Source organism: Vipera berus, assembly GCF_964194415.1.
Source record: "Vipera berus genome assembly, chromosome: 1".
Classification (NCBI taxonomy): domain Eukaryota; kingdom Metazoa; phylum Chordata; class Lepidosauria; order Squamata; family Viperidae; genus Vipera; species Vipera berus.
In genome coordinates this window covers 302,951,156-303,239,513 of record NC_138202.1, presented here as the reverse complement: position 1 = coordinate 303,239,513, position 288,358 = coordinate 302,951,156, and the positions used below count along the sequence as shown (strand labels likewise).

The following is a 288,358-nucleotide window of genomic DNA, read 5'->3' as shown; positions in this document are numbered from 1 at the left end:
AAGCTCCAACCCAAATATTAAGTGATTACTTTTTGCTGGCATTAACAGATGGTTTCTCTACTCAAAAAATCGAATTGTTTCTGCATTAATAGGACTCTGCAACATCTGTAACAAACTACTAGTTTTATATTTCACTACCAAGAGCTGAACTGAATCAATTTTGGTATCAAGAAGAGGAACAGCAGCTACTACTAAATTACACAGAACCATGGCTATTGAAGATAAAAATGTTTTAATCTATTTATTTTCCAAGTAACGATCATTACAGGCTTGTTCTATTTATTAGATTTATGTTCTGCCTTTCTATCAATAAATGTATAATTAGGTAGCCTTGTGAGAACATTAATATATATGCTCTTGTGCTTCAGCATCCACCTGAAAAGAAGGTATTTTCTAAATTTATTATAACCCCAACCCTGAAGATTGGGACAAGTAAATTTTGTGCACTTCCATTACTGTATTCTCAGTAAATCTGTAATACTCTAATGAAACAAAATTATACCAATCTCTAGTAGGATAAAAGGCTTTTGATGCAATGGCCCCAATTACAAGATTGGAAGTTCCCTATCTTAACATAAATGTTTTCTTTCCCCAAACTGGTTTACCTTAAATGAAAATTGTTGTATTATCAAGCTCACAGAAATTCTTCTGCAGCCTCAAATTGTCAATGGGAAGCTACCCTTAATGTTGGGAATCACCTTCTATATTTGAAAATTATGCACTACTCTATAGAAAATTATCATACACAAAAAGCTTTCTAAGTAAGGCTGCTAGAAGCACAGATCATGTTCCCCAAAATCACTCTGAGAGGAATCATCAGGGTTTTTGTGTGTCATAAATTCTGGCACACCAGCAAACCCTCCCACATCTGACAGAAGATCTCATTGTTGCTAGTAACATACCTTCTTCGTTCTATGTTCCTAACAACACTTTCTATGGAGTAAAATTATCAACTTTAACTTACTTGGGTGATAATAAGATATAGTTTGCCGTGCAAGCGAGACAACTTTTGCAAAGTTTTTACTCTGCTTTCCATTAACTCGTATAATGTTCCAAGTTGGGAGGCCAGATCTGGCAGCTGTGATAGGGATAAAGAGAAAAAAGAGAAAAGTCAACAGAGAACTATGCAAATGTAGTCCTAGGCCATTTGCATATTAAACATACCGAAGGTTTATTTATATTTATATATAACCCTTACTTAAAGACTGCTTAAAGATATTTTATTAGGTTTTTATGGTTACAAATCTTTAGTTCTTAATAAACAATGCGTTGTCTGGGTTCACATATTTGACATTAATAGTAATACAACTTCCTTTTCTACTCTATTCCATTTTTCTAGCCATTTATAAAAATTATCCCATGTTTGAAAATATTCTGTATTTTCTTTCCCTTTCATTTTCAATGTAAGCCTGTCCATTTCCGCACAATCCAAAATTTTCCTAATTATGTCTTGTTCAGATGGTGTTTCTTCATTATGGCAAAGCCATAAGCAATTTATTTAGAAGTTTTATTTTATGGGGTACAGCAGGGAACAACACCCAGCCATCCTTGCTATGTTCCACAGCTATGAAAAATTAAGTCTAAATAATTCTTGGATGAAATACCACCAGGAGATCTCAAGCCTTTAAAAAGCCTTTAAAATAGACTAGGGGGGAAAAAACTTAGAAGAAGGCAGTAGCAAATATATCCCAGGAAATCTAAATGATATTGGCTTCTATCCATGTATTTGGTAGTTTGGCCTCTACTAATACTTCATTACATACTTCCTGCATTAATGGGCTTAGTATATCTTGTAGGCTTTTATAAAATTCTGCGAGTAGCCCATCTGGGCCTGGCATCTCGTTATTTTATTTATATGTATATATAAAACCCTTGCTTAAAGACTGCCATGTTTAGCAATCACCTATCCTATTGCATAATTTTTAAATGTGTCCTCCGAGCAATTAAACTAAACCTTACCCCATATCCTACTTCAAATCTGTCAATGTTTTCATCTTAAGAGGTAAAAATTACACTGCCATGTTATGCACTTAACATAAAGTTCACTTTGGAACAAGAACGAAATGTGTTATACAACGACAACTGTGAAAGGAATTCACTTTAAACAAAAGAATTCAAGAAGCATAAATTCAACATAAGAAGGCGGGAGAAAATGGTATATAACGACTGCAGAAGTAAAAGACAATTCATGAAATCTAATTTCCTCTCCTCTGTGTTTGGTCCTTCTAGCAGATTTGAATCAATTCTCCTTTACTTTAGCAAGCCTGTACAGTACAGTCACATTAATAAGCATGATTGGATGCTATGAAAATTATTAGGAGTCCTCGGTGCTCTCTGAGCTTGGTTGTTGTCTTGCAGACATTTCATTGTGCAAACTAGATACCACATCAGTGCTAGGACTGATGTTACCTAGTTTGGGTAATGAAACATCTGCAAAATAAAAAACCAAGCTCAGAGAGCACCAAGGACCTTTCATTTCAACCCTAAGCTACAAATATTCTCCTTTATTAGTCTGGAAATACCTTCCCTTCATGCATCTACTAGATGAAACCAAAAGGGTAAAAAGCCCTGTGTATCAGAGTACTTACCGTTGAAAGGTAGGAGGCATGCATAGTTAGAACAGGTTTTAACCATCGAACCATTTGTGAAGCGCTAGAAAATAACAGCAAAGACCTTCATTTATTAAAGACAGTGAGAAATTTTTTTAAAAATATTTCATATGTCAAGATGATAAATTTAAACATCTATAAAGATACAAAGATGGATACATTCTCACACATTAATGATTAATATTATTATAGATAAAGGGAATAACTTTTATCAGCTATACAGTTCATAGGTAGCAAAAAATAGAGTATTAGTCATTCTTATTTTTCTAGAAAGGATGAATGTCAACATAGGACTATATGAACTTTTATCTTTTTTAACCTTTTAGAATCTCAGGTATAAAGCTAATGTTGTAGTTCTAATCTGCAATTATATAATCCAGTACAGATTTACATCTTAAGAAATCCTCTTTTTAAAATATATGCAACTCTTAAAGCAGCAGCATGCTTTTTATTCACGCTCCTGCAAAAGTCTATAAATTAATCTGGTTTAATGAGCAGCAAATGCTGCACTTCCACAAAATCTAAGGATTTTTTTTCCCAAGTCATTTTTGAACCATGTACTAGTCAAAATTAAACAATCTACAAAGAGTACCCCATTCCACGTGGTTTACAAATGAATAACCCAGCCTGCTACAACCAACCCCCCCATACACCCTATTTATTATTATCAGACAGAATTTTAGGTAATCTATGCCTACCTGTATGGATGTCCTTGTAGCCTTTTTGTGAGCTAAAACAGAAGTAGAGAATGTAAAGACTGAGATGCATTCAGATTTTTAAATAAATTATATTCTTCATCAAAATACAGATAAATGAATTCTCAGTCTAAACTATTACAAAATATTTGACTAAACTTCACTATGAACGCCGTTGCGTTATGCAGCATTAGAATAGCTGGCAATACGTTACTGCTGTTATGTCTACAAAAGTGTATTTTATCAGACGACATACAGCCAAGAATGCATAAAGCAAATCAGATCATATTTCTGTGACTGACATCACTGAATAAAGATTCAATATCAAGTTTGTTTACATTTCACGCAAGACCTTTAGTTTAACATTAGGCTCATTCAACATGATTGCTTGTAACGTAGTATATTTTTTTGAGATAGTGGAATGATATTTGATTTCTATTTAAGTTTGAAATAAGAGATTGCATTTTCACAAAGGAGAGTACCAACTGAACAGCCCTCTCTCAAAAGAGGGGGAGGGATACAATATCATCTATCTCCAGTCTACAACATAGTCCTTTCAGCAGTTCCAAGAAGGTTCCACACCCATTTGCACTACTCAAGTGACCTTGAGGACAGTTAAGTGATCTCAACAACTCTCTAGAAGAATGCAAATGACCAGCTGTCTGCAAGGAATATAAATCCTTCCATTCGCCACCATCCAGTCAGAACTGAAGAAGCTTCTTGGATGAGAAGCAACACATCTTCAAAGAAAAATAAGAAAGTCCAGTTGCCTCTTGAAAAAGCACCTTTGGGACAACCATGACTTGGATGACCGAGAATCTCCATAGACAAACCTAGTGTATATATTAAGCATGTTCAAGTACGAATTCTTATTTGACTCCTGCACTCAGATCTGACAGCCAGGAAGAGTGAGACAAGTTGTTCTTCACTGATCTGAGTAATGTACGATGAACTCAATTTTAATTAACTTCCTATCAAAAGGGCCTTCTCATCTGTGTGTGCTGGGACAACCACTCAAGAACAGAACAAACTGCATTAACATGTGGCAGAATATATTGTACGCGTAGATACTGCACATCTGGGCTGGATAATATCACATGAAGGGTCATAAAGAAGAGTGTTTGTAATACCTTCAGTGAGAATTTTAATTTTAGTTTTAATCTTAATTTTAACTGGGGTTTTACTTATGCAGGGATGAATATAATTTTTTTAATCTGTTTTTAACTTTTGTATCTCTGTTTTTTAATCACCCTGTAAACCGCCCTGAGTCCTTCGGGAAAGGGCAGTATATAAATGTAATAAAATAAATAAATAAAATAAATACTTTTAGCTCTTTTTTATCCAGAAACACAAAATACCCAAAAATAAATTCAGTGTTAGAACTTCTAGTATTCATTTACAAAACTAAAACCTTTTAAATCTTTCTACACACCCACACACACCCACACAAATTCAAATGTTATTTGGCTAACTCAAGTCTGAGTTCCAGAAGAAGTAAGATGGAAATACATCATGCATGGTCGGTCGTTCTGTGTGATTGATCTAAGTAGTACAGTTCTCATTCACTTTTACAACTTCCACAGGACTTGGCCTGTCTCAGTTAAGCACATCTCTTTATGCTTTTCTATTTGAGTGCCACTGACTTATGAAGTTCATGTGGTAACCATCTTTTGTTGCGTCTTCACAAAGGTCTGAACTCTGCAATTTTTTTCCATTTGCAGCAAAAGCTGAAATCTACCCGAGCCAAGCTTTCTGCCTCTATGGCCAGTGTTAAGGGTTTTTCTTGTATTCTTTTAAATATACCCATGCAGATTTTTACACAAATACATGGCTAAAGGCACACAATATATACAGGAAACAAATGGCTAAAAATTAATATATATAGCAAATACGTAACAGAGTGGATAACAATTTAGTGATAATAATAATTCTACTATGTTAATATTTAAAAAGTATATAAACTAAATAAATTCTATACAATAGAGGTTTTTTCCCCCACGATGACTCTTAATTCACTTAAGTACATCAGACTAGAGAAATGTTTACCGTGATAAACAAACAAGTAAACATCCATAAAAGTTGATTTTCAAGGCTGACTTAAACAAGACACAAGCAGGCCAAAAATTTGGAGAATCAAAGATGATCTCTTTTCTCTGGATTACAAATATATCAGTTCTATTTATTATGTAATTAGAACAATAAACTTAAAATTTTACTAAAGGTACACTAGAAAAGCTAGAATTACAGTAGTCAGTATTAAATTTTTTACCTCATGCAGTAGTGGAATAACAGAATATACAGGAATTCTGGCTACTGTTTTCTTTATTACTGCTTCCTTCTTGGTTTGAAGCACTTTCTGTTAAAAAAAGAAAGGGGTCAACAATGGAACCATGTTATCAGAAGATGCCAAAACTACCAAGGCTTATGGCTTTTAATCCTAACATAGATATAACATTTAATTTCATTGTTTTCCTTCAAAAAGTGGCCATATAGTTGAACTTGAAAATGTAAGTCTAATTTAGGTCATTTAGATAAGAAGCAAAGACCTTCAAAATTCTTTTATCAAAAGATTTCTATGTTGCTATTCTGAAGTATATGCTACATTGCCATAAAGACACAAAATACTGCAACACTCTAAATAAAATGAAGTTTCAAGTTTTGATAATTTTGCGATGTTATAGAGATCCTTCCCAGTCATCATATTCCTTTTGATACTTACATTTAAAATCACAGGATCACTGCTTTCCAAACCCTGAACCAAAAGCACTGCAAAATTATCAGTCTGTGGAAGGCTTCCGGATGGCTGTTTTACTTTCATCACATCAATATCCATAGCACTAAGGCGATCTTCAATACTCTCCTAGAAATTTTTAACAATTTTTTTCCACAAGTTAGCATTTTTCTGCCACCTGAGGTGAGCATCTCTCCTTTACAACACTATAACTGCATGCCACAAAATTAATAACTTATTGTGCTTCAATGTGTAAGGGCATAGTAAAATCTGGAGTCAGAGATAATTGAGCTTAAACGTTCTGAATTTAAAAAAAACAATCCTCAAAAACAAGAGCAACGGTAGATGTACAACAATTTTATCCAATCTTCACACTAGCTATAAATAGTGGGACTTGTAATCCAATACATACAAAGGGAAGAGATTTGGTCAAGCTTTGCTGCCACAAATCACATTTTCATCACAGAGCACATTCCCATCACTAACAGAATAATCAATTTTGACTCTTCAGTTATTGATCTACATAGCACCTTTCTTATGTATGTTGTATTTTGTATTTTGTATTCTAAACAATGACTGGATCTAGAGCCAGACTTACTCTACTGATCTCCTTCCACTAACAGAAGACAAAAAAAGGAATAATGTCCTTCTTCCCACTGGAGAAAGGGATGGCATTGACTTAACAGGCACAGAAGTTTCTCTCAATATTTTGGGCCACCTATTTTGTTCATGTGAAATTATATCCTTGGATTTTGCCTCTGCCTACATGAAAAAAACACAATGTTTAGAATGCACCTATTATTCTCCAGTGGTGGGAATACTTTTTTTCAGGAAAATCAGTATGTTGTAAAGTCTGTATTTCCTCTCTGAGGAAACTAAAAATTCTCAGAATACAGCCTGAAAATTAATTATACTTTAAAAAAAATCACTAAGTGCTAATTCACAGTATGCAACATAACAGAGGACTGAATATTCAACAATTGGCTTAGGTTAAATGGAGAATAGTGTATGGAGAACAATTACCTCTTTGCCATCTGTCTTCCTTTTATTTTTATCCCTGCATACTGAAGACTTCACAGCTGAACTATGACCAGGAATCCCAGGCACTAATGTTTTGACCTCTGAGTTGATTATAGGAGTTTTCACCTGATTTTAAAGGGAAGAAAGATATTTATATGTATCCAAGTAGCACTATGTTCTGTATTTCATATTTTTAATCAAGCTCAAACATCTGAATAATTTAATTAAAACTCAAACCTTTTTTTTAAAAAAATGCACTGAATAGGTAGTTCATATATATGTGACAATTTACAATCCTAGAGAAATTCCCTTAGTAGAGTGCACATTTCTTCATAATCATAAATTTCGAGAAAAGCCCAATTATGGCATCCATAAATACCAAACTGCTATCATTTCATCGTCAACTGACACCTTTACTACACACAAACACATATGTTCGAACTCAAGCTGTGGTAATAATTGAGGATGCAATTGTACACTACACCTTCCAAAACATATGATCAATATTTTATAGTTCAAATAAGGGTTTTGTTCCAATAAATGAGATAAAAGCTAAATAAACTCTGATGGAATTCTGTAGAATTGTATATTGATTAAAAAGTTGAAAATATGATGAAAATATGCCTCATCTTTCCAAATATTTGTATGCCCTTTGTAGCAAAATTTACAGGGCCTTCCATTATTTTCTTGTACAGGTGGTCCTCGACTTATGATCACAATTGAGCCCAAAATTTCTGTTGCTAAATGAGACATTTATTAAGTGAATTTTGCCCCATTTTACGATCTTTCTTGCCACAGTTAAGTGAATCACTGCAATTATTAAGTTAGTAACACAGTTGTTAAAAATAAACCTAGCTTCCCCATTGACCCTGCTTGGGACAATTTTGCAAATGGCAATCACATGACCCCAGAAACCTGCAGTCATCATAAACATGAGAGAGTTACCAAGCATCTGAATTTTGATCATTTGACTATGGTCATAAGAGTGAAAAATGGTCATAAGTCACTTTTTTCAGTGCTGTTGTAACTTCAAACAGTCCCTAAACGAACTGTTGTAAGACAAAGAGTACCTGTATTTAATCTGCACTGAAACATTATGAAAGAATAAACTCCCTGGAATATTTATGCCTTTTCTTTTATTCTCAAAGAAGCACAACACATTTATATTTATCACTAATGGAATTCAATTAGGAGCCTGCAGCAGCTATTTTACAATACACAAAGACTGCTGAATCCCACTGCTGGACACAATTTACGTACTATGTATATTACAGAAAATATTTTCAAAATCTAGCCAATTAATCTAAATGAACATAGTTTTCATAAAAAATAAATGTCCCTAACATTCCATCTTTGCTATCTAGTTGCTGAGGACCTGCATCCTATTTTCTTTAGAAATGACCAGTGTTGTGTATATTATTAAAAATGTTACAAGTTATTTGCGGAATAAAAAAGTACATTAAAATCGTGATAAGACGGAACCAAGAAAACTGACTTTGGACTTCACCCTTAAATAACAGAAAAGTCAATTGTTGACAAATCAGTCCAAAGAGTGAATGCACATTTTCAGTTCAAGAGATACTCCTTCCACAAAATAATCCATTGAAGTTTTGCTATATAGTCAGAAAATTGTGAAAAGAGAATTATGTTCTATAATAGCAAACCAAAGTACTTTAGACAGCAATTCCTTTCTACCCATTATTCCATCCAATCAATGTGCTCAGCCAGCCAAGAGAAGGTATCATCAGAGAAATTCAGTGATGAGTGAAACCAATAAGAAGGTCATCATAGCACATCCAAGGATCTGTAAGCATTCTCTGTTCCATGGATTAGCATATCTTAAGCCATGCAGCTAACTTGTAGCACTGTTTTATTCATCCACATAAGCATGCAGGTAAACAAAATATGAGTAAAGCAAGCATGAAACTATCTTGTATGCATTCTTAGTGCAATACAGATGTTTAACTGGATTAACTCAACCAAGCACAGAATTTGCTGGATATGATTGAAGTAAAGGAGGCAAACTGGTTTAGGTTTTACTCATTTACAAAACATTTGTATTTTCAAAAATCTGGGATACTGTTATATTTTAATCCTGTTAAGCTCCATCTCATTTCATAATAAATGATATATCTAGTTAGGGAACAAATATGGATTTCAAATCTCACCTTTGTTACAGCCATTTCTGTTTTCAGGGTCAGAGTCTTCTGAATGTCCCTTACAAAGCAGATGTGTCTTTCTGTAGTATTCAAAGTCTAAAAGAGGGTGACCAAAAAAAAAACCTTTAATAGCTTTGTGGGTGTTCTTTTTTCCAAAGCACATTTAGTGGTTTAAACAGTTAATCTCCGCCTTAATAGTCTTAGTAAAATATAATTATTAAACAACATTTAATTGTAGTGTGCAGTTGATTTTTTTATTCTGAAATCAGTATTTCTTGAAGATAACACAGAAAATATAGAATTTTATTTAGAATGCATTTTACTTAGAGAAAATGAATTTTATCTAGAACTTCAAATTAAAAAAATTGTTAGCTGCAAAGTCGTGTCCGACCCATTGCGACCCTATGGACAACGTTCCTCCAGGCCTTCCTGTCCTCTACCATCTTCTGGAGTCCATTTAAGCTCACGCCTACTGCTTCAGTGACTCCATCCAGCCACCTCATTCTCTGTCATCCCCTTCTTCTATTGCCCTCAATCTTTACCAGCATTAGGCTCGTCTCCAGTGAGTCCTTCCTTCTCATTAGGTGGCCAAAGTATTTGAGTTTTAAAATTACATTGTTAAAATACTAGCTTGGAATTTAAGAAAGCCATACATACCACTTTCTCAATAACAGGATGTAAGGAATTCCCATACACAAGTAGCAATGATTCTTTATCTGAACAAAATGCAGCTGCTAGGATAGGGACTGGCTTTGGTGTGGAATCACTTCCTTCTCCAGGAGTTGCTATCTGGATTGTACATTTGGATGCCAAGGGCTTTTTGCAATACCTAAAGAAAAACAATTTGTTGAACATATAAACAATGCAACATTTATACTGTGTACCTTAATGGTTTCACTTACTATTATTATATATTTAATAACCAGTTATTAGCTTAGATACAAGCTTATATAAATTCAGTTAAGTTGGTATACAATCTAATATTGTATGATGTAACAAGTTATATAAAGCATTTGTATGGGAACTTGGTTAACATACACATACACACATATACATTTATACACACACACACACACACACACACACACTGCTGAAAATTAGGCTAAGATCACACTGTAACTAAGAAATCTTCAGATTTCGTATCACTAACAACACTCTGAAAATCATAACTGGACCTGGGAACTAGAAGAACTCTATACAGGAATGTTAGAAGAACACTATGCCTACTATTTTCTAATATGTTAATAAAGTCATTGGGCCAAAATGATAAATCTGACAATTTACTAAATTCAAATAATCCAATTTTACAAGGTTTCATCCAGTTTCAGAGGAACTGTAATCTAATGAGAAAAAAGGTGCCTTTTTTATTCCCCTCTCCCCACCCCCAAAAAAACCTGCTACAGCGAGTCCAGAATTTCTGGTACAGGTATCAGAAGGACACTTACTGAATGCAGTAGGGAAAGAAAGAAAAAAAGATCCTTATGTGAATGGAATTCCACACTTGATTTATAAAGAATGAAACCCATAGGTCATCTGCTTTAGCTTGGAAAATATTTAGATATACCAGTGAATGGTTATTATTATTGGGTAAATTTTATTACTATTGGAACTTGTCTCAGTAATTCTAGAGGCTTGTTTGTTTTTAAAAACAGATTAAACATATAATTCTTTTTAAAATCCTAACTTACCCATTCAAAACTTGCTCAAATAAATGCAGCTGTCCATCCCTACATACCACGGCTATTTTCACTGGCTGGAAAAAAAAAATCACCATCAAGTTAAAATATGCCATAATCCAGTTTATCCAACTTTAAGTAACCATTTATCTTAAACAGAATGAGATTTAAAATAAATCAGCTTAAATATGATTACTGATTTCAATCAAAATTTCCCCTTTTAAAATACAGACATGGAAACCTTTGTCAAACCCTGAAACAGCTGAATATTTTCATTTCCAGTGACAACTTCATGCAATCTAAGAGCCTAAACTAACACTAGATTCTTCAATGCAATACTTATAGCTATCAATACAGATACCTCTCTTGGGTTCAGGAGATTTGCCATCTCACAACATTAAATTAAATGGGAAACCTTTCCTATTGCAAAGCAAAGCAGCCAACCTTCAGCATTATCTAGTTCAGGGGTGGGGAACCTCGGCTCTTTTACAACTTGTGGACTTCAACTCCCAGAATTCCTGTACCAGCGGCTTAGAAATTCTGGGAGTTGAAGTCCACAAGTTGTAAAAGAGCCAAGATTCCCCACCCCTGAATTAGTTCTACGAATGCCACTAGCATACATCCTCCCTGGCATTTTTCAAAATTACTGACTGGAGCTCTGTTTGGGACTAGAGAAAGAAGATGGCACTGTTGTATCTTTCAGGATGAGGTGGAAGATGCCTCCTTCTACTTAATGATGCTATGGAAGTGGCCACGCCCACTGGAATGTTTGAGCCCCGCAGTTTAAAAGAAGTGTTTTCTACATATTGTTTTACTTAAGACACTAAATCTTAAATCTGACTAAACTACAATATATACCTGATAATATATGCAATTAAAACATACACCGATTTAAACAGTAAAATCTGATTGCTATAGCAGCCTCCAAGGTATGGAATTTTAGCTTCTTTTAGTTATACAGGCTTGAACAGAAGCAAATAATTTTATGAAGTATTAACAAAATGACAAGACAATCATCATTATATATCTCAGCTGTGGAATGAAAAATGTGAATATTCCATTTTGGAGAATCAATGGATTCAGGTCATATTTTTAAAAATGTGAAGTATACTTTACAATTTAAAAATGAACATCATTAATCATGATGGTTTTTTGTGTTTACTGGCCCCACAAATGTTTAAAAAAATGCAAAACTGATTTTTTTTATGCTAGCAATATAAGAAATTTGAAGATTTTTTAACTCATATAATTTGGAGTTGTTTCTATAGTAGTCTTGTGCTTGTTGCCCATTTCTACAAACATTAATACAATTTGGGGGAAAATAGCATAGGATATCGATGTGATGCAATATTCCTAATACGGAATTTGCTATGTATGCCCGATTTAATTATAGGTTCAAGCACTTTTCTTTATGAATCATTTCAAGGGAAGTACCAGTTTAGATGGATATATGTAAAGCTAAGTAAAGAATTTTTATAGCTACAAATTCTTTGGGCAACTCTTGGTTAACTTCCTTTTCATTCTTCCTAGCATTATTCAAATTTTGGACAATGTACATGAGAAAACAGAAATATAAACCATTATTCCCTTTCAGACATAAAAAGCCACAATGTATAAACTCACTATGATTGTGCAGTATTTATTTAAAAAGGGACTATGAATTCTTCTGTTGGATGATTTACTTATCACACCAAGCCAGGAAGTCACAAACCATATTACCATGACATTATGTGTGATCTAAATCACTGTATTTGAGAAAGATAAATTCATCCTTTTCATTTTCACCATTTTAAAAAATTTATTTAAAAAAATTAAATGAATTTGAAAAATAAAAAAGAATAAAAACAAACATATAAAAACAAAAAAGAAAGCAAAAGATAACTGAACTTTAAATTGAATATACTGATTAACATGGAAGAAATCATTAACAGAACTATAAACAGAAACCAATTACATGTAGTCGTCCACTTACAACCAATTTAACAACTGAAGCGATTCAGTTAACAACTATAACAATGGGACAAAATTCACTGCTGCTTAGCAATGGAAATTTTGGGCTCAATTGCGGTCGTAAGTTGAGAACTACCTATATATAAAATCAATACCAAAAATTAGGGATCATCTAGAAATATGGTTCTATGAAAAAGAAAACCAAAACTAGAGATGGCATAAAACAGAGATCATTAATTCATTTTAATTTTGCCGTTAAAGCAGATTTTTTAAAAATCACCAGCTTTTAATTTACCTCCCAGAGTTATCTAAACTGGTTTCAACTGTTGCACCAGAAGATCAATGTTCAAAAAATAAGGTACATTTCTTACCTGTTCTTTGCTTTCTGATACTGTCAAGTCCATATGGATTGGTTCATCTGTTACTGTGAAACTCATTACAGCTTTCTTTTCTTTCCTGTCTGATCTCACCTGCCTTGAGGAAAACAGGACATGTTTTAAAAAATGCAAACATATAAATAAAAATGATTTTGGAGAGCAAAAGAACGTAAGTAATCCCCTGTTGGATTGGACTTCTAGCCAATCTACTACAGCAGTCTATTCCACAGTGGCCAACAAACTGCACAAAAAGTGGATAATAACCGATGATTTTTTTTAAAAATCAGTTTTTTTATTTAAATCAGATTTTTTTTTTATTTTTATCAAATTTATTTTAATAAAATGCTTTTGGAGTAAAACTCTATCCAATGATAGGTTTCTATTTAAGATACATTAATAATTTAGCTCATTCAGCATGAAATGGAGCTTAGTTATGAAGCATGAGGCTGTATATTCTGCAATATTTACATTTTTTGTAAACTCATTCAATGAATCCAATCTCTGCAAGCTGAGATAACATGCGCTGCATTGATGCATTCACAAAATTTCACAATGACCATGAAATAAATCATAAAACAAAGTTCAGGAATATTCCTTTATCCCATTGTTTTGCAAATCTATGCACAATACAAACTGCATGATTGTTTGAAGAAAAATGAATATGTACCAGGCTAAGTGTGAGAAGGAAAGGCAAGCAGTAAAAATGAAAGTGAAACCTTCTAAGCAGCTTATAAACCTCGTGATCTTTCTCCACATAGCCTGAAGTGCTTTATTCCTCCCTTGAAGAGCAAAATGGTAAAAGACCCAGTTTGGGAATATTTTAATCAAGTTCCTCTACCTACGGGTAAAGCAGGTATATGCGTGCAAAATGCAAACAATGCAACAAAGAGATGCAAGGCCTGGTGGCCCAATGAAACAACATCATGAGAAGTGCTGTGATGAAAGGACCATGTTTGAAGAGGCAGGACCTTCAGGTTGGTAAACTGTTTTTATTTCACCATATTTTTTAAGACTGCCATGAGGTATTGTTATGCTAAAGTCATAATTTGCAGGACCATCTGCTACCAGGAACGACTGCCCATTGCCCTGTGCGCTCACACAGGGAGGGCCTCCTCAGGGTGCCGTCGGCCAGACAATGTCGACTGGCAACCCCCAGGGGGAGGGCCTTCTCTGTGGGGGCACCTGCCCTTTGGAATCAACTCCCCTTGGAACTCCGGATGGCCCCGGATCTCCGTTCCTTTCGTCGCGACCTTAAAACATGGCTTTTTCAACAGGCCGACCTGGACTGATGGAAGGGAGGTTTTCTTAATTTTGTTTTATTGTGTTTTTAATTGGACTATTTATGGGATAATTTGATTTAATACCTTTTAATGTTTGTATTTTGTGTTTTTATCGTTGTTAGCCACCCTGAGTCCTTTGGGAGATAGGGTGGCATAAAAATCCCATAAATAAATAAAATAAAACAAAACAAAAATAAAATAATAATAAAATAATAAAATAAAATAAAATAATAAAATAAAATAAAATAATAATATATATCTGCTATTGTTACTGCATGGCACTGCATTTTTACAGAATATTCACAGAATAACCAAGAAATTCTCTTCTACAATGATATGGGCATCCTCCTGGATTCACAGCTCAGTTTGGAAGATCATATAGGAGCCGTGACCAGGGGGACTTTTGCCCAGATTCGCCTGGTGCGCCAGTTGCGTCCCTATCTGGACCGAGATGCTCTACGTACAGTCACTCATGCGCTCGTGACCTCCCGGTTAGACTACTGCAATGCCCTCTACATGGGGCTGCCCTTGAGGACCACCCAAAGGCTTCAACTGGTGCAGAATGCAGCCGCGCAGAGTTGTGATGGGAGTTTCCCGATACTTCCGTGTAACACTTCTTCTCTGCGAGCTGCATTGGCTTCCGGTTGCCCTCCAGGTGAGATTCAAGGTGCTGGTAATGACCTATAAAGCCCTAAATGGCTTGGGTCCGGACTATCTAAGGGAACACCTGCTGCCGGCATCATCTTCCCATCGTCCTGTGCGGCCCCACAGGGAGGGCCTTCTCAGGGTACCACCGGTTAATGAATGCCGGCGGGTTATTCCCAGGGGAAGGGCGTTCTCTGTGGGTGCACCTGCCCTATTGAACCAACTACCCACAGAACTTAGGACTGCCCCCGACCTTCGCTCATTTCGCTGGGACCTGAAAACTTGGCTCTTCTATCTGTTTGGTCCAGACTGTGGGGTTGTTAATTTAACTGGGTTTTAGATTTACTCTTGGGGCTTGAATTTGTTTTAATTGTTTTTAATTTTTTGTATTCATGGTTTTAACTGCCCTGTAAACCGCCCTGAGTCCTACGGGAATAGGGCGGTATACAAATCCAATAAAATAAATAAATAAAATAAATAAATATGCAAGTCTGTGGGTTAATTTTATATTATACGTATGCACTGCAGTGATCCACAAACCTCATTTATATCATATTTTTATTTCCTACTTTGGGACTAAAGATTATTATCAAACAGTGATTGTTAAGAGTTTGAAAAAAATACATACCACACACTGAGTAACCGGTCATGCATTGCTCCAGACAAGAAATAGAGGCCTGTAATTCCATCAAACGGTTGATTTTCAGCTGGAGGCCACATTGTAATGAACCTAAGCACTGAAACTGCTGTAGCATGTCCTGTGAAATGCTGAAGAGGAAATGTCATTTAAACTGATCAGGAAGACATAGTGTTTAAAATGCATAGAAAAATCCAAAGTTGAGATTCTATATCCTGACAAGAATCCATTAGCCCCCAAATAGAGTCACACAAGAAACTCATTTTAGGGAATGAATTTAGCTTCAGAATAAAAAAGCAGCATGGATGGAAGGGAACTCTTTTTAAATATAATAACAACCAGGAATTTAAATTTTCTGTTGAGCTAAACGAAGAGTGAAATTGATAATTTATTTTCTACCACAAAAAAGGCAATTACTTCTACTGGGCTGCAACAAGACTTTTGAACACTGATTTCCAGTAGACTAAGTCAATAATGTGATAAATTGATTCTACCAATTATTCTTTCAGATTTCCATGGAAGTTAACATTAAGCAGGATTTGGGTTTAAAAATTCACCAAATGTCTCAGAATAACAAGAAACTGGTAAACATTTTTACCCAATGATATGGTATATGCAGAGAGCATTACAGTAGTGACCAAAATTGTGAAAACCTTTTGGGAAAAGTGTACATTTGAGGTTTAATGGCCAATAACACTTTTTTGGGTAGTTCCATAAAATTATATATCAATGGAAAGATAATTTAATCAAGAATGTAATGCAATAACCTTTATGAAGGATTTGCTATTAGAATAGCAGTTATAAAGAAAAGTGAAACATGTAGAAAAAATAAGATACAAAAATTATCACCATAGAAAAACACAAGATATACAAAAATTATCACCAAGGAAAAAATGAGATGTGCTTCCTTTTTCTGGTTATTTGGCTATAACTTTTCATAGAATACAGATAATTGAACAAACCTTGTTGCATTACATTCTTAAATTATCTTTCCACTGATAATTTTTTGGTACTACTCCAAAAAAAGTGGTGTTATTAGCCATCAAACCTCAAATGTACACTTTTCCCAAAAGGTTTCCACAATTTTGGCCACTACTGTATATTCATAATCATTGTTAACATAAAATACTGTAATGGTAAAAATAATTATCTTTTCCAAAGTAGTGGGTTCAAGAATTAGTAATTCTTTCATTATTAACAAACACCAAGTTAGATATCATTCCTGCGATATATACAGCAATAGTATAGATTAAGGTTGTCAAGTACTGCTTTGGGCAGTGCTCAGACACAGCCAAGGAATTTCATGTCCTCATTCAACTGTCAGCCAGCTGAAACCACATTTTAAAAGTATCATCACAGCAAACTGACCAGCAGTCTCCAACTATGCTAATATTATGAAATAAAGCAATTCATTAAGGAGTTAGGATCATTTAGGTTCACTGTGTCTCTGAATACTTACTCTATAGACTTCTTTGGTCTCCAAGTCCCACAGTTTGATAGTTCGACCTGCTGAAAGTAGTACTTTTCCATCTGGACTGATGCACAATGCGCTCACACTGCTGTTATCTCCTTTCCATTTACTAAGGAATTTAAAAAAATTAACTAAAAATTACTGTAATGAAGGCTTATTTAATAAAGGCTAAAAGAAATAATATATAAATATATATCTATAAGTTGGAAAATAGCACTTGAATGTCTTAAATCACTAAGACTTTGATTTAGAATCTAAACCCAAAATATTCCTTGAATTGGTAACTTCTGAGCAGCCAGAAAAATTCAACCAAAGAATGAAGGTACGTGTTAAGCTGCTTTTCCATTATGTTTCAGTAAGAAGGACATTTATAATTTTGGCAGCATGTACACAATATCACTGTTTTAGAAATTATGCTTATTCACAAAATTACTCTTATAAACACCCACTCCATTTAACTAAAGGTTAGTGTTCTCAATGCGAACTTTGTAGGCCCTTAAGACATTTCTGAAAATACATGGAATACCAGTCTTTTAATTGGATTCCTAACATCTAGATTCTTATTTAACATTTTAATTCACTGTGTGTTATAGTTTATATCCAGAGGTTTGAAAAATATTATGATGTGTCTACTTTCACTACCTTTAAAGATATTCTGTCCAACCAACTCTTATTTTAACATTTGAGAAATTAAAGAAAAATGTGTGTAATTCTGGACTTTTTCAAATGTGTACTTGCCGTGCTATTATGACTTGAAGACAGCCTGCTCAGACAGCCAAGAGAAAATTATCCTCACTAGGTATCAGAAGTGAATGAAACCAATTGGATATCATCACAGCAGGTTATTTGTTTTTTGCTTGAAAGTACTTGGAGACTGATCTTTTGAAATTAATAAATGAAATAGGCCAGTTTGTTTATGCAATTTTTTTGTTTAGTGTTTTATTCCTCATAAATAACCAGTAGTTCGAAGAATAGTTTCTATACAATAGTTTCTATACAATTTCCTTCCTTTACTGCTAACAAAAAGTAAAGATCATAAACAGATGGGGTTTATATACCTAACAATGGCTTCAGGTTTTAGTACTGGATTTTATATTACATCTCAGTAAGATGTTATCTACAATGTGGCTTTTGTCTCTTGCAACTTTAAGGTATTTTCCCCTTACAAGGTAAACTATGAGCAAATATTTATTACACCTTGATTTAAAGCATTAGATATATTCATGAAGCTCACAGGATATTTGCATATTCATTATATTATAATGCTAGCTTAGTTAATTGTTCCACTGGGTTGAAAACATATCTAAATTTAAATAAAGGAATTGGGCTGCTGAATAAAAATTGTTAGGATTCAAGCACTTTAAATGACAAAGCAATCAAATTTTACTAATTCAAAAACATCCATATATATGGGATTAATCACAACGAATGGTTATTTCTCTGAAAATGGAAGTATATAGGAATTTTCTTTGGTGGTGGCAAATGTCATGAATTATTTCTTTCCTGATTTAATCTATTTCAAAAATTCTGAGGGACCACAGTACCTGTAATATACGCTGATCCAGTTTATCCAACCGAGTTGGCATGCTTCTCTTCAATTAAGCTTTATCACCTGATGGGACTTAGGAAGCAGATTTTCTCTGTCACAACACCTGCCTCTATGACCGCAGCCCCCCCCACCGAAGTCTGTACTACCCCTAACCTGGCCTTGTTCAAATGAGCCCTTAAAACCTGATTCTTAACCTTGGGTTAGACTGAGAGGCAGTCTCTTAATGGGATTGCTGTTATGTTTGAGACAATGTTTCTTAATAATATCTGTAATGTTATTTTCCCATTGTTTTTGTAAATTTAAATATTATTTATAAGCAAATAATATTCATTTTAATGTTTGGAGATGAAACATCTTACTCATTCTTTACATTACATTACTCAATTCTACCTACACTGATCTGATGATAGCAAAACAGAAATTCTGAGACACTTATATATTCGGCCAGACTCACCACTTCACTTTACATGTCTGCCCGTTCCATTCCACAATATGTTTGTCATCTGAACAGCTATATAAACAACCATTGTCCTGATGCCACCGTATGCAGTTTATTTTACTGTCATGCCCATTCTAGGTAAAAAGAAAAGTTATTGACCAAAATGCTTTACAGCTAGTCCTCGACTTACAACCATCTTTAAATCCCCTAAAATTGCCCTCCCAAACTAGCCCACTTTTACCACATAGTTGCAAGAAAAAGTATGTGAACCCTTTGGGATTACGTGGAGTTTTGCATGAATTGGCCATAAAATGCGCTCTAAACGTCATGCAAGTCACAACAATAGAAAAACACAGTCTGCTTAAAATAATACTAAACAAACATTAGCTGTTGTCATGTGTTAATTGAACATAACATGTAAACATTCACAGTGCAGGGTGGAAAAAGTATGTGAAGCCCTAGCCTAATGACTTCTCCAAGAGCTAATTGGAGCCAGGAGTGAGCCAACCTTGACTCCAAGCAGTGTGATGATATTGGATGTGTTGCTGACAGCTGTCCTGACCTTTAAAAACACACACCTGTTTTGGGTTTACTGGTCTCAAGAAGCACTGTCTGATGTGAACCATGCCTCGCAGAAAAGAGCTCTCAGAAGACCTACGATCAAGAATTGTTGACTTGCATGAAGCTGGAAAGGGTTACAAAAGTATCTCCAAAAGCCTTGATGTTCATGTGTCCACGGTAAGACAGACTGTCTACAAATGGAGAAAGTTTAGCACTGTTGCTACTCTCCCTAGGCGTGGTCATCCTGTAAAAATGACTGCAAGAGCACAGCGCATAAAGGTTAATGAGGTAAAGAAGAATCCTAGAGTGTCAGCTAAAGACCTACAGAAATCTCTGGCACATGCTAACATTTTTGCTGACACACCTACAATAAGGAAAACATTAAATAAGAATGGAGTACATGGGAGGACACCACGGAGGAAGCCATTGCTGTCCAAAAAAAATATTGCAGCACGTTTGAAGTTTGCAAAAGAGCACCTGGATGTTCCACTGCACTACTGGCAAAATATACTGTGGACAGATGAAACCAAAATTGAGTTGTTTGGGAAAAACACACAAGACTACGTGTGGAGAAAAAAAGGCACAGAACACCAACATCAAAACCTCATCCCCACTGTAAAACATGGCTGAGGGAGCATCATGGTTTGGGGCTGCTTTGCTGCCTCAGGGCCTGGACAGATTGTTATCATTGATGGGAAAATGAATTCCAGAGTTTATCAGGACATTTTGCAGGAAAACGTACGACCATCTGTCCGCCAACTGAAGCTCCGCAGAGGATGGGTGATGCAACAGGACATTGACCCAAAGCACACAAGTAATTCAACAAAACAATGGCTTCAACAGAACAGAATACGCCTTCTGGAGTGGCCCAGAGTCCTGACCTCAACCCGATTGAAATGCTGTGGCATGACCTTAAGAGAGCGATTCACACCAGACATCCCAAGAATATTGCTACACTGAAACGGTTTTGTGAAGAGGAGTGGTCCAAAATTACTCCAGATCGTTGTGCAGGTGTGATCTGCAACTACAGGAAACGTTTGGTTGAGGTTATTGCTGCCAAAGGAGGGTCAACCAGTTATTAAGTCCAAAGGTTCACATACTTTTTCCACCCTGCACTGTGAATGTTTCCATCTTATGTTCAATTAAAACATGACAACAGCTAATGTTTGTGTAGTATTATTTTAAGCAGACTGTGTTTTTCTATTGTTGTGACTTACATGACGTTTAGAGCGCATTTTATGGCCAATTCATGCAAAACTCCACGTAATCCCAAAGGATTCACATACTTTTTCTTGCAATTGTAGGTAGGTTTTAAGAGGCAAAGTCACCATCTTTAGATGCTTTATTTCTGAAAGCACCAGTTTTATATCTTACGTCTCCTAACTCAAGACAGAAAAATATCTTGAGTGTCTTTTTTTACACTGCAATATTCCTGGCACATTGAGGACTATAAAAACTGAAATAAGTAACTTCAACCACTTTGCTAGTGTTACCATCACTCTGTAACGTCAGACAATTAAAAAAAAAAATCACACTATCCCCAGACTGAAAGAACTTTGCACACCTCAGCTTTACTTTAACAACTTTAAGTCAAATATCTCTTAACAGAAAAATAACGCTATGTCATACTTACTAGTTTACTTTGTAATTCTCCTTTCACTGTGCTGTATAATAAAATCCCGCCAACAGCAGTACCAATAGCCAAAAGATCTAACTGTTCAGCTGTTTCTACAACTTCAGATTTCCTCTTCTTCCTTTGAGGACCTTCCTGTAAGAGTTAAAATAGTCTGGATATTAAATAAGAATTTTACAAAAGTATATTCAAAATTGTCAGGAGTATAAACATAGAATCCTCATGCCTTTGTATGCTTTGAAAAGAGTGCTGAATTGCTCTATCAACATAATCCAAGCTCAAACCTAATAGTCATCTTTATCTTGTTAAAATCCAGCTAATATAAAGAACCTTCAAATCTGCTGAGCAAACATGAACATTCATCACGCATGATGATCAGTGACCATAAGTATTGATTTAATCTGATATAATAGCCTTATTAATAGTACTTAGGCACAGTTCAAAATACTCAAAATCATTTTTTTCCAACTAAGGTGCCTTGCTCTAGTAACAGTAACCTATTTCTGCAACAATAGCAGTCTAATGAGTTGTTAGAAAACTTCCTTTTTCTTCTGTATCTAACTGAATCATCACTTCTCTTTCGGAACCTATTAATTCTCCAAGAGTATCTTTTGTAGACAATACTTCTTCCTACTACTGTTCACAACAGGTCTACCAGCCCCCTTTATTTCCATCTCCCTCTGCACTGATCACTGCAAATATATTTCTCATCTCCTATATGTTTTAAATTAAAATTACTTCTATCTCTGACTTCCAGTTCCAACTCTTGAGCTCCTATATAGTTTACTATACATTTGGAATTAAAAACTATGGAAACCACAAGAATTATACTTTGTAATTTCTCCAAACCATCTCGGCCAAAAAAAACCTACATTTCAAAGATCTTAGATCAACATGTATAAAAGTTCATTGCTTCAAACATACCAACACTTCAAATCTCTCAAAACTTTACATCTAAGCTAAAAGGCATAACATGAATCTGTTTCAAACATATCTCCCAAACTCAGTTTGACTGTTACACAAGTAATTCAGGGTCTTCTGATTCCACATCTTGCTCGTTTCAATGGCTTTTCTACTTTAGTTTACCTCCATATCAAAACTGGAAACCACAATTTGAAATAAATTTTCAATTCTGATTTTAAATAATGCCCAAAATGTTGTTTCACAACCATAGGTAGACCCTATGATCTCTTCCTCAAGGATGGCCGGTTTACGTCTACTTCTCTTTCCTCATCATCTGGAGGGAAGGCCTTTGCTACCTGCATACAGCTCTTTGGTATATTTTTGCCCTCTGTTCTTGATGCCTTGTTGGTACAACAGTTCTTTCCCTTGTTTTTAATTAAGATTTTATGGGCAATAAATGGTGCTTGGCTATTTTTGACTAGTCTTTTACTTCTTCCCATTTGCCTGCCACCTTGGTTGGTTTTCTTTACTTTCTCTTGATGGTTTTATTTGGGAGAAAACTTGCATTTCTCCTCTGGCTTCTTGTGTGGTATGTGTTCTTCTGCAATTCCAATAATGGTTGATTGAATTTCCTGCCACAGTTCATCAGGTGTCTTCTCAACAGTGTCCAATAGATCAAACCTCCTTTTTCACCTCAACTATATACGTAGTACAGATTTTGGAGACATCAAACTTCTTTGGAGGCACTGCCTTTTTGATGCTGCATAATTTTACTTTAATCTTTACCATCAATAGCTAATTTGAACCGCAATCAACACTTTGATATGGCATGGGTCATAGTCAACCTGATTATGGTGAAGTCCATTTGGTGAGGTCCAAATACTTAAGTGGTGATTGTGCTGTTTGAACCATGTATTCAAGATCCTAAATTTGACAATTCTTTCACCTAGTCCAAACCAACCAGTGATGCCTGTGTCCATCTGTTTGCCAATTTTTGCATTAAAGTCAACCTGGATGTAAACAATGTCTTTTTTGGGCACTTGTTTTGTAGTTTCTTGGACCATGGCATAAAAGCCGTTTCAAGCTCTGCTGCAGTTGCTGTTGGGGCATAGATTTGGACAATTGTGAAGTTGAGGGGCTAAGCACAAATTCTGATGGTCATAATTGTGTTACTGACAGGTGAGATGCTTTTCACTGCTCTAGCAAATTTTCTACTTACAATAAATGCCTCTCCATTTGTTTTCCTGATATTATGTCAGTGTAGCTCATTAACAACAAGATCAATCTCCAATCTGATCATTTCACATTTGACATCTAATTTACTGACTCACTCCTCTGATGTTCCACGTGGCTACCCGATGTATCTCTGAACAATGCAGACATGTTTCTGCAGTGGCTGCCTCAGCAATTGGGATTCCTCTTGTCTATCGTTGGGCACCCTATCTAGATGTTTGACATCATTTCCACAGAATTTTCTTGGGTCTTTCTCCATTAAAATGATACATTTTACAGTATCTCCTAGTTTTGATAGCTGTAAGAAGTACAATCCAACAGTAAATGGAGGGCAACATATTGACTGTTTGAGACTTAAATATAATGAAAATTGTATTAAGTTGTGAACATGAACACTGGATTTTAATATTTGCACATGAAGGTTTTTTCACAAGTAACAAACTTTGCACGCCTGAAATGACACAGTAATTTTATAAACTTTTAAGATCTGCAACACTTTTTTTAAAAAAAAGTGGTAATACACAGGTAAAGTTCAAGTGACAAAAATTTGGATACAATGCAGGAACATGCACTCTTTTCATTACAATCCTTTCCTTTTCAGGAATGTTTACTGAGCAAATGCTCCTTTTTATTTATATGTTTAAGTCCCCTTTGATAAACTAGCAAGCTTTTCTCTCATCAGTAACAATCACTTTCAAGCAACACATACAGGATTGCAATCTCAACATAACAGCAGTACTCCCACAATCTCACTTTTAAGAAATACTTTATTTTGCCACTTTATATCTATTGAAATAAAAACAGATGCATAAGGATCTTGAATAACTAAAGAGTACCTGTGATTAATAAGCTTAACAAATATTCAAAAGCATTTTGTCTGAATTTATAAACAGATGTTATACATTACTTTTAAATACTCTAATTAACTCTATAGACTTTTCAAGTCTGATAAGAGTGGAGAAATGTAAAATACTTTTCAAAGTACCATATATTTTACGAAAAAATAAAAGAGCACAACTGAAGTAGATCTGAATATGGGTGCATGCATGCGCTTCCGCATCACAAAGAGTCAGGTAGCCAACTCAGAATGATATATAGGCTTTACACTCTAAATCCCTCCCCCTAAATTGGAGTCACTGAAGAGGTCACTTAGGCTTACAGCTGGAATGGAGACCAAACCTAAAAGATGCCTTTAGGAACTCCAGTCTAAAAACAAAACCCACTTCTAGCTACACATTTCTGGTCAGCACTAAAACTGCAAATGCTGCAAAATGGAGCTTTGTTGTGAGCACCTACGTGCCACATCAATCAGTCTGGATGCCAAAGTTATGAACAAAGTGGGAAAGGTGGCCACTAAATCGGAAGCGCAGCTCGTCCTTGGTAACGCGCAAATAACTAGGCCCACGGCAGGTTTCGACGTGGCTTTCCTTTTCTTAAGATCGATGCTCTTATCTGCTTAATTTTGCACGAAGTAACCCCGGCTGGGGAAGGAGGAGAATTAAATCTCTTTTTTTAAGAAAGAGAGCGCCGAGGCCACCAAGTCAACGAGTGGCGTGAACCCGGAGGCACATTTGAAAGCAGCAGCGTCTTCCTTTTCTCTTCTTCGGCCTCCATGTGACGGGGAGAGGCGGAGCCGGGAGAGCGAGCGAGCGAGCGAGCACACACACGTGCTTGCTTCGGCCCTGGAGAATCCCGGTGGGGACGGGGGGCTGCTTAACGGAGGCGCCTGCAGAAAGGCGAGGCCATCGGGGAAGGGGAAAAAGTAGCTGTGCAGATCCGTCCTCACGCGCTTCTCCGTCCTTAAGGAAAAGCAGGAGGCCCCAAATTGCACGTGGCTCCAACTGCACGCGAAGGGAGGGGGGGAGAAAGCCCGCACGGATTGCTGTGATTTAATCCCAATTAGGAGAAGAGGCTTCGCTTTCCCCCCTCCCCCCAAACTTCCTTCCCTCTCGCCCCCACCCCCCCACCCCCCTAGGGCAGGGGTCTTCAAACTTGGCCCTTTTATGACTTGTGGACTTCAACTCCCAGAATTCCTCAGCCAGCAAAGCTGGCTGAGGAATTCTGGGAGTTGAAGTCCACAAGTCATAAAAGGGCCAAGTTTGAAGACCCCTGCCCTAGTGACAAGCCCCGCCTCGCTGCTGGGCACGGGCGCATCCACATGGCCGGGAACGGAGGCCCAGGCCCTTAAAACGCGAGCCAGAATGTCCGCGCTTGGCGAGTCCACCCTTTCAATACCTTGCTAGGAGGCGGTCGGCCTCCTCCGAAGCCCGGCGGTGCCCAGGCCAGGCAGGTACAAGCGGCGCTGAGGTGGGCAGAGGGGACGTACTCGTGGTGGAGGCGGCTGCTGGCCGTCTCCCACACGCGAAGCCGCCCGTCTGGCCCAGAGAGGGCTAACAAGCGCCGCTCGTGGGGAGAAAAGGCGCAGGGGCTTCCTGTCACGTAGATGGGGTTTTCGAAGGCCGCCGCCTGGTCCCGCTCGCCCGCCGAAGCGCCTTCTCCTCCTCCTCCTCCTCCTCGTCCTCCTGCTGCCGCCATGGCGCTCGCTGCAGGCCCGGCCCTCTCTGCTCCCAGCAGGCAGGCGCACGGCCACGTGGTCCGCCCCTCGAGCATGCGCACTCGCCGCCTCCGAGGCGCTGCACTCCCGTCATCCTCACGCTTCAAGGCTGTGGGTTGACGTCGGCGGGCTGTTTCTGTAGCTTCCGGCTGCTGAAGCCGTCGGCTTTCCTCTCAAAAATGAACTTGCCCGGGAATGGAGCAGCACAGTTAAGAACCGACTTCAAGATCAGGGGCCCAAGCCTCATATTTCAATTGGGCTGCTGGAATCCGGTTGTGATTGTTCACAGCGTTTCATCGTAATAAGAGATTAACAATCGGCCTAAACCAGCCGGTTGCGGAATTCTGGGAGTTGAAGTCCACAGATCTTAAAGTTGCCTCGGTTGAAAAGCACTGGTCTAGCAGAAAAGAATTTATTTGTAGCTCAAGGTTGAACTGTTTAGTCTTTGGTGCTCTCCGAGTTCGGTTGTTTTCTTGCAAATAATTTATTATCCAACTAGGTCAGGGGTCGGCAACCTCGGCTCTTTTATGACTCGTGGACTTCAACTCCCAGAATTCCTGAGCCAGCATAGCTGGCTCAGGAATTCTGGGAGTTGAAGTCCACGAGTCATAAAAGAGCCAAGGTTGCCGACCCCTGAACTAGGTGTTACCTAGTTGGGTGAAACCTCTGCAAGAAGAGAGCTTGAAGGATTTGAAAGCACTTTTCCAAAAAGCACCAGCAATATGGACAAATAAAGATGTAGAGGAAGGATGGACTTCCGGGTGGCAAGGCTCCGTTGACGGCAGCCATTTCGGCTGTCAACCCTGCCTCTCAGTAGAGCAGCCAAAAACAGCGACGATCAGCTCAGCTGTTTGGCGGCACCCAGGTAGGGGTAGAGCTCCCCTAGACCGCCAGAGTTTAAACTCTGGTGGTTGAAGTCTGTGAGCCCTTTCCCCCAAGCCTGAGTTTGCTCCGGACTCCGGGACGCCTTTGCTCCAAGGCTTTGGAGCAGAGCAGGACGCTGCAACCATCCCTGCCATCGAGAGTGAATTTTGGATTACTTGGATGCAGGCAGAGCTGTGCAGGAGAATGCTGTAATAGCAAGTATTTGAACTTTAACTCAGAGGATTTTGTGGAAAAGTTGCAAGCAGTGCGGAAAGTGAAAGTGCACAATAGAATTAAGTGGTGTGAAAATGGCTACTAAGTCAACTAAAGTGCCTAGAAGTACGGGGGCCTCGCCAGTTCAGCAATCTTCATTACAGGCTTTGATGCCTCCCCCTCCGACACCCGCACCAGCTTTAACAATAAAAGATTTGCAGGATGCTTTGAAAGAGGCTTTGGAAAAACAAACCCAACAAATAGTTGAGCTTATGGAGAAGAAAAATACAGAAATAAGGGCAGACATTTTGGCTGTATTTCAAGGGTTGGCTGTTTGTGGAATACGCAAAAAATATTTAAGAAAAGGATAAAGTTTTCTCCGCAGTTGTTTTTGTTGGGTATTATTACAGATTTTACTGTTATGGACACTAAATTGATGTTGAATCTAATTATGGCAGCAAGGCTTCTAGTAGCGCAATATTGGAAGAAGGAGGAACTGCCGACTATTGAAGAGTGGACTTTGAAAGTTTCCAACTTGGCGGAAATGGCAAAGATTTCTGCATATTTAAAAGAACATTCGGAACAGAGATATATTGTGGAATGGAGAAGATGGATTGAATATATTCAGAATAAATATGGGACTAAAAAGTTTCATTTAGCATTTGAATAAGTAGTGGTCATATATGATGTCTAATTAGTTATTTGTTACTAATGTTATGACTATGGAGAGAAAGTGCGATAGAATTTAATGTTTTACTTTTGTTAGCGTATTTTAGATTATGTTTGCATCACTATACCCTGTATTCAGCTCTGGGAAGTCGGGGAGGGGGAGGAGGGAATTTTTTGTATTTAAAAAATGTATTGTAAAACTTTTCAATAAAAAAAAAGATGTAGAGGAAGATGATGCAAACATATTGGCTCCACAAACCAGCCACATTTCTCCATGTTACCTATTTTTATTCCAGTCCTAAATTCATTTATTCGGAAGAATGAATGGACTTTAAAAGTTTCCAATTTGGCGGAAATGGCAAAGATCTCAGCGTATTTGAAAGACCAATCTCAACAGAGATATACTGTGGAGTGGAGAAGATGGATTGATTATATCCAGAATAAATATGGGACTAAAAAGTTTCATTTAGCATTTGAATAAGTAGTGGATTTATATGATGGATAACTAGCTTGTAGTTATTTCATTAAGAGTTAAAGAGCGATAGAATTTAATATTTTATTGTTTGCATATTGTAGATTATGTTTGTATTTTTATACCCTGTATTTAGCTCTGGGAAGTCGGGGAGGGGGAAGGGAGGGGAGAGTTGGGGAGGTTTGGGGAGGGGGTTGGGAGGGGTTTTGTATTTAAAAATGTACTGTAAAACTTTTCAATTAAAAAAAAATTCATTTATTTGGCATACCAGTAAATCCGAATCAGTCTACTCACATATATGAGTAGTTGCTGATAGGAATGTGCTTTTAATTCAATGTTTTATCTGCTGTAGATTCACCCATAGAACACAAACGTGTCAAAAACGCAATCATGTCACATGACATATCATGACATTTTGCGACACTGCCTTTGTGGAGCCAGAGTGGGCATGGCCTACACGTGATGGGCCACCAGTATGACATCCCTGCTCTAGAAAAAATCATTTCACATATTGAAAATGTGCTATATGTATTATTTATCCTTAAAAAATAACATGAGTAGCACACTTTAAATTCCTTGCAGCTCATTTTCTCTGCATTAAATATATATGTTATAAAGAACCTAAAGAAGAGTTAATGCACTTTTCTTCATTCTCTTTTCAGCTTTAAGATTTACAAAATATAAAATTACATAAAGAATTCTAGTCCTTTAAAAAGACAGCAAGCAGGAGCCTGCCAAATACCATCCAGTTAGCCTTTTAGATATATGTTCTAAACTTTATGTTCTACATCTCTTTACTAAATTACATAGTTGGGAGGGGGGGAAAATTCCACCCAGAACAGGCGAGATTCATAAAGCACAGTGGATCATTGTGCCACTTCATTCCTTTTATCCAGAAATAGATCAGCATACATACAAAGCAACTGTGTCCCATTCATCAATTTTATTTCTGCCTTTGACTCAATTGACAGGTCCCAATTATGGAAAAAATTTGCAAAGACAGAAATCAATAGGATTTTTTTAACCTTTTCAAACTAATAGTTGAATTACATACTGATACTGTGGCCAAAGTAAGAATAAGAGTAAGAGCTGCAAGGCTCTTTGTCACATCCCATTTCAATGGTGTGAGGAGTCAGTCAGGTGTGTTTACTTCTTCCTTTTTCACTTACATCAATTTAATGGTCACAAAATCAGAAAATTTCTTCTCCCCTGACCTAGTGAATTTAAAGTTTCAACTTTAATATATGCCAACCACATAACTCATTTCTAGCACCCAAACTGGCCTTAGAAGATTTTTGCTAGCTTAGATGATTATTGTAAAAGGGGAAAAATGATAAAAACAAATATAGTTTCAGTAAAAGCATAATCAAACACAAATGGACAATGCCCAACAATAGAACAATGCACCTCTTTTAAATATCACTTTTGAGAAATCTTTTATATATGGAAGACATACTTAACCACCAACAATGAAAGGCAAGCCAAAACTGAGAGCAAACTCGACTCCTTACTAGAACTGATTGTTACTAAATTTGGGTAATGAAACGTCTGCAACAAAACAAGCTCAGAGAACCCCAAGGGCCCCTCATTTCAACCTGAGCTAGAAATATTCTCCTTTATTGGCAACATGATTGTTCCAGGTATGTATGTATGCATGTATGCATGTATGTATGTATCTGGGGCAAAAAGATCAAAATGGGACTAGAAGCAACAACAAAGATAATTTACAGTAGAAGAATCAAGACACACCCCAACACGACTTCTATAGAGAGACTAAGTCGGCGCAGGGTTTATGCATCATCCCTTGTGCTTTTTCTCTCCACAAGGCTAAGATCCATTGGTTTTATACCTCAACATCCGGTTCTCAGTTGCAGTTAATAGGTCTCCATATGCGGGCAGGACCATTATAAATACGTAGGACTTAAGGTTAAAAAAATACTTAAAATTTAGTTGTGGGTAAAGCCTAAAAACAAAAGCCAGACACCGCCCTCCGGCAGGATATGCATAGGTTAAGTTCAATGAAAGAAAACGTTGACTTTGTTGTGTTTCCTCCATTCTGAGGACCCACGGTAATGTAATTTAGATTCGTTCTTCGGAAACACTGGCACCTCTGATTACGGTTCTTAGATTGTTATTGTGTGAAATTCAGCAGACAGATTTTCCCGTCAGGGAGTTGCAGACAGCAGTGAAGACACCAAAGCCAGTTAAACCGCTACTTCTCTCGGAAAAGAATAGAGAGGCAGAATTCAAGGAGTACTGAAAGAATCTGTATCTTAAGAGAAGAGTCCCATTTGTTCCAAACCTCGTAGCGAACGACATCCTTTCACCCTCCTCCTTTCGCTTAGTATTTCGATTAATATGTACCCTCGCTGTCTTTAGCCCCTCCCCCCCCCATTGAGGATTCCATTCATAACCGGAAGCTGAAGAGGAAACCTAGTTCTTCGGAAAGGCCCCTTTGATTGGATTGCGATTGGCTACTCCGCAGCTCGCCCGGGAAGAAAAAGTTCCGTCTGCGTCCTGGGCGCCTTGCAACCTGCATGGTGGCTTTGGCGGAGCGGTAGAGCGGCGGATTCCATGATTAAGCCAAGCATAAAATTAAAGAAAGCGATTGGTGAATTGGCGGCATCTGCTCTCCCCAAAGGACCGAAGCACCGGAGCCATGATGGCCTGCTGCTGGCAAAGGCTGGGTCTGGGGGCATCGCAAGCGGGGACTTGGGCGTCGCTCCGGACCAAGATGAGAGAGGATCGATACTTACGCGACGCTGGGAGAAAAGGACTTAACCTCCGGGCCGGAGCGCCAGGGTTGGTCATCGGTCATTCCAAAGCCCACCGGCACCAGCTGCAAGGAACGCCCACAGTCGATTCCCATGGCGTTAGTCGCCGGGTATCTTCTAGCTCGACGCGGGACAGAGACGGAGGGGATGAGCTTCCAGAACAGGTTAGCCCTAAATCTCAGCAGGACTCCTTTAGGTTGAGGGAGACCAGCAGGGCCTGGAGAAGGTCGCTATCGCCATTGGAAAGGCTGAGCCGGATGATTCCCCCCGAGCTCCACTCCGCGGAGATCAGAGCTCTGAGAAGCGCGGAGGTGAAGGAAGCTAAGTTTCAGGAACGCGAAACAGACGTCGCAGAGGTGGGAGTCTTTCCTGGAGCAGATTCCCAGCTGGATCGAGGCTCGTTCTCCGAGAAAATCAAAAATGCGTCTTCCAGGAACTGCCCCTTCCGAGTTGGGGAGCTGATTCTAATAGAGGGTCATGGAAAACACGGCTCGAAATTGAAGATTCAGTGCCTGCTCACTGATACCGGAATGTGTAATACTAATTTGGGTTTCATTAGATTCTCTGAGATCATAGGCAGACTCCCCGGGCAGCTGTTCCAAACGTCCCAGGATAAAATCTTGATGATTCGGAGGCCATCCTTACAAGAATATGTGCTGCTAATGGATCGAAAACCTTCCATCATCACTCCGAAGGTATATATTAATTGTTCAGCACTCCCCAATTCCCATTCCGGGGACTGATAAGTACGTTACCGTTATTTCAACGGGCTCCACTGAGATCTTGTGGGCTCATTTTGAAAACAGAATTGGTAAAACAGGCGTTTGGCTTTTTAGGACCCAACAAAACTCCCCACCTAATCTCTTGTGCCTCGTGTATATATTTCCTATTTTTTTCCTTGGCTACAACATCAGACTTTCCCCACTTCCCCATATTTTTAGCCCACCTCTTGTATGATTCCCTTTGTAGCCCAATGATCCTCTCTGGGCTGGAGAATTCTGGGAGTTGAAATCCAGAGCGTTAAGGTTGCTGAGGTTGAGAAATGTTGCAATAGTGGGTCCAAAACTGAGAGAAAATGATAGAGGAATGGCGCTTTTACTGCTTCATCTTATCATTGAGGCATTCTTCCCCAACTTGGACATTCTTTGGACATATGCACTTTCCTTCCTCCCAGAATTGTCCTGCCAGTGTATCAATTGCTGAGAATTTGCAGAATTGATCTATTTATTTGAAAGGTATCTAGGATAAATTTAGACTATAAACACAACTTGCAGTGTGAATTCCAGATTCTAGTTGGAATTACTTCTGTTATAAATATAAGTTTACAGGTAGTCCTCATCTTATAACAGTTCACTTAGTGACTATTCAAAGTTACAACAGTACTGAAAGAAGTGACTTACGACCATTTTTCAGACTTATGACCATTGCAGCATCCCCATGATCATATGATTTACATTCGGATGCTTGACAACTGACATACATTTATGATCGTTACAGTGTCTTTGGGTCATGTGATCACCTTTTGCGACCTTCTGACAAGCAAAGTCAATGGAGAAACCAGATTTATTTAACAACCGGGTTACTAATTTAACAACTGCAGGGATTTGCCTAACAAATGTGGCAAGAAAAGTTGTAAAATGGGGCAAACCTCACTTAACAAGTTTCTCACTTAGCAACATAAATTTTGGGCTCAATTGTGGTCATAAGTTGAGGACTATCTGTATACCCACTTCTGTTCTCTGCAGGAGTTGTGTGCGAACATTGTCCCAGCTGCTGTTCAGTTATACTGAATATTAATTTGTCTGCACTGAAACTGGACAGACTAAAGAAACATCCTCTCTCAATACTGTTTGAATAGTAGCTTTGAAACTCCTGTCATCTTTGTTCTTTTAACCTATAGGATGCCAATACAATGTTGCTGCTAATGGATATCACTCAAGGGGACACAGTATTGGAAGCTGGTTCTGGTTCTGGCAGTATGAGCTTATTTCTGTCAAAAGCAGGTAAAACGACAGTTTTTGAACAGGGTTTTCATTATTGGTGTCAGATGACAGAGTTTCCATCTTTCACTGTTTCTTTATACTAGATTAGACTTTTTGTCATCTTAATGAATATGGTTGCTCAGTTTATACTAGGCTTCGGGCTGAAAAAGTATATTTCATTCCTGCTACCTTATTTTAATAGGAGGAATTGGGGGTTAAGACTGGGATTTTCCAGCACAGATTCCATTCTTTGTGGCTATCAAATAATTCTTAAATGCAATATGAATTTTTGGGTTATGCCCTACCTATTTTGATATTTAGTCCATCATTTTTCTTTTACTATGTTGCCTGAACATGTCACTATAGTGCTGTCTGAAATGGAACAGAAAATTATGCATCTTTTGATAGTAAAGCCACATTTGAGGTAAAATATGAGAAGATGCTTTTCAGATATACTGTCATGCAATTATTTTGTTCTATTCATCAGATTTTTCTAAGGTATTTCTTTCTGTAACTTCCCCATGTTTTCCTATTGTTTATTTGTCATGTTTTTTTTTCTTACTATTGCTACAGTTGGGTGAAATAAATCAGCTCCTTAAGGGCTGAAGTACAGTGAATGACAATTCAAGGATAGTCACCTATTGCCAACATCCCTTGAAAAACTTGCCACCCTACAGATATTATGCTGATGGGTTATTTTTTTATACATCACCATGAGAACCCCTTAAATCAGGGTTTTTCAACTTTGGCACCTGGCAGGTGGAATGCGACTGTCCTAGAGAATTGGTAGCAGGTGGGGGGGGGAGAGGAATGAGCTGAAGCAGTGGCAGTGCCGCACAAGCCTGAGAGAGAGACAACTGGAACTGCAGGGCTGTCGGGGCTCGGCAGAAGCCCCAGGATCAGCGCCGGACTCCAGCTGATCGGTGCTTTCAGAAGCTGGAGGTGCCCTGAAGTGAAGAGGAGGAAGGGGGAGAGAGAGGAAAGGATATAAAAGGAGGTTTTGGCAGGAAAGGGCCAGTGAGGGGATGCCCCCACACCATCCCCTGGGTATGCGAAGAGGAGGCAGTGAGTGCCCAGCATCCATGCTGACCGTCCCTGCTGACCACTGAGGAAAAAAAAAGGCAAGAGAAGCACTTCCCTTTCCCCCAGGATGCCAGCACTCATGTGCTCACCGTCTTCTCTGTGCACCCCCAGGTGCACAGCTGCAAGGGAGCTTCTTGCAGCCTTCCACAGAGCTGGGGACGGGAGCTGAGGAGGGCAGGGCATGATGCAATCAGCGACACATTGAGAAAGAGAAACAAGCACTCCCCCAAAATAGCTTTGCCAGTGCTCACGTGCTCACCTTCTGCAGCCTTCCATGGAGCTTTCATTAGTTTGCAGCCTGCCATCACAGAAGGTCTCTGTTGAGGGCAAGTGGGGGGCTGCTAGGGATGAGCTACAAACAAACACATACAAACAAACATGTGCGCAGGTCTGGGAGAGGTGAGCTGAGACCCACACAGAGGCAAGGACGGGGGAGGGGTCGAAATGTGAAGCCTCTGCCCACCGCTGCCTGCCTGTTGCCACCTCTGCCCGGAGCCTCTAGCACAGAGGTAGGCAACCTCGGCTCTTTTATGACTCATGGACTTCAACTCCCAAAATTCCTGAGCCAGCATGAGCTGGCTCAGGAATTCTGGGAGTTGAAGTCCATGAGTCATAAAAGAGCCGAGGTTGCCTACCCCTGCTCTAGCAGTTTTAAAAAAGGAAGGAAGGAGAGGCAATTTGGTTGGAAATGCCCCACTTGAAAGGACAAAGCAATTTTGTGTTCTGTCATAGACAGAACTTTGTTCGCAATCCAAGTTAAGATTGGTATTCTTGAACTGTGAGTTCTTAGGAAAATATCCCCTCCTTGTGTGTTGCTAACAGCCATTTCCAGTGGGGAAAACAGGACAAAGCAGAGTGGTGAAAATATTTTCCTTTAGTATACCGTATTTCCAGTCTGAATTCGACCAAGACAGGGTCCCTTCAAGAGAGCCCTTTTAAGGATTATGTATTAATAGAAAAACAACTAAGCTACCTCTGTTCCTAAACGCTAAAGCTGTTGCACATAAAAAACAGAGGAGCTCTGATCAACTGTCGCAGCCACCATTTTGACAGTTTTGCTGTACTGTTGTCTGTGGACGACCCCACTAAGTGCACAATAGAATTAAGTGGTGTGAAAATGGCTACTAAGTCAACTAAAGTGCCTAGAAGTACGGGGGCCTCGCCAGTTCAGCAATCTTCATTACAGGCTTTGATGCCTCCCCCTCCGACACCCGCACCAGCTTTAACAATAAAAGATTTGCAGGATGCTTTGAAAGAGGCTTTGGAAAAACAAACCCAACAAATAGTTGAGCTTATGGAGAAGAAAAATACAGAAATAAGGGCAGACATTTTGGCTGTATTTCAAGGGTTGGCTGTTTGTGGAATACGCAAAAAATATTTAAGAAAAGGATAAAGTTTTCTCCGCAGTTGTTTTTGTTGGGTATTATTACAGATTTTACTGTTATGGACACTAAATTGATGTTGAATCCAATTATGGCAGCAAGGCTTCTAGTAGCGCAATATTGGAAGAAGGAGGAACTGCCGACTATTGAAGAGTGGACTTTGAAAGTTTCCAACTTGGCGGAAATGGCAAAGATTTCTGCATATTTAAAAGAACATTCGGAACAGAGATATATTGTGGAATGGAGAAGATGGATTGAATATATTCAGAATAAATATGGGACTAAAAAGTTTCATTTAGCATTTGAATAAGTAGTGGTCATATATGATGTCTAATTAGTTATTTGTTACTAATGTTATGACTATGGAGAGAAAGTGCGATAGAATTTAATGTTTTACTTTTGTTAGCGTATTTTAGATTATGTTTGCATCACTATACCCTGTATTCAGCTCTGGGAAGTCGGGGAGGGGGAGGAGGGAATTTTTTGTATTTAAAAAATGTATTGTAAAACTTTTCAATAAAAAAAAAAGATGTAGAGGAAGATGATGCAAACATATTGGCTCCACAAACCAGCCACATTTCTCCATGTTACCTATTTTTATTCCAGTCCTAAATTCATTTATTCGGAAGAATGGACTTTAAAAGTTTCCAATTTGGCGGAAATAGCAAAGATCTCAGCGTATTTGAAAGACCAATCTCAACAGAGATATACTGTGGAGTGGATGGAGAAGATGGATTGATTATATCCAGAATAAATATGGGACTAAAAAGTTTCATTTAGCATTTGAATAAGTAGTGGATTTATATGATGTATAACTAGCTTGTAGTTATTTCATTAAGAGTTAAAGAGCGATAGAATTTAATATTTTATTGTTGTTTGCATATTGTAGATTATGTTTGTATTTTTATACCCTGTATTTAGCTCTGGGAAGTCGGGGAGGGGGAAGGGAGGGGAGAGTTGGGGAGGTTTGGGGAGGGGGTTGGGAGGGGTTTTGTATTTAAAAATGTACTGTAAAACTTTTCAATTAAAAAAAAATCATTTATTTGGCATACCAGTAAATCCCAATCAGTCTACTCACGTATATGAGTAGTTGCTGATAGGAATGTGCTTTTAATTCAATGTTTTATCTGCTGTAGATTCACCCATAGAACACAAACGTGTCAAAAACGCAATCATGTCACATGACATATCATGACATTTTGCGACACTGCCTTTGTGGAGCCAGGGTGGGCATGGCCTATACGTGATGGGCCACCAGTTTGACATCCCTGCTCTAGAAAAAATCATTTCACATATTGAAAATGTGCTATATGTATTATTTATCCTTAAAAAAATAACACGAGTAGCACACTTTAAATTCCTTGCAGCTCATTTTCTCTGCATTAAATATATATGTTATAAAGAACCTAAAGAAGAGTTAATGCAAACAAACACATACAAACAAACATGTGCGCAGGTCTGGGAGAGGTGAGCTGAGCTGAGGTGAGCTGAGACCCACACAGAGGCAAGGACGGGGGAGGGGTCGAAATGTGAAGCCTCTGCCCACCGCTGCCTGCCTGTTGCCACCTCTGCCCGGAGCCTCTAGCACAGAGGTAGGCAACCTCGGCTCTTTTATGACTCATGGACTTCAACTCCCAAAATTCCTGAGCCAGCATGAGCTGGCTCAGGAATTCTGGGAGTTGAAGTCCATGAGTCATAAAAGAGCCGAGGTTGCCTACCCCTGCTCTAGCAGTTTTAAAAAAGGAAGGAAGGAGAGGCAATTTGGTTGGAAATGCCCCACTTGAAAGGACAAAGCAATTTTGTGTTCTGTCATAGACAGAACTTTGTTCGCAATCCAAGTTAAGATTGGTATTCTTGAACTGTGAGTTCTTAGGAAAATATCCCCTCCTTGTGTGTTGCTAACAGCCATTTCCAGTGGGGAAAACAGGACAAAGCAGAGTGGTGAAAATATTTTCCTTTAGTATACCGTATTTCCAGTCTGAATTCGACCAAGACAGGGTCCCTTCAAGAGAGCCCTTTTAAGGATTATGTATTAATAGAAAAACAACTAAGCTACCTCTGTTCCTAAACGCTAAAGCTGTTGCACATAAAAAACAGAGGAGCTCTGATCAACTGTCGCAGCCACCATTTTGACAGTTTTGCTGTACTGTTGTCTGTGGACGACCCCACTAAAGACAAGCACGGGATAAACTGAGCCTGGTTTGTTCTCAGTCTTTTAAGTGGCCACAAACTACTAGCAAAAGTGGCCTTTGATCACAAAGCAAGGAGGCATCGAGAAAGGTTTCCCCCCTTTTGCATTTGAGCATCCAAGAAGGGACAGGAAAGGAGAAAAGGAAAGACAAAGAAAAAGAAGGAAAGAGGCAAAGAGAGCAAGGAAGGGAAAAGGAGGAAAGAGGGGAAGGAAGAAAAAGAAAAGGAGAGGGAAGAGGGAAGGAAAAAGAAGGGAAGGAAAAAGAAGAGAAGGAAAGAAAGTTATAATGAGAGGGAGGGAGGTTCTGAGGGAAGGAAAAAGAAGAGAAGGAAAGGAGGCTATTTGAGTACTTTCTATATCATTTATAAAATAGTTTATATAAATATAACTCAACTTGATTATATTCTGTTTTCAGTGGGGTCACAAGGACTTGTTATAAGTTATGAAATCATGAAGCAACATCACAAATTGGCAAAGAAGAATTTTTGGCAGTGGTGTAATGCATGGAAAATAGGACGTGGTAAAGAGTGGCCAAATAATGTAGATTTCATTAATCAAGATATTTTGACTGCAGCTGAGGATTTGAAATCTATAACACTTGATGCGGTAAGTACTGTATGTGTTTTCTTAAAGTCAGAATTTCCTGTTCTAAGTTCAAAGTGGCTTGGAGGCTTAAAATGGATAATACCATTAGTATTATAAGCAAACATCTTTAGTTTTATCATCTCTAAGCCATAATTCAGCCAGTCTGACTTTATGGTTTGTGAGTGTCTGCTTATAAAAAACATTGACATGCTTTATGCTAAAAACAGATATACTGTCACAAGTCTTAACAGTACAATAAGTATGTCTAATACAAGTACTCATTAAAATCAATCTCTTGTGTTTTACTTTACTATTAATGTTTTCCTTTCCCTTTTGGTAGGTAGTTCTGGACATGCTTTCCCCACAGAATGCTTTGCCTGCAATTTTCCCAAGTCTTAAACAAGGTGGGGTATGTGTTGTATACTTGGCAAAGTAAGTATTCATTTCTTAAATCTGCAGGTTTTGCTTTCAATGCTTAGAGAGCACAGTTGTGCAAAGTATTTGAAACTTTATTTCATGCATGAATGAAACACCCCTCTTCAAACTTTTAAAGCAGACAAATATTTTGCCAGACTAATACCACTGCCTTAAAGCTATGCCTGGTTGCTTCATGTATGTGTACATGCAGGGCTATTTCAACTTTTCAGGGAAGAATGCAGTGAAGTGGCTGTGTTGCACATGTATGTGAAATCAAATAGGAACAGGAATTGCATGAATCTTTTTCTTCTTTAGGCTAATTATACCAGTTTTTTTAAACAAATCTTCATAGGATTTAACCTCCAACCCCCTTGCCATCTTGTTTGATCTTTTTTCACTCTTTTAAAACTTCTTTTTAACCCCACTCTTTTTTCATTCTGTATATTAACTCAATATTCAGGCTGTCATGTCTCATGTTATTAACCTCCAATATTACCAGATTGTGCAATTCCAGCTTTGTAAAATGCAGTGCTTTTATCTGTTTCCCAGTTGAGAATGAAAGGGTGTTTTTTTTTAGCTTTGGCTTCCTTTTTCATAAAGGAACAGTTTGTAAATAAAATTTTAAAAAAATCTTTCAACAATACTATAGGATGTATGTATGATAATTAATGAGATTCCAATAGAGCAGACATGTACTACAAATATCTTGGAGTAAAATAGCAGGCCTCTTTACTATACACAAAAGAAGGCTCGTATTGTTCAACATTGCCTCTTAACTATCTTACGTTTGTTTTCTCTTCAAAGGAAACACAATTTATTCCTGCAAGTCATCTTCCTAAAGTTATTTCTTAGCTTCTTTATGATGTTCAGATTTGTTCTTTTTCAAAATTTAATATCCTAGGAACTGTTCAGTCCATATTTATAGGACTTATCTTTACAGTTCCAAGATGCAGTAAGAATGTTGCTTTAGAAAGAGGTTTGGTTTCTATGAGTGTCACAGTTAGGCACTATCAAATTAATTTGTAATTAATTTCTTCACTGTAGGTATGGCCCCTACAGATATTGTTTCAAATCAATTTGGCTGAAAAGCGCTAATAGCAAACCCGTCCTTAGGTCTTTTTTGAGAGCTCTGCCCATTAGTTCTCATGCTATTTGGAGAATGGCAAATGCAGCCTCAGGAAGAAGGCCTGACATGGCCATCAGCTGCCTTGCATAGAGCCAGCCTCGGCTGGTCAAGCTGTGGAAAATAACGAAGGTCAGCAGGACACAGCAAGGCCTATGGAGCATAGGGCCTAGGGGCAGCTGGGGCTTTGCGCTGTGGCACTAGGGTGGCTAGCTATGACATGGAGCTGAGGCAGCGCTCCTTGATAGCATTGGGAGTGAAAGAGAGGAGCCGGGGTGGTGGCAGCCAACTGAGCCTGCTGAAGCCGCAGCACCACCACCTCTCCACTGTGTAGGGCAGCCAAAAGGGCAGAGATGGAGGGAGAGATAGACAAATGAGAGGGCTTGGAAAGGAGACAGAGAAGGCAGACTCTTACCTCACCAAAGATTAGGGCTGGGAAGACCAAACAGAGTTGTTGGACTCAGGATTAGTCTTCACCTAACGACCAATGGGTTTGGTTAACAACTGCAGTGGGAACTGCTGGGATTATTTATGGCCGTATCACTTAGTAACAGAAATTCCAGTTCCAATGGCTATGATAACTCAAGGTCTACCTGTACTTAGATTTCAAATATAAGAAGAAAAACGTCAACATGATAAGACATAATAGTGGAACAGTGTACTGATAGAAGTTGTGGATTCTCCATCTGGTTAGACACCTTTCAAGACTGATTTGAATAGTTTTCTGTACATTTCAGACAGTTTGGAATAGATGATCCTTATGGTTTCTTCCAATTCTATATTTCTGTCTTCAACCAAAGTGACAAGTAAGGTTGAAACATAATGTTAAGATGTGATTTAACCATTGTTTAGTAAAGTATAATGACTGGATTTACATGGTAGTCTAAGCCAATGCAAATAATCCAGATTGAATAAATGTGCATTAAAATTGGGCTACAAAATAAATTCTAATATACATTTTTAGACATTCATTTGTAATATACATAATTGGTTATTTTTCTACCAGTATCACTCAGGTTATTGAATTGATTGAAGCTATCCGGATTAGAAAATTAGCCCTTTTTTGTGAAAAGGTTTTGGAAGTTACACATAGAGATTGGCTAATATGCCCAGCTACATGGGAAAAGAGAAATGTTCTTAAAAACATAGCATCTGAACTAAACATCAATGATGAAACTGTTTGTCATTATGAAAATGATGGTTCTGCTGAAGAGAGAGGAAATGAAGGTAGGAAATAAATTGTAGTGGATTCTTTGTAACAATAACTGAAATATTGTATCCTAGTAATAGATCTTGTTAGAAGAGGTTGATCATAAATTGGATTTATGCATACTAAATCATGTATACTTAACTGTAGCTTGCTGAATAAATAACAGTTTTCTTGAATCACACATTATGAATGAACTAGGGAGACCTAAATGTTCTTTGAACATGGTTGTTTGCTTGCAGACATTTCATTAAACCAACTAGGTAACAATACTAGTGAATGTGAATTTTGTTCCCTGTTTACATACAGTACAGAGCTTATTGCTCGGCCAGTGTTGGTGAAGATGTAGTTTTTCTCCATGTTCTTTGATTAGGGCAGTGGTGGCGAACCTATGGCACGCGTGCCAGAGGTGGCACGCAGAGCCCTCTCTGTGGAGACACGTGCCGTTGCCCCAGCCCTGCCTCCCCCTGTTGCCCCCTCCTCACCAGCAGCCCCCTCCTCACCAGCAGCCTCCCCAGAGGAGAGTCACTCCCGGGCACGGCCTGCGCGGAGCAGCGCAGACAAGGACATGGCAGCCGGGCAGCAGGGAAGATTCTGCCCTCGTGCTCCGTCGCACACAGATGATGCTGCAGGGCGTGGGAGAGGGCGTGGCCACCATGGCGCTGCAGGGCCGCCTGCGGGCCATGGAGGTGGGAGGTGGCCCTGCGGGCAGGCGGGGTGGAGGGCAGGGTGGGTTTTGGGCACTTGGTGTCTAAAAGGTTTGCCATAAGTGGATTAGGGTATTGTTTTTTATTTGCTTGATTGTTTGCCTGGTGTTAATCCCTGCTTTTATGAGTGTTGGTTGCCAGAGGATATGGATGTATTCTGTCCGTTTTGTTTCCTTTTTAGCTTTTGGTTGTCTTATTTGAATAGTGTGTAAATATGGCTTATTTCCCTGGGTCTATTGATGATTGATTTGTCTAAATACCAAGCTTTTAGGAATTCCCTAGCATTCAACCCTGAGCTACATACATTCTTCTCCATTGGAATTATGAATGAAACAAACTCAATTAGTACTCAGCCTGATATCTGAGATTGCTTTCCTTCAGGGATGACAATATGAAATAAAATGTATGTCCCCCTCTTATGGGAGTGGAAAGAAACGGAAAGTTGCTAAGGTGCCCAAAGCTGGGGGTGGGGGCGGCGTGAACATTGACACAGGAATGAGAAGTTCAATAGCAGATTTGTTTCAAGAACAAATTTGAATTATTTTATTTTATCTCAACAGCTCTTGTTTCTGCCAATGTAAGAATACCTTATGTTGCTAAACCTTTCCCATATCAAGTTGGTCACACAGGTAAGAATGACTTAGCAAAAATGTTAAAAGCTATACATTTCATTATTACTATGTTTTTCATAAGCACTGTAAAAGCATTTTTAGAAATGAATAATAAAACAAAATGCTAATGACTGTTAAAACATCAGTTTTTCTCCATTTTCATTTAGTATTCCTTGTCAAGCTGAGGAAATTTAATTCATTATATCCAAACACTGCTCCAGATGGAATATGCCAATCTGAAGACTGTACTTCATCAGAAATAACACATTAAATTTTCTTCTGATATGAGTATGATTTGGGAAACATCGGATGTGTTTACATTGACTAAGATACAGTATGTTTCAATATACTTTGTTTAACAAATAAAGAAATTTAGACAATAAATATTTTGACATGTATTTTATGTTTAATTTCCTATTCATTTTGAAACTTGTTAAGTTTTGTTATTCTTCATTTCCAGTAAACCAGTCCATGGATTTATCTCGACTCCTTTTTTCCCCATTACTTGGCAGTTCATCTGTCAAAAACATGGAAGTATTTGGGAACTTAAGAGTGTCATTATTGATAAACAAGAATGCTTTTGTATAATTCAGAACAGATTACAGTACATCAATAGGAATAATAGAAGGAAAAAACCAGCTAGCAAAGTAAAATTGTAAAAAGGCTTTCCAGGGAACTATATACATTGCTTAAATATTTTCTATTGTTCTTTCCTTTAGCTCATTAACTTTAATGTTCTTGGTGCATTAGATGTTCTTTCATTACCAATTCTTGGATAGCAGTACATACTAAAACACCACAGATAAAAGGCCTTTGTGTAACTTTTTTTTACAGCTGTATCAATGTTGATATTTTTGTTTGGTACGAAAACTATCAGTAAGATTTTATGGAGTAATCAGAAAGAATGACTGTAGATTGCTTACTAAAAATAATCATGCCTAAATCAAAGTAACTTCAATATTTTCAATGTCCCCAGCATAAGGATTCCATGGTTTAATATGTAAATAAATTTCAGAAGATAAGTTAATGAATTTAGCAGAAAATATCCAGAACAATATACTTTTCACAATCCATCTCATTATTACATTCACTGTTATTGGTACCAGTTATACACTTTGTCATCCTTAGGTCTGTTATTCTATCTTTATTAAGAAATATTGTACTATTATTCAAAATTAATGTAATGCCACTTGCATGGAAATTTATTCATGGTTTTGAAAATGAATAAACTAGATTTATTTTTCTACTAAAATTAGCCTTCTTGAAAGAGAATTAAGTATAGGTAAAATTACGGTATGTAAACACAATTTAAATGAGACACTTGTATGTGTGATCATAATTTTCAATTGCAGAAACAATATAAAACATATATGAAGAAAAAATTGGCAGAAACCTAATTCAATCAAAGATGAAGTGAACACAACAATCTCCTTGTGCAATAAGATTATATAAAGTGTGGCTTGTATAGAATTTAGGGCAATGAATATAACAGTAATTTATCTATTGGGCTTCAAACAAAACCTTTTTGTATCATGCTAAATATGCAGCTTTGGCTGCTGCTGTGGTGCTCCTTTATACTTTTAATACACACAGGACTATACTCTGAATATTAAGTATAAACTAATTTTGTTTATCAGAATGGAATTTCCATCATTGGTTATTGTGACTATAGCCTCAGAAGATTCACAGTATTTTAAGTTTAACCCCAGTCTATAGTTTTCATGTAGAGACAAAACATTCCCAGCCAGAGAGACATATGATATATCTGAACTCTAAACATACAGCCCTTTTGATTTCTTGGCTATAGTTAGACTAGAAGTTTAAGCATTACAGTATAATTTTATTTCTAGGGACACTTAACCTACCTTGGGAGTGACAATGATATGATGGCTCAAAGAGCATTTTATCTGTTGGATCAAGCAATGCAGGAGCGATGTGTTGCTCCATCATTTCCAGAGTTTCAGTGGAGGAAGAAGATGATAATCCCAGCCTTATATATTGTGTTTTTTTCCCACAAAGTTCACAGTCTACAGGTGTGGCATTGGGTCCTCGAGGCAATTGTACTTTGTTTCTGCAACTGTTTCTTATAGCTCCACTATGGTAAAGAGAGCGTTCTCGCTGCCATACATAATGTGTTGAAGCAATTGCCATTACCTGTATCAAAGACTCTTATCTCAGAAAGGACTGTATCAGAACTATCATATAACAAACAGTGCACAAAAATTATAAAAGCTAATGGGCAAATACAATTTTTTAATTAAAAAGAAGATAATTATAAAACAGCCAAAAATTCCGCTATTTATTAGCAAAGTTGGTCTAATAGGTATAGAGCAAGATAAAGGGAAAAAGCAGGAACCACTTTCAAATGAATGCTACAACTGTGTTCGGAAAAAGCTGATATAAAAGGTCAAAAATGCAAAAGAGAGATTGCATGGAGCACTGAGGACATTCCTGACAGCTTCATTCCATGCCTCTATCTGTGACAGTTTTGCCAGCGTCTGAGTAAAAGATGGCCACTTTCCTGCCACATGGGTCAGCCTGTTCTGGGACTCTGGGGATCTTCAAAAGGTAATTGATCGATCGGTAACAAGGTGGGGTGGAGCAAGTGGAAACTGATGGGCTCGCAAAGCAGGCCCAGTGCCTGTGACCTGGTAGGGCAAAATCAGGGTGGGGGTGTGTGAAGCAATTATGGGTACCCCAAAGGACTGTAAGCAGAGCATGAGATATCTTGGTAGGTGGAGGCCTTGAGTGGTTGGAAGTAGGTGGCCTGTTCCAGCACTAGGCCCCAAATGGTCTCTACCCTGAGATACTTCATGTGCACTTAACGACCTGCACATTTCATTAACGAATGCATTGGGGAAAGCAGGGAGGTATCACATTCATTTAACGTGATCCAATTAACAAATCCTCAGGTTATGAATGTAATTGGCAGGCTCTATTACATTCATAACTCAAGGATTACCTGTAGGCAAAATAGCACATTTCCTAAGTAATTTTTTTAAGCATTAGATCCTCCTGTGCTATGTAGCATATTGGGAAGCAAGGGATCTCCAGCATTTTTGGTCTTGGGCAAGTACTTCAGCATCTTCCCATGTGATTTTTATAAGTTTTCCATGAATGTTCTTCACCATGTGTTTCAAGGACATCCTGTTGGTCATTTGGCATTGGGAGGGGGGTCCATATTATTGCCATCTTGGGAATTTGATTGTTTTCCATGCAGAGAGTATCACCTGCAAGTTGGAATCTTCTGCATGCAACAATGTTATGTAGTTTTCAGCAGAAACTTTTTGGAGCACTTTTTCATTAATAATATGATCAAAATAGGGAATCTTTAGGAGTCAATAAAGGCATCTTTGTTGGAAGACATCAAGTCTCTTTTTAATACTTGCTGATGCCTTCCAAGTCTTGCTGGCATAAATGGTTGTCAGGATCACTATAGAGGTAAGCAAACAGAGTTTAAGTTTCAGTGGTATAGATAATGAGGACCATATTTTATTCATCCTTTGGAAAATAGCTGTTCCTTTTCCCATGCAGCACTTGATGTCCATCTCTGCATCTCCATTTTGGGCGATTATACTAGCCAAATAGGTAATCCTTTCTATTTTCTCAAGTCACTGTGATCTGAATGTGATTCACTGTATCTGTGCGGTGGAACTCACATACATGATCTTAAATTTCTTGGCACTTATCCTGAGGCCAATTTTGGTTGCTTCTTCATCTAAGACAGTCATCACTTATTGTAGTTTTGGCTTGGCTTCCTCAAGTAGGGCAATATCATCTGCAAAATCCAGGTTGCCAAGACAGTCTTGGTCAGAATAATGAATGTCTTTCCCAATGCGTGATGTTCATCGCATAACATAGTCAAGGGCCACAAGGAAGAGGAGCAATGATAGAATACAGCCTTGTCTAATTCTGGTAATAATTTTGAGGAAGTCTGTATGGCCATTTTTTAGCAATTTGATTGTAGGTATAAGTTTTAAAAATAGTAATGAAGACTGTCAGTACACAGTATAGATGTGGGATCTGCCAGAGAGATTCTTGATGGACACTGTCAAATGCTTTCTTAAAATCAATAAAGTTGTTGGCCAGTGGCTGTCAATACTCAATGTACTATTCTATGATATTTTGTAAGGTGAAGAAACCAATGCAGCAAGGAGAATCTCAAGAAAATTTAGTGATCAAGCCATATTGCTTATATGGCAACTCCAGAGCAAACTGGCCATGGGGTCTGGTACCAGAAGTTGAAATTGATCTTCTCAGCCAAGAACATCACAAGAATTGGGATGTGGAATGTGAGAATGCTACACCAGTTTGGAAAATCTGCTCAACTTCTGCAGCTCTTTAATGACTACAAGCTAGATATCTTAGGTATCAGTAAGATCAGATGGGTAGAGAGTGGCCAAATTAATAGTAATGATAAGATCATCTTATATTCAGGCCATATAAGGGGTTGGCCTTGTTTTGGGAGAATGAGCAACAAAGATACTTATTGGCTGGAAACCAATCAACAATAGAATAATTGCAATTCACTTTGCACCACGAACAAATCTTCCCAAGTAATAGAAACAATAAAAAAATAAAGTCATTTGAAACACCTCTTTGGCAGGAGCAGTGGAAAACCTATAATGCACTCAGTGATAGCAGAACCAGTATCAAACAACTAGAAGAGCCCAGAACTTTTTTTCCCAATTTTAAATTGAACCTTTAGTGAGATGGGTGGCATATCAAAATAATAAATACACATTTTCAGACGAGTGTTTATTATCTATCTCTCAATTCATTCCTCTGTTTTACTGGGTTTATAGACTACCCCAGCTATAAAGTATTAATGTACTAACATTCAAAAGAATGCTAAATCTGTGTATATAAGAAACCCATTTAAGACTTGATGCTGAACTTGTGTCAGTAGCACCAAGGGGCTTTCAGGTGGAAAGACTTAGCCAGTGACATCAACATTGCCCTGGAGACACCCAGTTGGGGGCTCCTTTCATGTCCCCAGCATGAACTGAAGTTAAGGATGGGAGCTCAACCCCACCCCATGGCAGCTCTCGGGTCTTGAACATGGACTTGCTAACCTCCTACCCAGCATTTTAACCACTTGAACCACCATGGTCCTAAGACCTGATAAGTTATTTGGAAATGCAAAATATAGGCTTAAGTTCTGTGGAAGCCCTGGTTCTAGACAATTTTGCAACCCAAGTCAAAACAGCCAAAAACAGTGTCTAGCATCTGGAGGAGAAGAGATATACAACTCAATGAGCAGATCCCAGCTGCTGCCAGCTATATCAACCACATTGTCAATGAATTATCCTAGATAATATGTAGCAAAAATGCTATCAGATAAAGGGAAAACGCTATATTAAAAGTGTAATAGCTATTGAGGAGTTTAAGCTACCTCAGCTATGGATTGATGAGAGAAATGCAATTTTATGAGGACAGATCATTTTACACAACTATATAAAAATGGTTACCAGGACATGTTTGTGCTGCATTTAGGGGACTTAAAGATACAATAAGATCATAGAATTTTTGTATGACAACTTAAATTTATAACTATATAAATTTAGTTTTGAAGGAGATCATGACTCCTATGTGGTTTGCTTCAAAATAAGCCCCAAATACTTACAGCTCGTATCAACTTAATTATATAATGTACTCGGTATTCATAGGTTATTTCGTATTTTCCAGTAAGTGCTAGTATCATGTTTTCTAAAACATGCACCCACTTTGATGAAGATCAATTATTCATTAGAGTGTTTTGAAAACATGATATAAACTAGCAATTAAAGTGAGTAATAATTTGGCAGTGTTTAAAAATAACTACTAGTTTTGAAAACAAGGAAAGATGCTGTATTGGAAAACAGAAGTTGTTTTTATAATTTACCTATCCTATTTCTTAATAATATGAAACATACTTTTCTTACCTCTTCACAGCAACGTCTGCTTACTATAGCTCTATAACCCATCTTACTCCACAGTTCATCTCTCAAAGCCAAGAAATCTGGGAAGAGTTTTCTCCAAGCTTTTCCTAAAGCCCATGGGAAAATCTCATATTTTGACTCTTCATCGTCTTCTTCAACTGTATTTGCAAGGTATCTACAATAATATGTATATGAGTTAAATATAACTTTAATCAAATGTTTACTACTGTCTCCCATCTTTTTTCTTACTCCCATCCCCATGTCATTACAGATTGCTCAAAACAATTTAGTTTGGACAAATGTCCCTTAACTTATATTTCATAGTAGGAAAATAGGTTATCATTTCTGACATTTACTTATCTTAACCTAATATTGATAGAACCAAACTCAGAGCTACATGTGTTGTATGTGCAAAGAAAGTCAGAAGCCAAAATACAGAATTAGATAGAAATTCAGACAACCTGAATTTTAAGAAATGAAATGTCTAAATCTTGCAGTTTCAGAATACAAAAACAGTGCTAAATGCAAATCAAGTTAAAATATCTGGCTTTGCATAATTGATATTTCTTCTATGTATGTATTTATTTCAAAGGTCTATCTGGCTGTCATCTTACACAATATAACTCAAGTCTAGGAACAATAAAATCAATATAAATATATTAGAAATATAAATTCAAAATTAAAGACCATCCTACTGTCATAAAAGTACCATAAGAACAGCCTTGGTGAAGCAGTGGGCTAATGCCTCCCTAAGTAACACCAGCTGCCTGCAATTAGTGCAGGTTCGAGTCCCACCAGGCTCAAGGTTGACTCAGCCTTCCATCCTTCCGAGGTAGGTAAAATGAGGACCCAGATTGTTGGGGGCAATAAGCTGACTTTGTAAAAATGCCACTGGGGGGGGGGCGAAAGCCCTAATAAGCAGGCATATACATAGAATGAAGGCTATTGCTAAGCACATTGATTTTTGCTTCTTAGATTGTAAGCCGCCCTGAGTCTTTGGAGAAGGGTGGGATATAAATGGGATTTAAAACAAAAAACAAAAAACTACCAACACAGCTGAGTTCACATCCTGGCTCAGCACCTGATGATCCTTCATGAGGTCTTCATGGCCTAGTGGAAGATCAAGAGAGTGTAGAAGGCCGGCTTCCAGGTTGCACGCGTGGCACCAGTGGATGTGCAAGAAGAAGCCTCTCCCCGCCGTCCGATCTATCTTCCTTGGAGGACCCTGAAAAGGGTCAAAAGTCACCCTGGTGGGGCGACCACCATGAGGAGGCCCTCCTTGTGATCACGGAAAGGCGTCAGCCCTCTGTTTGATCTGGAGCAGCTCCTCTGGCCCAAAGAAGAAGAGATCAGCCATTAAGATGGCCAATTATTAAGCCGTTCCCTGCCGAAAGCCAAAAGCACCATCAAGCAGAATGAAGCAATCTGGAGGATCTGGGTGAGACCTTACCTTTCTTATTCCCCTAACTACTTTCCTGTGGGACCTTTTTGAAAATCTCCCCCTCTTTTGAAAGATCGGCGACTGCTTACTTGGGGAACAAAAATTTTAAAGCCTTAAAAGAAACCAAATGACTAAGCTAAAAAATTAAGCAACTTTATTTGTACCTTTGAAATTCCTGGGCTATTAAAAAGCTTTTATTTCTGTGGGGACCTACTACCCTATTTTCTGCTTAAGCTGTGAAAGAAGAGGAAAAGAAAAGTATTGATTAATTGGATAAAAGCCTCATACCAGTCTGGAAAAAGATTTTACATCTTATTTTATATGCTATTGATGACATCTTGTGGCGAAACCTGGTATAGCAAGTAAACCTTTTCTTTATTATGAGAGCTGGCTGAAACACAGATTTGTCTTGACACTATCTTTAAAGATAAGAATTGAGAACACCTGGCACTGAAAACAATCTCTAGGAATAGTGGAGGTGGACACTCACTAACTCTCATTAAAATAGCCTCCACGAATGGAGGATTATATTCCACCACTTAACTATAAACTGATACTGGAAACAACTCTGGCACTGACTGAGCAAATGAAAGCCAGACTGCAAGATAAATCTGACAGCTTAAATCTACCAGATGAAACTTTGACTTTAAATGATAAATTGACAATCCAAAAACAAATAGAAGAAGAGGAAATTAACATCAAAATAGGAGACCCTAAAGAACAACTAACAGCTAAAACTCAAATACTTTGGCCACCTAATGAGAAGGAAGGACTCACTGGAGAAGAGCCTAATCCTGGGAAAGATTGAGGGCAATAGAAGAAGGGGACGACAGAGAATGAGGTGGCTGGATGGAGTCACTGAAGCAGTAGGCGTGAGCTTAAATGGACTCCAGAAGATGGTAGAGGACAGGAAGGCCTGGAGGAACGTTGTCCATAGGGTCGCGATGGGTCGGACACGATTTCGCAACTAACAACAACAAAAGAACAACAAATACAATCTATTGAGAAACTTGATGCCCAAATCTCGATTTTAACTATAAAACCTACAATTCAAAAAACAATAGAAGCCAAAGAAACCAACACTAAGATGGAAGATACCAAAGGCTTTCAAATACAGTATGTTGAGAACCTACCCAACCAAATAATAACTATAACATCAGTCATCCCCTCTTATCTAAGCCAGATGCAATTGGAAGAAGAAGAAGACCAGACTAAACTAATGACAATTATACCATACCAAACATCGAGAATTGATCTATTAAAGCAACATCTTAATGATTAACAAAGGGGACACTTTCTTTGCAAAACTGACAATTGAATGGTCTCCCTGGATTCAAACAATGTGTGTAGGAAGAAAGGGAGACACATTTGAAAATCTAAAGGAAGCCTGATTGGAACAAAAAGAAGGCACGAGTTAGATTTAAAAAAATGGATTTGTGTTTCTGTTGGGACTTGTAATGATAGAGCTTAAAATTTCTTTTAATGGGCTAAGGGGAATATTTAAAAGATATAAACTGATTCTATACTTAGATTTTAGATTTTTAAGGGAAAGCAAAATTAGCTATCAGAACATAACTTTGAATTATATTATATCATTTGGAATGATATAATAAAAATATTTTAATAATTGATGAACTATTAAGATGATAAATAGAATCTATTTGTTGTAATGATAGAGCTTAAAATTTCTCTTAATGGGTTAAGGGGAACTTTTAAAAGATATAAACTGATTTTATATTTAACTTCTAGACTTCTAAGGGAAAGAAAAGTCAGCTATTAGAATTGATTTATATTATAGAATCTGGAAGGATACAACAAAAGATATTTTTTCAATAATTGGTGAACTATTAAGATAATAAACAGAATATACTTGTATAAAATAAGAATGCACTGAAATGAACAATGTATTTTACACAGGATAATTACTATATAATGAAATGGGGGAAATGGGGTTACCCGAAAATTAAGTTTTCTTCTATATATTACAGGCTATTTTGAAATGTTCTATTGTAATTAGGTAAAATTCAAAAACAGGAAATGGATATGTATAAGTGAAAATATATTGAAAATTATTCTAATTGTGTCATAATTAGAAATGTATTAATTTGATTAATTTGATTATGTTATCATAACTAAGGGAATTCTTGTTGATGTAACTTGAGCTATCTACAAATGATTTTATTTGCTATTGTTTACTTTTAACTACCCAACTACCATATTGCTTCATAAATACCTGGATGTAAAATTTAAAAAATAATAAAACTTGTATTAAAAAAATAGAGTAGAAGGCCTTCAGATATCAGGGGAGAGACTGATCCATAGGACCGGTACCACTACAGAGAAGGAACACTTCCTAAGTCTTGCCAGATGACATTGTTTGATAGAGGGGATCTGGAGCACATATACTGTTTAAGATTTGGTAGGATGGGCAGATACCCTCAGGGAGAAGTGGACTCACAAATAACCTGGCCTTTACTGTTGTGTAGCTGGTTCTTGCAGGCATTGAGCGAGATGGAAGATTCAAAACAGCAACAGGCTTTATTAAAGGTCAAACAGAACAGAAGCAACAAGGGAGCTGCTGTGCAGCTATTTATACGGTTGGCCAATAGGCAGTGACCAATAGGTTTGAAGCATAGGTTTCCCGCCCAAAGACCTACTTAGCCGGCTGGAGACAACCAGTCTGGGCCAGCTAGCAACATACATGTGAACTAGCACTTAGCAATTGAATGCAAGCAATTAGCAAGCAGTGCAACATGAGCAAACACTTACAACATATACAAAAGGCCAATACATTACATTTACCATTCAGGGCTTTAAAGATGATAACCAGCACTTTGAGCTGTATTTGAAAGATAACTGGGAACCACTGCAGTGCACACAAAATAGGGAAACTTTGGAGTACCAGAACTGCGCCTGTCACTGCATCCTGGACCAGCTAAACTTTCAGGTGGGGAGAGGGGATCTTCAAGAGCAGTCTTGCATTGCAATAGTAAAATCAAGATGTGTCCAGGGAATGAGTAATGGTGAGTAGGGCTTCAGGATTTTGGGAGAAAGTAGTGGATTACATAAATATGACTGTGTAACAAAAGCTAACATTTTGAAAGGGTAAAATTCACTTCAATTATATAACTATCACATGGAATTTGACAACTGAACAAGCTAAATGAATTCGCTGTGCCCTTACTATGGCTAAAAGATTGATATTGCAGCACTGAAAAGATAAATATATGGTCCCCTTTACTCATAGGATTGAAGAACTAATTACACTGTCACCTATGAGAAGGTTATAGATGTGGACTTTATATGGATAAGCATAATGGAATATGGAGTTTTATACAAAATATAGTATGTTTAAAAAGAATAATATAAGTATATAAGAAATAAAGAAATAAATATATACGCACTTGAATTGTATTTACATTAAGTACATATAGAATTGTACCTGTTATCTTTTTTTATTGAAGTTTTTCAGTACATTTTATCTTTAACAAAACAAAACCCCTCCCAACCCACCCATCCCTTCCCTTCCCAACCCACCCCAACCCTCCCTCCCTCCCCTTCCCCCCTCCCCGACTTCCCAGAGCTAAATACAAGGTATAAAAGTAAAAACAATCATAATCTACCATATGCTAACAACAATAAATTATTAAGTCTATCACACTTTAACTCTTGTAAAATGACTTCAAGCAATATAAATATCACATCAATACTTATTCAAATGCTAAATGAAACTTTTTAGTCCCATATTTATTCTGGATGTAATCAATCCATTTTTTCCACTCCACAATATATCTCTGTTGCGAATGGTCTTTCAAATACGCTGAGATCTTTGCCATTTCCGCCACGTTGGAAACTTTTAAAGTCCATTCTTCTATAGTCGGCAGTTCTTCCTTCTTCCAATATTGCCCTACTAAAAGTCTTGCTGCCGTAATTAAATTCAACATCAACTTAGTGTCCACAACAGTAGTGTCAGTAATAATACCCAATAAGAATAATTGCAGACAAAACTTTATCCTTCTCTTAAATATCTTCTGCATATTCCACCAAATTTTGATCCAAAAAGCTTTAACCTTTTTACAGGTCCACCATATATGAAAATACGTTGCATCTTCACCACCACACCTCCAACATTTAGGTTGGTAGTTCGGATACATACTTGCTAATTTTTTGGGATCTAAATGCCATCTATAAAACATTTTATAAAAATTCTCTCTTAAATTTTGAGCTTGCGTAAATTTTACATTTCTCACCCAAATCTTTTCCCAAGTATCCATTGTAATAACTTCTTGAAAATTCTGAGCCCACTTTATCATACAATCTTTACCTGTTATCTTTTCTAATGATATATTTTGTTTCTTTTTCCTTTTTACGGCAACACCTGCAGCCGGCGTCAACTTCCCTCCGTCCAGTGCGCTCCCACAGAGAGGGCCTCCTCAGGGTGCCGCCGATCAAAGAATGCCGATTGGTGACCCCCAGGGGGAGAGCGTTCTCTGTGGGCGCGCCAGACCTTTGGAACTGCTTACCGGTTGAGCTCCGGATGGCCCCCGACCTTCGCTCCTTCTAGCGCGATCTCAAAACATTCTTTTTCGAACAAGCTGGCCTGGTCTGACGGGATGGGGTTGGGTTTTTAAAACTAGTTTTAACTTTAATATGTATTGATTTTATGGGCATGATGTTTAATGACTTTTTAATCTTTGTATTCGATTTTTATTGTGTATTGCCCTGTTCACCGCCCTGAGTCCTTCGGGAGAACGGCGGTATAGAAATCAAATTATTAAATTAAATTAAATTAAATATTTTTGTATTTTTTACCTTTTTAAAGCATCTTTCATGCATTTTTTTCCTTTGAGAATGTACCCATCATTATAATATTTGTGTTTTGTTTTGTTTCTTTTTTGTTACTATTTTAAAAATAAAAAAATAAATTTAAAAATGCCACTCCAGGTTTTGTTATAGCCCTTCTTCCAGAGTCTCACAGCAACCCCTCCGGACACTCACGATCTCCAGGCACCTCAAGCACATCACTAATTCAGCCTGCAGTGAAGATGTACATCTGGATATCATCAACATACTTATGATACTACACTCCCTGCTGATTAATGACCTCACCCAGCAGCTTTACGTATAACCCTTAGGCACCCCTCATAAAAAGGACTAATATCTAGATTTGTCCCTCTAGTGTTGACCAGTACCAGTTGCAGGGGAAGGAGGAGATAGGGCTAGTTTACTTGGCACTGAATTTTATTTACCCTAATAAAACATGTTTATTTATCTATGGATACACAGAGACTTGGGAAAATTCAATGAAACAATTGTTATAAAATATTAAATTTGATGGTTATCTTAAAATACTGATCAATTTAGAATTTTGCTTATTGTACTCACTTATCAGGATAATGTTGCATATAATATAAAACAGTTTATATAATTTACACTCTATATTATATACTGTAATTGATACAATACATTATTATATAGAATTGTTCAAATCCTTAGATAAGTGCTTCTCAAATTGCAGGAAGGACTTCTTTGAATCAATAAAGAGGCTGCATCTTTTTGCAGTCATACTTGATTTAAATGTTCTCCCAACTGTCTTTGTTTGTATATTCACAGATTTTGTTTCAACAGCATATTACGATGTGATGTGATATACCCAGGAGATCACTAGGATTAACTGACTGCCGTATCTTCAAGGCTTATGTTTTGTTTTGAAGTGACTGTTCTTTAACACCACCCAGGGGACACGTTTGACTTAAGGATTGTCACAGACATGAACAGTCATCCTGCGCTCAGCTCAGTTTATTCGGCGGAAGAGTATTGTACCACAGTATGGCTTAATAGCCCCCCACACACAAATAAGGTTGATGCAGTTGCATGAGTCAATGCATATTGTTAGTAGACAATCTGAAGTACTCCCACATATTGGCTACCTGTTTTGTGCCTTATACTACCCCAAGAAGTAAGACAAAAAGATGCCCTCCTCCAAGAAAACTTGAAGAGTATTGATAACTCCCATCTGTCAATGCTAAATAATGTAGCCTGCCTGGAGAAAAATAGGTTGAGGTCCAGACATCCAGCTATTTCTACTGCTAAAGTACTTGTAGAAGATTATTTTGACATACACAATATGTAGGCACAAGATTGAATAGAAAATGCACCCCCACGATGTTGAAGTTTGCCTTGCATCTTGAAAAAAGCTCCTGGATTTGACCAGCCCCATGCGATATGGACAATACTGAACTGAATTTGCATTGACCATGATATATGTGCTGATCCCCTCTATTAGTGGGACAAAATATTATCACTGAATTGTGACTGCGGAGCCAAAAAACAAACTAGCCAACATATAGTGACAGTGCCAAAATAGAGCCTAAATTGGGAAGGAAAAAAAGCAGTAATTCTTTCAACAGCTTACATGTCCACATACCTCATCTCTTTGAAAGGAAAAAAACCAATAGTCTTTTTTTCATAAGGTTAGTATAATCTCAACATCTTTACCATACAGAGATAATGTCAGTTATGAAGTTTTCTTATCCCTCTATGTACAGTATTACATTAATATGGTTGTAGAGGCAGATACCATCTGGTCAGACATGAATCGATATGCTTCATTTGTTGCAGCCAAGTGAGTAAGTACTTAGAAATATATAAGTGAATAAATCCATAAATATATTTATTTATAATAAATGACATATTAGAAACTATAAGGTCCAAGGCATTTTTGTATTATTTGTTGATTCTTCTGTATTTTATATTTTATCCCTTTTTTTGGCTGTTTTGTTTTATAATTGTGTGTATGCACACACAGACACACACACACTTTTCTGAATGTCTAATATAGTCTAATAAAGTTATTTGGATCATTCTCTTTAAAGGAGTTGAACTGTTAGAGAGAAGAGTAAAGCTTACTTAGCGTCTCAGTAATTTTCAGGAGTTTCCACAAAAGTGTAGATTTTTTCCCCCCTGAAGTTAATAAAGCACTGTTTTGCCATCATATCAACAGTTTGCTTTACTGTGGACAACTTAAAGATGGCTTCAACTTTCTCATTTTATGGTGGCTATACAACCCCCTTGTGCTATTCAATTGTGCAGAGGAATATAGGCATGGAATCTTCCAGCCCAACTAGGTTTGGATGGCTTAATAATTAAGATTTGTTACTTAATAAAGGGAAATTATCACTTTAAAAGTTTTATATGATATCTTGATTTAGTATCATGCATGAACATCAGCAATTGTTTGTATTTAATAAATTATGGTAAAGCAAATCCCATAACACAGTCATGAGTCTTGCCTACCAAACAGCAGTCGTAAGAACGCTTATAATTACTGCCAAAAACTCACTTCATAGCTTTTCACTTAGACCAGACGTGTCAAACACAAGGCCCAGGGGCCGGATCCGGCCCGCAAAGTGGTTTCATGTGGCCCGCGAAGCCATCCTGGAAACAGTGAGGGAATGGCCCCCACTGCCTTGGCCCTGGCCCAGAGACCCTCCTTCTGCCAGAGACCCTCAGATCTGTCCCACTCCTGCCCAGGCCCCCATAGGCACCCTTAATGTGAACGATGTAGAGCTGGCCATGCCCACCCAGTAGACCATATGCAGTCTAGCCACGCCCACCCTGGCCATACCCACCCGGTCCCTTGAGGGCAACCACAATGCTGATGCGGCCCTCAATGAAATTGAGTTTGACACCCCTGACTTAGACTGAAGCAAACTGAGCAAAAATACTATTTGGTCCAAATATTGGGTTTTTAAATATATAATTGCTTAATGTTGTACTTATTTTCCTACGATTTAGTAGTCTCTAGTCTAGTCATGCTGGCCACATGACCACGGAGACGTCCTCGGACAAGCGCTGGCTCTTTGGCTTTGAAACGGAGATGAGCACTGGCCCCTAGAGTTGGAAACGACTAGCACGCATGTGCTGGGGAACCTTTACCTTTACTTTAGTTTTAGATTATGAACAATTTTCATTAAGATTCTTTTTAAATTGTAAACATTTATTAATTTTTCCTAGTATAGTGACTGAAGAAGTCACCCAAAGATTTAGAAAATTAGATTGAATGAAGTTTTTGTCTTATATTTAAGGTGAAATGTGAATCCTATTCAAAGCAGAAGGTTTACGCACCTCATTTAAACAGAGAACTCCAAAAATATACATTGAAAAAGAAATTGAATGTTAGGTAACCATTTTGGTAAAGAATTAATAAATAGGGCTCTATAATCCTTGGTGTTTCTTTTCAAAACAAGGTTACACAGCACCACTATATATTTTAGGGTTTTTTTTCCTATGAACATAAAATATAAATATTTCCGTTCTTAACTTTCATCTTAAAATATTAGCAATCTGCAGAAATCAGTCACCTCTTCTACTTAGTTTTGACGAGCTAGTTGGGTCTATACACCATTTTACAAATTATTTTTATTTTATTTTTTTTATTTTATTTTAATCCCATTTATATCCCGCCCTTCTCCGAAGACTCAGGGCGGCTTACACTCTAAGCACAAATCAATGTACTTAGCAATAGCCTTCATTCTATGTATATGCCTGCTTATTAGGGCTTTCGGCCCCCCAAGCGGCATTATTACAAAGTCAGCTTATTGCCCCCAACAATCTGGGTCCTCATTTTACCTACCTCGGAAGGATGGAAGGCTGAGTCAACCTTGAGCCTGGTGGGATGTGAACCTGCTCTAATTGCAGGCAGCTGGTGTTACTTAAGGAGGCATTAGCCCACTGCTCCACCAAGGCTCTTTTTCTTAGCCTACTAGTCCTAAAGTGCTTCAAGATATAAATATTATAAATATAATATTAAAGATTGCAAATTTATAAATATAAATATTGATTTGTTGGGGCAAGCAAGGCTTTATTCTAACTACTCTTCTCTCAAATGATAGATGTTGTCTGTCTCTTGCACTTTAATCACAACCATAAAGTTTAGAGTTACTTACAGAGCAACAAAGAAATTAAGCCGGGTGTGTTCGTTTATACTATAGCCAGCCCTCTTGAAATAAACAAAAGTCATTGCCAAAAGATACTGTTGAAAGAAAGTAAAATATTAATGTTCCTCTTTTTCCTTTGTCCTAAAAATGACAAAATGGTCGTTTGATAAAATCAACAGGAAAAAAATTATCAACCAAAAAAAATCATTATTTTTAATTAATTTCCAAGCACAGAATGGTTTTAAAATTCAAGTAAATCACACACACCCCCATTGGTTTTTCACTCATATTCTGCCATAGAAACTTGTCTCATGTTTTCACTGTCTTAACCTCATTAATAAGACATAAAGCAGGGCCAGATATATTGCTCCTAACCAGTGCTTTTTTTGTAAAAGAAAAAGGTGCCGGAACTCACACATGTCATACAACCTGCCTTGCCTACCCTACAAGGTTCCATCCAAAAAAGATGCTGGAACTCCATTCTGAGATTCTATGACAAAAAAAGCCCTGCTCCTAACCAACAGATTAAAGATCAGGTAATTTTCAGTTACAGTGGAAATTTAGGAAACAGAAAGTGATGTAAAACTGATATAGAGAAAAAAGGGCCACACTAAATTGCAGCTAATGGCCTTATGCTGCAGAGTAAAGTGCTGCTAATTACATAATAGCCTGTCACATAAATTGTTAGTATACTATGCAGTGTGCCACTTTCTGCATAATCCTGTGATACTGTATTGGGCAATAATACCTACAGCCACTGCCCTCAAATTATTAGTTGTTTTCTAAGCCCTAACAGATTCATGTAGCAGAACTCAAATCTCTCAATAATATTTTATGAATTTATTCATTGCACCATTTTAATATCAGTTAAAATTATTTTAATGCCCATAGCTGGGTTTTGAATAAATATTTTTCACAATTTTAATGTTCAATATGTACGTATTAAGAATTAGTTCCATATTCTCATTTATATCTCAGTAATTCATGAATAAATTACTTTTATTTAGATTCATAAAATGTTGATTTGTATTATTAAAATATTGATCTATGTGAGTCAATCACTTCGAATCAATCTTTTCAATTTTATGTTATTTAAAATAATAATTGAATTATTAAATTGAAATTATTAAGTTGAAATTAGCATGAAACAATGTTTGACAGATGACAGCAGAATATAAATCCTCTGATTTTTAAAGTTATACTGACTTAAAAGCAATAAGCCTACCTTGTCTGCAATTTTACAGCAACAGTCCATCCACAAGAAATCTTGTATCAAATCATCATCTGTAAAATAAGGCAGCACTGACAAACTAATTATAATCTCAGAACACATTCTTTGAAATCACCCTTTTAACAATAAAATTGTATTTTTTAATATATAATTTCTGATTTTGTGTATAAAGCCTCCAGCTATTTGAGGAAAAAAGGATGTTGTCTCTAAAGATAATCAAAACCAAGGGGGGAAAATGATATGAACACAAAACAATAACTTCTGTATAATATATTTTATGAGCCTTATCTAATTTCTAACTTCCACATGTATGAAGGCTGAAGAAACAGTCATTAGTGTCATTGAATTCTGTAAGCACAGGAGATTTTTATATTTTGGTTCCCATGAGGATAAAATCCTAATGTTTTTGTTTAAGTTTCTGAGTTACCTCTCATGCACACACAGTTTGTACATTTTATTGAAATATGAAATATTACATATCTGTTTGCATATGTGTGTATAAATGACTTGATAGCATGTAAGCATTTTTAAAACTATGTACTATATGCATATGTGCATGTGTATACATAGATATAAAATTCTATTAGTGAATACAAAAAACCCTACCAAATAGTTTAAAGAAAGCTGTCATTTCCTGACGCTGAATAATTAGACATGAACCTTTTGACTGTTTTGGCTTAATATTATGATTAATGTTTTTTCCAGAGGTCTCCCGGCAGTCTTTAAATTTAGGGCGCTTAAGGGCAAGTGTCTTTTTTTGCTGATATGATTTAGATTCATTTGGCTTTAAATGAATGGTAATAGTGGGAGGTGTTCGACAGTAACTCTGGTTATGTTTCATTTTCCTCAATGAAGTTACCTGTTAAAATAAAAATAATTTCTTGGTTAAAATTAAAGTTATAGAAAGGATATAATGAAAAATACACTATTACATACATGTTATACAGTATCTTTATTTGTATACTATGAGTAAATGTTATATCTTTTCCACATTTTGTTACATAAAGTACAATATAATTGAATTTTATATATGTATTGTATTGGTCTCACTTCTGCAAGTTACTACAGTATTTGATATTTTAAAATGTTACTACATATAAAAAGTCATTGAGTAACTTAAGCTAATTGTATTGATCAAATCAACAGTTATTAGTTGGTGTAATTATAAGTTTGGACAATGATGACACCACTAACATTATCAATGCTATCTTGATATATGCTAATTTGCTATTCAATTACCTAGTCTAAATTGAAAACAGAATTACCCATGTTCTTGGTGGTGGTAAGTCTATATGATTATATTTTCAAACAAAATGCATAGTCATTGTAAATCATTCAAATAAGAACAAATTTTACAAGATGAAATTTAAATTTTAATAATGCATAGTTTTCATGTCCTTATGTAGATTGTTACTGACATGAAAAAAGTGAGCAAGCCAACTAACTTTGTTGTCTATATGCCCTTCCTCTCCTAATTTTACTCAGTTTAATTCCCCTGGACAGCTCAGGACTGAGTTTTCAGAATTCCCACTCAAATTTTGAGTTGTCTCCCCAATATATTTGGGCAACACCACGCTGGGAAAGACCCCTCTCATGGAATGCCCTGCCCTTTCTACAAATCTTTTTTTTTAAACTAAGATCAAAAATAGATTATAAAGCATATGTGTTGTCTTAAAATTGTTAATTTAAATATAAATACTGATTTCAATATACCCATAAGGAAAATTTAATAACTGTAACATCAATTTAATAAGAAATAGTAATTGTTATATAGGCTACACTGGCATGAATAATAAACCAAAAGCAACACATGTTCTTTGTCAACTTATTTTGTTACAATTGCTACAAATCTTTTAAATTTTCAATGTCATCCAAATTCATACCAAAAAGCGTAACTTTGATTCTCGTAAATCAAAATGTTGCCTGCTTTAAATCTGGATGACACAATAAGCCTGAGAAGCAGAATTTCAGAGCCAAATACCACCAAAACAAAAACAAAACCCCCAACAAACAAACAACAGGCAGCATGACTGTTTGTTAACAGTTCTGTTTTTTGGCATATTATATTATGGAAACACAGCCATATGTATTTAAAGAACATGATTAATAATTAAATGACTAAACTCTTGTCTTTATGACAAGAAAAGCCTATAATTCATAGTATGTAATACTACTAATTCTGTTCCTGAATTACTTCCTTATGGCTTAATTTCTGAGAAGACATATGAAAATGATAAGTATTTAGGAATATTTTATCTAGATTCAAATGAATTTACACCACGGTGTCCTGCTTACCTCATCTCCTGCCAATAGAACTGAACCACTAGGTAAACAAAAGCTGCAAAATATAAACATGAAAAATAAATGTTTCTTATCCAATAAAAATATAATTTTCTCCTTACATACTCTCTCTTTCTCTCGTTCTTCTTTTTGTTAATTTGAGGTCTTTCATACTGCAGTAAACTTTTCTGTACCTTGATTTCAGAATAGGGAACAGGTAACTTCCCTGACATCTTGTGAAACTAAAAGTACTGGGAATTGTAGTTTACTAACTTTCTAAAAGACAGTTCTCATTTCTGTGTTAACATTAATTTAAAAAATTAGAAGGTTGGCACAAGCAAAAAGATAGCAAGAAGGCTATCAACATAGTTTAATCAATATTAAAATGACATTACTAAGTCAGAAATGCACTCTCCAAAGTAAAACCTTGCCTTTGTTGCAGAACACTTTTTTGTTCTATTCCAACTAAATCCCAGAAATATGAAACAAGACACTCTTAGTGACTATTTATTTAACTCATCATCTTTTTAGCTCCATTGCCTTTTGAATCCTTTAGCAATAAAAAAGTGTGAGGAGAGTACATTTGCATGGGATCTATCGTGCAAATACACTATAAAATAATGTATTATTATAGGATTAATAAAAAAATGAATCTCAGCCTGTACCATTTTTATGACTGCTGATTTGAAAACACCACTTGAACACCACTTGGAAAAAGAATTCAGCTGTGGCTATTGTTTGCCTTTTCAAATGTGTTTCAGTGTTGGGGTTAGTAACTGGTTATTTTTTAAAAAAAACCTATGAAACTGTAATATGTATTAACTTGTATCCTTCAAGCTTGTGAGGCCCTCTGTGGATGCAGCTTGCTGCTTCTTGTTATTCTTTGTTCCCAAATGCATAGATTATTTCACAAATGGCCTAACACACACAGGCACCTAATCCTGTGTAAGTAATTAGTATTATTTATAAGTAATGACACCCTAGAATTCCCCCTACCTGAAACACCTTAAGGAGATTTAAAAAACAAGCTCTCCCTAATATTTTAAAGAGGAAAATATTCTCTTCGTACCTGGTATTCACCCTGTAGAAAATAGGAGTGCTGAAAGGTGCAGAAATAATTTCAGAAGTGGCCCCTTCCTTGCTAAAAATACACATTAAAATGGCGGCCTTCCCAAAATAATAAAGATATTTGTCACAGTAAAGGGCTTGAAATGGTCAAATTAGGCCTGTGTTATGTTTGTTTTAATTTGTTTTTCCTCCAGAGTGTCTTTGAGCCAAAGACTAATGAAGATTCATATTTAGCAGCATCTAATTATTAAGAAAACAGGAAACTTCCTCCATGCTACATTTACCTCAGGCTTAAATGCCTTACATGGGAAAGGGAAAACAGGATGGGTCACCGCCTTTTTCAGCCAATCAAAATCTCCTCAGACTGAATTCTTCCTTCAGTGCCAAACGCAGTGTCTTCTGGGGAGGAGCTATTAACATCCTTTCCCCATTAAATTTCCAATCAGGATCCAGGGACATATATTGGCATAATTCTCAACCAATTGAAACAGAAGGAATTCATCAATCCACACTAAGAATGGGTTAGTTTTAAGAAAGTGGGTCAAAGCGGAACATAATCAGAATATTAAATAATGAGCTAAAACAGACCTTGTTTCTAGGATGGATGAGAGAAGGAAAAAAATTATTTCCCAGTTTTAGGTCTTCACGTAGGTGGCGAAAGTGTGCTAATGTGTGCCAATACTACTAATAACCATTAAATATGGGTAGCAAACATGTTATCTACAGTTCTGTGCAGTTATGTCAAAATATCAAAATATCAAATAGAATATAAAATACCTAGATTGTGTTTTAAACAGACTTATGGAACACAATACTTTCTTGGCAAAGCATAGATTAAAAAGTAAAGGTTTAAGTACATATCCTTGTTTCACCACTTTAAAAGTCTTGATATCTTTCAGGTGCTGTACTCAGGTGAATCTAAACTGAATTTGAGTATTTGTATATATTAGCTTTGTATCCAAATTCAGCTGATCTAGTTTAATCCATGGTTTGTTTCTATCAATAGAATCGAAACCTGCAGGAAAAATGAAAAGGCTACATACAACCTGTGGTGGTGCAATGGTTAGAATGCAGTATTCCAGACTAACTCACTGCTCACTGCCAGGATCCTTCCCGGCTCAAGGTTGACTCAGCCTTCCATCCCTCAGAGGTCAGTAAAATGAGGACCCAGATTGTTGGGGGCAATATGCTGACTCTGTAAACTGCACAGGGCTGTAAAGCACTGTGAAGTGGTATATAAGTCTAAGTGCTATTGCTATTGCTAAATGCTGTGGTTGTGTTTTATATTCCTATTTATCAGATATTGCAATACAAGATAATAAATTGTTGAATATACTGCTCTAAAGCCTGCCTGTTCCTCTGCAAGCACATTGTTATCAAAGATTCAATCTTTGAATTTATTAGCTAGATATTTTACATAAATTTTAGCTATGATGTTAAGCAGACTAATTGGTCTATACTTCTCCGGGGCAAGTACATTCTTCCATTTTTGTATATTGGGATCACTATGCTTGAATTCCTACTTTCCTACTTGGGAAGGAAGGCCAGAAGAATTAATGCTATTAAGTAGTTTAGCCAAAATAGGCTTCCATGAGACAATAAATCCAGGATCAGATATTCAATTTCTTTTAAAGAGCCAGGGGGCCACAATGTTTTAGATTAATTGGAGAATTAACTGGAGTGCGGTAGGATGGGGAGCCATCAAATATAAATGGATCACCCATTCCTTTTTGGTCACTCAAATCTCTGCATTGTTCTTATCTTCATTCAAATTGGCATTTACCACTTTCCAGAATAATGTTGTGTCTTTAGAATCTATGGTGTTAGGCAAGAATGGCAAAGAGACATTTGATATAATGTTTTCTTGTGTTTTAGGAGACATTTATACACAATTTTCTTCTGAGGAAATTGCATAATTACTCATGGGGCACAAATTCCTATCCAGGCAAGGTGATGTTCCATATCCCATATCAAACTAATAGCTATGTTATTGGTGAAGTAAACTAAACTTTATTTAAAGGTGTCCTGCCTTAATTCTGTATTTTCAACATACCACTATCTTCAAAGCCAATATATTGGAATCTGTGGAATAACACTTGTGTTTTGAAATGTTCCTATTATGGCAGTAGGGATACATACTTAGTCAGGTGGTTCCGCCCCAGGCGCCTAATGGACCCAGAACGGTTCCAGATGGCGCTTGGATCTTTACCTATCTCCCTCACTCACAGCCTGGCTGATGCCTTGGTGGAGGCCTGGGAAAGGGCTACCACCGAGGCACTCGACCATGTTGTACCCTTGCGACCCCTGACCCGGCACAGATCCCGTTGGGCCCCATGGTTTTCTGTGGAGCTCCGGGAGATAAAGCATCGGAGATGGGGTCTAGAGAGCGGTTGGAGGTCCACCCAGTCTGAATCTGACCGATTGCGACTAAGAGCCTTCACAAGGTCTTACCTCGCGGCGATGAGGATGGCGAAGTCTAATTACTTCGCTGCCCTCATCGCGTCTGCAGATAATTGCCCGGCTGCCCTGTTTAGGGTGACTCGCTCTCTCCTTGATCGGGAGATGAGGAAGGAACCCTTACAGGGGTGGGCTGAGGAGTTTAGTCATCATCTGGTGGACAAAATCGCTCAGATCCGAACCGGTTTGGACTCTGACTGGGCAGAGTCTGACATGGAGGAATCGAGCGGTCTTGAGCATGTTATCTGGACTGAGTTCGACCCTGTTTCCCCTGATGACATGGACAGGATCATGAGGAGACTGAGCTCCACCACTTGTTTACTGGACCTATGCCCCTCCTGGCTGGTTTATGTAGCCCGGGAGGAGACACGAGACTGGTTCCAGGCAGTAATAACTGCTTCCTTGAAGGAGGGCATCTTTCCCCCCACCTTGAAGGAGGCGGTGGTGAGACCCCTCCTCAAGAAGCCTGCCCTGGACCTGGCTGTTTTAAATAACTACTGTCCGGTCTCCAACCTCCGCTTTTTGGCGAAGGTTGTTGAGAGTGTGGTGGAGCATCAGCTTCCTCTGTTCCTGGAGGAAACTGATTATCTTGACCCATACCAATCGGGTTTCAGGCCTGGGTACAGCACGGAGATGGCATTGGTCGCGCTGGTGGATGATCTCTGGTGGGCTCGGGACAGGGGATGTTCCTCTGTCCTAGTCCTATTAGATCTCTCAGCGGCTTTCGATACCATCGACCATGGTATCTTACTGCAGCGTCTCAGGGGGTTGAGAGTGGGAGGCACTGTTTTACAGTGGTTCTCCTCCTATCTCCTGGGCCGCTCGCAGTCGGTGTTGACGGGAGGGCAGAGGTCCGCCCCGAGGTCTCTTTTTTGTGGAGTCCCTCAGGGGTCAGTCCTCTCTCCCCTCCTGTTCAACATCTACATGAAACCGCTGGGCGAGCTCATTCGTGGTTTCGGGGTGGGGTATCATCAGTACGCTGATGATACCCAACTTTTTCTTTCGACCCCGAACCAACCCAGTGATGCACTCGACGTGATGTCCCATTGCCTGGAGGTAGTCTGGATTTGGATGGGGAGAAACAGGCTTCGTCTCAATCCTGCCAAGACTGAGTGGCTGTGCATACCGGCATTTTGGGTTAGCCAGGATGTTTCATCATTAATGATGGGGGGTGAGGTGTTACCCCCCGTCAATAGGGCTCGCAACTTGGGCGTCCTCTTGGATTCATGGCTCAGCTTTGAAGACCATATAGGAGCCGTGACCAGGGGGGCTTTTGCCCAGGTTCGCCTAGTGCGCCAGCTGCGGCCCTATCTGGACCGAGATGCCCTACACACAGTCACCCATGCACTCGTGACCTCCCGGCTAGACTACTGCAATGCTCTCTACATGGGGCTGCCCTTGAGGACCACTCGGAGACTTCAACTGGTGCAGAATGCAGCCGCGTGAGTTGTGATGGGAGTTTCCCGATACTTCCGTGTAACACTTCTTCTCTGCGAGCTGCATTGGCTTCCGGTTGCCCTCCGGGTGAGATTCAAGGTGCTGGTAATGACCTATAGAGCCCTAAATGGCTTGGGTCTGGATTATCTAAGGGAACACCTGCTGCCGGCATCAACTTCCCATCGTCCTGTGCGCTCCCAGAGGGAGGGCCTTCTCAGGGTACTGCCGGTTAATGAATGCCGGCGGGTTATTTCCAGGGGAAGAGCATTCTCTGGGTGCGCCGGCCCTATGGAACCAACTTCCCACGGAACGTAGAACTGCCCCCGACCTTCGTTCATTTCACCGGGACCTGAAAACCTGGCTCTTTGAGCTGTCTGGCCCAGACTGAGGGGTTTTAATTTTTAATTGGGTTTTAGTTTTAAATTTCAGAGACTTGAATTAATTAATTGTTTTAACTGATTTTAATTTTTGTATGTTATGCTTTTAATTTTCCCTGTAAACTGCCCTGAGTCCTACGGGAATAGGGCAGTATATAAATTTAATAAAATAAAAATAAATAAATTATTGTTCTATTTGTTTTTACCGTATTTTCCGGCGTATAAGATGACTTTTTAACCCATGAAAATCTTCTCAAAAGTCAGGGGTCGTCTTATACGCCGGGTGCTGAAACTTTAGGGACAGGGCTGGCTGGAAAACCTGGAGCGGATCTCCCATTTAGTCTGCGCAGGGAAAGCGGGACCAATTGGAGAAGAAGCTGCAGTCTGTGATTTTTTACAGGCTGGGGTCTGGGCGTCTTTCCTTCTAAAGTTGAAGAGCAGCTGTAGTCTATCCCAACCTGAAAGGCAGGTGGGGAATGCAGCAGTCAGAGCAGCTGCTTAGCTCTAAGGACACATTTGACTCAGGAACTGGGCGGGTTGGCTGGAAAACCTGGAGCGGATCTCCCATTTGGTCTTTTTTTTTTAATCCCATTTATATCCCACCCTTCTCCGAAGACTCAGGGCGGCTTACAATTTAAAGCACAAATCAATGTGCTTAGCAATAGCCTTCATTCTATGTATATGCCTGCTTATTAGGGCTTTCACCCCCCACCCCCCCAAGCGGCATTATTACAAAGTTAGCTTATTGCCCCCAACAATCTGGGTCCTCATTTTACCTACCTCAGAAGGATGGAAGGCTGAGTCAACCTTGAGCCTGGTGGGATGGGAACCTGCACTAATTGCAGGCACCTGTTGTTACTTAAGGCTCTGCGCAGGGAAAGCTTTAGAGTGAATTAGGAAAATAGGGAACGGTTGCTGGAATTGGGTATGTGTAGTTTAACGAAGAGAAGGGTGAGGGGTGACATGATAGCAGTGATCCAATATCTCAGGGGCTGCCACAAAGAAGAGAGAGCCAAGCTATTCTCCAAAGCACCTGAAAGCAGGACAAGAAGCAATGGATGGAAACTAGTCAAGGAGAGAAGCAACCTAGAACTAAGGAGAAACTTCCTGACAGTTAGAACAATTAACCAGTGGAACAACCTGCCTCCAGAAGTGGTGAATGCTCCAACACTGGAAGTTTTTAAGAAGAGACTGGACATTTGTCTGAAATGGTATAGGGTTTCCTGCCTTAGCAGGGGGTTGGACTAGATGACCTCCAAGGTCCCTTTCAACTTATTATTATTATTATTATTATTATTATTATTATTATTATTATTATTATTATTAATTATTATTATTATTATTATTATTATTAATCCACTTGCACTGTTTTATGTTTACATGTTTGATGACAAACAGCCTTATGTTTATAAGTGACAGTTTTCCTACTAAGTACCTGCATGTCATAAGCATTTGAATTAAAATTACCATATTAAAATCAAATCTGATGTTTTTTAATTTTTATTTGGTGTGCATTGGAAGAGGGGTAGTCTTATATGGCGAGTATAGCCCAAACCCTATAATTTAACAGGAAATGTAGGGGGTCGTCTTATACGCCCAGTCGTCTTATACGCCGGAAAATACGGTAATTCCCCATTAGGATGGATAAGCTACATATAGATCACTGGCTTAGTTGTCATTTATTATGTTCAATCCTCTTGTAGTTTACAGAACTAGAAGGACATGTATCATTTACAACTGTGCATTTAATATTAGTTTGATTTAATCCATGTTACAGGTCTTACCTTTGTTCCCCTTCTTTTACATTTGCCATTGTATGATGGATTGATCTCTCTTTTTCAGAGCTTTTAAGGTTGGAAGGGCATGAAGTTATAGATGATGGTGCTACCTATTTATTAATCAACTCTTCTTCTAAGCAGGATCATTTTAACTATGATAGGATTTTGTTCCATGGGGGGAAATCATTAAAGGTATTTATAATCTCTATTTCTTCAAGTAAGAAATATGCAAAATATAAGGAAGCCATTTTTCTTGAAAAGTACATAACAGATTAAGAACCATCATCACACTTACAGAGAATAGTAATCTTACCCAATATAATTTTGGTCACTAAAATGACTACCCAAATTTATGTCTCATCCCAAAATAAGTATTTTCTATGAATTTTTTTCATAATTAGCTGGACAGCAGGGGGCAGCAGACATCAGCTGCCAAAATCAAACTGCTAATTCTGCTTTTTACAGAATCAGATTAAATACTATACTATACAGAAATTAAGTTTCTAAGTATTGTGAGGTCATTTCCATTTGGTATGGTGCAGTTCATGAAACTGGCATAGTAACTTGTAAATCATGTAAATCATTGCATTTAAATGTTACATAAGAACCAAATTCATTACTTATTTTTATTTATATATTGTATATCAGGATTCTTGTTATGGTTTACATTTAGAAATTAATTCTCAGAAACTTTGCTGGACAGCCTCTAAATAATTTGGGAGGCAGTTTTTGTTAATTTATCCTGGTAACAGGGCAGAGGAGGCTGTAATTCTGTCAATGAAGTTGTGATAGCAGTGAAGTATAGGTAGCAAAATGTGGGTCACTGGCAAGCAAGGAACTCAACTTTTTAGGAGGGGTATTCATTGGCTCTATACAGTTTTGTATTCATTGGCTCTATACAGCCCCAATAGTTTTCCCTCATCTAAGATGCAGTTTAAAGCTGCGTGCCTGGTGCTATCTGTCTGCTTATAAATTAGCGACTGTGATTGAAAGTCTTGATGTATTGCTATCTCATTTGTTACTGCCGGTCCCAGTTCAGCATCACTCACTGACCATTTTAAATTGTCGTGGAAAAAAAAGCCCTAGATAAAATTAAATCACTGGGCTTTTCTATGGAAGGTCTGTGTTCATTAGGTTTTGATAATGCTAGAACTGCCTTGAAACAACGAATCTGGGATATTGATCTCCAAACAAATCTAAGTAAGGTGTCACACTCCAATATTTGTCACTTGCTTCCAGAAGGATTTTCCCCAGGTTCTTATTTATCTTCCATCACAATTTTGAAATTTCGTAAAGCTTTCACCTTAGCCAGGTTGGATGCATTGCCCTCGGCAGTCCTTTTTGGACGGTTTAAGGGCACTCCTATGCACCTTCTGCTGTGTCCTTGTGGTGATGGCTCTGTAGAAACTCTAAGCCATATGCTACTTCATTGTTCCTTATATAAAGACTCTAGACAAATTCTTATATATCCGATATTGAAGAAATTTCCAGGCAGGGGATATGAATTTTATCTAATGCTACTACTTTCGGATAAGGACCCGAAAATATCAATTTAGGTTCCCAATTTTGTGGCGCCATCTGCACAATATGTTGCACGATTACTAAGGTTTGAAAATTTTTAATATGATGTTTTATTTTGAGAATTTTGGATTGTATTATATTGTTTGGTGGTTTTATATCCTGTAAATATGGATGTAAGATTGTTACTGTTGTTATATATTTTGATTGTGTCTGGCCTTAAGGCTGTAATAAACAGTTGTTGTTAATTTAGGAGAAAAAAGGAAGGTCAAAAATAGTTATATAGTTATATATTTTTATATTTTGCATTATGGGCTTTGGCAAATGTGCTTTATTCTGATGGTTTATATACTGAATTAAAGCACTGTGGGTTTGATTTAGTGCAGCGTATGAAACTGGACACTGTGATTTTTAAATCACAGGTTATTTCTTAATGTTATATAAGAACCAAGTCAATACTTAAGAAAAACAATAATTAAACTGTCAATTGCTGATGCCAGTCCAATCCAATGCAAATAATAGAAGTAGAATTTCAATAGGAACAAGTAGGAACAAGTTTTTATTCTAAAAGTTTATTACTGTAACTATGCAATAATGTAGAGATGTTTACTTCATGGGGGAAAATGACAAATCTTGGAAAAGAATGAAAATATAGAAACAACCCCAATGCCAAAGATATAAGATTCCAAGATATATAATACCAAGACCAGGATTTTTTTACATATAATGCATGGCTATAAAAACAGAATGAAAAAGATAAAAAAAATCATCAGAAAAGCTGGGGGGGCGGAAATCAGTGCCTTTGCATGGTGGTGGTGAAGACTGTTGAGAATGCCTTGAACAGCAAGGAGAAGAAATAATTTAATATTACTTGAAATAAAACCAGAGAGCTCATGGGAAATACTAATAAAAATTATTAACACCAAAGTTTGTGTATTTTAGATACCTAATGTGGAAATAAAGAATCTTTGGAGAAGATACTTCTTAGAAAAACAAAAGTAATAGCAAAAGAGGGCAGCAGAAAACTAGATAGTTTGATATTGTTTTCCTCTTATCCTTGGCCTATTCCTTGCATTATACTTATATGATGTTTTCTCCTCAAAAGAATTTAATGAAAACTACTGGCATTGTAACCTTTGACAATCTTTAATCTTTCTACCAGATACTTAGATTTTTTTTTTAAAAAGGAAATAATAAGTCCTTTATTATTGTTATTCTTTGACAAATTTAGATTTCTGTAAGATGTTTGTCCCTTTCCAAGAAATAACCCTGTCAAATTTCAAATGAGTTCATGGGGCAGGGCTGTTTGACTCATAATATTTCATAATATAAAATGAAGAAGTGGTAGGGATTACATTAACTTTTTATTATTTTTTGCAAAAGTTCAGATAGATTACTTAAGTAACTTTGGGAAAAAGAAGGCTTCATATCTGAGAGGAGAAAAAGTTGTTTCTCCCTCTTCTTATCCATAGATACGAGGGCACCTCAGAAATAAACCTCCGTTTGGTTATCAATGACATACTCGCACATACAGAACTTTTGTTATACACATTTTTGTTGTTGTTGTTAGCTGCGAAGTCGTGTCCGACCCATCGCGACCCTATGGACAACATTCCTCCAGGCCTTCCTGTCTTCTACCATCTTCTGGAGTCCATTTAAGCTCACGCCTACTGCTTCAGTGACTCCATCCAGCCACCTCATTCTCTGTCGTCCCCTTCTTCTATTGCCCTCAATCTTTCCCAGCATTAGGCTCTTCTCCAGTGAGTCCTTCCTTCTCATTAGGTGGCCAAAGTATTTGAGTTTCAGCTTCAGGATCTGGCCTTCTAAAGAGCAGTCAGGATTGATCTCCTCTAGGACTGACCGGTTTGATCGCCTTGCAGTCCAAGGGACTCGCAGGAGTCTTCTCCAGCACCATAGTTCAAAGGCCTCAATTCTTTGGCGCTCAGCCTTTCTTATGGTCCAACTTTCACTGCCATACATTGCAACTGGGAAGACCATAGCCTTGACTATACTCACTTTTGTTGACAGGGTGATGTCTCTGCTTTTTAGTGTGCTGTCTAGATTTGCCATGGCTTTCCTCCCCAGGAGCAAGCGTCTTTTAATTTCTTGGCTACAGTCCCCATCTGCAGTGATCTTGGAGCCCAGGAAAACAAAATCTGTCACTACCTCCATTTCTTCCCCATCTATTTGCCAAGAATTGAGAGGGCCAGATGCCATGATCTTGGTTTTCTTAATGTTAAGTTTCAACCCAAGTTTTGCACTCTCCTTCTTCACCCGCAACAAGAGGCTCTTTAGTTCTTCTTCACTTTCTGCCATTAGAGTGGTATCATCTGCGTATCTTAGGTTGTTGATATTTCTTCCGGCAATCTTAATTCCAACTTTTGATTCATCTAGCCCTGCCTTTCTCATGATGTGCTCTGCATATAAGTTAAATAGGCAGGGCGACAGTATACAGCCTTGCCGGACTCCTTTCCCAATTTTGAACCAATCAGTGGTTCCGTGTCCAGTTCTCACTGTTGCTTCTTGACCCGCATATAGGTTTCTCAAGAGACAAATAAGATGGTCTGGTACTCCCATCTCTTTAAGAACTTGCCACAGTTTGTTATGATCCACACAATCAAAGGCTTTAGCATAGTCAATGAAGCAGAAGTAGATGTTTTTCTGGAACTCCCTAGCTTTCTCCATGATCCAGCGTATGTTGGCAATTTGATCTCTAGTTCCTCTGCCTCTTCGAAATCCTGCCTGTACTTCTGGTAGTTCTCGATCCACATACTGCTGAAGTCTAGCTTGTAGGATTTTAAGCATGACTTTACTAGCATGAGAAATGAGTGCAATGGTGCGATAGTTTGAACATTCTTTGGCACTGCCTTTCTTTGGAATTGGAATGTAAACTGATCTTTTCCAATCCTGTGGCCACTGTTGAGTTTTCCAAATTTGCTGGCAAATTGAGTGTAGCACTTTTACTGCACTGTCTTTTAAGATTTTGAATAGCTCAGCTGGAATACTGTCACCTCCACTAGCTTTGTTGTTGCTCAGCTTTTCTAAGGCCCACTTCACCTCACATTCTAGGATGTCTGGCTCGAGGTCAGTGACCACCTCATTGTGATTATCTGGGACGTTAAGCTCATTCTTGTATAGTTCTTCTGTGTAATTTTGCCACCTCTTCTTAATCTCTTCTGCCTCTGTTAGGTCCCTGCCATTTTGGTCCTTTATCATGCCCATTTTTGCATGAAACGTTCCCTTCATCTCTCCAATTTTCTTGAAAAGATCTCTGGTCCTCCCTATTCTATTGTTTTCTTCTATTTCTTTGCACTGTTCATTTAAGAAGGCATTCTTATCTCTTCTAGCTATTCTCTGGAATTCTGCATTCAATTGGGCATATCTATGTTTTTCTCCCTTGCCTTTCGCTTCCCTCCTTTCCTCAGCTATTTGCAAAGCTTCCTCAGACAGCCATTTTGCTTTCTTGCATTTCTTTTTCTTTGGGATGGTTTTGGTTGCTATCTGTTGTACAATGTCGCGAACCTCTGTCCATAGTTCTTCAGGCACTCTATCAGATCTAATTCCTTAAATCTATTTGTCACCTCTACTGTATATTCAACAGGGATATGATTTAATTCATACCTGAGTGGCCTAGTGCTTTTCCCTACTTTCTTCAGTTTAAGCCTAAACTTTGCAAGGAGAAGCTCATGGTCTGAGCCACAGTCAGCTCCTGGTCTTGTTTTTACCGACTGTATAGAGCTTCTCCATCTTTGGCTGCAGAGCATATAGTCAATCTGATTTCTGTGTTGACCGTCTGGTGATGTCCATGTGTAGAGCCGTCTCTTGGGTTGTTGGAAAAGAGTGTTTGCTATGATCATCGTATTCTCTTGACAAAATTCTATCAGCCTGTGCCCTGCTTCATTTTGTACTCCAAGGCCAAACTTGCCTGTTATTCCAGTTATCTTTTGGCTTCCTACTTTAGCATTCCAATCCCCCATGATGATAAGGACATCATTTTTTGGTGTTAGTTCTATAAGGTGCTGTAGGGCTTCATAGAACCGGTCAATTTCATCCTCTTCAGCACTGGTGGTTGGGGCATAGACTTGGACTACTGTGATATTGAATGGTTTGCCTTGGATTCGAACTGAGATCATTCTGTCATTTTGAGGATTGTATCCCAGTATTGATTTTCCTACTCTTTTATTGACTATGAAGGCTACTCCATTTCTTCTGAGGGATTCTTGCCCGCAGTAGTATACCTGATGGTCATCTGAATTAAATTCACCCATTCCTGTCCATTTTAGTTCGCTGATACCTAAGATGTCGATGTTCAGTCTTGTCATCTCTTGTTTGACCACGTCCAGCTTTCCTTGATTCATGGATCTTACATTCCAGGTTCCTATATACACATTAGAAAACTACATTAAATTACTTTTTGACATCATCACCATTCAACTTGAGGCACTTGTCATAACGATTTACAAGGTTTGAAATTCCTTAGTAGTAGTCACTCGGCGCCAAAGCTGGGCTTTGGGTAGAGTGATTAAAAACATCCGAACAGAACTGCTTCAAAAGTTCTTGGGTGTGTCTAGTGGTGTGCGGGCAAGCATTATCATGAACCAACACCACACCGGAAGTCAGCATGCCCCAAAACTTGTTATGGATGGCTCGTCTGAGTTTTCATAATGTTTCACTGTAGACTTCTGAATTGATGGTCGAACTATGCTCCATGAACTTCACTAACAGTACGCCTTTGGCAACTTCACATTTGGCGGGATTTTCTATGACACCACTTCCGGTGTGGTGTTGGTGTAGTTTTCTAATGTGTGTAATAAAAGATCTGTATCTGTGAGTGTCTGTCATTGAAAACTAAATGGAGGTTTATTTCTGAACAGCCCTTGTATTTTGGCAATTCATACAAAACTTATATTTACCACCAATTTGGGAATAATAACAACTTGATTTAAACACAATTTTTTTTATTTTGTCACTGATCAGTTGAATACCCAGCATTTTTCAAGCAAGCACCCAATGTTAATCTCATCCCATAGATTGATCCCATAGATTGATTGATTGATCCCATAGATCAATTGATCCCATAGATCAATTCTGCACCAGGAAGACAGAATTACACGGCATGAAAAACTGGCACTTCCTTGCAATATATTGGTTTACCATCTTTGAGCACAGGGATTGATGAGTTCTGGTTAAGTCCATTTAAAGTGGTCAGAAATTAAAGCTGTAAGTCCATTTTTGTTTGGACATTTCAAATCTTTCTAAAACTGCTGGATTTTAGATTCTGAATTCAGCTAAATTTGATGCACATTTCTATTTTTTTTTGGGGGGGGGAAACATGGTTAGGATCAAGAAAACCGGGGTTACTTGATTATACTGCTACATTTCACTGAAGTCAGGGACTTAATAGACTGTCAACTCAGCTTCTTCCTGCTTCTGTACAATGCTCTTGATAAAATTATTCATTAGTTGCTCTCATTTGACCCAAATAAAGCATGCTAGGTTGCAAGGTAATCATTTTCCTAATCACAACCCAGCAGAAAACTGCTTGAGACTTCAACAGATTTCCAACAGAAATAGTTCATAAATTTAAGCTGATATTTAAATAACACAGCAGGACTGAATTCTCAGCAGGCAGAAAGTTACTTTTTAGTAAGACCACTTATTATATATAAGAGACTATTATCACATGTATGAGTTATTCTGATTTGAATTTATCTTTTCAACCAACCCTAAATTTAAAAAACATTAAATATGCGTAACCCCTTAATGCATGCAATTTACAATAGACACTATGTGGCAAGACTGAGATTTCATGAAATGTCATCATCTGTTCATTTCTAATTTCTTTTTATTGGCCTATTTTACATTTAATTAATCTGGAATTCAAATATGTGCAATAATATAGGACCTAAAGGTTTGACTCCTAATTTTATGGTCAGGATCCAAATAATTGTTGGTTATGTCTGCATAAGCATAAGAATTTTAGGTTATTATTCCAGTGCATCATCAGGTACTTGTTTAAAGGAAAACAGACAACAAAGCTTCATTGTTAGCAGTTGAATCTTACTGAGAAGTCTGTAATGTCAGAAAAAGTGGAAGACAATCCAATGACATATAATCAATCCATCCAAGTCAGGTATGTCAAACTTGCGACATCACATGACTTTGCGCGATGTATCAGGACATTTTCCCCATTGCCAGCAATGGGGGGGGGGTGTGGTTTTGGCATGACACATCTGGCCCTCAGGCCGGCAGTTTGACATGCCTGATCTAAATGATAAATACACCCAACACCTAATAAATACACCTAATGATTTTGCTCATTAGGATGAGAGGAAAACATATATTTTACCACCACAGTGGTTTTTTTTCAGTTGGAATCTTCCCAGAATTTTGTTTGAAAACTCATGCTAAGAATACGTTTGGGTATACTTAACATTTATTTTGAGTTTCACTGAAGAAACGGATAAATTAAATAATCCCGTATACCCTTTTTGCCTATTTCTGTGAAACAAATTAGAAAAAAAATATTTAGCAGTAAGTGATTAACACGCAGATTATTTTTAAAAAGCAATGTTACTTGGGGCTGACAGTTATACAAAAGTGCTATAAAATTTTAAAATCTATATTTTATATGCTGCATTTATTTGTGTATTCGTTTCCTATTATACTTTTATTTTGCTGAAAGGTTTTTAGTAATAAGAAACTATAACCTGGCTCACTTTAAATCAGGGTTTGAATAATCCACAATTGGCTGAATATAAGTTTTAAATTATATGTGATGGATGAACCTAATCTATATATCCCACCATGGCTTTAAAATATGGTAGGAAAACCAGGTAGGACATGCTTTTTTAAGTTAAACATTTTTACTAGCAGTGGTCATATTTCTATATGAACATGCAGATGAAAAAGCAGGGGACAGGCTGAATACACTCTTATCTCAGGAAGTTAACAGACAACTTAAAATGTAGTTGCCAACATTTTGCCAGCTGCTTCTTCTATACTAATGCACTGGGGGATTCTTTTTTCAATATTTCTTTTCCTTTCCTTTTCCCATCTCGTGTTTTTAACTCTGGGCGGTTACAATTAATTACAATTTTCCAGTTGGTCAGATCTGTTCCTTTTTTAATATATTTTTTCTCCACCTAAAATACGAAATTAATACTCCCTATGTAAGTAAACTAACAAAAATCAAGCAGTCTCTCAAATATGCATATTTGAAACTGGTAACTTGTGCATAGTATCTTCCAAATTAAGAAGTAACAATATTAATGTCTTAAAACAGATTTTACTTAATTCCAGTTTTAATTTTTATTCCACGTTTGTACATATGTACTGTATTGGCAATCCCAACAAATCTGTATTTGTGGGGGTGAAGGAAATGCCAGATGTGAGAATTCTATCAGACTTGCAAAAGTCATAAAATCATGGGGTTAAAATGAGACTTTGGATGTTTCCAAGTCCTGGCAGGAATGTCATACCATCATAGCCTCATCAGTAAAGCAACAAAAACTGTTAATGTCCTTTCTCTAAAACATTTGTGGGCAAGTGCAAAATAAAATTCTGCAACAGAGAAATGAATCTGATTGTTCATATCTACATAACATGAACCCATGTTCAAGGACAGAAAGCCTTGTATTTTATTTTCTAAAATATTTGGTTAATTGCAGAATCAGTTATTAGACTAGAACTACTGTAAGTATAGGGATGCGGTGGCTCAGTGGGTTAGGATGCTGAGCTTGTCAATCAGATGGTCGGCAGTTTGGCGGGTCGAATCCTGAGTGCTGCGTAAGAGTGAGCGCCTGTTACTCGTCCCAGCTTCTGCCAACCAAGCAGTTCGAAAGCACATAAAAATGCAAGTAGAAAAATAGGGACCACTACAGTGGGAAGATAACAGCGTTCTGTGCGCCTTTGGCGTCTAGTCATGCCGGCCACATGACCACGGAGACGTCCTCGGACAAGCGCTGGCTCTTCGGCTTTGAAACGGAGATGAGCACTGGCCCCTAGAGTTGGAAACGACTAGCACGCATGTGCGGGGGAACCTTTACCTTTACTATAAGTATTGCAAACAAAATTCCCCCATATTTTTGTTTCTACATAAAATGGTTATCTACAAAATAATTTAGGATTTCTTAAATCTGTAATGTGTATATATTTTAATATTTCTATGGCATTTCTATCTGCAGGGGAGGGTCACTTGTACATTTCATGTACTTTTGCACACCCATATACTTGTCCACTTCCATGTTTCTTAAATGTTTACCTGTATGTTAGAAGAAAAAACATTTCCACGGAGCAGATGCTGTCTTTTTAATTGTCTAAGCTTGTCTCTACAACATTGGCCACTATGAAATATGGATATAAATATGACTTTGCCTTTGGGATTAACAAAGTTAGTGGCATTTAAAGGTGTTCTTCCTTTCCGAGACATCATGTCTGTAATGGATTTAATAGCAGATACATCTTGAGACAATGTGTAAGGCTGAAATGCGTTAACGTGCAAATAAGACATGAATACAGAATCAAGAGGTTTAGTTGTATTTATTCCTAAAACTCAATATTCCTCCAAGTTGGCTGGACACAACCAGCTTGGATATGATATTTGCATCCACAAGATGGGTTTTAAACAATGTCCATTCACACATGTGGAAAAAGTCATTTATACAGTTTGTTCAAAAACTATCCTGTGAATTACTTTCATATCGGAATCTAGCAGTCCATCCACATTGCACAAGATTGTCTTTAAGCAAATTGCTTATATGACAGTTTGATGGAGCAATGGTAGGAAAGAAAACTCCACACAGTTAAGTAGAAGTTACTTAGAAATAAATCTGTGGAAAAACACTACTAGAAAGTGACACCAACTTTACAGAAAGATAGCAGAAAAAGGAATTGGTTTTTTTTTACGCAAGCAGCAAATGAAAAGGCAGGTGGGAAGACAGACAATAAAATAATATTTAAAACATGCTTAATACATTACAGTTTCCATTCTGGTTATACAGAAAGGATATGCACCCATGGCCAAAGTATTTTTTAAGGAACTGCAAATGACATATTACTGATCTTTAAACTGAACCTATGGCATATCAGAACTCATATGTCAAAGGGGATTTCGTATTCATGGACCAATTCTAAGGACTGAACATGATCAGCCCATTAAATGCTTGCAATAAATTATTCTTCCAGAAATGTTGTAAGAAAAAGATAGTAAATGGCGATTTTAGTAATTATATCATTTGTTGCAGATATCAGAATTGTGCTGTTACCAGATATTAAGAAATGACAAGAGAGGTATCAGTTACAGGATACCGATAAATAAAAAGTTACTGTCTTTCTATAAGGTTTTATATGCTTAAATACGCAATGATGTAACAGTATTTTTCAAAAGAATGTTAAACTCAGCTGTAGAAATTATTGATCAAAAACAATTAAATAAGGGTGCACCTGTAAAAATTAATTTGTTCTACCAACAGCTATGTATTTGCTTCCACTTTTTCAATTCCTCATGTGGTTATTGGCATGAATTTCTCATACAGCTAATGACTTGAAAAATAGTTGTTTTAGAAGTGACATTTGTTCAGCTACTTGGCACTGCACCATTCTTATTACTGAGTTCTGTGATTTTAAAACAAGAAAATTAACCTTTTTAAATACCCTTTTTGAATATTTATATTAGCATTAGTATCAACCTTTTACCCACATAGCAATTAATGAATGCTATCAAGAGCTAATGAATTTAAAAAAGGATTGGAATAAACAGTCAGACTTCAAATGAATTAAACAACTTTACTAAATGGAAAAAAACTACATTTAATGTGTTTAAAACAAAATGGAATTAGAAAAGAGGCTTAAATTTAAAGATCTTCACTTAGCAGAAATCACTTGCATAATACGTGCTATTTATAAAATGCAAGTTTCAAATCGTCAGTATAACATTTGCAAAGGCAAAATTAAAGTTTTACATTTATTGTTGCACACAGAATGGTACAAACTGTAACCTTACCTCTTAAATCTTACAAGTTTGACAAGTGTCCAATAAAAGTTAATAATCCTATTCAACAAAATCCTTGCCTTTCAATTTTTATTCTCTTACAAACTTTACACATGACCTTACACTTATCAATATGAATCCTTAAAAAAGGAAAGCAGGAAAAGAAATACTGCATCATCAACTCTTGATCATGTATAGAAATTATTGCTACTATACGTACACTACGAAGCAGAAATCTCTACATGAATATGAATTTTGATCATGAAAATCCAGAAGATATCATTCTTTGTGAAATAAGCCTTACAATATATTAGACAGTTCGACCACCATTAGCCTGTTACCTTACTGCTTATTTGTCAATACACATTTAAATAAACCCTCCTGGAGTGTGGGCAGGGAGCAAAAGGGAAGAGAAATAGCACTTCCAAGCCTGTCAGAGAAGGATCTTCATGTCTTCTGAGAAATGCAGAATGCACTTTAATGCAAGTATGGCATTATCAGGAAGCTAAGCATGCTGAAAAATGTTTCATGCTAATAAAATCTAATGCAAGATATTCCATGACCAACAAATAAGAAATACAATTTTTGACCTATTTTAGTTGAATGAAGTGCTGTTGAGAGTATAATGCTAGTTTAAAATGGTGCAGTGCACAAAGTGGCAGACTAAGATAAAAAGTAACAAGTTTTGTTTCGTGAAAAACACTGATTTCTAGTCTCTTTGGAAAAGAAAAATTACTGTAGGGAATAGCTTTAGCTTGGTTTGTCTTTAATCACCAGACTCCTATTAGAGGGGCAAATACTTAGTCAGCAAGATTACTGGAAGAGAAAGAACAGCAACAGCTGGCTCTTCAAATCCCTTCCACAGTTCATTTTTAGCCAGGGAACATTACTAAGATACCTTGCCATCATTCTAGCTACAAAATAGAAATAAAAGCAATCAAGCAACAGTAAGACCACATTACACAAATGAAACATCATGCTCTCATCTGATTTAACTATTACATTAAGCTTAAACTGGGATGTTGGTCAACTTTAAAACTGACATGTATGCAACCAAAATAATTTGTTTAGATCTGATTTACTTTATGTTGATTACTAGAATTTGGTGTATACTTATTACAATACAGTGTTGCACATCTGTCAACTAGAAAATATTAAGGATCCTTTACCCGTCTCTTTAAGTTAAAGATGTGACATCATAAAGGTTGTCAAATGGCTGGATGGTTTTACAGTGCACACTTATTATATATACTGTATATATGGAGTTTTGTCCTTTACAGATCGGATTATTTTCTACTGTATTCCTTTCTTCACCTCTTCTTCGGTGGATTAGCTGTGCGAGGTGGAGTGACTGGACGTCCAGAGTTCAGTCCACCGTACTGGTACTTTGCTTTCTTTTCAGAAGGTTTCAGAATCTTAAGAGAAAAGAGTTCAGTCTTTTTGAGCAGGAAAATATTTTGCATGTCAAAAAAAGCATTTTATGTCACTATAAAATGGCTGCCAACCTTCACTTAGGGAAACTGGAAAGAACAGAAAGCAAATAACTTGCCCAAATCACAACTCCATAGCAAAAAGGAGGAAAAATAATCTACATATAAGTTCATTATTTTGAATCTATATGCCATTAATTGGGATTATATAATCTTGGACTGTGTTTTCTTATCTTGAACAGCCGCATGTATGCCTTGCTAAATTATGACTACCAGATCTGACCTGCGACGACTATTATTCTACTTTGCAGAAATCATTTTGCAGACAGAGGTGCTCAGGAACACATATAACCAATCCCTTCAAAATACTACAGGTAGTTCTTGGATAACTCAATAAGTGGGAACAGAATTTTCAGTGCTAAGGTCATAAAGCGTGATCTTACATAATCACGCTGCTTAGCGACAATAATCCCATTGTTGTCATTAAGCAAGGACCTCTACATGAATTCCTGCTTGTTTTCAATAATCCAATAGGAAAACTGGCAGGACGTTGCAAGTCCTGGGCACTTGCAAGCAGGTCAGCAGACAAGCATGGGACTGCTGCAGCCTGGCAGGTGTGCAGCTAGATCAGGGACAGCTGCTGCTTGGAGGCAGAGGGTGCAACATGTGGGCCAGGGCTGGCTGCAGTGGGGGTAGCAAGAGAACACAGGGTAGTCAAAATAGGGATGGGAAGAGATAAGTGGGGCAGGAGGAAGTTGAAATGTACTTTGTGATAATAAAAACCATGATCATGTGACCAAGGGAGTGCTGCAACAGCCTTTGTTCTTAAAATCGTCTAAATTTGATAAATAAAAAACTTCCAAGGCCAGAAGTAAGCATTATTCATTCAGCACCATTGTAATTTTAAATAGTCACTGAATTTATTTATTTATTTATTTAATTACATTTATATACCGCCCTTTCCCGAAGAACTCAGGGCGGTTTACAGGGTGATTAAAAACAAAAATACAAAAGTTAAAAACAGATTAAAAAAATTATATTCGTCCCTGCATAAGTAAAACCCCAGTTAAAATTAAAATTAAAACTAAAATTAAAATTCTCAGCCTGGGCCAGAGAGCTCGAAGACCCAGGTCTTCAGGTCCCGGCGGAATGAACGGAGGTCGGGGGCAGTCCTAAGCTCCACTGGCAGCTGGTTTCAAAGGGCAGGCGCACCCACTGAGAAGGCCCTATCCCTGGGTGTCGTCCGCCGGCAATCTCTTACCGGTGGTACCCTGAGAAGACCCTCCCTGTGGGAGCGCACTGGACGAAGGGAGCTTGATGCCGGCAGCAGGTGTTCCCTCAGATGTCCCGGACCCAAGCCATTTAGGGCTTTATAGGTCATCACCAGCACCTTGAATTTCACCCGGAGGGCAACCGGGAGCCAATGCAGCTCGCGGAGTAGAGGCGTTACATGGGAGTATCGGGAAACCCCCATCACAACTCGCGCGGCCGCATTCTGCACCAGCTGAAGCCTCCGAGTGGTCCTCAAGGGCAGCCCCATGTAGAGAGCGTTGCAGTAGTCTAAACGGGAGGTCACGAGGGCATGAGTGACTGTGCGTAGGGCATCTCGGTCCAGATAGGGTCGCAACTGGCGCACCAGGCGAACCTGGGCAAAAGCCCCCCTGGTCACGGCTCCTATATGGTCTTCAAAATTGAGTCGTGAATCCAGGAGGACGCCCAGGTTGCGAGCCCTATCAACGGGGGGTAACACCTTCCCCATCGTTAGAGATGGAATAATCTGGTTAACCCGCGATGCCGATATGCACAGCCACCCGGTCTTGGCGGGATTGAGACGAAGCCTGTTTCTCCCCATCCAGACCTGGACCGCCTCCAGGCAACGGGACATCACGGCGAGGGCATCGCTGGGTTGGTTCGGGGTGGAAAGAAAAAGTTGGGTATCATCATCATACTGATGATACCCCACCCCGAAACCCCGAATGATCTCACCCAGCGGCTTCATATAGATGTTAAACAGGAGGGGCGAGAGAACCGACCCCTGAGGAACTCCACAAATGAGAGGCCTCGGGGCGGATCTCTGCCCTCCCGTCAACACCGACTGCGAACGGCCCAGGAGATAGAACCACCGTAAAACGGTGCCTCCCACTCCCAACCCCCTGAGACGCCGCAGTAGGATACCATGGTTGATGGTATCAAAAGCCGCTGAGAGATCTAATAGGACCAGGACAGAGGAACAACCCCTGTCCCGAGCCCGCCAGAGATCATTCACCAGCGCGACCAATGCCGTCTCCGTGCTGTATCCGGGCCTGAAACCCGATTGGTACGGGTTTGGAATGAATGGTTGTTAATGTAGACTGATTCAGTGAAGAACATTTCAGAGAAACAAGGAGCTGGGCTGATATATTACAGAAAGAGGTCTGAGATATTACAAAATTTGTTACATGTTCTTATTTCCTTGTCCACTAGATATACAATTAAGGAAATACCAAACAAGAATTCAGTTTTGCTTAAAAGGATTTTGAAGTTGTGATTACTCACAAACTATTATTTAAGAATATTTCCAATTTGCTAAACAAAACAGAAGAAATTATTTCTGGGTGCTAAGTTTTTGACTGCAGAAAAAACATCCAGCATTTGGGAGATTTATCTGGAGCTCGGAACAAATCAAGCTGATTTGATCAATGCTCCAATACACCATGACTGGTGGGGTTTACAAATACCCATTCATTCATTCAATTTCTATAGCTCCCCATGTTATTGCCAAACTGAAATTAAAAAAAAATCAGTGCATTTATTGATTGCTGATATCAGAGAGATGGGAGCTCAGAGTTTTGTAAATGACAATCTCTGTACGTAATACCAAATCCCTCTTCTGCTTTGAACTATTATTTTACCTACATTACCAAAAGATTCCATTGATAGAGCTCAAGCTTGGATTCACACCTTCAGGCAGACTTTTAATTTGGTTTTTGATATAATAGACATAATTGTACTTTCCAACAGAGAGCTTAGCCTAATCTTAAATATTCAATTATTATCTTAAGTGATTCCAATTAATATTTTTCTATACTAATGCTTGTAAACCTATGGCTAATTATCTTGAGACAAAAACACCTACCTGAAAAGAACACATTAAAGTTTCATCCACACTCATCATGCCACCAGCATTGTCAAATTCTCCACAGTAATTAGGAGCAGAAAATAGAGTAACCAGCTGTCGTTTAGCAAAGAATTCATAGCCATCTTCAACCACCTGTCAGTGTGGAGAACAGAAAGCCACGATCAATATAATTGTAAATATATCAATAATTTTAGATTGCATGTTAAGGAGTAAATATTTTGCCTAAAAATAGCTGAAAACATATTAAAAAATTCAGGATTTTTAATTTTAAAATTGCATAGCAAAACAATGAAAAGAACAAAAGAAAATGAATATATACATATTTGAGAATATTAGTAAGCAAGACCGCCTATACAAAAGCTCTACAACATTTTAATAGTACATTTTAAAATGATGGAATACAAGAGCATATATAGTATGACAATAATATGGTCCTGTCCAGTAATTTCACAGGAACAATTTGGGTGTAACAGGGTATTAATTAACGGAAGTGATAGTCATCCATAATCCAATTTACACTGGCTCATCCACAGGCCCAAATACACTGAATGCATAAAAAATTAAAAATTGCCAAAACATAATTCTGAGAATAAACAATAAAATCTAATTTTTACCAGTAATGTTTTCATACCTGATGAGCTCGACAAATCAAATCCAAATCATGTCTGTTCAAGAATTTGCTGACCACATCAGCTCCAAAAGTAAAGGAAACTCCACGGTCATTTTCGCCCCAGCCTTGCACATCCTTGTCAGGATCAGACCACAACAGATCACACAGCAAGCCTTAAAAAGGAAAAAAGTTTACATTCATTAAGACTTATAAACATTACATATGCAACAATATGAAGTCACATCTGCCAATTCTTTAATGTCAGCTTTCATTTTGCATTGATTTCTTCCCAAGAACCTACAAAGGCATGTAAGTGTGGATCCAAGCAGCATTGCCTTTGTAATTGACAGGTGGAAATTTTGTCAATATTCTATGTGTCAGGCAAGTTTTAATTATTGCTTTTGTTATGGTATTTAAATTTATATATGTAGCATAAACATATATATTAATTTTTTCCCCAAAGCTACAATCAACTAAGCACTAGTTTATAATCAGTGGTTTCATGTTCTAAAAAGTAATATAATTTAATAAGAAGCTAGTTAAGACACAAACAACTGAGAGCCCAAACTGATAAACTATAATGTTTGACTAGATTTCATATATAGCCTACCCCAAACTTCTTTAAAATCTAAAAAGCAATTTAATACACAGAGTGGGACTAATTAGTACTCAGTAAATCCACTGTGTCAAAATTCCCATTGTCAAGACACATAATACAGAAAATGTCTAAACTGCATTTTCTATAATTAACTTTACAGAAGTCAAAGCTTTAACTTTAATAACACTTTTTCTAGTCCCCCCTCCCACAAGACTCTAGGTGGTGTATATTAATTTCTAAATATTAACAGTTTCAGGACCAGACTATTAGGTACTTTGAGAATATGTTACTAAAATGGCAGTTGCAGAACCATATTCCTAATCCTTAAAAAAAATCACCTGTGTCAGGAACATCTGTGGGTCTCATAATTCTTCGGATCTGTTCCATTGACTGCAGATCTGGTGACAATCCTGTTAGCAACAAGAGATTTTAAGTTTACTGTAAAAAATTATCAACAGCATTTGTTCCCTACACTTTTCAGTTAACACAGTCTAATCAGCCTTATTTATTGGATTTTTGTAGTCACTTTTGTAACTAATGTTACAAAAGATATGTTAACATATCTGAATAACAAGAAAAGAATTCTTAACTGGCCCATTTCCAATACTTTACAGATAAATATAAGACCAAACTCTTGATAGAGAACGGTTGTGGTTCAATGATCCAGTGTAAGAGTAGGAACATAGTGAATTTATTTTTTTTAATAAGCATATATAAAATCAACATTTTAAAACCCAGACATATAAGTATTCCATGCTCAAAACCAAATAGCAGGCATTTTAAGAACTGTGTTTTTGCAAGCACTTTTAACAACCACAGCCTTTTTTGAACTGTATGGAATGCTATCTTAAATTTTCTTTCTGTGCCATAGTACAGCAGCAGGGTCATTTGTGTGAGGTGAACCTGAGGTAAACAGAGTTAAGCTGCAGATGGCATTCTGGATATCAGAAAGGACTTGTACTGCTGCAAGGATTGCTGTGAAAAAATGTGAGTTATTGCTACCACTCAAGCTTCACTAGGTAAGTAAAAGGTTGCCTCTGATGGTTTTGGTTCTGGTATGCAGCTGCATCATCATCATTTTAAAACAGTATAGAAAAACAAGCAATTCAAGGGACGGAGCACAAATAGTAAGCAAGCACAGGGTTAGACTATACATAAGATTTGTATTTTGTTTCAAGTTTTCTGATACTTTGGTATGTCTTACAAGTCTTGAAAAAGACCTGTGTACTTGCACCATGCTGAAAATGTATGCTACACTTTAATAACTGTACATAAAATCATTCCCACATAGTGATTATTTTCAAGGTGGGAAAAATGCTGAGCACAGAAAAGCTAAGATTTTAAATTAAGTTAGATTTTTGGCAGTTTCCACCATAAAACAATTCAAATGAATCTTCTTAGTCGGAGTTATAATATGTTCCCTAGAAAAATGTCTGCAATCCTAAAACTAAAAAAAAAATTAATCTCAAAGCTACTAGGATAGAAACCAGGAGAATGAGTTCTAGTTCTACCTAACAATAAAAGCCAGATGGGTGACCTGGGGCTAACTGCTCTCTCTGTCCAATTCACGTCATAGGGTTGTTGTTGTGAGGAAAATAGGAAGGGAAAGGTGGATATGTTTGCTGCCTTGAGTTATTTGTGAAAATAATAAAGGCATGATACAAATAAATAAAACATTTTGTTATCCAGAAAAATGCATGGATCACCTTAAAACATGCAATTTCCTATAATCAAAGTGATTTAAGAACAAGAGTCAATACAGAACAAGTTATCACACTACATGAATCTAGCATCCCTACAAATATACTTATGGAGGGAAATGCAGTAATGGATCTTATAATTTCTACTTTTAAAAACCAACACTATTTCTAAATCACCCTGAATAGTGCTTTGGATACAAACACTGCTTCCCAATTGTCAAAAGGCAAATCCTAACCCTTTTTAAAATACCTAGCATAGTAACAAACTAATACACAGATTTATAGAACAACACAATTTATCAGAATAGGAAATTAGCAGATAAAATATTCATTGGACATACTATGATATAGGAAGAATTTGCACAAAAATTAACAAACTATATTCAAATCAAACTCAATGAGTGTTGTTTCTGAAAAAGGTTTAAAAGATTCACACCAAGTTATACTCTCCTAGGATTTCTAGCTTGTCTCAACTGACATATACACTTTGGTGGCCTCTGAAACAAAGCAAACATGCATACCTTTCGCCTCATGAGTCCTAACTACAGTATTTGCAAAGTGGCTTGAAGGATAATAAAAGAACAAATAGTAAATGATACAGCAAAAATTAAGAGTGCAAACCTTATAGTTCAACAAATCTATTTGGTTCTTCAAATTTATAACCTCTGCCTTTCTTCAGGACTGAGAAAATGAGTTAAACTGCCGTGCCCTGTTTTTCTGCAAGCGTTATGTTCCCTCCTGAGGGAGATGAATTTCTGACTTATTCCATTTTCTTTTGACAGGTTCTTGGAAAATGTTGGTATTCTAGGGTATAGGGTGATCATATAATTCACATTTTATCTTAGAAGGAATCAAACATTTCTGTATTTTTTTATTTAACTTTCAACAAAGAAATAATCTCACCAATATAAAAATGGGTTTTTTCTTACCTCCGTGGCAGCAGAAAATCTTCTCATCTACTATTGCTGCAATAGGCAGGCAATTAAAGCAGTCTGTAAATGTCTTCCAGAGTTTGATATTAAATCGTCGTTTACCTAATAAAATTAGAAGAATATTTACACTGTAGCGTAACAACTCAAAAAGTTATAGATGACATGAATTGCTCAACTATTTTACTAATATGCTGTTACAAGAGGATGTGTCACAAACTTGAAGAACCATAAATGTTGTATCATTTCAAAATATTGCAATCATTTCATAAAGGAGAATCATTTATAGAAAGTTTACTTACATTCATCATAGAATCCATAGATGCGATTTATACTAGCACACTCATGATTTCCTCTCAAGAGAAAAAAATTCTCAGGATATTTTATTTTATATGCAAGTAACAAGCAGATAGTTTCCAAGGATTGTTTGCCTCTATCCACATAATCTCCCAGAAAAAGATAGTTAGCTTCTGGTGGAAATCCTCCATATTCAAATAATCGAAGTAAATCTGTATACTGGCCATGAATATCACCTAAAATAATTAAGAAAAGTTGTATAATAAGGATCATGTGGTTTGTATCAGTTTACAATTATCTAAACAACTGGAAATAAAAACAGAATCATGCAGCATCTTGCTTTTCAAGTTCTCCCATAATTAATATAATAAATTCTAAAGATTCAAGATTCTGTCTAATTTTTATCTTGAAAATAAGTTCTAATTTGTTTTGTTCATTAGACCCCTGGTCCATGGACCAGTACCGGGCCACGGCATGCCAGCAACCGGGCCACGCAAACAAGGAAAGCCCCATCCGCAAGATGCAGGCAGTACATAAAACCACGCTCCCTCCGGTCCGCGGAAAAAACCTCTCTCTACGTAACTGGTCCCTGGTGCCCAAAAGGTTGGGGACCTCTGCATTAGACTGTATATGGAATGAGGTCGCCCCCCAAAAAAGATCTGCATGGGCCCCATTTTGTTGCTGTTTAGGACAGTGTAAAGACCTGGCTTTTTACCAAGGCCTTTTGTGAGGAGAGTGAGACCCTTTGCTTCACTGAATTTGCCATCTTTTATCATTATTTGATGTCTTATTAGTTTTATTATAATTTGATTGCTGTGAGCCTCGCAAGGGTCTTAAGAGTTGGGCATTATACAAGTTTACTAAATTATTAAAATAGAACATCTTCCTTTTCATTCCAGTACTTTACATAAGCCGTCATAAGAGTATTAAACATTCAGTTTTTTATAATTACTAATCAGTTAACATCAACCATGTGAATAAGATATATGCCAATTTGCCTTTAGCAATACCAGCACATAATCAAATCTATGTAATCAAAACTGATATTATCACACATGTAAATTATAAATAGAATCTATTTATGGACATGTCGTTTTGCTAAGGTATTTTCAGGTTTCACTTAGCACTTGACATGTTATAATTGTTAATAATTACATAACAAAATACTAACTTTGATATTTTATGTTCTTGTATACAGCTGCGTTCTAATATTTTCATTTGTAGTATGAATGCTTTAAAAGTACTTTTTTACTCAACTACAATTTACTACTATAACAGGACTTGAACAATATACTGTATGTTGAACTATGATGTATCAAAGCACATCAGCTTCAAACTATGGTTCACATCCTGGATAGTTAAAATAACCCATTTAAAATTAATCATAATTTAGTTTGGATGTGGCTACCTGGAAATGAAAGCAAATTCTTCTCATTTCGTTTCCCATAAGATGAAAGAATAGGAGATGCCAGAAGATGGTTATAAATGCTAAGCACAGTAGGATTTCCATCTAAATTGGATCAATCCCTTCAACCTTCCTCAGCAGCAACCATTACGATACCATTATCTACCAGGACCCAGATTGTTGGGGGCAATTAAGCTGACTTTGTAATAATGCCGCTTGGGGTGTGTGTGAAAGCCCTAATAAGCAGGCATATACATAGAATGAAGGCTACTGCTAAGCTTGTAAGCCGCCCTGAGTCTTCGGAGAAGGGCGGGATATAAATGGAATTAAAATAAAAAAATAAATAAAATTATACTACCATTCTAACTTCATTTTGCAAATAAAATAAACTTCATCCTCCCTTTTTTATTTGTGCCTTTGAGTCAAAGTTGACTCCTGGTGATTATTTACTTATTTGATTTTTATCCTTTATTACTTTATAAATAATTCAAGGTGGCTGTCCTGTGCCTAACTGTCTAACCTGTTTTTTAAATTTTATTTTCTTCCTTTTCTCCCCTTCCCAGGAATTTTCTCTGGCAGGAGACAGAGATTGCTTGGACAAGCTCTTGCTTTCTAAACTACTTTTCTTTGCCAGACGGACTGCACTTGCCTGAAAGGTACTAACAGAAAGTAGCTCAGCTCTGCAACCTTGATTAGCACTCGGGTCCAAATCAATTTCACCCCAAAGCTGCCTTTTGTATCCTAAGAAGCCACAAGCAAGGTGTCAAGGCATTCCTTTCAATGTTTATTCCCCATTGTGTTTGCTTACTTTCTTGTAATCTCTTCCTTTCAAATACAAACATTGATTTCCACTTGCTAATTATCCCAGAACAGAGGTAAAGATTCCAAAAGGCATGAGAGTAGGGAAGAGAGCTATACAATATGTCCTCTTTTTCCAACTTCCTTGTGAATCAAGTTCTGGAATGTGAATTTTTACCACCATTAGGGTATGATTGGGGTCACCGGGGTCATATCCTCTGGATGTTTTAACTCTATTAAGAAATTCCTTAATAGAATTTTTAAAAGATTTATTGAAAGTCCTGGGGCCTCCCTAACTTTTATCAGAAATAATTGTTTTTTTTTTAAAAAGGAATGGAGACTTAAAGATCTGATTAGATTTAAGGGATCTCTTTTTTCCAAGTTTTGTTTTCTAAACTCTATATTTTTTAACATAGTAAATACATACATATTACATGATACAATCAAGATAGTAAATGTCTTTTTATGGCATTAGCATTTGATTACACCTAACAAAAATACAAGCTCAGCAAACCCAATACATTTTAAATGCAACTTAAAATTTAGTATTTTTTTACTTTCTATTTTTATTTGTACTATGTCACTCTACATGACAATCATTCCGAAAAGATGAATGTAAGCAACAGATTTCTCTATGTATTTTTAGGAAAATGAAAGTTATTGTGAGAGCTCTTAGTGTCATTCTACCATTCCTTCAAAGTCTCAAAATAGTCTGCCATTTTTCATATTTAGATCAGAAGTCCCCAAACTTTTGAACACCAGGGACCGGTGCTGTGGAGAAAGTTTTTTCCACGGACCGGAGGGTGCATGGTTTTGCGTATTGCCTGCATCCTGCTGCCAGTCCATGGACTGGGGGTTGGGGACCCCTGATTTAGATCAAAAGACAAACAGCTTCTTTAGAGGGTATTTAGAAGATCTCAAACTTATAGTTGCAAAATATCTGCACAGAATGCTATACATTTTAGCTCTTAGTTTACCTTTTAATTTCCATTGCAATGACTGCATTTAATTTTAAAACTTAAGTTTTAAAAACTAGCCAATCATCCTTTCAGATTGAATTTTTTTGCTGTGCTTATTCTTTATATAACTTAAATCCATCATCAACTTTGAGAAATTGTCATCCAATTTAAAGTTCTTTTAAAAGTAAAATAAATTGGCACATACCACAGATCTTCAGTGGTGCCTCTAGCTCCAAGAGAATGGGCTGGCTAAGAAAAATTTCTCGTGATTTTATACACAAACCCCGAACTTCAGCTTCTGTCATCTGCACAATCTTTCCAGGGCGACATCCTCTCACTGCAAGTCAAAATATTAAAACATTAAAATTCTGAATCTCTTAAAATGTCAAGGAAAAAAGGATTAAGAATGAGTTGTTTCCTGTTTTCAACCCAAATTGGTTATTTAAGTTGGAACTTGTACTTACAAACACTGCCCATTATTTAAAAAGGTGGATCACATTGACTTCCCTTAAGCTGATGAAGCACTGAAGCTCACAATGTTTTTAGGAATTGTTGAAAACAGGCTGTATGTTTAAAAAAAACCAACCATGGCTTCAGCAGTTCTTAAAAGCACTGAACATCTTCAGTGCTTTGTCGGCTTAAGGAGAACACAACCTGCCATTTTTAGTTCATAGCTACAAGTTTTCTTTAATTCAGAGGTTCTTCATCTGGGGACTCCTAGAAATCACTATCCCTTGCTTAACAGGTTAGTTATGCCTGCTATGTTCTCTCCTTTTTCCACAGGCGTATGGATGTAGAAATAATGAGGTTTTAAAAAATTGTCCAGAAACCACACCACCCCTATGTAGGAGTTTAATTTTGTCTTAATCAAGATTCCTTGGATCTGCAACTACTACAGTCACTGAGTTAATTCTTCTTCTGTATTGCTCCAAACAGGGATACTATCTTCAACCTGATTATGGTGTATGGGGGAAGTGCAAATACAGCATCCAAAGAGTTGCCAATATGCAGAAACTTCTATAGACAAAAAGACTGCTCAATTTTTAAAATAAAAGCTTTTGACATCTGTCATTTTCACAATAAAATTATGAGGCCTCCCACAAATAAAAATGGGGAAAAAGTACTTGATTTCAAATCTCACAACCTGAATTTGGAAAAAAAAAATCCCATTTTGTTATAATCTCTGTCTCACAGCAGGTATTTATGAGAGCATCCAAGATATATCAGAAAATTTCAAATCTGGCTATTGCTTCATGGGAGTCTAAACTAAAAGTTATTTGCTTCCGGTCATTTTTAGTTATTTTGTATTTTAAAACTCAGTTCTCAGATGTCATAAGCAACAGCCTAATACAGGTAAGTCCTTGACTTACAACAGTTCATTTAGTGACCATTCAAAGTTAAAAAAGCACTGAAAAAAGTGACTTATGATCATTTTTCACACTTATGATCGTTGCAGCATCCCCAGGGTCATGTGATTTACATTTGGATGATTGACAACTAACTCACATTTATGACTGTTGCAGTGTCCTAGGGGGTCCTGTGATCATTTGGCAACCTTCTGACAAGCAAAGTCAATGGGGAAGCCAGGTTCACTTAACAACCGTGTTAATAATTAAACAACTGCAGGAATACACTTAACAAATGCAGCAAGAAAAGTTGTAAAATGGGGCAAAACTCACTTAACAATATAAATTCTAGGTTCAATTGTGGTCATAAGTTGAGGACTACCTGTACCAGATTACTCCACTATCAAATCAGAGAACAAAGAAGAGCCAGCCATCCCCTCTGCCCCCCCATCCTGGTTTCTAAACTGTTACAGTGTGGACAGAAGAAACAGATACAAGAACATTGATTTCACTAGAAATAGGATTTGCATTTATAAATAGTCAGTGGAATTATTTCATAATAACGTCTTTAGCTTTTCTACAATAAGTATAGTTAATAATTCTTATATCCTGGGAGGGTACTTATTTCCATTTTAGGTTTCCAAGAGGAGACTGATACCTGGTTAAGACTGAAAAGTTTAATTAAAAAAATATTGTCACTAAATTTTGTTTATTGCAAAGGAAAACACCTTTTATATGATCAAAGAACCTCTATTTTTCAGCTTGTGAAAGATCAAACATAATGAATTAAGCAGGCTTCGACTTTCCAACTTTAAAATAAAAAGAACCGAGAGGAAATAGCGTATTTTATAATGCCAATCCAAAATTATGAACATACATTGTTAAAAGAAACTATGAACAAAAGATATGTTTCATTGCTAGTAATGCAATGACTTTGAAGTTAAAAAGTATACCTCCAGAAAATATGACACTGTGTAGCTAGCATTATCCTTCACTAGCTACTCTCTTTTCCAAGTACATGGTTTATAGGGAGGTTCCCCCACCTCCAAATTTTCCAGTGGTCATAGTTACTAATAGTAATGACATGTTCTTGCACAGTCAGATAAGAAATTTCACCTTGATAAATCATCAACAGATACATTAAAAACTACTTTGCCTATTAAGTTAAATGAGATAGCAGAATTAAAGAACTTCACACTTCTGAGAAAAACAGACATTTATAATAATAATAATAATAATAATAATAATAATAATAATAATAATAATAATAATAATAATAATAATAATAATAATAATAGTTGGAAGGGACCTTGGAGGTCATCTAGTCCAACCCCCTGCTCAGGCAGGAAACCCTATACCATTTCAGGCAAATGGCTGTGCAGTCTCTTCTTAAAAACTTCCAGTGTTGGAGCATTCACAGCTTCTGGAGGCAGGTTGTTCCACTGATTAATTGTTCTGTCAGAACATTTTTCCTTAGTTCTAGGTTGCTTCTTTCTTTCATTAGTTTCCATCCGTTGCTTCTTGTCCTGCTTTCAGGTGCTTTGGAGAATAGCTTGACTCCCTCTTCTTTTTGGCAGCCCCTGAGATATTGGAACACTGCTATCATGTCACCCCTAGTCCTTCTCTTCGTTATTTGTCAGATGAAATGTCCACTATACCTGAGGATCTTATTTATTTTATGTTTTATTCATTTCCAAATCTGTAAAAAAGGCTAGGCTGGGGGAAAGTAACTGTTCCAAAATTAACAAATAAGTTGCATGGTTCTCTCCAATCCTAGTCAAATATATCTTGCTAGTCCTATACTGTATCTTAGCATGAAAGTAAATGGAAGTTATACCTCAAACATAAGTGACCTATTTTAGAGTTTAAAATCTAATTACAAAAGCAAAAGCAAAAAAAAAGGCTTCAATACCATTCTTCAACCTCCAGGAGAAAAATCTTTAAATTATCTCTATGGTACTCTGGAATCCAATTGGATTAAGAGAAGCATACAGAAATATTATTTATATGAAATGTTAGAAAAATAAACAAAGCTTTAAGGGTCTTAAAATGCAGTAGGCAAAAATGAAACCTTGTGAATAGATTTACCATGGCATCATAGGGTTATCAGAAAACTTAATTGGACTTATTTTGTTAGTTTTACATGAATGCAGTCTTAATAGAATGCAGTAGTCAATAGAAAAATAGAAAAATCATCTTATTTATACAATAGTTGAAATAAAGAAAAGTTATACTCAAATATGAGTTTTATTTCTATGAACTGTCATTATTATCTCCAACTCACCTTTCCAATCTACCTAAGAAAAACTACTTCAGTAAAAGCTGTCATTTTTAATGTACTACTACTATAGGACACTCAAAATAAAGTTCTTGCTGCTAACCTATATCTAGCCCTTTTTCTATATACTTATACTGTTGAGGGTGTATTTTATTGCCATTCGTAATCGCAATTTAACATACAAGTTTAATTCTTTTCTTTTACATACAGCACAAAGACTAATCTTTGAACAGGAGCTATTAGCTATAGAAAAAAGAGAAAATAAGCCAAAAATCTGCTTTAGAAGCAACACTCTGTTCACTAGACCTAAAATAAAAACCTGAAATATGTCCAAAATTAAGATAGTCTGAAATGGGAGTAAAGAAAAAAATTAAACATCTCAGAGGAGTACAGCAAGATGAGGCTCCTGCATAATATGGAGTTAAGGATAGCGTTTTTTATCAGAAGCTTAAATATTAAGTTTCAGGGAGGCAACAAAAGATTTCCATAAAAGCTGACTTGAAGATAAACTCAAGTATAATTTCTCAAACTGGATTCTATTTGACAATAGGAATAAAAAAAACTGCAAAATAGATTTTACATAAAAAGTGCTCCTTTTAAATAATTTTTCTCTTAAAACTACCAGCATCAAATTATCCTTAATTTTTTTTAAGAAAATTTTTTTAGATGAGTTCAGCTTTAGAAATAAAATTTATTACTATTATTTTTGCTGTTCATTTAAGACAATTTCTAAAAAGTTTTAATATGATTTTAAAAATTTGCTTGGTGATGACAACATGACAAACATCTCCCCAAACACCCATAATGAATTACAGTTCATTCGGCTTCTAATAATTTTACAACAATGTATCTGCGTTAACACTATTTTATATGACAACCAAAAATGTATATTCTTTTATTTAAAGGATTAAATAGAATATTTCAAGCACACATTTAAAGAATTAAAATTGAGTCTTCTTTAGATCATAACTTTTTAAAATTCTACATTGGATTTAAGGCTAATAAATGTCCAAAACACCTGGAAAGCAGCAAGTTATCTACCACTAATTTTGACTGAAAGACCACAAAAAATGAAACACACACACACACAAATAAATTTTTATAGTATCATAAATTGAAAGACACCTTGGAAATCATTAAATCCTGCCTTATATATGCCCAGTGTAAGAACTCATTACTATGGATTCCTGATAAACTGCCATCCAGCCTTTAAATACCTCTAATGAATACCACCACTACCCTATTCCGATAGTTTTTCATCACAATTGTTTTTCTGCCATTCAATACAATTTTCTTTCTTTGCAATTCAAAGCTAGTGTTTCTCCTCTGCATTCTGAAAAGTCACAAAATCCATCTGTTCTTCTATCATGTTTCTCTTATTTCCTGCAGGCTAAAAATATCCCATGCTTTCTACTATTCTTTGTAAGTTTTTACTTAAACCCCCCATCATCTTGATCTCCTCTGAACATGCCAGAATTAAGGGCCTTCCTAAAATACAGTAGCCAGAACTGTAAGCAATATTCTGGGTGTGATAGGACCAACACTAAAGAGAAAGAAACAACTACTTATCTCTTTTTTGGGAGCATGCTTCACAGTCAACATAGCTCATATCCAGTTTGTACTCCACCATATACATGCTTGTAGTCCAGTATAGTAATTCCCTTCCATTCTCTGTCCATGCTATTCTGATTTTCAACTAACATTCTTAAAAATAGCTGCTTATTCAAAACCAACATATACAATAATTATGTCATATTCAGTATTGAAATACTGTCTTTAGATCATGACTTTCTCCAGAATAGAGAAACAAATGGCAGTTTAACAAGCAACCCAACCAAAAAAAAAGACCAACATACCCATGAAGCACTAAATGGTCAAGAAAGGCATGTCTTCACAATACCACAGAAAACTTACAAAACAAGTCAATATAGATTTTCATTTAAAATTCAAATCAAAACTTAATTTTAAATATAACCAACTGCCCTGAATTTCCATGGAATAATTCTTTAAGTCTACATGGAAAAGGGCTAATCATTTGTCTTTGCCGTCTTTAAGCAGTGGGTTTTCAATTCAAACTCCAGAAGCAGCCAAAGAACATAATACTTTGAGGGGTCCTTGATGCTCTGAGCTTTCTTGCAGGTTTCATTACCCTAACTAGGTGACATCATCAGTGCTAGTAAGGAGATAATACTTTTTTATAAGGTACAGAATACAGGATAAGAGTTAGGACCTTGGAGGTCTTCTAGTCTACCCCACTGCTCAAGTAGGAGACCCTATACCAGGGGTCAGCAACCTGAAACAGTGAAAGAGCCACTTGGAACCGGTTCCCTCACAAAAGGAAAAACTGGGAGCCGCAAAAAATCTGTGTGCATGTGCAAAACAGGGTTTGACTGAACAGTGGAGCCAAGGCGAGATATGCACCTACCCTGCATATTTGAATTGATTGGTTGAACTTTTTTAGTCCCACTTTTTTTTTTTGGACTGCACATGGCAGAGGACTGGGAGCCGCAGGAGATGACTGAAAGAGCCGCATGCGGCTCCGGAGCCGCGGGTTGCAGACCTGTGCCCTATACCATTCTGGACAAATGACTATCCAATCTATTAAAATCCTCCAGTGATGGTGCACCCATAACTTCTGGACACAGGTTTAATTGTTCTCTCAGTCAGGAAATTTTTCCTGAATTTTAGGCTGGCTCTTCTTTCATAGGTTTCTATCCTTTACTTCTTGTCCTACCCTCAGATCCTTTGGGGAATAGATTTGAGTCCCCTCTTCTCTGCAACATCTCCTTAGATGTAGGGAAGACTGCTACCTTGTCACCTGTAGTCATTTTGTTAGACTAGATATACCCAGTTCCGTTCACATGTTTTAACCTCCAGCCCCCTAATCATGTTTGTTGCTATTGCATGTACTTTGAGTCTCAACACTTTTTGTAACATGGCGGCTAAAACCGGATGCAGTACTTCAAGTGTGGTCCTACCAAAGTAGTATAAAGCAATACTAAAACTTCGTGTGATCATAATACTACATTTTTCCATCTATAAAACGCACTTCTCTGTGTATAAGACACTCTCTGAGCTGAGCCAGCAAATCCACAAGTTTGGCCGGCAGAAGATCTTGCCCCTCCCCCCTCCCGTTAGTGGCAAGCCCACACAGGGGCTCGACACCTGCACCAGGCGGCATGGCAACCCACAGGCATGCCCTGGGTTACAGAAGTTACCATTACTTTTCCGTGTATAAGGCACACCTGATTTTTGAAGAGGGTGTTTGCAGGAAAAAAACAGCGTCCTATACAAGGAAAAATATGGTATACCTCTGTGGTTGTAGCCTAGAACAGCATTACATTTTCTGGCAGCTGCAGCACACTGCTGGCTCATATTTAAATGGCTGTTCACTAGGACACATAGGTACCTTCTTTTTACTGCTGACCCAGGTATAACCAATTCTATACCTATGCATTTGGTTTTTCTTGCCCAAGTGTAAAACTTTTTCTCACCACTGATTACATTTTGATGGATGGGGCCCAGGGTTCAAGTCTGTTAAGCTCCTTCTGGATCTTGAACCTTTTCACCTCAGCTTGGTGTCATCCACAAATTTGATGAGTTCCCTCATTAAATTATTTATGAAGATCTGAAGAGTGCTGGGCCTAAGATAGAACCTTAGGATACTCATTGCATGCTTCCCTCCATGAAGATGTAGTTCCATTGAGGACTACAGGCTGAGTGCAACTGGTCATCCAGTTACAAATCCATCTGGCGGTGATATCCCATATTTTTCAAACTCACCAAGTAGTACTTTGTCAAATGCCTTACTGAAGTCCAAATATACTATATCTGCAGCATTTTATAGGTCCACTAAATCAGTCACTTTGTCAAAGAATGCAATAAGGTTTGTCTAGCAAGATTTATTTTTGACAAACCCATGTTGGTTCCTAATAATAGCTTTGCTTGTTTCTAGATGTTTGCAGATCCTTTACTTATGTTTTCCAAATGCTAATTATGTTATTTTATGGAGCTCATGCAGGCAGTGAATTGTTTTATTCAGGCTGGCCCTGTATAGGTGGACTTTTAAAAAATAAAATAAACTGATACATTAATCCTAAGCTTGAGCAAAATTGATTTTAAAAAGTGAAAAACATACATACTACTTAGTACTTTTATGTACAATGGAATACTTCCAATATCTAAGCTAAGTGCAAGATCCCCACCAACAAAGACATCTTCTTTTCAGAGCACACTTCTGAGAAGAAATACAATGCATACCAAAGCCTTGTACCTACATAACAGGGTCAGACACATTGGGCAGGAATAGTCAGACACGATAATAGAACATTGATTCTTCTGCAGATTAAAAAAAACACCAATTGGCTTCTTTTTTAAAAAATGATTCAGTGTAGCACATATGTTCACCTATACAAGAATCAGTTATTTTATTACAAATCTAGTATTTCAGAAAAGTTAAGACAAAGAAAACACTTACTTGTTAAGTACCATTAAGGGAATTTACAGAGAGGAAATCTGAACTAGCAGCTGCCTTGCTCACAAGCATGCTAGCTTAAGACAAAGTACTGTATGTAATAACTTCCAGATGCTCGTAAATACCATTCTTATATTCCTTTCCCACTAACCATGCCAGATGAGGATAATGGAAGACGAAGCCCAAAGCACATGGAAGAGATTACCTATAATACCTACTCTTCCCCTAATACAAAATGGGATTTTCTTTTTTAAAATGCTGAATCAATTATATTACGAAGTCATAGCAAAAATGCCCATATTTCTAAATTAGAATCCAGCACTTGTTTTACCATTTTCAAAGTTTATGCATAAAAGCAGATTTGTTTTTTACACAGCATTTAAACATTTACAATACTAAAAGCTATAGAGGGCATGAGTTATAAAGTGTATCCTTGAAAGTATAAATAATTTTATTAATACAAATTTATTTTCAAAGGTAATTTATCACATGTATCAGGAAAAACATGCAAATGTTGATGAAAACAGATTTCAGATTAAGTTTACAAACCTGTGTATTAGAATATTTCAGATAATTATTGGATTTATATAAAACATTTAGCTAAATTATGTCTTTGCTGCAAAAAGGAATGTTTTATTTCCTCTTAATAGTGGGAATAATGAATGTAATGAACACTAAACTAGACTTAGGAATTTATGTTGCATTTGGAGTTGAGCAGTAATTTGCTTCCTAGAAACTTCATTGAACTGCCTTTGTTGATACTTAGCTCTTAAAGTAGCAATAGGTTGTACAAACTTTACAACTTATTAGAAATCAGATTTTAGTTCTTAACAAAGTGACAATAATGCTTTCAATAAAGTGACAAATTCCAGTAGTCACTATGGCACAATTTATAACTCATAATTATTTTATAAGTCAGAATTATGGATAATTTGAACCCTAACCAATGTTCTTAACTATTTGCTGATATCAAGTCCTTGAAACAAATTTCTGAAAGCAGAAAGACTAATTTTTTTAAAAAATGCCAGGATAGTCCAACAACTTATATTAAACTTGAAAGCAAAATTGTTATTTTGCTTTCTGTGTAAAATATACAGCCAGCTAGGCCAACTCAAGGGAGATACCATTCTTTCTCTTTCCCCTCTCAAGAACCAAACTAACCAAAATCTAAACACCACAATATTCTGACTCAGATAAAACAACATACCGTATATACTTGAGTATAAGCCGAATTTTTCAGCCCACTTTTTGGGCTGAAAAATTCCACTTCGGCTTATACTCCAGTCAACAAAAAAACTTACCGAGGACTTGTGCGCGGCCGAGGCTTTGGTGCTTCCGGGATCGCGCGCACCTCTCCCAAGCCACCGCCGTCCGAGACCTGCAGGTCTCCGTTCCTCCGCGCCCTGCCTGCCTGCTTCTTTCAGCTGTCTGCCCATCAGCTGTCCATAGGGATGCTGCAAAGCTCTCCTTCTCTAGGCCTTGGACTCCCTCCTGGCTGAAGAGTAGATGAACCAAGCCAGCAAGGAGACAAAATGTTTCTGCAGCTGTTTTTCCTCTGAAGGTTTTTTTTGTGTTTTTTTTTAAAGTAATCTCCGAAGGTTATGCCAGAAAATGGAGGACGCTGGGTCTTTGCAAGCTTTAGCTGTCCGCCTGGCTGCCTGAAGGCCGCCCTTTTCAGGCAGTCTGACAGACAGCTAAAACTTGCAAAGACCCAGCGTCCTCCATTTTCTGGCACAACTTTTAGGGATTTATTATTATTATTCCTACTACTACTATTACTACTACTACTACTTCAGGAGTAAAAAGTTGCAGAAAAAAATTCTCTCCTTACTAGCTTAGTTCCTCTACTCTTCCATCTGGAGCCAAGGTAAGATTTTAAAAAGGGATATTGGTTGGAAGGCAGAGGGAGAGTTTAGTTTTAGCATCTAAAAAAAGGGGGGGGGAATCAGCGAGTACATCCCAACCAGCTTTTTATGTTTTTGTTATTGAAGAAATATGGGGGAGGGGGAGGGGTTCTGGGGTGGGTTGGGGAGGGGATAATATTGTAACTTCAATAAAAATTTTCAATAAAAAAAAAAAGAAATATGGCTTTCTGGGGGAAGGTGGGGAGGGCGTTAAGGAAGGAAAGGGTTTTTGGAAGCTCGTCCTGAAGCTGCCTTTTGTGCAAGGGGCCTTTTCTCAAAGCCTAGAGAGGCAGCTTTGTTGCCTCCCCGTAGACAGCTGATGGGCGAACACCAAAAGCTCCAAAAGGCTAGGGAACTAGTCCCAGAACACCTTGGTAGGAGGAAGGGCAGAGGCAGAATTGGGAAAGAGGTAAGACAGGGTTTTCCTTCCCAGATGTTTCTCTTTGGCAAGACAGCCAGCTGTGCTGAAGCCCAGTATCTGGGGGTGGGGGAGACCTGAGGCAGGCGGGCTGGTGCTTGCATTAGGCCTCCCAGGGTCCCAGAGGCTTGCAGAGCGCGGATCCAGCCTCCGAGGCATGCAGAACGGCGGATCGGCTTATACTCGAGTCAACAACTTTTCCCAGTTTTGGGGGGTGAAATTGGGGGTCTCGGCTTATACTCGAGTCGGCTTATACTCAAGTATATACGGTAATATACCTGAGCTATTTAGCCTATAAAGCATAACGGAGAAGGATTTTTTTCTATTTTCCTTGAACACAATTGCTGTAGTTATACCTAGAACTATTAAAAAAACAATGCTACAGGACAATGCATATGTTGCAACTGGCATATATTTAAAAATAGCCCTACTATCAGCATGTGGTGTTTTACAGTTATCAATTAAATGGGTCTGGGAACACCACAATCAAGTAATAGCTTTGTCTTGTTATGATGGCCAAAGAACACTGCCTGTGAAAAGAAAAACTATGTATAGCAATTATAGTTAATAGCTGTTTAAAAAAACTTACCTTCTAGGAATTTAACTCTTTTAAGGCCATTTAGTCATTATTGACATGCATCGTGACTATGAACTTCAAACAATAATGTTACGAAGCAGGTTTTCCCCCTATTTTTTCTTTAACAATTCCATGGTATTTCAAGCTTAAAATTATGAGAGAATTCCCTCTGGATTTGCTTATTATGCTCCTCCCTATTACCTACATGCTTTTTTTTCAATTATAACACTCCACATTCTTCAATTACCCTCAGACAAGTGGTGCTTCAGTCTCTCATACATTTTGATTGCCTTTTTCTGCTCTTCCAAAATAGGACAATCAAAACTGTAAAACAAAAAATATTGAAGTCATTTCCCAGATATAATTTATCTTAATGCAGTACCATTAATAAATATCAAATCAGAGTGCCATTGGTTTTCCTTAGAGTTCTTTGAAAAAGTTTCCTAATTTCTCAAACTGCACCTTCCAATAAAATTCAGCCATAAATGTGAATAGTAAAATATAGAAAATAAGCATTCACTGTTCTAAAAAGTTAAAAATAAATTCTTTATCAAAGCCAAGCTTACAATAATCTTTTATGTAAAATATCTTGCTGTTAAGTATCTTGTTAGCAGTAACTACTCACAATGTACACAATTTTAAATATAGAAACATTACCTTTCATCTAAAAATATGACTAGTATCCTAAACACAAATTTTGTTGCATCAATCCAAAATCCTCAATTTGCTTCAGTTTGGTCCATGTATATAATATGGTCACTTCTTTCTCTCACAGCTGTGGAAAGCTAGCAATAGCTTCTGTTTTTCTGCTTTCCTTAGCCTACTCATGTCTAAATCATGTGCTCTGTAATGCCTATCTTCAGTAGATGGCATCTTATCCCTATCTGCAACCCCAGAACAGCTGAATTGGATTCTAAGCAACACTATTTAGAATAACAAAATATAGGTGGTGCTAAAGTTAGCTCCTCCTCAATATCAAATAGTTCACACACAGAACATAGAAAATTGCATCTGCAAAGCAGGCTGCTAAGCTTCTATTACAGCAGACTCATGCATGGAAGCCTTTTTGGACAGGCTGTGGTCATCACTGCCAGCTGAGCAAACAATGATTAATTAGAAATGCACCAATGTTCCACAGTAGAGAAATGCTATGCTTTAAATTGCACTAAAGTTTTTAATATATCATACAATAAAGTGAATATTGTAAAAAGTTTTTTTCTACTGAAACAAATATTTTTACTGTACAAATTACTATGTTTTGATTGAAATTCAACTGACCAGTTTTATTCTTTCATGTTGTACAGTCCTTTAAATATTTTATCCAATGTAAAAGCATTTAAGCAAAAAGCAGAATTTTTAGGTGAATTACTAATAAGGGAAATTCCAGGAAGAGATAACTAGAAAAATGCATGAATAGCATGTAAAAAAGAGCCACAGATATTAGTTATAAATATACTCAGTAGCTGTAAAGTAGGAAAAAGTTAATTCTCAGTATAGTTTTAAAAAAAAACTCTTAGGCGGTGGCTACACACTACCAACAGAGAAAGTCTGATTAATAACGTTATCAATACTGTACTCCAGAGTGGTAATAGCATTGTTGTAGTATATATATATGGAACTGTAACACCTATTATAGCCTCAGCTTTCATGCACTGAGGTCCATTTCACGTGCTGGATGCCAGATAATACCACCCATTCGTTAGTATATAAAAGTCTAAATTATATTAAAGGGAAACTCCCCTCTATCACGGCCTATATACAACTTAAAGTCGGCAGCAGCTAACGGGGTGTGGTGAGGTGAGGTAGAAGCCGGCGATTAAAAAAAAAATACAGCGGCTCCTACTTTTTAACCTACATTACGCTTTTCTAGTTGACTCGTTGTAATAGAAGAAGCGAGAGGCAGTAGTAGTGGCGGTTGGAGGAGAGCGCGAAGGCTACCCAGAAAACTTGTTGAGGTGGGGAATCTTGCCTATTTGGGAGGGTTCTGCACCCCCCAGCCTGGCTTCGGGAGGCGGCGGGTGGGCGATAAAGACCCTCGAGGTAAGGAAAGGCTACGCTCCATCCGCGTTCGAGCATTGAAGTGGCAGAAGGTTTAGCGAGGCTTCCATCGGAGCGCATTCACAAGAGAAACAAGGCCATCCGACCACCCTCTCAGCCGCCTCCCCCGGAGGCAGAATACATGTGTCCGCTTACAAGCACAGCGCACCCCCCCACCACCACCACCACCACCGCCCTTCGCCAGGCTTCCCGTCTCTCTTCTACCCTTGAGGAAGAACTTCGCTCCCCGCGCTTCAAAAATGACCCCTCGTCTTTCAGTCAGCGAATCGGATCCGCCCACCTTTCGGCGTTACCTCAGACCCGCCCGCACTCACCTTCTAGCAGCCTGGTGATAAGACTGTCCACATTCAGCTCCCCGTCCGCCATTTTGTAACCAATGGACTCGTCCCAGGCGGAAACACAGAAGGCGCTTCACCGAGGCGTCGGCGTCGGGGAAAGCAAAGAACTCCCTTCTCAGATCCCTCCCTCCCGGCCGCGGCTCCAGCCCTCCCAAGCGCAGCCCCGAAAACGCCCAGCCCAACGGGGTCCCCCGTCCTGCTTTCTCCTTCCCTAGCGCCGCCGAGGAGGGAAGAGGGAGGAAGAAGGCAACGAAAGCGAGACCGCCGCTCCTCCTCCCCACCCTCCTGCCAGCTTTAGGCCTCTCCGCGCAAGCGCCTTTCGTTTCTTTCCACAAGCGCGCGCCTCTTGTCAACAACTGCGCGGGAGTATCGGGTTCGGCTCCGAAAGGCTGAAGCGGCTTTTAGGCCGCCTCCCTCCAGGAGAGCCTGCGCAAGCGCAATAAGCTCAAGAGCCGCCGCGCATGGACGCGATTCATTCCGGACTCCCTTTTACCCTTCTTGCCCTCGGCTTTAGTATCCTAGTAACGGGAACGACGGGCCTGAGTTTTAAAATGTCGACATGGAGGTGTAGTTGGCTCCTTACAGTACCTACCTGCTGCAGAGGAGCTTATAGTTTTTCGGTAGTCCTTGCTCTTAATTCCAAAATCTTTCGGAAAGAGCCAAGGGCTTAGTCTCGGTAGAGGCAGAATCGCAGCTGTTTTGTTCCGTTCGCTCAAAAACAGGCTCATATTCTTTCTTGTGTTTTCTTTTTCTTTAGTAACTACCGTAATATTCGCTTAGCTTTAGTCCATTCCCAGAGAGAGAGAGAGTTTTGAAGAGACTTGTTTTCCGGCCTTTCGAAAGATACTTGGGCTCGGGATTAAATAACCCTGGGTCCTCGAAAGAATGGTACAAAAAGTTGGGCACTCTCAGGTGGGCGCAGTCTTGACTTAAATGCTTGGGAAGAAACCGTTGGCTAAGTAGAAAAACGCTCTTCGTGTGCTCAGTACAAAATCTTAGATGTTTGGACTTCAAAAGTGGCAACTTCATTTGCTTTATTAGTAACAGGCTACGTGCTCTTTTTATTCGGGTGTCACACCAAAACTTCCAGTTATGCAACAACTTTGAGACTGCTGTGCACGATGGGATGGTACGTGCTTGTGTTCTTCCCTATAAGCTTTGGAAATATAGCTAGCATTATGTAATGCCATTCCTGCACATGAAATGAGCCAATTTATACATTTGAAGATTTTCCACCATTCTTAGATGTAGCAAATCTGACACACTTTTCCTCCCCCCTCCACTTTTTTCTTGGATTTTGGAGCCTTTCAATTGACCTAATCTAAATTCTGCCTCAGTACAACATGGATACAGGATACGTTTTCCAGATGGGCAGCACAGCTTTTATAAAAACAGTTATATTTTCTATTGCAAAAAAGTAATAAGGCTGAGTATAAGAAATCTTTAATTTTAAGAAAAAACAGGTACAAATTATTTCAAATCAAATATTTTGGAGAGTTTAAGAAAACCAGTTTTCAGGAAAGAAATATTAAAATACATTTTTCTAAATAGAATCCTAGAAAGGCCATTTAATCCATGAGCCCATCCACATCCAATAACAATAGTTTCTGATGAATTTCTCTTCTGATGATTTCAGAGATGCATCCATTTGGCTTTTTTGGCAATAAAACAAGTAGTTTGTCTTTGCTTTCCTGTTTAGTGCTGAATACCAAGTTCAAAAAAACCCGATTGATGCTTTAAGAAAACTCGCAGTAATATGGAGCATTTAATTAATATTCTCTAGTAACACAAAATAAATGAATAATAGACCAAATGATTAAAAGAAGTAACAAGGAATTCAGAACCTCTGGGCTTTGGTAATAGATTTCTATGTGAATAGTTCAATTGATCTCTGAGAACTAAATTCTCTTATTCTCAAGAAGCCCATTGGACAAGATACAATTATTCCTAAGAGTACAAGTAGGTGAAACATAAGAACTGATTGGATGGACACAAGCACTACTTTGAGAGCTGAATTATCCAGACATATCATTACGCTGCTCTTATTTATCTCCCAAGTATTTGTCTTAAATAGGAAAACATTGTGTTCAAAATATTTGATGCATATTTAGATCTTCCAACATCTTTACTTTCCTTACCTGGTAGCTCCTTTTCATTGCAGATGGAAAAACCTATAAGACAAGATAGTTCTTGTAAAACATTGTCAACAAAAGAGACAAAGTATGGCTGAAGAAAAGAACAATAGAATCCTATTAATCTGCATTCTTCTCTCTCAAAATGAAGAGATTTGGGCTGCAAAAACACAGACATCCATTGAATGGGAATAAAGAGGTAGAATTACAGAAAAGTCTTAATTCCTTGCTGTTATCCAGTAAATTTCCAGATTTTGTAGTTTAGATCTAATAATCCTATAACATGCCTGCAGAAGAGGACAGCCCTACCACTTTGAAGCTATAGATCTGATTCTCTGATCCAATTGACTTCTTGACTGAACTGCCAAGCAATCTGTTCCATATTTTGAATTCTGTAAGATATGGAGAGTCCATACAATCTTGACTTCAAAATAGTCTTCCTCATTTTGCAATATGAGTAATGTTTCCATGTAACATTTCACAGCACCCTTGCAGAAATAGTCTCTACAGGATATAAACTCTTTGCTTCATGATACCTCTAAGTATAATCCAAGACCATGAGAAGCACAACTAATTTTATTGGTGAATATAAAGTGCTCCATTTATTGCCACAGCTAGTTAAAACTCATTTATTCTTGCACAACCAAAACCAACAGTGCACATGTATCAGATAAACAATGACTACAGGATAGACAGAGGCTCCTTATGTGTGTACTGATCAAATGAACACATGTTAGGGGCTGGACCTACCAGAAACTACAATGGCTCCACTGTAAATCTGCACAATTATGATGACATAAGCATCACTGGGGATCCTGTGAGCATTACTGTTGGCGTTGCTACATTGTTTTTTCCCCCCTCAGTGTTTTTATAAGATTGCGGGTGATGATTGAAAGTAAGAATTGTAATAGGCACTGAAAAGCACTGAAAGTATGCCAACATTTGGAAGGACTATACTATTGCTTGTCACAACACAGAACCTAGAAGGGTAAGAATTCTTCAGCTCAAAGAAATGATACACACTATATTCTTACAGAATGCATTCAAGTTCCTTGTGAGATCTATTCGTGCTTAAATGGACAGCCGCCCTGAGTCTTCGGAGAAGGGCGGGATATAAATGGAATTAAAATAAAATAAAAATAAATAAATAAATAAATTTTATGTTAATACTGGAGTTCTGAATTAATGTATTTTGAATATAGCATTTGGAACAGTTCACATTCTAAATGAGGGCTGAAAAGACTCATTTGAGCTTATCTATGCTGTAACAGCATAAAGTTGTGTTTCTGCAGGGAAATCAGTTTCATTTTTACAACTACAGTAATTCATATTAATCTTAGTGGACACACATAATTACATGGAAGCACCAGAGTTTATAGATGTGGACTAGCTTAAAACATACTTTGTTTACTAATTCTGTAAATAATGGAATTGAATAATAAAAGAGAAATCAAAAGAAAGTTAAGTTACTAGAGAAAGAATAAGATGGCCACAGTTTTTTAAAAAAATATGTTTTATTGATTTTTAACATACACCTTAATTTGGTAAACATCATGTTGTCTGGGTTAGTGTTTAAAAAACAATAACAATTTCTATAATTCTATAGTCCATTAATAGTTTTATTTGACTTCCTCTTCTTCCAATAATATTCCCTTTTGCCAGCCTTAAATTAATACAGTTCTTATTTAAATAAATGACAAATATAAACATTTTTCTCATATTTCTGCAAATAATAACCACATCAATATAAAGCTTCTTTTCATTGATCATCTTTATTGCCTCATCATAAATCCTGTTTACATTCTTATTTAAATTTGGTTTCTCCACAATATTCAAAACATTCTTGCTGGTTAAAATTTCTCAAAATTAGTTACACTTAAGACTTTAAGTCTTTTTTCTCATACAAACCATCTCATATCTTAAAGAAACATAAGAGGGGGAAAAAGACAAAAAAAAAACATTTCTTTTACATAAACCAAGATGGCCACAGTTTTTAATGCTACAAATGTCAAGCCCTACGGGCTCGACACTACAGGGGGGACCGGGGGAGCACTTCCAACAAGGCCCGCGCAGCACCGAAGGCCCAGCCGCGCCCGCACCCCCCTACTGTTCAACGGGCGGCCGCCGGACCCGCTGCCGCACTCACAGCTGTTCGGCGGGCGGACTCCAGACTGGCGGCCGTGCCAGCAGCTGTTCGGCGGCCGGAGGAGATGGCGAACGGCTGTGGAGGTTCCGCGCCGGCACGAACTGCTAGCCGGCGGCTGAGGGAGGCTCCGAGCGGCTGCGGAGGTTCCGCGGCCGCGTCAACAGCTGATCGGCGGCCGGAGAAGATGGTGGACGGGCGCGGAGGTTCCGCGCCGGCACAGACAGCTGATCGGCGGCGGAAGGAGACCGCGAGCGGCTGCGGAGGTTCCGCGCCGACGCAAGCAGCAGACCTGGCGGTTGTAGCAGCATGCACGCCTGCGACGAAACAGGGTGCTATTCAGCTGTGCCTGGACTTTGGGGACTGCCAAGGGGCCATGGGTGTGGCGCAGGGGGTAGCTGTGGCGGAGGGGAGCACAACCGGGACTTTAGGAGGGAGTCACGGTGCCGGGCGTGAGTTAATGGAGTAGGGGGGTGGAGTATTTACGCAGGCCAGGCGGATGCTGGTCTGCGCGGGGGAGGGGTGGGGCCTAAGGGTGGGGCTGCTGCCTAGCATGAGATAAAAAGCGCGTTGGAGCGTGTGGCTCGCAACGCTGACTTTATTCATGTTTAGAGATCCTGCTAGTAAAGGTACTCTTTTCAGTCATCCGTACTTCGTCGTGGTTTTTCCCGTGTGCTTGTTGATCCGGCGGAGACGAGGAGTTTGACAACAAATAGGTGATAATGTTAATCTATAGCTGATAGTTGACACAACTATGAGGGGATAAACGATCAGTTGGGATGTGGCTAAAGTAGTGGTGGGATTCAAATATGTGAACAACCGGTTCTCTGTGTGGATGCTGCTTCTGGAAGTCCATTCTGGGCCTGGGCAACAAAAAATTAGCTACTGATTCTGCCAAACTAGTGTGAACTGGCTGAATCCCACCACTGGGCTAAAATAATGTAAATGAGTAAGGAATTTTAATTATTTAATACAAATAATTGAATAGAAAAGATATTTATCTGAATTATTTTTTTCATTACTATTAAAACAGTAAATAATGTTCTTTTCTACATAAACTTTAATATCCTCTTTTGTGTGCCAACTTTTGTACTGCTTATCACTTTTGAGATACTAAATAGCTCTTCAGTGTGTGTGTGTGTGTTTAAGATTCTTATGGTCTCTTATGGTCTCTTCATCTAATTCAGCTTCTGTTAAAATAGTCATCCTTCAACCCAGGCGAAAACTAAATGCTGTTTTTCATTCTGTTTTTTAGAGACTTGAACATAATTGGCATTAAGGTAAAGCCTTCTTTAAGGCAACTTGATTGCTAATGACTTCACAAGCATGCCCACACAGTTTTCATAGCAACAATACAAAAATGGCCTGCCAATATCTTCCTCTAGGATGTTCTTTGTAGTTACCAGAATACTCTAAAGTTGCAGGGCTTCCCAGTCATCTCTCATCCAAGTGATAACAGGGTTCTACTCTTCTTAACTTTCTGAGATCAGCCAGTGTCTAAAGGATTAGTTTAAAATTCCCCAGAAGCCTTTCAGTGCCAGTGCTTAGAACGGCAGACTTAGAATAAATAAATATTTCTAAGCAAAACTGCAATGTGCAAAAATGAATCAAACCATTCTCAAGAGCTATCTGTGCAGTCTTAAAAACTCCAGAGATAGAGAACACATAAACTCTGGGCCATAACTGGGCCCACGAGAGATGGATACTGTTTTCTAACTTGATGTAAACCCATTAACCAGCCGTCTGTGGATCAAACTTACTGAAATGCCATGGTGAAGGTTTTTTGTTGTTGTTAGTTGCGAAGTCGTGTCCGACCCATCGCGACCCTATGGACAATGTTCCTCCAGGCCTTCCTGTCCTCTACCATCTTCTGGAGTCCAGTTAAGCTCACGCCTACTGCTTCAGTGACTCCATCCAGCCACCTCATTCTCTGTCGTCCCCTTCTTCTATTGCCCTCAATCTTTCCCAGCATTAGGCTCTTCTCCAGTGAGTCCTTCCTCCTCATTAGGTGGCCAAAGTATTTGAGTTTTAGCTTCAGGATCTGGCCTTCTAAAGAGCAGTCAGGGTTGATCTCCTCTAGGACTGACCGGTTTGATCGCCTTGCAGTCCAAGGGACTCGCAGGAGTCTTCTCCAGCACCATAGTTCAAAGGCCTCAATTCTTTTGCGCTCAGCCTTTCTTATGGTCCAACTTTCACTGCCATACATTGCAACTGGGAAGACCATAGCCTTGACTATACGCACTTTTGTTGACAGGGTGATGTCTCTGCTTTTTAGTGTGCTGTCTAGATTTGCCATGGCTTTCCTCCCTAGGAGCAAGCGTCTTTTAATTTCTTGACTACAGTCCCCATCTGCAGTGATCTTGGAGCCCAGGAAAATAAAATCTGTCACTACCTCCATTTCTTCCCCATCTATTTGCCAGGAATTAAGAGGGCCGGATGCCATGATCTTAGTTTTCTTAATGTTTAGTTTCAACCCAACTTTTGCACTCTCCTTCTTCACTCGCAACAAGAGACTCTTCAGTTCCTCTTCACTTTCTGCCATTAGAGTGGTATCATCTGCATATCTTAGGTTGTTGATATTTCTTCCAGCAATCTTAATTCCAACTTTTGATTCATCTAGCCCTGCCTTTCTCATGATGTGCTCTGCATATAAGTTAAATAGGCAAGGCGACAGTATACAGCCTTGCCGGACTCCTTTCCCAATTTTGAACCAATCAGTGGTTCCGTGTCCAGTTCTCACTGTTGCTTCTTGGCCCTCATATAGGTTTCTCAAGAGACAAATAAGATGTTCTGGTACTCCCATCTCTTTAAGAACTTGCCACAGTTTGTTATGATCCACACAATCAAAGGCTTTAGCATAGTCAATGAAGCAGAAGTAGATGTTTTTCTGGAACTCTCTAGCTTTTTCCATGATCCAGCGTATGTTGGCAATTTGATCTCTAGTTCCTCTGCCTCTTCGAAATCCTGCCTGTACTTCTGGTAGTTCTCGATCCACATACTGCTGGAGTCTAGCTTGTAGGATTTTAAGCATAACTTTACTAGCATGAGAAATGAGTGCAATGGTGCGATAGTTTGAACATTCTTTGGCACTGCCTTTCTTTGGAATTGGAATGTAAACTGATCTTTTCCAATCCTGTGGCCACTGTTGAGTTTTCCAAATTTGCTGGCAAATTGAGTGTAGCACTTTTACTGCATCGTCTTTTAAGATTTTGAATAGCTCAGCTGGAATACTGTCACCTCCACTAGCTTTGTTGTTGCTCAGCTTTTCTAAGGCCCACTTCACTTCACATTCTAGGATGTCTGGCTCGAGGTCAGTGATCACCTCATTGTGATTATCAGGGACGTTAAGCTCATTCTTGTATAGTTCTTCTGTGTAATTTTGCCATCTCTTCTTAATCTCTTCTGCCTCTGTTAGGTCACTGCCATTTTGGTCCTTTATCATGCCCATTTTTGCATTGAACGTTCCCTTCATCTCTCCAATTTTCTTGAAAAGATCTCTGGTCCTCCCTATTCTATTGTTTTCTTCTATTTCTTTGCACTGTTCATTTAAGAAGTCATTCTTATCTCTTCTAGCTATTCTCTGGAATTCTGCATTCAGTTGGGCGTATCTTTCTTTTTCTCCCTTGCCTTTTGCTTCCCTCCTTTCCTCAGCTATTTGCAAAGCTTCCTCAGACAGCCATTTTGCTTTCTTGCATTTCTTTTTCTTTGGGATGGTTTTGGTTGCTACCTCTTGTACAATGTTGCGAACCTCTGTCCATAGTTCTTCAGGCACCCTGTCTATCAGATCTAATTCCTTAAATCTATTTGTCACCTCTACTGTATATTCAACAGGGATATGATTTAATTCATACCTGACTGGCCTAGTGCTTTTCCCTACTTTCTTCAGTTTAAGCTTAAACTTTGCAACAAGAAGCTCATGGTCTGAGCCACAGTCAGCTCCTGGTCTTGTTTTTATTGACTGTATAGAGCTTCTCCATCTTTGGCTGCAGAGTACATAGTCAATCTGATTTCTGTGTTGACCGTCTGGTGATGTCCATGTGTCGAGCCGTCTCTTGGGTTGTTGGAAAAGGGTGTTTGCTATGACCATCGTATTCTCTTGACAAAATTCTATCAGCCTGTGCCCTGCTTCATTTTGTACTCCAAGGCCAAACTTGCCTGTTATTCCGGTTATCTTTTGGCTTCCTACTTTAGCATTCCAATCCCCCATGATGATAAGGACATCATTTTTTGGTGTTAGTTCTATAAGGTGCTGTAGGGCTTCATAGAACCGGTCAATTTCATCCTCTTCAGCACCGGTGGTTGGGGCATAGACTTGGACTACTGTGATATTGAATGGTTTGCCTTGGATTCGAACTGAGATCATTCTGTCATTTTGAGGATTGTATCCCAGTATTGCTTTTCCTACTCTTTTATTGACTATGAAGGCTACTCCATTTCTTCTGAGGGATTCTTGCCCGCAGTAGTATACCTGATGGTCATCTGAATTAAATTCACCCATTCCTGTCCATTTTAGTTCGCTGATACCTAAGATGTCAATGTTCAGTCTTGTCATCTCTTGTTTGACCACGTCCAGCTTTCCTTGATTCATGGATCTTACATTCCAGGTTCCTATGGAGAAAAAATCTTTACAGCATCGGACTTTCCTTTCACTACCAGACATATCCACAGCTGAGCGTCCTTTCGGCTTTGGCCCAGTCGCTTCATTCTTTCTGGCGCTACTAGTACTAGCCCTCTGCTCTTCCCCAGTAGCATATTGGACGCCTTCCGACCTGAGGGGCTCATCTTCCAGCGTCATATCGTTTTGCCTTTTGGTACTGTCCATAGGGTTTTCATGGCAAAGATACTGGAGTGGGTTGCCATTTCCTTCTCCAGTGGATCACGTTTTGTCAGAACTCTCTGCTATGACCTGTCCGTCTTGGGTGGCCCTGCACGGCATAGCTCATAGCTTCATTGAATTACGCAAGCCCCTTCGCCACGACAAGGCAGTAATCCATGAAGGGTTTTTACTGGGTATAAAACAAATTTTTGGCCATTTTGTCTTATTGCCTAGTGCAGTGATTTCAAACTATTTCAGGCCACATAACCTGTTAGGTAATAAACAAGAACAAATTCTCAGAATCTCTGATCCAAAGACAAAATTCTAATGGTAGAAAATTGGCTACATTTGATAGGATTTTTACAGGTAGCTTTTGATTTATGACCACAGTTGAGTCAAAATTTCTGTTGCTAACGACATTTGTTAAGTGAATTTTGCTCCATTTTACATCTTCTCTTGCCACAGCTGTTAAGTGAATCACTGCAGTTGTTAAGTTACTAACACAATTATAAAGTGAATCTGGCTTCCCCATTGACTGCTTGTCAGAAGGTCGCAGAAGATGATCATGTGACCCTGGGACACTGTAGCCGTCATAAATATGAACCAGTTGCCAAGTATCCGAATTTTGATCACTTGACCTTGGGGATGCTGCAACAGTTATAAGTATGAGAAATGGTCAAGTCACTTTTTTTCAGTGCCGTTGTAACTTTGAAAGGTCACAAAATGAGCTGTTGTTGTAAGTTGAGAATTACCTGTAATTTTTTTTAAAAAATTGCCTGTACTGTAAGCTTTTTAAATAATAGAACATTAGTTTTTAATCATTATATATATATATAATGAAGTGAAGTAAAATGTATCAAGATTTACAACAATACAATAAAAGGGAAAAAACTAAAATCTGCTGCATTCAAGTGAACTTTTTTTTTTTAAGTCTCATAGAACCTATCAAATTCTCCTGGAATTTGGTTTCACAAATGCTTCTGAATAACCCTGCTTAGGCAAGCAGCTTCAAATAAAGTTCTGTTTCTTTGGTTTTAATTGTTATGAAAGGTCTGTAGACCAAAATTTAAAATTCTGAAATCCAAACATCTGTTCCATGAGTAATTTCCATAAGTAAGTAGAGGAGAAAGGCAGGAAATCAGGTATACTCCCTTGGGTTATTTGGAGGAAAGTCTGAAAATAAATAAGGCAGAAGACAGTTACAATATATGCTCATATAATTATGTTAGCTAGGGGAGAAATGGAAGCCAGTTTGGTGTAGTGATGAAGCATCACCCTAAAAACTGGGAGACTGTGAATTCTAGTCCTGTTTTAGACATGAATCCTGCCAAATGGCTTTGGGCCAGTTACTCACTCTTAGCCCTAGGAAGGAGGCAATAACAAATCATTTCCAACAAAAAAAAACTTGTCAAGAAAGCTTCACAGAATTGTCCAGGCAGTCACCAGGAGTCAACATTGACTGACAGGCACAAATAAAAGAGGATGAAATTATTTTGTTGATATGGCTCTTTGAGCTCTCCGGCCCAGGCTGAGAATTTTTAACTGGGGTTTTTATTTTAAGGGATAATTTAATCTTTTTAAAAAATTTTAACTTTTGTATTTTGTATTGCTGATTTTAAATAACCTGTAAACCGCCCTGAGTCCTTCGGGAAAGGGCGGTATATAAATCTAATAAAATTAAATTAAAATTAAATAAGAGCCACTATAATAATATCATAGTAGTTGTTGGTGAGGAAGATTGAATAACTTACCCAGTTTGATAATAACTTATCCAGTACTGTACATAGCATTTAGGGCCATATGCTGGCCTCTCCTATTGTTTCATACTCTTATAAGAATGAGGAGTTGCTTTCATTTTTATTTCAGGAATCCATGTACAAAACTAAATTATGATTAATTTTAAATGGGTTATCTTAAGCAGCCAGGATGTGAACCCCAATTTCAATTTAACATACTTTTGAGATATCACAGTTCAACATGCATTGTCTTAAGTTCTGACATAATAAATTGTAGTTGAGTACAAAATAAAAGCAAATACTTTCAATCTCTTCTTTCCAACAAGGAACTTAGTCGGGAAGGAACATGCATTATATTGGAATACAGTTTTGTTGCGACAGGGATTAGCAACCTACAGCCTGCATGTACTTTGCCAGCACTCTATTTTGGCATGAAGCCCTCTGGAGTTAGTACGAGCCAAAATATTCAGACTTTTTTTTAGTTTGTTTCTGGATAATTTTTAGGATTTTTTTTAAAGGACAAAAGTTCACTTTTAAATTACCCATCTCAGCAAAGGTTATATCCCTGCCCATTTTAGTGACATTATCACTGGTTGTAAGTGAAGATTTTAAAAAATAAAGTATAAGAGAGTTTAGATTAAAGATATCCAGAAGCACCTAATTGAGATAGATTCCCCTAAATGTTTCTATAGCAGACATGTCAGACACAAGGCCCGGGGGCCAGATCCGGCCCGTGAAGTGGTTTCATGTGGCCCGCGAAGCCATCCTGGAAACAGTGAGGGAACGGCCTCCACTGCCTTGGCCCTGTCCCAGAGACCCTCCTTCTGCCAGAGACCCTCAGATCTGTCCCACTCCTGCCCAGGCCCCCATAGGCACCCTTGATGCGAACGATGTAGAGCTGGCCACGCCCACCCAGTAGGCCATACGCACTCTAGCCACACCCACCCAGTAGGCCACACCCACCCTGGCCATACCCACCTGGCCCCCTGAGGGCAACCGCAATGCTGATGCGGCACCCCTGTTCTATAGCATTACAGACAAATTCATCAAATAATAACTGAAACAGAAATGAAGGAATGCTAACACAGTCTAGTTATAATTGTTAATGTTGATTGATCGTGCATTATTATGGTCGGTTGCACAGTTAGCCAGATTTGGCATTTTTATCGATTTATTTTTCTTTCTGTTAGGGTGAATGAAACATGAAATCATGAACTCAACCAAGGTAAATAGAAACTGGTTAATACCCCTCTCTGATTACCGATATCTCCTTAAGACTTCTATATGTTCTTTATGTTATGTACTGGGCTCTTGTGAAATACCACGGGGGTTGCTGGAGCAGCTAACGGCTCTCCAGCAACCCAGACTACAAGTCTCCTGTGCTGCAATTGGCTATCTCCAGGCGGCAATGGTTGATTCAAACCTATTGGCTGCCACCTAGGGGCTAGACTATATATTGCGGCTAGTCACAGACATTTGCCCAGTACAGTTCCAGCACGAAATAAACAATGAGTTACCCTGTACTCAGTTCAGCGTCTTCATTCCTGCGCCAAAGAACCCGCTATTTAACACTTTATAAACGTATTATTCCCTATTCCTCTGTTTTACATTTCTGGAAGGATACAATTAATACAATTTTTATCTTTTTTGGGGGGCTTTTGGTCTTGACAAGTAGATGCTTGTGAGTCCCTGCTAGCACAAAACAGACTCCAATTGCTGATTTCCAGAGCTGGAATAATGGAAGCTCCTGAGAGTGCTACTGCAAATGATAGGACTGGCTAGGATATCACTTTTGAGCTCAGTATTCATGTTTCCCAATAGCACTATATTTTATATTATCAACATCATTAATAGCTCTGGTTTGTTAAAGAATAGTTCCTCAATTAACATTGAGCAGATTAGTTCTGTGGGTTTACAAGCTGTCAGTTTATTTCAATCATGCATCTGAAGCTACAGTCAACAAAGTGAACTGCAATTATTTAAACACTACAGAGTGTGAAATGGAAAGACCATGCGGCTCTGAAACAGGATGCCTACAATGCTCCAAGTGAACATCTTGGCTGGTTATTTTAATTCAGACTAAACTTTTATAATAATAAATCATAAACATGTTTATTTTATGAATATATTCCCAAATAAGTCACTGGGGGATATTTTATTAAAAATTTAAATTATGTTGTTAAATATTACATGTAGCCGTCAGCTTATGACCATTCATTTAGCAACCATTTGATGTTATCATAATGCTGATAAAAGTGATTTATGACTGGTCCTCACATTTATGACCATTACAATTTCCCTGTGGTCATATGATTAAAATTAGGTCATTTGGCAAGTGGCGTCCAATGCAACATCCTGGGGTCAGGTGATTGCCATTTCCAATTTTCCCAGCTGGCTTCTGACAAGTGATGTCAATTGGGAAAGCTGGATTTACTTAATAACTATATGAGTAATATAATGGTCACAGTGAAAAAGATTGTTAAATTGTATAATTACTACCATCTCACTTGGTACCTCACTACCATCTCCAGTTCCAGTTGTGGTTGTAAGTCAAGGACTACCTGTATAGTACTGCAGGAACATTTACACTACTTTGCATAGTGCATAATCAGACTAAATGACAGCATGGGAAGACATCTAATCCATGTAAATGTTTAAGCTCCCCTCCTGAGACTTATACGAAGATAAAAACTCTTTCATCATGATCAGGCAGCAAGATGGAATGGGACTTAACACTGAAATCTTACAATCTGCTAAATTAATAGCTTAATTCCTGTAGCTTGCCAGAGTACAGTTAACTTAATCAAGGTTTAGCTATTTAGTTAGTTGGTTAGATCTGCACATAAACTACCCATCTAGGCAGGAATCCACAAGGTGCTCATGTCATTGACTAACCCGTCTTTCAGAAAATGTGTATGGCAGCCTTGATCTTGCAGCTGAATTTATTTGCAAATTTCTAAGATTCTATATGTTCTTTATGTTATGTACTGGGCTCTTGTGAAATACCACGTGGGTTGCTGGAGCAGCTAACGGCTCTCCAGCAATCCAGACTACAAGTCTCCTGTACTGCAATTGGCTATCTCCAGGCGGCAATGGTTGATTCAAACCTATTGGCTGCCACCTAGGGGCTAGACTATATATTGCGGCTAGTCACAGACATTTGCCCAGTACAATTCCAGCACGAAATAAACAATGAGTTACCCTGTACTCAGTTCAGCGTCTTCATTCCTGTGCCAAAGAACCTGCTATTTAACACTTTATAAACGTATTATTCCCTATTCCTCTGTTTTACATTTCTGGAAGGATACAATTAATACAATTTTTATCTTTTTATTTGGCTTTTGGTCTTGACAAGTAGATGCTTGTGAGTCCCTGCTAGCACAAAACAGACTCCAATTGCTGATTTCCAGAGCTGGAATAATGGAAGCTCCTGAGAGTGCTACTGCAAATGATAGGACTGGCTGAAGCATTCTGGGAATTGAAGTCCACGGGTCTTAAAGTTGTCAAGGATGGACACCCCTGAATTCTAGACCACACTGGAAAAGCACTCCTAGTGAGTGTATAGCCAATGATAAACCAGATAGGACCAATAGTCTGGTTTAATATATAATAGCTACTCATGTTGGAAAGATTTCTGTCACTGGGTTAAGTCAACTCTTTTAAAATAATAAAAGTTTAGTAGATAATAGTGGTTGATTATGTTTCTATTCTTTTTTCCAGCCTTTCATTTAGGAAATCTTTTGGAGAAGATTGTGGGACAACAGCATGTTGTTAAATGTGGACAAAATCTAGTAAAATGGTAACAAACTCAATTTTAGAGTTTAAAATATACCATATTTTTATTGTCACAATAGATTTATAAGAAAAATGGTAATGTTGCTAGAAATCTCCACGAGAAAGAACTAGGGCAATGAAAAATACCCATACCAATGATTTTAAATTTTATTTTGAATGATAACAGATCAGAAAGAGCAGTATGAAAATGGACTATTAAAAAACTAACAGTTACTAATTATTTCTTACTCATGACTTCATGCAAAATCTTGATTATAGCTAGGAAAAAAGAATCAGGGAATTACATGGATATAGTCCTTGTTCTATGGTATCCTAAAATGTTAATACAGATTTTAATTATATTAACCTTTTTTTTTCCTTTCTGCTTCTGCTCAATACATGATAATACAATGCTGGGATAAAAATGTTAAGAAGTAGAAACAGGAAGAAGTTCAGGCCTCTATTTTTAGATTCTAAATTTCTTCTCACAGCATCATCACCAAAGGTTCAGTCCTTTTTCTGTTAGGCTTCCCCCCCACCTGGATTGGAAGAAACAAGTTGCAGGTCACAACTGTTGATTTTTCAGCTAATTGGATCTCAGATCACAACAGATGCTACAATGTGTGGGATTATAAAAAGCCTCAACTATAGTGAATGTGGCACTTTGCTAGTAAATTCTAGTTCTGTCTGCTTATCATTGATCAACAAGTTTTACTTCAGGCATGGTTGTTTTTATTCTTATAAGTGAACTTAGTACATTTCGGTTAGTCTGACAAAACCAGAAACAATTGAGATACAGTGAAATATAAGCCTCATTTCAGAGCTCAAAGGAACTTAATAAAGCTAAATGTTCATCCTCAAAGTAATTTTCAAAAGCTGTTGCTATTAAGAAATGGAAACATGCAGGTGGTGGGTTTGGCATAAACATTAGATTGGGATGAAGGCACTTAACTGTATTCATCATGTCAGAATTTGCTTTAAGGCTGTCATGATGCTAGGCTTTTTTGATAACAAATTGCACAGACCACTTTTTATCTGAAATTCTCTCCAGAATGATTAAGTAAGCAGCTAAAATAAAAGAAAGTCTTGTGATCATTGGATATCTGAAGAAAGTAAGCTTAATTTTTATTTAATTATATTCTATGTCTTTCAGTTGTTACTCAGCTGAGGCAAAATTAAAAGCTGATGCCATTACTATTGATTTATGTATGTGAACTTTTAACTTATAAAGAACTTATAAAAATAACAAACACTTGCATAATATCATAGATCAGAGCTATAGGTGCAGATGAATATGTTTTGTCACTTCAACTAGCAACTGAGAAATTGCTAAATCTGCTTATTTCAAGATTGTGATGTGGAACTTTGATCAGAAAACAGCTACAGATGATTTACATTGGTTATTTTGATTGTAGCATATAATGTTTAATTAGCCCATTGACCTTTAAGTTCAACTTGTTTTCAGTCTTGCAGCATATTATGTATTAAAAACAACTGCATATTTATTTCCCTTGCACTGTGTATATTTGAAGGATATGGCTTTGTTGTTACAGTTATCTTCCTGAATGAGTAAAAAACATTTTAGTAGTTAAACAAAACTGCTTCCTACATTGGAATAGTCACTCCTTTGTTTAGGCTGTTATTTTAACAAGAGAAATTAAAAAGGTGGCCTTCTCAATATAAAGAAAAGTTGTAATATGTGTAAGGAACATCTGCATATCTACCACTACTAGAAAACAATTTTGCAGACTCCAAAACTCATTTTTTGCTTCTTTAATTATTGTGATACAAAACTGTTTAGATAAAATCAATACTATGGCATGTTAAAATTGTGTTACCAATAATGTGGGGAAAACAATGCACATTAGACTTAAGCAGACTTGACAGTTCTGTGATAGGACCTCAAAGTTCCCCAAATGCAATTTGGTGCAAAGTAGTTCAAATGAGGCACACAGCTAGCATGGCTAAGGAACAATGCCTCAGGACATATGGCTCAGCCTCAGAGCAAGACTGTTCAATACCAAACCAAGTTTGTAGGGTTTTTTTCCCATATAAAAACCTCATCTTGGTCTTTACCCTACAGGACATCTGTATGTGAACCTCCCTCACAGGAATGTTAGAAGAAAAAAATATTTTTGCTGATCATAATGTATTCAGAATTACAGATTATACGGATACATCAAAAGATTCAAATATCTGTTAAGAATTCCCGGTATCTTTATTTACTTGTTAAATATATACATACCACCTATCTCAGTTTGGGACAATGCTATGTGGCTTTTCAGTCTGTCTCTAAATTTTATACTGCCGATGAGAATCATAATGGGACAACTGCTTGCTTTCTGGAGGAAGCTTCCTCAAATTATTTTTCAAAGGAGAATCATTTATTTCCCCTCACCCACAATAGAATCCACATACTATTGTTACTACTCTGCATTTTGCAAAATCAATTTGAGGCTGGTCTCTCATCATCTTCACTACTGTTAATTACAAAATGCTGAGCCAATAAATTCTTCCTAACGGGAGCATAAGGAACAGCATTCAATTGGTGCCTCATCAACACTTACGCTTCCTGTTGTGTGTATTTGTTAGCTGGTTCCTGTTCTTCTCAAATGAGCAGTTTCTACTTTATGAAGGGGATACACAAAGCTCCAAAGACAGGTACTCTGCAACTGAACTTCTCAAGCAGGGATATGAACAGTATAAAACGAATTCTTACTAATGGGAAAAGTACTCACAAACACTGCAGAGATTATGATTTAGCATGATTCTGAAAACACTAGTCAAGGCCAAAATAAACTAGTTCAGCTGTTGAAGTGTGACTACACATAGGGTCACAGAGGTGAAGAGCTAATTTTGGAAGAATGCAGAGAGGCTGTATGAAAGTACCTTTCTCTAACTGATTTTCCCTTTATATATTTCAGGTGAGGTTTAAGTTGGCAATTTTCAATAAGAATGCATAATTTTATCATATAATAGTATTCAGTGTTTTGCTTCAATTTAAGTTTTTAAAGCAGCAACCTTTCACATCATATAGAAATGAATTCACTCTGATAATGGCCCAATTCTTACAAAATGTTATAATGGCTGAGGGCACTAATGGAACACACTGCCCACTCACACAGGAGGCATATGTTGAGCCCCTCAGCTACCGGTAATAGCTATTAATAGACCATTATTTAATGATCTTTGCTTTCCTTCTTGCTTTTGAAAGTTTGCATGTCCTGTCATGATCAAAGTTTCAAAGGTATTTTGTACAAGTTGAATGTAATGATATGTTAATTTATATATTGTTTTATGTTTGAGTGTCTTTGAACACTATAATTATATGAAACACTAATTATTAACTTTTGTCTTAGACATTCATAATTTCAATTTATAAATGGGAAAGGAACCTGGCTAAGATGTCTGATATAATTCATCTGAAGTATTCTATTGGCAATTAACAAATATGGCTATGCAGTGATGTGGATTCAAAAGAAAAAGTAATTCACAATCTGCTTGGTATGTAGATTGCATCTATTGGCACATCTTTAAACCAAATGTGTCTTTTCCTGGGATTGCATGAAGAAAAAGATGCAGCTTCTTTAAGGAATTGCCAACAGGTGTGGCATGGTTGCCCTGTGCATGATGGCCATCACTGTCTATGCACTTCTTTTAGTAAACATTTGTATTTATTAATTACTAAGTAATCTTATATAATTGTTATATGGTGCCACTTTTCCTGAATCTGTGCCAGTATATTGCATATACATCCTAGCTAGGGACAAATAGCCTTCAACTGTCAATAATATCCCAGGTGGTTTCATGTAGATGTTAGTTGAAAAGAGAGAACAAAACTCAGTGCTACCTCTCCCATTTATCTAAAATCTGCTTAGGAAGATGGGAAACTAGGAAAAAATAGTGGCCCAAATCCCAGTGGATTTGGTACACAAAGATATTTTTGCAATATACTCTTAGTTCTGCATCCTCAAGACTCCTAACCTTTTTCTTTAGAATTAGAGGCTTTTTCATATAAAGGCTTTTTCAGAAAAGGTTTATGTCAATGCTGCAAACACTGGATGTTTTTCCTTTGACAATGTAAGAGGCAGACTTTTCCTTTAAATTGTTTTGCTCTTAGAATTAGATGATGCTGGGGGAGGAGGGAGAATGTTTCCCCTGGTTGGGAAGGGAAGCTTTGCCCTTCAGATTGATTGGAGCATGTGATTTATGACTGCTGATTGGAGGAGGGAATTGTGCCAGATATTAGGTGCTGAAGGGAGGGGAATTCAGATCTTAGTATCCCACCATGCCGTGCTGATGCTTTGTTCTTCTTATTATAGACTTTTTAGAATAAACAATGCCTGAAGATTCTTTGAAGTGTTTCATTAGTCGGAACCATGACAGTTTATTTTTGATTATGCTTGATGTCATATTTACAAAGAGCATCTTCTTATCAAAATAATGCTCTATTGGGCCATCTTAGATATAAAACTTGATTTTGTACCTTGAAGTTATTTTTTTATTTCTAGCAACCAGATTGATATATTGTCTCTGTGACAATCTGTCTCCAACATGTTCTTTCAAATCTCCCAATGGTGCATCCATTGCCACTGCAATTGGCTCCGTGTGATGGAATGTGCACCTGCAGCAGCAGAGAGGGAATATTTTGCCAACTCAGAGCCTTTTCAGAAACAGGCCTGGATGTAACCCTGAACCTGTTTTCCCCTTTCCCATCCAGGTCAGGATTTGCACAATATGTTATTCTGTGCTGGAGAATTCTAGGTGGCTTTGTTTGATAAATCATTGGTGGTGAGGAATCTAGACATAAAGAACAGGGTTTTTTTCCCCAGCTGCCTAACAACAGTCACCATGTGGAAAGAACTAAATAAGCAGATACATTGTCATAGATACTTTTTCTAACTAAGGTGAGAATGCAATTATTAGTAATTCTGCTTAAATCTCAGCTACAAACATATTACCTTGCTTCTGAAAATTACATAAGCCCACTTAAGCTTTTTGTTGCCTCTGCTTTTTGGTAATTTGCTAATGAATAGGTAGTTTAATAAAGGCATTGTAAGATGTAAGTGGGTTACCTTAAAAGAGTTGTTTAATAGAGATTTTAATTTTGGATTAATCTCTTCCTATGTGTGCACACAGGGACACCTGAATTATATATGCCATTAAAATATGACTCAAGTATGGCATTATTTTCCAAGCCTCTCATAAAGAGTAATCCTACAATGTTTTAGAAAAGTAATAATTCTTTCTATTGTTTGGCAATATGTACATAGTAATTAGCATAATAACCAGCTTGTTGATAAATGAAGCAAGCATATTAAGCTTTCACCAAGCAAGTTTTGACATGCAGATAATCACAATAGCATTTTGTTCTATTCAGTCTGTGAAGCAGGAGAAATTACTGTAATTAATTAAGTACAATTAAAAGTTAAAATGAATAGGTAGTTTAGTAAAGGCATGATTCATTAAAGTGAGGATCACTGAACTTATTCAAAATCTGAAGACAAATATAAAGGCACCTCATCTTATGGGAGTGAATTCTATTAGAAAATAATGGTCAGTTGTTTAAAAAAAACTGCTTTTGTCATCTCCTGAATCTGCTACCAAATCAGCTTAATTGGGCACACTCAAATTGTAGCTCCAAGGGCAAAAGATGAAATGTTATCGACTTTTTAAAAATTTTGTGGTAAAATATGATTTTTTCCCCTAAACAAACAGGATTTATAGAATTTGGGGGTGTTTTCAATAGTCACTTTCTAATCTCTCAGAGTTCAATCAAATGCTTATTCGAGAAATGAGGCTGAAATAATTTGTAGTTGAATTTCCTGTTCTGCTGTTCTTCATTCAGGATTAAGCATAACAGTCACTGATAGTCAAATTTCTACATCACCTCCATTTTTCACTCTTCACGTAATGCAAATAATTTGAAGCCAAACTGCAACCATCTGCATGTCTGCCATCCTTGAAAAACTGAGAAAGCTCAGGCAACATCATGAACCTTACATGTTTAGAGAAAGTATCTCTCCCTTCCACCAGATGATATGCAACCATGGTTACAGCTATTGGGGAAAGTATCTTGTATGCAAAACTGCAAGCCAGGCTATCACTTCTCCAGTGATTTCAAGGTGCTTCTAACTAAAACAGAGGAGATTTGTCTAACTTCTCCTGATAGCAGCCACTCATATCCCTTCACTAACATTCAGAAAAATGCCCACTTTACTGAAAGCATGGTTGGGACAAGGGGCCACCAATTTATTTTGCTTCCTTGTTGCATGATGTTGGGGAGAATTTTGTTGCTCCCAGAACTGTGGCAGGTTGACATCTTCGCATATTACTGTAAGGAGCGAGTTAACTCATACTATGTATATTGCAAGTTGAAGAGGGACTGGTTCAAAAATCAGTCAGCTGTTCCCAACTTTCTTATTTCAGACATGTGGACTTCAGACTCCCAGAATTCTTAGAAAGGTCCATGCTAGATGGAAAATTCTGGAATTTGAAGTGCATACATCCACGAATTTCATAAAACTCTAATATGCTTATAGATAGATTTCATAAGGCATTTGACAAAGTAGACCACAACCTGCTGCTAAGCTAGAAAAAGGTGGGATAGACAACATCACCACCAGATAGATTTGTAGCTAGCTGACAAACCACTCTCAGCGAATAGTCCTCAATGGTACTACATCCACATACAGAAAAATAAGTAGTGGGTTACCACAAGGCTTTGTCTTAGGCCCAGTGCTCTTTAATATCTTCATAAATGACTTAGATGAGGGAATAGATGGGGAACTCATCAAATTTGCAGATGACACTAAAGTGGCAGGAATAGCCAACACCCCAGAAGACAAGCTCAGGATCCAAAAAGATCTTAACAAACTTGAACAATGGGCCCAATCCACCAAAATGACTTTTAATGTGGAGAAAAACAAAGCTTTACATTTAGGCAGGGAAAATAAAAGATATAAGTACAGATTAGGCAAGACCTGGCTCAAAAACAGTAACTGTGAGAGGGACCTTGGAGTCCTAGTGGATGATCACTTGACTATGAGCCAGCACTGTGCGGCAGCAGCCAAAAAAGCTAATACAATCCTGGGCTGTATAAACAGAGGCATATAATCAAGATCATGTGAAGTATTGGTACTGCTTTATAAAAACCCTAGTAAGACCACACTGGAATACTGAAACCAATTTTGGTCACCATACTACAAAATAGATGCTGAGACTTTGGAAAAACTTCAGAGAAGAGCAACTAAAATGATCAAAGGCCTGGAGACTAAAACATATGAAAAATGGCTGCATATAAATCTGATTCTAGAAGCTGGTGTTTAGAGGACTAAAGCACCCTGGCTTCCTGTTTTACTTTAATTAAAATCGTAATTTAAATAAAAATAGAGCAGGGAGCCTGGTAGACACCAAGGGAAGTGCTTGATGGGCAGCATGCTGTCTACCTCCGGTTTATACCATTGCTTTAGCTGTTGGAAGAACAGTGGGCATTTGATTCTGGTGCAGATTAAATGCTGCTGTTGATCTCTGCTGTTTAAGAGTCCACTTTAATGCAAGTGCCCTTTTTCAGTACGCTGCTGTGAAAAGCTCTGGAGAAAGATAGCTGAGGACCATCTGAGGAAATTGGCCAGGATTCAGTAAATAGAATGGTTGTAAGACTTTCATGTTGGACATTGCCCCAAAAGAAAAGACACAGAAAGCAAGGGGATCCTAGAGAGTCTGAGTCAAGGTAGAAAATTAGGAAAAGGTTTTAGTTGAGGTTTTCAAAAATAGCACTTTGAAATTTTATTAAGGATATGTGTTGATTTTTAGTGTATGGGATTTGGCACATTTATACTTACAATAATTACATAAAGGAGACTGAATAAGCATATCATTTCATCTCATTGTTCTCTTAACCTTGGTGTGATCCTTTATTTGTTTTCTGTTAGTATTTGAACTTCAAATGAGTGCTATTGTAGTTGTAGTTGCTATGAACATAGGATATTACATATTCATCATCATCATCACCACCATCATTTTAGTCATTGTCTATCTACTGCAGGCTGAAGGCCTCTTCAGCATGTTTCCAACCTATACAGTCCTGAGCTTTCTTTTGGGCCTGCAATACTTGCTGATGTCATCAATCTTGTTTTATCAAGTGGGATCCATTCTACGATTGCCTTGGTCCACCTGCCATGAGTTCTTCTTGCTATGTGGCCAGCCCATAGCCATATATATACTCTGTGTGTGTGTGTGTGTGTGTGTGTGTGTGTGTGTGAGAGAGAGAGAGAGAGAGAGAGAGAGAGAGAGAGAGAGAGAGAGAGAGAGAGAGAGAGTATGTATGTATGTATGTATGTATGCATGTAATCTATCTATACATATACATACATGTATATATGTAGGTCTTGGCGTATTCAGGTCTTTTCCTGCGTAAGATTGAGAGTGTCTTGGCGACCTTTTGATGAGGTCCCACTCATCATCTTCTGGCTGGTGTCTTCGGCTTCGTGCTTGTGTGAGCAAAGCGTGATCGGACCTGCTGTCTCTCTATAAATATTGGTGTGGGAGTGTGGGGTGCTGGCTTTGTTGCTGTAAGCGGGTTGGTTGGCTGTGTTGTTACATCTTGATTGGTTGATGGCGTTATTGTTTGCAGATTGGTCGGCAGCCAATATACTGTATATATACTGTATTATAATAGTACTTTCCCATAGGTTCCATTTCTATCTTCCTCTTTCATCTTTCTTCCATCATTAGTTGTCTGGTCATAGCAATATCCTTGAACTGGCAGGAAAATTTGCCACCATCAAGCAGAAACGGTCTATTATTTGACCTTCTCAAATAATTGCCAAGAGGAGTAATCTAAACATCATTACAAGTACATCTTTATCCCAAGGTGCACATTCATCAGGCTCTTTCCTATGTATCTCTTTTGGCAATCTAGTGAGAGAAGCAGATCATGTGTTAAGTCAATGCCCAAACTTTCTTCAAACACTGAAGATTGTACACAGATAAGATAAAAAAAGACAAAGAGCCCTATTATTCCTGAGTGTGCAGATCCTAGTTCATCTGATATTTACGTAATCCTATTAAGGAGAGTATCAAATGTACTTTTCCCCTATCATATTTGCACAATGCTATGTATTGCCACTCTGCTTTCCATTATTGATGCAAATTAATCTTAATTTGGTTGAGTTCATATTCCTGCCATACAAATCACTGGTAAATATTGGGTTCTTGTAAATAAGAGGGTTTTTTATTGGCACTTTGCTGTATGGCTGAGTAAAATTAATAGTTGGTTCCAGAAAGGAATAAAGATCTACAATGTGCTACATATCTTTTATTGTCCTTTAGGATGAAGATAGTGAAACAACAATGTGCTACATATCTTTTATTGTCCTTTAGGATGAAGATAGTGAAACAAAATTTTTTTGGCAGTTTTTCACGGCTGAATATAGTGCCAAGTTATGTTCAGATTTTAATTAATGAATCAACAGATATTCTTTCATTCACTTTATTTTTTCAGTCTAGAATTAGGATATTGTTGGTAAAATGAAGTTTGCAGTGAAATACAATTTTGGCACTAATTGAACATTGGTAAATAAATGAATTTCTGCTGAGTTTCAAAAAATTGCTCATATGATTCTGACTTACACTCTCTTGCATACGGCAGCTAATTAAATGGCAGGTTGATAAAATAACACTTATTGCCAAGATTGTAATAAGTGAGTGCTGAACTATGACAGAATCTCTCACTAGTAAGACTCTTAATTTAAAGGTAAGCAATGAGCTGGGCAAATTTGTATATTTTCTATTCTGAGTTAATTCTAAGCTATTCAAGATACCAAAACCCAAAAGCAATTGTGAAGAATTCCAAAGGATTTCTCTAAACTGGTTAAAACGGACTACTGAATGTAGTTCAGTTTAAGTGAGTGAACAGTGATGCATTATTGTGGCAACCCTCTCTTAAATTCCCAGATATATTGATGGATCCGAGGCTGTAGCAACTAAGAAAACATCTACTTACATTAGTGAAGATGTCAACTCGGTGAATAGATCAATTAAAGTATATATTCAGGCAGTTGAGAAAAAAACGACAAATTCCATTGTAGTGATCAGCAACAAAGATATTGAAAATGCCAACAATGTAATACCTTTATGCAAATCCACAATGCAGTTTTTGATCCCCATACTTGAGAATATACATATAGCTAGAAAAATTTGCTCAGCCATACAGCAATCAGGCTGACTGATTCTTAGGATAAAAAATCCAAACAAGGTTTCAAGGTTTTTAGCTTGAAAAGAGGGTAACTGAAGGGGAGATATGATTATGCATAAAATTATAGATGCCATGGAGAATGTAGGAAGAAAATAGATTGTCCTTCTTTCCAAAAACTAGGACCAGGAATCATTCAGTGAAGCTGATTAGAAGGGAATTTACAAGATAGCAATAGCACTTAGACTTATGCACTTCTACAATGCATAACTACCCTGTCAAATTCGTTACCACAGATGTCCACTAAATTGGATGGTCTAAAAACCAGATTGGATAAATTCATGGTTTATTTAAAAGCTTTTAATCTTGAGATTCAATGTTACCTCCAAGTTGAGCTTTGCCTCTAAATATTAGTTGTAGGGAAACAATGGAGGAAATAGGGTCTTTCTCCACCTTCTGCTGGCCTACCCTATTGAGGATTGTCCATTCTGTTTTCTAAAGTATTCATCTATTGTTGTTGTTAGCTGCGAAGTCGTGTCCGACCCATCGCGACCCTATGGACAATGTTCCTCCAGGCCTTCCTGTCCTCTACCATCTTCTGGAGTCCATTTAAGCTCACGCCTACTGCTTCACTGACTCCATCCAGCCACCTCATTCTCTGTCGTCCCCTTCTTCTATTGCCCTCAATCTTTCCCAGCATTAGGCTCTTTTCCAGTGAGTCCTTCCTTCTCATTAGGTGGCCAAAGTATTTGAGTTTTAGCTTCAGGATCTGGCCTTCTAAAGAGCAGTCAGGGTTGATCTCCTCTAGGACTGACCGGTTTGATTGCCTTGCAGTCCAAGGGACTCACAGGAGTCTTCTCCAGCACCATAGTTCAAAGGCTTCAATTCTTTGGCGCTCAGCCTTTTTTATGGTCCAGCTTTCACTGCCATACATTGCAACTGGGAAGACCATAGCCTTGACTATTCGCACTTTTGTTGTCAGGGTGATGTCTCTGCTTTTTAGTGTGCTGTCTAGATTTGTCATGGCTTTCCTCCCGAGGAGCAAGCGTCTTAATTTCTTGGCTACAGTCCCCATCTGCAGTGATCTTGGAGCCCAGGAAAATAAAATCTGTCACTACCTCCATTTCTTCCCCATCTATTTGCCAGGAATTGAGAGGGCCAGATGCCATGATCTTGGTTTTCTTATTTATTTATTATTTGGATTTGTATACCGCCCCTCTCCCGAAGGACTCTTAATGTTAAGAAATGTTAAACTTAATGTTAAGTTTCAAAAAAGTATTCATCTAGCTTAGAATAATTGGGAAAGGATGACAGTGATGATTATGGCAATCTGTGGACACCTCATAAGAAGAAGTGAACAGGGCAGAGCAATTGCATATATAATATGGAATGAAACTATTCTATTTTTTTTTCTTCTCCCCCTTCCTCCCCCCCAGTATCTTTTTAATGATGGGGATTAAATAATGCATTTTATGCATTTCTGAACCTGGAACATTTTGCAGACTAAGATTGTACTTGATGGTCTCATTCTGTATAGCTCAACCCCAGGAATAGTTTTACCACATAATTTACTGTTCCTATAAACCAGCTGTTATTCTTCCAAGCACTCCTACAGAATGTACAATTTAGCAGAAAACAACAAAGTAAGTGACCTCTGTGAATAAAATAACAACAGCCCTGCTTTGTTTTGCCCAATACTCATTTTTTCAGACTCACAGTCCTCTTTTCTGCCTTGGCAGTCATTTCTCCTGCTCTAAACATATTCTGAAATCGTCATCTTAACTATCATCCATTTGCTTTTCTAGATTATTTATCTTGGGCAATGGGAGGCAGGGAAGAGGGGGAAGGGAGGAGGATTTTAACAGCTGCCAAATATCCCAAACCCATTGAATGAGACAAATGCTTTTATTAAACTCTGAGGCAGTATGCCAAGCACAAGGAGTCTGGGAAAAGTACAAGGGCAAAGCAGCTTTTTAGTGCTGCAGAAAGAAATAAAATTGGAAGATGAAGAGAAGTTGTGTGTCAAACTAGGCTTGGGAGATGTTGCTGTAGATAAATATCCATTGCCCATTTGTACAGTTCATAAGCATATTCATTGATCACAATTGCTACTGATCTGCTGTATGTGCTGATTCTATTTCATCTGACAGACAGTGGTCTTTTGGTTCTCTCAACACAAGCAGTCTCTTCCTGACTGGCTAATGATATCTTTGAAGTCCATGGTCTGTTTGATCTACCATTCAGAAACAGTTTTTTTTCCTTTCTTTCTTTTTCCATAGCTAGCTAAACTGATGCCAGTTTTGAGTATTATTATGATATTTGACCTGTGGAACCGTTTACCTGTGGAGCTCCGGATGGCTCCCGACCTTCGCTCCTTCCGACATGACCTAAAAACATATTTATTTGAACAAGCCGGCCTGGTCTGATGGGTTTAGGGGTATTTTAACGTTATTGTATTAATGTATTGAATTGGGCTGTAATATTTAATATTTTTTTAATTTTTGTATGTTGTATTTTATTGTATTGCCCTGTAGACCGCCCTGAGTCCTTCGGGAGAAGGGCGGTATAGAAATTAAATTATTATTATTATTATTATTATTATTATTATTATTATTATTATTATTATTATTATTATTATTATTATTATTATTATTATTATTATTTTACACATTGACTGTTATGCCAAACAGCATGGTGCTAATTGGAATTTCTGTAGTGGAAATTTGAAATGTCCCATCTTCTCTAGACCTTGAATAATGTCAGCATTAGTTTGTGGCCATACATATCAAAATGAAAAGTTAGAGAAAAAGAAACACATTCTTCATATTAATTCTAATAAAATCAAATATAGTAAGTCCAGCTCTCAAGATCTGCACAATGTAAGTATAAACCTAATGATATTTTCTGATAGTAGTAGATTAGACAATAAATCATCAGATGAAGTACCTATGTGCAAAGATACGTATCCATTACATTGTTCCCTTTAGGAATAGGCAAATTATGCAAATCACAGATAAGGAGAAAGAGATAATAAATTGAAAAAAATAACTTATCAAATACAGAAATAGAATTAAACCTAGTTTATTTAAGGTACCGTGCTGTTCAATATCTTACCGTCTGTTTCTGCTGCTACAGTATCCGTGCACTCATTCAAATATTACCTTTTCTCTTTTAATGCATCTTTTTTTTGTGTGGATCTTATTCAACTCCACCCAATTATGAGTCACTCAATCTTCTGCTTCCTCTCAACCCATTCACTCTTCATTTATATCATTATTTAATAGTTAATCCTCATTCTGATTTTTTATTAATCACTCTTTGTATTTAATCTATGTTCATTTATACTATTCCTGAACCTGCCTCTTATTTTACATTTTATTGTGTATCATATTCTTAAGTAATCCATTCCCACTATGTTTCTTCTGACATACATAATCCCACCTTTCACTATATCAGAGGACACAGAAAATAATTATACATGTCTAAATTTGTTGGTTGGGTAAAAATCCATACTTTACAGCAGACCATATACCATCCATTAATCATCTTGGCAAGATGGTGAGCACAGAAGTCTAATAATAAATTTTTTTAAAAAAAATGTTATTTTTCTATTAACATTTACAATGCTAATTTTTTTTAATCCAGTTGATTATTTTTAGTAAATGTTTTATCAAAATACATAGCTACTTGTTCTACTTTTTCATCATGTATGTGTAACTTGCAACCATTTGATCTAGTTTCCCTATTAAAATCAACTCTTTTGGTCTTTAATACCTTAAGGTTAAAATCCATACACTTTGTTGCATAATATAATATATCTCATATTCACTGCCAATAATTTGTATTTGAAACTAACAGTATACATACTCATGTTCATAACCAATACACCAGGCCTTAGCCATTTTGGAACCAGGCCTCATGAGTGGCGGGTAAGTGAGTACGCACAGCTCCACTTGCATGAGTGGCAGGTGTGCTCACTTGTGCACGAAGCTCCATTTGTGCAAGGGGCGCACGGGCCTGCCATTTGCATAAATGGAGCTGCTCGCGTATGTGCCTGCAACTCATACACAACCATCCCTTCCTCCTCTCCGCGAGGCTGCCAAGTAGTATATCAACACATGCACAATAAACTTTGTTTCTCATGTTCTTACAATTCTCAATACAAAAATCTGGACAGTACACCTGAAAAAGTATTAAATTAGGCTGTACATCTGCTTGGCATAAAACTAAATTTTATTTTCCAAATGCTCCTTGTTGCCAACTCTTATACCTTTTCAATCATTTTTCTGCCAAATATTTTTAGGCAAAATAATAATTCTGTATAATAGTTACTGAATTGACTGCTGTTAACTGTTTTCTTGCATAAGGGAATAATACAATTCTTTCTATCATCAGACACAAAATGCATATTAAGCAAGTTGTTCAGCCATTCTATAAGGAAATCGTATCCATAATTTAGTATTTCTACAATTATACCACCTACAACCACCTGCATTTCCCCTCCAATAACCTCATGGTGTTTATCAGATCCTGGTACACTATTTTACTTGGGCAATAATGTTTATAGGTTTTATGTTAATTCTACACTGTAAAATCTCTTTCTGCAGCCATTTTACTTTCATTCTTTTCTTATCTTCTACAGTAGGGGTCCCCAATCCCCCCCCCCCGGCTGTGTCCTATTTGAAACTGGGCCACACAAGAGGTGGGCTGGTGTGCATGCAAGCAGAATTCCAAAGGCTTCTCTCTTGCATGAGTGGAGCTGCTCATGTGCGTGCTTACCAGCCCACCACTTGTATGACCTGGTTCCCTTCTCCTCCCACAGCCAGGCCGCCAAGTTGCCTACTCATGATGCTCCAAAAGTGAAGCAGTGAGAGCAGAGACTGAGTGGGACGAGCACGCCCTGCTCAGTTTTGCTGATCAGCAAGGCTGCCTGCACAGGCCTCCCAATCTGCTTTTGGAGAGTCTGAAGGAGCATGAGACCATGGTCCCAAAGCCTTCTCTTCTCCAAGGCAAAAGCTTTTGGAAATGGACAAAAGGCTTCGGGGGAGCAATCTCACGCTACTTCAGGCCTTCCGTCCCTTTGCAAAAGCTTTTGGCATGGAAACATCTGAAGGAGTGCGAATACGAAACTGCATCCCAAAGGCTTCTTTTCTCTCTTGCGTGAGTGGAGCTACGTGTGTGCACGTGCTCACCCTGCCCAGTTCCCCTCTCTCCTCAGCTGGGCTGCCAAGCCGCAAAGGTTGGGGACCGCTGTTCTACAGCCACCAAAGCTCCACTCTTGACATTACCAAAAATTACTTGCCCCACATTCATAGTTCTCATCAGTCTTGTATCTTTAATTATCTGAATCTTGTAAACAATCTCATCAATCATTTTTATTTATATTCATTCTTTTGACACTTATATGTATGAATGACATGTTTAAACAGTGTGCTTGAAACAAACAGAACTATTCTAAGCAGCTGTTCACTAAACAGTTGCAATTTTTATTGATTTTTGAATCTCCAAATATCCCATTTTTCCCCACTCTTATTAGTGAGATACATTTCAATTGTTCTTTGCTATATAATGTTAAAGCAGTATTTCCATAGGAGTACCCTTAAAATATGTAAAATATGCTAGCCTTTGCCACTCATTACCTTGGAGAAGCAATGAGGCTGGATAGCGATTGGTAATTATGAAAAGAAATTTCATACCATTCTAGTTTTCTGTCAGTTCAAGAATACTCTGTTTCTATCCTACCTTTTAGGATGATTTTCCCCATTCTGCATCTCTTACTATGAAACAAAGCTTGTCATAACCCTATGATGCATTGTGTTTTAAAGTCAACAGTAAATTATGGGCTTAAACACTAGCGGTCCTTCCATTAATTACTTGCCTTACTACATTTATTGATTGCAGTAGCACAGGTTCTGAAGAAAGTTATTACTCATCGGGAGAAACTGTATCACAATGTAGTTCCAAGGCATACAAAATAGCTGCAAAAGTATAGAAAAATAAATTACAAGTTTTCTTGCAAACTTACTCTTTTTTTTCAGCCTGACTGAACAACCGAGGTTGACTATAGTCTGGAGTGTTATTTTCAGAAGGACAAAGATATTATGAACCACAAAGTTAAAAACACAAATATACCAAGTATTAAATAAGACCCTGAAATATACATGTGGTCTTATAATCTCTGTATTTTATTTATTTATTTATTTATATTTAAATTTATATACCGCTCTATTCCCGTAGGACTCAGGGCGGTTTACAGGGAAAATTAAAAGTTAAAATATTTAAAGTATTTTAGACTGTATGCTATAGAGAAGCAGCCTTTGAGTTGGTTTGACATTACCAGCTATTTTATTTAGAGAGGAAAATCTGGACATGTCTACACAATATGAATCTAAGGCCAACAATTCATGATATTGCACATGCCTTGCATCTAGAAAGTCACAAGTTCAAACCCAAGGATCTACAGTGAAAAAGGGATTTTTTTCTGTAAATCATGCAGGGCAACTACCATTCTCTGTAAATAGTAGATTGTCCAATATTCTGTCTTGGCATAAGGCACCTTCCTACATTTCTGTATATACAACAGAAATGGTTTCAGTCTGCACCTATTCCATCCCAGATTCACGAGAGCTATGATATCCACTTGTTTTTCCATTTCATATTGGCACCCCTGCTAGATGAGAGTCAGTATAAACAAGCTCCTTGGGTGGTTGTGTAAATAGCTTCCAAAAGTTCACTTAGCATTTCATTATCAGTCTTACTCAAGTCACGTGGAGGTTATGCAGACATTAGGCATTAGCCTTTGTACTTGTCCAAACTGATGGATAACAATCAAGGTTACGGTTTTCCTTTCTTATGTGTCTTTGCTATAGCTGGCATTAATCTGGAATATTGAAGAAAGATTCATACACTGCTTTACTGAAGGTGGGAAAAAGACAACACCAAGAGGCAGCTGTTCTCTGTTGGCCAAGTTAAGCAATATCTGGGGAGTAACTTCAACATTTGAAAGCATATCTAAACACTACATATTATTGGTTATTACCAGATGTCACTTATTCTTTTATTAGACAATTCTGAAACAAAGAGGGCTGCCTTTAATCCCTGGGCAAATATTTGGATTCACAGTTGGTTTCTCTGAGAACTTCCTGATGTCTTTCAACGAAAGTATTTCCTGGAAAACTTTGGTCTTGTTTATAGTGACTTTTCACTGTGATTACAGCAGCTCAAGTATTGCTCCTTTTGTTCATAGAAGAAGCTCTGTTTCCCAAACAACTGAAAAACAAGCAGAATTCCTGCAGCATTCCTTTCCCTGGAAGGCATAGCTGCAGCAGAATTGCTGCATTCTCATCTGGCCATGAGCACTCGAGATATTTTGTCCCAGCTGCAAAGGACAAAATTGTGCTTCCCTTTCTCGGTTCCGTAAAGAGAAACCAGGGAGACTGGCCGTGAAAATCTTATGCCAGTACAGGATGAGACAACAAGATAGAGGATTTAGTATAAAGCTGAAATGTTGCAAAGGTGAACCAGTGCAGTTTTAGAGTGGTGTCAGTATAAAACAGCAGTTCTTCTCTTCCTTGCTACCGCTATGATCTGTGTAAGTGATATTGGCCAGGTGGTGACACTGACAAAGGGGAAAGCAATAATTCCAGCAGAGCCAGTTTGGTATGGTGTTTAAGGCATCTGGCTAGAAACTAGAAGATGATGAGTCTGTTGTGATTCAGGGTCAGCCTGTGGGTTCGGCAGTTGGGTCGGACGACTCAGAGGAGGAGGAGGAGGGGGGTGTTGAAGAGCTTGCTGAGGGGATTGGACAGCTTGATGAGAGCCCCCAGCCAGGCCCCTCTCATCTGGTCACGATGCAGACCCAGCTGTGTGAGCCTGACAGCGTGGATGAAGATGACCCACAGCTGGCCCTGTTCAAGGACGCCCGACGCAGGAGGCAGTCAATCAGGAGTAAACAGAGGAAGGCAATGGGGTTCCTCGGAAGGAGGCAGAGAGGAACCACGCCCTGAACTGTATTTAAGGGGGAATGCGTGGGAGGGCTGGTTTGCTGAAGGCAACCGCTTGAAAAGCTCCTGTTTCTTGGTTTGTGTCTTGTTCTATTTGTTTTTGTAGCAATAAATTTGGCAGGCGTAATTCCAGCCTCTTGCCTTCTTGTAAAAGGGGTTGTCCCTGCCTTTTCTGCAGGGCCGGTAGCAGGCTGGTACAGAACAGAGTCCTAGTGCTACCTTAGGCACAAAGCCAGCTTAGTGACCTTAGGCCATTACTCTCTGTCAACCCTAGGAAGGCGGCAAATCTTGCCAGAAAACTGTACAGACTTGGCAAAAGGCAACATTGACTCGAAGGTACCTACATACATAAATACATACATAATTCCAAAAGGAAGGGGGTGTTTGATGAGGTAAGAGGGGTATTGGCAAACCTGCCAGTTAGAACAGGGGTCCCCAACCCCCAGTCCATGGATCGGTACCCGGCCACAGCAGGCCAGCAACCGGGCCGCACAAACAAACAAAACCTCATCTGCGGGATGCAGGCAGCACACAAAACCATACCCCCTCCAGTCTGCGGAAAAAAATTTCTCCACGTAACCGGTCCCTGGTGCCCAAAAGGTTGGGGACCTCTGAGTTAGAACATAACAAATGAACACATGCATAGACACTACTCAACTAGGATAGAATGGAGAACTTGGAAAATTTAATTTACGATGGTAAGGTTTTTTGTTTTGTTTTTTTGCAAGCTTGAGTGGAGGATGGTGGACCTATTATTAAGGAAAAGATGTAGATGCAGTTCATTAAAAAAGGATGAACTATATAGAAAAGAATTCTAAAGTAATTATTTCTATATTGAAACAATATGGACAAAAAATATGGAAGTTCTAGGGTTTGGGGGGTTTAGATCCAAGGAAAATCAGAAAATTTGTAACAAGGAAGATTGTAGATGGAATATATATTGGAAATACAGATGTGTTAATTGTCAGAAGTCATACATATGCATTTAATATAAAATACAAATGGAAATAAAGATCAGAGAGAAGAGGGGAAAGAAGTGTAAAGGAAAAAGGAAGTGTAAAGAAACAGGAAAAAAAAGTAGCTTCTGGCTCTTTTTGGTGCAGTAGAATACAAAGTACAATAACAGCCTCAGCTTTTTGCTTTACATTTCTGATAGATACTGATAGATTCTGATAGATTTCCATAACAACAAAATTACTCAACAAAACCTAAGATAAAATTTTCATTTTTTTCTGTTTCAAGCATCAGGTATGAAGCATCAAATCCAGAAGCGCTTTTCAAATTTTATCACATATATCTTGATGGGTCTTTGCTGAGCCCACTTTCAGTTTATCTGCAGTAGTATACTGAAAGTATCTATGATGGAGTTGGAGTTGGAGATGAAATATCTTCTTTATTACAGGTTTGCCTGCATCTGGATTTTCAGCAATTAAATGTTCCTCAAGTAAATAGCAGAAGCCGTCTGCAAGGGAATAAATTCTTGTTGTAGGTTGCTTTTATCTGTTCCCAAATATTTGATTCCCCCACTATGTTTTCAAACTGTTTTTCTAAAAAAAGCCTTGCTGGTTGAGGAATTCTGAGGGTTGGAAATTGAAATGAAAGTTGCCAATGTTGAGAAACTCTACTCTAAGACATAGAGGGTACGAACTAAGCACAACTATAAAGACTGTTCTGCTATGAATTTTACTTCTAGCCACCAAATCTTCATTTTCAAGAGAAAATCTTCTTGCATAAAACATGTAATCCTGTAGGTGGGTTTTGTATTGTAATGTATGAACTCAACATTCTAATTCATAAATTATGATTAATGATTAGTGATTTATATGAACCTGGTCCCTGTAGTAAATCAGCTTTGTATTAATCTGACTTCAACTAGTACCAGTCTTTGAGGAACATGTTGGAAAGCCTTAAGTCAATCTTCTGTGTCCAGATGTAGGACGAATCTGATTCATGTTGTAGCCTAATCTATTTTAAGTACACCCTGATGGAGAAGGAAATCAGATACAAACAGAAAAGTTAAAACTGAATATGAGGATAAATGAAACAAGATGAAATAAATTCATCTCTCTCTTCAGGTTGAAACAAGTTACTGAAACATAAAGTCTAAGTTAAATGCATTTCTGTCCAAACTTGGCAACAGCTAGGCTTCTTTTGTACAGGTTCAGTTAGCAAAACGTTTCCAGGATATAACAGAAAGCATATGTTAACACAGACTTCATTCAATGAACCATGCCGAACGTTTTGCCTTTTTATGTGGTAGGATTTTATATAGCATTTAAAACTTGTATGAATTCTACTTTGTAAGTAAGTGGGGTTTTTTTTAATGTAGGCATTCTCCCTCCCCCCCCCTCTAAAAGTGAGGGCAGTCTAAGCCAGCCTTCTGTCTAAATGAGCAAGCACAACCAAAACCAAACGTGGTTTAATGAGGCAAAAAGAAACTGCCTTCAAGTAACCAAAGTTGAACAAAGAGACTTTTCAGTAATTTGACACTTAGGTCTGCTGCAGAGAGTTGGATTCTCTCTCTAAAAAAAAAAACATTCTATTTTGGATTTTAAATGTTCTTAGCCCCACTGCTTGTCAGACCAGAAAGATCATACAATAAATAAAATCAACTATTACTTCAGCTACATTGCTCTTTGAGAAAAAGGACTGACTTGTTTGCAGATCTGGGACAACTCGGCCGGTCCAACTCACTGCTGCCAGCTTGCCACCAAGTCACCTCTGCCAACTCACACCACTAAGTCATTGCAGGACAACTCGACACAACCAAGTCGCTGTGGGCAGCTGGAGGGAGAGCTGGGTGGGCAGGGAGCAGGTGGGCAGGGCACAGAGCAGTGGCAGCTGAGGGCTTCCCACTGGAGGGAAAATCCGGCAAGTGAACAGGTGGGTAGAGTGCAGAGCAGCAGCAGTGGCGGCCAGGGGCTTCCCATTTTCACAGACACCTTGCTAACACCATCGCCTCTGCTGCTACACCAAGCTCTGAGTTGTTTGGAGTTTGAGCCATTTGGCAGTGTGTGTGTGTGTGGGGGGTGATGGAGAGGCAGCATCAGCAGCTGGGTGCATTCCATGTTCATGCCCCTCACCCCCGCTGTCGCTATGCTGAACTCCTGGAGCTCAGTGCAGCAGTGGTATGGTGGCAGAGATGCACCTCACTTCCGCTGCCTCCCTGCCGCCTGTCCTGCCCACCACCAGCCCAAACACGGATGCTGCTAAACAGCTTATAGCTATGCAGGAGTGTGTGTGAAAATGGGATTTTTAGTAACTATAGCCAATGAGAATGTTTAAATGGATGATGGACATTGTAATCTAATGTACACATTAGCCGATATACTTCTGCTGTAACAGGAAGCATTGTCCTCTGTCCATTCTCTGAGATTTCACTTCTTCAGATCTTCATTGAATTATATTCCCCAGTGGGACCAATCTGATGTTGAAACCTAATATATTTTAAGACAAAGGTGAAGCCAGAAAACAACATAGAATTAAGAATCAGTGCTTAGTAGTCTAACCCGTAAAGAAAGGGATGTGTGAGATGCAAAGACAAAATGAGCAGGAGCAGCCCCAGCAAGGAAGGGGTATGAATTTAAATTCATCCTCCATTGAAATGTGGGGGTGAATCCACTTTTAATTTTACTTGAATTTCACTGTCAGTTATACAAGGCATTAACAACAACGTCACTATTTGTCTTAATGTAACCCGACAGGCCTATTTTGCAAAACCGTTCTGGAGTTGCAGATCTTCATGGCAAATGGCATCTGTGTCCCAAGGCACAGATTACACCAACCATGGATATGGAGATGACTTTCCTACTTGACAGACCCCTAGCAGTGGCAGTCTCAGGGAAGGGAGGGGCTGCAATGGAGTCTGATAGAGCAACCCAGGGAAGCATTTGGCTGAGGTAGGTAGCAACAGAGAAAACATCTCACTTTCTGTATCAGGCTGTCTCACCAGAACAGCTGAGAGGCTCAACTGAGAGCATTTACGTCAGCTGCAGTCCACTTGCAATTACTGTCACCTTTAGTATTGATCTCCTGTTCCTGCCCTCTGGTGTGTTTCAGGACGTGCACAATAGAGCAGTCTCTGGACTCTGCTGAGAATAAAACCCACTGCTCTAAACTCAGATCTTTCCCTTTTCTGAATGAATAAATGCAAAGTACATCCAGACCTGCGACTAAGGGCACAGTGTCACAAGGTCTGGAGACTTCCTCATTTGTTTAGAAGGAAGCAGCAAAACAAACATGTGAAATGACAAGGGATAAAACCTGAAAGAGAACAAAGAACAGTTCCTGTATTTTTTTTAAAAAAATAACTTTTAAACTTGCTGGATAAGTTGTTGCTCATAAATAAATATCCAAATACTAAGTGGGCAAGCTCACTTATAAAAATTATTATTATAATTGCTGTTTTGCAGGATGGTACTAAATCATAAAGGCCGACAGCTATCACAATCAAATTGCTATGTTGACAACCCAAATTATTACACACACACACCTTGTCTTTAAATCAACTAGTGTGGCTTCTAAGATATTGTGTGAAGTAGTCCTTTGCTGTTACTGGTAAGCTTCAATTGGGTGGACAAATATCTTTGCAGACCTAGCTGTCTAAAGGGAAGATTTGCTAGCCATGCTTTGCATGACTAAAAGATTGTTCAGATATATGATCAGGGATCCTGACTCTGTCAGTTGCCAAGAAGAGGCCTATGGAAAGTTATCATTAGCTGTGACTCAGCCTACAGCCCTTGATGTTTGAGCCATTTTTCTTCTTCAACCTTGCTGTAGCACTGAACTCTCACCAAAGATAATTAAGTAAAGCTTTCAGGTATAAAGAGGAGTTTTAGTAATACTCCATACTCTCTTTCTTTGTGGCTTCACTGACCAGTATGGCACTCTTACTGCTTCCCAACAGCAGTATTGAAAAGGTAAAATCAATTGCCATTGGAATATCCTCTGTAGCCACTCTCATTGAAGTGGGGTTTATATATCTATGGCAGATAATTCCGATAGGTGGTATCATATGGTATTATGTTCAGCTGGATATTCTACTATTGGCATATCTATAGATCAGCCCAATCCCAAAAAAGTCATGCATTGCCAAGAGTACCTGCTTTGCATGAAGAGGGATTATGCTTCAGCACCTGGCATTTTCAGGAGAATTTGAAGAGATAACTATCTGGAATCCAGGAAAAGAGCTTACTGATGTCCCACAGTTGAGAAACTGCCTCTTAGTGTATTGTTGAATTACAGCCCCAGTCTCCTCATTATAAAGTGATAACTTTATTGTCACTTTGAATGTACACCAATCGGCATACATCAAAATGAAATTTCGTTGCATACAGCTCTCAAAGGGTCACCACCTCCGATATATACTCCTTGTTCGGGGCCCACTCAAATTTCACATTGTCCATTTTAGTCTCTAGGGCAGGGGTCGGCAACCTGAAAAAGCAAAAGAGCCACTGGGAACCAGTTCCATCACACATAAAAAAAGTGGGAGCCGCGCGCGTGCATCCACGCACGTGCATGCGCATAAAACAAAATGTTTTGCGCATGCGCAAAATGTTTTTTGTGCATGCGTGCGCGTGGATACACGCGGGCGGTTCCACTTTTTTTTATGTGGACGCACCTACACACCAGCGGCGACGGGTCTCCGTGGTGACGGGCGCTGGGTTGCGGCGCCGCCTTCAGCCCAGGCGTCGCCGGAGCCACCCCCGGGACCTCCAAACTGCCGCCCGACCTCCGCCCGAACACCAGCAGGTCTCGACACGGGTGTTCGGGCGGAGGTGCGCGCGCAGCTCCGCCCGAACAGCGGTTTGGAGACCTGCTGGTGCCGGTGGACGCACCTGCACGCCAGCGGCGACGGGTCTCCGTGGTGACGGGCGCTGGGTTGCGGCGGCGCCTTCAGCCCGGGCATTGCCGGAGCCACCCCCGGGACCTCCAAACTGCCGCCCGACCTCCACCCGAACACCAGCAGGTCTCCAAACCGCTGTTCGGGCAGAGCTGCGCGCGCACCTCTCCAAAGGTTTGGAGAACTGCACGCGTGCGCAGCAGCCCGCGGCAGCTTTTTAAACCAGCACCAGCAGGTCTCGACACGGGTGTTCGGGTGCAGGTGCGCGTGCAGCTTTCTAAACCACACCCGAACAGCGGTTTGGAGACCTGCTGGTGCCGGTGGACGCACCTGCACGCCAGCGGCGACGGGTCTCCTTGGTGACGGGCGCTGAGTTGCGGCCTTCAGCCCGGGCGTCGCCGGAGCCACCCCGGGACCTCCAAACTGCTGCCCGACCTCCGCCCGAACACCAGCAGGTCTCGACACGGGTGTTCAGGCGGAGGTGCGCGCGCAGCTCTGCCCGAACAGCGGTTTGGAGACCTGCTGGTGCCGGTGGACGCACCTGCATGCCAGTGGCGACGGGTCTCCGTGGTGACGGGCGCTGGGTTGCGGCGGCGCCTTCAGCCCGGGCATCGCCGGAGCCACCCCCGGGACCTCCAAACTGCCACCCGACCTCCGCCCGAACACCAGCAGGTCTCCAAACCGCTGTTCGGGCGGAGCTGCACACACACCTCTCCAAAGGTTTGGAGAATTGCGCGCGTGCGCAGCGGCCCACAGCAACTTTCTAAACCGGCACCAGCAGGTCTCGACATGGGTGTTTGGGCAGAGCTGCGCGCGCACCTCTCCAAAGGTTTGGAGAACTGCACGCGCGCGCAGCTCTCCAAACCTTTGGAGAGGTGCGCGCGCACCTCCGCCCGAACACCCGTCGAGACCTGCTGGTGCCGGTTTAGAAAGCTGCCGCGGGCCACGGCAGCTTTCTAAACTGGCACCAGCAGGTCTCCAAACCGCACCTCCACCCGAACACCAGCAGGTCTCGACACGGGTGTTCGGGCGGAGCTGCACGCGCACCTCTCCAAAGGTTTGGAGAGGTGCGCACCCAGCTCCGCCCGAACACCCATGTTGAGACCTGCTGGTGCCGGTTTAGAAAGCTGCCGCGGGCCGTGGCAGCTTTCTAAACCAGCATCAGCAGGTCTCCAAACTGCACCTCCGCCCGAACATCAGCAGGTCTCGACACGGTTGTTCGGGCGGAGGTGCGAGAGAGGTGCGCGCGCACCTCTCCAAACCTTTGGAGTGGTGCGCGCGCACCTCCTCCCATTCGGAGTGGTGCACGTGCACCTCCTCCCGTTTGGAGTGGTGCGCGCGCACCTCCTCCCATTTTTGAGTGGTGCGCACGCACCTCCTCCCGTTCGGAGAGGTGCGTGTGCACCGGGTAACTGGGAGCCGCAGGAGACGGCTCAAAGAGCCACATGCGGCTCCGGAGCCGCGGGTTGCCGATCCGTGCTCTAGGGAGTGAACGATGGCAAACAGGACAGATGGAAATGGGGCTCCATGTGGATTAGCCCTCAAGTTAGCTTGTATTCTGACAACCTCGCCTTCTTTCCTTTTTCTGATGCTGACTCTTCCACCTTTTCCTTAAAGAGGCCTTGCTTCTTTTCGCCCCTGGAGCACGCTGCTGCCGCCGCCACCAACTCCTCCAAAAGCCTCTCTCTCTTCCTCTGGGCCTGCCGACAGCCTCATCCAGTTCCTTCGCTCCATAAGCTCCAGGTCCTCTCTGCCTCCTCTGGAAACAGCCCTGATTTGCAATACAATCCATCACTGGGCCAGCAGTCAGATCTTGCTGCTGGTAGAACAAATTCAAACAGCGCCAACGACTTTTAACGGTCTCACCAACAGTTCCAAAACAACTAGAAACTCGCCAGGCCAGCAAAGATTGTCGGTCATATGTCATATGTTACCTTAGTTCCACCATGTTGCTCAAACACATTAAAATCTTCCTGATCATGTGGCCTATAGTCCAAAACTATTCGCCTTCAAGAGCCAATGCAGCTGCAGCTATTCCAGGCGCCACCATCTTAGAACTGTAAGATCCTTGCTACCTGTCCAGCAACAGTTGAGGGGCATAGCTCCCTACTTGAAATGATATTGAGCTAAAATAAACACAATATAAAGCTGCTTTCTGTGTTCAGTTCCTTTGTCAGAGAATAATCCCAAGATCTCAGATTTGCAAATCTAATGCTCAGTATGGCCCATTTGCCCTAGGAAGAGCTGGAGATATCAATACAAGTGATTTTAAATGGTCAACATACACCTTTCATTCTCCACCTGTCATTCTCAACTACGGGAAAAGGTGGGGAAGAATAATGAATTACAATTTGAAAGCTTAGTATAAGGAGCTCTACAAAACTAAGATAGTCTTGGATCTAGCAAACTATGACTATAGGACTTTTTGCCAGATGACCCTCCAAAAATGTTCCATTTCAGGCTGTTCTATTGGTCTTGCACATAGGAAAATTGACCCAGTTGGTCATCCAATCTGCAATGTTTGGGATTAGAATTGCGCCTTTTTTATACATGTATGTGATGTTATGATTCACTTATAAAATAAGGAGGTTTATGTCATGATGACCCAAGGCTAGTTAGATTAGACTGACCTGTTTGCCTGGCCCCAGCCAGTGATACTGCTGGTTGCAAATGGCAGATGTTCCTACAGGTGAAATTTGCATGCATATCCTGTTATATCTTTTTCCATCTCAGATAGAAACACTTTTCAATTTTCGGAAACCAAGTGGAAAAAAAAATAATCTTTTTATGCCCTCTTTTCCTGTGATTTGATTGAAGTGCTGAAACCCTTTGTCCACTATAACAAAATAGGTGCAAGAACAGAGTACAGAAAATGTCTAAGTAAGGGTAAAGGATTGAAAAACCTTTCTGCAGTGATGAAAATGCTGGTTCATAGGAGCTGATGTCAGCACACGCTCCTGGAATGGAAGAAGGGTTCTTGTTTATCCTTCCCTTTTTTGTGTTTCTTCTGGATATCTTCCAAGAAGGAAGGAGGGAACATAGGAGGAGATGAGCTAATGCATTTCCAATCACTTTTGGACACCGCTGGCTTTATACAAATAAACTGTTCAGAATGATCTGACTTTCAATTACCCATTTCAGTTAAGTGGGAACCAGTGACAACCCTCCATGCTCAGTCAAGCCGACCACTTACATAATTAGAATCTCATAATGAATAGCAGTGTGGTACCTCTCCAGAAATGACTACAAGAAAGGACACTGGCAGTAACCAGTGCCTGGGGATTTAATCATTTAAACAGCAGGGAATCCAGTCATCCGGATTTACAAAAACCAACATTTCCTGTAAATATTAATAACAGCACCAGCAATCCATGGCTTTCCGGATGTAGTTGAACCACAATTCCCATCAGCTGTAGCCAAATGCCCACTCTAGAATTGAGATTTATTTAAGAAGGACTCATAACAAAACATTGCAAAGTGAAAAGCTGTTGCTGAAATTTCCCATCAGCCAATCAACTGTCTTCTTATACGACACTGTATTCTGTTCTGTTTCTCTCTCCCTCCCTACCTTTGTTTCCAGTTCCAAATCTCCCGAGTCATCCAGCCATTCTCAGTTCTCATTGGACTATTTAGATGACTCACCTCCTTTTTTTTTAGATTTTTAAGGGGTTTCCATGAACCTTCTTACACCTTACTACATTTAATCACTGTTAGCCTATATAAGCTAGAGTGCAGTGCAAATGAATTATTTAGAAAAACCAGAGGCAAGATGCCTGTGGGAAGTTTGTTATTAGTTAAAAGAGACTTCAGGTTAGCCGTGACAAGACGCATGAGTCCTTGTGTATAAATAACAGGTGTTTCTGCCATGATTCTCATTTACCTTCTAATAGTTCTAAGCAGATCATGTTGAGAGATTGATCAGAAGTGCTGGGGTACCTTTTAAGGAGATTTTCATGGGATTTGGAGATATTTTTTCCTCAGTTATCCCATTCTCCCATCATCCAGCAGCCTCTCTGGCCAACTCTGCCCCAAAACTGGAAAAAAATATATCAAGAAGGGGCTCTCTTACAAAAGCTTCCCTTGGGGTGTAGGAAAAGTGTGGGAAGTCAGAAAAGCTTCAGATGGCAATAAAAGAGGAAAGATAGGACATTCATGCACATTGTTTGGCCACATTTTAATGTAGGTGAGTCCAAGAACACCACTGTCAACAATGAAAATATTGTGAACAGTACCTTCCAACCAGGGTGGGGGGAGAATCAACTATTTTCTGTCATATTGAATAAGAATGGTGATGATGTTTGGCATGGCATTGAAACCATCAATTCCGTCTAATAAAATTAATTTCTAGTTGGATTTCACAGCCAGATATCAAGACTCTGAGAATATGGCAGGATCATTAGCAGTTGCAACAATCCTGCCTTTGACTATAGAATTAAAAATGTGGATATTCCACAACTGCCTGTCTACATTACCTGGGAAAAATTATGAGCGAAGTCTGTGACATTGCTGAATTGTACAGATCTAAGAGATGTTGGTCAGTCAAAAGAATTGGTTGCTGTTTCAAAATGAATAGGAACAAATAATCTCTAGAATTAAAAAACTGAAGGACAGAATACTTACAGTTTGAAATATTTAGGTATTACTACTTTATTAGCCCAAAGTAAAAAGATGGAAGAGAGTGATAGATTTTATTTTCATGGATTCAAGAATAAATGAAGATGAACAGTGGGCTGGAGACATAAAGAGGAAATAAAAGAAAAACACTGCTAAACTTAGACAAGAGCATGAAGAATAAGAGCATTTTACAAAGAATTGCTTTGTAGAATGAGTTGGGTGTGTGTGGATAAATGTAATGAATATTTCAGTAACGACAAGGATCAGAACAGTTAAAGCAATTATACTGCAAGTGGGAATGTACCATTGAGAAGAAGTAACAGAAGGAAATTAGATACCTCCAAATAGTAGGTTTGACAACAGTTATTGAGAGTACCATGGACTATAAGAATGAATCCAATTAACCTGAGACTTTAAGATAATAATCATCAAGTAGATAACCATTTATTTAAAGCATGTGGTAAACAGATGATGGCTTGGAATGTGGGGTTCCTGGTGCTTTCTGAGCTTGATGGCTTTCTTGCAGACATTTCATTACCAAATTCAGTAACATCATCAGATGCATTGGGAAAAAGTGCTTATGCTTGACAAGGCTGAGGGAAATAGAAGACGGGGAAGATAGATGGATGGACGGATAGAAGGAATCTAAGAAATTACTGATACATCCTTGGAATAGTTACAAATTATTATTAAGGACAGGTCAAGACCCTACAGTCAGTCGGAGCTAAACTAAATTTAATAACTGCCCTCTGAGGTGAAACTTGCCCCCCCATCCTTCCACAAGGGCCTGAAGACCGGGCTCTGCTGATTGGCTTGGGGACTTAACAGGGGCGTACATCACTGGAGGTGGCTGCTGGACTAATTAGCTGACCCCACCCTCCCCCATGCACTTCCTGCTCCCTCCTCCATTCATCTTTTTAATTTCATATCATCGTACTTCCATTGCTTTTTATTGTTTTATTTCTTTGCTATTTTATTTTTACATTTTTTATCTTTTTTCCCCTTTTTATTGTTGTAAGCCACTCAGCTACTTTGGGTGGCAAATAAATTTAACAAACAAATAAACTTAACTAACATATCTAAGACAAAACCTCTCTCCTGGTGACTACATGGACACATCTATAGAATATTTTTTTACAATTACATGAAGGTGGATCAATGTCACTGCCTTCTGGAGCATTTTGTTTTTTTAATTGCCTCTCCTGCCTACAGCTCCAGTGCATCTTGTGGTCTCTATTACTAATTAGGCCTGATCCAAATGGTTGCCAAGATCAGCAAGAATCATATTTTGCCAGCTACTGGATGAGTAATGATACCCAACTGCTGAGTGCTATTAGTATCCCTTAAAATATCTCTGAATGAGCCCATGCATTGGAATTTGGAATGGGATAAGATATTTAAACAGATGTGAAGGTCTGTTATAAACAGTCCCAGGCAATATTTACTTAAAATGACATTGGATTATGCTCAGTTGTCTTCCTCCTAGGTAAGTACTTAAGCAGATAGCCACCAGAGTTTTAGAAGTCTTTTTCAGATTAATATTTATACCTCATACAAAAGCTTTTGCCACATCCCTTTTCCACTTTGCCAATTTATTGTAATTCTCTTTCAGTCAACTGAAGCTGGGAGTTGGCTAGAAACATAATAAGCATTAAAGGTAAAGGTAAAGCTTCCCCCGCACATGCGTGCTAGTTGTTTCCGACTCTAGGGGCCGGTGCTCATCTCCGTTTCAAAGCCGAAGAGCCAGCGCTTGTCCGAGGACGTCTCCATGGTCATGTGGCCGGCATGACTGGACGCCAAAGGCGCACGGAACGCTGTTACCTTCCCACCGGAGTGGTCCCTATTTTTCTACTTGCATTTTTATGTGCTTTTGAACTGCTAGGTTGACAAGCTGGGATGAGTAACAGGTGCTCACTCTGTTACGCGGCACTCGGGATTCGACCCGCCAAACTGCCGACCTTCTGATCGACAAGCTCAGCGTCCTAACCCACTGAGCCACCACGTCCCTTTCAACATAAGCATTATAAAGGCAAAATTACAGGCAACTGAACACAGAAAACCAGATGGAGCAGTGACTCCTCCCAGCTGCCTTTTCTAAATGGCATGCCTGCCATTTAGTAATCTAAATGGCACATACAGTAATCTTCTCCCAGTTCTATGGGACCAACTTATATATATATATAAAGGTGTTGAATAAAAAGCAAGCCCTCCACTCTCATAGCTTTGCTTTCAGCGGAGATTATTTTAATAAAGGAAACAATCAGAAACATTTTATCTTTATAAACTATAGATCCAGGTCACTGCAATGGCCTTTGATAAGTTCCAGGTATTATTGAAAAGTACCGGTTTTAACCTATATAGCTTGGCTCTTTGATATTTTCAGGCTGCCTCCTTCAAATAGAACCACTCTATTGTTTACACTTCTGCCAGCAAGTGATGCAGAAGGTCCTACCAGGAAAGAGATTGATGGATAAGTCCGGAGACAGAATTTCTCAGTTTCTCCTCCTCTGCACTTGAAATAATAGCCTCTCCAGAAGTTTGTTTGCATTGAGAGAAGCCTTTAAAAACTATATTGTTCAATACACCATTCCTCACCACTGGGTGCAGGTGGGTGAGTGGGTGGGTAAGGGTATTGACCTTATTATTTCTTTGCAAACTTAGGTCTCTTTTTACTCTTATTTATAAACTGCCAGGAGTCATGCTGAATTCATACATTCATTCATTGAGGGTGGGAAGTGGAGTATGTGTGCTACTACATAAACAGCAACTGAAAGGAAAGGAGGCAGTTCTCTTCCCTTTCAAAAAATCTCTCTCCCCTGCCCCCAGTAAAGCAAATCCCTCCTAAAGCAAATTCACAAATGTTACAATAGGCAGCAGGGCATACTTGCAAAGAGTAAGGGCTGCTTCTGCTGATTTAACACTGACATGCTTTCTTACTTCGTATGCAAGAAAGAAGGCAAAATGGTGAGAAGCCCCAGCAGAAAGGTCAACAACATTTGCAAAAGTGTTTTGGAGACCAACTGACAAAGACTGGATAGAAAAGCCAAAAGCAATTATATTGTTAATTGTTGACTGTAAACAAAGACAGCGCGTGAAATGTGGCTCAGCTACACCGTCTAATTGGTAGCCTCACTCATGACATTATTTTTCTTTAACTATGACTGCAGAGGGAAGGCATCAGACTCAAGGACCCCTGGACGCCCACCAGCTGGGGCTGCCTGGCAGAAAAGCTGACTATTTTGGGGGAAATTGTCACCTTACCATCAACCAAATGCTGCATTCTATTTATTGCCTCATTTTTTAACATGCCATTTGGGACGGGATATAAGCATTTACTGAATAACCAGGCTTCTGTGCTTTTTGTAAATTTTATGGTCCAGATGGAAACAGACTTGATCAACTGCCAGAATAAAGATGATGATGATGATGATGATGATGATGATGATGATGATGATGATGATGATAATAATAATAATAATAATAATAATAATAATAATAATAATAATAATAATAATAATAATAATATTGCAAACTCTCCTTAGGATTGTGCTTGGCTACTGTTGACTGCAAGGGCACATCCATTTCTTTTTCCTGGCTATAGTACAGAAGTTGACTGTTTCTGCCTTCATTTTAGATGCTTTTCAATGTTCCGGTCTTGGCTATACAGTAGCTCTGAAATTTCCTACTGGTCTCCCATCCAGATAATACCCAAGTTTATTAAAACCTCTTCCCATGTTCATGATGCTTTCTAGATATTTGTTGCTCTGTAATTGATTCATGAAGATGGTTGGTGTTTTGGATTGTGAACCTAACACTGCTGCAGTGAAATCTGTATTTCGTGGTAAAGGAAAGGTCAAGTGCAAATCTGTCTATGGTCTCAGAATATATAACTTAATCCTGTGTTCTGCCTCCTAAGATTAGAATCTAAAGTTACACAGCAGTGAGCAATCGGAGTTGCAGGACGGTTAAAAGAAAGCACTTTACCTAGTATATAGTTAAGATAGAGGCTAGGTTTCAAAATAAGTTTTTCCCCAAATATATATATTTTTTACAAAATTTTTGTTCCTCCTATCCCCTAATTATTTTTAACACATTTACCTTATTTTTCATCCTGAAAATGTTCGTTCTGTCTTTTAAATTGTTGGTAAATAAACATTCCATGAAGACTGTGATTTTCTCGGCAAAAAAATGTGCAAGGGATTTGTCATAGCCTTTTTTCATTTTCTCAGTCCAACTTACAACTTGGGATTTCTGGTAGTTTCCCATCCTAGGTCCACTGAGCATAACTTTTCTAGATCAGCCAAAATCAGATAGATGGTCTCTCCTGGCTAGCTATAAACTGTAATTGAAAGCTAATCTCCAACCAGCACAGTGCATTTCTACAACTGAATTTCTATAAATCCAAGCTTACAAAATACATTTATTTATATTTTACACTGTTCTTACTCCTACAATCTAAGAGTAGCACATGCTTTTGCAATGCAAAATAAGCTGGGAATAGTTGCTGAAAACAATTAGCTGCATTTATAGCCCAGTTGTGAAATCGAGTATTACATACACAAATAGAGCACTCTAGCAGTTATTTTTTTAGTCTATGCCAGATTAAAAACATCACCAGATCTTTGTGATCTTACCATATTAGTGGTGTTAAGATTTATTTGTATCAACTGCAATATATTCCAAATTGCAGTAAAACTATTTTCTTTGTAGAATTGCAGTTCTGTGGAGTTTGTGAGGAACCCATTTTTCTATGTGCAAGAACAACTCGCCACAGCCAACTCACCACAGCCAATTCTGCACAGGACAACTTGCTGCAGGACAATTCAACACTGTGTTAATTATTTCATTCAGTTACTTTTATTATTTATGACCATGTTTTCACTGAAATTATAACACTTCTATTTCTGGATTGACTTTATTATTATTGGCCACGGTTCTGTCAAAATTAATTTAACTTTTGTATTTGTTGAATCGTCCCACACGAGTTGTCCTGTGGTGAGTTGGCCAGGGAGAATTGTCCCAAGGCGAGCTGGCTGTGGTGAGTTGGCCTCAGCGAGTTGTCCCATTCCAGCTCAGCTTACTATGTCTTCTCTACATACTCTAGTACAGGGGTCTTCAAACTTGGCCCTTTTATGACTTATGGATGAGGAGTTCTGGGAGTTGAAGTCCATAAGTCATAAAAGGGCCAAGTTTGAAGACCCCTGCTCTAATATCACATTTCAAGGGAAAAGGTAGCCTGTTTTGCAGCTCTCTGCTCCATTACACCAGTAGGAACTTTTTTTTCATATAACCTGACAAATGCACATAGCACAGTGTCAGAATGGGGATGGAAATACAGGTAGTCCTCAACTTACAATAGCTCATATAGTGACCGTTCAAAGTTATACCACTGAAAAAAGTGACTTATGATCATTTTTCACTTACAAGCTTTGCAGCATCCCCCGATCATGTGATTAAAATTCAGACACTTGGCAACTGACTCATACTGATGAGCATGGCTGTGTCCCAAGGTCATATGATTGCCTTTTGTGATCATCTGACAAGCAAAGTCAATGGGGAAGCCAGTGTCGGGCCTCGGGAGCCCGACACTCGAGGGGGGGCCCTCCACCTCCCCGGCACCCCCTGCCTGCAGCCCGCTGGACTTGCCTGCCCCCTCAGCGGTCCGCGAGGCTCCTGAGGTCGCGCCGGACGTGACCGGCTCCGTGGCGGCCCGGAAGGCTCCGGGGGCCGCACCGCCGCTTCGGCCGTCTTCTTCCGCATCACAGCTGCTGTCTTCTCCTGGCGGCGCGTCGGCGGCCCGGAGGGCTCCGGAGGCCGCGCTGCCGCTTCGGTTGTCTCCTACCGCGCCACAGCTGCTGTCTTCGCCTGGCGGCGCGTCGGCGCAGGGCTCCCCCGCCCACGTGACCGGCGGAGGCCCAGACCCACTCGGACCGGAGTTGGGTGCGGCAGGGAGGTGGTGAGGGGGTGGAGCACGGTGGCGGCAGCGCGCGGGAGGGGCTTACCTGGTTGGGCGACGGGCGAAGGGACTTGTAGGGGAGGGGTGGGGAAGTTATAGGGAATGGGAGGGCGTGGGCGTGTTTGGGTGGAGTATGGGTGGGTGTTTCGGGTGTGTATATAATAGCGTTGGCTGCAGGTAGCGGCCAACGCTGGCTTTGTTTCTTGCTGCGGCTGTTGCCTTGGAGAATAAACTGCTTGCAGATCGCAGCGGAGGTCTCTCGTTCCTGTGTTCGGCACTCTGCCCTGCTTGCTGCAGGACGAGCTTTGACAGAAAGCCAGCGTTTCCATAGCGTTGCGGCCTTTCTGCCTTTCTGCTGTGTTTCGCTTTGTGTGTCATGGCAGAGGGTTTGCAAGGAGCCGCCTTGGAGTCTGGATTGGAGGAGGCCGGCGTGGCCGGGGCGGAGGCAACACCACCTGAGGAGGGGGAAGTGGAGGACGCCCAGCCAGCTGTGCGGCCTAAGGTGCAGGAAGCACCACTAGCAGTCCCCGCAGTGGAGTCCCAGGGTGCTAGCAGCCAGACCCTGGGGGGGGAGTGGTGGCTGAGCTCGGTCCTTGGCCGCACGGGACACGAGCAAGGGCGAACGGGCCGGCCCAGTGGGGCTCCACTGGGTTGGAGGGAGTGCCGGCTGACCGATGACGACGGCGGGGAATGGAGCTATTCAACCGCCCCGGGTAGCCAGACTATGGACGTGCTACGTGATAGGTGTCGAGCCCCTCGGGCTCGACATACTCACCGGGAGAGGGTTCCAGACGCCGCCCGCAGCTCGCAGCCACGCCCGTCAGCTGCTCAGCGGCCGGCGGAGACTCCGCGCCTGCCAGCTGTTCCGCGGGAGAGGGTTCCAGACGCCGCCCGCAGCTCGCAGCCACGCCTGTCAGCTGCTCAGCGGCCGGCGGAGACTCCACGCCTGCCAGCTGTTCCGCGGGAGAGGGATCGAGACGCCGCCCGCAGCTCGCAGCCACGCCCGTCAGCTGCTCAGCAGCCGGTGGAGGCTCCGCGCCTGCCAGCTGCTCCGCGGCCGAGGAAAACCCCGGGCGCCCGCGCTGGAGCCGAGACAGAGACGGAGACCCCGGGCGTTGACACCACGGCCGCGCCTGCTCGCACAGCTGATCGGCGGCCGGGAGCGCGTGGCAAAGGACCTGCCTCTGCCCGAACGGGGCTTGTGGCGCACGGGAGAGCCGCACCAGACTTAACAGATGTACGGCGGGCTGGAACGGGTGTAACACGAATTACTGGGTTGGTGGAGGGGAGCACGTTAGGGATCCCAGGGGGTGAGGGAGGGGGATGTTGGGCTTACACCTTCCTTCGCGTTGTGTGGTCTTCGGCGACAGGGGCGGCCGCAGGGCGTGGGGCGTCGGGATAGAAGGGCGGGGTTTTACGTAGTTCGGGCGGATGCTGGTCTGCGTAGGAGAGGGTGGGGGCTAACGGGTGGAGCTGACGGGTGGGGCTATTTCTCAATTGATGGTAACATTTAAAAGAAGCGTTGGGACGAGTGGTTTCCAACGCTGACTTTGTTAAGGTATAGAGGTCCTGCTATTAAAGGTACTCTTTCCAGTCATCCGTGCTTCGTCGTGGTTTTTCCTGTGAGCTTGTTGATCCGGCGAAGACGAGGAGTTGACAGTAAGTCAGCGTTCAATTAGCACAGCGCTCCTTCTGTTGGGCTTTGATTTTTGCCTGCCTCCATGGCTGAGGGGACCCAGGGTGGGGTGCCTGTGGCAGGAGGGGAGGAGCCAGCTGGGGTTGCTGTGCCCCTTGAGGTGGGGGAATTGGCGGAGGCCCCACCTGTGGTTCGGCCTAAGGTCCGGGACCTTGGACCAGCGCCAAAGGGAGCTGAGGCCTCGGAACCGGCTGTCCAGGAGAAGCCTGGGGAATGGTGGCTCAGCCCTGTTTTGAGTCAGCCAGTGGCTGGCCAAACCAACCATCTAGAGGGAAGGGGTCCCTCTGGGAGTGGAGAGAGCGTCGTGCCACCGACGAAGGAGGAGAGGAGTGGAGCTACACCACGGCTCCTGGCAGTTACACGATGGACGTCCTGAGGGACCATTTTGGAGAACCTCGGCTGTGGACCCCTAGTGACATCGACCTGGAGACCGGTAGATGGACACAATCCAGGGCCGACCAGGAGCGCAGAAGCCAAACCCGGTTCCGCTTGGCGAGTCCCCGCTTCCGGGCCCCGCAGGCTCCTGGTACCCCGCAGGTCCCAGGCCTTCCACCGCCGGGACCGGCGGCTCCTCCTGACTTACGGCCCCCAGGACCTGGTGGAACAAGACCGGGGGGTGCTGTACCCACAGGAGTGCTGGGGTGGCAACAACCAGGGGCTGCACAGAGACTGGGAGGCCCGGCAGGTCCTTGGGGAGGGCCTGCGGGTTGGGGCCCACCACCGCTGCACGTAACCTTTGATGGCAACCCTGATCGTTTGGCCCTGTTTCTTGGACAAGCCATCCACCATCTGGACCAGTATGGTCCTTTATATACATCCCAGTGGGGGATGGTGATGGCTGTCACTACGGCATTGCAAGGGGAGGCAGCGGCTTGGGTGGCGAACCTCTACGGCGACCGTGCCCGTGAATTGGGGGACGTCGGCCTTTTCCTTGAAGCTCTGCGTATACGCTTCGAGGATGTGACGCGCACGCATCGAGCGGAGGCTGAGATCGTTGGCCTGCGGCAGAACGGCCGTCCAGCGACAGTCTATGTGCAGGACTTCCGTGAAGTGGCCGGCAGGCTCAGTTCCTGGCCAGAGAGGATGCTGGTTCACCAATTCCGGGCCGGTCTGGATGATTACCTCCTACGGGCTTGTATCGTCCGGGGAATCCCTTCTAGGCTCCAAGACTGGCTGCGGGTCGCGGTTGAACTGGATGTGGCCTTACGGGGTTGTCAACGTCGTGTGCGGCCCGTAGGAGACTCCCGTCAGGTCCCGCCAAGGGCGCAGGGCCAGGTGCAGAAGCCGTCGTCTTCGTCGCTGGAACCTACCGTCCAGCCCCCACGGTCCGTTCTGCGTTGCTTCAGGTGCGATCAGCCAGGGCACCGCGTGGCCGCCTGCCCAATACCTGCATCCCGGGTGGTCGCGGCAGCAATCCCGGCAAGGAGCACAACCCCCGGGCGCTTTGCAGAGCGTTCCCGGGCTTCCCGGCAGGCTGTGGAGTCAACACCAGGAGGAAACGGCCAGACGGAAGGGGACAGTGGCATCGATGTGGACGTGGAGTTGTACGGGCATGGGGAGAGACCAGAGGAGGACCCCATGGTAAGTGCCTCGGTTAGCCCATTTGCAGTCCCGGTTACGTTAACAAACCCCGCCACGGGGGAGGTGGTGGAGGTTAAGGCTTTAATTGATTCGGGCAGCACGAGGTGTCTAATCTGCCGGAAGGTGGTGGCTAAACTGGGTGTTAGGGTGATATGGCTAAGGAATCCAATACAGTTCCAGCAGGTGGATGGGTCTCTTCTGGGGGGGGTACCTATCACCCATGTCACAGAACTCGTGCGGCTGGATATGGGGGAGCACTGGGAACGGTTACGGTTCATCGTGGTGCCCTCCATGACGGAGGACGTGATTCTGGGGCTAACGTGGCTGGACAGGTGGGGCCCGACCATCTGGTGGGAGGGGGGTTGTCGACACCTCCGCCTAGGGGTTGGGCCACAGCCCCCTGATCATGAGCAGCCAGGGCCGTCTGGCCCGCCAGGGAAGCCGGAGGAGAGGTGCAGGGCTGGGGCAGATGTACACGTACCGCCAGAGTATGCCGAATTCCTCGAGGTGTTCAGTGAGCAGGAATGCGACCTCCTGCCTCCCCATCGACAGACGGACTGCGCGATCGAGCTGGAGCCGGGGGTCAAACTTCCTAAGCCCCGGATGTATGCCATGACCCCACGGGAGATGACAGAACTCCGAAATTACATCGACAAGAACCTCGCACGGGGGTTCATACAACCAGCTCGCTCGCGGATGGCAGCACCAGTTCTTTTCAGGGAAAAAAAAGACGGGGGCCTGCGTCTTTGTGTGGACTACCGGGGGGTCAACGCAGTGTGTGTTGAACATTTGTATCCGCTGCCCCTAATGAAAGACATGCTGTCCCACCTGGCTAAGGGGAGGGTGTTTACCCGCCTGGACTTACGCGAAGCCTATTATCGGGTGCGTATCAAGAGAGGAGACGAGTGGAAAACAGCGTTTAACTGCCCATTGGGCAGCTACCAATTTCGCGTAATGCCATTCGGACTCCAGGGGGCCCCCGCCGTGTTCATGCAACTAATAAATCAAGTTTTGCATGAGCATTTATACAGGGGGGTGCTCGCGTATCTTGACGACATCCTTATATATACGGAGACTATGGACCAACACGTTGCCCTTGTGCGCCAAGTTCTGCGGAAACTCCTAGAAGCACGATTGTACGTGAAATTGTCAAAATGTGAATTTCACGCGTCTCGACTGGACTACTTAGGCTATCGGGTCTCGGCGGCCGGGATTGCAATGGATCCAAAGAAAGTGGAGGCTATACTGCAGTGGCAAGCCCCGGGGACCAGACGACAGCTACAGAGCTTCCTGGGGTTTGCCAATTTTTACCGCCAATTTATACCATCATTTGCTGCAGTGGCTCTTCCATTAACAGACTTGCTAAAAACCAAGAAGTTGGCGGTGAAACCACGGCCAGGGTTGCGTGTAACGTGGACCGTAGACTGTCAACGGGCCTTCGAGTCCCTAAAAGGTGTGTTCACCGGAGAGCCCATACTCCTGCACCCTGACCCAGCAGCGCCATACGTTGTGCAAGTAGATGCTAGCGACGTGGCAGTCGGAGCTGTCCTTTTGCAGCACAACAGTAAAGGCGCGTTGCAACCTTGTGCTTACGCGTCCAAAAAGCTATCAACCACCGAACGCGCCTGGGCTATCTGGGAAAAGGAGGCCTACGCCGTTCGGTGGGCGTTGGAGACGTGGCGGCATCTTCTAGAGGGGGCAGAAAAGCCCTTCGAAGTATGGACGGACCATAGGAATTTAGAAGCCCTGCAATCCCCACGTAAGTTGGCCCCTAAGCATGTACGGTGGGCCCTGTATTTCAGGCGGTTTAGGTTTACCCTGAAATACGTCCCAGGGGGGAAGAATTTCCTGGCGGATGCCCTCTCGCGGCTTCCGCAGTATGACAACCAGCGGGAGGAGGTGGTGCAAGCTCTTATCCCTCCTCTTGGCCCAGAGATGGTACAGGCCGTACAGAACAGGGTTGCGGATGATCTGGTACAGCAGCTGAAAAAAGCCCTGGAGGGAGATGGCTGGCTACAGCAGCACTCGCGGCTCCTAACACGACGGGACGACCTGGCCTGGTATGGGAGTAAGATGTATGTGCCAGAAACCCTGCGAGACACTGTGCTTTATAGGTGTCATGATGCCAAGCAGGCCGGACACCTCGGGTTCCTGAAAACTCTGCACCTTGCTAGACGTCAGTTCTGGTGGCCCGGGATGAGGCGGCAGGTCAAAGAGTATGTCCAGCGTTGCCGCACTTGTGCTATGGCCAAAAACCAGCCCGGGAAACCAGCAGGGCTGTTACAGACGGTGGCGGACCCCTGCCGGCCGTGGCAGGACATCGGGATGGATTTCATCATAGACCTACCAGACAGCCGGGGGTACACTGTTATCTGGACCATAGTTGATCTGTTTTCCAAACAGGCCCATTTTGTTCCGTTAAGGGGCTTACCCTCGGCCCGGCGTCTGGCCTGGCTCTTTATAACCCACGTGTACCGTTTACACGGGGCGCCTAGACGTGTTATCTCGGACCGAGGGGTACAGTTTACCGCCAGGTTCTGGCGTGAATTCCTCCAGTTCATCGGGTCATCCCAGGGACTAAGCTCGGGGTATCATCCCTGCACAAACGGTGCGGCAGAACGGGCCAACGCGGCGGTGGAGCAATACCTACGCAGTTATGTCTCGTACCAGCAGGCAGACTGGGCTGACCTGTTGGCGTTTGCAGAAATCGCCCACAACAACGCTGTGCACAGTAGTACTGGTCTCCCACCGTACACAGTGGTGTCTGGCTACGACTTCCCTCCTGTTCCCGAGTGCGACCAGGGATCGGCTTCCCCTTGTCAACCCCAGGAATGGATGCTACAAGTCAGAAAAGCATGGGCGGCAACCAAACAGGCTCTGAACAAGCAAGCCAGTATTGTAAAAGCCCAAGCGGATAAGAAGCGCCAACCGTTTTACACCCCAGGGGTTGGGGACTGGGTGTACTTGTCTACAAAATACTTAAGGTTACAGATACCTAGCAAGAAGCTCGGCCCTAAGTATATAGGTCCCTTTCAGGTCACCCACGTCATCAACCCGGTCACGGTGCGGCTCCGGCTGCCTAAATTTCTGGGCAAGGTACATCCCGTGTTTCACGGCAGCTTGCTAAAACCAGCCCCTGTTCCTGTCCGGGGGGAGCCAGTAGGGCCAGGGCCCGTGGGTGACGGACAATACGAGATACAAGAGGTTCTAGATTCCAGGAGGCGGAGAGGGAGACTGCAATATCTAGTGCTTTGGAAAGGGTATCCGCTTACCGAGGCATCCTGGGTGGCGGAATCGAACGTTCAGGCTCCCAGATTGGTTAAGGCGTTCCACCAGAGGCACCCTGGTAAACCCTCGGGAACGGGTCGGGGGGAGACTGCTGCTCTCCTTGGTGTTTGTATGACCTCTACACCTTGCCTTTCAGGAGGAGCCTTGGTAGGAGGGGCCGACTGTCGAGCCCCTCGGGCTCGACATACTCACCGGGAGAGGGTTCCAGACGCCGCCCGCAGCTCGCAGCCACGCCCGTCAGCTGCTCAGCGGCCGGCGGAGACTCCGCGCCTGCCAGCTGTTCCGCGGGAGAGGGTTCCAGATGCCGCCCGCAGCTCACAGCCACGCCCGTCAGCTGCTCAGCGGCCGGCGGAGACTCCACGCCTGCCAGCTGTTCCGCGGGAGAGGGATCGAGACGCCGCCCGCAGCTCGCAGCCACGCCCGTCAGCTGCTCAGCGGCCGGTGGAGGCTCCGCGCCTGCCAGCTGCTCCGCGGCCGAGGAAAACCCCGGGCGCCCGCGCTGGAGCCGAGACAGAGACGGAGACCCCGGGCGTTGACACAGCTGATCGGCGGCCGGGAGCGCGTGGCAAAGGACCTGCCTCTGCCCGAACGGGGCTTGTGGCGCACGGGAGAGCCGCACCAGACTTAACAGATGTACGGCGGGCTGGAACGGGTGTAACACGAATTACTGGGTTGGTGGAGGGGAGCACGTTAGGGATCCCAGGGGGTGAGGGAGGGGGATGTTGGGCTTACACCTTCCTTCGCGTTGTGTGGTCTTCGGCGACAGGGGCGGCCGCAGGGCGTGGGGCGTCGGGATAGAAGGGCGGGGTTTTACGTAGTTCGGGCAGATGCTGGTCTGCGTAGGAGAGGGTGGGGGCTAACGGGTGGGGCTGACGGGTGGGGCTATTTCTCAATTGATGGTTACATTTAAAAGAAGCGTTGGGACGAGTGGTTTCCAACGCTGACTTTGTTAAGGTATAGAGGTCCTGCTATTAAAGGTACTCTTTCCAGTCATCCGTGCTTCGTCGTGGTTTTTCCTGTGAGCTTGTTGATCCGGCGAAGACGAGGAGTTGACAATAGGTTCGGAGAGGTCGGGGCACGTGACAGCGGTTCCTGGGCGGCCATGGGCCCTGAAGGGGACACAGGCCAGTGGTCTCTTGGGGGGGCACCCAGTCAGCCAGCGACGTCTCGTTTCTGACTGGCCAGCCCGGGGTTCAAGGTGGCGTTCGGCCCTCATCCACGCGAGCACAAGGGGGGCGAGAAGCGTGGCCGACACCTGACCGGGCCCCTGGTCGTCCGGCACCCAGGTCGGCCGGGGCGTCCCTGGCCCAAGCCCCTTCATCTGTTGGGCATTGGGGTCCGGGTGTGGTATGGGGACCTCCACCGCTCACCGCAACCTACGATGGCCACCCCGACCGCCTGGCTATGTTCCTGGGTCAGGTGATTAACCATCTGGACGGGTACGCCCAGGCCTACACATCACAGTGGGCGATGGTGGTGGCGGTCACCGCATGCCTTCAGGGAGAGGCTGCGACCTGGGCAGCGGATCTTTACAGTGACCACGCCCGTGAACTCGGCGACGTTGGGCTATTCCTGGATGCCCTGCGCGTCCGGTTTGAAGATGTTTCCCGTATACACCGTGCGGAAGCCGAGGTTTTAACCATCAGGCAGCGGGGACGGCCAGCGGAGGAGTACGTGCACGAGTTCCGCAGGGTTGCGGGCAGGTTGCGCTCGTGGCCTGAGTGCCTGCTGGTGCACCACTTTCGGGCCGGCCTTGATGGAGCTCTCCGGCAGGCATGTGTGGTGCGGGGGGTCCCGGCACGGCTTCAGGACTGGTTCAGGGTGGCGGTGGAGCTAGATATTGGATTGCAGGACACCCGGGGCAGGCCTGAAGCGGGCCCTGGAGCATGGAGGGCCGCGGGAGAGCCAAGAGCCGAGGGCCGGAAGCCCGGGCCGGCGGTGTCACAACCCGCCCCCCTACCGGCACCCCGTCCAACGTTTCACTGCTTCCGATGTGACCAACCGGGCCACCGGGCAGTGGACTGCCCGTTACCACCACCCCGGCCAGGGCCCAACCCTCCGGTGGCACGGGTCCCAACTCCCAGGAGAACCGCAGAACGCTCCAGAACGGCGTACCAGGTGGCCAACAAGACACCCCGAACGTCAACCCCGATGCGTCCAGAGGGGCCGGCGGATGGGCGGACTGATACGTCCGACGTGTCTGAGGATCATGAGTACGAGGAGGACCCGATGGTAAGTGCTCCGGTGTGTCCTTTTGTGTTGCCTGTGACATTGATAAGCCCACAAACAGGCGAAAGGAGGGAATGTAAAGCTTTGATCGATACAGGTAGCACGCGCTGCCTTATCAGCCTGGTAACGGCAAGGGAGGCCGGCATCCCCCTTCAGCGGCTCCCCAAACCTCTCTGGTTCCAGCAGGTAGACGGGTCCCTTCTGGGCGGGGCACCCATCACGCATGTGACGGCACCGGTGAGGATGGAGTTAGGTACACACTGGGAGACCCTACGGTTTGTCGTGGTGCCGTCCATGACAGAGGCGGTCATCCTGGGGCTCACAGATGGGGTCCCACGGTCTGGTGGGAGGGGGGGTGCCGACACCTTCGTCTAGGGACGGGGCCCCAGCCCCCTGCAAAGCATACCTTCATGGGTCCGGAGGGGGCCGGTGGGCCTGAGAGGGCCGCGGGGGTGGGAGCTGGGCGTGAGATACAGGTGCCACGGGAGTACGGCGATCTAGCAGACGTCTTCGATGAGAAAGAGTGTGATGCCCTGCCGCCCCACCGCCCCACGGACTGTGCCATTGAACTGGAGCCAGGGGCGAGACTGCCGAAACCCCGCATGTACGCAATGGCACCCCGGGAGATGCAGGAGCTTCGACAATACATAGATAAGAACCTGCGGAGGGGGTTCATCCAGCCTGCCCGGTCCAAGATGGCGGCCCCTGTCCTATTCAGGGAGAAGAAGGACGGGACCCTAAGACTGTGCGTGGATTACCGGGGGGTTAACGCGGTATGTGTGGAGCACTTGTACCCCCTCCCTCTGGTGAAGGACCTTTTGGCCCATTTGGCTACGGGCCGGGTGTTCACCAAATTAGACCTCAGGGAGGCGTACTACCGTGTCCGGATCAAAGCCGGCGACGAATGGAAGACGGCTTTCAATTGCCCGTTGGGGAGCTTTCAGTTCAGGGTAATGCCGTTTGGTCTGCAAGGAGCCCCCACGGTCTTTATGCAATTGATTAACCAAGTCCTGCATGAACATTTGTACCGGGGGGTCCTGGTCTACCTTGATGACATCCTCATATACACGTCAACGCTGGAGGAGCATGTCGCCCTGGTACGGTGTGTGCTAACCAAAATGAGGGACGCCCAATTATATGTGAAACTCTCTAAATGTGAGTTTCACAAGTCCCGGCTGGACTATTTGGGATATCGGGTGTCCTCAAACGGGGTGGAGATGGACCCAGGGAAGGTGGAAGCCATCCAACAATGGCAGGCCCCACGAACCCGGAAACAGTTGCAGAGTTTCCTGGGTTTCGCTAATTTTTACCGCCAGTTCATCCCAAACTTTGCTTCCATCGCCTTGCCGCTCACAGATCTGCTGCGGACAAAGCACTCAGCAACACCGCCGCGGCCAGGGCAAAAGCTGGCGTGGACCACTGCATGCCAGCAGGCTTTTGAGATGCTCAAGGCACAATTTGCTAAGGAGCCCATCCTACGACACCCGAACCCTGACCTGCCCTACGTAGTGCAGGCCGATGCGAGTGACGTGGCTGTTGGAGCTGTCCTACTGCAGCGGCATGCGACGAAGGAGCTGCGGCCCTGCGCTTATGCTTCCAAGAAACTGACCACCGCGGAGAGGGCTTGGGCTATCTGGGAGAAAGAGGCTTTCGCGGTCCGCTGGGCTTTGGGGACGTGGAGACATCTGCTTGAAGGGGCTAGCCAAGAGTTCGAGGTATGGACGGACCATAAAAACCTGGAAGCCCTACAAACGCCTCACCGACTGTCCCCGAAGCACGTGCGGTGGGCCCAGTACTTTCGGCGCTTCCGGTTCCGGCTCAAGTATGTGCCCAGGGGTAGGAACTTCCTGGCAGACGCCTTGTCACGGCTACCTCAATATGATTGCCGGAAAGAGGAGGTGGTGCAGGCACTGGTACCGTCACCCTGCCCAGTGGAGGGGGCGGAGCACAAGGCCAACGCCTTAACGGACAACTTCCTGCAGGCCTGCGAGGGGGCACTGGCAACGGATGAATGGATGCAGGCGCACCCCGATACACTCACGTTGCGGGCTGGCTTAGCTTGGCACGGGGTCAGACTGTATGTGCCTGCGGCGGTATGGGATCGAGCGCTCTATCAGTGCCATGACGCCAGCCAGGCAGGCCATTACGGATTCGTAAAAACCCTACATTTGGCTCGCCGCCAGTTCTGGTGGCCAACCATGAGGCGAGACATCGAGAGCTACGTGCAGAGATGCCGCGTTTGCGCAACCACCAAGCCCTCCACCAACAAACCGGCAGGCCTTCTGCAACAGGTGGCGGACCCCATACGGCCTTGGCAGGACATTGCCATGGACTTTGTGGTCGAACTACCGGAAAGCAAGGGGTACAACGTTTTGTGGACAGTAGTAGACCTATTCTCGAAACAGGCCCATTTTATCCCCTGCAAGGGGTTGCCTTCGGCCCGTCGGCTGGCCTGGCTGTTTGTCCAACACATTTACCGTCTCCACGGGGTGCCACGACGTATCATCTCGGACCGTGGGGTGCAATTCACGGCCCGGTTCTGGAAGGACTTCGTGCGTTACATCGGAGCAACACAGGGCCTGAGCTCGGCGTACCACCCAAGCACAAATGGGGCTGCGGAACGTGCAAACGCGGCAGTGGAGCGATACCTGCATTGCTACGTCTCATACCAGCAGTCTGAATGGGTGGATCTGCTAGCCTTTGCGGAAGTAGCCTACAACAACGCGGTGCATAGCAGCACTGGGTTCTCCCCCTTTAAAGTAGTCTCAGGTTATGAATTCGTCCCCATCGCAGGTTGTGATCAGGGTGCCCCTGCATCCTGCACACCTGGGGAGTGGATGCACCGGTTGGAGGAAGTGTGGGGGATGGCGAAGAAGGCGTTAGAGTGGGCTGCAGGGACATACAAAGAGCAGGCAGACAGAAAGAGACGGCCATTTGCACTCCCTAAAGTAGGTGATCTTGTATACCTCTCCACGAAGTACCTGCGGCTACAGGTGCCCTGTAAGAAGTTAGGGCCCAAGTATCTCGGGCCGTTCCGGGTTATACAGGTGGTAAACCCTGTCACCGTCAGGCTTCGGCTACCCCCCCTCCTTGGGAAGATACACCCCGTCTTCCACAGTAGCCTGCAGTGGTGGGGGAGGGCGGCCCAGGGCCTGTACACGGCGACCACTATGAGGTACAGGATATCCTGGACTCCCAAAAACGGAGGGGGCGGGTGCAATATTTGGTGCTCTGGAAGGGATACCCCATGGAGGAGGCCACCTGGGTGCGGGATGGGGATGTGTGCGCACCACGCCTTCTCCGCGCGTTCCACCGAAAACATCCAGGGAAGCCGGGAGGGACCCAGGGGGAGACTGCAGGTCACATAACGGAGCACTCACCCCTCTCTCCTTGCATTCCAGGTGGGCCCCTGGTAGAGGGGGCAGCATGTCAGGCCTCGGGAGCCCGACACTCGAGGGGGGCCCTCCACCTCCCCGGCACCCCCTGCCTGCCGCCCGCCGGACTTGCCTGCCCCCTCAGCGGTCCGCGAGGCTCCTGAGGTCGCGCCGGACGTGACCGGCTCCGTGGCGGCCCGGAAGGCTCCGGGGGCCGCACCGCCGCTTCGGCCGTCTTCTTCCGCATCACAGCTGCTGTCTTCGCCTGGCGGCGCGTCGGCGGCCCGGAGGGCTCCGGAGGCCGCGCCGCCGCTTCGGTTGTCTCCTACCGCGCCACAGCTGCAGTCTTCTTCCTGGCGGCGCGTCGGCGCAGGACTCCCCCACCCACGACGTGACCGGCGGAGGCCCAGACCCACTCACGGCAGCCTGGGAGGCTACGAGAGCTACGGCTGCTAGCGGGACCGCCGTTTCGGGAGCCTGCAGCACGACGCCGGCCCTTCCCCGGCTTTGGCTGCCGGGACTACGTTTGGCAAGGCAGGCCGAGGCACTGGACAGTCGGGCGCGGGGCTGTATGGCTTGGGAGCCGGCGGGCCCGTTGGGGGACAGGTCCCTTCCCGCCGCGGTGCCTGGGTGGCTGGGAGCCCCGGGCGTGAACGACCACAGGGGGTTCCGGAGTTGGGCGCGGCAGGGAGGTGGTGAGGGGGTGGAGCACGGTGGCGGCAGCGCGCGGGAGGGGGCTTACCTGGTTGGGCGACGGGCGAAGGGACTTGTAGGGGAGGGGTGGGGAAGTTATAGGGAATGGGAGGGCGTGGGCGTGTTTGGGTGGAGTATGGGTGGGTGTTTCGGGTGTGTATATAATAGCGTTGGCTGCAGGTAGCGGCCAACGCTGGCTTTGTTTCTTGCTGCGGCTGTTGCCTTGGAGAATAAAGTGCTTGCAGATCGCAGCGGAGGTCTCTCGTTCCTGTGTTCGGCACTCTGCCCTGCTTGCTGCAGGACGAGCTTTGACAGCCAGATTCACTTAATAACCGTAAAGATGGCTACCATATTTATTCAGACCTTTCCTTATCTCTAACGTGATGTAAATACAGAATAAAGTAATTAGAAGTAACCATGTGCATGAACATGTTGGAGCAAAAACGTATAAGCAGGTCAGGAAGCCTTAGACTATGATATTCAACAGTAGAAGGGAAAATGTTTTCTCTTGAAGGCAGTTTAGAAAGGCAAGTGGCAGCATTATCAACAGGTGAAGAAACAAAAGCCAGCATTGGAGTGCCACTATCCAGTTGTGAATTTTGCCATTAGAGGTGGTCTGGAGAAAACAAAATGAAATGATGCTGCTAGCTATATCCTTAACAAATGACCTGGGGTGGGACAGAGAGAATCCAGAAGGGTTACATGATAGCATTTATTGAATCCTATGAAGCCATTGGAAGACCCTGTCACAGTGAACAAATGAGGAACACTAGAAACTTGGCATCTCCATTACACCAACAAAAAAATATAGATGCTTCCATGTTGAGAGCACCTGTGAACTACCATCCCAAATCCATTGTGCAGTTATTTCAGGTTTAACCTTCGAGCTAAGAGAAAAGACAGAAAGGATTACAACTAGAGGGATGGCAAGAGGATCACAAATGGGAGACAATGTGATCTAGACACATCATAAAAACCTGGTAAATGGCACAGAACTGGATAATTACAATGTTATGCAAAAGTGTTAATATAGTATTTAAAATCAGAAAAGGAGATTACATATAACCTTTTTTTTATTTGCCAGGTAATATCTCTTTATATTTTCCATGTTTACTGCTAAGCATTAGCTTTCACTAGGTCTGACTATTCAAGGTGGGATGAGGTCATTTCTTCCACTTTTAGATGGAAAACTTTAGTTAAAAACAGCATGTGCAAAGCTTCCATGTTGCTTTTTTCATGTCACTAAGAGGTAGCATATGATGTTAAACCTCTTTGGCTCAGATGCACATTTAAAACATTGATGTCTTCTCTTCAGCTGCTGCATCTCTTGCCCTTGGGTGTTTGTTGATTTTATGAGTCATCAGACCCCAAACAATCAGGCATCCTGCCAAAATTCCAGTTGTGGCCGCTATAATCACAGCCCAGTAGGGCACGCTGTCTCCACTGGACTGTGTTTTAAAGCCTGAATTGTGCATTTGGCTGTTTCTTGATGTGAAAAGATATGGATATTCCTGCAGCAGAAAGAAAATATTTACAGAATCTTTAGAGAATAATCTATTTACTACAGATTGCCCTAGTCCAGGGGTAGGCAACCTTGGCTCTTTTATGACTCATGGACTTCAACTCCCAGAATTCCTGAGCCAGCATGGCTGGCTCAGGAATTCTGGGAGTTGAAGTCCATGAGTCATAAAAGAGCCAAGGTTGCCTACCCCTGCCCTAGTCTGAGGGTATGAGAGAATAAACATTTCTCCTCTACAGAGAAGCAATAAAATGGGGGTGGAACTTCTTCTGTTCAGTTGAGACTTATGCAAATGTAAGTAAACATCACTAAATCTATAAGAAAATGATTTTAGGGCAAAAAAACACACACCCCTGATTAATGTAACTTTCCTCAATCCCTGTACTTATGTCAGCATAATGGTATACAGAATTGCTTAAATCTTTCCAGGTCAATTCTTCATTTGGTCTTCAGTTGCCATTCTTCCCTTTCTCTACCAGGCTCTATTGGTATCCTAAAGGTAAAGGTAAAGGTTCCCCCGCACATGCGTGCTAGTCATTTCTGACTCTAGGGGCCGGTGCTCATCTCCGTTTCAAAGCCAAAGAGCCAGCGCTTGTCCGAGGATGTCTCCGTGGTCATTTGGCCGGCATGACTAGACGCCTGAGGCACACGGAACGCTGTTACCTTCCCTCCATAGTGGTCCCTATTTTTCTACTTGCATTTTTTACGTGCTTTCGAACTGCTAGGTTGGCAGAAGCTGGGACGGGTAACAGGCGCTCGCTCTGCTACGTGGCACTTGGGATTCGACCCGCCAAACTGCCGACCTTCTGATCGACAAGCTCAGCGTCCTAACCCACTGAGCCACCGCATCCCTCTATCCTGCTTACAAGTAAATCCCAGGCCTTTTTTCATTAATCCTTCCCAGCTCTGTGGTATCCTTCCTTTCCTGATGTTTTATTTCTGAAAAGATTTATCTGTGGCTCCATTAGAAGTGGGACAAGTATGACTTGAAGAGGTTAGACTCACCTGTCTTAATGCTATCTAATTATTTTAGGTAATCAGATCGTTTATATATTATGTAAATCTCATGATGGATTGGCACTTTTTTAAAAAAATTAAACTTTACTTTAATCCAAATGAAATAAGTTAAGGAGACTTTTTATTACTGATGACTGGGGACGATCCATTCTTTTCACTATTGTCTTAACTCTGCTTATTGTCATTATTCTCTCCTTGATGCTCCACTCTTGTTAAAAGGCTTCACATTTTGCACAGGCTTCTTTCCCCATTTTGTTATAGAGTATTGCCCATTTCCTTAAAATCTATTTCTGACATCTGTTTTTAGACTGTTTGCTGTAGCTTGTGAACTCAGTCTGTCTCTTCCTCTCTCATTCAGAAAGATTTACAACTTTAGGGAAAATTTATAGCATCCAATTCTTCTCTATGGGATAGAATTTTTTTTTTTAATCCCATTTATATCCCGCCCTTCTCCGAAGACTCAGGGCGGCTTACAATCTAAGAAGCACAAATCAGTGTGCTTAGCAATAGCCTTCATTCTATGTATATGCCTGCTTATTAGGGCTTTCGCCCCCCCCCAAGCGGCATTATTACAAAGTCAGCTTATTGCCCCCAACAATCTGGGTCCTCATTTTACCTACCTCAGAAGGATGGAAGGCTGAGTCAACCTTGAGCCTGGTGGGATGGGAACCTGCACTAATTGCAGGCAGCTGGTGTTACTTAAGGAGGCATTAGCCCACTGCTCCACCAAGGCTCCTAGAGACCAGGCATGATAATATTAATTGGGAAAATATAAGTGCAAAGGGTTCATAATTTGTCCCAATTTAATAATTGCTGGAGGCTTTAAAAATGAAAAAGTAAATCAATGGATTAAAATTACGATTGTCTTTGCCACTTATGAGTGGATTGCCTATAGATGAAGACTTTATACTGACAAGTATAATGAAATCTGGGACTCATTTATACAGTATACAGCAGGGGTGTCAAACTCAATTTCATTGAGAGCCACATCAGCATTGCGGTTGCCCTTGGGGCCATGTGGGTATGGCCAGGGTGGGCATGGCCTACTGGGTGGGCGTGGCCAGCTCTACATCGTTCGCATCAAGGGTGCCTATGAGGGCCTGGGCAGGATTGGGGCAGATCTGAGGGTCTCTGGCAGGAGGAGGGTCTCTGGGCCAGGGCCAAGGCAGTGGGGGCCGTTCCCTCACTGTTTCCAGGATGGCTTTGCGGGCCACATGAAACCACTTCACGGGCCGGATGCAGCCCCCCGGGCCTTGTGTTTGACATGTCTGGTATACAGATAGGTTAAAAATAAGTCATATAAATGTATTAAAATGTATATACATATTGTACTTGAATATTTGCATTAGATAAATATATATAAAATTGTAACTGTTTATTGTTCTGACATGTTTTTTTCCTTTGTCATATATCTTTCACTTTTACATTTCTATCATCATTTTTTTGTGTTTTGCTCTTTTTCCTTTCTCTTGCTTTTTGTTATTGTTAAAAAGCAATAAACATTAATTGAATTCTTTTTTTTAAAAAAATGGGAGATTTGATCTAGATGAACCTTCAGCAAATATCCTTTGTATTTTAAAGAGGAGGAAGAGGAGGAAAAAGAAGAAAACAGCCTGACTTGGCTATTATTTCTAAAAAAAATCCTCCACAGCAGTGCTAACCATACAAGAAACATCAAATCTAGTTTATGATTTAGAAAACTTTCAACAGGGGGGGGTTGTTGGACAGATTCAAACTGTGAGGTGAAAACATAGTTACTGAGTCTAATAGTTGTCAGGATGTGGTAAATATGTACTACCTTTGGAATTAATGGCTCCATGTGGGGGAAAACGTATCTGTCCTGCTTATCAGCTTCCAAGAAGCATCTGCTTTCCCTAGATATTGGACCAGGTGGCTTTTAGTTTTCACCCAGAAAGACTTTTCTTGTTCATGTTACAGAGTTAGGGCTCTGTAAGAATTAACTTGCTACTTACTGAGTTGGGACACTTGAGCTTCAGTCTTTCCTTTGTGAAATGTTTATATGACTGTTTATAGCCAACTGGCTCCAGCTGAAAGAGAGACAAAGTTTCCAACTGAAACTGAATCCTATAATCTTTATATGGGCACATACTAACATTGTAAAATCACATTTAAAAAAATAATATATTGCTGCTTTATATTGCAGCACTCAGTTATTCTTGCTTCGACCTTTCTGGGATTCTTAATATATGACTGTATTTACATAATTATGAGATAAAAATGTTAGCAAGGCTGCCTGTTATGGGTAAAGGCAAAACTTTTTATATTTGAGTAATCATACAACCACCCCCACCCCCCTGAAGGCAGGACACTAAATGCCTACAGAAGTGAAATCTACATCAAAGGAATAAAAATAGCTTGTTACAAGCAACTGTGAAGCTGATGTTAACTGGCAAATTAACAAGATGAAATAATAAAAGAATGTGGGAGGGCTAGACTATATGTCCCCTATAACACTGTTAGCTTCTCTGTGACAAGAAGTATCTATAGTTGAGTCTCTTTGGCTAGAGATGAATGGAAAGAGGTCAAACCGGTGAAACCGGACCCTTATTTTAATGGTATTCACTTGCGGATAAGTGAGCATAAGTTGCCAGGGTAGTATCCTAGTTTCCCAAAGATAGCCAGAAATACAGGAATTAGCTGGCTGCTACCCAAAAGATGATTCAGCACCCGTCTTCAAAATCAGTGCAACATAAAGGAGAAATGAAATTGGCAATGCCAAGAGGCAATAAATATTGCTTTATTGTTGTTTGAGTTTTATTTAGATGGAATCCCAGCTACCTGATTAGAATCCCTGACAGGGATAAAAGCCACAAAGACGGTAAGGCCTTCAAGTAATCTGCAACCCACTCTCATTTCCATCTTTTCCAATGATCTGGAGAGAGATTAATTGCTTCTTCCTCTTAAAAAGAGGGAACAATTCTAACACACATTTATCAACAGCCCTACAGGCTTGACCTTGGCCTGGATAGGTTGCAACATCAAAAGAAGCTATGAAATCATGGAAATTTTGCTCTGCCTCTAATTCCTGAACTTCTTGTGTGATGCAGAGGCAACCCATTTCTTGGTTCTCATTGTCACAACGAACTTAAAAAGAGGGAAACATGTTCCACTGTGACCAGTCCCACCTTTGTTCAGGCAAAATAGTTTAATGTGGTCTTATTGATATGAAGTCTATGGAGATTCTCAGTCATCTTGGTCATGATTGTCTCAAAAGTGTTTTTCAAAAGGCAGCCGGACTTTATTTTTTATTTTTTTGAAGACATTTCACTTCTCATCCAAGAAGCTTCTTCAGTTCTGACTGAAACCAGTTGCCTGAAGTTAGAACTGAAGAAGCTTCTTGGATGAGAAACGAAACGTCTTCAAGGAAAAACAAAGTCCAGTTGCCTTTTGAAAAAACATTTTTGGGATATTGCTATGATGTTTTCAGTGGCGTAGCGTGGGTTGTCAGCACCCGGGGCAAGGCAAGTAATTTGCGCCCCCTAACCCACACCGCACGCCTGGCACCCCCCCTCCACAGTGGGCGGCGACTTGGCGGCTCGGATCGGATTCGCACAGCCAGCACTGCAGTGAGAGAGAGTGAGTGAGCCAGGCAGGGGCAGAGAGCTGCGAGTGCGAGTGCGCCCCCCCAGATGTTGCGCCCGGTGCGGCCAGCCCCCCCCTGCACCCCCCACGCTACACCACTGGATGTTTTACTCTAACTTTTTTCATCTTCATTTGACATTGGTTGGATATAAAGACTGAAGAGCAGATTATTAATAATTTATTTTTTGTTAACTTTGTTTTCCTTACATTTAGCTTGGGCTATGATGCATATAGTAAAGGAGTCTGACACTAGCCACTAGCCACAAACTACTCAGTGATTCCTTGGGGTGTTTATCCTAAACTCCATAACTCAGTAATAGAATACATCCTTTTTATTTTAAAAAAAAACCCATTCCCAAATTCCATTCCTGATAAGGGTCTTCCAAAATATTGGAGAAATACTGTCAAAGTAGGCAGTACCTAATTAGATGCAACAACATAAGCAAACTAATCTACATTATATCATCTCTCTATTGCGTCATGCTGCTTCTCATCATTATTGTGGAAGTTAACAAACAAAAGAATTGTGCAATGCTTTGGAGTGCATGGGAAACAGCAGAGAATGCAGAACCTCATTAAATGCAGGTTCTTTAATGACTCATACGGTAGGTAGATGATGTATTTGTGCTCCCAAACATTACAATATACCTTTCCATAATGAAATTCAAAGTATTTCCCAGCCCTACTAATCAACATAAACTGAAGGAGTATAAATTTGGCTTATCTGATCTAGCTTAAAATCAATATATTATCTCTGCAATTCTTAATTCATTTTTGCTGACCAGGATTGAACAAGGAGGCTATAAGGATCTGTTTATAGATAAGAGATAAAATACGGGAGGAAGGAATTATTTGCTGTATTTTAAGAGAATGTGATAAGTTACTAAAATTGTGATGAAGGGGGGAGTCATTTATTTATATATTTCTTTTTTCCTTATGTTTGATTTTTCCCTTTCTTTTATATTATTTGCATTTCCTATTTTTTTTTCTTTTTTAAAATTTGTATTAGTTTTTTTTAATCTTCGTATTGTAATGTTTAATAAAATTATCCCTGTGTTTTTGGTTCAGGGAACTTGTGCTTTCCTGGGAAGACAACACCATTCATTGACACAGACCAGAGCAACCACACACACACACACACACCCAAAAAAAATCATGGGGAGCTTAGAAAAGTGGCTGGCAAAAGCAGCTGAGAATGTGCTGATCAGGCATCCTCCCTCTGCAGTCTTTACCGGAAGGACTACAGAGAGAATTCCACCAGAGATTCTAACATTGCCTGACCCAGAAAAACCTTGAGAGGGAATCATTATTTTAAAAAGAACTTCTTCTGTTCTTACTTCTTGCACTAAGTTAGGAAAGTCACTAGTGACTAGCTTAAGAAATGAATAACACACTAGTAATTCAAGAAAATGTAATAACTTTAAACAGGGATTTTCTAACCAAAGAACAAAAGCTCACAAATTTCTGAACCACAAGGCATTTTTAACCCTACAAATTATCATTCTGGGTCAGTCCTCATTAATGGTTCGAGTTGGCAGAAAACTATACTGATGTTTCTTATCTACATTTGCTGTCTTCAACACTGATTCATACCTTCCCCCTCTTCCCAGTTACTGGAGACAGTTAACTTCTCTCCAGAGTAATGGGTGTCAAAGTCTAACAGATATTATGGCTTTTGAAGTTGTCACTGGATGGTATCAGAATAAGAGGGAAATTTTGTTCCTAAGGATGACTGTTTCGCTCACACCAGTGGAACAACTTGCCTCCAGAAGGTGTGGGTGCTCCAACACTAGAGGTTTTTAAGAAGAGATTGGACAACTATTTGTCTGAAATGGTAGGGGGTTGGACTAGAAGACCTCCAAGGTCCCTTCCAACTTTGTTATTCTGTTATTCGTTAGCTGAGGACAAAACAGAAACAAGATCCCAGGGCATGTTGGTATTGTGGTTAGGTGAAAGAGAGAAAGGTCTCTCTGCCTGAGTTGTCCTTAGATTGGCTCGGAAAATAATGGTTTCTTGGATCATAACATCCTCAAAAAGCAAAGAAAAACACTTTGGGCCATTTCTGTAAAGCTGGTCATACCTTTTTATAATATAAACACATTATATAAGCATATTACTTTTTTTTTGATAAGGCTTAAAATCTTCTAAAAATTATTGACATTCCTAATTATTCTCAAAAGGTGTATTCTGACTTTTTTTTTACAGTTAAGATACTTGTGAGGCTGAAGGCCAAAATATATATATAAAAAATGATGCCATATCAATGAGCAGGACTATTTTTCATTCTTTGTCTCCTGTTTTTCTTACAGAAATACTTTCATGTATTTCCTGTTTCAGAATGGTGGGAAACTGTGCTGTGAGTTTTCAGCAATTTCAGAAGAGGTTGCAAGGAAGGTCATCTTTTCGGTATTGGTAGCTCTTGCAAAAAAAAGAAAAAGTAACTGCATACCTCTGGGGATGCTGTTTAAAAGGACTGTACTTGCAGCTAAAGGCTGTCTTGTCTAAAGATAATGGGAACTGAAATGAAACACATCCAAACGGCACAAAGCTGGTGAAGGTTGACACCAATTTATACCAAAGAACTGGTATTGGATGTTCTAACTTTCCTTATCTCAATACTAATACTGAGATCTATGAAAATTCCTCAAGGATATATTGTGTGCTTTCAGAAGTTCTATCTATAAGTTCAATCAGATCAATGTTTCTATGACTTGAACTTTTAAGCCATCATAATTGTGATTTTAATTTTTGCAGCTAGACTTAATTTTATTTTATTTTAATTTTATATTGTATTGTTTTTAAATGTTGCCTTGTAAACCAATTAATTAATTAATTAATTAATTAATGTGATTTCCAGCTCCCAGAAGAATGAAAGCAATTATTTAGACAGCCATTTGTCTGAAATGGTATAGGGTTTGCTGCTTGAGCAAGGGGTTGGACTAGATGACCTCCAAGGTTCCTTCCAAATGTTTCATTACTACTACTACTACTACTACTGCTACTACATCAACCCTATTCCTTTTTGTGATTGGCCAGTGGGAATGGTGGGGGAATTCTCCAGATATGGAGCTGTTTTTTCCCCAGCCCAGACTTGGAAAAGGAGAAGACATGTGCAAAGGCAGGTCATCTGTTTCTCAGATGAAATGTGGGTCCCATCAGTTCAGAACATTTTTTTTGGCAAAATTAAAGATGCCAGATCCTGGGTAGAAGGGAAAAGAATGTTAGGGAATCCAACAATCCCTGTTCTGAAACAACCCCCATTAAAATGTGTCAGAGCAGCAACATTAAGCATTAAACATTAACATTGAGGTGCAATAATAGGTAGGCTATTAAGAAGCAACATAGTCTCTTGCAATCTCAAGGACAGTAAGAAACACATTAAGATAGCTGTGAAGCTAAGCCTTCAATGAATTCTGAGGTCCCTTCCAATTCAGGGATTCACTTACCATATTATTCCAGAGTGCCACAGCCATCTCAGCATGACCTCTCTCAGAGAAATGAAAGCAATCCACTGCAAAGAAACTCAGATCTGGTTCCCCTTCCTATGATTTAATACAAAACATTATTCCATTTCAGTAAACCATTTATTCCTTGTTAGCAAGGCTCTGGCATTTCTCATGTAAGTTTTGGCTCCTTGTTTTCTGTTTCTGGGCCAAGATTTTGCTAGTCAAATCTTACCTACCAAGAGAAGTTACAGAATTAAATTGGATTGTTTCTGGGACAATGGTTGAAATGATGATTTTGCTTACTTGCTCCTCTGTTTTGCAGTTTCCCTTGAGACAAAACTGATAATGTGATTACAAAGATGTTGTAATGTATTGGGATTTTACTTGAACTGTTTCATGTGTCTGTTTGAATGCTGCTTAAGGTTGCTCAATTGGTGTGTCTGTGTAACGGTCACTGACTAGCCAGACTTGCTGTCTCCAAGAAGATCATTGGATGATTTGGGGTAAGGGAATGGGTTCCTTTAAACCTATTGGCCGCCGCCTAGTGGCCAACTGTATAAATAGCTGCGCAGAAGCCTCTGTTTCAGTTCTGTTCCTGTTTGCCTCAATAAAGCAATGTTCCTGTTTGCAACCTCTCGTCTCGCTTACTGCCTACAAAGAACTCACTACACAACAGATGTAATCCTCACCCTTTGTATCTATCTTGTATACAGTAAAACAAATAAGGATGTAATAACGAATGCTTCAGCAACACACAGCAACTTACACTGTCTAGTGGTAGGAAGGTGTTTCGGAAAAATGGTTGCACAACAACGGCAAAATCCTCCCGCTGATCATAACGGCCACTGTTGAATAGCATTGCACTTTTAATCTGTTTGGAAATGAAAAGTAGTAAATTTCAAGGCCACTTTTTCCCCTCCAGTTTACAAATGCTAACTCAAACATGTCTTGTCTTCTAGAAACTAGAAACTTAACTCAGTTCATATAGATTCTCTGGGGTCTCAACTCTGATCAACAGAAATAAATTGTACTATTTCTGAGGAAATAATAATGTTGGAAGGGACTTTGGAGGTCATCTAGTCCAATCCCCTACTCAGGCAGGAAACCCTATACCATTTCAGACGAATGGCTCTCCAATCTCTTCTTAAAAACTTCCAGTGTTGCAGCATTCACAGCTTCTGGAGGCAGGTTGTTCCACTAATTAATTGTTCTAACTGTTAGAAAATTTCACCTTAGTTCAGATGTTGGTGGGAATTGATGGGTCTACTTGCTCCTCTGTTTTGTACCTTCTCAGAAAATAAAAATGGTCATACAGTATAATGGTAGTACCACAGAAAACTATCTAGCTTGGTTCCCAAACAGAGATGAAAATACTATCCAGCTTTGTTCCCCAAAATTTTTTTTTTAGAAAAACATGCTTTGCCTAATTATTATATTTTCATCTCTGGACAGTTGCTGAATTTTCAGTTATAATCCTGAATGTCAAAGGCCTTCTTTCCTTATAATTCTCTGACAAATGGAAAGACATTGCTTTTGATGTTCTCAAAGTAAGACTTTCTGTAATTGTGTCATCAGATGCCATGTCACATTTAATTTCTGGCATAGATCATACTGCAAGTAAGTGTTTAGAAAAATAAAAAAATAGAAATTGGTACACAATAGAGAAAAAATAATGGGAAAAAGAGACTTGGAGTTGCCAGAGCCATTTATATATGAATGGTGCCCTTTTGCTTTCTAGTATCCACACCTAGAAAATAAATAAACCATTCATATCTATAGTATTAGGGAGATCCATATAATCTAAATACATTCCATATGGGTACCACTTTCAAAGATAACTTCATTCTGTCAAATAGTCTACATTTTCTTAGATTGCAAATAAAGCCAACACACACAAACAATTGTCTTTAAAGTCAACGTTCCCAAATTCATTTTCCCTCCCATGTAATATTTCCAGAAATGCCCTGTTTGCAGTGCATTATTGATCTGAGAAATGGTTTAAAAGTCTCATTCTCTATGAATTTTATTTACATCTGGCTGTGATAAGTTTCATTTTGGTAGATCACACTTTCACCTTTTAAAAAGTCCATGACAGATTTTGTTTCATCTCTATGATGTTTGCTTAAAAGAATGCATGGCTGAGGTCTTGGAATCAAGTTAAATAAGAACTTTTTTTACCTGAAAATCTCTGTTAATTATCTTCATTTCTTGCAGATCAGAAGAGTTATCCCAAGAATTTAGAAAACATGGACAAAGGCTCCTAAAAGTGAGCAACGTTGAAAGTGAAGACGAGCATAAACCAATTTAAATTAAAAGTGTTTAAAAAAATACTAATATATGCCAACCCATGTCAGTTTCAGTATCATTTCTGTGTTTGGGTGACAATGGGAGCTCTTGATTTTTGTTAGCTTAATAACATAATGACCAGAAGAATATGCTTCTGTTCTAGGCTAAAGATAGTACACTAAGGATGCCAGTTTACATGTAGCAAATTTAACATATAAATCTACCATTGTATGATGTGAATTTTGTGTGACTTATTGAATTGGAGGTTGAGGCTAACCAGCATATGGCCCTGTAACTGTTGCTGAATTACAATTCCCAGAATTCTTCATTGATTCCCCTTTAGAAACAAAACACTTCGCTTCACCAAGCAAAAAAAAATAATGAGTTTGTTGTGACATGGTTGCTGAGATAAGAAGTAGAAAATATCTTAATCGAGATACTTTAAAAGTCTATGTTTTGGTGTGGTTCTGATTTTGTGGATTGCATTCCATTTTGTTATTATCTGAACAAAAAACCTGGAGCTCAAAATGATTTCTCTTGAGTAGCTGCTGCATCTTTAAAGGAAATCAATAAAAGCTACTCCCATGCGAACCCAGGGTTATATTTGGAGTATCTGCTGCTTCACAGCTCCCAAATCCAATAGTATCTGACAGAGCACAGATTTTAAGTTCTTTGTGGCTGCTTTATGAATGAAGAAGAAACAAATTAGCCATAAAAATAGAATTCAGTACAGACTGCTATGCACGATCTGCTTACTTACACCCCTGAAAGGACACATTTGGATTCTTCCCTTTCTATCTGGCGCAGTCCAGTGAGTTCCATTATTTCCACCATGTTGACAAAGGCCCGAGGGAGCTGCAGGAATTAAATAACTAGCTTTATTGATTCCCCCAAAGCACAAGCTAGTCAACAAACAACACAAAAAGGTTATACACAGATTAGTTCTGAACATACCTGGCCTTTCTGTAAGCCACAGACCAGGAAGTAGCAAAAGACGAACAGCAGTGAGCTATTGCAATTCACTAATATGTTATGCATGATATTTACATTATAGCTAAAAATGAGTCAACCAGAAGGCAAGTCTGCTAAAACATAATGCTTTTTCTACAGGCATTAATGATGACTGCATAATTTTGGCAACTCAAAGCTTTTTTTTAATAACATAACAGACCACACATTTATGCCACCAACTTTGGCTAAGGGAAGGAAAGGGAAAAACAGACAGAACTACTTGGAAATAAGCTGCATGGTTCCTCCTTTCAGGCTGAACTGGACCTGTATGCTTTGAAGTTCTTTTTTGCCCAAGTTTTTAAGTGGAATTAGAAGGTGGTGTCAGATGACGTTGGGGAATTTGAGGCTGACCATGGCCTCAGGAAAACTGAACAAACTCTACTACATTGTTTCCTGAATTATTTCACCAATATCCAGAACTCACTATCAGTAAAGAACCCGGGATACTGAAAATTAACAAAACCGGCATGACAACGTGCCACCTGCTGTCTTGAGCAGAAGATCTTCATTTTTACAGTACACTTTAAGGAACTAGTTCCATGTTATCTGAGGTGAAGAAAATATAGTATCATGGTATCATTTTCCTCATATTACAATTCCAGTCATGTTCTTGGCCATTACTTTTCATATTCACCGGATGGCCCTTCAGAGATGTTTGTACTGACGCCAGCTACTTGGATAGAATGCTGGGAATGAAAAATAATCATGGAGATGCCAAGGGAGGTAAGTAACTTTTAACAGATGTGGCAAGAATTCAGCTGTCTAGAGTGTCTCAAACTCTTACCTCCTTATAAAGGATATCAAGAGCTTCCTGGCGGTGGTTTACATATTTTTCCACTGAATATGCCTCCTGCAAAAGATAGAATACCAGATTATTCATGCTATCTTTGACAATCTCTAATGCTCACCCATATGGAATGTCCATGAAACAGCTTGATTTGCCTGATATATATAGATATAGAGTATATTTTATATTTACAAAAATGTCATGTATTTATGAGGCATTATTATAATTATCGGGAGGGACGCGGTGGCTCAGTGGGTTAGGATGCTGAGCTTGTCGATCAGAAGGTCGGCAGTTTGGCAGGTCGAATCCCGAGTGCCGCGTAATAGTGAGTGCCTGTTACTCATCCCAGCTTCTGCCAACCTAGCAGTTCGAAAGCATGTAAAAATGCAAGTGGAAAAATAGGGACCACTATGGTGGGAAGGTAACAGCGTTCCGTGCGCCTTTGGTGTCTAGTCATGCTGGCCACATGACCACGGAGATGTCCTCGGACAAGCACTGGCTCTTTGGCTTTGAAACAAAGATGAGCACTGGCCCCTAGAGTTGGAAACGACTAGCACACATGTGCAGGGGAACCTTTACCTTTACCTATTATAATTATCAGATCATAACAATCTGAGATTCTGGTTTTTATCTATTTCCTTAAAAATGTTAAAGTACTATCAATTCAAGATAAGGCATCCCTTTCACAATAACCCAGTTTTAAAACTCCTTCCTAAAGGAATGTAGTCTAATACAGGTACTCTGTATTGTTGTCCTATCCTTTCTAGGCAGACAGTGAAAAATACTATTTAATCTGAATTTCAGTAGTGCTCAATAGGAATATTGACACTGTAATTTTGTTTCTCCATTCACTTTTAATTTTAGCTTTTATTCTTTCCTTCAATATTGGTTATAGAGTTTGTTTAATTGGTTTCATGCAGCCTTAGCCAACCAGCTCAACGCATCTGAAGTGAACAGAGATGGGAAGACTATTTTAATGCTGTATAAAATTGCTAGAAAGTAGTTTAAATGCCTCAACGAACTAAAATGAATAAGCCAATTTAGAGTCTTTATATAAAAACAAAATCAGGTTTTTGCAAGTCAGGAAAGAAAGTATAATTTGCAGTAATATTCAAAATCTATTTTACCAATTTGAAATAAAATTCACAAACAGAAAATGTAAGTATCTCTGCTGGTCTTTTCTGATATGATCTTAAAATAAATGATTTTCATTAAAATGATCTTTGTTAAAATAAATCTGAAAATTGGACTTTTATTCTATAGAATCTCAATATCCAATGGTACATGTACAAAAATGATTAATCCAAATTGGTTTTCAACATTGTAGAAGAAACTTCTGCTTTGTAGCAGAACAGTTACTTCTCTGCAATTTTTTCACATTTTTTTAAAAAAATATTCCATATGTTTTCTTTTTCTGTCCAAATTTTACTTTACAAATAAACAGAGAATTCTTGTGAATGTCTGAAAACAGCTGAATAAGTCTGGTGTAGTGATTAAGGTGCTGGCCTAGAAACCAGGAGACCGTGAGTTCTAGTCCCACCTTAGGCATGAAAAGCCAGCTAGGCGACTTCGGGGCACTCATTCTCCCTCAGCCCAACCCACCTCACAGGGTAACTGTTGCAGGGAAAATAGGAGGAAATATTATGTATGTTTGCTGCCTTGAGTGACTGATAAAGTAAAAAAACACCTAATAAATAAAATAATAAATTATCAGTTCTCAAAGTGAATTTTCACAGTCATTTTATTGAAGAGCTAGAATCTAAAGAATTGTTCTGAACCAGCCCTCTTCTCACAACCCCTAATTAAAAGAAGAGTCTGGAAAGCGTCCAAGGCTAAAAGGCTTCTGCCAAGATTTAATTACGCAGTTAACAAAAACACAAGAGCTTGTCTTCTCAAGCGGAAAAGTTGCTTTCAGCAACCAGCCCCTCCCCAAACACTTCTTTTATAGAGAGCTCAGGGCGTGGTCTCCCTGTGCCTCCTCCCGAGGAGTCCCATAGTCTTTCTTTGTTTGTCCCTGCTCGTCTGCCTCCTGCGTCGGGCGTCCTTGAACAGGGCCAGCTGTGGGTCATCATCCTCCGCACTCTCGGGCTCACACAGCTGAGAAGAGGTCCCCGGCTGAGGACTCTGCAAAGCCTCCAAATCATCATCAGCCGGTTCGTTTCCCTCCTCCCCCACATCTGAGTCCTCCGATACATCGGAGCCGGCTGTCGGACCCACAGGCTGGCCCTGAGTCACAACACTATCCCGCACCGCAGGGCCCTTCCCCCGGGTCTGCCGATCCGGATGCGGTCGGGATGGGAACTGTTCGTGAAAAGCAGTCACCAACGCAGGGGCATGAACGGCGGTCGCGTCTTCCCATGTGAAGTCCTCCGGCCCGTACCCTTTCCACTCGATCAGGTACTGGAAGCGACCTTTCAGCCAGCGGGAATCCCTGATGCTGGCGACCTCGTACTCGGGGGTGCTGTCTCCATCACGAGTTCCTGATGGTGGAGGTTCCGCCTGGCGAAGTGGACAGGCCGGTCGTTCGGGGACCAGCAAGGACCGATGGAAGACGGGGTGCACGCGCAGGGAACGTGGCAGAGTTAAACGATAGGCGACCGGGTTGATGACGGCCTCGACTGGGAACGGTCCAAGGTAACGGTGGTCCAGCTTCCTCGCCGGCCGAGTGGATGGCAGGTTCCTGGTGGACAGCCAGACCCGATCCCCCACCGATAGTGGAGGCGTATCCCTTCTCGACCGATCGGCGAACCTCTTGTAGTCGGCCTTGGCCTTCTCCAGCTGCCGTCGCACCAACCGATGGATTGCCTGTAACTCCGCCATGAATTCGTTCGCTGCCGGCTCCGGTGAGTCCACGGGAGAAAGGGGGAAAAACCGGGGGTGATAACCCACGTTGGCCAAGAACGGTGTCATCTGCGTGGAGGTGTGCTGCGAGTTGTTAAAGGCAAACTCGGCTATGGCCAAGTAGTCCACCCAATTGTCCTGCTGCAGGTTAACGTAGCAGCGCAGATACTGCTCTAAAATGCCGATGACCTTCTCGGTACCCCCGTCGGTCTGAGGATGATGCGCGGACGAGAGGCAAACCTTAATGTCCAACGCCCGCATCAACTCCTGCCAGAAGCGGGCTGTAAACTGGGCCCCCCTATCGGAGACGACTCTATCGGGAAGGCCGTGCAGCCGGAACACCTGTTGGATGAACATGCGACTAGTGGCGCGAGCTGACGGTAAGCCGCGACAGGGGATGAAGTGCGCCATCTTGGTCAACATGTCCACCACCACAAACACTGTCGTGAAGCCGGAGGATGGGGGTAGATCCGTCAGAAAGTCCATGGACACAGCCCCCCAGGGTCTCTTGGGCGTTGGCAAAGGCTGCAGTAAACCAGGCGGGGCCCCTGTCGCTGACTTGGCCTGCCTGCATGGGACGCAGGAGGTGACATAAGACTGGACATCGTGTCGGACTCGGGGCCACCAGAAGGTACGGGAGACCAGGTTCAGAGTCTTGAACAGGCCAAAATGCCCCGCAGCCGGGTTATCATGACATTGGCTGAGGACGAGTCCCCTGAGTGGCCCTCCTGGAACATAGAGCCGGTCACGATAATACAGGAGTCCATCCGTGACCGACCAAGGCGAATCTGGCCCTACCTCTTCCTTCCGCTGAGCCACCCACGCCTCCTGCTGCTGCGCCTCCCGGATCCGAGCCCGTATATCCACCGGCTCCCGCACCGCAGCAAAAGACTCGACGGGGATCACTGTCCTGGGCGGAAGCTTGTCTTCCACTCGGGTGTACTCGGGCTTCCTGGACAGAGCATCCGCTCTCTGGTTGTGCCCGCTTGGTATGTACCGCACCCGGAAGTCAAACCTCGCAAAGAAGAGGGACCACCGGATCTGGCGTTGGTTCAAATTCCGAGCGGTCTGCAGGCTTTCCAGATTCTTGTGGTCCGTCCGGACCTCGATCTGATGCCGCGCCCCCTCCAGATGATGCCTCCAAGCCTCGAACGCTGCCTTGATGGCCAGCAGCTCCTTCTCCCAGATGGTATAGTTGCGCTCCGAGGGGTTCAATTTCCGAGAGTGATACGCGCAAGGGAAAAGGGTACCGTTGGGCGTCGCTGCCTGGAGTAACACGGCCCCAATGGCAATGTCGGAGGCGTCCGCCTCCACGACAAACGGCCGTTGCGGGTCAGGATGCTTCAAGATGGGCTCCTTCATGAAGGCGTCCTTCAAAGCTTGGAACGCCTGTTGTTCGGGGGCGTTCCACTGGAACCGAGTCTTCTTCTGCAGGAGCCGGGTGAGGGGGGCTGTCAAGGCAGCAAAGCCAGGGATGAATGTCCGATAGTAGTTGGCAAATCCAAGAAGTCGCTGAACATCCTTCACGCGACGCGGGGGTTGCCAACTCTGCAACGACTCAACTTTACTTGGATCCATGGCGATGCCCTCAGGAGAAATGCGGTGGCCCAAGAAATCAATGGTCACCTGGTAGAACTGGCACTTCTCCAACTTGGCAAACAGCCGATGTTTCCGGAGGCGCTGCAGGACCTGACGGAGATGCTGATGATGCACTTCACGCGACGGGGAGTAAATCAGGATGTCGTCCAGGTAAATCACAACAAACTGGTCCAACAGATCCCGAAAGATGTCGTTCATAAAATGCTGAAACACAGCGGGGGCGTTGGTCAGGCCAAACGGCATCACCGTGTACTCGAAATGTCCATAGCGAGTACCAAACGCCGTCTTCCACTCATCACCCGGCCGAACCCTGACGAGGTTGTAAGCTCCACGCAGGTCCAGTTTCGTGAAGATCTTAGCCTCCCGGAGTCGGTCCAAGAGCTCGGGGATGAGGGGCAGCGGGTAGCGGTTACGCACCGTGATGGCATTGAGTTTCCGGTAGTCACAGCAAAGCCGTAACTCGCCCGACTTCTTTTTGACGAAGAGCACGGGCGCAGACACTGGCGAGGACGAGGGCCGGATGAATCCACGAGCCAAGTTCTTTGTCAGGAAGTCCCGCAATGCAGCCAACTCGGGCTCCGACATGGAGTACAAACGCCCCACTGGGAGAGGCGCATCAGGGACTAGGTCAATGGAGCAGTCGTAGGGCCTGTGCGGGGGTAATTGGTCCGCCTCTGACTCGCTGAACACGTCAGCAAAGTCGGACAGTACGGGAGGCAAGGAAACCCCTGAGGAACCCTCCACCTGGCCGGCACAGATATGGCGGGTGTGGTCCACGCACTGCAAACTTGGGAAGGTGACCAAGTTCTGAGACCAATAGATCTGTGGATCATGCGCCCGGAGCCACGCCAGTCCCAAGACCACGGGGAAGTGCAGATCCGAAGTGACGTAAAACTGAATGGCCTCCACATGGGTACTGATGGCCATACACACGGGTTGCGTGGCGGCCGTGATAGGCCCGGACAGGAGCACTCGACCATCGATGGTCTCCACAAGCATGGGCGGATCCACCGGACACTGGGGAACAGCCCATTTGGCCACAAAGGCCGAATCCATAAAGTTAGTGGTAGCCCCAGAGTCAATTAAGGCATGGACCGGAATCCCCTCTGGCTTGCCAGGAAGGATCAGTCGTGCCTCCAAAATCAAATGCCGTGGAGGTTCACAGGCACCGTCGGAACGGCGTCGCTCGGCGTGGTCGTTGTGGGTCGCCCGATCTTTCACACCGTCTAGATCGGGCTCGGGCCGTTTCCCGATAGCAAAGCAGGGGACTTTCTCGGGGCAGGCTTGGTCACTGACGCCCGCTGACGCTTCTTCGGGCAAGAAGCAGCCAAATGTCCAGGGTCCCCACAGTAAAAACACAACCCCTCCGATCGTCGTCTGTCCATTTCCGTCACCGATAGACGGGACCTGGCGGCACCCAGCTCCATTGGCTCCTCCCTCTGGACTGGGGGCTCACGCACAACAGGGGCGGCAGGGGTCTGTGGGGTGGCACGGCGACTCTTACGCTGCTGCAGCCGGGCATCGATCCGCAGACAAAGATGGATCAGCCCATTCAGGTCTGAGGGAATGTCCACGCGGGCCAGCTCATCCAACATCTCCTCTGACAAGCCATCCTGAAAGGCATCCACGAGCGCAGCCTCATTCCAGGCGGAATCCTGGCTAAGCAGCCGGAAATCGCTGATATAGGCCTGTAGGGGGCGCAGACCCTGCCTCAAAGCTTTCAGACGTCGGGTGGCGGTCTGCGCCTTAATCGGGTCCTCGTACATGAGGCGCATATGGTCACAAAACCCCCCAAAGTTATCCAACAAAGGGCTAGGCTGTGCCAACAGAGGCGTGCCCCAACGAGCTGCATCTCCCGACAGAAGGCTCAACACGAATCCCACCTTATCTCGGTCAGTGGGGAAATCAGCTGCTCTCACGCTGATATAAAGCTGGCATTGTCCCAGGAAGGCAGGAAACAGTTCTGGTTTACCAGCAAATTTATCCGGCATAGCTATCTGACATTTCCTCCTGGGTGGGGGGGCAGCATGTACCTGAGCCTGCAGTTGTGCCACCTGAGTGGCCAGCAAGGTGAGTTGCTGGTTGAGCTGGGCATTCTCGGCAAGAAGCTGCTCCATCGTAGTATTAAGGGGTGGGTGGCTGAAAGCAAACTGTTCTGAACCAGCCCTCTTCTCACAACCCCTAATTAAAAGAAGAGTCTGGAAAGCGTCCAAGGCTAAAAGGCTTCTGCCAAGATTTAATTACGCAGTTAACAAAAACACAAGAGCTTGTCTTCTCAAGCGGAAAAGTTGCTTTCAGCAACCAGCCCCTCCCCAAACACTTCTTTTATAGAGAGCTCAGGGCGTGGTCTCCCTGTGCCTCCTCCCGAGGAGTCCCATAGTCTTTCTTTGTTTGTCCCTGCTCGTCTGCCTCCTGCGTCGGGCGTCCTTGAACAGGGCCAGCTGTGGGTCATCATCCTCCGCACTCTCGGGCTCACACAGCTGAGAAGAGGTCCCCGGCTGAGGACTCTGCAAAGCCTCCAAATCATCATCAGCCGGTTCGTTTCCCTCCTCCCCCACATCTGAGTCCTCCGATACATCGGAGCCGGCTGTCGGACCCACAGGCTGGCCCTGAGTCACAACAAGAATGATGCTACTGTAGGATTAATATGGCTCAGTTTTAATAGGTTTATCTATGACTATTCAAAAGGGACGCGGTGTGGCTCAGTGGGTTAGGACGCTGAGATTGTTGATCAGAAGGTCGGCAGTTTGGCGGGTCGAATCCTGAGTGCCGCAGAGTGAGCGCCTGTTATTCGTCCCAGCTTCTGCCAACCTAGCAGTTTGAAAGCACGTAAAAACCTTTACCTTTACCTATGAGTATTCTGCTTGCATACCTTATCTAAACAGTGTTGACAGAGGTCATTGACTCCGATGAAGATGGTAACTAACTTCCAGTCCTCCTTATAGTTGAGGTTCTAGTGAAGAATAAAAGAAATGGGATCCAACATTACAGATTTTATAGTTGCTTTGGAGGTAATAAGGCATGTCCTCAAGTGCTTTTGCCATGATGCCCTCAAATCTGTTCCTCAGAACTATAGAGATTGTTATTGGTAACATTTAGATTAGTGGCCTAAAATCTGTTCCATGGAAATAGGACATATTTCAAGGAGATTCTGAGTTTATCTTTTTCAATTTAATAATGGTATTCATCAGTAACACACATTACTTTCAAGCCTTTGACTCTCTCAAACATCCATTAACAGAACAAAACAAAACAAAACAAAACAGAATTACAGAGTTTGAAGGGACCTTGGAGGTCTTCTAGTCCAATCTCAAATATTTTCATTTTGTCAAATGAACACTTCAGTTGTTCCCCGTTGGCTGACTACATTTCTCTTTCTGGGAAATCCTCCCTATGAGATGGAGGCAATGCTTGAGGAACAGAATGGACTGAATGAACCTGCAACATTTCCCTAAACTTATATACGTTGATATAGATTAGTAACATATGTGAAATAGAAATTATAAGCATGGGAGAAGGGGAAAATCATGAATTCTGGCTATAAACACAACACCATGTCTGTCACCAACTACTGTAAAACCCATGAAATTAATATGCTTTGATTGGATTTTATAGAAATAAGCAGGCTGAAATCTGTTCTTTTGTCTGCAGGGGGTTGGTCTGCTTGAACATTGGAGACAGCAGCCAAGAGTTACAAAAGAAGAAATAATCCCAGATTTGTTTTCCTTATATTTGACAAATGGCAATGCAAAAGAATTCTCATTTGGGGGGAAAAAATAAAACCCTGACAGCTTCTCTGGGTCCCTGTATATATATCAGAGATTTCAATTCACAATGGGTATGAGAGATTGGGTTTGCAAAGACTGTAACACTTTAATGTTAGCTTAGAAGTAAAGCAAGGAGAGGCAGAAACATTTCTTCCGTGATGAAAACAGAATACTTGTCAAGAATGCTAGAAAGAAGGAAGGGGGATGCTTTGTGGTGGAGGGAGCATTTGTGTTCCTGAGATTGGGGTTTAGCCTACGTCATGGGCAAGCCAACTATTGGAACCGCTGAGGGCTGTAATTCTGTGGAAAACATTTTGTAACATGCAAGACAAAAAGGAATAGGGCTATTTTTAGAGCAACAAGCTTATATCACAAGCAGTGCTGGCGAGTCTATCCTGGCCTGGGAATCACTAATGTTGCCAATTTCTTGTCTCATTAATTGAATTTCTTTCCCTGGCCTGTTACTTTGTCTTCAAAGGATGCCTGCAGTGTTTGACATCACTTCTTTCTGTTTTGTAAGCAGGGATCATGATCTCTGGAACCCAGCAGTTATTCTGACTTTTTTTTTAAATGTCAATGTTTCCACTCAGCTGCTCCCAGGAATAATCAGACACAGAGGGGAAGAAAGGGAGGTGGAGTGAAGGAGAAAGAGAGAGATGAAAGGAAACATGAAAATGCAAAAAGGAAAATCAATTCCCTTTTTTTACATATCTTTGCTATTCCAAAGGTCATGATAAAGCTTCCTTCCAAGCAGCTCAACTTTTCTGACAACGTAGACACTTGCATTTAGTTTTAGGGAGGGAGGTGGATAACAAAATGGAAGTGGTTTGTTATTGCCTTCCTCTGGGATATATATATATATATTTTCATCATCCCACTGTTGGCTAATATTTTCCACCTAGGTGCTATCCCAAACTGACCCTGCTTACCTTTTTGAGCTCAGTCCAGGTGGGATAGATGCTGCCATAAATAACCAAATACACAACTATATGGAAAGCTCTCAACATCTGTTATCCAAGTCCTGACTTTTGAAATGCTTTGTTTTTTGTTTCAGAGCTACACAAAATGGTGTGTCATTAGAGTGATGGCACTGGGCCCCGAGCCCAGATACCTTTCTCACTAGTGGAGTTGGGTGGACAAGAGTCAACTTTACAAGTTGAGCCTGTCAACTTGATCTTTCTTCCTTGGCTCTTGGCACTCTATTCATGAGGTGCCTGGAGATTTCCTTAGGAGTCACTGCCTTCCTGAGCACTCAAGGGCAATTTCTTCAGCTTCTCCTTGTCCAGAAGAACTCTGCTAATCCAGGCTCACCACCCAGGCCCAGTTTTCTGTCTTAGCATCACCTCCACTTTTTGGAGAGGCATCAGTATGCCACTGTCCCCTCCTGGAAGTCTCCCCAGGTTCCTTTCTCAAAGTAAAAGGATGAGGGGTGGGATGTTTTCCAGTTCCTCCTCTTTCTCCAATCAGCCCTAAATAGTTTGCGTTAAAAGAAAAAGTCTGGCAATGCCTCTGAAAGACATTCAGAGATCCAAGGAAAATAAGTTGTTTGAAAGTTGGACAAACAGTAAGAGCATGTTTCTTTATCTGTGCTTCATATTCTCATTTGATATATGCATAATGGAATTAAGAAGTTTCTAAATTTCAGAAATCAAGGTAGCGGTAATTCCATGCTCAGGGTGAATTAGTTATGTTTTTCTTTGCACTAAAACAGGCATGTCAAACTGCTGGCCCATGGGCCGGATGCATCACACTGAAACCATGCCCACCCCATTGCCAGCAATGGGGAAAAAGTCATGATACGTCATGGGACGTCACAAGTTTGACATGTCTGCAACTAAAACATTGTTTTACTATGTTCTTAGTGCTCTATGTCCCTGGTATCTCAGCTATCTTATTGATAAGTACTGAAAATACTAATCCAGGCAAAGCTGAAAGTCATGTTGTTGTTGTTGTTAGTTGCGAAGTCGTGTCCGACCCATCGCGACCCTATGGACAATGTTCCTCCAGGCCTTCCTGTCCTCTACCATCTTCTGGAGTCCATTCAAGCTCACACCTACTGCTTCAGTGACTCCATCCAGCCACCTCATGTTACTTGCACCCAAATCTTGAAGGAGCCAACTTTACCAAGCAGACTCCCTCACGGATTCCAGCACAATGTCAGACATTTTAAAGTGCCACTTTTTTGTCCCCATTTCTTATGATCTATATAGTAAGAATAGTTTTGTAGCACTCTTTATCTGCAGATACTATTTAGTGTGTTCTATTCAGATAGGATTAATCTTCACAAGGACAAATTAAGATGGAATTCAAATAAAATAAAATAAAAATCAATCAACAGCACCTTCCACACCCCGATAATTATAACAAAGCTTCCAGTGGCTTTCTTTTTTTTTCCCTGTTCTGCAACATTTCCTGATATTAGCCAGAAAGATAGAGGAAGCCAGGCCTAATCTAAATTTAAAGTTTTGACCAGGTTCTAAGGCCTCTGAGTGTGATGGATATGTGTGAAATGTACACAATTTAGAAATAGGGAGAGTTACTGAAGAAAGTAAGATTTCAAAGAAGCACAGAGAATAAGCAACAACATAAAAAGCAAGATAAACCACTGCCTTACCCTACTGAATACTGTATAGAGAGGGCATGTTTCTACAGTAAGCAAACTCACCATTTGCACCTGGTTTACATAAAACAATATTATTGCTTCAGTTTCTGACATGCCTGCAGCTGGATTCTTACTTTTCCATAATGTAAAACTGCAGTCAGACAAAAGTAGGAAGGTAGTGGTTATAATGATTGGCAAGGACCCTGCCATGTCACGGAGTAAGAACTGAAGCTAGAGGGATGGGCCAGAATTTGCCCTCTCCTGCCCCAGCCCCCTTTTTTTGGCTCTTTTACATGTTGGCCTTAAAAACTCTCATAATCCAGGTTTGGATCCAAAGAGCAAAAAAAAAAAGACCCAAAAGCATCAAAAAAAAGTTTCACAGATTTCATTGATCCATTGGCATCCCGGCTACTTTCCACAGCCAAAAGTACATCTAGAGATCCCACCACACCATTCTTGGGAGTGTAGTAGGAATAAATATCTTTTGCTCTTTGCAATACGTTAAATTGACATACATGATATCCTTTATTTTCATTCAGAAACATATTCTAATATCTGGGTTAAGATATTAAATTATCTTAATATATGGGTTAAGAAAGGCATTCTTCCTTGTCTCTTTCTATCTCTAATTCTTTCCATAAACCCATTTTGCTCTAGTGATTAAGGCACCAGGCTAGAAACTGTGTTATTATGTAATATTAATTTTATACCTATTGTGTATTCATTGTGCTAAAAAAAGGGTAGAGTTCAAACAATAAAATTTGGAAAAAAGAGATGCCTTAAATGTAATCAGATTTTGCTTAAGGTGAAAGTCAGGACTTGTGTACAATATAATAAAAATAAATAAGTAGCAGATACATTAACTCGGGACAGTCAGTTTGGTAAGGTGCTGGCCTAGAAACAGGACATTTTGAGTCCTGCCTTAGCCATGAAAGCCAGCTGAGTGACTTTGGTCCAGTCCTTCTCTCTCAACCCAACTCACTTCACAGGGTTGTTGTGGGAAAACAGGAGGAAGGAGTATTAGGCATGTTTTCCTCTCACGTTATTTATAAAAATAATACAAATAGGATAAAATTAAATAAAAATAAATAAGATAATGTTTCCCATTTGTTACCATCTTCGAGGACTACTTGCTCTCTGTATATTTTCAGCAGCAAATACAATCTTAGTATTGTTAATATAAACTGCTGATATTGACCATGCAATAATTAATTTATATTACATGAAAAGTAATTAGAACCTTTTTATAATGATTTCAGGATTTTGATCATAACTATTATCTTGAACTGTGCAATGATGTGGAAGACTGCTTAACATAGAAAAGTCTAGATTTTTCTTTAGGCTTCCAAAATGCATAAACTTACTGGACTCCTTTTCATGAGCTCTACCAATTCATGTGCTTGGGCTGAGATGTTCCTAGAGACAAAGAAGAAAAAATGTCTAACACATACCTTGAAATTGCAGCCTCAATGAAACCATTATAAAGTGCGAGTGAGCTATATCATGGGGATGAACTGGGATTTGAGAACTCCCAGAGGAAGTGCATAGTGTAATTTGAAGAGTGACTTCTAATCATTCTCCAGCTGTCAACAGTCATTACCAAAACAACACAGATGAAAATAAATCACCTTCTTGAGCATCCAACATACTGAAATAAGCAATATATCTGGGGAGTTTGTAATTCAGGAAAGTTGTGAGTTGTGAGTCCTTTTGCATGAAATGAAAAATGGCAGGAAACTGGTTTTCTGTTAACAAAATAGGAGCTTTACTTTTGCATGACTTCTCAGTTTTAACATACATTACTTGTGCATTTGAATGATCAGATTTATCGTGTAATTTTCCATCAGTGATTAGAATTGGCCCTGAAGTCCACAATAGCTCTGTTGAAAACTACATCTAGCTCTGCTTCAGATTCCAAACCCTGAAATATATTTTCAGCATGCTTTTTTTCTCCAACTTTTATCTTTGTAATAAATCCATGAAGAACAAAGCAAGCATTTCAAACTATAGTTTGTGAACCAGTTTCTGGATTTTTACATAGAGCAATGCCATAACAGATGCATTACTTTTGTGCTAACTAGAAGCAAATAAATTAATGTTAGCATTATCTGTCAACCATGACTCAGAGGGACTACAATGAATGTATTCTGTTACATTGCTCTAACTGGCTGTGTGAAAACCACCACTAAGAACTGATAACAAAGAAAGCATTGAGTACCCCCAGTCTTTTAGGTAATTATATGATATTTTAAAGATATATTTTATTGAAAAGATGATGTGGATTTGCTTAAATTGTTGAAGAAGTGTACTGCAACATCAAGAGAGTTTAAAAGCTAATTCCATTTTGAGTGCTACAGAAAGGCTTTGGGGAACTTTGGGCTAAACACTTTTTCAGCCCAATCTGCACTTATAGAACTGTTGCTTCCCTTTATTTTATGAACAATCACCCCAAGAGCAATATTTTTATGCGTATATAGGGAAAGAAACTTTTCACGAACAAAACAGCAAGCAATATATATTCTCTGAAACAGTGGATGCTGCGTTGAATAGTCTTATTGCAAGACAAGCATCCACCTGCCAACCAGCCTTCCTTCTTGTCAAAGAGCAGAGAAGCTTTGATCAATTATTTTGTGAAAGGATTGGTTCTGACAGCCTGCACAGAAATTTAAATCTTTACATTCTCAAGGCTGCAGTGACTTTTTCACAGTCCTGCTATCTAACCTCTAACTCCCTCTGCAATCAATTTAGTGTTTGGCAAAAAGTGATCAAATGGGGACTTCATTGTCTAGGGTTGCCAAATGCATGCGAACAAGTAATACTGTAAAAGATTGAACAGTATAAGATTATGGTTAGATCTTTACATCAGACTAATATCCTAAGAGGATTGAGATAAAACACAGAAAGAATATGGTGGACTAATTTAGCTAAATTGTTTATGAAAAACACATGCAGTTATGGACTTGAGATGAGAGACACATCTTAAAACTGCAGTGCTATACCAACAGAATATAGGTTCATGAGTTTGCCAAGAATTAATTCCACTTAGTTGGCTGTCTGCCCAGCAATGGATGACTGCTTAGAAGACCTGAACTGGCATCTACTGCCTCAAATGTTTCCAAGGCAGACGGAATTACCGTATTTTCCGGCATATAAGACGACCCGGCGTATAAGACAACCCCTGACTTTTGAGACGATTTTCGTGGGTTAAAAATTCATCTTATACGCCGGAAAATACGGTATAGAAATCAATTGAGTTTGGCCCAGATTCAGCTTTTACCAAATAAAGTAGAAGTAGTTAAGAAATCAACAGAATGAACAGAAATACATCTGGGACAACAGAGAGCTGCCTCAAGGATAGGAATCCTAAGTCAGAAAAATCTGAACAACTGTTGGCCCATAGCATGTGGTCATAGGCACTGGCAATAGGGAAGACAGGAAAGGAAATGTTCAAACATGCGTGACATATGTATTTGTTTTATACATCAGGACAATATGTAACTGTAATGTTTATATGATGATGTTGCCTTCTGCATAGTCATTTTGGTATCATCAGATCTCTTAAAAAATAAAAACAACAAGAAGAGCAACTACTGTTGTGTTCCTAATGGCTAAAATTTAAAAAGAACTGGATTAACAGAAGTCAGCTTGTTGCACAATCCGGTAACGTGTCTTCCAGGTATGTTATATAAGAATTTTAAAATGTATTTTGATTTTTATTTTGCGTTCTTCAATGTTTGCAGGATGATTGACTAAATAATAGCATCAGGGGTAGGTATAGAACTCTGCTGACGAACAGAAAATAAGAGTCTAAATGAATTTTAAGTCACTTTCTTATATAGTATACGTGGACATTATTTCATCTGTTTGTTAAATGAGTTCATGCCATGGCTCCCTGGATTTTTGCAAGCTTCTAATTCCCCAGCAAGTTAATCCAAAGTCTTATTCAGGTGATACTTTTGCATGCTGAATTCTGGAGAGTTGATTATAACAAACAGCTACTGGGGTGATTAATCTTAAGAAAAGCCCTCAGGGGACTTCCGGTGGCGACGCGACGTCGAAAGACAGCCGTTTTCGGGCTGCCCGCTCCGCAGCTGTGTTTTTCCATCGTAATCAGCTGTTTAGATGGATTTGAAGCCCCCTCCTCGGGAGAAGAGGAGGGGGTGAGGCCCCAGGTAGGGGTTGAGCTCTCCGGGGCCGCCTGAGCTGAGAGCTTGGGCGGCTGAAGGATGAGCCCCCCCGAAGCCTGGGTTGCTCCGAGCTGCGCAGCGCCTCTGCTCTGGGATTCTTGGAGCAGAGCCAGGCGTTAGCAACCACCCCTGCCAAAAGGAAATACTTTTGATTATCAAGATGCAGGCAGAGCGGTACAGGAGGTCAAGGTGAAGTGGACTCTTTATTTTTACTCTCTAGCTCAATGGATTTTATAGCTTTAAAGTGAAAGTGCGTAATAAGTGAAAGTGGGGGAAGATGGCGGCTAAAACTTCTAAAGCTCTTCGGAATGCGGGGTCTTCCCTGGTGCAAGAGACCTCACTGCAAGCTTTGCTTCCTCCTGCATCTCCCCCGGTATTGACGCTTAAGGATTTACAAGACACTCTTGGAAAGCATGCACAACTGATGTCTGATATGATGGATGAAAAGTTGAAAAAGCTGGAGGAGAAATTGGAGGAGAAAATGGAGAAATTGGAGAAGAAGATGGAAGAGAAGCTGAGAGCAATGAGGGTGGACATCTTGTCTAAGGTTGAATCCGTAGCTGAATGTGTGCTACAGCTGGATATAAAAGTGGAGGATCTCAGTCAAAAGAACTCTATATTAGAAGCAAAGGTATTAGAAAATGAAAATATAAGGGATAAAATGGACGAAGAATTGAGCCTTGTTCAGTATAATCAGATGCAGTATGCTATTAGAATTAGGGGTTTAAAGGAGAATGGTAAAGAAGATTTAAAGCAGCTGATTTCTGAGGCTCTGGAAGGGGTACTGGGCCAGTCAGCATTTGAAATTGAGGGAAATATGGACAAAGTTTTTCGTGTAAATTCATGGATTGCAAGACAGAGGAAGTTACCCAGAGATGTGGTGGTCTATTTTACAAAGAGAGTAATTAGAGATGAAGTCATTCAAGCTGCTTATGATACTAATTTGGTAGTGGCTGAGCAAGAAGTTTTGGTTTTAAAAGAGATCCCTCCGAAGATCCTAAGGAGAAGGAAAGATTTTGCATTTCTAGTACAGGAACTTAAGAAACGTGATATTAAGTTCAGATGGGAGATTCCAGTTGGGTTGGTGGCGACGCACGAAGGTAAAAGACATCGTTTGGTTACTGTGGCTCAGGCACGTGATTTTTATAGTAATGTGTTAAAAGCAACCCCCCTATCATTTTTGGAAGCTGCAAAAGGATACGGTGTGGGAAAGTTTCAAGATGTTGCAGATAGACAGACAGAGGACAATGGTGTTGGAGGGGATCAAGCCACAGTCTCATCGGTTGCTGCAGGAGGCCAGAAGATGACGCGTGCCGCCCTAAGAAGAGCGAGACGAGAGCAAGAGCAAGACCAGCAGAAAGTTATGGAATCTTCAAAGTGTGCTTACAGTGAAGATGTAGGAGGAGAGCGGTCTAAAGAAGTTTTGGGGGTCATGACAGAGGTGCTCCAAAAGTTTTGGGGCGTTAAGATTGCTGATTAAATTTTTAGATTAGAATGTCAATGGAGTAAAATTATTATAGAGGAGAAAGAAAGTTTTTTTTCTCTTTTTTAATATTTTACACAATTTAAGATTGATGTTATTTGCTTGCTAGAAAAGTATATTAGGGTTATGGACTTAAAGTATCTGTTGAACTAAGAGTGGGTATGTAAGCTCCTAATTAACAACAAGTTGTCTTAGAGATTGCCTAAATTTTTTTTTATATACTCTTTTTATTTGAACTTTTATTTGAACTTAAGGATGATTTGGAACTGTGAGACATTTGGCGTGATACATGCAAGAACTATTTTTGATTATAGTTTAGTTTGGTCGGAGATTATTAAGATTAACAGAGATAAGCGCTTTTGGCGCGTAACTGAGAATTTGTTTGGAAATTAGAGAAAGGTGGGAGAATGCAAATAGCAGGTGAAAGTTTTTTTTCTTTTCCTTTTTTTTTTGAAATTAATATGAATAAGGACTGGGATTAAGAAAATTTATTTTGAGTAAAGATCTTTTTCTGTTTTCCTCTTTTTCTTTTCTACTTTATTTGTAATATTAATATTGTTTGTACTCATTTTATATGAGCTAGAGAGAGATAGAATTTATAGTTTATTGTTGATAACATAGGGGTGTTTATGTTTGTTTTTTGATTTTATGCCCTGTATTTAGCTCTGGGAAGTTGGGGGGGGAGGAGGGAGTGGGGGAGAGGGATAGGGGTGGGGGAGGGGGGGATTAAAGTCAAAATGTATTGTAAAACTTTTTAAATAAAAAAAAGAAAAGAAAAGCCCTCAGCTTTGGAATATGCTTTGGTTTGGTGAGGCTAAATATTCCAGTATTATTTCAGTCATGGACTTCCTTGACCACGTCTCCTACAGGAACTTACCTGGTTGTGGCTTCTCCCACAGCTACATTGAACCCAGCAGTTTCCTTCTGCGTGCCAGTGGAAAAACCTGTGATGCCTGGATTAAATTTCTTCAAAATATCTGACAGAGACGGAGAAATTCAACTTCAGGGTTTCTCCAGTAAACAAGAACCAGCATCTCATTCCCATCTTTTAAAGGTTCTGAATCTTTACAAATCATTGAGTTAGTTCACATTTTACCCAACGTTTTCTTAATTATTCTGGACAATTGTTAGAAAAAAAATATAGCTATGGGGTCCTTGATACTTTTTGAGCTTGGGTTGTTTTTTTGCAGATGTTTCATTACTAAATTAGGTAACTTATCAATGCTTAGAAGGAGTGGTGCTTGCTCTCTATTTATATACTAGTGGCTTGCCTGTCAATAGGAATGGTAGTGTTCTTGGTGGTTCCTTGATTAGGCTGTTACTATTTACTGTTTGTCTGAGTTGTTAGTTTCTTGATTGGGTTGTTGCTTCTTGATTGTTGGTCTAATGTTAATCTTGGTGTTAATCTCTGCTTATCTGGCTATTGATTGCTAGTAAGGAGGCATTTTTGTCTTTTAGTTGTTGTTGTTTTTTGCTTTTTGATTGTCTTTTTGAATGGTATGTAGATCTTGTTCATCTCCATGTGTCTGTTTATGGCTGATTTGTCCAAAGGCCAGGCTTCTAGAAACTCTCTGGCGTTTTTGGACTTGGCTTGGTCTAGGAGGCTCACATTCCCCAGTTGGAACTATGGTGGTCTGCCCATGTATTGTGAAATTAAGGAGTTTTCATCATGTCTTCTGACTGCTAGCTGGTGTTAGTTTGTAAACTAAGTTTAAACCATGTTTGAATCTCTATGTCTTTATCCAACACTACTAAATGAGAAGTGCCACCACTGTTTCAGATAGGCAATTCATTTGAATGGCTAATAGTAAGCAGGTAGAACAGTTTCTTCTCATTACAAATTGTAATGTATTGGGCTTTGTCTTATTTAAGAATATCATGTGGGGTTAATTGCTGGAAGGTTGCTTAAGCAAGGAAGCTGGCTAACGGCTCCCAGCTTCTCAGACAACCCGTCTTCAGTGCCGCCATTGGCTGCCTCTTGGGCGGCAATAGGTTGCTTTAAACCTATTGGCCACCACCTAGAGGCTAGGGTATAAATTGCCAGAGAAGGCGTTTTAATGCCAAGCAATCACTAGTCTGTTTTAGGTTACACCTATTCTTCCCTAACCCTACAAATGATTAATTCCACTCATTATCCAGTTCAGTGTACCATGGGAATACAGCTGATATACCTCTTCATATGGTGGAATTAAGTCTTCTTTACTTTTGGAATTAAATCACAACTGTTGGCCAACTATATTATAAGTCTTGCTTTTCAAACCATTATCAGATCATGTATATAGAGATCATTCTAGTAGTAATATCTTTGAATGGCATGCTGAACAGTGGTTTGACTCAAGTAGAATATAAAAGAGAGGAGGATGCCTGACTAAAAAGGAAAAGAAAATGTGGACAACAATAATTCATACTTTTTCAAATGCATTTCAGATTTACTCATGTCTATTCTTATTTTGTATTTGGGTGTATTTCAGGCTACTCACTAGGTAATGTTGTGTGAGTCTCTAAGCTTCCATCACTTCCAGTGCTTGAAAAGGGATAATACAAAATTGGTCAGTAGTGTTAATACCATATGCAGCACATACCATCTGTCAGAGAAAATAACTGTGGAAAGGGGAGGATTGGTTTGGAAAAACAAATCTCTTCCAAAACAAACTATTAGGCAGCTATGAATTCTGTTTTCAAAGTTTTCAGATTATTTTAAATAACAATAATTTCTGAAGAAACAAAGTAATTTGAAAACAGCATGCAACTAGCCTAAACAGCAAAATATAGCCCTGTTTATTTTTGTGCATTCAGTGTACCAAGACATATCAAGGTATCAATTTAATATCAGGCATTATTTCATTGTATTTTTATTCCAAATGTCAGCATAATAACAATCGTTCCCTTAAGAATTGAGGGTTGTTGTTTTTGGACAAAAAGATATGCAAGGAAGTAAATCTGTAGAGGAGAATTGGTGATAATGTTTCTAATGGAATCATTGTTGCGTTAATATGTATAAGCATTAGGCAAGCTTCCTGTCATTGCTTTTTGCCACTCCTAGTGGGGGTTTAATGACTTAGGAATTATCTCAAATCTTGATCAGGAGCATGGCAGCACATTGTTAAAAGATTTCTTAATAAGTGGTTGGGAAAGATCAAACTGCATGTTTGGGCATGAAAATATGGTGTAGGATGGAACTTTCCCATAATGGAGCCTGTTTTCATTTCTTTCATATTTATAATTACCTGAACTTTTCAACCATGAACCTTTAGTTCTATATTCTACTTCTGCTTTATCAAACTTAATACCCTCCAGACAATGGGACTATCTGTTGGGAATTTTAGGCCTTGCTGTCCTAACACACCTGAAAGATTCAGTGTTGGAGAAGACTTTTAGTAGAACTTGGATGAAATTTGGGGAAAAAACACTTACCTCCAGGAAAGTCCTCTCCAAGCTGTTTTGATATCATTCAGACCAATTGCTTTAGCACCTTCAGCAATCTATTAAAAATAGAAAAAATAAAATGCAATCAATAGGAATTTATTATTTCTTACAGAATCAAAAAGTTAACATCTGGTTAATGGTTGCTAATGAGATCACACTATCAAGCTACCAAAAGCAACACAGAGTAATATTATAGAAAACCTTCACTTAGTAAAGAAAGTAGGTAGGGCAAGGATCTTATGTTCAATTTATGTATTTAATATTTCCATTCATAGTATTCACCATTTGACGTGGCTACTGAAAGAATCTGTTTTCTGTACTTGCACACCACATATTACAGCTTCAGCTATAATGGTCAGTTATGATATTTCATTTAATAAACATTATTAACGTTCTGCTTGATGTCATTTTAATAAGCTGACATTTTCACATTCTTAGGAATAACAGCATGGCTGAAAATGTGGACATCCTTACCATCATTGAATCACCAAGTGCTGCTATCACTCGAATGTCACCTGGCTGTAGCTTGTGCACTAAAAAAAATAGAAATGAGATTGAGACAGAGTATCATATACAGAACACAAAATAATAGAATTGGAAGGACCTTGAAGATCTTCTAGTCCAACCTCCTGCTCAAACAGGAGACCCTATACTATTTCAGACAAATGACTGTCCAATCCCTTCTTAAAAGCCTCCAGTGGTGGAGCACCCCCAACTTACAGAGGGAAACCGTTCCACTGATTAATTGTTTTCACTGACAGGAAATTTGGGCCAGATTGTATCTCTTTTTTATGAGTTTCTATCCATTATTCTTGTCCTGCCCTCTGGTACATTGGAGAATAGGTTGATCCTCTTCTTTGTAAAAGCCCCTCAAATATTAGAAGACTGCTATCATGTCACCCTTAGTTCTTCTCTTCATTATACTAGCCTATCAATATCCTGATAGGCTAAACATGTGCCAATAGATATAACTTAAAAGGTAAGTAATAATAATAGAGTTGGAAGGGACCTTGGAGGTCTTTTAGTCCAACCCCCTGCTCAGGCAGGAAACCCTATACCATTTCAGACAAATGGCTGTCCAATCTTTTCTTTAAAAAAGTGTTGGAGCATTCATAACTTCTGGAGGTAGGTTGTTCCACTGATTAATTGTTCTAAATGTCAGGAAATTTCTCCTTAGTTCTAGGTTGCTTCTCTCTTTGGTTAGTTTCCATCCGTTGCTTCTTATCTTGCCTTCAGGTGCTTTGGAGAATAGCTTGACTTCCTCTTCTTTGTGGCAGCCCCTGAGATCTTGGAACACTGTTTTCATGTCACCCCTCGCCCTTCTGTTCATTAAACTAGACATACCCAATTCTAGCAACCATTCTTTATATGTTTTAGCCTCCAGTCCCCTAATCATCTTTGTTGCATTTCTCTGTATACTCTTCATTGCTTCATCATTATTTAATCCCCAAATCAACAATCCAGTCTTTTCTTTCCTTTCAAAGTTAATTACTTCTAAAGCTTACAAGCTCCATACCCTTACAGGTGTATAAGTCTTACTAGACAGAATTTGGGCTTATCACCATTTAATCTTGCATAGGACTGAGTTGTACAAAACAGAGACTATAATGGGCAGATAAATAATACTAAGCACTGGTCTAGTTTGCTAAACTACAACCTAAATATGCTTTATCTTCTCCAGATTCGTCATTATCTTTGTTGCCCAATTTGGTAATTAATTTTCTCTTTGGGGGACCATCCTACGTATTATTAGGCAGCTGAAATTCCACTAAGTCAATGGGATTTAAGGAGTCTCATTGTATGCTCTACCTACATATTATTAGGCAGCTGAAATTCCACTAAGTCAATGGGATTTAAGGAGTCTCATTGTATGCTCTACTTTCAACCATACCAACCTTGAACATACAGTATTACTGTATAGCAAAATATGAGCTGAAAAATACAATCACTGGATTGCTTAAGATTATAAAAATAGAATAGGAAACTAGAAAACTACAGATGTTTTTGTCACTTTCTTCCCAAGCCCCAGCATTTTACATAAATCTTCACTGAGAGAGGAGGTAAATACATTATTATTTATTATTTTTACTGCATAAGCAGCTATTTCTCACCTGATGTGGGGACTTCTCTGGATTCAGTTTGTACAGAACATGGCAGATTGCTACCCCAGTTCTTAAAAACAAAATGCAGTCAACATATCACTGGAAATTGTTCATATGGGTTGTAACATTGAAACTACAAGAAATCTAGTAGCAACTTGTGTTTCAGAGGGATCTCTACATCCTATTTCTTTGCTTCAAGAAATCAACCTGAAATTACTGATTAATCCTTGGGGTGGCAGGAACAGAATTATATCCAGGATTATTCATTACTATTGCCCACAGTTAAAAAACAGTTTGGTGTATTGGTTAAAAATGCTGAAATAAGAGCATGGATTCTAGGTCCCTGTTAGGGAGGAAACCAGCTGAATTACTTTGAAATATTGGGCTGCCTCTTCCAAAAATGTTGATAAGAAAACTGCATGGATGTGAAAGCATCATGTAGATACCACAAAAACATGAATATGCTAAGAGAAATAATGCAGAGTAAATAATAAAAGAATTACCTGATCTGGCAATTTGGTAGGATTTTCGGATGGATTTGTGACATTAGTGTTTCTGAAGGTACCCAGGAAAGGTTGTTGCTAGTAGAGAAAGAACATGAATGCCAAACTTCAAAATTTCAATAGAGGAAAACAGAAGCATAGATGCCACTAGATCAGCCACTTGATTGCAACTAAATCTGCAAGTCTAGCAATGGAAATGCTGCAATAATTGTTCTTTCACAAAAAAGGGGATCATTTTGGAATCAGTCTGTTTGAATAATGGAGACAAAATGGAAATTTTGAACTGGGATAAGCTTCTATAATGGGACTACTCTGAATAAGTATTAAGTTGCAAAATGCAATTGTCTGGAATCTGTTGTGTGTGGGGGGAAAGTTGGTATCTTTTCATCATATTGCTTGTCAGCCAATCTAGCAACTTGGCAGTATGGTGCTGGAAAGAGCCATAACATCATGAAATAATGCAAAAGAGTGATAGCCAGCTCATCTGACATAAAATTGGGCAGAGAAGAGGAAAATTAGAATTACAAGCATAAAATTGGGCAGAGAAGAGGAAAATTAGAATTACAAGCAGTTTAATAATCCAAATGAGGACCCAGATTGTTGGGGGCAATTAAGCTGACTTTGTAATAATGCCGCTTGGGGGGTGTGTGTGAAAGCCCTAATAAGCAGGCATGTACATAGAATGAAGGCTATTGCTAAGTTTGTAAGCCGCCCTGAGTCTTCGGAGAAGGGCGGGATATAAATGGAATAAATAATAATAATAATAATAAATTCTAATAATATTTTGTAGCCTACATTTTAGGAGAAGTCCATGTATCTTAAAATTGCCAAGGTTGAGGAACACTGATATTTAACCATTACATTGCTCAGCTATAATGTGTTTGGCCATCTTGCAAATAGTTTGGGCTGGAAAATGCAAGAATATTTCCCCATGACATTAAGCAGAACTGCTTTATTCCACAAAGGTCCACAGCAGATTTTTTCCAGTTCTGATTATGAAATTCCATTGATTAAAGAAAATGGGCAAATGCCATAAATTAGCTGGTAAGATCAAAACCAGCTAATTAAATAAAATACCAGCTAATTAAATAAAAACCCTAATTTTAAATATCTATATTATACTGCAGTTATGCCTATTTACCATGAATGAGCTACAGTGGATCTTTTTTTTAATAAACGTGCACAGAATTGTGATGTTAATCTGTATAATTATGCCAATAAAATATATGAGTGAGGTAAGAATTTTCCAGAATTAAAACCACCAGTTCCTCCTAGGTCATATGAAGGACATAAGAACTGGCAGGCCCTTATGAAATCGGGAAGCTTATTTTGGAAAGATTTCTATTTTATCTAGTACATGAATGTAAGACGTACAGGATATATGTAAATTTATTTATAGGTTAAGAATGTAATCCTACACATGCCAATTAGAATCAGAACTAAGCTGCATTACATTTTGTGGTAATATTGTCTAGAATTTGAGTCTAATAGTTGAGGGATAGGACCAAGGGTTTCCACCTTCAACACGAAGATTACTTGGAAATTTGCTTAGTCCTCAAAGATCAAGACCATCCAAGGACACCTGTTCATAATTAAGCATGAACTGTTAAGCTGCTGGCATTCAAATATTATTGGCTGTTCCTTTGATACCCAAATTGTTCATTCCCACAAAATCTTTGCACTGGAAGAAGACGTATTATGTTTACCAGAGTTGGGCAGCTCAGTGTTATGTTATCCATAAAATTGAAGGAAACATCTTTTTTCCCAACAGGTTGAAGCTAGAGGGTAAAAGAAAGATATGATTATGTAGTTCTTTTATTTAAGGGCTCATGCAACTGTTTGATTTACTGCTTTCACAGCAAAAAAGAGATAAAAGAAGCAATGAGCAAATATAAAGGTTATAAATGGAATATCTTCTTGCAGGATAGCCTACAAAATACAGCAGTTACCCAGTTCAAGATTCAGCTAAGATCACAGTAGAAAAAGAAGTTCAAACTTGGGATGGAGAGAGAATGATAGCCCTTAGCATTGACATCCAATCAGATTCACCAGTCTTGATAGTAAGTTATCAATTTACTATCAGAAATAAAAGTAGGGGTTTTGGTAGGAATGTACACACTGCCCAAATAAAACAGTACAGCCATTTAAAAACTGAATTGTACAGTACCCTGAAGTAGGTATCTCACCATATTATTCCAGAGAGCTCTAGAAAGTTGGGAGTGTGATTTTTGACTAAAGTGAAAACAGTCTGGTGCAAAGAAGGAGGTATCTAGTCGCCCATCCTGAAAAATGAGGAAAGCATCGTTATTATTATGCTTTTAAAGATGCAAAAACAACGAAGCCAAACAGAACCCATATTTATTGGTTTCAAAGAGAACTAGAATTTTAACATAAATACTTTATCCCACCTGTGTCATTATATGAAGAGAACAGCAAGAGATTCAGACCGACTGACAAAAGTTTACAATTTACAGAATCAAACTATGAAATTCCTCATCAAAAGGTGTGTTGATGGACCCAAACTCAAACATCTTTAATAGAGGATTAAGCAAACCGATGGGAAATTCTGGCTAATCTGAGGAAGTGGTACACAGTAAGCCTCTGAGTACCAATGTTTATATGACTGAAGTTACAATCATGTCATGCCTTGGGTTTTCAGTAGGTGCTGGAATGACGATTAGGGGTATAATATTAGATAAGTCATTGATCTGATCCATTAGAGATTTAAAAGGTGAAAAGACTTCAGATCACAAAGCACTAAAGATGCTCAATTTGTTCTATTTTATTTTATTTTATTTTATTTTTTATTTTAATTCCATTTATATCCCGCCCTTCTCCAAAGACTCAGGGTGGCTTACAAGCTTAGCAGTAGCCTTCATTCTATGTATATGCCTGCTTATTAGGGCTTTCGCCCCCCCCCAAGTGGCATTATTACAAAGTCAGCTTAATTGCCCCCAACAATCTGGGTCCTCATTTTACCTACCTCGGAAGGATGGAAGGCTGAGTCAACCTTGAGCCTGGTGGGACTCGAACCTGCACTAATTGCAGGCAGCTGGTGTTACTTAAGGAGGCATTAGCCCACTGCTCCACCAAGCCACATTCTAAATGAACATTCCCTTAAACCTAACATAAATGTTGCAATACCTAAGTTTTTATCATTAGGATTGCTTACATTCCCTAATCTACGTTATGAAATCAGCTTTAATGTGAACACTTTCAAGCCTGTTTGAATTTTAACTTTGGCAGAACAGATTTTCTTTTTCTTTTATTTCATGAAAACTAAACGTTGAAAAAGCAATCACTTAAAGTCTTAAAGAATTGCATGAACGATATCATATGCACAAATTGTTAAAGCACGTCATGCAAGCAAGGAAACTTTTACATAATATGGAAAAACGGTTATACCGTATTTTCCAGCGTATAAGACGACTGGGCGTATAAGACGACCCCCTACATTTCCTGTTAAATTATAGGGTTTGGGCTATACTCGCCGTATAAGACTACCCCTCTTCCAACGCACACCAAATAAAAATTAAAAAACATCAGATTTCATTTTAATATGGTAATTTTAATTCAAATGCTTATGACATGCAGGTACTTAGTAGGAAAACTGTCACTTATAAACATAAGGCTGTTTGTCATCAAACATGTAAACATAAAACAGTGCAAGTGGATTAAACTTTAATAATAATAATAATAATAATAATAATAATAATAATAATAATAATAATAATAATAATAATAATAATAATAATAGTCCATCTAGTCCAACCCCCTGCTAAGGCAGGAAACCTTATACCATTTCAGACAAATGGCTGTCCAGTCTCTTCTTAAAAACTTCCAGTGTTGGAGCATTCACCACTTCTGGAGGCAGGTTGTTCCACTGGTTAATTGTTCTAACTGTCAGGAAGTTTCTCCTTAGTTCTAGGTTGCTTCTCTCCTTGACTAGTTTCCATCTATTGCTTCTTGTCCTGCTTTCAGGTGCTTTGGAGAATAGCTTGGCTCCCTCTTCTTTGTGGCAGCCCCTGAGATATTGGATCACTGCTATCGTGTCACCCCTCACCCTTCTCTTCATTAAACTACACGTACTCAATTCCAGCAACCCTTTTCCTATTTTCCTAATTCACTTTTTCACTTTTCCTAATTCACTCTAAAGCTTTCCCTGCGCAGAGCCTTAAGTAACCCCAGCTGCCTGCAATTAGTGCAGGTTCTCATCCCACCAGGCTCAAGGTTGAGTCAGCCTTCCATCATTCCGAGGTAGGTAAAATGAGGACTCAGATTGTTGGGAGCAATAAGCTGACTTTGTAATAATGCTGCTTGGGGGGGGGGGGGGGTGAAAGCTCTAATAGGCAGGCATATACATAGAATGAAGGCTATTGCTAAGCACATTGATTTGTGCTTTAAATTGTAAATTCAAAATACGAAAGTAATACATGTAAGAATGTGCCTGTCAATCGAACTCATAACAGGGTACTTTTTTATTTCTGTTGATATGCTATCAGTCTTTTTAGTTCAGTGTTGATATATATCTAGTTTCAATTCTATGTAAGAAACACAGAATCCACCCTAGTACAAGTGATGCTAGGAATCTATGCTGTGAATTTCAGTCCACAAATAAGTAATATAATATAAAATTATATTAATTATATAATTAAATATAATACAAAGAAAAACAGTAAATTGGTCCAAAGCACACCAGCTATTCAATATTTTAGAAAACAGTTATGTGATTCTTCTCGGATTACGTTATGAATGTTCTATGAGTTTGTCCTGTAGCAATGGCTGAAATTTAGCAATGCTTCTACAGATCAGATTTGTTTCTACAGGCCATTTTCTATTTATGGTTGAACATAATTTCATAAAGGATGTTACCCAGAGTCTGTAACTCAGACCAAACATATCAAAATAATGTTGCATTTGGATTTTTCAGGATCTCATAAATATATGCATCCATATTAAATTACTTGGACCCTGCAGGATAGTCATTGTAGGAAAATAGGAAATGGGATGATATTGTACACCTTGAATTGTGCAAAATGAAGACATTACTATTGTTGTTGTTGCTGGTATTATTGTTTCGTACCCCACTTTGGAAGTATTGTTCTTGTAAAGAAGAGCAAAATAATAATAATAATAAAGAAAATAAGTAAATGGGAATCTAGACCTTACCTGTAAAACAGGTAATGAAATATTTTGGAGGAATGGCTGTAATACAACTGTAAAATCTTCTCGAGTATCATACTTGTGACTCTTAATTAGTTTTTGTATTTTGTTCTGTGAAAGAAATATAAGAAATATAAAGACCCATCCTCTAGTTCCTTGGCTCATTCCCATTCACCCAGCAAGAGGAGCTAAATCTTTTCGCTTTTGAATCAAAACAATTCATTACCCAAAAGATCTAGAAACTCTTTTGGATTAGATCATAGCATATTGAAGGGACATGGTAGCTTTACGTTATATAGTACATAACCTTCAAATGTAATGTATAATGTTATTTTAGAAACAACGTGACAAGATTGTATAGGAGACAATCCACAAAATGGCAGTCTTGATTCATGGCACGCCTACCTGATAAGCTTTGTTTGCTTCCTCCATCATCACAAGGTCTGAGGAGCCTTCTTTAAGGGAAAGAAGGCAACTGCACTGATCTCTGTGTATGAAAATATAGGAAGAAAAGGCATATATGGAACAAACAAACAAACAAAACACTGATACATCCAGAAAATAAATAGTTCCTCTACTAAGGAAGCAGATATCTATGTACTTCTTTTCTTCAAAGAAATATGATATTTTTAATAGTGGTCTCCTCTTAATGATGAATGTAGGTAAAAATATTATTAAAATGCAAAAGGTTTCAGTTCTAGACATTTTTATTCCTGGGCTTATCCTTTTATGAAGCAAGAGTTGCCAGAAAAGCAATATGCTCACAGAATGAGTACACAATCCACCTTCTCTCTTTTTCCCCTACACATTGAAGACTTTGTTGTGTACTAGTTATTTTCTAGGGGCAAGATGTGGGGAAAGCCAGGAAGTGTCTTGCTGCAAACACAGGCAGTTCCCCACAAGGGTATCCCTGCCTTTGGTCTAACAAAAGTACCTGAATACCTATTATTTAGTTGTAGGTCAGCCTCTTGAGTGTTATTATCAACATTTTGCTTGTTAATTGAAATCTAGAGTACAAAACTTCCCTCTAGTTTGGAATAAGGCTGCAATTTCTGTAACTTACATAGCAAAAGCTCAACAGGAGGCACCAGCAGGTTTGTGGCAATCCAAAATAAAAAGACACCCCTCCCCCCAATTCTTTAGAACAGTGTTTCTCAACCTCAGCAACACTTTAAGCTGTGTGGGCTTCAACTCTGGCTGGGGAATTGTCAGAGTAGAAGTCCACACAGCTTATATTTGCTGAGGTTGAGAAATAACAATCTAACAGGAAGAGGATCTCAAATCAATTTAACGGGAACCAGATGTGTTCAGTGGCCATTGAATGCTAAGGAGGAGTAAAGCCAGAAGAAAAATTGGGAAGAGGGAGAATGTAAAGTAAGGAAATGCAGAAGAGTAACACTTAGCATGCAGGTCTCACTTATGCAAGAGAAAAGTGAATGAGTGAATGGATCCAGATTGTACTGGATCCAAAATACCCATTTTAATCACAGGGAAGACCAAGTACAGTAATATCTCAGGTTTATTTTTAAAGAAATATGCTGAATTGTTATTTAGCAGAGAAAATAGATCAGCAAAATGAGATGTCATTGAATTTTAATGTAGTCTTATGTGGGATATTTTTCTGTGTTATGTTGGTGGTAAAGTCTATGTGTAAGCCTTAGTATGTTGCAATTCTTGTTTAGTCACTAAACTTCAGAACTAGTTATTGTGAGGTGTTCTCACAATGAATCGTTAAAGGTGCTTCCAAGCAAAGGCATCACGCAGAGATGCAATCATGTTAGCTTTATTCATGATAGATCAAAGAGAAAGAAATACTTGGCATGAAAGCATTCATGCCTGCATGTGAGAGAGAAATAAAATAATGGAGAGCAAGCTAGCATTACATGACTAAAATAGAGGTTAGGAGTAGAGATAGAACTAGAAGCAAGAACTAGAATCAGAACAAAGAACAGCCCCTCGTGCAGAGGTATTTATGGGGGGTCTTGGCCCCTCCTTGACCATAAAACTCTCTCGCCAATGGGGCTGTGGGTCTGGGACCCTTGGCTCATCAGTGGAAGCAAAGAAGCCTCTTTGCCTCCATCTGATGACCCTTTTGGGGAACTGCCAATGGCTGGCACTAATCATCTAACAGTTATTGGATACTTAGTGGTCTTTATATAAATTAATAGCTTAGAATGAAGAGAGCCTTACTCTGCTAAGTGCACAGCACATGGTAATCTGCTATCTAGAAACAGTTGCCTTAAAGGGAGAAGATCCATCACCTCCACCAGGTTAACCAAAGTTTTAGGTGCCTGAAAAGAAAAAGGAGTTAATTATCCAAATTGCATTACATATAACACATCTGCTCTACAGTATAGTAGTTTCAAAGCTGCTGTCAAATTTAATTTACAAAGATGATCAGGGGATTGGAGGCTAAAACATATAAGGAACGGCTGCTGGAATTGGGTATGTCTAGTCTAATGAAGAGAAGGACAAGGGGTGACATGAAAGCAGTGTTCCAATCTCTCAGGGGCTGCCACAAAAAAGAGGGAGTCAAGCTATTCTCCAAAGCACTTGAAGGCAGGACAAGAAGCAACGGGTAGAAACTAATCAAGGAGAGAAGCAACCTAGAACTAAGGAGAAACTTCCTGACAGAACAATTAATCAGTGGAACAACCTGCCTCCAGAAGCTGTGCAGGCTCCAACACTGGAAGTTTTTAAGAAGAGACTGGACGGCCATTTGTCTGAAATGGTATAGGGTTTCCTGCCTGAGCAAGGGGTTAGACTAGATGACCTCCAAGGTCCCTTCCAACTTTATTATTGTTGTTGTTGTTACTATTATTACCATTACTATTATTATTACTACTATTATTATTACTATTATTACCTTCCATCAGGTTTCACCAGATTCCTTTTGCGTTCCCTTCACGTTCCTATCTCTGCACTGACATGTTTTTTACTCCATTATATCACAGATAATGGAGTTACAGCCCAACCTATCTGGATGGATCTGGTCGGGAAGGATTAGGACCAGAAAATAATTATTCAGGTCAAGGAGATTATGCTAAGTTCACCTCCTATTGATTTTAGCAAATAACAGTATTCATAAAAAAAATTCTGCCTCCCTATTTACATTTAATTAAATTCCATTAAACATTGAAATATATGATTCCCTGGCTTTGTATTTTTTGTCTGTATGCAAGATATCTTTTTACTGTTGTAACTGCAAAATCACATTTCCAAATCCTCTCCATCTTGCCAGATATTCCATAAAAATGCCATAGGATAACCCAATGTAAAGGAGACTGTAAAAATAAAACATTAGGATTTGTATACTAGGTCCAAAAAGCTCTTGTGATACATTTATAAGTGTATTTGTAGTACTCATTTTGCAGTTGACAATACAAGGAAGAATTACATTACTTTATTACAGCAATAAAATGCCACTTGAGCGTCAAGAAAATGCAGTCTCCTTGTAGATGGAGTGACATGTGGCCTCAGCTGAAAGTGTGTGACTTACAGCTTTTGAATGAGAATCAGAAAAAAGTAGACAATTGTGTAAGACAAAATGAAAAGATGTTCTCTGTGCAACCACCACCTACCTCTGTATGAAGCAAGTCAAGCGCTTCTTGAACATGATTTGAAAAGTTTACCGCTGAATAGTGGTTCTAATTGGGAGGAGACATGAAAAGAGACTGTTACTGATTATAAAAAAGGAAAGGTCAAGTGAATTGTTGCAGCTTCTATGAATTAAAATATGTGATCTTGAAAGTTGACTCTCTACTGGAAAACATAACATGGGATTCATGTACAGTATTGTACTGTAACTAAATCAGCAAATTATGCAGGCAATAATGAACTATTATGACCTAATTAAAAGCTGTGCTAGAAAGACAATGCATGGTCTTAATCATCTGAATACCTCAATGATTGTAAATAAAGCTAGTCCTTGACTTATAACAGTTCATTTAATAACCGTTTGAAGTTACAACACTGCTGAAAAAGTGTTTTTCACACTTATGACCGTTGCAGCACCCCCTTGGTCATTTTATCAAAATTCAGAATCTTGGTAACTGACTCATACTTATGACGGTTGCAGTGGCCCAGGGGGTCATGTGATCACCTTTTGTGACCTTCTGACAAGCAAAGTCAATGGGGAAGCTGGATTCACTTAACAGCCATGTTACTCACTTAACAACTGCAGTGATTCATTTAACAACTGTGGGCGTAAAATGGGTCAAAACTCACTTAACAAATGTCTCACTTAGCAACAGAAATTTTAAGCCCTGTTGTGGTCATAAGTCGAAGACTACCTGTAGGCTTATTAAGTCCTCTCAAGCATTTAAATGTTAAAGTTGCCCATCCAAACTTTTTGAAAGAAACGTTATAACGACTTTCAACAGAATATCTTCCATGAGAGGGCACCTGATTGTACAGGCTTTCATTCTGGAGAGTGGGGGACGTAACTACATTCAGTTTAGCAGAGTTAAAATGTTTTAGATATTAAAGGAATGGCAGGGAATGGAAAGAGTAAATCACTTAAACTAATTTGTGCTCAGTCCTCAAAGGTTAGAACTGTTACTATTTTTTGTAAGGTCAGAGACTTCAGTTTACGGAACAGCTCAAGATATACCAACTTGGCAGTTCTTAATTAAAGGAAAAAATGAGTCAAAGGGTGGGCAATATTTTTTTTAACTGAATTCAATCAGTATATTTTTAGAGATTAGCTGTCTACATTTTTTTTAAAAAGGCTCAGTTTGTATATTTGAAAGCAAAAATACATTTACTATATATTTCATAACAAGGAAACAGATACTATAAAGTCATTGCTGAAACTTTCCAAAGTTTAAAGAAGAAAATGCCAGTTATTCTCTTTTCATAATGGTAAATGAATACAGAAACATTGGCTTGATACCAAGAGGTATATTACGCAAATTCTGAAAATCTATGAGATTCCCTAATTTTCTTTTCTTGTTCTAGTATTTCTGGAACTAATTTGAGTTAGCATACTAAGGACGGCTGTCCCCATTTTCTTACTGTGCAGATCTGGCACTTTTGAAGCATCAAATTAGCCCAAGAGTGTTACAGAGTGAAGAGAGAGTTTATCAATTAATTGCCATGGTTTTATTGTAAATTACAATCAAACCATGTCCAGAATAAAATAGGCGGGGTGGAAAAAAAGTGATCACCTTTTGGTTTACACCTGAAGCTTTGTTCTCATCCTAGAAAAATACTTCAGATTACATAATAAATTTTCTATTTGGTATTAATATACAAATATTGTCACAACCTCCAAATGAGCTCTATAGTCATCAATAGGCTATTCAGTTATGGAATGTTGTCTTTTCTAGTACAAAGTTGCAATGTTAATAATTCCCCATAACTAAAATATTGGCTTAGAAACATTCCAAAAACTTACAATATCTTTGCAATAGTTGCAGAGATCTTGGATTCCAATGAATATTGTTATGACCTTCCAGACAGTGTCGAATTTGGCTTTCTGAATGAAGAGAATAATACAGTATATCATTTCTGGTTTATCCATGCAAATATAAGGATATCAGCCTACACTTTTAAAAAGCAATGTAATGTGATTCTGAATAAATTGCAAAACTCTCATGTTTCACCGAATTTTGGGCTGCTTGCTAAGCATATAATTCACGACTTCATGAGAGAGAAATACTATCTCTTTGACATGTACTTTTGATATGTATAATTTGAATCCTAATCTATTTCTTTGTAGTAGTATCTTTAGGTAGCCTTATTGAAATTATTTCTTTTTTTTTTTAATTTCCAGAAAGGCAGGATAGATTGTGAGAGTTCTTTCATGTGTACACCTCAGGTGAATGCCAGGTAAGGAGCCCCCAATAGGTGGAAGTAGAAGAATCTACCAAGCTAAAAACCTAAATAGAAAGTGGAACCAGATATGAAAAGCCAGAAAGTTAATGGGATTATTTGATACTCCACTTTTCACCATATGGGTTTAGCCATCGTGCAACAGTGACAAATCAATGAGTTCCTTGAATGTTGCCAACCTACCAAATCATTTTTCATGATTTTTACAAGACGCTTTACTTGATCTGGTAGATCCCTAGGGGGGGGGGGAAATAAGAAAAAAAGATGAATCAAGATAATAGAGAACCAATGCCTGAAAACTTACCTAAAATGACAACTCTTTTAAAAAGCAACAGTAAAAGCAGAAATATGTACACAACTGTGGCTCCCCCCCCACACACAATAAAGCATTGTGAAAAGACTAGGATAATTGCACAATGCAAGCATTGTCTGGAAATCCCCCGGGGAACATTTTTAATATAGTATCATCCTATATTGCTTTTGTTTACAATGGGATAAGCAAAATAGGGATTCATTGGCAAAAGTGGTTGATGACTGATGTCTAACAGCCAGGAGCTTCAGAATCTATCCAACCAGAACTGCCTCTGTGAATATTTGAGCAAGCTGCTCTTAGATTCAAGGTAAAGTGCAAAGTCAGGTGGCATTTTGCTTTCAGTTGTGCATAAAATTTAACAGTATTAGAAATTACTGTGTTTTGGGGAGGGAAGGAAGGAGGCACAGCTTGAAAGTTTAACAAATAGTGAGGATGCCACCTGATTCTTGAATTATTACAGCTACTGACTGAAGCTATTATACAGAAGCATCTTAATAGTGATGAAAAATGGAAGAGGAGCTAACCCTTTGCGCTTTTTAGGAAGTCTTAGAATCCAAAGTGAGTTGTTGGTCTGTTCCTTGATTTGTTCTGTTTCATAGATTTCCCATACATAAGGATGTCCTGATATTTCCTGGAACAGCTTCCCATCAGTGGAGATAAATAGTTAACTTTGATAATTCCTATATGTCTATTGGGTGAAAATCTAGGAAATATATTCATCTTTTTTTATCTTTACTGGCTAACCTAGAGTGCAAATAACTTCTAGCAAAAAATCTTTAAGAGTTCATGGACACTGTAATAATATCAGTGAACATAACGGCAGCTTATTGAAAAAAAGGGGAAAAAGGGAACACTTATTTTTCTTCATTTCTTTCTCAAGTGAATACATATTAGGGAAGTCAAGAGGTGTCCAGGAAATAAACCTTTGCATTATAATTCCAAGATAAAAGGGTTAGATAGTATTGATGTGCTGTTCCTTTCATTTATTTTTTTTGTACTGTCCCAAGACAACTTCCACCTCGAAGTGGATCAACAGCATCCAAAACTGAAGGGACATGAAGCAGAATTTTCTGCAAACACCTCTCACAATCCCTAGCATTAAGAATACAATAGTAATTTTTTTTAATAAAAATAATTTTTCTGACATTTCATGACATTTTCAGTCTGTCACTTTGGTTACTTCACCTTGCCAAGGTGAAGTAATCCTGCAAAGATGAGTGATCAGCCAACAGGGAGCCACTAGGAGTGTGAGCTATTTTTTCTTACAAGAAAGCTGATCAAGATAAACAGATCGCTGATTTTCTCTCATTAGATGCAGGAACACCACATTCTGTTCTTGTTTGATCAACAGAGAAATCAATGAGGAAATAAGCAACCTGAAGCAGAATTACTGGAAACAAAAATGAGACCTACCAGCCTTTCTAAACAGTGCTAGAATAAAAACCATAAATTTGTAAACAGAAGCATTGAACAGAAAGTGCTTTATTCCCAGCAATTCTCTCAGGAACACTGGGAGAGAAGAAAGCAAATGTGTGTGTACAATTTTTATATATATACATATATATAAAAACATACCTAGCCTGTGCTCCTGGAACTGCCTGATTGAGAAACGCATTTGCCTCAGTAAATTCACCAATACCAATTGAATAACCTGTGAGGTTAGCATTGAATTCACGAAGGATATCTGAAAGAAATGGCAAATCATGGAAGAAAGAAATTCCAGGGACCTCTTTAGAGGAATATTTACTCAACTGTTACTAGATATAGTGATCTGTTCTTCATAGGACTAGCATTGTATCAGACCAAATTAGCTATAAATTAGCTCACTATAAAGTTGTTGACGTAAAAATCTTGTCATATGTCCTTGAAGTCTTTTCAACAATATACTGGTACAATGGCCTTGTCCCCCTTACCAGTATATGACTAATACCTCTTGGGGTATGTCTGAATATCAGAAACCACTTTAGAGATCACTGACCAGCAAGAATATTCCAGTTCTTTCCCAATCTTACTGGAGATGCCAGAATTGTTCCGAGGTTGGTTGTATGCAAAATGTGCTATGCTAATGAATTATAGCATCTCTCCTATGTTTCCTAAAGTAAACAATGAGATTACTGGACCGCAAAACATGGATACATGGAGGGTGAGATGTGAGATGCTGATACAAAGAAAGGCCAGTGGGTATCTCAGTTGCCTTTAAATGCAATTTGGAAAAAATTGTATATTTGGAAAGGCTTCCTGGCTTTTGCATCCCTTGTTCTGCTGTTCATGTTGGAAAGAGAAAGGCAGTGTGAGTGTGTGTGTGTGTGTGTGTGTGTGTGTGTAGGCTTTTTAATGTTAGGCACCTTATTCACTATTATTGTAATTGGAGGTATACTATATACTATTGCATTCAGGGGGAATACAAAAGTTTTGCAGGATAATAAAGCAGACAAGTATTGGAAGATTTCAATTTAAGAATAAATTATTTGTTAATTATAATTCAAATCCTCCAAATAAATTGACCATCTATAATAAAAGCTTTCAAAACAACCCATCTTATTCCTATCTACAGATAAGATTATATTTTGATTGATCAAACATTCAGAGCCAGGTATCAATGCCAAATTTTAAGAATAACTCTGACATCAACTGCAATATTGAGTTCTATGCCCGTATTGTGTCACAGGTTCCATTCTTATTGAATCACTTATTCTTAACAACAATACAGAGGGAGCAACTGCTATTTTATCATAGTACAATTGCAGAAGCCAGTCTTGACATACTTGGTAAAGTTGTTACATTCTTTAATGAAGCATCTCCTCCAATGCTGCAATAAATAAATAAAAAAAAACAGAAGAAGAAAGACACAAAGCCCGTTAGTATAAAATAGAACTGGTGGCAAGCACCTTCTTTTTCATGAAAAATGCAGTTTAGGTAGCACGATCACTAGAACAAAGAGATGCTGATATAAATAGCAGGGAAAGGAAAGGATGGAGAGGACAAGGTACATTCATGTCTGACACGAACAATCAGACCCACATGTGAAGAATTTACATTACTTTATTGCTCAATGCCTGTTTCACAGCAATTTTCCCAGACTGACAGTTTGCAGCTGGGCTAGACTAGATAAGGTCCAGCATGGGGGGAGGGGGAGAGGAGGGGTTGGACCTTGCTTTCTAGTGCCTCTGTAATGATTTCAGACCCTCACTTGACTCCTCCTCCTGGCATGGCCAATCTCTGACAATAAATGAATAAGTGTTTATGGAATATTAATGCTTGTATGATCTGAGCAAGAATTGAATTTGCTAATGCTAAATAGAAATCCTCACATAACATGGCCAGTGGTTTTTTATTCTAAAATATACCCAGATTTCTATAGAACAAACATAACCTTTATTTTGAAGGAATGGGCAACTTTTTAAACTTTCCTTGGCATAGCAGATCCAGCATAGCAATTATAAAGAGATTCAGGAGTTAGACTTCCTTCAGAAAATTCCAAAAACTGTAATCCTACAGGGAAAGGCATATGGACTCGTAGTATTCTCAGCATATCAGCAAATAACAGCTCTGAAGATTTTTGAGGTGTCATCTCAATTAAACCACTTAAAACTGGTATTATTTTGCTCCATAGATATACAACACACGGTGAAACTTTAAAAATGCAAGATGAATGATGTGGCTCCTTGCTGAATGGTTTAATGTTGTTTCAAGAATGTTCAGAAATAGCCTAGTTGAGTGTATTTTGGTCTTCTGAAACAGCATTCAACCCATGTTCAACAACCGTTCCTTTGATAGATAACAGGCACGCAGAAGCAGCATGGAGGGGAACGGAACAGGGCTCTTGCAAAGTTTTTGCTCTGCATCTGTTGCCTGATGGGCAATTTCTAAACATGGGTGCAAGGCTGTTCTGAAAGGAGGTGAACCCAGCTGACAGGTAAGAGTCATAGACGGGTATATGGGGCAAAGCAAGGGGAGGGAGGAGCAAATCCAGGATGAACGAGTTGCATTCCCAACCATGGTTGAAAGGAAATGGAGTACAGTTCATAAATAACAAACAGCCTGACAATTGCAGTGGCCTCAGACGTGTCCTGGCAGTGATCTCATCAAGGCCATACTATAGCTTTAGCATTCATCTGTGAGTCCATTGCAATAATAAAAGTTATAAAAACAGGATGAAGGCAGTGTTACAAGAAGCATTGGGAGAATTACCCCCTATTATATCCTGGGTCTCTCTTAGGTGCTACCATCTGTTAGCTGGATAACTTGACAGGTGGATAAACCTTCTGTGCTAAGCATTTATCTAAACTGGCCCCACTCCAGAAAGAGAGAAGGACAAGTGCTTGCTTTCCCCATCAGCTATAAAATTAACCCAAGGGATCCCATCAGTTCCTGAACTCTCAGTAAGCAAACAAGAACAGCACCATCTGCTGTGTTTGTTATTGTAGCAGAATATTATAGCAGAATATTGTAGCAGACTTTTCTGCTGGCTCAAGGGCAGATGGATAACACTTTAACCACCCATGACTTGAGCCCAAAGACAACAAACGTACCTCCAAGCCAGACCCCGATATTGTGTATGCATATCCTGCATATCATTTGGTGCTGATCCAATTCCAATGCCAGCCTGTCTCAGAAAGAACAGAAAGAACGATTTCACCATTTATGTATTTTGTGTTTTCCTTTTTTTATTTGCTCAAATAAAACTACCCCCTTAAGTCTTTGGCACGCATGACGTGGGCATCTGATCTTTTTAATTATTTAATTATAATGATATACATAAAAGTGTGAAATCCCAGCTGCCAGTTCTTTAAATATTGTTAGCCTTCATCTGCATCACGTTCTTCCCAAGAATCTAGAACAGGGCTGTCGAATTGCCAGCCCGTGGGCTGGATGCGTCACATGGAAGCCATGCCCACCCCAGCTCCAGCAAGAGGAAAAAAGTTGTGATAAGTCACGACACGTCACATGACACGGCGAGTTTGACAGCCCCAATCTAGAATGTCATAATGTATACATATAGTATCTGTGAGGATCCAAGCAGTGAGGTCTTTTGTAATTGACGAAAATTTTGTCAATGCACAGATGTTCTTAAGTGCAGTCCAAAACTTATTATTATAATTGGTCACACAGCCAGCCACTTGTTTAGGTGGATCTGGCATTTTTTTCCACATGTCATTATTATTATTATAAGCCTCCCCTGCATGACATTTTAAAGGATCTGAAATAGTGGAGGCATACACCATGTCCCATCAACAAGATTTATGGATGTACAAAGTGGTGTTTTGACCTGTTATAAGCAGGATGCAAGATTAATGGAGCAATACAGCAAGTAATTCATCAAGAAATGATACACTATCAGTTCAGTGAGCTCTTGTATTACTGCTGTCCCATTATTTATTCAATGAAGCTGAAAAGAGAGAAGTCAAAATGGGGTTGCTGCATATGTGTAAAGGTGCAACAAAAACAGAGTTTTTCTTGGAAGCCCATAGAATGCAACAAAGAGACAAAATGAAGATGATTGGGAGAGGTAGCAGCACAATTGAGATATGGGTGCCCCTCACGTAGGCCACATCCACACATTTTCTGCACTGTGTTGCCCTCTCATTCTGGAACAATCAGGAAATCCTGCCACCTTAATTCTCCTCCCATCCCACCTACACAAAATGAGCACTTAGAATACACCCAGAATAACTGAGCTACACCTTTTTCATAAAGCTTTAATACCTGACATTCTAAGAGCTATGATCCTTCATCCTAACTCTTGCTATGAACAATCAACTTTTAAAATTGTGCATTTGGAAAAACAACAACACACACACACACACCCCAACAACTTGATTTTGGTTTTTCCTCACTGTCAGACTCTGCCATGCTTTATATTAAAATAACAGAGGTGTTTTGCCACTCATACCAATAGCCCAGCTTTGTTCTAGTTCAGGGAGTCAGGGATAAAATAACAGAATGATGAAGTTTCCCTTTAGAACTCAAAACAGCTGCTATCAATGTCTGGTTAAATTACTTAATGAAGTGATTAAGGCTGTCAGGTTTGTTGAAAAAGCCAGGCTGGGTTTACATGAAAACTTGAGCCATAATGATTTGATTCATACTGAGTCAGAGAAAAAAAAAATCTCATTAGGGCTGAGAGTTATGATGAACCTATAGCAGGGGTGTCAAACTGCTGGCCTGTGGGCCAGTTGCATCATATGGATGCCGTGCCCACCCCAGCTCCGGCAATGCAAATAAAGTTGCAAAACTTCTCGACACATCATGTGACACGGTTAAGTTTGACACCCATGACCTAAGGCTACATTTCCACAGTGGGAGCGGCCTTTGCCTCTCCCAGGAGCTAGCACATGAACCTGTACTCTGTATTTAAATAAACAAAGGGAACCACAGCTTTCCTAGGAAAAGAATGGCAAAAGAACCAGGCTTCTTACAGTCAAGGAATCTCCCAAGGCAGCTATTACTTGCACATCAGCTGGTTTTAGGCTATGCACTGTAAAACAAAAAGAACAAAGAAAAAAAACACATTGCAATTAAACCTCTTGCAGAAAGCAAGAGGTTCCTGCAAAAGGTTGCTAATTTCAGCATAAAAGCTTTATTCATAATTTTGTAAGACATGCCTTCACAATGTCACCTTTGTTTCACCCCAAGTTCTCTACAGAGTGAGAGTGAATGTAATGGTTCCATTTCAGAAGATGTGTACTTCCTTCACAATCAGTCTGTGATGCCTCTATATTAATGCTGGTAATGACTCCATCAGATTCTGTGTCCTGTCAGATGGTATTAGCCTTTTGAGGTTACTCGGGGTAGGCCTCTGGTTCCTGAGCACCATTTTCCAGGGCCATTCTTCTTTTGACACAGGAAACGCTGCTTCTTTCAACCTACGTTTTCCCTTGTGCCAAAGAGCTATCTCTCACCACTTCTTCCGAACATTTATGTTAATGAACATAACTTCTTGACTGTACCTAGTGATATTATTGTGTTACTTTACCAATTCATGGTTTCCACTGGTTCTATCCTCTCCTTGAAAGCCACTGAAGTTAGTGGTTTTTCTAAATAAATACAGATAGTCCTTGTTTAAAAACCACAACTGGGATCAACAACTTGATTGTAAACTGAAGCCATCGCTAAGTGAAAACACAACTGTGCTTGTGGTCTTCAGTTTTCCTTTGCTTCATAGACCTGAGCAGGTTGCAAATGCAAGGATTGGTTGTAAAGCTACTTTTTCATTGCCATTGTCTAATTTAACAGTCACTAAATAAGGCAGTTGCTAAGAACTACCTGTAAAGTATTCATACTATTAAGAAAAATAGCATAATAATGCATGTAAGGTTCAAAAGTTAGAATTAACTATTTACAGCAGCTGAGCCACAAATTATTTGATTTTTCCAGCTGAAAGAGCAAGCACACTAGTGAACTTTTCTGATATGTTGCAGAAAGAAATTCTGAGAAATCTTAAAGATGTAGGTAGTACAACAGAAACATGTATAAGTCACAGCCAACATCATCAGGATGCTTTTGTAAGTTTTCTTTCAATAAATTAGATTATAAACTTACACACACCTCAGAATAAATTCAGCTGAACTCTTTTGCAATTCAATTGAATAAGAGTAAAAGTACATCTGCATAAGAGTAAGTCTCACATCTTTAAGCACACCTTTTATGTTTTTGTATAAATGAACAATCCACATTTCCTTGAAAAGGCTCCTCCTCCCCCAGTGACAATACATTATTAGTATTTGTTTTGTTTATTTGTATCCTTATTATTTCTACATATAACTCAAGGTGGTGAACATGTCCAACACGTCTTCCTCCTCCTATTTTTCCCACAATAACCCCCCTGTGAGGTGGGTTGGGCTGAGAGAATGACTGGCCCAAAGTCACCCAACTGGTTTTCATGGCTAATTCAGGACTTGAACTCACAGTCTTTTTCTTTCTAGCCTGGTGCTTTCATCACTAGACCAGATTGGCTGTCTATAGTATCTTAACTCTATTCTTTCAGGCCTGATACTCATGTTAATGTTCATTACCATGGATCATATCTGCAACTTTATTTAAAAGTATGGGTCCCTGCTGAAAATGCAGCAAAATATGTTCAGAATTTGAGAAAGAGTTGATATTTTAAATTCGTCCTTAGTGATGTCTCTTGATGATTTTGGTGTCAAACAGCTAAGGTTACCTGAAGTAGGATATTCGGTTGATGGTGCTTTATCCTTGCACAGCATCTGACTTCCATAAACTGGAGTATTTTCCTTGTGGTAAGTATAGTTGCTGTTTTTGTATGTCATTAAATATGGCTGGGCCTACAGAACAGGGAGAGCCAAATCAAAGTGAAAAGTTGATCCCAAAGCGCCCTCCAGAGGCAAGTCTCTCTTACAAATAACCCAGATACTGTACAGTCATCTGTACCTCTGATTAGGGACCAACCAGATGAGATAGGAGGAGATTATGAGATTTCAGCAATTTTAACAGGATAAAAGCAGACATTGTTTCTCAGGCAGAAGAAGTCAGCTTTCCTCACATTGTTCTTTCAAACTAAATCTCTCTCACATTTACCCCTACCATCTCAGTTACTGTTGATCTTCAGAAGAAAATACACAGGTAGTTGGTGGGATGAATAACTGCTTAAGTGTGGGATTCAGATTGGGGGGGAGGCATGGAAATTAAGTGCCCTTCAGAATAACAGCTCTGAATTGATTAGTCTGCTAAGAGGAGCTTCTGTTACATACACACACAGAGACACCCACAGAGAGAGAGAGATGCAAAATCCAGAGAGCAAATCATGCAGCTTCTGATTGTTTTATTAACCCAAGAACTGTGGGAGGTGCTTCCATCTAGAAATCATCATGATTCCCTAGGCCAGTATATTCTCCAAGACCCAATATAGAAAGTCACAATTTTTTAGCCAGTCAACGCAGTTGCAACACCTAAAGAAGACCAACATGAGAATATCTTCTCATCCATGTGCCTTCCAGGAGTTTAGATATCACAACAGTAGGTGCTAGTGATGTGTTAGGTCCTTGAAGTCAGTAAGGGATTTTAACGAATTCAGATGGACCCACATCAACACTTCCCCTCAAGTCATCTCTCACTTTCCAGATACATACCAGAATACCTTTTCTGATGTCTCATTTTATCCAAAGAAGTTCCTCACTGAGGTTAGCGAGGTCATAGGGCAATTCTGTTACATGTTACTGTCAGCATCCAATCAAGGCTAACCCAGATAATTTTGCAATTGAATATTTCTTTCTAGCTTGTAGGTGTCAAGCTTCAAAGAAACGTATTCTCCTTCAGCCATCATTGTTTCTTAGCTTGCCAACAGTGGGGAGATGATTGGAATGCTCATCGCAGGTGTGAGTGGCCCATCATGAGAAAAAAGGTCATTGGAGAACCGTTGGCTGGAAATTGAAGATTTTTCTTGTAACAAATGTCTGACACTTAATTGAGGAATGTGACCTGCACTATTAGGGGGAAAGGGAGGTTCTATACTTTTAATTTACTGTGCCATTTTAGCCAGAGCTGGCTTTTTATTTATCAGTGCCAATCTGCTGTACTCAATAAAGTTTTGAATTAGAGATTGGAATGTCTCAGCTGTGCTTACTTCATTGGGATCATCAATCAGAACTTTGACAGTAGGATTTATAGAAAAGAAACAGGATAGTGGTGGCAATATTAATCTCACTTGCACAGCAAGGATGGGAAAGAAAATAGTACTGGAAATTACATTGCACTATAGGGTCCTAAGAAAATTCATTTACCTGGTTTGGACATTTGAGTGTTATCTCAGGTTCAAGTCTTTGTATTATTGTCTTTTCTGCAATGGGTTCCAACTGTAGCAAATAATAAGAAAAGATATAGGGCATGGAATAGGAGATGAAAAACAAAAGATGCAGGAATGTATGCCATAAATCATTACAAAGTGTAATCCACAGACCTTTTGGAGAATTAGATAAATCAATACAAAATTGTTTTTTGAACTATAATTATCTAATCCTGCAATTTTTAGTATATTAAAGATATAATGCACAGGGGAAAGAATATTGCAGCAGAAAGTCTGGCTCAGATCCTTTCCAAACAAAAGGATTGCATTTTCTAAATTCAGTAGCTGAACTATTACTCCAGAAGACATATTGCAAGCAGTTTTGCTGTGTATCCTCTGGAATTGCAATACAACCAGTTACCCATTTGTGAAAAGTCCACCTCATTCACCTCTTAGAACCACTAGAACAGGCATGTCAAACTGCCAGCCCATGGACTTGATGCGTCACACTGAAAATGCACTGAAAAAAATCACTGAAAAAGTCATGATACATTGTACGATGTCATGTGACATCATGAGTTTCACATGTCTGCATTAGATGGAATGCTAATTTTTATATTTTGCAATTTACTAGCTGGGGAAGAGGGAAGAGAGTCTATGACAGCTCGCCACAGCCCAATTGCCACAGCCAACTCACCATGGTCAATTTGTCACAGTCAATTCACTATGGCCAACTTGCCATAGCCAACTCGCTGCAGGACAAGAATTACACTAATATCAAAGAAATAATCCAATAGAATCATTAAAGAAAAGATGCCAAAGGAGGGACAAAATAAAATGTGAATGACAAAAATTAAAATATTTTTAAAATTATTTTAAATAATTAAATTGAATTGTTGAATTGTCCCACTGCGAGTTGTCCCATGGCGAGTTGGCTATGGTGAGTTGTCCCGTGGCAAGTTGGCCATGGTGAGTTGGCTATGACACATTGGCTGTGGAAAGTTGTCCCATTCCAGAGGGAAGAAGCACCTAACTTAAGAGGATTTTTGGCAAAAAAGTTGAGGACTCTCACAAGGATGGCATGCATGCAATTAGGAGCATTTGTGTGGCAATAACAGTGGCTGTCAAAGGTAGCATGAAAGTATCTTAACACAGACTTCCTAAATCTTATCTTCCTAATAATCTACAAGTGGACATCCAGTTAAAAATCCATTGTGACACTACATGCACAATGAATATGATTCACCAACATCTTTCCATAATCAGAAAACAATTAACTTTCAGGATGGATATGTCCTGTTAGTTTTTCTATTGTGGACATTATAAAGTTTCAGTGCTTTTTACTAGCAGATTTTCTTCACTTCTCAGTGTATAATCTTCTCACTTTTCCTGCCTATAGCATAAAACAAATGCCAGTTCTATAGACGTGAAAGATTTATATCAGGTTCTCATTCAGTTTTTTTCTTTGCTCTTAAATTATTCTTAGACTATGATGTTAGTACAAAATGTCCACATTCTCAGATTTATGAATGGGATTAAAAGAAAATTTTCTAGAACAGGGGTCCTCAACCTTGGCAACGTTAGGACTTGTGGACTTCAATTCTCAGAATTCCTCAGCCAGCTGGTTGAGGAATTCTGAGAGTTGAAGTCCACAAGTCTTAAAGTTGCCAAGGTTGAGGACCCCTGTTCTAGAACAATCTCTTACCATGTTGTTCCACAGCCCCCGAGCAGCCTGGGTGTGAGTCTTCTGGCTGAAATGAAAACAGTCTGGGGCAAAATATGAAACATCTGGAAGCCCATCCTAAAGTAAGAATCAGACATTATTATTTCCATAAGGGCAACTCTGCTGATTTCTTCCAGCAAAGCAATTGTGTGTTGTGTTGTGATTCAGGGTCAGCCTGTGGGTTCGGCAGTTGGGTCGGACAACTCAGAGGAGGAGGAGGAGGGGGGTGTTGAAGAGCTTGATGAGAGCCCCCAGCCAGGCCCCTCTCATCTGGTCACGACGCAGACCCAGCTGTGTGAGCCTGACAGCGTGGATGAAGATGACCCACAGCTGGCCCTGTTCAAGGATGCCCGATGCAGGAGGCAGTCAATCAGGAGTAAACAGAGGAAGGCAATGGGGCTCCTCGGAAGGAGGCAGAGAGAAGCCACGCCTTGAACTGTATTTAAGGGGGAATGCGTGGGAGGGCTGGTTTGCTGAAGGCAACCGCTTGAATAGTTCCTGTTTCATAGCTCCTGTTTCATGGTTGGTGTCTGTTTTATGTTAATAAATTTGGCAGGCTTTATTCCAGCCTCTTGCCGTTTGTAAAGGGGTTGTCCCTGCCTTTTCTGCAGGGCCGGTAGCAGGCTGGTACAGAACATATTGCTGGATATATTTTCAAGAACTAGAGCCCACTTCACTTGAGGGACAAAAAAACCAAAAACTGTAAAAATGGAAACAAATGACTATCCAATTCAAGATACTCAATCTACATATACAGAATAAAGCCTAAATATATGCTGTACACAACAAACTTAATGACTGTAGATCACAACAATTGTGAATACTGTTGAGGCTACAGGTGCATGAAGATACTGTGTTATCCTCTTTGAAGAATTTCTTGGTTGTTAAGATATATATCCCATCTTTCTTCTTGAAGCTGAAGGTGATATATTATATTGTGCTCCCTTTTCCACTTTTATCTCTACAACTAGAGATAACGAGATTGGACTGACAGAGTGTGACTTACCCAAAGTCACTTAATTATCTTTGATGACTGAGGATGAATTTGAATCAGAATTTCCATGGTCAGGTCCTATATCTCAACCACTATACCTTACAGGTTATCTACTGTATATATAGCAAATTGAAATCCAGTCCACACATTCCAAGAAATGTGTGCATTTAAAAAATGCTTATTGTGTCTAATTTTATTTTGAAGAGATGGGAAGCATCTCTTTCTTTGAGCGAAAGTTGGCAGAGTCCTGCAATACACATACCACAACATTTTTACAAGAAAATCTTTAAACTTTTTAACTGACTAGTTTGTGCATTTTAATGAAAAGTGTATTTCTTATAAAGTGTGATTTAGGATGAAAATAGGGCAAACAAATTTACTCAAATGAGGAATAAATTATATCTGAACACTACTAAAGAACCTCTTAAAAGTCTACTAATTCCAAACTGCAGGTATTGTCCACTGGCTTTTCCAATTGCTCTAGGAGCAATTTACAGTGGGTTAGGATGCTGAGCTTGTCGATCAGAAGGTCGGCGGTTTGGCGGGTCGAATCCTGAGTGCCGCGTAACAGAGTGAGCGCCTGTTACTCGTCCCAGCTTCTGCCAACCTAGCAGTTCGAAAGCACGTAAAAATGCAAGTAGAAAAATAGGGACCACTACGGTGGGAAGGTAACAGCGTTCCGTGCTCCTTTGGCATCTAGTCATGCCAGCCACATGACCACGGAGACAAACGCTGGCTCTTTGGCTTTGAAACGGAGATAAGCACCGGCCCCTAGAGTCGGAAACAACTAGCACGCATGTGCAGGGGAACCTTTACCTTTACCTTTCAGCCCTATTCAGGTGATACATTTCCACGCCAAATTCAACACTTAAGTCGATGTCATTGAAAAACTAGTGTCAATGGATACAACATGGTTATCTTCAGCCAGGACTCTTTGTTGTCACATATTAGTTTCCATATGAACTAGAAGACAATATTCTTTATGTGTTGATTATGGGAACATATCATCCAAAGAACAGTAATACCCCACAGCCTCAACTGAGTTGATGTGAAGACTCTGTTTTGGGGGGATTTATTACATAACAAGAGATGGATGATGCTATACATTTCTATTTTGAAAATCCTGAGCAGCTCTTGCACAAGAATAAAAGCAAGGACTACTGGACAAATTCAGTGTAGCATTGTAATGCTCAGGCAAGTAAGTGGAAATATTTCAGAAAAAGAAATCCCAGATTGTTTTACATGCTTTAAAACAGGAGTGGACAATGGGATGGATGCAGTCCTCTAGGAGCTTGTGATCAGGCTGCTAGAATGCAGTTCAAAATAAACAAATGCAATAGCACAGCCTCAGGCCAATCTGGGGTATTTTCTAGGGTGAGAGAAAACTCACTCTAGTGGGAGTTGGGTTCCTGATGGGAAAGGTGGAAAGCACCATACTATATTTTCTTTCCAGTTGGCTCCTGGTTCTATTCCCATCTTTAACTGCCCCAAAACAGGCCAGAGTATTTTGTCCATGTTCCTTCTCATCAAAGCATCACCAGATAGCCTCCTGCAGCCTGCCAAAAGGTCAAGATGCTGGGCGGCAGTTTTTGTTTTGTTAGAAGTTGCTTCTCTTGTTTTGAAAGGAGAGAACTGAATGCTTGTAATTTGTACTTATCATTTGTTCATAGGGAAAACTGTTCTCTTCAGGTTTTCAATTTACAGTTCACATCAGAAGAAGTGCTACATTAGCCCAAATAATCTTTCCTTGATGTTGCTAATAATCTAGAGAACTCATTGTTAGGCATACCGTGTGCCATCTCTGGTAGAATTATTTTCAGTCTGTTCATTCATTCATCACTCAAAATATAGTCTCTTATTTTTTCATTTGACCCATGAGAGTTGACTATCTCACGTTAAAGGGAAAAATCAAGATAAGTATAACTATAACTGAATTTTGGATTTTCTACCTGATAGTTACCTAATTAAGGTCTGCGGACCATTAAATCTTCCAAGTGAGATTCAAGGTGCTGGTGATGACCTATAAAGCCCTAAATGGCATGGGTCCAGGTTATTTACGGGAGCACCTCTTGCCGGCGTTAACTTCCCATCGCCCTGTGCGCTCCCACAGAGAGGGCCTCCTCAGGGTGCCGTTGGTCAGGGAATGTCGACTGGCGGCTCCCAGGGGGAGAGCATTCTCTGTGGGCGCGCCTGCCCTCTGGAATCAGCTTCCAGTTGAGCTCTGGATGGCTCCCGACCTTCGCTCGTTTTGCCGCGACCTGAAGACTTGGTTGTTTGAACAGGCCGGCCTGGACTGAGGGATTGGATTTTAGAGTTTAAATTTTAAAAAATTTTAAATTTTAGAATGTATTTATTACTTAGGGCTATTGATTTAATCTTATTTTAATTTTTATACCTTGTGTGTTGTTAGTGTTTTAATTGCCCTGTACACTGCCCTGAGTCCTTGGAGAGGGGCGGTATATAAATCTAATAAAATAAATAAATAAATCATAGTTGCTTGCAACCATCATGGCTTTGCAATCCTTCTCCTGCCCAAATAATTCTCAATCTCACTATATTATCAGTTCAGACACAGTGAAATGTAAATGAGACCATTGAACTCAATGGTATTTAAGTTAGCTAGTTCCCACCTATGATTTACAGTTCTCAAAAGGGTAGCACAAGTGTACATTTGCAATTACCGGAGTCACAGGCATTTCTGGTTTTTCGAAAAGTGGCTGCACAACCACAGTGAAATCTTCTCTTGTGTCATACCTTCCACTCTCGATTAAGCGATGTGTTTCTTCCTGGCAACACAAAAACCCAATATATTGCTCCTTTTAGAACAGCTACACAGTGAAATGACAGGCTGGTATGTCTGTCAGAGAGATGTCAAATACAGGAATAATGCTCAATGACTTCTTTGGTTTATGTGGGGAAAATTGCCAAATTTTCAGAGCATCTGAATCTGACCCCTAATTGTCTACACTCTTATGGACCTTGCAACTCAGGAAACACAAGCCCATTAGTGCTTTCCCCCCCACTCCATCTGAAGTATAAGATAATGCATGCTACCCTTTGAACTACCAAAGGTCATGGAGTAAAAATTAATTCTTCTCCATCCCACAATTCATCTGATCCATGTTTTTCAGTACATGTGTATTATATACTGTTCATTTACAATTTCTCTTGCACTCTCATGCACAGACACACATAAAGTTGCTAACGTGAGAAGCTACCTAAGGGTTCAGTTTAAGTCCTCCAAAGGTTTCCCAACCTGCCATTTCATTGTTGCCTGTGACTTGAGATGAATTCTGAACATACCTTCGTGAAAAACCAAAAACTCAAAAGTGGAATTTTATCTGAGGTTAAATGAAGTAAGCTCTGAGATGAAAGAGAAGGAGATAATGGCAGGGTTGAAACTAGAAACCAGGAGGAAGGAGGAAGCAAGAGTTTGTTCCAATAGAAAATAGTCAAGACCTATGGAAATGGAACGCGGTGGCTCAGTGGGTTAGGACGCTGAGCTTGTCGATCAGAAGATCGGCAGTTTGGCGGGTCGAATCCCGAGTGCCGCGTAACAGAGTGAGCGCCTGTTACTCGTCCCAGCTTCTGCCAACCTAGCAGTTCGAAAGCACATAAAAATGCAAGTAGAAAAATAGGGACCACTACGGTGGGAAGGTAACAGTGTTCCGTGCGCCTTTGGCGTCTAGTCATGCTGGCCACATGACCACTGAGACGTCCTCGGACAAGCGCTTGCTCTTCGGCTTTGAAACGGAGATGAGCACCGGCCCCTAGAGTCGGAAACGACTAGCACGCATGTGCGGGGGAACCTTTACCTTTACCTTTATGGAAATGCAAGAGTTCAAAGGGAGAGAAAACTCTGGTTTTCTGTTTAAAATTGCCCACAAAGTTTACACACCTATTGTTCTACAAAACAATTAGAATCCCATTTTTTATATGAATAGGGAGGTTAAGTCATAAATCTCCATGATGTAATATGCGATGTGGTCTTGAGAATCTATTCCAAGTTCTCATTTCTGCTACAGGCTCTTTTCCTCAGATTCCCAATAACAAAAGAAACTGTACCTTCAAAACAATAGTCCACTGCATTTTTGCCTCTATTGCAGTCATCTTTTCTTTATTCACTGTCAAACTAAGTCACATTTCAAAGTCCAAATCATTGGGCTTTGCTTCTAACCAGACATCTGATATTTATGGAGCACATAGCAGCAACTCTGCCTTTTCAACTCCATTTGTTCTATCTAATACTGGAGGAATTGTTGCATTATTCTTTGTTTAAATATATAATATACCCCCAAAATGAAGCAATGGACTTTAAAGGAATTTAAAACAGGTTAAAATAATTCAAGCAGAAAAATAGTCTTACTTTTCTCAAGAGAGCCAGTATTTTATTGACCAACTGTATAACTGGTGCGCCAGTTGCGACCCTATCTGGACCTGGATGCCTTACGTACAGTCACCCATGCACTTGTGACCTCTCGTCTAGACTACTGCAACGCTCTTTACATGGGGCTGCCCTTGAGAACCACTCGGAAGCTTCAGCTGGTACAGAGTGCAGCTGCACGAGTTCTTTTGGGGGTCTCCCGATACTCCCATATTACACCTCTGCTCCGTGAGCTGCACTGGCTTCCAGTTACCTTCCGAGTGAAATTCAAGGTGCTGGTAATGACATACAAAGCCCTACATGGCATGGGTCCGGATTACCTACGGGAGCACCTACTGCCGGCGTCAACGTCCCTCCGTCCTATACGTTCCCACAGAGAGGGCCTCCTCAGGGTACCACCGGTCAGAGAATGTCGGCTGGTAACCCCCAGGGGGAGAGCATTCTCGGTGGGTGCACCAATCCTTTGGAACCGCTTACCAGCTGAACTCCGGATGGCCCCCGACCTTCGCTCCTTCCAGCGTGATCTAAAAACTTATCTATTCGAACAAGCCGGCCTGGCCTGATGGATTTGGGTTTTAAAATTATTTATCTAATGTATTCTTATTTTATTGCCCTGTACACCGCCCTGAGTCCTCTAGGAGTAGGGCGGTATATAAATCAAATAAATAAATAAATAAATAAATAAATAAATAAATAAATAAATAAATAAACACGAAGTATTTTTAAACACGTTTGATGGAGCCTATTTCCATATTAAGTGTATAACTGCAGCTTTCAGTCATTTGCACGTTTTGGAATTATGATGTATTTCCATTTATGTTAAATCTTTTTTGAACTTGTAAGTAAATGTGCATAGGATTGGGATGTGTGTTTTATTGATAAAAATTAGATTATGTGATTATTATATAAAGTTGGCCCAGCACTGCAAGTACACTTTTAAATGAAGGTGTGAAAAAGACTAAATGTAATTTTGACATTTTAAGTCACTACTTATTATTTTTAAACTAACTTGCTTTTAATTGTTAAAAACAAATCCTGAAGCAGAGTTAATAAAATGGCAAAAATACCTAATATCTTCATGCTTGGTTTTTAAAAGGATGAGGTGTAGAACACTGCTATATGGTATTTATAATAAATTTCCCTTACCTGATACCTTCGATTTAAAAACTCCAACTTCTCAATTTCAGAGGAATTATCATCAGGTTTGAAAATGCATGGACACAGTGACCTAGAGGGGAAAAATGGCACAAGTTGAGCATATAATTCTTATCTCAGACATTTTAAAAAATGGAAATTTGTTTTCATGTCCTAGAACTATGTTTCATGTTACACATGCTGTGAAATGCATCTTATGCTCAAACAATATTGTCTATAGAGATTCTCAAACATGCTGGTCATGGTTGTCCCAAAGGTTTTTTTTTTCAAAAGGCAATTGGACTTTATTTTTCCTTGAAGACATTTTGCTTTTCATCCAAGAAGCTTCTTCAGCTTTGATTGAATGGTGGAGAACGAAAGGATTTATATTGCTTGCAGTCATCTGCTTGTTAGCATTCTTTCTGAGAGTCGTTGAGGCTACTTGAAAGTTTATCTGTGCCCTTACGGTCACCTCCTGAATAATGCAAATGGGTGTGGAAACTTCTTGGAACTGCTGAAAGGACTGCGGTACATTGCAGTGAGACATGTACACATCTGTACTCTGGAGAAACAAAACAACCACTTCACAAAAGCATGGCACAACATAGGAGAACAAACCCACCAGGACAAGATTCAGCAGTGCATCTGCATTTGAAAGACAAAGGTCACTCTTTTGAAGACAGCAAAGTCCACATTCTGGACAGAGATGACCACTGGTTTGAAAGAGAGGTCAAAGGGGGAGGAATATGACACCGCCTATCTCCTGTCCACAACATAGTCTTTTCAGCAGTTCCAAGAAGATCCCAGTCTTATTTGCATTACAGATAAACCTTCCAGTGGCCTCAATGACTCTCAGAAAGAATCCTAATAAGCAGATAACTGCAAGCAGTATAAATTTTTCCATTATCCACCATTTGGTCAGAGCAGAAGAAGCTTCTTGGAAGTAAAACGTCTTCAAGGAAAAACAAAGTCCAGTTGCACCTTTGTGTCAAACAATATTGCCTCCTCCAATTGAATTGCTTAAGTATCACACGTGATTTTATGGAGAACCGTTTTTCTGTAATATGCTATACTTCTTGGGTTTGAGTCATTGCTCTTTTCTATGAATAGAAGCCTCTCAGTGGATTGTTTAGAGCAGGGCTTTTCAACCTTTTCACCGATTGTACCACTTTTAGAATATGGCAATATTCGAGTACCACCAGTCGCCTAGCAAGGTGTAAAAAACTTGTTGACCCCCCCAAAAAAGGAAAAAAGTGATAAAAGTACAGGTAGTCCTTGACTTACAACAGTTTGCTTAGTGAGTGTTCAAAGTTACAACGGCACTGAAAAAAGTGACTTATGACCATTTTTCACACTTATGACTGTTGCAGCATCCCCAGAATCATGGGATTTACATTCGGATGCTTGGCAACTGATTCATATTTATGATGGTCACATTGTCCCAGGGTCATGTGATCCCCTTTTGCAACCTTCTGACAAGCAAAGTCAATGGAGAAAACAGATTCACTTAACAACTATGTTACTAATTTAACAACTGCAGTGATTCACTTAACAAATGTGGCAAGAAAAGTCATAAAATGGGACAAAACTCATTTAACAAATTTCTCAAACCCCCCCCTTTTATATCCTCTCTTCTCTCATTTTTATATCCTTCTCTCTCCCCCTTTATATCCTCTCTTTTCTCCCCCCTTTTATATCCTCACTTCTCTCCTCCCTTCTTTTATATCCCCTTCTCTCCCTCCTTTTCTCTCCCCCTTTTCTCTCCTCTCTTCTCTCCCCCCCCTTTATATTTTCTCTTCTCTTTACCCCTTCTTTTACATTGTCTCCTTTCCCACCCCCTTTTCTCTTTGGTGCACCTTCAGCTGACTGCTCTCCTCAAGGCTGCACTTCTCCATCTCTCTTTCACTGTCCCCTTCTCTTCTCCCCCCCACCCGTTGTCTCCCTCTCCCACCAAAACCTGCCTCTTTTACAGCCTCTCCTCTCTCTTCCCCACCTCCTTTTCCCTTCTGGAAGCGCCGATCAGCTGTAACTGCTCGTGCTGATCCTGAGCTCTCAGCAGGCAACACCTCGTACAACTCCAGCTGAATCTTTGCCTGAAGACTTGGTGAGGCTGCCTTCCACCCCCAATCAGCTGGAGCTGCAGGCGCTGATCCTGGGCTCTCAGCAGGTTTAGAATATTCCTGCTACCAGAAAAAGAATTGGGAAATGCATTTTTTTTACCTATCCCTCCTCCAATGCAAACCTTTGTATCCTCTATGGAGCAGATTTGATGACAACCCCCCCCCCCCCTATAATCTATGACTCTTCCAAGACTATTTCTATACCTTTAGATAAATGGTGTGTAGTTAGTTTATATTTCCATATCGCAACAATCAGAATTAGTAAAAAGCAATTTCTTAAGTTTAAGAAGAGCCACAATCAGCACAGATATTAGACGTTTTTCCCAGTTCCAGCACAATATCAATTCATTTCAAACCTCATAATCAATCTTGGGCAGTAAATGCTCTTCTCCTGATACAGTTTCCTCACAGATATCACATCAAGAATTGTTGCCAGGTTCACAAATGTACGAGGGACCTGCAAAGAGGTACATGTAAAACAAAATGGGTAGTAGCAGTTCACAAGCCATGTGGTTCTTTTATAAAAGTAATACATAAGAACTGTCAAATGTCTCTTTGAGGCAATGAAGTTGGAAAAAGTAACTATAGCCAGGTAGAAACGCTTCTCACCCCATTTCCTCCATTCATTCATTAACTTACAACTTTACTCACAAGCATCCAAGCTGGTGTTTGCAGCTGATTGTGATAACTGAGCCATACCCTGGCATTTTCTCCACTCAGGCCCTTAGCTTGCAAAAGCAAATACTAAGATGGAGTGAGGAAGAGTATAGGGACAGAGAGTAGGGTTGAAGGGACCTTATAGGTCATCTAGTACAAGCTCCTGTCCACAGCAGGAGATTCTATAACACAGGGGTTCCCAACCCCTGGTCCATGAACCAGTACTGGGCTGCAGCATGCCAGCAACTGGTCTGCACAAACAAGCAAAGCCCCATCCATGGGATGCAGGCAGCACTTTCCAGTCTGTGGAAAAAAACTTTGGAGAATAATTTGACTCCCTCTTATCTATGACAGCCCCTCAAGTACTGGAAGACTGGTATCATATCACCCGTAGTTCTTCTCTTCATCAGACTAGAAATACGTAGTTCCCTCAGTCATTCATTATATAGTTTAGATTCCAGATCCCTTATCATTTTTGTTGCTCTTCTGTGCACTTTTTCTAGGGTTTCAAAATCTTTTTTGTATCGTGGTGACCAAAATTGGACATAGTATTCCATGTGTGGTCTCACCAGTGCAGTATAAAGTAGTACTATCACTTCACATGAGCTTGAAACTATCCTTCTATTAATGCAGTCTAGGGCTGTATTTAATTATTTAATTAATTAATTAATTGCAGCTGAAGAACACTGCTGGCTCATATTTAAATGATGATTTACTAGCACACCTAGCTCTCTCACACAGTTGCTGCTATTGAGCCAGGTACCACTAACTCTATATCTGTGCATTTGATTTTTCTTGCCTATGTGAAGGACCTTGCTTTTCTCAACACTGAATTTCATATTGTTGGATAGGGCCTAGTGTTGAAGTCAGTCAAGGTCCTTCTGAATCTTGAGCTATTCCTCCCAGCTTGGTGTTATCTGCAAATTTATTGAGTTCCTCTTCTATCCCCTCATCGAAAGCATTTATGAAGAAGTTCAAGAGTGCTTGGACCTAAGACAGAACCTTGAAGTACTCCACTGCATGCTTCTCTCCACATAGATGTAGATCCATTGAGGACTACCCACTAAATAGGTGATCAGCGAATGCAAATTCATCTGGTGGTGATACTGTCTTGTCTATTCCACTTTGTTCTACCTTATCAAGAAGTAGGCTAGGGACTACTTTGCCAAATGCATTACTGAAGTCTAAATAAACTATGTCCACAGCATTCCCATTATCCACTAATTTTGTCACTTTGTCCAAGAAGGCAATACGTTTTATCTGGTTTTTGACAAACCCATGAAAAATGACAAACAAGTGGCACACAGATGGGGAAGCAGAGACAATATCTGGAGATTGGCAACTATTACAAGCAGGCAAGGGGACTCTCATTCAACTGCATGGACCACAAGCTGTGGCGAATAGCATATCCAAGTGGGAGTCCCACTTGGAGCTTTTCCAGGAGCTTGGCAGCTACTAGAAGGTGAGCAACCACACTGAAACAACACCTGATCTTAACTGTCAGTAACTTATCCTAACTTTCAGAAGACCTTTTGGAAAAAGGAAAAGTTGTATGCTACTTTATAGACTTTGAGGCATTTGTCTGAACTGAGTGTTACATGACTGAATATGAAGGACTGGTTGTTAAAGATACACTGTCTTAAAGAAATTATTGATTCTAGTAATTCACCCAATCATTTCCCCTCTAGCCAGGATAGCAAAGACTCCTTTGATACCTCTTTATGGAGTGCATCCAGAGCTGACTGTATACTCTTTATGTAGTACTCAGGAGAAGAACGTATCTATGAAAGAAAAGAATAAAAGTGAATTTTGTGCATAAGCAGCTGCTTGCAACTCTTCCTTAGCACATCACTATTTATGCTTTGGCCACCTAATGAGAAGGAAGGACTCACTGGAAAAGAGCCTAATGCTGGGAAAGATTGAGGGCAAGAGAAGAAGGGGATGACAGAGAATGAGGTGGCTGGATGGAGTCACTGAAGCAGTAGGTGTGAGCTTAAATAGACTCCAGAAGATGGTAGAGGACAGGAAGGCCTGGAGGAACATTGTCCATGCGGTCACGATAGGTTGGACATGACTTCGCAGCTAACAACAACAACATTTATGCACGTTTGGCAATTGAAAGTTGCAATTTATATCAATGTGCACCTTTCACAAATGATATGGCCTTTTTTCCACAACATGTTTGACATAATCCAGTTGTTTTGAAGCACCCAGATATAGTAATTGGATCAAAAGTAGTAATGAGTATCAATCTGAGTATGGATCATGGCAGAGAATGGAAGCAGTTCAGCCACTCTGCGGCTGTCATATCGGGACTTTAAAAAAAAAAAGGATGACCATTAGATGGCAGAAAACATAACTAACTATATCTGTTTGTCATCTAGCAGTCACCCACATTTTTGCAGCTCAGACATGGCAATTGTACCACATCTATTTCCTGCTCAGCATCACCTGCCTCTCCTCCGTCCTCCTCCCTCACAGAGGACAAAAATCAAACTGTGAGGGAAAGAGCTAAAAAGGCTTTCCTCCATTCATCTTCACCTGACTGTTCATGTCCGACTGGCTCTTGACATCCTTTCAGCAAAAGGGAAAACCAATGCTAGCTACCACAAGTCCCGGAAGGAGAGGAGAGAGAGAAGGTGCCAGCTCCAGAAACAGACCCCTTTCCATGTCAAATGTGCCGTGTGTTCAAAGCATGAGATTGATCTTATGAGAACTACTCAAAATTTACTATGCAAGGAAACCAGGTATGGGACAGTTTGGACTGAATTTCCAGGATATCAGATCAAAATAGGATCCGCTATAATATTTATGATATATATTTAGAATATAATCATTATTAGGTTGTTATTAAAATAAGATTATTTTATTCACTTCATTTTTTCTTGGCCTTTTGGCTAAGATTAAATGTAGTGTTTATTCTTATTTGTTTAATTCACTTATCCTGATACTAATGCATAAAAATACTCAAACGTTAGAAGCCGAGCAAAACTTTCGTGTAAATATGTACCTCACTGCCAATCTTGCTGCACTTTGCATGCCCAAAATAGAATTAAACTTGTAACCCAAGGGAGACTGAAAGGTTGGAGAAATCAGGAAGCCTAAATAAGCATAAAATCTCTTTCATGTAGGAGCTCCCAAAAATATCACTAAAAATAATAATTAGAAGTAGCATTTAAATGCTATCCAGCTGTTCCTGGGAACCCAACCCAGAAATACATATTTAATGACATTCTTCAGTATGTTGATAAGAGCCAAAAGAGAGAAAGTTTATCACTTGGAGGCATTCATAAATAAGCACTTTACTGCCATCTTATCGTGCTTAACTATCAAAATGGAAAGTAATGTCAGCGCTTTGATCCAAGTTACACAAATGGCAGGTCTGCTAGGGATCCAAACTGTCACTAAGTAAGAAAGGTACAAGCCTTGCCTGTTTATTATCAGCTCTATTGGCATCTGCTTTTATCAACAGAAAATTATCTCTAAAATGAAGTAGCACTGATATACTAATCAGTGGACGTTCTCAAAGATATGAAATTACAGGAAATTAAAAAACACCTTCAGGTTGAATGACCTCAAGGCCCTGCATGGGGACATGGACATGTACTTGTTTTTCTTTAAAATACTGATTCAGCAATGAACCACTATCACCCTCTCTAAAATGCACATGGTGCCAGGGAAGAATGGCTACCATTCAAGGTAGTTTTGTTTCACTGAGTTAGCTAGAAAGGATCTAAGAAAGGGTCAGTAGCAGGTGTTGAGTCAATCCCAATGTAATTCTTCTTGAGTAGAAGTGCAAGGTCTAAACTTCAATTTCTTATTAGGACAGATTGCATGTTCGTGATGCTGTGGCAATACAGTTGAGTTAATCTATAGTAGCTCATGAAACCTCACGCCATTTAATAAAAGTTGGAAAAAGTACTGCCAGAATGTTTCTGAATTTTTTTTTGCCATGTCTGCAATAGCTTCCTGCAAAATGAATGAATTGTCTTTTATTATTTCTTATTGTCAACCTGAACGTTATTCAGGAGGCATATTACATGGAACTTTTCTAATATTAAATGAAGTCATGTGAAGGACAGATTCTATGTACATCATATTCTTACATATGTCACTGAGCACTTGGACAATTCCTACTTGCGTATCTTAGAGATAAGCATTTAGATCACATACATTTTTTAAAAAAAAGTGGGGGAGGAGAAAATTGGGAAAAATATATTAGGAATAACTGTAAAATATATGGAAACTTACAGGATCATTACAATAATCACAAAGGTCATTTCCTCCTATAAAAAGGGTTATGAGTTTCCAATCTTCTTGGAAATTTATTTTCTGCATTGGGAGAAAAAGGAAGAGAGTAGACATAAAGAAAAAACAACAAAGAAAAATATTTGAATTAACATCTCAGAGATAATAAAATAATTATTAAGGAGACAGTCACTTTGTTTTTTAGACCAGCATATAGTTAAGAAACCAAGGCAGCAATCTTAAATATAGTTTTAATATACTAATTAGTTATGTAAAATGAGGAATTACAGATTTCTTTTACAGAGGCCTATTTGAAATCCAGTTGCTATGAAGCACTGCTGCTCTAAGAATGTTGTTGCTCTGCCTGGTTTGTTAGGATGCTACTGGTATTTCATTATGAAATTGGCTCTACATCACCAGACTTAAGAAGTGCATTGAATTCATTTGATGGTAATTAGTACCCAGTGTATTGCACCAACACTATAGTGTCGAAGGTTAGCTTTTGCATATGGACATGTGGACCGTATTTTTGAGTACTGCCTGTTCAATGATCAGAGGGTACAAATCCACTAAGGAATGCGGGGACTTCATGTATGTTTTCAAATCTAGTTAGAAACTGTGGTAGGGTTCCTGCAATCTAAGATAGGTGACCAGGAGGAGAAGTAAGCACCTCTAATTCAATTAATCTTAATTAAATGAATTAGTTTTGCATAAATTTGAAGATAGATAGATAGACAGACAGACAGACAGACAGATTTGAACACTTACAATAAAAATGAAAGTATACTTTGTTTCTATGTGCTAGGAGGAACTTTTTTTTTGTACAAGAGTAAAAGTGGGGTACTTCTTGTGAGATGGCATCTAGTTGCCTCTTGTAGTTTTACTACCTTACATGATTTGCTAAAATATATGTTGCCTGATTAACTGAGAATTCCAAAAGTTCAAGAAGCAAATTTCAATCTATTTCAGATAAATTCTCTTTCAAATCAAACTCAGCTCCTGATGACTTCATGGACACATCACGTAATTTATTTGGTAACAAATATGGCAGGTGTTTGCCATTGTCTTTTTCCAGAATATTTTTTTTTACTCCATAATCTATTTACGAGCTGAGCTTCTCCTACAGTCTGCCATTCAAGTCCAACTCTAATTAGCTTTTTGAAATGAGCCAAAGTTGGTAAGGTGTTGCTACCAAGAAGACCTTACATTGTTAAACAGGATCAAATCTATTCCTTTTCTCAATGAAACAGTTAATGATAGCAACCACCAATTAGATACAAAAGGACAGAACCTCATCTTCCCTCTGTTTGCCAACAATAAAAAGTCACAACTGCATGTTGAAAAATTGTTCATATCAGCAGAAACTCACAGAATCATTCTTCATCAGCTGTATTAGCCTTCTGACCTGAGGTATGATTTCACTAAAAAAGAAAATAAAGAAGGCAAGCAAACATTAGGAGCAATATAGCAGTTCAGACTATCATTCTGGAAACACAAAGCAGAAATAATAATTCAAATGACCCAGAACTTACTTTACAGATGAATTTTGCATGTGAACAATTCAGAAATAAATTTCCAAGCAAACAATGAAGCAATTTGGAATGTATGAACAAGGATGAATAGTGACAAGGAGATTAATATAAATGATCCATAAAAGGTTACTTCATTCAACATACTTATGTAACCAAATTTTTGATTGAGCAACATGGTAATTGACACCTTGCATGCAACGCACCTACAGACTGGATCTCTCCGTGTACAGAGAGTTAGTCTGGTGTAACTGCCTTATGCGTTTCTACAAGCAGAATACAGAGCAATGAGTCTGCTCTTTGTTTCTACATGAGAGACTGCAACAGGATTCTGTAAAATGTGTCTGCCAAATAAAGTAGATTTATTGCATTCCGTGGTTTGCTTGTAGTGCTATAGACAGAAGAAAAAGCAAAAAGGAAAAAGAATCTAAATGCCAGAGTAAATATGTTATGACTCAAAAGTCTGATGTGTTTCAGGCAAGATTCTTTATCAAGGATACTGTACATACTGGCTAAAACATGTTCATGGAACTTTTTAAAAAAAGAGATAGTTAATAATCTTTGCTATGATAGCTGATATTGTAATAAAGCTTACCAGAAGCTCTCCAATATCTCTTGGCAGTTTCTCACCAATATTATAGCTACCTCTTCCTATTACTGTCATATCTATTTTATATTTACATCTTCAGCTACCTCCCCTCCCCATCTACCCTTCAAATAAATTCTGTTAGAAATACCAGTACTTTACATTTTTAAAAAATGCAAAACCTCATACATAGGTAATGCGCAAATAATTAAAGTTGGCTTTTACTCTATTCTACATATTTACAGTATGTCTTTTGTATAAACTTTGGATCTGATCAGCATTGTGCCAACTCCTTCCAGTAGCCTATTAAAAGCATACAAGCAGCAACTGAGTCTGTAGCATAGTGTTTAACTGCTAAAGATACATTTTCTGGCTGAGTTTCAAAGAGAAGGCACTGAGTTTGTTAGCATCTGGGAGGCCACACATTCCTCATTCCTAAATTAGAATACTCTATAATGTATGATTGGGGAGATAGGACTCATATCCCCACTTTGTTACAAAGCTCATTGGTGGTTTTAGTCATTAGGATTACCTACCAGATATGGGCTTCAAAAATCTACCATTCCACTAGATCAGGGGTGTCAAACTCAATTTCACTGAGGGCCGCATCAGCATTGCATTTGCCCTCAGGGGGCTGGGTGGGTATGGCCAGGGTGGGCGTGGCCTACTAGGTGGGCATGGCTAGTGCGCGTATGGCCTACTGGGTGGGCGTGGCCAGGTCTACATCGTTTGCATCAAGGGTGCCTATGGGGGCCCGGGCAGGAGTGGGACAGATCTGAGGGTCTCTGGCAGAAGGAGGGTCTCTGGGCCAGGGCCAAGGCAGTGAGGGCCATTCCCTCACTGTTTCTAGGATGGCTTCACGGGCCGCATGAAACCACTTCGTGGGCCGGATCCGGGCCCCGGGCCTTGTGTTTCACATGTCTGCACTAGATAGCAGCAAAGAGGTACAGAAAATTCTTGTTGCTACCATCAAGTCACCATCTGGATTTTTACTATCTGTACCTAGTTTTGGATCATATTTTTTATCTCCCATTCTGATCAAAAGTTCTTGCGAAGGTAAATTGCTGGAGGCTACATACTTGTATGCTGCCTTAGTTCTCTATGGGAAGGGCAGGATATCACTGAATGAACAGATCAATCAATGAGCAAGTCATATTTACAAACTGTAAGAAAATCTGCCTTGGTACAATACTTGTTATATTTTGCCACTGGCTAAAACAATTATGTTTATTTGAGACCGAATTTTCCACAAACTACGTGACCATTATAGAAATTGGATTTTTCATATTTACCTGTGCATAATGTCACTTATAATTCAGCTAAAAACCACTGGTAATGCCAGTACTGTATATTATTCCAAAAGTGGACAGAACTGTTTTAAGGTGATGTATTCTTAACAGTTGTAGGGAGACATAAAGACCCTTCTTCATTATTTGTAATTGGACAGGTCACATACAAGAAACTAGGTAATTTAATTAGTAGGCATAGCAGGATATTCTAGGATAGGGAAGTGATCACACAGTGTTTTAAAGATTGAATAAGGAACAACATGCCCTTGTACAAAACCTGAAAAGTTTAACCATATAAGGCAAAAGCATGCTTTAAGCCAGTAAGAAATGTACCCACAGAATTATGCATTTTTTAAAGTCCTGTAATCATCTCAAAAAGAAGCTTCTCTTTATCTATTGTCTCCTGTACTCATCAGGCACAGAATTGGTTTTCCACAACACAGTTCTGTGATAAATGTTAGTTATCATCCCATATTCTTCAAGAAGCTTACAGACCAGTGGCGGGATTCAAATATGTGAACAACCGGTTCTCTGTGTGGATGCAGCTTCCGGATGTCCATTCTGGGCCTGGGCAACAAAAAGTTAGCTACCGGTTCTGCCGAACTGGTGTGAACCAGCTGAATCCCACCATTGTTACAGACTGATTGTGGCACTACCCGCAAGAGCAGAAATTAACTAAAGGAGCTATAATTTGGACAGACTCCTGGGACCTTGCTTTCCTCAAAGAAGATCTGAAATAGAATTGTTATCTAACCAAAGATATTTTAGACATCTTTTAGACTATAATCGTATAAACTTTGGCAAATGATTAAATTTGAATTAATTTTCAAATGAATGACGCACATGTTCTAAACATTACCTGCTCCTTCTTATGTCCATAAGGAAGCTTATGTTTTCTGTTCACTAAATGTTGTTGTGGTCCAATTGTAAGAGGAAATTATGGTTTTCTGTCTTGTGATAAACTCAGACAAACTGTAGGCACCAATGCTCTTCTGCTTTGACATCCTCATTTTTGCCTCACTAGAGATTTAAAAGATTTACTGCCTCTTTTAAACAAACCATGGTTTTGGAATTAATGTTTATTTCGATTTGAATTGAATTCTGACCTTCCCACTAGCTTTCAGCCAGCAGATCTTGGTTTTAGAGCTATTCTAAAGAACTGGTCACTTTGATATATCCCCACAAGAGCTGGATGTTTCTAATCACTGTTTTCTGGAGATAAGGTAAGGTAAAAAGAAATGACAGCTCCAGGTCTCACTATGGCTCAGTTCCTAAAGTATGAAATCCATGTTCCCTCCCAGAACTGAATCAGCAAGCACCATAATACACCTTCTGTTTGATCAAATCCTCTTCTAAAATGGCACTAGGCAACTGGAAGTTGAAATATAAGTATTAAAATAGCTATATACACTTGGGTTTGAAATTTGTTGTTAAATTAATCAGGAGTAACTTGAGAACTGATTCATCTCATCAGCTAAAAACTTTTTGATCAAGCAGTATGGCAGCACTGCTCCCTCAGCAACTTAAGCCTGAGGTTTTAAAGTTTGCTATTTTTTTCCTTTTTTCGCCCACATACCTCCAATCTGGCTAAAACAACTCAAGAGTCTCTCTGGTGTCATGGAAGAGCAAGATGGAAGAAACAGAATTACATGTTGTAAAGGTACTAGGAATGGAACTATGTTACGTTTATCTGCAGAAATAGTAAAGCAAATTTAAAAAGTGGAAATCTAAAACTCTTTGCTGAAATATACTGGCACTAAGCAAATAGCAATAGCAATAACATTTAGACTTATGTACTTCTTCACAGTGCTTTACAGCCCTCTCTAAGCTCTGTACAGAGTCAGCTTAATTGCCCCCAACAATTTGGGTCCTCATTTTACCGACCTCGGAAGGATGGAAGGCTGAGTCAACCTTTAGCTGGTAGACTCAAATAGCCAAAATGATGGCAGTCAGCAGAATTAGCCTGCAATACTGCATTCTAACCACTGCACCACCACAGCTCTTAGGTTTCATAGAGCGTTTCCACACATGTAGTAGCTTCCTTGCATTGGTTTTGTGTCACTGCACAAATGATTCCCTGCCACATGACTGGCTAATCAAATGCCTAGAAATAACAGTAGAAACATCTGAAGCTTTGTGCAAAGACCAATGCCACAATGGAAGACACAATTGCTGGTCAGTGGTGATGGACTTCTAGAGGTTAATATCAAAAGAGAAATCTTTCAAGGAGACTGACTATCACCATTACTATTTGTCATTGTACTGATTTCTCTGTCAACAATGTGTGTGTGTGTGTGTGTGTAAATATGTGAGATATTGCAATGGAGTTGGACTAAACAAATGTTCCACTTTCACCACAACAGGAGAAAAATAGTGAAAACCAAAGGAATCATGATACTCTCTGGAAATAACATCAAGAATCTGGCTGAAGAAAAACACTACAAATACCTGGACATACTTCAGGATGACAAGATCAAGCAAATGAATATGTCATGAGAGTGAAGATCTTAAAATCCAAAATTAGTGAAGAAAGTATTATCAAGGCAATAAACACTGGGGCAATTCCAGTCATTATATACTTAGCTAGAATAGCAGACTGCACTCAAGCAGAACTAAAAGCCCTGGATAGGAAAACCAGGAAAATAATGATAATGAATCATGCTCTCCATTCACACAGCAATGGTAAAAGACTCTACTTATCAAGCAAAATAGATCTGTGTAGAATGTTGCAGGTGCGTCAGAGGGTTGAAGAAGAAGAAAAAAGAACATTGGAAGAATATCTGAAGGATAGTGAAGAAGATGCACTGAAGCTGGTATGCCAGGAATGCTTACTGGGTATTGGAGAGGCTAAATTGATTAAGTCTAGAAACTAAACAAATCCTTGGGAAGGGCTCAATTGTTGTTGTTCAGTCAAGTTGTATCCAACTCTTTGTGACCCCATGGACCACAGCACATTAGGCCCCTGTTATCCACTGTCTCCTGGAGTATTCAACAGGTGTGTGTGTGGGGGGGATAACATCTGGCTGTTATGCAACCAACCATAACAATAATAATATGCCACCTGATTCCCAGCAATTCTGGGCAATTCTTTGGCTCTTATGAAGTTTGTGGAACTATTTCTACTGTCCAATCTCGGGCTGATGGGATAAAAAAAATCATCACAGTGCCAGCACATCAATTTTGGATGTTCCTATGCTGTCATGATAAGCATACAGAGGAAGCTGAACTTGTGTCATGATGGCACAAAGGTGCTTTTGTGAAACTGACCCATTTGAACATACCACCAAGGCTGCCCAATGTACGTAGATGCCACTGAGAAGGGCAAAAGTCACTTTAGCTAATAAAACCATTCTGATGCCACAGATCAAGAGCCCAAGTAAAATGCAGAGCAAGAAGAAATGGGCCCAGAACCATTACTGTGCTAGAAATATATATCTTTGGAATCCAGGTCCTAGGAAAGAATGGTGGGGTTGATTCAAAAGAAATGGGGGCCACCACAAAGAAGAGGGAGTCAAGCTATTCTCCAAAGCATCTGAAGGCAGGACAAGAAGCAACAGATGGAAACTGACCAAAGAGAGAAGCAACCTAGAACTAAGGAGAAATTTCCTGACAGTTAGAACAATTAACCAGTGGAACAACCTGCATCCAGAAGCTGTGAATGCTCCAACACTGGAAGTTTTTAAGAAGAGACTATATAGCCATTTGTCTGAAATGGTATAGGGTTTCCTGCCTGAGCAGGGGGTAGGACTAGATGACCTCCAAGGTCCCTTCCAACATTATTATTATTATTATTATTATTATTATTATTATTATTATTATTATTATTATTATTATTATTGATTTGCCCTGACAGAAAAATTACAGTGATATTTTACAACCAACTGTCACATTAAAAAAAGTGAAGTAGCTAAGACTATCCTTTCCCGAGTTGTAAACTTGACACTCACTAACCTGCCCCCAACTCTTCAAAAATGGAGTATTATTTAATAAAATAATAAAGTAATAAAAACAAAGTTCTAATAAAAACAAAGCTCTATTTCTGCTTATTCAGTTGTTATTAAAATAGTACTTTTGGTATTAAATTAATAAATTATTCTGATAAGACACACAAACAAACCGATCCTCCCAACACCGTCCTGGTCCCTTACTCAGAATCAGCTCCTGCCACAGCCTGGTTCAAGTGAGAGTTGCGATGGGTCTCCTTTCCTTTGCCAATGGAAAAGCCCACCAGAGAAGGATTGAACTCACGAATAATGTCTAGGAAAGAATGAAAGGCAAATGTATGTATTTTTTTTTCACTTGGATACAACAACAACAAACACCCTCAAGAGTGGAGTGGAGTGGAGTGGAGTGGAGTGGAGTAGAGTAAATAGAATAGAATAGAATAGAATAGAATAGAATAGAATAGAATAGAATAGAATAGAATAGAATAGAATAGAATAGAATAGAATAGAACTGGAAGGGACCTTGGAGGTCTTCTAGTCCAGCCCCCTGCTCAAGCTGGAGAACCTATACCATTTCAGATAAGTGACTGTCTAGTCACTTTCTCAATTGCTGTGGGGCATGCTGCTGTCTAACCAAAAATTGGAGGGGGGGGAAGGGGAGGGAGGGAGGGAGGAGTGGAGAGAAGGAGAAAAAAGTATAGGGTAGTAAAAGACTATAGTCTAAGTGACTAGAAGAGGTAGAGGAAGTTGGAAAGAAAGATAAGCATACAAATCAGTTATTAGTTCTTTTTGGGGACAGGAGAATGTTCAAGGGGGTTCAAGTGAAAACCAGAGGGCCAAGAACTCCAAAAACTTCCAAGAATGGGAAGAAGAGCCCCATCTGGCTGCAGATAGCAACTTCTCCAAAGATGGGGTGGGGTGGGGTAGAGGAACATGGTTGGTGGCAGGGAAGCCCTGGTTTGAGGAAAAGAAACTGGGAAAAAGTACCTGAGAAGTTCTTCCTCCAACAGAGAAGCATTAGGTATTTTGGCTGAGTTTGAGAAGATGAAGCCACACTGAGCACACTACAATAATTCCCAGTCCTTTTCTTACTCTTTCTTTCTTTCTTTCTTTCTTTCTTTCTTTCTTTCTTTCTTTCTTTCTTTCTTTCTTTCTTTCTTTCTTTCATTCATTCTTTCTTTCTTTCTTTCTTTCTTTCTTTCTTTCTTTCTTTCTTTCTTTCTTTCTTTCTTTCTTTCTTGCCAAGCTCAGAAATGGGGAGGGATGGAGAAAGAAAGAAATGGAGGGAAGCAGGAGGGATAGAGAGATAACCTCTGGGAGGGAGACTTGGGGGGGGGGGAACATGACATCAGGACTGCATTGTTTAGCCTTGTTATAAATACCTGTTGTAAATCACCTTATATAGTAAAGAATACCTGCTGTGTTTCTGTTATCTGTTGCCATCTTTGCAAAGAAATGCATCTCCTGTTCAGACACTGTGACACTGTTACAGTGTGTTATGGTGACAGGTAGCAATCACTTTAAAAGGACTGCTACTGGTCTAACATGTTCCTGGAAGCCTAAGTGGCATTGGCCATTAGGGGTACCTTTTTGCAGGTTTCTCTGGAATAATCATATAGAACCTACTAAGAACCTACAAAATGACAAATGCAAACAAGACAGCAAATTAGAGCTTTAGGTTCAGCAGCTTTCTGCCTCCTATATCCTACTGGTCCCGGATCCTGGAATGCAAAGTGGTTTCATCTGACAACTTGCTAAACATTTTCTCAAGTCTGCTCCCTAAATTATGAAGGAGTTTTGCAAATACACCAACCTCTAGGAAAGAGATACTTACTTGCTAACGTTGTGACTGTTGCTATGTTTTCATCTCCACCAACGCTGCAGAGTTGGGATGGGATAAGGAAAACAAGAAAAAAGAAAGCAAACAAGAAGGATTTATTTGGAATAGGTCTGGTGATATTTCAAACATTTAACAATATCTATTTATTTCAACTGTGGAATCTGACATGAGACTCCCTCCACACCACCAATGTATCTAGGGCACTTCTTGGTTTTTGGCTTCAGATTAATTCAGCTTCAGCAAAAATTCAGATGCTTTCAGCCAGCATTTTCCCAGGATCTGAAGACCCAGAGGCTGTTTAGTTTTCTGTTTTCTGTTGCTGCCTACTTAGGACTCCCATCCGAATAAAATGGAAGGTGTGTGTCAGGCACAATAGAAGGGTGCTGGGGGTTTGGAATTCATCAACCTGCTATATAGGACATGATTTAAAATCTGGCCTCTTTAAGTAAATAAAATCTGTTTCTCTTAAAAACTCTATGTAATTGCTTCATTTATCTGTGTATCTACTATGCCAAGATGAAGAAAGGTACCACTTTTAAAGATCATCCAGATCAAAAGCTTGAAGTGTTCTACAGAAGAGTAGGGAGTTGAGCAGGACTGTTTTCCATCAATTACTTTTGATTTTTGATTATATTATACATCTCTCTTTGAATATTTCTGCACTTTGCTAGCTTAAATATCCATTTTTTTTTCATTTCACCCCAGGAGGTTGCTACTTTTGACTCCCATCTTTGATATCAGCCTTAAGACTTTGGTACTCATGAGAAAGCAGGTGGGAGAGGAAAGCAGAAGGGGAAAACAGTTTTTCCACTTTCCTCCTCCTTTTCACCTGTCCCCTAAATATTGATTCAATCTAAAATTACATTTCCTCTGATATAAAATGCACTACACATTTTTGTTTCTTTAAGGCAAACTAGACAACCCATGATCCCTTGGGTCATTATTTCAGAGATATTTCCTAACCCAGTGGTGGCAAACCTATGGCACGTGTGCCAGAGGTGGCACTCAGAGCCCTCTCTATTGGTGTGCGTGCCACCACCGCCAGCAGCAGATCCATCAGGCCACCACTGCCACCCGGAGCAGGAGCCCCGCCCAGCACAAAGGAGGCGAAGTGGCCAACTAGCAAGCTTGAGTAGAGGTCACCAACCATTGTCAATTGGTGGACTGGAAGAAAAGGGAAGCATTTTACATGCATGCATGCGTGCACAGGGCTGCGAGCACACATGCGCTGCAAATGGGGCAGGGCTAGTGCCTTTTCAACACTCACTAGCCCTGTCCTGTTCTTGCATGGTGCAGCACTTTGTAACTGCACCCTGCGGCGCAGCGGCGACCATTTTGGCACCTTGCAGCATGGTGGCCCATTTTTGCACCCCTGGTTTTTGTGTGGCAGAGGCAGCACTCAGAGGCACCTCCCTGCCCCTCCCTGAGGGCACCACAATGCTGATGCGGTCCTGGCACTTTGTGATAAATAAGTGGGTATTGGGTTGTGGTTTGGGCACTCGGTCTCTAAAAGGTTTGCCATCACTGTCTTAACCTAAACATAGGAACAGAATGATCACAGGTGGGCAAAAAACCAAATTCTGATTTCTTGTTGGTTTCCCCATTGAATTTCCTTGTGGGAAGCTTGTAAGGAGCATCAGAAATCTTCCTTCCTTTTCCTTCCCTTCCCCACAGGCAGGTACATGACTACTGCTGGCTGGGTGGGTGGGTGGGTGGGAGCGAGGGATTTGCAAATGGCCAGAAGCTGTCCGGGATTGTTGAAAATTAGGATCATGTAACTGCAGCAGTGCGGCAGTGTTGAAGCACCCACATTTTTTTCAAATTTCATTCCCTTGGAAGTAATGAGTCCCAGCATTCTGTAACTTAGCACATTTGAGGTACCTTGATTGAAAGTGTTTTGCCCTATAATGCAATGTTCTGTTCAGTTAAAAGTTACAGACCCAGGAATTTTAGTAGTATATAGATTACAGTAAGGCAAATCACCCAAATAAACTCGTATGAAGCTTGATCATAAGGCTCCTTTATGCAGTGGAATAGAAATAGCAGCTGGGGAGATCCAAGGGACATAAAGGATAAACTTTTCAACAGCCTAGCTAAGTTGTATATTAAAAACTAGTATCTATCTTACAATTTCAATCTATAACTCATAGCAACTTTTCTGAGCAGAACTAATCTGCAGCTGTCTTTAAGCATTTGTCTGCTATTGCCAGTAGATCTATGCTATTCTATTATTATGGAACACTACTAAATTGTTACTGAAGAGATTGATCCAAATTGTAAGCAAAACAACTTGAGGATTACTTCAAAACAGAATAGAAACATATTTATGATAGTTCATATGAGCATATGACCATGAAAACAAAAGACTGCAGATTTTGGATAATCAAAAATATTTAGGTTAGAGCACTCACCTCCATGAAAGGCCTCGATATTGTGTCACCACATCAATAATATTGTTTGGCAAAGCTCCAGCTCCATTTGCTGCCTGATAGCAAAGAAAACAAATAGAATTAATGATTAATGATAATGCTGACTTGGTATGATCCCCAGAAAACATCCCCAGCCTTTGCTCTTAAGAAGTCTGAAAGTATTGAGCCTGTTCATGATGGGAAGAAGCAGAATGAAAACGAAGAATTATTAGTTAAATGAAATATGTGAAGAGATGCTTATGAGTCAACAAATCAGAAATGAATCCTTCAAGAAATACAATAGCATTCCATTCTCAAGAATACTGATTGCACAGGTGTAATGTATTGGGCTTGCTTGTAACACCACGTGGTAACGGCTGGTAGGCTGTTTTAGCTGGGAGCTAGCTAACAGCTCCCAGCACCTCAGACAACCTGTCTCCAGTGCTGCTATTGGTTGCCCCTAGGTGGCAATGGGTTGCTTCAAACTATTGGCTGCCGCCTAGGGGCCAGGGCAAAAATTGCTGCATCTGCAGCCCAGCTCTCTAGTTCAGATCCTGCAAGCAATAAACCATGTTCTTTGCTGAACTCACTCGCCTCGTCTTCATTCCTGCACAATGAACCCAGTACACAACACTGATGATGAAGGTGGGATTCTGCTTCTCCATTGGAGCTGAAAGTCACTAGGGGAGAGGCAGCACATGCCTGGCGGGAAAAGCAATTTCCCCCCCCTACGCTAGTGACCACATGCTCAGAGGACCAGTCCCTGAGCAACGGAGAGGCAGGATTCAAAGACGCAGAAGCCAGCTGCGAAGACCAGCAGAATGCCCAAGGTCAGAAGGCTGTGAGAGTTCGACATCAAGAAACTAGAAGGATGGCCTTCGTACCTGTCCCAGGTTGAGAACTACCTTCGAGCGAACCAGGTCGTAGAGGATGGACTGAAGGCTACCACGCTGCTCTGTGTGTGCGGCCCAGCAACGTTCGATCTGGCCAAAAACCTGTTGGTGCCCATGCTGTTGGAATCCGTCTCCTACGCCGAACTGAAGAAAAAAGCTCGGAGAACACTTCCAACTGAAGATGTCAGTGATTGCTTGGTGCTATTTCTTCAAACAACGAGTACAACAGCCAGGAGAGACCGCATCTGAATACATCACGGCCTTGAGGCAGGCCGCACACCTGTGTCGATTTTCAAACGTCAAAGAGCGACTTTGAGACCGGCTCGTCTGTGGCCTCCCAATCAAGAGCTGCAGCAAAAACCTTTTGCCAGAGAGGTCCTGTCGTTCACAGATGCCCAGAACGAGGTCATAGCGGACAAAGCTGCTTGTGGAGCCATCTGAACACACGCACCAGTTCACAGGTGGGAGGAGAATCACACTTCTTGGTCTAGAATTCACATAGACTTCGCTGGGCCCTTTCAGGGACAGCTCTTTCTTATAGTGGTCGACAGCCACTCTACATGGTTTGAAGTAATACCAGTTGCAAACATGACTACTGCTAGGACCATCCAGGTGCTTTGCCACGCATGGGCTGCCAGATGTCATAGTATCTGACAATGAAGCCCAATTTACTGCGGCTGAATTTCAGGCTTTCCTGAGAGCAAATCTCATCAGGCACACAACGTCGGCCCCGTTGCACCCATCCACCAATGGTCAAGCTGAACGCATGGTCTGGACCATGAAGGAGTCACTGAAGCGTATAGTGACTGGGGACTGGCATCACAGATTGGCAGATTTTTTACTTTGCCAGCATTCCATGCCCTACATGGCTACAGGGAAAAGGCCAGCAGAGATGCGCTGGGGGAGGCGGCTGATCACGAAACTGGATAGGTTACATCCAGATAGGGTGGCAGCAGAAGCTTCGCATCCAAAACCCCCAAGGGGGCTGCAAGTGGGCGATGCAGTGTGGGCCAGGAACTATGGGCATGGGAATCTGTGGGTACCAGGAAAAATTACTAAAACTTCAGGCCCCCTCTCTTACGAAGTGGGGCTGGAGGGCAGGCGAGTTGTCAGGTGCCACATCGACCAACTCAGGAAGCATTTTCCAGAATGGCCACTAAGCAAGGACTACGTCATTAGTCCTTACCAAGGCCCACAAACTGGCAGCCAAGCCAGCCCATGCATAGATGCTGAAGGCTCACACAGCCCAAGCGATGAGGAGTTGGCCATAGAGGAGGGGAGTCCAGAAGCGCAACATGGGTCCCCTGACGGAGAAAGCCAATCAGACTTTTACAGCCGCTGTGCTAACTCTGCTGAACAAACAGACTCTGGGGTGGGCCAACCTGGAAAGGCCAGACAGAGAAACCCAAGCCAGTCTGAATCAACTGAACTGAGAGACACTGTCCTACCCAGCCCGGCGGGCAAGCTAGTAGGCCAGGAAGCGCCTGGGTCCCCCAGGCATTCCACAAGGGCACGCAAACCTCCTGCTTACTTGCAAGATTATGTGCTGAAACAATAAAGCTATAATGTTGTATGTACTTGTGTTAACTGCTGACCTACAAGATTGTATTGAACAATGGAGCTGTAATGTTGTTAAGTATTGTATTATGCTGCTAAGTGGAACCTATTCACACCGGGGTTAAGTCTTTGTAAATTGTATTACTGTAATCACTTTCTGTGTTGCTATAGTGTTGTTCGTTCTAAGGGGGGGAGGAGTGTAATGTATTGGGCTTGCTTGTAACACCACATGGTAACGGCTGGTAGGCTGTTTAAGCTGGGAGCTAGCTAACGGCCCCCAGCACCTCAAACAACCCATCTCCAGCACTGCTATTGGTCACCCCTAGGCAGCAATGGGTTGCTTCAAACCTATTGGCTACCGCCTAGGGACCAGGGTATAAATTGCTGCATCTGCAGCCCAGCTCTCTAGTTCAGATCCTGCAAGCAATAAACTATGTTCTTTGCTGAACTCACTCGCCTCGTCTTCATTCCTGTGCAATGAACCCAGTATACAACAACAGGAGTGCAAAATCATAAGCCATATTTGGTCCAACTAATGAATGCCTCCACTAGCCTGAAATTAGTGGATGCAAGGTGAAATGAATTTAAAGAATAGACCCATAATGTGGGTTTACCATATTTTTCGGACCATAAGACGCACCTGACCATAAGACGCACCCAGTTTTTAGAGCAGGCAAACAAGAAAAAAAAATCTGAACCAAATAGTACCGGTATACTAAAACAGGGCTTTTCAACCTTTTCATCCATTGTACCACTTTTAGTACAAGTCAATGTCTGAGTACCACCAGTCGCCCAGCAAGGTGTCAAAAACTTGACCCCCCACCAAAAAAGGAAAAAAATGATAAAGTACAGGTAGTCCTTGGCTTACAATGATTCACTTAGTGACTGTTCAAAGTTACGATGGCACTGAAAAAAGTGACATGACCATTTTTCACACTTGTGTAACTGCTGGCACTAGATTGAGAGTAATCCTACACATTATTCTAAGTTCCCTAGAGGAGAGGGTGAAATAGAAATAATAAGGGTTATGTTCAACACCCATACACTGGCACTGCTACTGTCTGGATTACACACCAGTGAGAGATAACTAACTAGGCTAGCTCACGTCAGACTTTTTTTTTAATGTTATGACATCCACACAGAACTTTCAGAGGTAAGATCTGTACTGCATACAAAAGAAGCAGCACATCTGAACTGACCTTCACAGGGCTTTTCAGCAAAATAGCTGTCTTTACTACTTGCAGAGTTGCCACTTACTGAGAATAAAATTATACCAGATAGTTTTCCGTATAGTCAGGGTGCTTATATTTCATTGCTAGAAAAAATGTTTGCAGTGTCCATTATGCTATATTAATTACCACGTGGAAAGAGGAAACAATGCCAAAGAGATGGCATTTCTAGTCTGAAGGTGATTAATAACCTAGTACCATAGGACTATAGCAGAAGAAACATCGAAAATTCAATTGGCCTTGAAGATCATTTGTTCCTCCTTTTTCAAATTAGAATTCAAAAATGCTTTTTACATTGCTCAGTCTAATAGACTATTGTACATTTGGTGATCCATACTTACTGTTATTGAGTCCCCAAGGGCACCTATAACTTTTATGTCTCCTGGCCTCAAATTATGAACTATAAAAAAAAGAAAGAGAATGATATGTTTTAGAAAATCTTTATGATTAGGGATATACTTCTTTGCAGAATTTGTAAGAATTTAAAATGTTGCTTAAAAGTCATGTTCAGCTAAGCTCTGCAACTCAGCCTTCTTATCAGCACACCATAGTCTCCCCAATTCTTCCTCAAAGAAATTAATGCAACATTATTTCCTAGCTATTTCTCAAGCAGTAATTTGCATGTTGTACTTTGTTTTTACTAAACAAGTATATTAAATGGTTTTGGTTTCTAGAAGTTGTTATCAAATTATTTAGAAGCTTTTCACAGGAATCGAGACTGTCCTTTAGAAGATACATTTTTACACAAATCACCCTTTCACTTCTCTTTTTCTATATAAAAATCATTGGAAAACCAATACATAACATAAAGCAAGGAACACGTTTGAATAATTAGCAATTCAACAAGTAAAGAATAAGTGAACTTGAAGGGAAAGTTCCTACAAATACTTAGATTCCTAAAATGTATCAAAGGAAGCCATCTTATATTTCTTAGAATACTTTACAGTACAGGATTCCCACGATGGATCAGATTGCCCCTCCCCCTCAACCATTGGAAGAGGTCACGTAATTTTGAAGTTCCCTATCTCTTTGCAACCATCCCCGGCTGATTCTTTCCAAAATCAGAACTTTTCAACACAGAAATCTTCCTATGAGATATGATAAATGTATGATAAGGTGGGGCATCTTGAGCTGAACATCTCTTTGACCTTAGATCAATCTCCATCCCCCAGCTTTCTAAATGTTCCTCAACCAACAAGCAAGAATAATTCCATTCAGCAATCTCACCCTCATTCCATGCAAAAGAGAAATAAAATAATTGGCTTGCACTATCCCATGTCTGGAGATGTATGTATGTATGTACAGTATGTATGCATGTATCCCTGCCATTACTTGCAATACCTGCAGAAAATCAGCCCCAAAGTCTTCCAGCTACTTTTGCCCTTGAAAGGCCTGAAATACACACTATACATGAACTTCACAAGGTCCGCTTGTCTTACAAAAATGAACCTTAACAATTAGCTCTATTGTGGTTTCAAATGTTCCAAAGAGAAGTAAAAAAATAGCTCTGTCTTGACTCTAGTCAATTTATTTATTTATTTATTCCATTTCCACAGCCACCCAGCTCAACTACTTGACTGATACAATGTTGTGGTATCAGAGAAGTCTAGAAATGCTTTCAACCTGATAGAATCTTCATCAAGTAGAAGTTCTTTTTTGCCAAGAACAAAACTAGAAGAGCAGTTGATGCTGTTTTTTCTTCCTTCTGACCTATTGTTCAGCACAGAACTACTTTTTTTTAAGTATACTATTGTAGAAAAACATTTATATCTGACATATACTGTTCTACAGTATATGAACTGAAGTATTATAATTGATTATTCTCTTTTTAATAAAGAAACCTTCCCTAAAGTGGTATCTCTCATATTGCTCTGGGCTACAACTCCCATTATCTTCAGTCATCACAACCTGTCAAGGATTTATCTTCATATCTAATGGTCTACTGTGGTAATGTTAGAAATAAACACGTGTATTAGATTCACACAACTACTAATCTATCTTACAAATAGATTTATGGAAGCTGTTTCTCAGGCTTGGCAACTTTAAGTAGTGTGGACTTCAACTCCCAGAACTGGAGAATTCTGGGAGTTGAAGTCCACATATCTTAAAGTTGTCCTCGGTTGGAAACACCAATGTAAACACAAGCCAATAATCCTCACTATGTCTTTTCTACAAGAACCACCTATGATTATGCCTTCAAAATATGAGCTTCAGTGTTCAGTAAACAAATTTAGACCTTGCAATATTAAATGTGCTCTGTAATAACATTATGCACCCAATTTTATATCCTCCTTGTTTCATCAGCAGCAGAGATTTATCTCAATGTGGTATTAAATTTTAAGCATATATATTCATATCCTTGATCTCATATTAAATATCAAGTTCTTGATGAATGACCTATGGTGCAGATCACATTTTCTCAGTGAGCATTTGATAAAGAAAAATGAGAGTTCTACTATTGGATAAATGGACATCCAACATGTCTATTTAAATGAAACTCAAATCACCATTATATATTTTCAGGTCATTTAAAGGCCAATATATTTGGTGCTAAAATACAGTTATGTACTACTGATTGCAGTGGAAATATAAATGAAATAAACTTTTTAAAAATCTCCCATTCTCTGTAAACTATTCTATACTATAGAAACTATTCATATTCATTCCTCTGAATGCAGAATATATCCCATCTTATAAAATCTATCAAAAGACCTTGCATTTTTGCTTATAATTTTGCTAAGTTTGGATGGTAAGTCCCAACATATTTGCCTTGAGCTCCTCAAGTTCACAGATAAATAAGATTCCCATCTTTGTCTTATTACATATTGAGAGATTCCAGACCTTGCAGACTGAAGTAACTGTATAAATAGAATCTGTACCTGAGACAGGAACTGTATTAGAGGGGCTTCGGTCAAAACATGGCATAATAGTCCCAAATTTCTTTTTCTGAGAAGAGACATAGAACAATGAATTATATATAGTCTCCAGTATTCCATTATTGAGAAAGAATAATGTGTTGAACAGATAGGAGAAGTAGAGTTCCTCCTTAGGAAAGAAGGAAACATGAAACATGTTCAGCGAAACCTCCTTTCATCGCCAATCAGTAATCATAAAATATTGTGCAACCAATGTTTCCCATACCTCAGGCTGTGCTTCAGTCCCTGACACCACTGGAAAAGGTGAGTAATTACTATTCTTGTATGTGAAGATGTACGGGTACTCCTGAAAAGATAAGATAGTGAAAGCAGTTAAAGTAAGTAATCATTTGGCACCACAGATGAAGTCATCAGAGCAATCATTTCAACTGACGGAAAATCTCTGTGGTCAATCCACAGAAAGAGGCCCAAGTACTAGAAGTATATTATGCACAATCTGACTCTCCTCCATGGATGATCAAGATCTGTGAGAAAGTCAGGGCTACTGGTCAGTAAGACCAGTCCAGACACTGAAGAGATGCACTTAAGAAGGGACAGAGCATGCCATATAAAACTCAGATGGGTGTAACATAAGACAGAGAATTCCTCTCTTATGCATGTCACTCCCCAAACCACATTTCTTACCTGTGAAACAAAGTAGTTCATATGGATTAGGAAAAATTGCTAAATTGTAATCAAAATGCAATTGTCACTGAAATTAGCCTTCTGAATGCCCCACTATTTATTCAAGATGTGTTGTCAACTAAACTTTCTTGAATGGGATGGACTTTGTTCTTGGATCTGGCTATGAAAGAGGCTTGTTACCCTACAGGATTATTATTTCTCAGAAAGAGACAAGGAAAGTGCAACTGCTGATTCCTTTGACTTGCCAGCAGCCTTTGTACACAGGGCTATAGTAAGAATATTTTGTTTGTTTGTTCGTTTGTTTATCAAACTATGGCCTCCCCATCTCTTTCTCAGAATAAGTAGGAATTTCGGTTAACGAAGAATCTGGTGGCAATATTTTAACTGGAATCAAGTGCTCTATCACAATATCCTCTGTCACTAGTAGTGATACTTGGTTTATTTCCAAGCATTGCCTAAGTGGTAGCTTGGATAAGCTCTTAATGGTTTAGACTTTGGTACAGAAAGTCCTTGACTTACAAATATTTGTTTAGGGGCCATTCAAAGTTACAAAGGCACTGGAAAAAAAAGGTTACTAATTTAACAACTGCAGCGATTCACTTAACAACTGTGGCAAGAAAGGTTGCAAAATGGGGGCAAAACTCACTTAACAACTGTCTCACTTAGCAACAGAAATGTTAGGCTCGGTTGGGGTCGTAAGTTGAGGATGGCCGGTATGTGCTTCTTTCTCTATGTGCATGCTGAAGCCCAAGAGTCATGCAAGGAGGTAATTTCTCAGGCAGCCCCCTTCATTTCAAAGCTCAGAGGGAAGGCCGTTAGAGAAAATGCTTCTTGCCAATAGCCCTGTGATTGTGGAAGCCTTTCCTCTGAGAAATTCAAGGTGCGTTTTGACAAGTTCAGCTTATCATTTCAGATCTTTGCCATTTAACCTGCCATTGGTGGTTTAACTCAGTGGTGGGATTCAGCCGGTTCGCACCACTTCGGCAGAACCAGTAGCTAATTTTTTGTTGCCCAGGCCCAGAATGGACTTCCGGAAGTGACATCCACACAGAGAACCAGTTGTTCACATATTTGAATCCCACCACTGGTTTAACTGCTATTTTATTCCCTGACTGAGCCTAGAGCCTCATATTTACTACTTTGACTTAGCATTTAATTTTTATCATGTTGGATCTCAAATTTGTAATTTTATTGTACTAATAAAATTGTGTAAGCTTGTTTCTATTTTATTGCCTTATTATTCTATTTTTAAAGAAGAATACCATCCCCAGAAGACACATTAGATAAAACAACTATAATAAATTTTCAGACACAGTCTTTGGCTACAGATTTGTTTTTCCTTGAACTGAATAGCAAATGAAAAATATGCATTAGCTGGGAAGCACAGCTGAGGTCAAAAGATCTCTCTTCCATTTTCAGTGACAGACTAACACCATGAAGAAGTGGTGCCTGTTGATGAACACATTTGAAAGCCCACCGACATAAGTCTGGAACATGCTTTTTCTCTCTGTTCAGTTGCTGCAATTCTGACCATAACGGCTGGAGAGAAGCAAAGATCAATTGTAAAGTATATGCTTTGCACAGGAAGAACTTGGGATCTCTTTGGGGGTAGGAAAAGTCTTGTTTGAAACTTTAGAGAATCCTGCCAGTTATTATAGATTTCCTGGGCATGACAGGCAATTGTCTGAAAATTATTATTTCTTGAAAATTATTGCTTTCCCTTAACCTTTAGGATTAATTATAACTGTTCATTAGCTTTTGAGCTAAACTGTAGTGTTATTAAGTCATGCTGGTCAAAGGATACAATGTACCAATTTATTTGTTCCAAAAAGGAAATTATGTTGCAGAATAGGTACTCGTAGAGGTGCATCTCTCTTTTCTAGTTGTTTTGTCCATTGTGTTGTTTTTGCCTTAACCTAGATTTTTATTTAAAAATGCACTAAAATTACATGCAAATCTATTCAGATTTACTTTTTTAAAAATGCCTCTGACTATACATTTATAACAATTTTGCACTATGTTTTATGTGTATAGTGCCATTCTTTTTAGTGAATAGTGTACTGTGAAATGTATATCATTTTGGATAAACATATTGGGCTCATTCCTAGAAAAATTTACAGATAATGAATTCTTCTAGCATTTTATTTGTTTTTATTGATTTGTAAAATTTATTGGTTGCCCATCTTATTACAGGGTAACTGTGGGCGGTTTACAATCTAACAAGATCTGCAATATGTAGAAATAATACAGATTTTAAAGACTTTAAAGAGCCGTAGTGGTCCAGTGGTTAGAATGCAGTACTTCAGGCTAATTCTGCTGCCAGCTGTTTGGCAGTTCGATTCTCACCAACACAAGGTTGACTCAGGCTTCCATTCTTCCAAGGTCGGTAAAATGAGGACCAGATTGTTGGGTGCAATATGCTGACTCTGTAAATCACTTAGAGAGGGCTGTAAAGTAAGTCTAAGTGCTATTGCTATTTCTATTAAACTTCTTTAACCAGCTTTCCTGAACTTGATGTCCTTCAGATATGTTGGAGAATAATTTCTGTTATCTACAATCTGGGAGGTACTAGATATAAATCTTGGTATGAAGCAAGGGTGGAAACCAATTTTATAAGTGCTGCTGAAATAGAAACATCAAATAGCTTTTGCCATCAGCCACCTCAGCTGGAGTTATAAGAAAAGCTCTAGTTCAACAGCAACTCAAGAGCCACAACTAGAGAGCCACACAGGTTGCCCACTCCAGTGAGAGAAAGTATTTCTCTGGAAAAAGTGATAATGTTAAAGCTGTGTGTAGAAATTATTGTTCTCTTACCTGAGAAGGACACTTTGGGTTAGGTACTTCTGTGAAGTGATAGGGCTGCTTCTGACCAGCTGGGGTCAACTAAAATTAAAAAGTAGAAAGAAAACCCATAAGTGAGGTTTACTCCATTGATCAGTCCTCTAGTTATTCCTTTGCAAGACTGATTTGTAAGCCCTATGATGAGAGTAATAGTGTCAGAACCCATTTCTTTGATGGGGGGGACTTTTGCTAGTTCGGCCTTTGCTTTTCTCTTCTGCAGATTCTGCCATACTCCTGGGGGGAGCGGGGAAAGCTTTATGGAATTGTTATGTATCTTCTTCCTTTTGCTTAGCTGCTACAATGCATCTTCTCCACTTCCTCTATCTGCTTGCTCTTTGAACTGTTTCCCCCTTGATGCCAACCTGGGGTGAGAAAGGAATGTGCCTCCAGCCATCCGGCTTATCTCTCGCTATGGAAGGTAAGGTGTGAAGACCCAGCGACGTTTTCACAGCCTTGGGAACGGCGTCTTATCAGCCCTGTTCCCACAGCGGACGTAACACCTGGGGATTGGCTCGTTTGAACTGACCAGATGAACTATTGGGGTGGGGTTTGCTTTTTGCTCTTTTAACCTATTGATTTGAGTGGGAAACCCTCAGATCCTGCCTTCTATGCCTGCTGTCAACGTCTCCTAATAAAAGTTCCTTTTGGGATGAAACTGTTCCAAGAGTTCTGCTTTCTTGGGAAGAGGTTTTGAAGCAGGTCCTTACATATAGCCTTACTTCTGAGTACAAAAGATACAGGCAATAGGCATTTCTTAGCTGAAGCACTTGACTGAAATTGTCCTAACATAAGTGCATGTTAACCCTACTTTTATGAAATGATATAGAGAGATATAAAATAATTTTATTTTTCTTTTTTTTTCTTTTCTTTTCTTTTCTTTTCTTTTCTTTTCTTTTGCTATTAAGTTCTATATTCATAGAACAAGCCATTTGTTCCTGGGAGCTGGTGGTGAAAAATGTAATAAGTAAGTAAATGAAATTTAATAAATAACAAAGGAAAAAGAAACTCTCCATAAATATTTCTTATGGAGTGTTTTCCCGGGACCATCATGCCTCCTTGTCAGAGATGCTGACCAGATAAGATCATCTTTCTTAGTGTTCTGCATCTTATTTCAGCATTGTTCAAGGACAGCTTCAAGGTCTGTAAAATTTGCCTCATTTATAACATGTGGTGGGTAATGTCTCCCTGGGTTTTCTCCTACCACAATAATTGTATTAACCACAGATGGGACAGCTATACAGTATCTTTTGAGCAGTACTATTGATTCAGAAACTTCCAGAGAGATGCTCATAGTGAAATTTTAAAGAATTATGAAAAGAAGAATGAGAAGTGGCTTAAAAAGGGGAGATACTGTAAGTAGAAGATGGGAAATTTTCCACTTGGAAAATGTGGAGTTTATAGTTTAGCAATAAGGTGTTTGTTTGTTTTAAAGTGGAACAGGTAGATTGCAAACTTTTAAATTGGGCTTAAAAAAAGAGAGAGGGAGATTCAACAACCTGTTCTCCAGCTCAAGTAACATGTATGTCAGATTTTAACTTAGAATTAGAATTCAAGCGTAGTGATATTTTTTTTTGTAAAAGCAAATCAAATTTAATAATCTAGGATACCACCCTTTGTTCCCTTATCAGGGCATCCGACTTGCAATAAATGGAGGGCTGAGACAAGAACTTTGACATCATTATGTATGTTTATGGATAAAAGAGAGATCAGTGAAGATAAATAAGTGCAGCTCTTGTCATCCAAGATTGCAACCTTGATTCAAGACTTTAACTTTTATCCTACCATATCAGATAAAAGAGGCCATTAAAATGAAGGACGTCCACATCCAAAAGAAAAGTTAGAGCTCATCTGTTGCGCCAGAAATCACCGATATCTGCTTTATGGGGCTGTTGAGTTGAAAGTCAATGCATTGAAAAGAAACCAGGCTGAAGAAGTTATACCTAATGAGGCAGTCAGAACAATAGATTCTGCTTATGGACACCTGAATTCAAATTCTTGGTTAGTCATGACGACATGCCTCTGATCAGTCACTATCCCAGAGCCTCATCATGAAAAAAGAGCCTTGGTGGAGCAGTGAGCTAATGCCTCCTTAAGTAACACCAGCTGCCTGCAATTAGTGCAGGTTCGCATCCCACCAGGCTCAAGGTTGACTCAGCCTTCCATCCTTCCGAGGTAGGTAAAATGAGGACCCAGATTGTTGGGGGCAATAAGCTGACTTTGTAATAATGCCGCTTGGGGGGGGGGGCGGGCGAAAGCCCTAATAAGCAGGCATATACATAGAATGAAGGCTATTGCTAAGCACATTGATTTGTGCTTTAAATTGTAAGCCGCCCTGAGTCTTCGGAGAAGGGCGGGATATAAATGGGATTTTAAAAAAAAGTGCTATACCCATTCCCACTGCAACTTTTTCTTAGAATGAAAAACACTGGGAAGTCTTTCACTCATTTTCAAGCCTCTTACCATATTGTTCCAAAGTTCTATTCCTACAGCAGCATCTTTTTCTCCCGAGATTTTCAGTAGCACCTCCTTTATTGAATAATCAATATCATGATTAACCTGCAACATAATTAAGAATGGAGCAGAACTGAATAATAATTTTGCATTCAAAGTTTAAAACAGGCACCCCAACCAACCCAAGCACCTTATGTACTTTTTGTTTGTATAAATATATATTAAACACACATTTTTTTTAAAAAAAACACAAACATGACATCACATACAGTATATACGCCATAAATTAGTCTTACGTGTGTTTTGCATTTTACAGTTAAATTATTAACATTTAAATTGTCTAGAGAAATGGGAAAATAACTATATTTAACTTATAAACAATCCTCCAACAGAACTATCAGCATTGTTGTTTATCTGGAAAAGAGAAGCTGTCCAGTCCATCATATGGAGAATGGATGTCCTTCTAGCCTTTAGTATCTTTTTTTTTTGCAGTCATAAAAGATTGCAATGTCCATGTCTACTGTCCTCCCAGCAAAGCTATGAAAACTTGGCACATAGGAATTCATCATGATGATGATGATGATGATGATAATAATAATGATAATGATAATGATAATGATAATTATGATGATGATGATGATGATGATGATAATAATAATAATAATAATAATAATAATAATAATAATAATGAGTTGGAAGGACTTTGGAAGTCTTCTAGTCCAACCCCCTGCTCAGGCAGGAAACCTTATACCATTTCAGACAAATCTCCAATCTCTTTATAAAAACTTCCAGTGTTGGAGCATTCACAGCTTCTGGAGGCAGATTGTTCCACTGACTAATTGTTCTGTGAGGAAATTTCTTCTTTCTTTAATTAGTTACCGTCCATTGCTTCTAGTCCTACCTTCAGATGCTTTGAAGTAAAAAAACTTGACTCTATCTTCTTTGTTTGTGGCAGCCCCTGAGATATTGGAAGACTGCTATCATGTCACCCCTAGTCCTTCTCTTCATTAAAGTAGACATACCCAATTCCAGCAACCGTTCTTTATATGTTTTAGCCTCCAGACCTCTGATCATATTTGTTGCTCTTCTCTGGACTCTTTCTAGAGTCTCAACATCTTTTTTACATCGTGGTGACCAAAACTGAATGCAGTATTCCAAGTGTGGCCTTACCAAGGTGTTATAAACTGGTACAGTACTAACACTTCATGTGATCTTGACTCTATCCCTCTGATAATGCAGCCTAGCCCTGTGTTGACTTTTTTAGGCAGCTACAGCAGACTGCTGGCTCATATTTAAGTGATTGTCCACTAGGACTCCAAGATACCTCTCACAATTACTACTATTCAGCAAGGTACCACCTATATTGTACCTGTGCATTTGGTCTTTCTTGCCTAAATGTAGAACCTTACTTTTTTCACCATTGAATTTCATTTTGTTAGACAGCGCCTAGTGTTCAAGTCTGTCAAGATCCTTCTTATCTTAAGCCTATCTTCTGGAGTGTTGGCTATTCCTGCCAGCTTGGTGTTGTCTGCAAATTTGATGAGTTCCCCATCTACCCCCTCATCCAAATCATTGATGAAAATGAAGGGCCCAAAACAGAGCCCTGGGGCAGCCCACTGCACATTTCCCTCCATGTAGATGCAGTTCCATTAAGGACCACATATTGAGTGTGGCTAGTCAGCCAGCTATGAATCCATCTGATCACGATGCTGTCTAACACACATTTTTCTATCTTACCAAGTAGTAGGTTGTAGTCTAGTTTATCAAATGCCTTACTGAAGTCCAAGTAAAATATATCTATAGAATTCCTCTAGTCCACTAATTTTGTCACCTGGTCAAAGAATGCAATAAGATTTATCTGGCATGATCTGTTTTTGACAAACCCATGTTGGCTTTTGGTTATGACTTTGTTTGCTTCTTGGTGTTTACTGGTTAGCTGCTTGATTATCTTTTCCAAAATCTTCCCAGGTATTGAGGTCAGGCTGATAGGTCTGTAGTTTCCTGGATCGATTTTTCCCCCTTTTTTGAATATGGGAAGTATACCAGCTCCTTACCTGAATTTCTAGTTCACTCTGTTTATTGCTCATACTCTGTGCATTGGTGTATAGACATTTGAGTTCTTTATGACTGACCCTGTGTTTACTTTCTACATAACCTGTGTGGTGCCTGAGTTCCCCTTTTTCCTTACCACCTGTTTGATTAGTGCACTTGGTATGGCACTTCTTTCCAACTCTTCCTGCAAGTGAATGCCATAAGTTCTAAAGCTAGTACATAGTTCTCTATAAACGATCCTGACCAGCACAAGGTTGACTCACCTTTCCATCCTTTTGAAGTCAGTAAAATGAGGAACAGATTTTTAGGGGCAATATGCTGCTTCGACAGTGCTGTAAAGCACTATGATGTGATATATAAGTTTTTGCTATTGCTATTGCTCTAAAGGGCAAGGATCTAACCCAATTCCTAGTGGTGAGGAGTTGAACCCCAGAGAATAATATTTAGCTAGCCATGCCTGACAAATCCCAAAGTCCCTCCTGATGGTTAATCTTACTCTCCTCCCCTTTTATAACTCCTCGCGACACGAAACAATCATTGGTGTTCATAAGTAGTAGAGTTTGGTCTGCAGAAGCCCAGGACCATAGTGACTTTGAGCAGTAGCAGCGATATAGCTGCCCTGATTGCTAGAAAAGGGAGGCTTGGCAGAGTCTCTCACCACACTATTCCTTCCCTGTGCTCTGCCCACCAGCTCCTAGCCCTACCATTTCTTGATGCCTGCTCCACTCACTCTCTTCTTGGCTGAGCCAACACTGTATAGACTCCTGAACAATCAGATGGCACAAGGCCGGGCAGGCAGCAGAAAGGTGCAAGGCAGGGCACTGAGTGTAAAGATGGCACCTACTGCAGAGACAGAGGAAAGGGAGAGAAAACCCTCATCTTTTATACCCCATTTGCTGAGTGCTTGTCAAAACGCACCAGGCTAGAAACTGGGAGGTTGTGAGTGCTAGTCCAACCTTAAGCACAAAGTCAGTAGGATGACCTTGGGCCAGTCATAGTCTCTCAGCCCTAGGATAAAGCAATGGCAAACCACCTTTGAAATCCTACCAAGATAACCACAGTTGCCAGGAATCGATACTAACTCAAAAACATACAAACAAAATAAGAAAAGAAAAGAAAAGAATAACATAATAAGAGAGTTGTAATTCTTACTGTTGCAAGTGGCATATCTACTTCCTCAAATGAAATTTGGAGACCCACAGTGAAATCTCTCCTTAGGGCATACTTTTCAGATGCCAGTAACTTTTCCAAAGCATCCTATAGAAAGAGATAACAAGAACTCTTTTTTTTTAACTACAGAGAATTTTGAGTGCAATATATACATTTCTCCCTGATTTAAATAAAATCAATTTATTATGCCTAATAAATATGAAACTTGACAAAAAGTACATCGTCAAAATATAAATAAAATAGGAAAAATAATCTACTTTAAATAACCATAAAAATGCCCCAGTGGCTATGAAACATTTTGCATAAATCCATTTTCTTAAGAAAAGCATAAGCCTAGTAAGACAATTGGATTTCACACTAGACTTTCCATATCCTGGAGGCATTTCAGAAATAAGGATATCCCAGTAATGCTCTTGCCATCACTAAGTAATCAGACATATTTAGCACCAGATTTCATCCATTTCATCAGTTTGGAAACTGATGAGGATGAGGATGATCTTGTGACATCTTGTTCCAAAGACTCTCAAACTGGTCATGATAGATTCCTTGGTAGAAGTGGATGATACCATGTGAAAGGGATATGAAACACTAAAAACAGCTTGCCTATTTGTTAATATACAACTGGAGGCAAATTCTCTTTTCACTAAACCCAGTATATTACTCACCTGATACAACCATTTTCGTACAGACTCATCCAATTTGGAACAGTCTTTGAAACAAATGCATGAATTAGGAACTATATTCCTAGAATATATCAATAGAAAAACAAAGTAAAATATAGAAGGCCATGAAATCTCCATTTAAAACATGAAATTTCTTGAAATCTAGTAAAGGAAGAATGGGTATTTTCAAAAGACAGTTTCTTAGCATAACTAGCTAATCTATCTTTTCCTTTGCAAAATTTAAACTATCTCAAGCTCAAAATTGGATGATGTGTTCTTTCTTCTGGGAAATATTCCAGCCCTGTTTCATTCATTCCAATCAATTATTCAAAAAGCTGTTCAACTTGCAACACTTCCAGAATTTGGGAACAGAATGGGAGCACATCCAGGAAGTTCAGGACAACTAATTTTAACTTGAAATAAGAAGCTTCAAGCTCAAAACATTTCAAATTCAAAATATTTTGCATATCAATACTTTTCCTCTTTAAAAGATTTGTATTATTTTCTGGCATGATAACTCCTTGACAAAAGTTCATTTGTTAGTATCATCTCCTGTATATTTATTTACAGATAAAGTCCTGAGATTCCCAAATGCCAAGATGCTAAAAAATTGATAAAAATGTTCCAATGTTCCAATATCTAGTAAATCCAAGTCACGTTTCTTGTGTTTATTCACATATGTAGATGCAATGTATTCTTGTTTCCTTCTGTTTCATTACATATGTAAATGCAGTGTACTCTTTGAGGCAGGTGGGAGGGGAGGAGAAGATCAGCGCCAAGATATATTTTAAAAGTTCTTGCTTATGGCATCTACTCCTTGATACTTCAAAAGCAATTTGAAAACAATCTGAGAACTTTGTAATGCTGAGAAAAAGGAGCAAGGAGAAGGAACAGATCTTGTATCAGCAAAAGTCTATTAACAGCTATTCCTCATGAAAAGATACAGAAGGGAAGGGAAAGGCAAAGAATCTTGTCAGTTTCTCCATGGATCCTTTATTTGGACTGCTAAGAAGGGAATGACAATCTGTCAAGCTGGAGTGGCCCTTGCAGGGTGTTCTGGAGCAGCAGCTCCCAAACCTTTGGGCACCAGGGACCTGTTCCATGGAGAAAAGTTTTTCAGCGAACCGGAGGGGGTGTGCTTTCTCATGCTGCCTGCATCCTGTGGATGGGGCTTTGCTTGTTTGCATGGGCCTGTTGTTGGCATGCTGCGGACCACTGCCGGTCCATGGACCAGGGGTTGGGGACCCCTGTTCTAGAGTGACCTAAGCTTAAGCAAAATTCATAGAGACTAAAGGAAGTATTTCATTCAATAGGAAGCTATTCCACCACCAACCTCTCCAGAGACCTACCTTTGTCACTCCACAGGCTCCAATGGCCATAACTTGCTACCTAGTCTTTTGGGACTGGTGGGGATGGGGTGGGGATGGGGCTAGAAATGCGGTAATATAAATAAATACACCAAAAACATGCACTTATCATTCAAATAGGGCAGTAATCCTCAAGATGCATATTGGAAATTTGGGAAATGGAAAGATTAGGTTGTGTGTTTGTGTGTGGCACCACACTAGGGAAGACTCAGCTACTAACATGCACAAATGGTACATGTCAAGATAATACAGAAATGGGCAAAATGGCCCCAAGTAAAAACTTTACAAGCAGAGCCTAAATCACAAGTGATTTGTCAAACTATATAGAGCATTTTTGGAACAAACCTTTGGGGGGGAAAATAGAAAACAACAATACATATCTAAAATGGAAGAGGAAAACTGTCTCAATCTATCAATAGGAGAAATTTGGGTTACCTGACATAATTCCGACCTGTGTGTGAAAGAGTTGAGATTGGGAGCAATGTAAAATCCACCAGATTTACAAAGACTTTAGGAACCTGTAGTGATAGAAGAATAGACAAATGAATTACTGCAATAGTTTCCTAATTCAGAAAAGGCTTTCTATCACCAATCTGTACTGTTTATAATGTAAACTTTTGTGGCTTCACAACCTTACTCACTATTTCAGGATGAAAGAGAATGGTAAAAGAAGCTTCACTGAGACAGTGGATGCTGATTTAGTCTATGAAAGAATAACTGGAGAGGTAGTATTCATGCAACAATTTATCTGAATCAGGTGAAAACCTATCAGATATATTCACCACAATGCTCAGGTTGTTTGGTAATATTCTTGGTTAGGTTTCTGAGCAGATTGCACACACCCAACCTATTTGATTATTGTGAGCTTAGTGTATTGTGGATCAAGTGAGTATCCAGGTTAAACATGCCATTTATGTAGGGCCATAACTGTACACAAACAATACTGAAACTGTAACCTTTTTGGATTGTAAAATAATATTAACAGCAATTATCCGTATGCAAAACTAGATACAACAGGGGTGATGTATGAGAGTAACGAAAAAGGTGTATGACGTTGAGCTGGATCCTATTCCCTTTCCTTGAACTCTAAAACAACTTTCCCCAACCTACAGTAAGGGGAAGGATGTTCCATGTACACCAATATATGCTCATTTAACCTCATTGAACTGTCTTTGTAATTCAATGTGAATAAATTAGGCAACCAGACATTTTCCCATAAGGCATATTATGTGTGGGCAACAGATGTATTATAAATGCTACTATTTTTACAGTTTTTATTGTAAAAATAGCAATAATTCATGTTCAATAATTTGAGTAGAGCTAAATATTTATTGTTACACTATAAACCATCCTGGGGAAAATATAACAGTAGGTAGAATATCTGTAGGTCTGTATATATTTGTGTGTATAGGGTTACTAATAATGGTAGTAATAATAACAGCCTGAATCAATCCATTACAGGATGACGGTCCTTGGACTGAAAGTTATAGACCATTTTCTATTTACCTGGCCCAAAATTGATAAGTATTTTTCAACTTTTCAATCTAGTGTTGAAAGAAGGAGAATTACTGGCCCAAAATCACCTAGCTGCCTTCCATGCCTAAAAGAAAACTGGGTCTCCCTATTCCATTAACTACTATATTACACTGGCTGTCACAGATACATGCATATGCATAGGCTGTACATAAGTCTATATGAATAATTCCAGAGTTTCAAAATTTTTGAATCTGGGAAAATGTTCATACTTCTCTGTATAAAAAATCCAATACTCTTTCAAGTTTCTTTATGCTGTTGAGCCGGGAAATATCCTGTTCAAAATAAAACAATTTATATGAGGAAATGGTCAAGAACACAATCTTTTTTCACTCCAGATCAAACACTTCAGAATAATGCCTGCCTTCCATATCTGTTATTTCACCAGCTTGGAAAGGAATCTCAAGTAAATATATCTCAAAAAGAATGGCAATCCTCCATTTCTTACTGTGTTACCCTGTTAATTTAATCAATAAAAAGATGGTTATGGAATCTGTATTCAATAATTTTAGAACTAAACCCTAATTTTAACTGGGATGAATACTTTTTATAGGGACTGTTAGAATTTCTTCTGCTAAATTATCATATTTTGAAATCATTTTTAATATGTATTTGTGAAGACAAAAACCGTATATCTTTTCCAAGGTTTGTCATTGAGTTTACCTAATGTCCACTGAAGTCTTACTTGTTTTCAGATTAGGCAAAGGGCCTATCTTTTCATGATTTGGCATAACATTTTTTTTAATTAAAAATGAATTTCAGGGCCATGACAACAGTGCAATGAGAACATCAGAAGTGGACCAAAGTGAATAGTATAAAAAAAATTAAGGACCAAGTAGGCACTTTAAGTTTAGACATATTTTATAAATCATTTACACATTATTCATTTTTTTGAAATGCAAAATGTAAAACTCCCAAATATACCATTGAAAATCATTTGTTGGTAAATTTCAACACTGTGATATCAATGCTACTTATCTGGTACTTTATCTGACTGCAAGCATAAATAAAATGACTTTTCCATATTAAGTTATTAACTGTGGTATTCCTAGCATTTCAGAAAATGTGGGAGGTGAGTAACTGTTATTATACACATATTTAAGAATGTTTACTATATTTTAATTTACAGATACTTGATTAAATCTTCAAGAGGAGAATGCTTATCTCTTAGGAAAATGACTTATTTGTAATAATACAAATTATTATAGGGCAATATACTACTAAAGGAAAAATAAAGTATTATTTGGGAAGGAAAATCAGTCTCATAGCAGTGCAATAAAGCCACACCCATATTTACAAGCATTGCAATTTTGCATGAGCTGTGCAGCATTTACCATTCAGATAACAGCAGTGAGATGCTGAAGATGCCACTGCCTAGAGTGGTCAGAATAGTCAATATAGCAGCCATGACCATATAATCAAAGCTCCAGCCCTTTTTTTACAGGCGTTGTGGGGCCTACCATTTTACCTTTTTTGTCCCCTGCAGATGTCCCTGCCTAGGGTGGCTTGTATATTTTAAAGAAAGTTGGCACCATCCAAGAAACATCAAAATCCACCATTTGTTTATTCTTTAATTCAATTTCTTGGTCTATTTTCCAAGTAAATACACTCTTATTTACCTGGGAGTCAGAGTTCTGTGAAGAACACGGGTGAAAAACTGTGATTAGCTTCCAGTCATTCTGATAGTCAAACAGCTAAAGGGAAAGAACACAGCACCTGTTTAAGTGTTAGGAAAAAACTCTAATTTGAAAGTTTCTGTCATGAAAAAAGTTGAATGATGCCTAGATAAGAGGGGAGTGCGTAGAGTGGGGTTTCCCATAAAAATGCTTCTGTGATATGAATGGCTTTGTCATGGTTGACTCGCCACACACCGCTGCTCACCACCACACAACAGAAATGGAAGGGGAGGGAAAGTATTGCAATGCAAAGGAGACTTGGAAGGGAATCGAGGAATTCAAGTGAGCTGATGAGGCCTGGGACAGTCCCAATTATCAGTAAAGTTACACAGGCTTCCACCAAACTAGGGGGTCTTCAGAATTCCCCATCATCTGAGAATGGGATATTAACATATCTGATACTTTTTTTTAAAAAATCCATTTTTTATCCTAGTACATTTTAGATAGTCTTGTTAACTGTTAAATAAAGAGGCTAGTTGGCCTTTTAAAAAAAATCAGAACAATTGTCAGAATTAAAAGGAAAAACATGAATGTGTCCCTAGTTCCATAGGACCAAGAATTAAGTGCTACTGTTTTATATAAATATGTTATTTTTTAAGGTTTGACCATCATAATACTATAAGACAAAGCAAAAGAATACAGGATATGATTATAATTGGTGGTCTTCCAAGTCTTTGTCTTAAGCATTTTGGTATCCTAACTAAAAACGTCAGTGTCTCCATCCAGAGAATCCAAAGCAGAATTCCAAGTTATAATTTATTAGGGCTGATCCTGTCACATGTGCATTGTGACATGAGAAATCAACAAATGTTGGTAGAACCACTGCCTGAATACACAGGAAAGACATGTCTAATAGATGTACATGCTACAAGGATGAAAATGTTTTTGGCCAACATTAAAAATTCAAGAGATTATAAATATAAGCAGATTGTTGTACTATATATAACATGTTACAATACATATACCTGGATCTCTCTCATGCTCTCCACAAGTTCTTTTGCTTGATCCAAAAGATCACTGTGTCACAAATCAAAGGGGGAAATGGTTAAGCAGGTAAATGTTCTTTCTTTGCAGGTAGAAAGATGAATTTTAATCTACAGACTCCAGGCTATTCCAATGTACAAAATGGCCCTTTCTTAAGTGATGTTTTCAGAAGCCAAGAGAAGAGAAAAGGAGTAGGGTGTGTACAGTATTCAGAAAGTCTAAAGGACTTTACTAACGGAGATGGTGGGATATTTACATTTTCAGACTTGTGGGACTGACGTCAGCCTTCCCAGGTAGAAGCAGACAGGAAACATGACCAGATGATATGATTCTACTTTCTTGTAATGCTACCTTAACAGGATCTTACAAGTCTGAAAGTACAAATATTCCACCATTTCCTTTACAGACTGAGAACAAAAGAGGGATACAGTGTACTTTATAAATCTCTTTCTCTACCTATTATGCAGGGGCCCTCTCTTATCTGATTATTCCCTCCCCCCATTCCCAAGGAAATTCCTACATAACATTATACTGTAGGTAGTCCTCGGCTTATGACCACAATTGGGATTGGTATTTTGGTTGTGAAGTTGTGAAGTTTTAAAGTGAGGCAGCCACCTTATCTGACCTAATTTTACAACTATTTTTATGGCAGTCATTAAGCAAATTACACAGCCGTAAGACTGCATCCATTCTCTTGAATGTTTGTTGTTGTTTTTTTTGCCAAATTACAAGTTATGGTCACACGACTGTGGGACTCTGCAACCAGCTGTAAATGTGAGCCAGTTGCCAAGCTTCTGAAAAAATGGTAATTGGATGGATGGGGCCAACAGCATATTTTATGACAGCCAGAAGTGGTTTAAAGCACCTTTTCCTAAGGCAGTTGTAACTCCAAATAGTTGATAAATGACTAGTTGTAAATCAAGGGCCATCTGTACAGTTTCCTTTTTATTAACAATCCTGATTATGAAAAAAACAACTGTCATTCTTAGCAGCTTAACAATTTTAATTTCTTTCCTTTTCCTGTTTTTCCTATTCAGTAGCTTCCCTGTAATTATTTTTAATATGGAATGCTTCTGATAATTTTCTAAAAAAAAACCCAAGCAAATAAAAAGTTACATAGAAATGCAGCAAGTAAATAAATAGGTAATTACTCCAATTTCAAAAAATATGTCCTTCCTGCACTATTTCCATCTACAGCATCATTCATCACTGCAACAATGACACCCAGATGAACAAGAAGCAGCCCAGTACATAAAAAAATGAACTTACATAGTTCCATTTCTTGATAAAATCCCACTGTTTCTATCCAAAGGAGAGTAATGTTGCACAGAAGGATTAAACATCCTAATAAGAGCTGAAAGATATAAACTTAGTTCAGTTTATTCACAGGGTCTGGAATTGCTTATGCAAACGTGACAATGAAACCACTAGGCAACAATTTAGGGAATTGTTTAAAAAAGGGAATACAGAAGGAAGACTAGAATGGGAATTACCATGGCAAGTGGTAATAATATTAATTTTACTATAATAAAGTAACATTTCCTTTGAGTTGAACTTGAACCCTGAAGACTTCTCCATGAAACTATTCTGAAAATAGTTTGTCATGGTTTTCTGCAACCCTATAATTTTCAAATCACCTCTTATTTTAATATAACCAAATTTAATTAAACATAGCTTTTTGAGATTGAGATTTATATTATTTAATGATGCTAAAAGAAAAAGATTTTACAATAGACAAAATAAGTATAATTGGTTCATATGGATGGAAACTAACCAAAGAGAGAAGCAATCTAGAACTAAGGAGAAACTTCCTGAGCGTTAGAACAATTAATCAGTGGAACATCCTGCCTCCAGAAGCTGTGAATCCTACAACACTGGAAGTTTTTAAAAGATTGGATAGGATAGGCTTTCCTGCCTGAGCAGGGGGTTGGACTAGATGACATCCAAGTCCCTTCCAACTTTATTATTATTATTATTATTATTATTATTATTATTATTATTATTATTATTATTATTATTATTATTATTATTATTATTATTCCCAAAACCATACCATGACTCAGAGGCAAGCAAATTAACAAACACCATTTGCATGATACAGACGATACTTAAGCACCAAGGACCATGGCCCAGCAACAACAACCAGCCAATCAAACAGCCCGAAACCAGATCATGACTCAGAAACACCCAGATATTAGGAGTGGATCAAATGGCTTGAACATAATAATAATAATAATAATAATAATAATAATAATAATAATAATAATAATAATAATAATAATAATAATAATAATAATAATAATAATAATAATAAGAAGAAGAAGAAGAAGAAGAAGAAGAAGAAGAAGAAGAAGAAGAAGAAGAAGAAGAAGAAGAAGAAGAAGAAGAAGAAGAAGAAGAAGAAGAAGAAGTTGGAAGGGACCTTGGAGGTCATCTAGTCCAACCCCCTGCTCAGGCAGGAAACCCTATACCATTTCAGACAAATGGCTGGCCAGTCTCTTCTAAAAAGCATACTTCAGCAAAACTATTTCTCTAGGGAGACTATGACTCTTCCATGCTGAAGGTCTAAAACAGGTATGTCAAACTCGCGACGTCACATGATGTCACGCAACATATCGGGAAAGTTTTGCCATTGCTGCCAATGGGGTGAGCGTGGTTTCCATGTGATGCATCCGGCCCATGGGCCGTCAGTTTGATATGCCTGGTCTAAAAACAATGAGTAGCGAGATGTTTGTTTGAAGTGCTCAAACTCAGGTTCTCAGCCTTTTCCATTATATGAGCTATTCATTGTCATCAAAAGCTTCTACAAACCACGACATAAATAATGGTAAACATTTAAGGTTTCATATCCATTGATCTCTGTTTGGATCCCCACCTTCTAATCACACATGGGTAACTGATTTACCTCTGTCTAAATTCAAAGAATATTATACCACACAACAAACTATACTGCAATTAATCTAACTCTTAGTATAATGTAAAATAATGCATGGGATTATATTATTATTACATTGTTATTTTGCTTCCCAAAGACCATCTTCATTATGCTTATGGACCACAGTTGAACTATTGGTCTGGTGTTAATTTTTTTGCACACAATAAAGGAATGGGTTAGATTTTCTACAAGACTGGCAACAGCTTTAACTGTCTAAGATCATGAGGCTAAACAAGATCAAGGCTAAACAAGGAGGAAAAACATTTCCTCCTTCAGGTTAAACAATGAGAACCATTTCCCTTCTTAAAAATTTCTGATCATTGAGTAACAAAATAGTTCTATCAGGAATTTAAGACATACCTGTAAGTATTCTCATGCTTCCCTGAATAAAGTCTTGTTCTGAGCTAAAAATAGAAACATCAATTAATCATTCCTTCATACAGAGTAATGGATCCCAGAGTATACTAGGCCTCGTCTTTTTCCCTCCCCTCCATTTAATGTCTATATTACCTTTGAAAGCAATTCTCAGTTACTTTGATTGTGGGATGTTTAGCAAAGAAACCTCTTTCCTAAAACGAGTTATTTTTGAGTCCAGCAATCATTTATTTTTCTTCTTCTCACTATTAAAATCTTAATTGCTATTATTCAGTGTAGAAATGGAGGACAAACTGAATGTTACGTAAAATATATCAGATGGCCTTTGATCATCCAATGGGCTATCTGGATGAGAAAATGTAATTTCCAAGGAAGGGTCAGAGAAATACCCACTGTCGTGTTTCAGATTTCAGCAGACATACTTTCTCGGGAGATTATCAGTTTTACTTTCAGGGAGCAGAGTTATCAAAGGCATAAGGAATGTCAACAAAGCAAAGTTTGTTTTGAAACAAGAACATTTGGAAGAATCATCCAAATTTGTCTCCAAGTTTCAAAGCTCTGGGTCAGGATTGTCAGCCAGTCTGACGGTCAGAAGTTTGAAATTAGAATTCACGCACAAGCTGGAAGTCAGACATTGCTTCCAGCAAAGAGAACAGAGGCAGAGCAGATTCTTATATAAGCTTCAGCCAGCTGTCACTAAGTAGAAGGTCTACTTCTTTGTTTGGTGAGAAGCCGAATAGACCTTTGGTGTTGTGCTCTCCTCTCAAAACATCAGGTACATCATTTGGGAGACCTTACACCAGTCTACATGACTTTTCCAGTTGCTCAAGTGTTGCCGGAGTTTGGTCAGCCTTGTGTGATTCCTTCTGAAGCTGACATACCACATGTTCAGTTGGAACTCAGAATCTGAATCCTGAACCTGGGCCATGACACCTCTTTTCCTACTTGTTAATCCACATAAGAGTGGTGGAATCCAACATATAATGTATCCAATATATCCATTAGTGTTCCTGTTCATTATTGGGACAGAAATGAAAGAAATATGATCCTAGTATTACGGTATACGTATATTTGACTATTTAGCTATCCTCTATTGGAACAGTGGTGGGGGACGCGGTGGCTGAGTGGGTTAGGACGCTGAGCTTGTCGATCAGAAGGTCAGCAGTTTGGCGGGTTGAATCCTGAGTGCCGCGTAACAGAGTGAGTGCCTGTTACTCGTCCCAGCTTCTGCCAACCTAGCAGTTCGAAAGCACGTAAAAATGCAAGTAGAAAAATAGGGACCACTACAGTAGGAAGGTAACAGCGTTCCGTGCGCCTTTGGCGTCTAGTCATGCCAGCCACATGACCACGGAGACATCCTCAGACAAGTGCTGGCTCTTCGGCTTTGAAACGGAGATGAGCACCGGCCCCTAGAGTCGGAAACGACTAGCACGCATGTGCGGGGGAACCTTTACCTTTACCTTTATTGGAACAGCTCGCCAGCTGGACTGGTCATATATTTGCTCCATTTATTGGGCCTGCAGAACGTGTTGTAATATGGTCTCTCCTGTTGTAATATTGTGTTCCTTCTATAGTGATTCCTGCCTCAGGCAGATTTCTTCCGTTATTATTAAAGGAAAGATCTAGACTCTACAAAGTAGATTGAGTAAAACCTAATAAAAGGTACTACCTTTGGAAGAAACCTGCTTGCTCCTTTCCAGAATCTCCCATCTGGAAATAAAGACAAAAAAGAAGATGATGACAATTTTTTTTGTTTGAACTATTACCAGGGAAGAAAGGGTGAGGAAAGGGAAATTCTATGATGGCAATGAATTCTGTTCCTGTTCCTGCTCCAGTATTGAGCTTGGTAACCCAAGAACAGAAATGAAGAACAAAAAGCAGGCAGAAGAAGTGAAAAGAGAATGCCTGTTTGCATCAGAAGAACTGCTGAGATGAAGGAACAATATTTGGTCTCTACTTTTTTTAAAAAAAAATGTCTAATGAAGAGAATTTGTAAACTGAATATAAGAATTAAAGCAGAATATATACTAGATGGTGGAACTAAGATTTTCTACCACTTTAATATATGAAAATATTACAAGTAGAAAAAGAGAAGGTATGAAGAAAGGAAAGCATAGGGGAAAGACAAAACGTTTTAGATGTATGGAACTTGAGATGTCAATCACCCAAGAGAAAATATTAGACAGATAGAGAAAAACTAGGAATGTTGCAGATCTAGTAGTTGGTAAGAACATGGCTGCAGGAGCCAACTCATAGGTTGGCAACTTTTCCTTGATTCAATTGACTAGCAGTTTTTCTATCTGGTTAAAGATTACTGTACTTCTGCACAATCCTTTTCAAGAGAATTCACTGCTATACTCACATTTTCCAAACTTCCTATAGCAACAGTTAGTTGAATGTCAGATGGTCGCAGTGTGTGAACTGAAGAAATAAAACATTGGCTATCAGTTGACCAAGTAAAGTAATAGTTTTCCTTATCTCTATTTATTTAAATTAAAATAAAGGCAAATCCAAAACATTACAATTACTTTTAAACATGCATATTGCTTTATTCTAAAAGTGGATATATGTATAAGTTGTGTTTGTGCACTCCTACACATAGACACTTTAATGCTATGTGCAAAGCAGATAACATTTGATTGAAATAATTCTAAATAATAAGGATGGAATATTTTATCCTAGCTAATAAAATATATATAATTAAGTAATAACAATCCATTATTTCACTCATTTTCATTTGATCAGAATAGTATTTTTCCCCTGGTGATTTATCTAGGACTTGGATGGCATAAGTAAACTTGACTCCCACATTTTTGTACTCAATAAGATAACTTTTATCTTTTACTTTGAATATACTCCATGGTACCAATACCTGAAGGTGAAGTTTGATGAGAACTTTGTAACTTGTAGTTCCTTAGAGGCTGTAGGAAAAACAATGTGATTGAAAGGACAGTCAGTATGCTAGAATCGACCATCAGATCCACAACACTAAAACAATAAAGTTTATCCACTCTTCCAGGAAATATTTTTTGATAGACCATGTCACTAAAACATAAAAAGATTGTTTCTGCAAGGAAATGTCAGTAAAATGGCTATCTACATTCTTTATCAAATATAGCAATAGCACTTAACACTTCTATATTACTTCACAGTGCTTTAGGACTCTCTAAGTCAGACATGTCAAACACAAGGCCCGGGGGGGCGGATCCGGCCCGCGAAGCCATCCTGGAAACAGTGAAGGAACAGCCCCCTCTGCCTTGGCCCTGGTCCAGAGACCCTCAGATCTGTCCCACTCCTGCCCAGGCACCCATAGGCACCCTTGATGCGAACAATGTAGAGCTGGCCATGCCCACCCAGTAGGCCATATGCACTCTAGCCACACCCACTCAGTAGGCCATGCCCACCCTGGCCATACCCACCCAGTAGGCCATATGCACTCTAGCCACACCCACTCAGTAGGCCATGCCCACCCTGGCCATACCCACCCGGCCCCCCGAGGGCAACCGCAATGCTGATGTGGCCCTCAATGAAATTGAGTTTGACACCCCTGCTCTAAGTGGTTTACAAATTTACAGTCTAGGTCCTCATTTTACTGACCCCGGAAGGATGGAAGGTTGAGTCAACCTTGACCCAGTCAGGATCGAGTTCCTGGCAGTGGGCAGAGTTAGCCTGCAATATTGCACTTTAACCACTGCATCATCATGGCTCTTTTGCCTGATGGTGCAGTGGTTGTCATCAATATCCTGATATTTTCCAAATAATTTCATTGCTTTCTATGTTTAATATTTCATTGTTTACTTTACAAAGGCAGTTTGGGGCTTTTACCTTCCAATCTATGTTTTGTTCATACTAATTGTTCTGGTATCAGACAGCCATCTTAACCACCCTTTAGAAGAGTTTGGAGACTCCTTGGAGAAAAAGAAAATCTGAAGTCTTAAAATTAGAATCAATAGTTCCATAATCTATATGTGGACCTCTCTTAAGTATTCAGGAACAGCTGCAGCATGGAGTTGATAGTCTAAGCACAGTGAAGATTCTGATTCTCTTCACCAATCAAGATCTGACATTGGAGCCTAGATAGAAAAGGTCCACCTAAACCACTTTGATATCTGAGATGAGAAAGACGATTGTGGCTCTCTTGATTTCATATACTGATTGGACTAGCACTGGATCTATCTTTAGCACAGATAGTTGGCTATTATTTTCCATTGTTGCTGAACTAGCAAACTATTTTTTTGTCTCAGACTTGGTGGCTGTGTACTTAATTAAAGCAGGGCAACCAGAAAATTCAGAACCAAATATGAACATGCCACCCCATTGCCTCCCATTACTTTTTGATTTACCCTATCTACATAATGCTGCATCTGCTTTAAGTGGGAGAAACTGTGGTATGCATACCTGCCTTACAAGCCTAAACTATCTTGCTCTGCTTAACTAGTAGAGGCTAATAAAAAGGGATTAAATTCATCTGCTGGGCCAATCAGATTCAATAACTGGAAAGCTAGAGGCCTGAGTACACTGTCTTTTCTAGATTTATGCACATGCTCTCCCAGTCAAAAATTGCCATATCCAAATGGAAGGTCATGTTTGAGATATGTCACACATCCCTTTTCATCTTGCAATTGTGCAGAAACAATGACTTACATCCAGTTCCATTTCTTCTTTCATTTTATCCTTGGCGGTTAGAATATGAGCTGCAGTCCCTTTAAGAAAAAATGTGTTTGTTTAATTTATTTCCTTGTTGCACTGATTTTCTTTTGATTCCTAGTGATTGAGTCATATGATGGCTTTGTGCCTGTAGTGTAAATGTTCAGTTTCTACACAAATGACAGGATTGGTTTCAACAGATACACTTGCTAATGATTGGATTGTGGATTCTTAAAAATGCTTCCAATAACATCATCTAATTAAAATATAAAACAATTACATAAAAGTATCACTGGAACTGACATTTGATCTTACTGCTCTTTCTCATAAGAGAGGGCACAGCTGCACAGAATGTCTAAAAATAGAGGTTGCCTGCAACAAAAATTTTGAAATTCAGTTATCATGAACTTCTCTCAAACTCGTAATTACAGAACTTTTTCTGCATTTCATTCCAACAGCGGTTGGCGATGCAAAATCATGATGGGGAAATCATCTCTCTCAGGAAGCTACACTTCATAACTATCGATCCTATTCAGCACAAAACACAACACACATCTATCTTGGCCTTATAATGTTTCAGCTTGCAGTAGCTCCTTTCAAAGATACGATCTATTTCACCACCCTAGATTTGTTTTAGTTATGTCTTCTCTGCTTCAGCATGTAGAACCATCAGAGAATGTGTATTCGCAGAGGTGTCCTAATCAGTCGTGGCTTTCAGATGAGTGGCTGAAATGCATTTCTGCTTGAAGTATGTCTGAAAAGTTTTCAAACGAAAAGTGCCTTACCTAAGAAAAAGGGCAGCCATAGGAAGAATGACGGCTTCTTCATGCTTTGCTCCTTTCTGAATGAATGCGTCTGGAAAGGTGTTAGCTTCGCTTTACCAAATGACGATTCTGTGGTCAAGAAATTGCCTTCTCCTCTGCCAGTTTTTATAACGGTGAGAAGATAATTCAGCTGTCATAAAATTTATTGCCCTTTTCTCATTTGGAAATGCAGCTTTTAAAAGTGAAGTGATAAAACATTAACATTTTGATGCTCTAACTTCAAAGAAGAGTCTTATGTACTTTATAATCATTTCTTAAAGAAAGAATAAAAAGGCGCAATTAAACAAGCAAGCTACGATACTTTGTAATTTCCCATTTTATATATATATGTTTATTATGGAAAACCCGATCAAAGCAGACCTCTTTCCTCAGTGTATGTTTCCTTAATCATTTGTATTTACAATCTTCTGCTTTATAATGTCATATAATTACAAAACTAGAAATTACATTTCTATCTCTCCTGAAAATTTAAAAGAAAAGGAAAACCTGTATGTTATATCTGAAGATATCAAGATACAGATTTCTGTAGATCTACCTATTTAGATTTACAGATGTAGTTTACAGTAGATGGAATTGAAACTCTCCAGTTCAATGTATTTCTTAATACATTTAGTTTTTACTTGGAAAATAATGGAGATACGCTAGAATGCTGTGACATACTTTGCATACAAGTCAACTATTATCATGCACCTTTTTCTACTTATGTGGGGCATACTATTACTTAATTACTCACTATTCTTTTAGCACTCCATATATGCTTCAAACATGCTGTATTCTAATTTCCGACAATCAAGACAGCTAAGAAACCAAAAGGAAAATAGGGTTAAAAATAGGTCATATTAAAATATCAACAGTTCTTGTGACCCCTGTAAATTTACTTATAAAAATGAGATCTAGTAAAGAGCTGTCCAGTTGGCATAGTCCTCTGATGGGAATCAAGTACAGCCAAATCCAGCTGAATACTGAATCCAGTGTCAAACCACTTTGGAAAAAGTCACTGGGTGACCAAAGAGAAGCAGGATTTTCTCCAAAGAAATCTGAACAAAATCTGGGTTTCTCCAGTGCTTCAGGGGCATTTTGAAATGTTATAGGGCTACACAATACCTACCTTGTAAAGCATTATTTCAAGTAAAACTGAACTCTTCTCCTTCCTCTCCTTCTTTCAATCATCACAATCTTCTATTTGCTTTCAGATGTGGCACTCCAGAGCCTTGACACACTGATTTTAATTCCAACATCCAAAAAGGGGGGAAACACGCAATGTTAAAACTGCCATTTTAAGGCCACATTTTAGCAGTACAAATCAAAAAGACCTTGTGGATGCCAAAATGTCCTGGGAGACTGCTGCTTGCTCACCCTAGGTTCAGCAGGTGGAACATCCTATAAAATACATTCAAATGTTGACATTCCCTCTCCATAAATCTCTCTCTCTTTTCCCTCCCACTCAGTTTCAAAAGCAGTGAATAATGGAAAGCGGGTTATGCTACAATGACCCAAGCTCTGATATTTTTGCATGTGCTTCCTAATATCACTGACAGGCATGAAAGAGGAGGGGCTTGTGTCACAACAGCACAACACTGCTTTTGTCAATTTAACACAGGCTTCAGATGTGGTGGACAGTTGTAATTGATGCCTGAATTGTTCAGGGTTTTCCAGTCTTCAAGAATCTGGCAGATGCCTGGAGAAACTGCTATCAGTGAGGGAAGAATGGCTGCCTACCCAGCTATATGCTGGCTCTAGCACACATAGTTGGACTTAAGTCACCCATTCTGCCACTACTCTCATGCAAACCTTTTACCCAAAATGCTGGTAGCAGAAGATAATAGATGTCCTGATTAAAGAGAGAATAGCTATCTAAGACATCTTGCCAGGCAGCTTTTTTTTCAGATTTATAAAGGTCGAGGTCAGTCACTCACCACTCTAGTTCCAGGAAGCTGAATACAATATTTATATGGTACCTCCCAGTCTACCTCCCACAACAGCCATGTTGAACTTCATGGCTGAGGGAAGACGTGAACCAGTGTTTCCATGTAAATGCAGCAAAGTCAGGTCCCAAGAATGAAAGGTATGTAATGATTCTTCTAAGGAAATGTCTTTATTGTTACACATTATAGACAGAATCTTGCCAAACTATAGCAGTCTGCTATCTATACTCAGGGCATCTGAAAGCAGGACAAGGGGCAATGGATGGAGGCTTATCAAAGAGAGATCCAACTTAGAACTAAAGAGAAATTTCCTGAACGTGGCAACAATTAATCAGTGGAACAGCTCGCCTTCAGAAGTTGTGGATGCTCCATCCCTGGAAATTTTTAAGAAGAGATTGGACAAATATTTGTCTGACATGATATAGAGTCTCCTGGTGGAGCAAGGGGGTGGTCTAGAAGATCTCCAAGCTCTTTCAGCTCTGTTATTCTGTTAACTATAAGGGAGGAACTGTCTTCACCCCTTTTCTCTCACACAAACTATCCGAACTAAGTTGTCACTTACTCCTCTGGAATGTAACCCCCTCCCTCCTGGGAATGCAGCCCACTACATTCCATCAGAAGCACACTGTCTCAACTTGAACCTTTAAGCAAGAATGATCCTTGACTCCATTTGTTGAGAAAGGCATAGTTTACTAAAGATCAAGTGAAATAGAGTAGAGCAATGCCAGAACTAAAATTCATGCACCAAATTCCCCAAGTCTAACTTTCCTTTTCTTAGGTACTTCCCATTTCTGGTCCTCTATCATCCAATCATATTCAAAGTGTGGGCTGGTGTGCAGCTGCTTTCCATTCCCAGCTGTCTGACCTTGAAGCTGTGCCTCAGGAAGATCCAATGAAGAGTGAAGCTTCCCTTCCTCCCATCCAGCTTTCCCCTTCCTCCCCCAGAGTTCATGGCAGACTGTTACCCAGCGATAGCAAAGCGCAGATGTGAGATGGCAGTTCTGACATTCTGTCCCCCCTTGGAAAAAAGAGCTAAACCTCACACAGCACAACTTAAGTCCTTGTTTCAGGATGTTAACTATAAGGTTTGTTGCATCCAAACTGTATCATATTTGGGTATTTTAGAGAGATCTGTCCTAATTGCCACATCATGAATTTCTAAAAGTGTTTTTTTTTGTTTGTCTTCCACTATCAAAAAAAAAAAAAAAGATGCGGTGGCTCAGTGGGTTAGGGCGCTGAGCTTGTCGATCAGATGGTCGGCAGTTTGGCGGGTCGAATCCCGAGTGCCGCGTAACAGAGTGAGCACCTGTTACTCGTCCCAGCTTCTGCCAACCCAGCAGTTCGAAAGCACATAAAAATGCAAGTAGAAAAATAGGGACCACTACGGTGGGAAGGTAACAGCGTCCCGTGCACCTTTGGCGTCTAGTCATGCCAGCCACATGACCATGGAGACATCCTCGGACAAGCGCTGGCTCTTCGGCTTTGAAACGGAGATGAGCACCGGCCCCTAGAGTCGGAAACAACTAGCACGCGTGTGCGGGGGAACCTTTACCTTTACCTTTATCAAAAAAACAAACAAACCCAAAAACCATCCCTTGTGCAAACAGAAGGGAATATTTAAAGTACTCTGCTGCCACCTGCTGCACATGATTAAAAAAATCACAAGAATCTCAAAAAGTTAAATGCATTTCATTATGACAGCACTTTGCATCCATAACTGAAGAAAAAAAGAATACCTCCATATTGCCACCAGCTGCATCCTCTGCAATAGGTGATTGAGAAAAGAAGAGGAGCATTAATAGGTCATTGAGTTGACCAATGTGGAGACAGAAAAATCAACCAGTCTTTCTCTCCTCACTTGCTATTTTCTTGCTGCATTTGCTTTCATGCCTTCTAATGTTCCTATCTAATAAATGGAGGCTGGCAAGACAAAGCAGTGCTTCCATCTAAAAAGACGGGGAAATCACAAGAATAGGATATGAATATTTGAGAAGATGGATATTGCTTGTCAACAGGAAACTGCCCCACCCCACTGTTTCAGATGAGATACCGTGACACCGAGCTTAGATTTAACCAGTTCTTGCTTGCAGAGCCCTAGGAGGATCTATGACATCATGGTTAATGTGAGTGAGTGCTGTCAATGATTCTTTCACACAAAAACTCATACACAAACCTAATTATAAGGTGCCATCAAGTCAGTGTTGACTCTTAGAGACCAAATGGATAGATTTTTTTTTCTCCATGATGATTGGCCCCTAACCTGATCCTTCAGCTGTGCCCATGGTGCCCCCTGGCTACTGTAACTTAGCCTGTCCATCACCCTCTTCTTCTCTTTGTTTACAAACACTTAAGGCATCCAGATTATTTCTGAAACCATTGTGTACAAGAGATAATCTTCTCCCATTGCTGAGCTGTAGTGATCTTCATCCATCCTTGTCAGCAATAAATAAATAAATAAATACACCAGGATACAATTTGTCAATCCCTCTCCTGCCTCTGTTGCCCCTGTTCCCAGTCATTGTATGTTATCCTGAACCATAACAAAAGGAAAAATACTACTCCAATATGCAGCTAAGAATGGTTTGAAACTGCCTAATTCATATGGTAGGCAGGAAGTAATGTCATGGGACCTGGCCAAAATAAGATGCTGCCAAGCATGCTTTTGCTTTGATGGTTTGAGCCTGGGACATGGTCCTTGGGCTATACTTCTGATATTCATAGCACTGAGCAGTTTTATAATTCAAGCAAGTTTCCAACGGTTTGTTTCATCTTTAGGGAGCCCAAGAAGGAAGGAAGGAAGGAAGGAAGGAAGGAAGGAAGGAAGGAAGGAAGGAAGGAAGGAAGGAAGGAAGGAGGGAGGGAGGGAGGGAGGGATCAAAATATATTATAGTACATATTAAAAATATTCAGCCTAAATTAAAATAACTCATTAAACACATGAAATATTAATCAGTCTTTCCACTGCATTGACAGAATACCCATTCATAAACAGGAAGTCAATATATACTTGTAATTCTAGATTCATTATCTTTTCAGCGATAACTATTCATAATTCTTCATATCTTGATCCATTCTATACTTTTGATGTATAATTCAAAAACATAATTGCATCTTTAAGCAACAATGATCTCTATAGCAGGGCTTTTCAACTTTTTCATAGATTGTACCACTTTTAGCACATGACAATATTAGAGTACCACCAGTGCTTAGCAAGGTGTCAAAAACTTGATGACTAAAAAAAGGGGAGGGGAATTTTGGGCTTTACTAGTTAGATTCATTTGTTGTTATAGTTAAATGGCTAGTTTATAATATTATGGAAAAGTAAAAAGTTGAAGTTCAATGTTAATGCTTCCTTCCTAGTGCAACAGTGGAACTCAGAAATCAATGCCTTTTCTTTTTACCTTCTCCCCCTCACTTTTCCCTTTTTCTCTCAGCCT

The 288,358-nt window shown here is 39.9% G+C and overlaps 5 protein-coding genes across 6 annotated transcripts in view; 1 reads left to right on the top strand and 4 right to left on the bottom strand.

Annotated features, from left to right (window-relative positions):
- The window catches only part of WDR43 (WD repeat domain 43), a 31,712-nt gene extending 5,445 nt beyond the window's left edge, over positions 1 to 26,267 (bottom strand). The window contains exons 1-15 of the mRNA XM_081314372.1: positions 25,804 to 26,267; positions 21,433 to 21,567; positions 19,254 to 19,372; positions 17,239 to 17,359; positions 15,771 to 15,910; positions 13,212 to 13,314; positions 10,903 to 10,967; positions 9,872 to 10,043; positions 9,224 to 9,310; positions 7,059 to 7,181; positions 6,024 to 6,164; positions 5,574 to 5,660; positions 3,308 to 3,339; positions 2,589 to 2,652; positions 965 to 1,078 (exon numbers count right to left, since the gene is read on the bottom strand). Coding sequence (XP_081170498.1) covers positions 965 to 1,078; positions 2,589 to 2,652; positions 3,308 to 3,339; positions 5,574 to 5,660; positions 6,024 to 6,164; positions 7,059 to 7,181; positions 9,224 to 9,310; positions 9,872 to 10,043; positions 10,903 to 10,967; positions 13,212 to 13,314; positions 15,771 to 15,910; positions 17,239 to 17,359; positions 19,254 to 19,372; positions 21,433 to 21,567; positions 25,804 to 26,178 — 1,878 coding nt within the window. The 5' untranslated portion in view covers positions 26,179 to 26,267. The remainder of the gene's footprint in view (positions 1 to 964; positions 1,079 to 2,588; positions 2,653 to 3,307; positions 3,340 to 5,573; positions 5,661 to 6,023; positions 6,165 to 7,058; positions 7,182 to 9,223; positions 9,311 to 9,871; positions 10,044 to 10,902; positions 10,968 to 13,211; positions 13,315 to 15,770; positions 15,911 to 17,238; positions 17,360 to 19,253; positions 19,373 to 21,432; positions 21,568 to 25,803) is intronic.
- Positions 26,268 to 30,867: 4,600 nt separating this feature from the next.
- On the top strand, positions 30,868 to 42,777 carry TRMT61B (tRNA methyltransferase 61B). The gene is made up of 7 exons (XM_081334290.1): positions 30,868 to 31,809; positions 33,015 to 33,117; positions 38,168 to 38,358; positions 38,678 to 38,769; positions 40,884 to 41,104; positions 42,352 to 42,420; positions 42,570 to 42,777. Exons 1-7 carry the CDS (start codon positions 31,000 to 31,002, stop codon positions 42,671 to 42,673), a joined length of 1,590 nt encoding a protein of 529 aa, XP_081190416.1. The 5' UTR covers positions 30,868 to 30,999; the 3' UTR covers positions 42,674 to 42,777.
- A 68-nt stretch (positions 42,778 to 42,845) lies between these two features.
- Positions 42,846 to 60,787, bottom strand: SPDYA (speedy/RINGO cell cycle regulator family member A; the record flags this gene model as incomplete). The annotated part of the gene is made up of 6 exons (XM_081312691.1): positions 60,541 to 60,787; positions 59,929 to 59,987; positions 58,713 to 58,798; positions 48,327 to 48,498; positions 44,268 to 44,556; positions 42,846 to 42,919 (listed from the first exon to the last, which is right to left on the bottom strand). The coding sequence occupies exons 1-6, from the start codon at positions 60,773 to 60,775 to the stop codon at positions 42,846 to 42,848; spliced, it is 915 nt and encodes a 304-aa protein (XP_081168817.1). The 5' UTR covers positions 60,776 to 60,787.
- Positions 60,788 to 79,371: 18,584 nt separating this feature from the next.
- On the bottom strand, positions 79,372 to 106,465 carry PPP1CB (protein phosphatase 1 catalytic subunit beta). 2 transcript variants are annotated; one of them, XM_081313026.1, is made up of 8 exons: positions 106,054 to 106,465; positions 92,890 to 93,021; positions 89,528 to 89,758; positions 89,226 to 89,330; positions 86,935 to 87,006; positions 86,020 to 86,171; positions 85,386 to 85,520; positions 79,372 to 82,255 (listed from the first exon to the last, which is right to left on the bottom strand). In XM_081313026.1, exons 1-8 carry the CDS (start codon positions 106,103 to 106,105, stop codon positions 82,151 to 82,153), a joined length of 984 nt encoding a protein of 327 aa, XP_081169152.1. In that variant the 5' UTR covers positions 106,106 to 106,465; the 3' UTR covers positions 79,372 to 82,150. The 2 variants fall into 2 exon arrangements, with proteins under 2 accessions (XP_081169152.1, XP_081169153.1); XM_081313027.1 differs by lacking the exon at positions 106,054 to 106,465 and adding an exon at positions 104,334 to 104,572 and having other exon boundaries at positions 92,890 to 93,017.
- A 62,773-nt stretch (positions 106,466 to 169,238) lies between these two features.
- Positions 169,239 to 282,193, bottom strand: PLB1 (phospholipase B1; the record flags this gene model as incomplete). Its single annotated transcript, XM_081317282.1, has 56 exons — positions 169,239 to 169,660; positions 172,659 to 172,733; positions 177,735 to 177,830; positions 178,501 to 178,605; positions 179,913 to 179,994; positions 180,781 to 180,875; positions 181,816 to 181,881; positions 189,131 to 189,211; positions 193,992 to 194,043; positions 199,175 to 199,274; positions 200,778 to 200,821; positions 201,712 to 201,779; positions 202,198 to 202,256; positions 203,835 to 203,895; positions 204,329 to 204,406; positions 206,035 to 206,106; positions 206,515 to 206,610; positions 209,498 to 209,602; positions 209,897 to 209,978; positions 211,682 to 211,782; positions 213,073 to 213,138; positions 214,890 to 214,970; positions 215,510 to 215,561; positions 217,215 to 217,323; positions 218,405 to 218,448; positions 220,172 to 220,245; positions 222,059 to 222,117; positions 223,804 to 223,927; positions 225,383 to 225,454; positions 227,090 to 227,185; positions 230,783 to 230,887; positions 233,632 to 233,713; positions 236,096 to 236,196; positions 238,112 to 238,177; positions 240,648 to 240,728; positions 242,014 to 242,065; positions 248,197 to 248,305; positions 249,827 to 249,870; positions 252,244 to 252,317; positions 256,261 to 256,319; positions 258,799 to 258,865; positions 259,061 to 259,141; positions 262,294 to 262,362; positions 264,781 to 264,876; positions 267,976 to 268,080; positions 268,659 to 268,737; positions 270,458 to 270,540; positions 271,768 to 271,830; positions 273,175 to 273,249; positions 274,197 to 274,248; positions 275,485 to 275,569; positions 277,511 to 277,554; positions 279,195 to 279,235; positions 279,888 to 279,946; positions 280,398 to 280,446; positions 282,170 to 282,193. The coding sequence occupies 56 exons, from the start codon at positions 282,191 to 282,193 to the stop codon at positions 169,439 to 169,441; spliced, it is 4,362 nt and encodes a 1,453-aa protein (XP_081173408.1). The 3' UTR covers positions 169,239 to 169,438.
- Positions 282,194 to 288,358: the final 6,165 nt, after the last annotated feature.

Excerpts from the sequence above, each read along its gene's own strand:
- TRMT61B (XM_081334290.1), top strand. The coding sequence starts at position 31,000 with ATGATGGCCTGCTGCTGGCAAAGGCTGGGTCTGGGGGCATCGCAAGCG. Across the intron at positions 38,359-38,677 it reads AATCTATAACACTTGATGCG|GTAGTTCTGGACATGCTTTC; the intron begins GTAAGTACTGTA and ends CCCTTTTGGTAG. Across the intron at positions 41,105-42,351 it reads TGAAGAGAGAGGAAATGAAG|CTCTTGTTTCTGCCAATGTA; the intron begins GTAGGAAATAAA and ends TTATCTCAACAG.
- PPP1CB (XM_081313026.1), bottom strand. The coding sequence starts at position 106,105 with ATGGCGGACGGGGAGCTGAATGTGGACAGTCTTATCACCAGGCTGCTA. Across the intron at positions 89,759-92,889 it reads GGCACCACTGAAGATCTGTG|GTGATATTCATGGCCAGTAT; the intron begins GTATGTGCCAAT and ends TAATTATTTTAG. Across the intron at positions 87,007-89,225 it reads GATTTTCTGCTGCCACGGAG|GATTGTCACCAGATCTGCAG; the intron begins GTAAGAAAAAAC and ends TGTTGCTAACAG.